Source organism: Tamandua tetradactyla, chromosome 14, assembly GCF_023851605.1.
Source record: "Tamandua tetradactyla isolate mTamTet1 chromosome 14, mTamTet1.pri, whole genome shotgun sequence".
Lineage (NCBI taxonomy): Eukaryota > Metazoa > Chordata > Mammalia > Pilosa > Myrmecophagidae > Tamandua > Tamandua tetradactyla.
Genome location: NC_135340.1, coordinates 85333951 through 85622308, shown reverse-complemented (window position 1 = coordinate 85622308; position 288358 = coordinate 85333951). Strand labels below are relative to the sequence as shown.

Genomic DNA, 288358 nt, shown 5'->3' with positions numbered 1-288358 from the left:
CCAGAGGCCACCAGACTGAAACCTCTGGTCTCTCAGTCAGAAGCATCCTTTAATCCCAGGACCCCTCAGTTCCTTCCATGTCCCCCACCAGCCTTACACCAAGACCAACTAAATTGTAGGAAAACTTGGGAGGCTTTTATTTTCAAGGCCTTCAGCCCTTGGAATGTCTCTTCCTTCTTTTCTTTCTCCTATCAACTTTCTCTTCCCAAATTTATTAAGTCTAAATAAGTGTCCAAGATTGTTCCAAAGTGTGCCTGGCAGGACAGACAGAAAAAAACATATTTTAATAGGAAGCAAAGCCTCGTGCCAGAGCATTTGCTTCTCAATCTGAATGAGGTGGGGTGGTTTAAAAAATACTGATGTGAGGACCCATCCCCAGGATTTGGATTTAGTTGGTTGGGTGTGGGGCCAGGGCACTGTTTTCTGTTTGTTTTTAAGTTACACAGGTAATTCTAATGTGCTGAGAGTTGAGCTCAACAGGTAGTGGGCATATAAGCAAGAAAATGACTAAACAGGTTTAGCATGCCCAGGTGACCTTCTATGATGAATTTCAGACACTGTACTGTCACAAATGTCATTCAAGTTAAGTCTGAAGCTTAGGACTCCTTTTTGTTGCAGCAAATCTCCAGGGTAGGGTGTGCTGCAGTGGATTTCATCTAGTTTTCCTGGAGATTCTTGGAGGAGTTGAGCATATTTGTTAAGGTGTGGGAAGGAAGCTTGAAGAAATTTTGGTGTTTAAAGGCAAGCAGCCCAAAGCACAACGTCAAACCAACATTAAAATCCATGCTGTGAAAGCCGGCAGAATAGGGAGCCCTAGGACTCAGCTTGTCCTCCAGGGCAGCTAGCCAACAGCCAGGAACTGTCGGAAACAGCTGTGTGGGGGCTCCGGAGACCAGAAGGACACTGTACACTCTCCAGGGAAGAACAAAAGGAAGACACGGATCAACTGGGGCGAAGATCTGTGAGCAGATCTCTGCACAGTGTAGGGGCTGGTATGGTACACATCCCTGGCTGGAGATAGAAGTCTTCTTTCCCAAGAACTGTCAGGATGGAGGAAGGAGGACACGGCTGGGTACCGACTGCAGCTTCTTATTAGTGAATTTGTACTGCTGGGTTCCAGCTCTGAGGCTAGCTTAAAATTTTCAACCCACTCAGGACAGGAAGCAGCCGGCAGCCTTTGTTTCAAACCCACCCAACAGGGGCAGAAGTGAGGCTGATTTAGAGATGCAATAACTTCTCCAGGCGGTAGGGAACAGTCTGCTAATGGGTAGCTCTTTTCCCAAGAAAAGGGGGTAGCATGGCTGGGCTCTTACTATGGCTTTTGATTAGCAAATTCAAATCATTGGGTTCCAGCTCCAAAGACAGATACAGCTTCCCACCCAGGACAGCAAGCAGCTGGCAGCCTCTGTTTCAACCCCACCCCAGCAGGGCAGAAGCAAAGTTAATTAAGAGACACAATGATGTCATGGGGTAAGAGGGAACAGTTTACTGAAGGGCAGCTCTTCCCCAAGAAATGTGGGGGTCGAGGGCGGAAGGTGGCGGGGTGGGGGTGGGGGTGGTTCAGAGGCAACCCAGCGCAACCTGTGGCTTTTCATTAGAGAATTCAGAGGGCAGTGTCTGTCTGGGATCTGAGCAAGTTTCAACCTGCCCAGGCCAAAAGTGGCTGGCAGTCTCTACACCACATCCCTGGCAGGGATGGAGTCAGTTGAGAACTAAAGGCACAGTACCACCTTAGGACTGCATGGAAAAGTTGGCTGAAGAGCACCAAAATATTTTAAATATTTTCCTGGGAAGGCCAGGAAAGCACAGATTCGGGGAGTCATCAAACAGAATATTGGCATCATTCCAGGTCTCCGCAGGGCACCTTGGAATTGATCTGCACCCACCTTCGCAGGTTCCGGGCCCTGTTTGGACTTGTGAAAGTCCTCTCCAGGGGAACCCTCCTCCCAGAATTATCCATCCAGGTAAAAGCAGCTAGAGATAAATTTAAGAGTTAAAAATACAGAGAGGCAAAAGAAAAAAAGCAACAGAACAGATCAACATTCTCAGAGGAAGAACAGGGGAAAGGAAGCTTTCTTCTGGGGTTGAAATTATTGCACCAATAGTGCAATCTCAAAATATCGTACCATACACCCAGGGCAAGAATTAGATTAATAAGAGTTGAAGAGAGCTGATCAGTTAAATACAATTTTTCTAATGGTCTAGAATAATTGAAGCAAGTGTCAAAGTTGAGCTTTAGCACAAAGCCAATTAAAAAGAAAACTCTAGGTAAGAGAGAGAACTGACCTCCAGAGAAAATTCATCAAGAAAATCAGGTACCTATACACCAGCAAAAAATTACAAACCATACTAAAAAACAGCAAGATACAGCCTAATCAAGGGAACAAATTAAAACTTCAGATGAAACACAGGATTTGAAACAAATAATCAATGATGTTTAAACAAATCTCCTAAGTCGATTTAAGGAGAAGAAGGAAAATATGGCAAAAGAGGTAAAAAAATATTAAGAAGACATTGGGTGAGCACAAAGAAAACCTTGAAAGCATACAAAAAAATAACAGGACTTATGGAAATTAAAGTCACAACAGAAGAGATCAGAAATACACTAGAGGCATATGACAGTTGATTCGAAGAGGCAGGAGAAAGGGATCAGTGAACTAGAGAATAGGATGTCTGAAATTTTAGAGAGAAGAGAATGGAAAAAATTGAACAGGGGGTCTCAGGGAACTGAATGATAGCACAAAGTGTAGACATATACACTTCATGGCGTCCCAGAAGGATAAGAGATGGGAAAGGGGGCAGAAAGAACACTTCAGGGAATAATGGCCAAAAATTACCCAACTCCTACGAAAGACATGTGCATGCCTAAGAAGAGCAACATTCTCCAAACAGAATAAATCTGAATAGATTTACTCCTATTAATAATAGGAGTAATCAGAATGTCAAATGCCAAAGACAAAGAGAATTCTGAAAGCAGCAAGAGAAGAGTGATTCATCATATACAAGGGAACCACAATAAAACTAAGTGCCAATTTCTCATCAGAAACCATAGAGACAATATCTCAGTGGTAGAATATATTTAAGGCACTGGAAGAGAAAACCTGCCAGCCAATAATTCTTTATCCAGCAAAACTATCCTTCAAAAATGAGGGAGATTAAACAAGAAACCTGCCCTACAAGAAATACTAAAGGGAGTTCTACAGGCTGAAAGGGAAAAACACACAAGAGAGGCTTGGAAGAGGGTATAGAAATGAGGATATGGGAACAACTGTGTGCCAACAAATAAAACAACTTAGATGAAATAGATAAATTCCCAGAAAAACACAAGCAACCAACACTGACTCTAGAAGAAATGAAGACCGTTACTGATAAGGGTAAAAAAAAGAGACTAAAATAAGATATGATACATAGTAGTCAAGGATAAAATAGTTGACATAAATACTGCCTTTACAGTAATAACATTGAATGTAAATGAATTAAACTCATAATCAAAAGACACAGATTGGCAGAATGAATTTTAAAATATGATCCATCTTTAGGCTGTCTACAAGAGATTTACTTTAGACTCAAGGATACAAATAGGTTGAAAATGAAAGATTGGAAAAACATATTCCATGCAAACAGTAACCAGAATAGAGCTGGGGTAGCTATGCTAATATCAGACAAAATAGACTATAAATACAAAACTGTTAAAAGAGACAAAGAAGGACACCATATATTAATAAAAGGAGCAATCCACCAAGAAGAAATAATCATAAATATTTATGCACCTAAACATGGTGCCCCAAAATACATGAGGCAAACATTGGCAAAATGGAAGCGAGAAATAGATGTCTCTACAATAATAGTTGGAGACTTCAATATACCATCTCATCAATAGATAGGACATCTAGATGGAGGATCAATAAGGAAACAGAGAACTTGAATAGTGTGATAAATGAACTAGACCCAACAGAATATACAGAGCAATGCACACCAAAATGTCAGGATATACATTTTTCTCAAGTGCACATGGATCTTCCTCCAGGATAGACTATATTTTGGGTCACAAAACAGGTCTCAGTAAATTTTTAAAGATTGAATTTATACAAAGCATCTTCTCTGGCCATAATGGAATAAAGTTGGGAGTCAATAACAGGCAGAGAACTGGAAAATTCACAAATATATGGAGGTTAAACAACACATTCTTACACATTCAGTGGGTCAAAGAATAAATTGCAAGATAAATCAGTAAATATCTCAAGATGAATGAAAATTAGAACACAACATATCAAAACTTATGGGATGCAGTAAAGGCGGTACTGAGAGGGAAAGTATAGCCCTAAATGCCTACATTAAAAAAGAGGAAAGAGCTAAAATTGAAGCTCTAACTACACACCTGGATGAACCAGAAAAAGAACAGCAAACTAACCCCCAAAGTAAACAGACAGAAAGAAGTAACAAAGATAAAGGCAGAAATAAATGAAATTAAGAATAAAAATAGAGAGAATCAATAAAACCAAAAGTTGGTTCTATGAGGAAATCAATAAAACTGACAAGCCCTTAGCTAGGTTGACAAAGAAAAAACCAAGAAGATGCAAATAAGTAAAATCAGAAAAGAGAGGGGAGATATTACTACTGACCCTACAGAAATAAAAAAGATCATAAGAGGATACTGTGAACAACTGTATGCCAACAAATAAAACAACTTAGATGAAATGGATAAATTCCCAGAAAAATACAACCAAGCAACCCTGACTCTAGAAGAAATAAAGATCTCAACAAACCAAATCACAAGTAAAAAGATTGAAACAGTCATCAAGAACTCCCAACAAAGAAAAGCCTAGGATCAGATGGCTTCACAAGTGAATTCTACCAATCATTTCAAGAAGAATTAATATCAGTCCTGCTCAAGCACTTCCCAAATTGAAGAGGAGAGAACACTCCCTAATTCATTCTATGAAGCCAACATCACCCTAATACCAAAGCCAGATATAGATACTAAAAGAAAAGATAATTATAGACCAATCTCACTAATGAGTATAGACGCAAAAATCCTCAACAAACTACTAACAGCTCAAATCCAACAGTACATTACAAGAATGATAAACCATATTCAAGTGGGTTCATTCAAAATATACAAAGATGGTTCACCAGAAGAATATCACTTAATGTGATACACCATATTAACTAATTGAAGGAGGAAAACCATATGATCATCTTGATTGTGCAGAAAAGGCATTTAAAAGAGTCCAGCATCCTTTCTCGGAAACAACAACAACAAAGGAAAAAAAACCTCTAAAGACAGGATTAAAAGATAGCTTCCTCAGCATGACAGAGAACATCATCATAGTCAACGGTAAGGACAAAAGCTTTCCTTCTAAGATTAGGAACAAGACAAGGATGCCACCTGTCACTACTGTTATTCAACACAGTGCTAGAAGTTCTAGCTTGGGCAACTAGGCAAGAAAAGAAATAAAAGATATCCAAATCAGAAAGGAAGAAGTAAAATGTTCACTATTTGTAGCAACCCCCAAAAAATCTACAACAAAACTACTAGAGCTAATAAATTAGTTCAGCAAAGTAGCAGGATACACAATCAACAAGCAAAAATCAGTAGTGTTTTTATACACTAGTGCAATGGTTTGAAAGGATTATGTGCTCTAGAAAAGCCATGTTTTAATTCTGATCCATCTGGTAGATGCAATTTTTTCTTTTAACCCTTATTTTCAGAATTGTAGGTTGGAAATTTGATTAGATTATCTCCATGGAGATGTGATTCACCCAGTAGCGGGTGTTAACCTTTGATTAGAGGGAGATGTGACTCCACCCATTCAAGATAGGTCTTGATTAGTTTACTGGAATCCTTTAAAAGAGGAAACGTTTTGAAAAAAGCTTGAGAACCATTAGGGCCACAGAGCCCATGCAGCCAGAGACCTTCGGAGATGAAGAAGGAAAACACCCCCAGGGGAGTTCATGAAACAAGAAGCCTGGAGAGAAAGCTAGCAGATGTCACCATGTTTGCCATGTGCCTTTCCCGTTGAGAGAGAAATCTTGAACTTCATCGGCCTTTCTTGAGTGAAGGTAACCTCTTGTTGGTGCCTTAATTTGGACATTTTTATAGACTTGCTTTAATTGGGACATTTTCATTGCCTTAGATTGTAAACTTGCAACTTAATAAATTCCCCCTTTTAAAAGGTGTTCTGTATCTCGTATATTGCATTTTGGCAGCTAGCAAACTAGAACAACTAGTAATGAGCAATCTGAGGAGGAAATTGATTTTAAAATACCATTTACAATAGCAACTAAAAGAATCAAATATCTTGGAATAAATTTAACCAAGAATGTAAAGGACCTGTACACAAAAAACTATAAAACATTGCTGAAAGAAATCAAAGAAGACCTAAATAAATGGAAGGCATTGGTGTGTTCATAGATTAGAAGACTAAATATCATTAAGATGTCAATTCTACCCAAACTGATTTGCAGATTCAAAGCAATTCCAATCAAAATTGCAAGGTTAGTTTGCATAAATGGAAAAGCCATTCATCAAAGTAATTGGAAGGATAAAGGGCCCCAAGTACACAAAAAATCTTGAGAAAGAAGAACAAAATTGAAGGCTCACACTTTCTGACTTTAAAGCATATTACAAAGCTACAGTAGTCAAAACAGCATGTTACTGGCATAAATATATACATATTGATCAATAGAATTGAATTGAGAGTTCATAAATAGACTCTCAACCTATGGTCAATTCATTTTTGACACGGATTTCAAATCTATGCAACTGGGACAGAACAGTCCCTCAACAGATGATGCTGGGAGAACTGGATATCCATATCCAAAAGAATAAAAGAGGACCCCTATCTCACACCTTATACAAAAACTAATTCAAAATGAATCAAAGACCTAAATATAAGAGTGAGAACCATAAAAAAAAAAACTAAAAGAAAATTTAAGGAAGCATTTTCAAGATTTTGTGGTAAGTGGTAGTTTCTTATACTAGCAAAGCACAAGCAATGAAAGAAAAAATAGATGGAACTCCTCAAAATTAAGTACTTTTGTGTTTCAATGGAATGTGTCCAAAAAGTAAAAAAGACAGCCTATGCAATAAAAGAAAATATTTGGAAACCACATAAACAATAAAGGTTTGATATGCAGAATTTATAAAGAAACCCAATAACTCAACAATAAAAAGATAACCCAACTGAAAAATGGACAAAAGCCTAAAGTAGACACTTTTCTAAAAAGGAAATACAAATGGCTAAAAAGCACATAAAAAGATGTCCAATGTCACTAGCTAGTAGGGAAATGCAACTCAAAGCCACAATGAAATACCATTTCACATCTAGTTGGTCACTGTCAGAAGAAAAACAAAACAAAACAGCAAATTACAAGTGTTGGGGAGGATGTGGAGAAACGGGAACACGTATTCACTGCTGGTGGGTATGTAGACTGGTGCAGCTGCTGTGGAAGACAGTTTGGTGGTTCCTCAGGAAGCTAAGTATAGAATCGCCATATGATCCTGCAACCCCACTACTAGGTATATACTCAGAAGAACTTAAAGCAGGGATGCAAACAGACACTTGCACACCAATGTTCATATGGCATTATTCACAATTTCCAAAAGATAGAAACAGTCCCAGTGTCCATCAACCAATGAATGGATAAACAAAATGTGATATATATATATATACTATATATAATGGAATATTATTCAGGTGTAAGAAGGAATGGAGTCCCAATGCATTCAACATCAATAAACCTTGAGGACATCGTGTTGAGTGAAATAAACCAGGCATAGACAACTATTGTATGGTCTCACTAATATGAGCTAATTATTATGAGCAAACTCCGGGGATTAAATCTAGAGTATAGGTTAACAGGAGATAGAATAAGGGTAGAGAATAGGGAACTAATGCATAATTTGTGCAGAATTTTTAGTAAGGTTGATTGTAAATGTTTGGAAATGGATAAAAGTGGTGCTAACACATTATTATGAGTATGATTAACAGCACTCAATCATGTGTGTGGTTTTGTGGTTGAAAGGGAAGTTTAGGGTCATGTATGCAGTAAAAGGAAAGCCAAAGGATAAAAACTGGACTGTATTATAGTGAACTCTGTTGTGGATGATGGCTGTGATTAACAGTACAAATACCAAAATGTTCTTCCATGAATTAGAACAAAGGTACATCACTATTACAAGGCATTAATAATAAGAGTGGTATATAGTGAAAAAACAACTAATGCAAACTATGGACTATAGTCAACTGTTAACATTGTAATTATTCTTTTAGCAATTGTAACAAAGGTACCAGACCAATGCTAAGTGCCAATAATAAGGGGGTATAAGAAGTATAGGATTCTTCTTTTTTTGGATCAGTGCAAATATTCTCAAATTGAAGAAAAAAAAACTTCGTGAGTGTGGTGAACAAGATGATGCACCATCCACATCCCCCTTCAAGGAAGGGCTTGCTCTCCAGCTGAGCTGCAGAGCCACCTTGCCCATGGGCACGCCCTCCCCAAGGTGGTCCACAGTCAATGACTGATTGTAAGGGGCTATGAAGGCCCAGTCATTTTGGCCCACTACAGAGCAACTCTAACAGGCCACATCTGCAACAGAGTTCCCCATGGGGGTGGCTGAAGTTTGTCAGGACTGCATCACACCTTGACATCCTGCCTAATCCTGCTTCCAACCCCCTTTCCTACAACGTTGATCCCTAATAAATATCCTGCACCCAAACTCCATCTCAGCATCTGTAACAAAGGAGGAAACAGGACTGTAAAGAGGAGGCAGGATTCATAAGGGCAAATAACCAGGGTCAGGGGCAAACAGGCAAGGCTGGCACAACAAACAGCCATGGCAGAGTGTATAAAGATCCAGAGGTAGGCGTTGAGTGGGGCATGTCTGTGAATAATAAGGGCTCATCCCCAGCAGCAGAGAGAGGAGGGTAAGCATCAGTGGTTAAGAAGTCTGGACCTGACTGAGATTTGGTTTCTAAGTGAAAAATGACAGGCAGTGCTTTAGGGAGGTAGATGGATTTGGGGGTTAAGGGAAGAGTTGAAAGGAAGGAAGATCAGCTATAATTCACTCTCACCCCCTGCAGCCCATAGCATGCCTGTTATTTATTGGGTGCAAGCTCGAAGGTCTGCTAGCCAGCCAGCCAGAGGTCAGAGAAGATGCTCCTCGGTTCCTTTCCTACACTTCAGCACAGAGTTTTCTGACTTTGAGACACATGACCCTTTAATGGGCTGAATAAGCTGTCAGTAATGAAAATGTGTCCTTTTGCCCCAAGGCATCTGTCAGCAGTGTTAACCAAGCATGTACCATCTATTGAGACCAGCATTAGGTCTGAGATTAGGTCTGAGATGGAAGGATGGAGAACGTGAGACTGAGGGAAAAGAGATTGGACCAGGGCTGGGAGAAGCAAAATTGCCAGGTTTTATTCTCCTGTAAATACATTTAAATATTAAACTATTGCTAATACACACACACACACACACACAAAGCCTACATATTGATAAGAGGAAAACAATCAACAAAGAGAAAAAAGTAAGGAAAGAATATACAAAGGTAATTTCACAGAAGAGGAAATTCAGATCAAAGCAAATATAGAAAAGATGCTCCAGCAAACCAGTAATCAAGGCAACACAAACGGAAGTAATGAGGAGATGCCACTTTTTACCCGAGGTGACAGATGCTAAAAAGAGCCATATTGCATTAACTGATATTAAGAAATTCATGTTAATTTTTTATAGCATGAAAACCGTGCAGTGGCTATGTTTTTAGACAGTGCTTAAGGGCATGCTGGAGGCTTAGGAGGGGACCCTAAATTTACCAGACGACATATCACTCTACCTACGTACACCAGTATGCATGTCTAAGTCATACTGACTTATCTTTATCTTACATTTTGTATATTGCTTCATTTGCTACAATAAGCATGCATTACCTTTGTAATTGAAAAAAGGAACAACTACTGTTTGAGAATCAAAAGGGAAAAATTAGAGGAGAGAAATGAGAAAAAATATTCTGGGCCATGATATCACATGTATCAATTGAGGTTACAAATTTCCTTATAAAACTGACAATTTTTTTTAAGTTGGGTATAAGAAATAAAGATTCGGATAAAAAAAATAAACCAACAAAAACAATATTAAAATGCGTACTGTGGTTCACAGATGGAAGCTATTAACAAGTTCTACCTGGTAGTTAAGAACTTCAGATAAATGAGATGGAACTAAGGGCTAACATGGAATTGTAACCAACTTAAAAATACTTCAATCTTTTAAAAATCATTATTGGCCTAACCTAAATAGTACTGTAAATAGGCTGTTTTGATTTCCTTGTGACCATGCAGACTTAAGTCTAATACAAATTTAAGTACACAGGAGAAAACATGTCTGGAGCAAGATCTGCTCTGGTAAAGCAAATTTCCCACAGGAATTGGTTTTAGTCTAAGGTCTGTCTAGTGGAGGAGACAGACCTAAATAAGGATTTGTGAAATCCTGTTGATTCTGACATGATTAGTCTAGAGAGGAGTCCACCCTCATGAGGCCAATCCCACAGGAAGGGGGCAGGTCATCAGAGAAGATTCACAGGCTGTGAGGCTGGCCCTGGCTAGATTCAGAGACCTCAGGCCTTCCTGCTGTCATAGAGTCCTGAGAAGGGGGGTGTTAATTATAGCATCCCTCAGTTCCAGCCAACTGAGAGCTGGAAAGAGGAATCTGGACAATAGTGCTGCTTCTTGCTAGCATTAGGTGCTATAAGCATGCAAGCTTGGAAGGCAAGTTGTATCTCAAAAAGCAGCTTACCTAGTCAGAACTCAGCTTCTCAAAGTGGGGTCCCATGGTGATCTCTGTTAGAACCACAGACCCTTAAATTCCACCCTAGACCTCATAAATCCAATTTCTGTGAGGTAATTCTAAGCGCATCTACACTTATAGAACCACCAATATTGAGCTATAATATTTTGTTTTATTCCCTAATTTTCAATGTTCAGTGTTCCTTCAGCAGTGCCTGGACCTGTCTTGGTGGTGGCAATAGTAAGCAAAAAAAAAAAAGAGAAAAACCCAAGGAGAGTTTTTCCAGTGGAGCTTCTGGGTTTTACTTTTATTAAGGAAGGTGGTGTTTCTTAACAGGAAGGCAGGTATCCAGGTAATTCTGATGCAAAATGGAGGCAGCAAAATGTAACACAAACAGAACAGAACAGAAGAGGAATAACACTGCCCAGGGGAATGTGGAAGAACTTGCAGGAATGGAACTCGCCTCACTTAACTGTTTCTTAAAAAGGCAAGTTGCTACTTTCATCAGTATCCAAGAGCTTTTATCATCCCTATTCTCCCAGAATAGACTCGAGCCTCAAGTCAATCTCTCTGGCTTCCAGCCCCAGGATGTTAAGAAGCCTGTTATAGGAACAGCTGACTTAATCACGCTCCTTTTCTGACTTAATGACTCACTGCAACCACCCCTCACCCACAAACTAAGAAGTAAGTCACCAGGTCTCTCTACCAGCCAGATGTGCCCTGGCTTAATAAAGCCATTAGTACTTTCACTCAGCACACTGGCCTTTGCTTTTATCCTCAGCTATCATGCCAGCCTTTTATTCCGTACTGCTTCTTACGATTTAAAAAACAAATCCCAGAAACTCTCCTTACATTAACATTAACTTAGTCCAGGCACTTCTCAAAAGGCAGTCAAGCTGAATCAACCACGTGAAAATCCGCCTTGTGCTTTTGTGTCACTGCCTATTCCATTAGCTTTAACATCACTCTAAAGTAGGGCAGCATGTTCAAAAACTGAAACAGACACCCAAAGCACAAGTGACAAAAGAAAAAAATAGATAAATGACAACTCCTCAAAATCAAATGCTTCTGCACCTCAAAAGACTTTGTCAAAAAGGTGAAGAGGCAGCCAACTCAATTAGAGAAAATATTTGGAAATCATCTATCTGAGAAATGTTTGATATCCTGTACGTACAAAGAAATCATACAACTCAACAACAAAAGAACAAACACCCCAATTATAAAATGGGCTAAAGATATGAATAGGCATTTTTCCCAAGAGCAAATACAGATGGCTCAAAAGCACATGAATAGAGACAAAATAAGCCAGAAACAAAAGAACAACAATGGTGTGGTCACCTTTAGAAAATGCTTATAAGAAAACAGGGGCCTAGCTTGTAAGCTTTTAGAGCAGACACATTAAGTTTGGAGTGGTGATTAATATTTCTGGATTTTAAGGGGCTGTTTTATATATATAACCTGATATTTAGAGATAAGAATGGAGCCGAACAGGTTGGGGTTAAAATAATTCCGAACATAGGGATAAAAAAGACAGTGTCTATATTTTAGAAGCACATATTACCCTTTCAGATCAATGGAAGAAAGGTTTATTTGGTCTGGAACTGAAATTTTCTGTAGTGCATAATCTAATTCAACCTATCAGCATAGCTCATTTGAACAACTGAAACCCAGGAAGCACAGAATAAGAAAAAGGTCCTTTAATCCTGTATAGATTATTGTAATGCCTGGAAACATCCTATAAACATAGATATGTTTATATCTATATAAACATCTATATATGTTTATATCTATACAAACATCTGTATATCCTAGATAATATATTATCTGCTTAACATATTAAGCAGATAATCAAAAAGTATTGGCAAAGTCCCCCGAGGGAGGGGAAAAAGAATATAAAACTATTAACCCTTACCATCAGGGAATCCCCTGATACTGTGTCAAACTTTAGAGACACCCAAATCAATAGGCCATGCCCTCAATCATGAGGCTTACTCTTGTGAAGCTTATGTAGGTAGCGGAGAAGATTAGACTACTTATAGGCATGCCTAAGAGTTACTTCTGGAGGACCTCTGCTGTTGCTCAGATGTGGCCTCAGTCTCTCTAAGCCCAATTCTGCAAGTGAAATCATTGCCTTCCCTCTATATGGGACATGACATCCAGGGGTAAAAGTCTCCCTGGCGAGGTGGGTGATGACTCCCAGGGATGAATCCAGACCTGGCACCATGGGATCATCAATTCCACCCTGACCAAAATGGGGAAAAGAAGTGTAGTTAATAAAATATGGGTGGCAGAGAGAGTTTAAATAGAGTCGAGAGGCTACTCTGGAGGTTGCTGTTATGCAAGTTTCAGGTAGGCCTTGCTACCTACCATAACCGGCCAACCCCCAAACAGAACCATTCCAACCAATCCTAAAGAACACCTAGGGTAATATATAAGATTCCACAGTTCCATGCGGTAGAGTAAATTTCCAGAAACCTACAACCTCCAGATGGGTCCCTGGTCCAGATAAGTCCTGAAACCTAGAGGGTCCAGCCTCTCCAGAACATCAGATAGTTCCATCTCCCTACCCCATATTAGTGGCAGACCCTTCCAATATCAAAAATTTAGAATTGCCTTAGCTCAAACAATCCTAAAGAGAGGTATGGAACGATCACAGATGATGGTGGAGTTATACAGAGAATATAGGATTTAACTAATGAATATGGATGCTGAATCATTAAATTGATATCTCAGTCTCCAGTAAAAACCTAAAATTGTGAAATTGTAACCCATGTCAAACTCTGAAATACGTTCTACAACTAATTGTGTTGCTGTGCTTTGAAATTTATAGCTTTTTTGTATATATGTTACTTTACACAAAAAAAAGAAGGAAAAAAAAGTCAATTGTGATGATAGAAAAAATATTTAAGTCCTCTAGCCTCCTGTATTCTGAAGCAGCTAGAAGGAAAAATCTGAGAGGATCGTATTGTAGCCCATGACAAATTCTGGGATCTGTCCTGTAACTACTTGTTGAAGAGTACTTTGAAAACTATTGAATTTTTATTTCTTTGCTTTGTATATACGTTATACTATACAATAAAAAAGTTAAAAAAAAAAAAAAAACTGAAAGGAGCTCTGCCAGCTTAGCATGAAGAGAGCATTAGAAGCCTTGCACCTGGATTCGAAATGTTTCTATAAGATATAGGCTAAAATGCACCTAGCAAACTCAGCAGATTCACAAAGGGTTATTTTATTTATTTACTTATATATTTTGCATGGGCAGGCACCAGGAATCGAACCTGGGTCTCCCGTATGGCAGGTGAGAATTCTACCTGCTGAGCCACCATTGCACCGCCTTCACAATGGGTTATGTGCTGAAAAAAAAAATCAGGGGTGGGGAAGAGCACCATTCCTTGATGCACCCATCCTTTACAAACAGTTTTGCACATTCTCTGTTCTTATCTCCCTTGTACTGCATAAAAGAATCATGAGCAGCAACTCAAATGATGTTTTCTGAAATATTTGCAGAAGGATACCCAAGTCAGAGTTAAAAAGAAACATCAAAAACTTTCATTGGGGGAATTAAAATTTAGAATTTCTGGGGGAAAAGCAGAAAATCAGATTTTAAATAGGGGCATCTAGCAGGACCACAGGCAAATAAGGGCAGAGACCATCTTTCTTATTTTTGTATGACCATTCCTGGCACAGTGCCTGATACAGAGTAGTACTCAATAAATGCTTATTTCCAAGTCTGTTCATGTAATAGCAAAACCCCAGTCCTGCTCTCTAGTGGACTAAGCAAAACACCTTTAAAAAGCACGTACAAAATTTTTAAAATGTTTGTGCATGAGGAAGAACAAAGGAATGTCATTACTGCAGGGTGCTGAAAATAGATGGTAATTAATATTTTAAAATTTCACCTTATGTGTGAGACTAAAGCAAAACATGTTTATTTGGTACAAAATTTATATTTTGACTAGTGCATTTCCTAATGTAACTTATGTAGATAGCTTGATTGAACACCATAAGTACTTGGAATCTTGGGTAGGACATGAGATTTTGTTGATTTGTCCAGAGTGATGCCCTGATGAATCCCAGAGTGATCCGATCAGTGAGTGGAAAAGTATTTGCAAAGTCACCTTTGGGGAACGGTGAGAACGGGGAGAAATTCAACTTCCCCAACTTGAATTCTTGATATTCTCACAAGCAGTGTGGACAACCAAGCTATAGGCTGAGCCCCCAGTCTTGGGGTTTGTTCATATGAAACTTAACCCCACAAAGGATAGGTCAAGCCTACTTAAAATTAGGCCTAAGAGTCACTCCCAAGAGAACCTCTTTTGTTGCTCAGATGTGGCCTCTGTCTCCAGCCAACACAAGCAAACTCACCACCCTCCCCCTGTCTACGTGGGACATGACTCCCAGGGGTGTGGACCTTCCTGGCAACATGGGACAGAAATCCTAGAATGAGCTGAGACTCAGCATCAAGGGATTAAGAAAAACCCTAGAATGAGCTGAGACTCAGCATCAAGCAATTGAGAAAACCTTCTTGACCAAAAGGGGGAAGAGTGAAATGAGACAAAGTGTCAATGGCTGAGAGATTCCAAACAGAGCCCAGAGGTTATCCTGGAGGTTATTCTTACGCATTAAGTAGATATCACCTTGTTAGTCAAGATGTAATGGAGAGGCTGGAGGGAACTGCCTGAAAATGTAGAACTGTATTCCAGTAGCCATGGTTCCTTTTTTTTTTTTTACATGGGCAGGCACTGGGAATCAAACCCAGGTCCTCTGGCATGGCAGGCAAGCATTCTTGCCTGCTGAGCCACCGTGGCCTGCCCAGTAGCCATGTTTCTTGAGGATGATTTTATAATGATATAGCTTTCACAATGTGACTGTGTGATTGTGAAAACCTTGTGTCTACTTTTATCTACCTTGTCAACAGATGAGTAGAACGTATGGAATAAAAAATAAAAGGGGGAACAAATGTTAAAATAAATTTAGTTTGAAATGCTAGTGATCAGTGAAAGCGAGGGGTAAGGAGTATGGTATGTATAATCTTTTTTTTCTGCTTTCGTTTTATTTCTTTTTCTGTTGTCTTTTTATTTCTTTTTCTGAATTGATGCAAATGTTCTAAGAAATGATGAATATACAACTAAGTGATGATATTGTGAATTACTGATTATATATGTAGAACGGAATGATCACATGTTAATGTTTTAGTTCATTTGTTGTTAAATTTTTTAAATTAATAAATAAATTTTTTAAAAAGCACATACAAATTTAAAAATATTTCATCTAAGCTTGCCAACAAGCTAATATTGCACATACACTTCAAGTTTCATCTCACGTAATGAAATTTTCCAGATCAAGTATCTCTAGAAAGATATTACTTCCAATATTTCTTTAGCTTGGTCATCTGTTTCTTGAATACAGCAGGCATCACTTGAAACAGAAAAAAAAATGTCCTAAAATCTGTCTGGGTGAATTCTGCCTTAGGGCTGGGGATTGCAACCACGCACAGACCTGGGAGAGATACCAAGATGAGCTTCTCTGGTACTGGTATGAGTCTTAAAGGGGCAAAAGCACTACTTACCAGGCAGTGTGATCGTGGCTCAGTGGCAGAATTCTTACCTGCCATGCTGGAGACCCGAGTTCAATTCCTGGTACCTGCCCATGCAAAAAAAAGAGAAGTACTGCTTCCTAGGTTAAGACCCAAATCTACTCCCAGCTCTGACATGCAGTCTTTGTGTCACCTTGAATAGCCAAGCCATTTCTTTTGGGGACTTATCCTCATCTTTAAAATAAGAGTTACTCAAAGTGTTGTTGTTTTTTTTTTTCAGGTCTCCAAAGGAACTAGAATGTTTAGATTTCAAATCTAAATTTGAAAACAAATATGTGCCAACAATGATGTGCTCCAACACCAACATTTAATGCTATAAGCCAATCTTAACCACTGTAATCAGATAAAAGAATTTAAAGGTGTGAATACAAGATATGAGAAGAGTGAATTTATCATTATTTGCAGTTGTGATTGGTGTATCTGGGACTTCCAAGAGAAACAACTAAAAAAATTATTTTTAATAAGGCAAATCCCTTAAAAGTGTCCATGTACAAACATTAACTTTTGGATGTACAATGGAAGCTCCTATTCTCAAGATAAACAAACAAAACCAATAAAGATATTTGCAAGACCTTCATTAAAATAAAAAACTTAACTCTCTAGACAAAGACATAAAAGACTTGAATTTTAAATAGACATGTCTTAATGCTGCATAAAAAGACTTTAAGCTCTACAAATGTCAAGTCTCCTTAAATTAACCTATTAAGTCAATATTAAACAAAAAAGTCTTTTAACATGATAAAATGACACCAAAATTTATATGAAAATATAAAATACGATGAAAAAATTATCCCCTTCTCCAAGCAAAGCAAATGACGAACTACTAGGCCCACTAGACATTTATAATACTTAACATTTACCAGGCATTTTGCTCTGTACCAGATACTATGGTAAGCACTTTAATTATCTCATTTGCTCATCACAGTCCAAGTTAGATAGATAATATTATTGTCCCAATTTACAGAAACTAAGGCTTGGATATAAAATTAACTTGCCCAAGATCACAGAGCTAATAAGTGAAACATACAGGATTTAAACCCAGATAATATTCCTCACAGCTCTAACACACTGCCAGAACAACAGAATAGGAAAGAGAATCAAAAAAAGATCCAATTACATTATGGGAATTCATTTTATGATTCAAATCAGTGTGGGGAAATTAAGAGGGCCCTTGGCTAGCAGAATCCTTATAACAAAATAAATTCCAGGTAGAGCAAAGATTTAAACTGAAGAAGTAGCAGCCAAGGAGGAAGAAGGGGTAGGGAGAGGGAAAAGTCACAAAACCACTAGAAAAAAACATGAATAAAATTTAAAGCTTTGGAATGAAGAAGGCCTTACAAGCAGGATACAACACACCAAAGACAATTAAAAAGTGACATATTTGGCTACATAAAAATCCAAACTTATGACACAAAAACTACCATTATTAAAGTCAAAGAATAAACTACAAACTATGACACAAGACCAAAAATTTCTTTAAACTTCCAAAGAGTTTCTAACAAGAAAAAGACCACAGGAGAGGCTGGAGGGAACTGCCTGAAAATGTAGAGCTGTGTTCCAGCAGCCATGTTTCTTGATGATGATTGAACAATGATATAGCTTTCACAATGTGACTCTGTGAATGTGAAAACCTTGTGTCTGATGCTCCTTTTATCTACCATATCAACAGATGAGTAGAACATATGGAATAAAAATAAATAATAGGGGGAACAAATGTTAAAATAAATTCAGTTTGAAATGCTAGTGATAAATGAAAGAGAGGGGTAAGGGGTATGGTATGTATAATCTTTTTTTTCCTGTTATCATTTTATTTCTTTTTCTGTTGTCTTTTTCTTTTTCTAAATCGATGCAAATGTTCTAAGAAATGATGAATATGCAACTATGTGATGATATTGAGAATTGCTGATTGTATATGTAGAATGGAATGATATGTTAATATTTTTGTTTGTTGTTAATTTTTTTAATAAATAAAAAAAGAAAAAGACCACAAACCAAAAGCAAAAAAAAAGGAAATAGAAATGGCCAGTAAATACATGAAAGTGTTCAACCATATTCATAATGGAGTGCATATCAAAAATACCATTTTTCAATAATCATCTTGGCAAAAACTAAGTATGTTAAATAAAAAGACAAGATGCAGAATAATATAGTAAAGGTAAGTTTGCATTTTTAAAAAAATAAGGAGACCTATGCACAGAAACATTCCGGGAAGCTACTCAAAAAACTATTAATAGTGATTGCCTCTGCAGAGCTCAAATGAGAAGTGGGGAGATATGGAAAGAGAACTTTTTTTCACTCTTTGAATTTTTTTTTACTATACCATGAATATGTATAACTTTGACAACTTTTTTTTAAGGAACGCAACAAAAGAACATCTCAACTAAGGTACAATGAACTATAAAGACACAAACTTTAAGGCAGTTTTTTCTAAACATTTAGTGAACACAAACACCTTTTTAACTTTTACACAGCAAGACTGTTAGTTTCAGATTGGCTGAGCTATTCATATTGTAAATTGCCATGAAATTGAAAATGATTCTATAGAAATGTCATGCAACATATAAATCACTGACACCAATGCAGTCAGCAAGTTTGCTTTGTTTATTAAAGTCACATAAATGTTTTGACAAAAGTGCACAAGAGAATGACATCACCGGTTTGTTATAAATCACAGTGAATTATCAAAATACAACAATGTAATTCCTCCACATGGAAGATTGCAGGATTGGGGTGGTTATTATAAAGGACAGGTTAAGCCAGTCAGATTATACTCCCCAACTAGTACCTCTAGGAAGATTAGATAGAAAAGCTGAGGTTCTTTTTCCTTATCTTTTCTCCCTACCAATTACTAAGCAATGACAAAGGGGGAAAAAAGGCCATGCACAAATTTTACAACACCTGATAAAAACAGATACAAAACCTTGTTCACTTCATAATTTAGCAAGCTTGTATCTTCTCTCCTTCATTTTTCTGATTGGTCCACTCATCATGACTCACCCTAAATGAAAAGCTGTTAATAATTTAGCAATACTCACCCTTGCACACACATCAAGATACACTCCCCATAACCATCAAGTCACTATCTCTTCCCTATATATTAACACAAATGTACACACCACAAACCTAAGACTACAGACATTTAGTTTAGTTTTAAAAATTAATATATCTATCACCACTATCAGTGCAGTATTCATTTCAGACCCCATATTTGGTGGAGGGGATGCTGTACAAACCAGCCTGTCTGAAGATTTGAGCAAGTGTGCCAAAAAGTATCAGAAAGACCTGCAATGTGACATTCATCATTAGGAGCACTCTATTTTCTAAAGAGGGTATCCAGAGAGAGCTGCATATTTTCAGAACAGAAATTAATATGCTGCATAAAATCTATGGACCAACAATTTTCCACAGACCAAAAGGCAGAGTTTAGTTTTCTTTAATCCATTTTACTGTGACAGTGTGATCAGTGCCTTGGTTTGAGGAAAAGGAACATTTAAGATTTTTACAATCTATCATAAAAACAAGTCCTTTATCGTTCTATCTATTCACTAGTTCAACCACTGGCTGCTTCTAAACCAGCAGACTGTGATCTAAAATCTAGCAACTAACTCCTCACCCATCCTTCCAAAAAAAGAAATGCTTCTGCTTGAATAATCCAAAATGGTATTACTCATAAAGTAGCTGCCTTAACTGTGATGGAACGGGTAACAGGGTGTTGTTCCCTTGGGATCTAATTTTTAAAGATGTGCCAAACACAGAGTTAGTACTTAGGGAGCTGCTGCCTCCCAAATATATTTTACTTCAAATACTGCTGTCATACCTATCTAAGTTTCTCACAATTACCAGTTATTAATCAACTAGTAGTATAATAAAATAAAACCCTTCCCAGAAACAAGCAAGACCAAAGCTTGTAAACGGTTTGCTTTGGGGGTTTTTGTTTGTTTCAAGTTCCTACAGCAAAGAACGTTCAAGTAGTTGGACTATGGCCTACTAGAGCAATCCAGGGTGAATGGAAAGTAACTAGTCAATGTTGGGGTTCTTATGTAAAATTTTCCCCCTTATCAGCTTAGTGGATAGAGTTGTGGCCCATACCTTGAGTTAAACAGTTACCTAAACTCAAAAGTTTAGTCTCACCAGCTCTATTAAAAGGACAAAAGCTCACATAAATTTCCAGGATCTGTAAATGAAAGCATCCACCTGAGCCTCCAGTTCATCCAAATTTATATGTCAATTACTGAGCAGGCCTAAGAGGTTTTGATTGAAGTTGTAATGCTATCAAGGAAGAGTCACAATACAAGCCATAATTCTACCAATAATAAACATAAAATGACAAAAGTTACTGGAAAATTTCTGAGAGATCTGAAATGTAGAACCTTTCATTCCTATATATTTCCCTTAAAAAAATAAAAGAAACAAGTTTGGGAAAGGTTTGGCTAAATGTATTTTAAATAATTCTACTAAAAACAAATGTTTAAAAAACAGGCATGTAGAGAGCACTTCTTTCAAAAATGGTTTTATACAGGCGTTTAATAATACATATTTCAATTTATTTTACAAGACAGTACACAATATACGACTATACTATAATTTAAAAAATCCTCAGTTACCATTAGCACAGTTCATACTTTATTCCACTGTCTTCTAATTTTTCTTCAACTTTGCCAGCAATTCAATCAGCAGTATTCTTTTCTCCAGCATTCTATCCTCCCTTCTCAAAATCAGTCATGAAATTTCAAGGTGTCAATATGCACATAAAAACAACATCCTCATTTTATAAGTAATATCTAAAATAGTGCTGATCCTGGGTAGTCAAAAAGACAAAACATGTTTTGAAAGCATGCATTATCTGATAATTTAAGTTTCGGTGTTTAAAAATCATATACATTAGTAATGGTACCAACTGAATACCAAATACCATACCTATTCCTCAAAATGTCAAATAAGCAGGCCTTGAAGTCCAAAAACTAAAGGGGTTGACCTGAGCTGTGGAAAAGACATGACTCACTCACCTTGAGGAAGTGCATTTTCTTTCAGACCACCAGAGCTGCCTAGAGCAAGGTACAATATTTCCTTGACTCACACCAGAAGACTCAAGGCCAGTACTTTGAAATGAGGGTTCATTCAAATATTTCCCTAATAAATCCTAAAACCTTCCTGATAAAGCTCAGGTTAGGAAAATAGAAATCTATTGCCATGGCAGAATTTATCATCAGAATTTTCCTAACTGAAGTAGGAAGACACATGGGGTATAACTATAGCAACTGTAAAAGTATCTTGCTTTCTTAGGGGAAGTCTTTACAGCTCCCCCCTCCTCTCCCAACGTTCAAAGCATTTCATTTTGCCGGGTATCTCATTTTATTTAAGGCCCTAGGTGCTAAGTTTGGTTTGGTCAATGTTTTATACTGATCCAACTGCAACCTTTTATGCTACACTTCACAAAATAATATCCATACATTAATTGAAACCTTATAGTTTTTTTGTTTGTTTATATCTGAGGTTGTAACATCATTACAATGCTTTTTATTAAAGAAAAAAGCTGCAGGTCTTTACTTATAGAACCATGCACTATGAGTAGCTAAGGCATTCATTTGGCACTAGAGTGAAAAATACAGATACAAGCTAATTTTACTTTATCATCTTTAACATCACAAGAAATAGGTGTGTACCCTTTACTTGAATTTCTGCGATGCTTAAAAAACAAACACATCAATACTTTTTAGTCTGCCAGTTAAAGTGTTGCAGTTAAAACAAAACAAAACAAAAAAACCATAAAGGCCTCTGTACAGCATAAGTGACGTTTTATGGTTGAAAAATTTGCAGCTCTCAAATACTTTTCAAAGTGGCATTATGAATTCTTTCCATTACCAAAAACATTTAGTTTTTCTATACCACAGTAGTGATTTTACTACTTCCTGTCACTAAGTAAAGAAATGTGAAAAAATTAAAAATAGGTAGGTACTAAAAATGCCTCTTGGAAAGTAGTTTCCAATTTTTAAAAGATGCCATATAGGAGGAAAGAGACATGGGGTAAAAAATGGAATGGATAATTACATTGTGACAATTTGTGTCATAAGAAAACATTGCATTTATAATTTTTACATGTCTGGGAACTGAGTCAAATACAGACTGCCACAATTTAGATAAATTACATTAAAACAAAGACTTTAAAGAATTTTAGAATTCAAGCCTAAAGGTGAAGTCTATCAATACTCTTTAAAACTGGTTTAAGATTACTACTTTGTAAATACCTCCAAACATAATGAAACAATTTCAATGGATTTACTTAATTTTAGAAATCTCTAACTATTAAGTTAGCACTTTTTTTTTTCAGATTAATCTGCAGCCATGTATTTTTTAAATCCTGATCATATAATGTTTTGTTCATTTCATATAAATAATGGAAGAGTGAAAATTATCTACAGCAGTTAAGCATGCACAGAACACCTGGGCATCACGTTACTTTTAATGCACCTTTTTAGTTTTTCTTCATTAACTCCTCAGAACTGCTGCATAGAAAACACACTGGCATAGGTTTTTCCCAGAAATACTTTCGTTGGTAGCTGTTCAAAACATTACCAACTTCAAATCATAAATGTCCCGTCACATAAAATATTTTACATTCATACGCCCCCCCCCCCCAAAATAGTTATAAGTGGCCAATAGTCAAATACCTTAGGTTATAGTCACACTTAAATAATGTGGTTTTGCTTACAGTGTATCTGAAATCAATTCCCATATGAGGCAAAACGACTAAATGTAGAACTAAGGAAGGATAGATTGGAAGAGCAGTGGAAAGAAAAGCAGAATTTATGAACACATAATTCTATTGTCTGTGATTAAAGTCCTTTACTTTTTAGCACCACATTAAATGATTTTACATATCCAGTCCCTTAATGAAATCCAACAAACTCTTCGAGAGTTCTGGGGATCTGATCTTGGTAGTTAATGTCATTAGCCCGAACTGCTCGGGCAGCCAGGCACTTGAGACTCATCTTCATTTGAGTTTTAAGTAGTATTTCAGATACCCCAGTTGTACTTTTGTCTAGCGGAGTCTTATTCTGTTTATTTGTCATGTCGGTGTGAGCGCCAGCTTCAACTAGACTAATGATGATTGAGTGCAAGGTCAAAAAATCACTGATGGGCCTGTTGTACTGCACAATAATGTGAAGGGCACTGTTTCCTTCATTGTCCACAGCATTCACCTCAGCACCACAGTCCAGCAGGAGCTTTGTGACAAGTGCATTTGGAAAACTGCAGACATCATTGGTGTGGAAATCATCAACTGGCGTATTCGAGTTGACAGCTAGATGCAGTAAGGTGAAACCTTCACGAGTTCTGGGATCAAGGTGAATCAGGTTGTAGATCTGCTTGTTAATTTTGCACTGATCTTCTTCACTGCACTGTGTTTTGGTGGAGATGCATACTAGATACAGAAAAGTATAGAGATTACATTCATAATTGTCCATGGCATTGTGGACATCAGCATCTGGAATATTTTTTACTCTGTTCATACTTTGTTCTATTTCCAAAACACTGCATCTCAAAACACACTCTATGTCTGGGGCCTTCACAGTTTCATTTAAATGTATCATCTGTGAGAAAACTTGAGCAAATCTAAGAAGATCCTTATGGGTGTTCCTGTTACCTTTCTGCCTGAGGTGCAGAGCATGAAGCCACAACTTAATACACTGCTCAAATTCCATGTTATCTGCATAAACAGCTCCCCGGTAAATGATGGGATGGGAAACATCAATATTGTCAGCACCTAAAATCCGTTCCCGAACTATAAGGCCTTCCATGTGAAGAGCATCTCTGTCTTGTCGAATGAATTCCAGTTCCTGAGGATTTCTACATTCAGTTCTATTCCCATAAGCATGGATTGGTGGTAGAACCTCTTTTTCAAGAATGTTGTCACCATCTTGAAACCTCTCTAACATGGCTAAATATAAATAGTGGTATGTCTTCATGATGTCATAGTTCTCACGGTCATTTGCAAAGGAGGCCCCCAAGAGTTCCAAAGCTTCAATCCGACTTCTTCGGTCACAATCAGCATGAGACAGCAAAAGTTCAACAACATCAGCTTTACAACTTTCAGCAGCTACTTTTAATGGCGTCATCCCATGCCCATTCACTACTATAGCAGCACGCCATTTTATTAACTCTTTCACGATATCTATGTGCCCAGCTTCAGCTGCAAAGTGCAGTGCTGTAGCTCCACAATGTGCTTTAGCATTGGGATCAGCACGTTGTTCTAAAAGGTATCTGACCACGTCAGTGTGTCCCTTATATGCTGCAATCATTAGGCAGGTATTGTCATACTTGTTGGCAATGCTGATGTTGGCATTATTTTCAACCAAGTATTTAACAATGTCCAGTCTGCCGTCAAAGCATGCTGCCCGCAGGGGGGTGGAGTTGGTAACTGTAGTATGGTTCACATTGGCCCCATGACTGACTAGAAGTTTAACAACTTCAAAATGTCCTGCTCCTGCTGCACACCAAAGAGCGGTAGCACCATCAATGACATACCTATACATGAAAAGAACAAACTGTTAGAAAATGGAGGCCATAAGCACTAATATAAATTTAAAGGATATATACATGTACACTGACCAAGACCTGGCTCTCTAGAATATTAATAAAACATCAGTTTTTGTGAAAATAAAATCAGATGATTTGGGTTAAGTGCCTTGCATAGTACCATGTACCCAGTATGAGCTTAATAAATATTAGCTATTACTGCTTTTACTAAAGTATATAAATCTATAAAAAACTCAGAAGAATCACCACCTTTCTACTGGCAAAATTAAATAAATTTCAGAAAACACAGAGGAAATATATGGAAGTTTGTAATGTCTTTACTACCAAGCTGATGCAATGGCTATTAGCAGCACAGCATATTCCTCCTCCCCAGTAGCCCTAGGTATCAGTGTTTTTTCAGTAAGTCAGTATTAAAGCCACGCCAATGCCTACCTAATGTTATGCTAAAACTTTTCAGGAAGTAAAATGTAAGCAGATAATTTTTTCCTAAGGTTATCGAAGCTAAAAATTATACTTAGCTCTATTATGGCAATGAGAATGAAACCATTACTGCTCCATACAACAATATTAATGGATTATGTAAACATAATGCTGAGCAAAAGAATCAAAAGCAAATAGTACATATTGTATTATTACATTTATATACTCTAGTGTTAGAAGTTAGGATACTAGTTACCTTTGGGAAGAAGCAGTGAACAGGAGAGAGCACAAAGGCAACTTTATTAAACAAATATGTCCACTTTGTGACATTTTTATATACGTAGCGCATTTTTCCATACGTATGTTATATACATGTATGTATCTATGTATGTTCCTCAAGCCAAATGACTATAGGGATGCTCTATATCCTCATCTGGGTGGTGACCACATGGTAGATATTTAGGAAAACTCACTAAACTATACACTTAAGATTTGTGCATTTTACTGTATGCGAGATATACTAACAAAATTTAAAGTTTTCTTAAGTATCTTCTTAAAAATACCATTAAATTGTTAATTGCTTTCTTAAACTAAAGATTAAACCAAGAAAATGATACATCAACGATATGTTTCAGTGGCTGTCTAAATTGTACCTTTTGCAAACTCTTTTAATTAAAATTCACTTATATTTTTATTGCTGTGATTATATACAAAGTTTAATAAAAGAAAATTTTTCATTGTAACAAAAATACCATTTAGAATAACATCAGAAAATGTCAATATTTAATAAATCTATAAAACACTTCTAAGATAAATTAGAGAAGTCCTAAATGAATGGAGAACTAGTCCATGTTCATGATTTGGAAGACAAAAATAGTGTTAAGATATCAGTTCTCCCTCAAAATGATCTACAGATTCAATGCACCCCAAATCAGAATACCAGCAGAGTGTGTGTGTGTGTATGTGTCTGCATGTAAATCAACAAGCCAATGCTAAAGTAGAAATGGGAACGCAAAGGGCCTAGAATAACCAAGATAATCTTGAAGGGAAGTAAAATTGAAGGACAAACCACAATAATTAAAACAGTGTGCCAAAAAAAGAGTTGAACAAAAATAAAACTACAGAGAAATAGATCCACACATAGAGTCACTTGATTTATGACAAAGGTTTCACTTAGATTCAGGTAGAAAGCATGGTCTTTAAAATAAATGCTGCTGGAGCAACAAGCTATCTCAAATGAAAAAAGTGACCTTGACCACTATACTTCATAGCATAAAAAGTTAGAAAACTAGCACAGTGTATGAAAGCTTCTAGGAAAAACTCATAAACCTTTGTAAATATTTATTAAACAGAATACAAAAAAAAATAAGACCGTAAAAGAAAATAATGATTTATTGGACTTCATGATAATTAAGAATTTCTATTCATCAAAAGACATTACGCAAGAAAGTAAATAGGCAATCTGCCCACTCTGGATTTGCAATAGATATATATGACAAAGGACTAAGAATACATAAAAAATCTAATACAAATCGATAAGAAAATGGCAAATAACCAAATTTAAAGATGGGCAAAAGAACTGAACAGGATATTTTACAAATGAAAATATCCATATGGCCAGTAAACACAAGACTGACCTGATATTACTAAGTTTGGTGAAGATGGAGAGCAACTGAAACTCTCATTCCTGATGGAAACTGATGTTAAGAATGTGCCTGAGTTCACCTGCTTTGGAAAAACTGTTTGGCAATATCTATTAAAGTTAAGCATACACCTACTCTATGACCAAGCAATTCCACTCCCTGGGTGTATACAAACAAGAGAAATGAATGCAAATGTTCACCAAAAGGCATACTCAAGAATATTCATAGCAGCTTTACTCATAATAGTTAAACACTGAAACAACCAAAATATCCATCAATAGAAGACTAGATAAATAAACTGCAGTATATTCATATAAAGGAATACTTCCTGGCAATAACTTTTAAAAAAACAAACAGAAAAAAAGCAAACCACTGATACATACAACTACATCAACGAATCTCGTAGACATTGTCTCAAAGACAAAAAAAATTAGACACAGAAGAAGATACTGCATGATCTATTCATGGAAAAGTCAAGTATGGGCAAAACTAATCTATGGTGATGGAAGTCAGAATAATCATTACCTCTGGGAGGAGGAAGGGAACTGACTGAGAAGAGACATAAGGCAAACTTTTAGAGTGATAACAGTATTCTATATATTGATCTAGTAGATGATTATATAGATGTAAACATACGTAAAAATTCATCAAGTTGTATACGAGATTTATGTACTTTTCTGGATTTAAATTATACCTTAATTAAAAATAGTATTTTTTTTAAAAAGAGGCATAAATCACATTAAAGAAAAAGTTTAAATGAACACAAATGGCTTTCCTCAAATACTTTCAATGCACCAAACACTATGCTAAGCACGAATTATGCAATATATCTCAATTACAACAACCCCTTCTAATAACTCTATCAGGCAGATACTAATATGCCCATTTTATAGATACATAACTAAAAGGTTCACATGAGGTCACAAACACTAAGGTACTCTGAAACCATAAAATGCATCAAATGTAAGGAAACATAGTACATGTCACTGTTCAAACATTTGTTTCATTTTAAAGTGTATTTTTTCAAGTTGATCATTAATGTCATTATGAAAAAAACCCAATACATAGTTGGTACAGTTACATTTACATAGTTACCATGTTTTCTTGCAGTAATGTTTTTTAAAATATACAATTATTATGTATCAGGAACATGAATCTTAGCTCTGTAAACTCAAATCAAGAAACGTTATATGAAAATAAGCACTCATATATTTTCTTTAACTCTTACAATAACTCCACAAGTATTGCCTCCATTTAAAAGACAAAACATGAGACTAAAAGAGATTAAAAAACTGTTTGATCTCAAATGTTCCAAAATGTGTGATGTAAAAGTGAAACTTAAATCATAGGTATGTACTTCATTGGGTTTTTATAATGGAGACTGATCAGTTAGTATATTTTTTTTAGCAGAGTCCAGTAAGTTTCCCTTCTTTCCTTCAGCTATATAGCGATGTGATATGAGCCTCAAAAACATTTTGATTATCTACTTTTATTGAGCCCAGTTAAATTTTGGTAAAGTATATTTATGACAAAAAATACATTGCAGAATGTTTTGTAAATGACTAGACCTTAAGAAATGTTAGCCTGGGTGAATTTAGAATTTCTATACCTAAACCAAAATAGTAAATAAATTAAAGAGAATTATAATCCTAACATCCATGACATTCCTCAGTCTATAAAACTAAGCTAAAGATGGGGAGCAACGGTAGTTCAGTGGCAGAATTCTCACCCACCATGCAAGACACCAGGGTTTGATTCCTGGCCCATGTACTTCAAAAAAAAAAAAAAAATCAACAAATGATGCTGCAATGACACAATAGTCACATGGAAAAAGAATGAAATGTGACCCCCACCATACAGCATATAAAAATTTAAAAAAACAAGTAAAGAGATTTAAAAAACAAAAAAAAGCTATAATTATAACAGTATACTGCCTCCAAACCAAATTCCAAAATAAAGTTACAAAAAAAAAATGCAACATTTATTTAGTTCCTATAGAAGCAGCATTGTAAACAATGATCTTTCAAGATCCAATTCAAAACTGCAAATGCAAGCTATCTTATTGTGTATTTCACCTTAAAATAGTGCGATAGTGGCTCAGCAGGTAGAATTTTCACCTGTCATGCCAGAGACGTGGGTTCAATTCCCGGTACCTGCCCATGTAAAAAATAATAATAATAATAATAATAATAAAATAAAAAGACTATACTCTAAAATTTACCTTTTCAAATAAAAAGCATGCATTAAGCAATGGAGATATTTCATGATAAAAGACAACATTTCTGATCACAAAGCTAATCTAATCTATTTCCTAGTTCAATTTAAAAAGGAAACGCTTCATTGAAACATTTGAAATTGGAAAGAAGTTCATTAAACGTAAATGATCAGCACTTTATTTTAACCCAAGTTCTTAAAATCATTTATTAGATCAAACTCTATTTGAAATATAGTCACTGAACAAAAAGACAGCCAACCCAATTACAAAATGGGAAAAAGACTTGAACAGACACCTACCAGAAGAGGAAATACGGATGGCCAAGAGGCACATGAAGAGATGCTCAATGTCCCTGGCCATTAGAGAAATGCAAATCAAAACCACAATGAGATATCATCTCACACCCACCAGAATGGCCATTATCAACAAAACAGAAAATGACAAGTGCTGGAGAGGATGCGGAGAAAGAGGCACACTTATCCACTGTTGGTGGGAATGTAAAATTGTACAACCGCTGTGGAAGGCAGTTTGGCGGTTCCTCAAAAAGCTGAATATAGAATTGCCATACGACCCAGCAATACCATTGCTAGGTATCTACTCAAAGGACTTAAGGGCAAAGACACAAACAGACATTTGCACACCAATGTTTATAGCAGCGTTATTTACAATTGCAAAGAGATGGAAACAGCCAAAATGTCCATCAACAGAAGAATGGCTAAACAAACTGTGGTATATACATACGATGGAATATTATGCAGCTTTAAGACAAGATAAACTTATGAACCATGTAATAACATGGATGGACCTAGAGAATATTATGCTGAGTGAATCCAGCCAAAAACTAAAGGACAAATACTGTATGGTCCCACTGATGTGAACGGACATTCGAGAATAAACTTGGAATATGTCATTGGTAACAGAGTTCAGCAGGAGTTAGAAACAGGGTAAGACAATGGGTAATTGAAGCTGAAGGGATACAGACTGTGCAACAGGACTAGATACAAAAACTCAAAAATGAACAGCACAATAATACCTAATTGTAAAGTAATCATGTTAAAACACTGAATGAAGCTGCATCTGAGCTATAGGGTTTTTTTTGTTTTTGTTTGCTTGTTTGTTTGTTTGTTGTTGTTTTTTACTATTATTACTACTTTTATTTCCTTTCTCTATATTAACATTTTATATCTTTTTCTGTTGTGTTGCTAGTTCCTCTAAACCGATGCAAATGTACTAAGAAACGATGATCACGCATCTATGTGATGATGTTAAGAATTACTAAGTGCATATGCAGAACGGTATGATTTCTAAATGTTGTGTTAATTTCTTTTTTTTTCTTTCTTTCCGTTAATAAAAAAATAAAAATAAATAAATAAAAAAAGAAATATAGTCACTGAGAGTTCAGATGACAGTGTGCCTTTCATTCCTTTCCCCTACCTGATTATTTATCAAAATATTAGTACTAGCACTGACTTTAAAAGTAAGACCACTCAACAAAATGCCTCAGAATTCTCAAAGATCCTGTTCTCCTCTGTTCTCTCTCAGCAAACTTCTTCTAAACAGGGGTTCCTCACAAACTGACACAGAGCAGTCAGACCCTCAGAACTCAGACCAGCACAATATTCCATATTCACATGACACCTCTCCTTTGTTGTGCTCCATTTCTATAAGATTCTTAATAGCATCCCATCCTCCAACTAACTGTTCTTTCATTCCCACTCATGTGACTTTTCTTCTTGTCTACTCATCCACATCAATTTTGGTCTTTAATATTAAGCCATAAGCATAACTCTCAGATGTTACTCTGAAGAACTCCATATCAGAGTGGAGTTTAATCTAGATGGGTGGTCCCTTCTTCCTCTATTATGAATCCACTTTAGCTTCCTAAAGTATTATGGAAGTCTTTAAGCAGAATAGACTTTTTTTTTATTTTAAAATTATTTTAATTGTCTCTCTCTCTCTTACACACAATCACACACACACACAAAACATAGTACATGAAGTCCGTGATCATCCAAATAATTCTTTGTTTAGGATGAGGCTGAGATAATTTCAAGAAAAATATTAAGAACAAAACAAGTGTTGAATAATTTGACAACAACAAATTGAAAAAAAAATTTTTGAAAAAAAAAAAAGTGAGGATAGCATGCAAGTTACTAAAAATGAGGAAACACAAGCCTAGTTCGGCACGCAGAGAGAACCTGTTAGCCTCTACCTGGCCATCGATGCCAATGCAGTCTAAGAAAGGGGGTTTGGCCAAATACTTTCAAAAGCCAATGCCCGAGAGGTAAGCAAGCTTCCTATTGTTAACACCTCACTCAGCCCAACATTTTCACAATGTCTGGAAAGAGTGCGAAGTGAAATGACATTTGCAAATAACACCCTTGTTTTTCTGGTACTGAAATGAAAAATGACTGGGATAAATTGCAAAATAATCTCACAGGGTGGTGTGAATCGGCAGATGAACTTTATAAAGATGAACTATATAAAGTCTTTATAAAGAACTTTATAAAGCCACCATAAAGGTGGCTATAAACTTTAATTTTTCCCTTTTGTCAATTAATTGGTAAACTCTTCAAATGCAGACACTCTTAAATTTCTTTTGTTTCTTCCATAGAATATGAAACAGAGCTAAGTCCCTCATAGGCATTTAATAAAATGCTAAATTACTTATACCTAGCAGCTAATAAGTTCAAAATTATTATAATCCACAAAATAAGCAGATCAATTCAAGAAGACTCAGATAATCAAACTGCGAATGATATAAACATTTGTAATTGCAAATGGTATTTTATATAAGGATCATCAAAATCAAGCTTCCACCTCTCTCCAGTTCTCCCACAATCTCTTTTTGAACTGCCCAGGCTGAGTCCCTTCCTGCAAGCAACTGAAACACTTGTTATTCCAAGTGCACCATGCTGCTGTCTCTGGAATGCCTTCCCCATGCCTCTTCCTCGCTTCCTACTATCCTATAAGACTCAGCTCAAACACCCCCTACTTTTTGAAGCCTTCCCAGTTTCCCCTAGGCAGAGCTGAGCACTTCCTCCACTATGCTCTCTCAGTAGATTTAGATTCACACAACCCTAAATGGCTCACTAACCCTAAAACCCTCATTCGGTTATATATCTATTTCCTTCTCTCCCCCCACTAGACAGTCCTCCTCCACAGTGGGAAGAGTTTTTTATTCATCTTGTATATCAAATCTCTCTCACAGAGCCTAGCACACGGTAGCTGTTCAATAAATACATACTTACTGAAACTCTTAATTCTATGGGGCCACTACAAAATAATGGGTAAGGAAAGCCACTATACAGGCTCAAGCTACATTTCTAGTCATTTTAGGTTCTTTCAATTACCATCTCAATCACTTCCTCTTCACTGAAGGGTCAAGGAAGGGAGCAATAAATAAAGCTTCCAAACTCTTTAGAAAACTATTTTCTTTCCCCACTAGTCTCTCCCTTATCCACACAGGTCTCAGCAATCTCCTTAGCAGCAAGCAGTGTTCCCAGTAGTGTTACTGCAGACATTCCTATCTCAATGGATGCAGGTGCCTGTAACTGTTGGAATGCAGATGTAGGTTCAGGGGTCATTCCGCTTCACTCCTCCACTGGGTGTAGGCCAGGCCATTGGAATGTAGGGAGTTACAGAGAGGACATAGAAGCCAGTAAAGGAAAACAAGCATAAATCAGGTTGCCATCTTTAGTCAACATGAAAAGGACCATCTCCTTAACGTCTGTAGAGGTGGTACCAGAGATTAGCCACCACTCTTGGCCTATCATTTTATTAAAATATAATGTGCTAAAATATTTTCCTTTCATCTAAAGCACAGAAGGAAAAGTTTTGTGATCTAAACCTAAAAAAGCAACCAAAACTTGACAATAATCCTAGTTATTTTTAAAAAATGTTTTTTCAATCAGATCTTAACCAGGTAGCTTTCAGTACTCAAAACTAAAGAAACATATGTTTATGCTTGGATCCCATTTATTTCAAAAGAAACTGCCAGAACAGCTCACTTACTGGCACAAGTCAACAAAATAAATGCAAGGAAGAAAGCAAAATATCAATGCAGTTGTAATCTGTAAAACACTTTAAAATCCTTTTACTTAAAGAAGGTAAGGTGAAACCTCCCAAATTGAATACTATCATACTAAAAAATTATGTACAATTAAACTAAAAGGAAAAAATTTAACTAACACAATATCCCACCTGGAATAACAGTAAATTATCAAGCTTCCTCAAAATGTCACAGGGTAATATCTAATTAACAATAGCATTATTTCTCACATCTGGTCCAGTGCCTTTTTGCACCAAATATATCTACCCTGAGCGATGTAGAAGAGTCAGAATCATGTCTTGGAATGTCGGGCTGACACAATTCCTGAATAGCCTGGAGCTGTGCTGGTTCTGGGGGGTTATTTTGACATTAACGCCATAGCAACCGGCTGAGGGCATTATAGGACCACTCACTTACTTGAAAAGGGTGGGGAGGAAACTTGGTGGCCAAATAACTCATCAAACAGAGGTCGTCAATGTTAATTGCTGACCTTGTTAATTCCTGATCTCGGCTACAACCCACGTACTGATAAAGGTAAAATCTGGAAAGGCAGCCACCTCCTCCACACTGCGTGTTCACAGCCTATCTAGTAGAGAAGGAGAATATCTATTAGATATCAAGACAGAGGGTGTGGCTCTCTGCTCACAGAGGGAATAAAGGGTAGGGGCCGATGAGGATGGGCAAAAAAACGTGGGACAGAAGAGGAAGTATAAAATGGGACAAGTATGTACACGAGAAGGGAGTGATGGAGAGGTCTCGTGAAGTGGTGGGTGCCGTGAGCTGGAGTTAGGATGGACCTACCCGTCGAAGCGGACGGTGCCAGTCTGCTGAGTCTGCACCCGGTAATGTTCTAACAGCAATCGCACCACCTTGGCGTGCCCATTGCGGGCTGCGATGATGAGGGGCGTGGAGCGCTGCCCTCCCTGCTGGCTGACATAGCCGAGCAGATAGCGGATGTCGCTTTCTGACCGGTTGAGAAGCAAGGCGGCCAGAGTCAGCACCTTGCCCTCGCTGGCCGCTTTGTATACATAGCCAGCCAGGCCCTCCATGGCCGCCGCCAACTCCAGCACCCGCTTGGTCGCCACCGCTGCTGCTGCCTTGCGCCCCCGGAGGCCGCGTTCTCCAGCGCTTCAAACCTGGGCCCTCACAGCCCATTCAACGCCGAGCCGTCGCCGCCGCCGCGCCCAGGCAGCAGCGCGGCCCGGGGAGGGCGGAGACGCAGAGGTGGCCGAGCGCCACCGGGGGCACGTCCGCGACCCAGCCCGGCCGGGATGGAGGGCGATCAAGGCCGCCGCCAAAGCCCCAGGGGCCGGCGCTGGGCCGACGGGGTCTCCATGGGGGCCGCCGCCCCGGGCCTCAGGCCGGTCGCCTCCTTCCTGCGGGCTGCGACAGGCGCGTGCCCGAGGTACGGGTCGCCGGCAGGGTCCCGAGTGGGCTGCGCGCACCCTGGATGGCGAAAGATGGGCGCGTCCCACAGGACCCGACCCACGGGGCCTAAGGCCTAAAACTTCCTCTGCCTCTGCTCTCCGCCCACCCTGGCCGGAGGGAAACCTGCAGGCACTTTTCCACCGGAGCTCGGACGCGCCAGGCGCTGTCTATAACTTCAGGAATCCACCGCTTGCAGGTCTCCGGAGCGACGCGGAACGCGTCCGCAGCAGCAGCCCCAGAACCCCAGGCGAGGAGGAAGACGAGCCTCCGCAGACAGGCCTGGGAGGGACGGTTAAGTGCCGTGTCTCTTCCAAAGCCGACCGGCCGGGAAACGGAACCACAGTGAAGAAAGGTTCCGGTGCGTGTTGCCGGCGCATCCCCAATTTGGGCCCATATGTCCTCTTTGTCCTTGACGACTGGACCCCATCCCCTTCCCTCCCCTTCGCTCATGGCCCTTGGGAGTCCCTAACCAAGGAGAGGATGAAGTGGGGGCGTTGAGCCGATCCTACCTGTGGACCCGGGGGGCCACCTCTTTTACCACAGATAGTGGGGACCCCTCTCTGCCCGGGACTGGGATCCGCCGAGGGTCCATTTGGGGGAAAGCGTGGCCTCTCTGGGCCACCCCAATATGGGAGGGCGGGAGGGTCGTGGTCCCGGGCTCTAAAATAAGAAGTAGAATTCGGGCCTGACCTCCCCGGGAAGGGAGAGAAAGTGTGAGAAAGGTGAAGGAGGAGCTGTGCTGGGGTGGGAAGGGGAAGGGGTGTCCTAGGGAGAAAGGCCGGCTCTGTGCTGTCAGAACAGGATCCCAATCCTGAGCCTGGCAGAACCGCCGTTTCCTTGCATACTTCGCAAATGGTTGTTAGGATGTGCAAGGATGGTCTGTCCTACGAATATTAGGAGCCCACTATATGCCAGGGTCTCTGTTGGCCCTAAGAATTCAGCAACAGACAGGGGCTTCCATTGGGGGGAAGGCAGACAATGAATGAGTAAACAAATAATAAAGAAGGCCATGTTGAGTTACTATCATTGCCATTTCCCGTGAAGCAAGTAAAACTGAGTGATGGGCGATGGGGCTAATGTAGTTTGGATTGTCAGGCAAGACCTCAGTGACTGTCGACAAGGCAATATTCTTCTCTCTGCCTAGAATTTGAAGAGTTTTGAAGAATTCAAAAGTCTTGAGACAGGAACAGCCTGGGCTCAGGAACTCTTTCTTCTTTCTAGATCAGTGAGTCTGGAGCAGAATGGGTGAGGGGAAGAATGATAGGCAATCAAGTCAGCAAAGGTGCTGGTTATATTAAAGCCCAGTAAACCATGATAAAGAGCTTAGATTTTACTCTTATGTGATGGGGCATTTGAAGAGTTTTAAACAGGAAAATGGCAAGATAGGACTTATGTTTGAAACAGGATCACTCTTGACTGCTGTGGAGAGAACAGACTCTGGGAATAGAGTAGCAAGGGTAGAAGTAAAGTAGGAGAAAAAGTCTTAGGGCTAGAATGGTAAGAATGAAGGTGATGGAAAGACAGAGTCACAAAAACTACAGGTTCAATGCAGAAGTTACTTCCTCTTCCTTCCCCCGGAAAGGACAATCTCTACCACAGAGAACAGATACATTTGTATGGTTCCAAGGGACGGTGCTAGGCTCAAAAAGTTCTCATAAATTATTTTATTTGATCCCCTCCGTCCCATTCCTAGGAGGGGAAGGCCTTGCCTCAGTTGCAGAGTCATTGGTGGGGATTTTGGCCACTTCTCAAATTCTATCCTCTGTTTTACAGTGGAGCTTTGCCTGCTTTGCAGATCCCTATACTAATACCAGTTTTTTTCCCCTTACAGTAGTTAAACAAAAACAAAAAAGCCTTGGAAATGAAGGTTGAAGATGAAGTTCTGCTGACATTGTCTCTGAAACAGCTATTAGTCGAGAGGCGGAAGCTAGCTGGTTTCATTCTGGGGTTTCAGAGTTCTAAGAAAATCCGGTTCTTGAAAGGCTGAACCAGGCTTTTTGGCATCTGGAGACCTGGCAGTGACACATGCAGATGTGTGACCCGGGATCTCCCTCCCCACCTGCGCTCTGACTCATGCTGGCTTCTGTAGAGTAACCTCTCTCTCTCTCTCTCTCTCTCTCTCTCTCTCTCTCTCTCTCTCTCTCTGTCTAGGCATAGTGTGACCCCTCCTGAATTCAGGCTGACAGCCATGGAGGAGGACCTTCCTCCCTAGAAAAGATGTTCTCCACCCAGCCTTTTGCCCTGTCATGACTCTGCATTCTGCTTCTCCCACCCAACTCTTTGAAGAATGTGATTTTCTGAGAGAGACCTGATTCATCTAGACATTTATTGCCGAATAAGAGGCTTCCTCCTTCCTCCTTACATTAAGTTCGATAACTTCTAGTTTCTGACACCAACTGCAAATACTGCTGTAACTTCAAACACGACAACTCAATTCTGATTTAATTACCCAGAGTTAGGCCAAGCTCCACAGGAAAGGGCAATCCTCCACAAGATTGCCCCTTCAGACACCATTAGCAAGCTCAGGGGCCCAGGTCACCTCCACTTCTAACCAATTGGCTGCAAATCTGGGGACTCCCACCACCCTCTAGGGTTCCATAATTGGCTGGAACAACTCACAGAACTCACTGGAAGTGCTGTACTTAGGGTTATAGTTTTATTATAGTAAAAGGATACAAATAAGAAGTCAAAAGAAGAAGAGATGCATAAAGTAAGATCTGGGGCAGGGCCGGGGTGGGGGTGGGGGCCGGGCTCTCAAAAGCAAATTTCCTTATCCTCTCCACGTGGAGTCAGAACAAGTGATCCTCCCAGCGCAGCAATGAATATTATCAATCATTATCAATCATGGGAGCACAGTTAAGCTCCAAGTGTCTGATCCCATGGATGGGATTTCATTCCAACTATGATCGATGTAAGGTTGGGCTAACTAGAGTGGGGCCCAGAAATGTCCGGCATGGCCTCCTCCCCCAGATGGGAATGGACTTCTGCTTCAGCAGCTGAAGACCAGGAACAGTTTCCTCTGTTTTCCTCTGTGTCACAGTTGCCTGGTACAGGGTTATGGGCTTCCTGAGAGAGCGATAGCTTTGGCTGACTGGAGACTATTTGGTCAATTCTATTTACCTGCTCTTAGAGGGTGACGTTTCTGTGGTCAGATTGTGTAAATCTTGAGAGAGGATGTGTAAACAGGACAAGGCTGCTTTCCCAAAGGCCAGAAATAGTTCCCTGTGTTTCTGAGCTATTGCCCTACTCCTTGACAGGGGGAAAAAAAAAAAGAGCAACTGAACAATACTAAAATATGACTTTGAATAGTTATATCCTGATCAAAATTGACTTGCTAATGACAAGGAAGTTGCAACTTTACATCTGGACAAGAGGTAGGATCTAGCTTCTCCAGTACTTTGCTTCCTGGGATTGAGTGGCGGCCTAGGAAAAGAATTGGCTGTGCCTACCGCAGAGCATCCTTTTTTCCAAGCCAAATTGGCCCTGCCCTACAGCTCCGAGTCAATGGAATTTTCCAGATTTTTATAATCTATATGCAAAATGTCTTTCTTTGAACACAAATAAACATAGCTGTTTAGTCCTATAACCCTCCCACATACTATAACAGAAGAGGATGACCCCTGGTGTTAAACAGATCCCCACCTCTGCTGGCTAGGTGTGACTTGGGCAGTCTGTAAAATGGAGTTGATAAATACTTTGCATGGCTGATGTGACCATGATGCAAAAGCTCCTGCACCCAGCCTCATCCTGTAAAGGAGTGCTGCTTAGTACATGCTCTTCCCTCTCATTCCCACCCACCCCAGCCCTCTTCCCTCTGTCGTAACATTAACCTTTCCAAGGAACAACTTCCAGTTCTTTCTGCATTTTCTCCCTAAGAATGTGTCTGCCTCTGAGTCTGAAAGTAAATCCACTAGAATGCAAGGGGCTGGAGAGGCTAATTAACAAATGTTCAAATTTTCCAAAAGACTTACCGCAGGGAGGTGTCAGAAATCAGTGTAACACCAAGAAGCCATTAATGACCAGTTTCTGTTGGCCAAATTTCAGAAGACTGATAGTCCCTTGTCTTTACCTGCTCTGCCTCCCACTCGCCTGCATTTCCTTGAAAAGAAGATTTAATGGTTGATGAAAAAATCTAGGGTGGAGGAGAGAAAACATCTAGTCTGTTATTTTGCAAACCAATTCATCCCTAAACCTAACAGGTTTAGGTTTACCAGTGAAATAGACATGTGTGTCTGCTTTGTTCTAACCCTATTCACCTCTGGGTAGTGATACCAATCAAATATCTTAGGACTATTATAATAGACATAACAACGACTAGCTTTTACTGAGCACTTACTATGTGGCAGGCATCCTAGTAAGCATTAAATGGATTAGCTAGCTAAATCTGGCACAAGCCTCTGAATTACATACCATTATTAATCGTTCCCATTCTACATATGAGAAAACTGGGACAGAGAGATGTTGAGCAGATTGCCCACAGCCTTATAATTAGGGGGAGGTGGAATGCCACAACTTGAACTTAAGCTAACTGACCCGAGAGCCCATGCCAAGAAACACTCTACCATGTTGACCCCTTCCATGCCCCTGCTACCTGCCTTCTGTGCCTACCTTTCTTTACCCAGGGAATGGGCCCCTTTATGAGTTGCCCCCACCCAGCCTGTTCTCCACAGTCAGGACTCAGGATGCAGGCGCCCCGTGGCTTTCTGTGGTCCTGCTCACCCCACCGGGGCCAAGGTGTCAATTAGCTAATCTGATCAGGCAAACTGCAAATGGAGGAGTGGTTAGAGGAAACACACAGACACACACACCTTGGCCATTCCTCATTCCTCCCCCAGGAATGCAGGTTAAATCCAAAGCAAATGCCATCTCATCAAAAAGCAAATGCCATCTCATCAGATCTTCCCTGATTTTGCCCTTAACTTTATACCACTTCATACTTCTTGGGACCCTTTTCTAATAATAACTCATATCTACACAGCACTTTATAGTTTATAAAACACTCTCCCATCCACCTAACCTGGCCTCTTAACCACCTTCTGTGTCTGGGGCAGAACAAAGCATGGTGGTTCAGCACCCAGGCTCTGGAATCCACTCTACCAGCATCCCAGCTCCACCACTTGCTGTATGACTTTGGACAAGTTATGTACTTAATTTCTCCACATCTCAGTTCATCTGTGAAATGGGAATAAAATCATGCCTCCCTCTTGAGTAGTGAGGGTTAAATGAGATAATCACACACACACACACAAACACACATACAGGCAGCTTCTGCCCTGAAGTAACAACTCAGTTAGGTGTTGACTATTGCTATCATTATCTAACTTGATCTTCCCCCAAACCCTGTGGGGATAAACAAGGCAAGTCAGTTCTTGTTGTCATCAGTAAAAATGAGTTTAACCTAGATGAACTCTAAGCTCTCAACTCTATCAAGTTGTGATTCTATAGTGAATGACAATTATTAAAGACCTGTCTTAGCTCTTCTATACTATAGCTGTCACCTCAGTGCCAAGCCCTTAGCAAAGGGCCTTATCTATGGTAGGTTGTCCTACCAGGACAGTGTTAGCATTACAATAGTTTCTGCTTCATCCAGGCACTGGGACAAACAAATGAAAAAAGTCCCATAAAGCATTTGGCAGAGTACCTGACACTTATTAAGCTCCTTATAATTGGTAGCTACTATTGTTATGCCCATCTTATAGCAAAACTCTCAAGCAGGGTCGTTAAAATGTAGACTCTGGAGCCAAATTCCCTGGTTCCTGTAAATGCTAACTTTTTGAGACCTTGAGCAAGTTAGTTAACTTGTGCCTCAGTTTCTTCATCTGTAAATTGGGCATGATGATAACAGTAGCTGCCTCCTCAGGTTATTTTGTGAATCACATGAGTTAATATAAAAAAGCCACCTAGAACTGTGCCGGGCATATGCTTAGTGTATGTCTGTGCTTTTTGTCATCATTTATAGATGAGGAGACCCAGGCTCAGTGACATCCCCATGCAGAAGGTGGAGTTAGGATCCAAACTCAAGCCTGTCTAATACGGAGCCTCAGTCCTAATGTTTGGGCAAGTTGCTGTCCCATATAACCCATGTACACTTTAATAGGCGCCTTCTGTGCCCACTCCTTTCAGTCATCCCCACCAGCAAGGAGTTTCTGTAATGGGGGAGATTTCAGGAGGGGAGGATAGTGAGTCCACACCAGAGACTTCTAGAGTCAGAGAGAGCAGAGGATGTCCTCAAATCATACCAGAGAAGACATCCTTTCCCTCACCTGTACATGGTGACGTCCTTCTAGCATTCCATCAGGGCTGGGCCCAGATGCCAGTAAGCATGCCTCCCACACCCTCCATCTAGCCTGGAATCTTGCAGCCAAACCCTCATTATGCACGTTGAGGTCACACTCTCCGCAGGGCCCCAGCTTCTCAACACAGCCAGGCCCTGGCCTGGAGGCTTTTCCCATTTCTGAGGATGAATCAGCCCAGGAGACGAGACCAGACAGACTCACCCTGGAGGAAGGAGAGTCTGGTGGTAGATCCAGGGGGAAGAAGAAAAACAAACAGGGGGTGGAGCTGGGCTCAACCCACAGCTGCTGGGCTGTAGAGTGCGGGGAAGGAGGAGCCAGGCCGGGTCAAGGGACAGAACCTGCTGGAGGAGCTGGATGAAACTCTTCCTTGCAGTCAAATGGACTTAAACATGAATCCAACTGTGCTTCTAAAACCCCAGAAAAATAGTAGCATTTCATGGTTGTGTAGCACAATCTGATTTTCAAAGCAATTTCACCCAAAAAACTTGCCTTGATGCTGAAGTTTTTAAAAAAATATATATTTTTTTCTCTTTTTACAAGGCAACACATGCTATTGAGGAATACTAGGGAATTTTTTTTTTTGTAAATAAGAAAATTTTAAGTACATGTATAGAATTACCCCACTAGCAAAAACATTTTCAGTAAATTTCCAACTGTCTTTTCCTAAGCCCATATACACGTAATAATTCATTGAACAAAATTGGAGACATACTATATAAATAGTTCTGTATGTTTCGTTTCCACTTAACATGAAATCATGTTACCAAATATTCTGCTATAACAATTCTTAATGGCTGCGTTTCCCAATATAAATGTGACACAATTTCTGTACCCATGCCCTGACTGTTGGATATTCACATCATTTAAACTTTACTAGTATTATAAATAATGCCACTATGGATATTTTCTTTCTTACATTTTTATCTATGTATCTGATTTTATCCTAAGGATAACTTTCTAGTAATGGAATGACCAGCCCAAAGGCTTTGAATGTGTTTGAGTATATATAGCCCAGTTGCTCTCCAGAAACTATTTTCTGTTTAAACTCCACCTAGCAACATCTGAGAGTGTTCCTCACCCTCTCCATTCTGAGCTTTATGAGAGCCCAGAGAAGTAGGAAACGCGTCTCATGTCACTGATGAGGAAAGCTGGGCACGGGGCACTGAAGTACCCAGCTCAGGTTCACACACCAGAGGGCCACACTTTGATCTCCTGGAGTTGGTGGCAGTGCCTTCCTAGCACATCACTCTGTCTCCAGAGAAGAAGAACTCATGAAGACGTTTTCCCGAGTAATGGAGTTATGTAAGAATCTATTTTTATCTCAATAGTTATTGGTGAAAATATTTTTGAAAATTCTCAGGGTTTCTCGACCTTTTTTATGCTATGGATCTCTTTGGTAGTCTGGTTAAGCCTATGGACCCCATCTCAGGATAATATAATCTTTTGGATACAGTAAAATGCGTAGGCTGGCAAAGGAAACCAATTATATTAACATATAAAAGAAAGATGACTGGGTGCGCGGGTGGTTCAGTGGTAGAATGCTCGCCTTTCATGAGGGAGACTTGGGTTCAATTCCCAGACCATGCACCCACAAAAGAAAAAGAAAAAAAAGATGACTTAGTAATGCATTTACTTCTTTATTAATGCATTAAATAACAAGTCCACCGTGAGCCCTGACTCCCCTGCACCTTCTTGCTGAGTGTGCCAGACTGCAAGGCTTATCCTTCCCCTGATGCCCAGTTTCTGTAGCTCGTCACTTGGGCAACTGGATTGGTTTGTTTGCTGCTTGCTGCATTCCCTGCTTGCTCAAAAAGTTCTAAGCCCTTGATTCTGGGTTCCTCTCTTATAACCTACACCCTATATGTGCTCATTTCGTCTAGGCTTCCAAGTTCCCTTGTGGAAATTAGAGTTCACAGAAACAGCACAAACGTACTCTGACTATTGCTTTTGCTGTATTTTCATCTTTCTTATCTCGGATTCAGGCATCTCATGTCTTCTGTCATTATCCATGAAAGTATGGCTAGCTAATTTGTTAGCTTGCAAATAGCGTAAAATCTTAGAGCCTTCTCAGTTCTGACTCTATAGTAATTTCCAAGGAATGGTGAGTATAAATGATATTTCGAGATACATGCAACAATAAAGTGAACAATGAATTTTTACTGGTGACAAAGTCGCTGTGGTTTGTTCTCTACATTCACCATTGAAGGAAGTGCTAAATTTCAGTTAGAGGTTTATGAACATAAATGTCGTTTTTTTTCCTCATTTCTTGTCTACTGCCAACTCCCCAAAGAACACCTGAAAAACCTGTTGACTGAGCAAAATCAGTGTGCGTTTATTAGGGAGGGCACCACTTTGAAAGAAACTTGGTAGTATCTCAGAAGGGGGATTTCAAGGAAGGTTAAATATAGGAGTTGGGAGGGTCTGGGCTCATGTGGTTTAGGGCAGTCATTCAATGCAAGAAGCTGATGGGGACTGGACATAGTTTGGAATATTTAGAACAATTTAGGCTTGGTAGACACAGAGAAATGTGGGTCCTGAGGCGAGTTGTGATAAATAAACTTTGGTAAGCAAGCTGTTTACCCACGTGAGTAATTTTAGATGGGGTGTTTGGTCAATGAGCAAAGTGTTTACCCAGGTAAATTAATTTCTTGAGGCAAACAGTGAAGTTATTTATTGTTATTTATTACTGCCTTCTTTTCCTGAGCAAGAATTTTCTGGACCAGTTGTGTCGTGGTAACTTGGGTGGTCTCAGTCTTCCTTCAATAAGCTGTGCCTTTGTGGCCTGAAAGGAGATTCTAACCTACATTTCTGTTGCCAGCTTTTTGTATGAGACTCATCCCCTTCTCATAAAAAGGGACGCCCACTTATCTTTCCCTGTTTTGCCATCTGTCCTTTCTATACTGTGAGTTAACTGGGGTTAGGGCCTAAATTTTACACTGCTAGATGTGGGCTGTTTTAGTTTGCTAAGCTACCAGAATGCAATATACCAGGAACGCATATAAAAAGGGAATTTATATGTGAATTCTACCAAACGTTCCAGAAAGAATTAGTACCAATTCTCTTCAAACGCTTCAAAAAAATCGAAGTGGAGGGAAAACTACCTAATTCATTCTATGAAGCCAACATCACCCTCATACCAAAACCAGGCAAAGATATTACAAAAAAAGAAAACTACAGACCAATCTCTCTAATGAATACAGATGCAAAAATCCTCAATAAAATTCTAGCAAATCGTATCCAACAACACATTAAAAGAATTATACATCATGACCAAGTAGGATTCATCCCAGGTATGCAAGGATGGTTCAACATAAGAAAATCAATTAATGTAATACACCATATCAACAAATCAAAGCAGAAAAATCACATGATCATCTCAATTGATGCAGAGAAGGCATTCGACAAGATTCAACATCCTTTCCTGTTGAAAACACTTCAAAAGATAGGAATACAAGGGAACTTCCTTAAAATGATAGAGGGAATATATGAAAAACCCACAGCTAATATCATCCTCAATGGGGAAAAATTGAAAACTTTCCCCCTAAGATCAGGAACAAGACAAGGATGTCCACTATCACCACTATTATTCAACATTGTGTTGGAGGTTCTAGCCAGAGCAATTAGACAAGAAAAAGAAATACAAGGCATCAAAATTGGAAAGGAAGAAGTAAAACTATCACTGTTTGCAGACGATATGATACTATACGTCGAAAACCCGGAAAAATCCACAACAAAACTACTAGAGCTAATAAATGAGTACAGCAAAGTAGCAGGTTACAAGATCAACATTCAAAAATCTGTAGCATTTCTATACACTAGTAATGAACAAGCTGAGGGGGAAATCAAGAAACGAATCCCATTTACAATTGCAACTAAAAGAATAAAATACCTAGGAATAAATTTAACTAAAGAGACAAAAAACCTATATAAAGAAAACTACAAAAAACTGCTAAAAGAAATCACAGAAGACCTAAATAGATGGAAGGGCATACCGTGTTCATGGATTGGAAGACTAAATATAGTTAAGATGTCAATCCTACCTAAATTGATTTACAGATTCAATGCAATACCAATCAAAATCCCAACAACTTATTTTTCAGAAATAGAAAAACCAATAAGCAAATTTATCTGGAAGGGCAGGGTGCCCCGAATTGCTAAAAACATCTTGAGGAAAAAAAACGAAGCTGGAGGTCTCGCGCTGCCTGACTTTAAGGCATATTATGAAGCCACAGTGGTCAAAACAGCATGGTATTGGCATAAAGATAGATATATCGACCAATGGAATCGAATAGAGTGCTCAGATATAGACCCTCTTATCTATGGACATTTGATCTTTGATAAGGCAGTCAAGCCAACTCACCTGGGACAGAGCAGTCTCTTCAATAAATGGTGCCTAGAGAACTGGATATCCATATGCAAAAGAATGAAAGAAGACCCATCTCTCACACCCTATACAAAAGTTAACTCAAAATGGATCAAAGATCTAAACATTAGGTCTAAGACCATAAAACAGTTAGAGGAAAATGTTGGGAGATATCTTATGGATCTTACAACTGGAGGCGGTTTTATGGACCTTAAACCTAAAGCAAGAGCACTGAAGAAGGAAATAAATAAATGGGAACTCCTCAAAATTAAACACTTTTGTGCATCAAAGAACTTCATCAAGAAAGTAGAAAGACAGCCTTCACAATGGGAGACAATATTTGGAAATGATATATCAGATAAAGGTCTAGTATCCAGAATTTATAGAGAGATTGTTCATCTCAACAACAAAAAGACAGCCAACCCAATTACAAAATGGGAAAAAGACTTGAACAGACACCTCTCAGAAGAGGAAATACGGATGGCCAAGAGGCACATGAAGAGATGCTCAATGTCCCTGGCCATTAGAGAAATGCAAATCAAAACCACAATGAGATATCATCTCACACCCACCAGAATGGCCATTATCAACAAAACAGAAAATGACAAGTGCTGGAGAGGATGCGGAGAAAGAGGCACACTTATCCACTGTTGGTGGGAATGTCAAAGGGTGCAACCACTGTGGAAGGCAGTTTGGCGGTTCCTCAAAAAGCTGAATATAGAATTGCCATACGACCCAGCAATACCATTGCTAGGTATCTACTCAAAGGACTTAAGGGCAAAGACACAAACGGACATTTGCACACCAATGTTTATAGCAGCATTATTTACAATTGCAAAGAGATGGAAACAGCCAAAATGTCCATCAACAGAAGAGTGGCTAAACAAACTGTGGTATATACATACGATGGAATATTATGCAGCTTTAAGACAAGATAAACTTATGAACCATGTAATAACATGGATGGACCTAGAGAATATTATGCTGAGTGAATCCAGCCAAAAACTAAAGGACAAATACTGTATGGTCCCACTGATGTGAACGGACATTCGAGAATAAACTTGAAATATGTCATTGGTAACAGAGTTCAGCAGGAGTTAGAAACAGGGTAAGACAATGGGTAATTGAAGCTGAAGGGATACAGACTGTGCAACAGGACTAGATACAAAAACTCAAAAATGGACAGCACAATAATACCTAATTGTAAAGTAATCATGTTAAAACACTGAATGAAGCTGCATCTGAGCTATAGGTTTTTGTTTTGTTTTGTTTTGATTTTACTATTATTACTTTTATTTTTTTCTCTATATTAACATTCTATATCTTTTTCGGTTATGTTGCTAGTTCTTCTAAACCAATGCAAATGTACTAAGAAATGATGATCATGCATCTATGTGATGATGTTAAGAATTAATGATTGCATGTGTAGAATGGTATGATCTCTAAATGTTGGGTTAATTTCTTTTTTTCCGTTAATTAAAAAAAAAAAAAAAAAAGAGAAGGGATAATTGGAGATGAAGGGATACAGACTGTACAACGGGACTGGATATAAAAACTCAGAAATGGACAGCACAATACTACCCAATTGTAATGCAATTATGTTAAAACACTGAATGAAGCTGCATGTGAGGTATAGGTTTTTTGTTTTTGTTTTTTTTGTTTTTTTTCTTTCTATTATTGTTTTAATTCTTATTCTGTTGTCTTTTTATTTCTTTTTCTAAATCGATGCAAATGTACTAAGAAATGATGAATATGCAACTATGTGATGTTATTAAGAATTACTGATTGTACATGTAGATTGGAATGATTTCTAATTGTTTTGTTAATTCTTTTTTTAATTAATAAAAAAAAAAAAGAAGTTAAAAAAAAAAAAAAGGGAATTTATTAAGTTACAAGTTTACAGTTCTAAGGCCATAGAAATGTCCAAACTAAGGCATCCAGAGAAAGATACCTTAACTCCAAAGAAAAGGCCAATGAAGTTCAGGGTTTCTCTCTCAGCTGAGAAGGCACATGGTAATTTCTGCTAGCTTTCTCTCCTCCTTTCATAAGGCTTTCCCAGGGGCGTTTTCCTTCTTTATCTCCAAAGATTTCTGGCTGTGTGAGCTCTGTTTGTTCTATAGTTTTTCCTGAATGGTTCCCTCTTAAAGAACTCTAGTAAGCAACCCCACCTTGAATGGGTGGAGACACATATCCATGGAAACCAACTAATCAAAAGTTACCACCCACAGTTGGGTAGAGCACATCTCCATGGAAACAATAAAAAAGATCCCACCCAGCAATATTGAATGAAGATTAAGGAAAATGACTTTTCTGGGGTACACGACAGTTTCAAACCAGCACATGGGTTGTTTGTTTGTTTTAAAAATTTGTAGTTTATATACGTAACTTTTATTTTATTTCCTTGTTTTTTGTTGCTGTTGTTGTTTTACTTAATATTGTAACATAAGCATTTTACCATCATATTTTGCAATCTTTATAAAACTATTTTGGTGGCTATGTAAGTATACTAAAGTGTACTTATCATCGTTCTAGTGTTAAATGTCAGGAAATTGAGATTACATCCTTAGCTGGATTCCCGTAAATTAAGTTACTGAAACAAAAGGTATAAACATTTTTACATACCTTCCAGCCACATATGAGGATCCTTATTTCATCAAACTTCCCATAACACTGGATGTTAATACTTTTTAAAACACTTCTCAATTTGACAATATAATTGATAGCTCATTGTTGTATGTTTGATTCCTAAAAGTGTTGGCAATTTTTCCATACGTTAATTTATTCTATTTAATTTTTTAATTACATGTTTTATTTTCTTTTTAAAAATGGGATCCCAGATCCACTAGTGCTGAGGATTGATTAATTATATTCCTCAATCCATAGTTTATTGTGCTCACAAGTTGATGCAATGTTCCTCTCAGGATTTTTCTCGTTTTTTCCCCTTCTCTGATCCTTACCCTGCAATCCATTCTAAAGCATTTATTGCAAGTCCTTAAATACTTATGTATCCTTAGAAAACATGTATATATGTCATTTTAATAACTGATATTTTGCTATAACTCTCATCAACTTCCTCAGCCAACCCTGTTTTTGAGGCCGATCCACAGTGTTTTATGTGTATCGAATTTATTACTTCTTTCCCTGGAACTGTTTTCTAAAGTGTGGGACATTTATTGCAGTGACATTAGCTACTGTAACAAAGAACACAAAACTGTATCCTAGTTTCTTGTTTAGAAAGTCCATAAGTGGATATTACTAATTAGTATGTAGGTTTCCTCCCAAGTGTTTACTTACGGCCAAGGCGGCATCTGTCTTGGGGTTCTGCCTTCTTTAACATGCGGTTTCCGAGGTTGTCATGTCCATCTGCATCAGACAGGCAGAAGGTAAAAGGGAAGATCTCGTGTGGAAGGTTGTTGTTTTTTTTGGCATGGGCAGGCTCCGGGAATCAAACCCAGGTCTCCGGCATGGCAGGCGAGAACTCTGGTTTTTAATGGGCCTGGAATAGTGCTATCACTTCCATTCATGTTTCCTTGACTAGTACTCAGCCACACGACTGCACCTAACTGCAGTGGAGCCGGGGAAATGTGGTCCAGTTGTGTGTCCTGGAAGAAGAGGAAGTAGGTTTGGTGAGCAGCTAGCCAACAATTGCCACCGTTTGCATCCCTCACGTTGTACGTCTCCATTACTAGGAATGGACCCAGGTTACCTTCACTTCCTAACCACTAAAACAAAGCCATGCTTAAGATCCTCGTAATTAATCTGGGCAGTGAATAAAGAAGTATTTGCAAAGTCCCCTTGGGACTAGGAGGAAATATTCAACTTCCCCATCCGGGGACTTCCTGATATTTTCGCAAGCAGTGGGGACAACCAAGTCAATAAACTGAGCCCTCAATCTTGGGGTTTGCACCTATGAAACTTATTCCTACAAAGGAGAAGCTAAACCTACTTAATATTATGCTTAAGAGTCACCCCCAGAGAACGTTTTTTTGTTGCTCAGATGTGGCCTCTCTCTCTAAGCCATCTTGGCAGATGGACTCACTGCCCTCTCCCCTACGTGGGACATGACTCCCAGGGGTGTAAATTTCCTTGACAATGTGGGACAGAAATCCCAGGATGAGCCAGGACCCAGTATATGGAATTGAGAAAGCCTTCTTGACCAAAAGGGGGAAGAGAGAAATGAGACAAAATGAAGTTTCAGTGGCTGAGAGATTATTGAGAACTTACACAGAATTGAGAGGATATCCTGGAGGTTATTCATAAGCATTATATAGATATCCATTTTTAGTTTGTGGTGTACTGGAATGGCTGAGGGGAAGTACTTGACACTCTGGGACTGTGTTCCAGTAGCCTTGATTCTTGAAGACAATTGTATAATGATATAACTATTACAGTGTGGCTGTGTGATCGTGAAAACCTTGTGTCTGATGCTCCTTTTATCCAGGGTAGGAACAGATGAGTGAAAAAATAAGAATAAATAAATAAATAATAGGGGGATAAGGGGTAAAATAAATTGGATAGATTTAAATACTAATGGTCAGTGAGAGCGAGGAATAAGGGGTATAGGATGTATGTTTTTTCTTTTTTCTTTTTATTTCCTTTTCTGGAGTGATGCAAATGTTCTAAAAATGATCATGGTGATGAATATACAACTATATGATGACATTATGAGACACTGATTGTACACCCATGTATGGACTGTATGTCTGTGAAGATTTGTCAATAAAAAATATATATATATATATTGAGGGGTGCATGGTCTGGGAATCGAACCCGGGTCTCCCGCATGGAAGGTGAGCATTCTGTACTGAACCACCTGAATAAAAATAATTTTTAAAAAGATCCTTGTACATGTCCTCATAAAGACCTTTGTAAGAATTTCTCTGGGATAATTGCTAACATATGGTATTGCCCATCTTTCTAACTTTTTGATGTCCAGGTATAAAGTGGTATCTCATTGCTATGATTATCATTTTTCTGATTACTAATAAATTTGAGCATCTCTTTATATTTGTGGGCTTCTACTTCTGTGAATAGCTTGTTCTTTGTCTATGTCCATTTTTTTTCTATTGGGTTTCTTGTGGATTTATTTTCTTATTGATTTGCGTGAGTTCTTTATATAATCTAGAAAAATTCACTTATCTGAATTGAGACATTGCAAATATCTTCTCCAAATCAGACATATACTTTTAACTTGATCTGCATTGAACAGAAATTCTTAATTTTGACAGTCAAATCTACAAAAATTTGGCCTTATTTTTGATTCTCGAGTTTTTATTTAAGAGGTATTTTCATACTTCTAAGTCATAAAGATATTTTGCCTACATTTTTAAAATCATTTGGTCAATTTTTTTTTTTCACTTTTAGGTCTTTAATCCACCTGGGGTGTACTTTTGAATGTGTACAAAGTAAGGATGTGTTTTTATTTTTCTCCATATAATGAGCTAGTTTTTCTAAAATAATCTGTAAATAATCCATCTTTCTCCATTGTTTTCTGTTACCACTTTTACCATCCATAAAATGTTCTTGGGCCACGGTGGCTCAGCAAGTAAGAATGCTTGCCTGCCATGCCCAAGGACCCAGGTTCGATTCCTGGTGCCTGCCCATGTATTAAAAAAACCAAAAAAAATGTCCTTATATACATGGACCTGTTTCTGGGTTCTTTTCTATGACCATTACTGTGTCCATGCCTATGTCATGATTATACAGTTTTTGCTTGTATAGCTTTGTAGTATGTGTTACACACAGGACAGAGTGGAGTATATGATTGATTTGGGACCTTGTTTTTCAGTACTATCATGAGAACCACCGATTAATAAGTGACTGAACAACACTGTTAAAATATATATATGTATATCTGTATTTTATATAGATATAAAATTTAGTAAAAATCAATGTTAAAATAGCAGCATAATAGGCATCAAAGTCTCTCAGAGAGATTCTGGTGCCTAAAACTGGTTCACGTGATGTGATCTTGACAGATATTGGCAGGTATTTCGGTTTAGCCTCCAGAGTTAGGCTACCGATGGCAGTAGCACAGATAAGACCTCAGCATCCTTTTGCGTTTCCATTCTCCATATGTACCTAACAGAAACAAGTGGCTATGGTAATGGAAGGCATACACGTGAGTGCTCACAGCAGCACCATTCATCACAGCCCAAAACTGGAAAAACCCAAATGTCCATCAGCAGTAGAACGGACAAATAAGCTGTGGTTGTATTCATATGTCAGAATGAATGTCTGTTACATGCCACAAAACAGATAAAGGTCCAGATATAATGTTGAACAAAAGAAGTCAGATGAAAAATAATACCTACTTGGTGATTCCATTTACATGAAATTTGGAAGTAGGCAAAACTAATCTTTGGTAATAGAAGTCAGAAGAGAGGTTGCTTTTTATGGAAGGTATTCACTGGAAGGAAACATGAAGGAAGTTTCTGGCTTTCTGGATATGTTTTTTTTTCTTTGCATGGGCAGGCACCGGGAATCGAACCTGGGTCTCTGGCATGGCAGGCGAGAACTCTGCCTGCTGAGCCACCGTGGCCAGCCCAAAATGTTCTATTCTCGATGTGGGTGATTAGTTATGTGGGGACACTCATTTGAAAAATTTATCCACCTAAGTATACTTAATATTTATGCACTTTATTGTATGTAAGTTATACTTTAACAAAATGTTCACCAAAAAACTGAATAATATATCATTTGGGGGATATGTAGAGATATTCACTTTCTGACTTCATTGAGCTGTATGCTTTTCTGTATGTATATAATGCTTTGAATTAAACAAAACAAAACAAAACACAAATATCCTCCTTGACCCAACTTCCCCACTGACTACTGGTTCTTTTTTCTCTTTTTTTATAAAAAAAAGTCCTAAAACTAGCTGTCGGTACTCAATGTTTCCAATTATCCTCCTCTCATTCTCTCTCTCTTTTTTTAAATGAACTTTTTAACTTGGAAAATTTTAAACATACAAAGTAGAGCAACTTTGAGAAAACTCATAACCCGACTTCAACAATCATCAATTCATAGTCAATCTTGGTTCATACACACACACACACACACACACACACACACACAAACACACACACACAACCCATTTTATTATTTTGACACAAATCCCAGATATTGTATCATTTCATCAGTAATTATTTCAGAATAAATTTAACCTCCACACCATCATTAAACCGAAAGAAATTAATAATTAATTCCTTAATATCATTGAATATCCATCCCATCAGGGTTCAAATTTCCAATCTTCTATAAATGATATCACACACTTGTTTGTTGGATCAGGATCTAAATAAGATCCATATGTTACATTTGGTTGTATTATCCATAAATTTATTTAGAGATTCTCTATCCTTTTTTTTTCCTTTTAATTGGTTTATTAAAAAAAAAACACGTTGATTGTCCTATAGATTTTCCTGTTGTCTGGACTTTTCCAACTGCATTCCCATGATATTTTTTTTAACGTGTTCTTATCCTTCTATTTTCTGAAGCTTGGCAGATAGTAATTAGGTCTAGTAACTCGATTAGAATTCAGGTTCAAGTTTTTAGGCAAGACTACTTCCTAGATAGTGTTGTGTTCCAGTAGGAACCATGGGGTGGCTAGTTGTTTCTCTCACTTTCTCTGTCTCTCTTTTGCAGCCGTTAATAATCATTGCCTACATCTGTCATTTCCTTGGAGGTTGCATTATTCCTTTTTTATTTACTACCTAGAACACTGTTAGAAAGAGAAACTTCCCCTCATCAATTATGTGGATATCCTGAAGTACAGTTTACATTAAAAGGACAGGTTAAATACTTGACTCCTTTCTTTTGCTTCCCAGTTTTTTGGTTTTTCAAGTAGTGTATTGTTCCCCTAGCATCGCCCAGAAGTGGTCATTGAGGTTTTGGTTTGTTGGTTTGTTTTTTTCTTTCATTTCATTACAAACTCATGGATATAAATATAGTTGATGTGTTCTTTTTTATGGAAATGCTGTTTTCAATCTATCATATCATCAGATCAAAAGGTATGATAATGGGTGGTGCAAAGGTGACTCAGTGGCAGAATTCTCACCTGCCATGCCAGTGACCTGGGTTCATTTCCTGGTGCCCGCCCATGCAAAAAAAAAAAAAAATGTATGATAGACATGCAGTGTTGGTGAGACTGTATAAAGCGGTTCAACCTCAATGGTGAGCATCTTGACAATATCATATTACAAAATACACATTTCCCTTGATCCAATAATTTTACTTTTATGAATTTACCCTACAGATATATTCACACATGTGCAAAGTGGAGTGTGTAAAAATATCTTAATTGCAGCCTTGTTTAATTTTGCAAAAGATTGGAAACAACCTAAATTTATATTTAGAGGGGAATGGATTGTTAGGGATTGAATCACATACCCCACAAAAGATAGGTTCAAATCCTAAACCCCACTCCTGTGGGTGTGAACCCATTTGTAAATAGAACCTTTGAAGATATATTAGTTAAAGTGTGGACTCATTTGTGACTATGATCTCCAAAGACCCTATTTAGATGAAGCCAAATTAAATCGGGTGAGCCTTAGTCCACGTGACTAGATTCCTTACAATCAAAGGAAATTGGACACAGAAGTAGAAGCCAGATGTCAGCTGAAACCAGTGGAGCAGACAGCGAGAGAGCTCGCCATGTGGCAGAGGGATTTCCAGAATGCCACAGACTTTGGAAGAAAGCACGCCCTGCTAGTACTTTTTTTTTTTTGGCATGGGCAGGATCCGGTAGTCAAACCCAGGTCTCTGGCATGGCAGGTGACAATTCTACCACTGAGCCACCGTTGCACCGCCCTACCTGCCAATACTTTGATGTTACACTTCTAGCCTCCAAAACGGTGAGGCAGTAAACTGTTGTATAAGCCCACGCATTGTGTGGTACTTGTCGCAACAGCCCTGGCGAACTAAGACAGGAATAAACAAACTAAGGACCTTTCACACAAGGGAACATTATGTAGAATGAGTTATGAGGTTTCACCTTCAAACCCAGACATCCCGAAGCCCCTCCTCCAGCGACTACAGGGCAATTCTTAACACTACTGGTACATGTAGAGAAAAGCAAACCTAACATTTTGAGTTAAGAAACTGAAAGGTGGTGATTGCCTAGTTCCTGGCTGGTTCAGGTCCCCCTAAATGTCTATTCCTATGAATGATAAAGCCTTATTTAATTTAAAGGACAAAAAGGTCATCAGCTCTGTATTGGTGCCATGGAACAATCTCCAGATTAGTGAAGAGGAAGCAAAAGAGCAAAAACCAAAACTACATGCACACTGCAATTTGTGTAAAAATGTCCTTAAAACTAAATATAAATGTATGTACATGCAGATGCACAGAATTTTTTTCAGAAGAAATATAGAAACTCATAACGGCAGTGGTTTCTGGGGGAGAGAAATTAGGTGTAGGAACACAGGAATGTGAAGGAGATTTTGCATTGTGTACCTTTTTAATTGTATACCTACCAGGGGTAGGTAGCATTCTGGCAGGCTGACAATCCCTAGGGTTCCTTGGCTTTCCTGTCACATGGCAATGTCCTCTCTTTTCTCTTCCGGATTCCACTGATTTCCAGCCTCCAGCTCTTCTCCGTGGCTGTCTCTATGAAGCTTCCACTAGGACTAAGACTTATCCTGATTCTGTTGGCCACACGTTAACATCTCCAAAGGGTCCTGTTTACAATAGTTCACACCCACAGGACTGGGATTAAGGTTAAGAACATGCTTTTTGGGATATATAATTCAACTTTCCACAGTTGTGTATGGTCAGCAGCCAATCACAATCCATAATTCTGGAGAATGTAATGACTTGACAAAAGTTATCTCTCTCTTTCCCGTTATCCCATTAACCCAAGTTGCTGGGGAGAGAGTAGTTAAATTTGCAGAAACTGAGATGCCTCCTTGGAGGAGAAAGATTCAAGTACACATTCTTTTCACGTTTGGGAGAGACTGAAAAAACTGGCCACAAATTTTTCCCATTTCTTTACAATGTGAATCTGTCGTTTCTGCCATCAAGAAGCAGAGTCTATTTCTCCATACTTTGAGTCTGGACTTGCTCTGGTCAATAGGACTTTAGCAAAGATGATGAAAGCAGAGGTGAAGAAAGGGCCTGTACATTGGGTCTTAGGCTCTGGCTGTTCCTTGCAACCCGTGACTATCATTTGAAGAGTCCTAAGCCAGCTACTGAAGAATGAGAGATCAAGAGCAGCAGAGAGTTTTTTACTGGAGTTGGTATTTGCCAGCTACATGTTGTGAAGGGAGAAGGGGCAGGAGGACTGAGGATGCATTCATGGGAGGGAGTATAATGGTGAACAGTGACATTTAAGCTGGTTAAGGAGGGTGCAGAGTGAAGGACAGAGAAACAGGTAAGATAGATCAATTGTAGGTCCCAAAGAAATCAAAGAGTTGCTAGACCTGGGATGCTAGAGGTGAGGTGGAATAACAGAAGGAGTGGTCAGAGCCTGGGATGATTCAAGCTGGGATTATGGAGGCATGATCAGCTATAAAATTCGCATAATGTAGGGCAGGGTAGGGGAAATGAGGGGGCCTGATCAAACAGCAGGAAAAAACTTTTTCCCTTCTGCAGTGCTCTCTTTCTTGACTTTTGGCTTATTTATTTGCTTTTAATGTTATCCAAGGTAAGTAAAATGTAAAACATGATCATAAATTTTACCATCCATCTCTATATTATGCAATGCCGGTTTGAAATGCAAATATTTAATCACACATGGAGTCACAGAAATTGCACAGTTCCTATTTTGTTGCTTGTCCCCAGAGAATGCCTCAAACACAAGAAGATCTTCAGAAGCTTGGAAGGAGGAAGGGAAGGTCCTCTCAAGGCACCCCCCCCCCCCCCCCCAGCCATGGAGCCTGGTGGAGCATTCCCCCTGAGAGTCCGAACTCTCTGGGCTTCACAGGCGCCCAGGGGTTCCGATCCCGCCATGCCCGGTGTGTGTGTATTCGAGTTCAGGCCTGCTAGGTCCGTCCACCCCACCAGCCACTGGTCCAACGTGCTGGTCCCTGACAGGGCGGAGACTGGCAAAGCCAAGCCAAGTGTCTCCTCTTCCCGTGAACCGCCCCCAAACCCATGGCGGACAGGCAATCCCCCCAGGGAATTGCAACCTCTGTGCCGGGTCCCGCTCGGAGCCTGGATCCCGCCGGAGCAAGAGGCTCAGCCCAGCCGCGAGGCGCCAAGGCGCGGCCATGCGCTGGGGGAAGGGCTGGCCGTCGCCAACGCTCACCCTAAGACACCGTGCTGCGGGGAGAGGGGCGGGCACACGCCTGATCCCCACTACCACGTCCTCGACCCTGCTGGGGCCGACGGAGGCAGCAATCCCAGGCCAGACGCCAGGAGGGAAAGGCTGAGCCAGGCCAGGGACACCAGGAGGAGGCAGCGGAGCCCGCAGCCAAGAAACCAGCCCGGTGACCAGGACAGCTCAAGAGTCAAGGCTCCGCATCATTGACGCAAACGCCATTCTTCTAGGAGAGTTCACTCAGAAAACTCGAAATTCAAAGATTAAAGCTATTCAAGAGGGATGACAGGGCCGCCCACGGTGGCTCAGCCGGCAGAGTTCTCGCCTGCCATGCCGGAGGCCGGGGTTCGGTTCCGGGTGCCTGCCCGTGCAAAAAAAAAATGAATGACAGCAAAGCATCGACCGAGGGTGGGGCCCCTGCGAGCGCCGGACCCTGTGCGGCTTGGGAAGTTGCCTGTACGTGGGAATCACAAGCCTCTGCAGAGACCACGGCTGCAGCAGCGCTGCCCAATAGGATCACAACGTGAGCCCCAAATGCGAGCCCCGTGGGCGATTTTAAACCTTCCAGGAGCTATGCTTTTAAAACATAAAAAGAAATAGGTGAGATGAATCTTTTTTAAAAATTTTTTATTAATTAAAAAAAATTACAAGAAACAAACATTCCCAACACATACCCTCAGCCATTCACAATATCATCACATAGTTGCATATTCATCATCATTATCATTTCCCAGAACATTAGCATCAATTCAGAAAAAGAAATAAAAAGACAACAGAAAAATATAACAAACAGGAAAAAAAAAATTTTACAGGCCATACCCCTTACTGATCCCTTTCATTGATCACTAGCATTTCAAACTAAATCTGTTTTAACATTTGTTCCCCCTATTATTTATTTTTATTCCATATGTTCCTCTCATCTGTTGACGAGGTAGATAAAAGGAGCATCAGACATGAGGTTTTCACAATCACACAGTCACATAGTGAAAGCTATATCATTATACAATCATCATCAAGAAACATGGCTACTGGAACACAGCTTTACATTTTTAGGCAGTTCCCTCCAGCCTCTCCATTACATCTTGGTTAACAAGGTGATATCTACTTAATGCATAAGAATCACCTCCAGGATAACCTCTCGACTCTGTTTGGAATCTCTCAGCCATTGACACTTTGTCTCATTTCACTCTTCCCCCTTTTGGTCCAGAAGGTTTTCTCAATCCCTTGATGCTGGGTCTCAGCTCATTCTGGGATTTCTGTCCCACGCTGCCAGGGAGATCCACACCCCTGGGAGTCACGTCCCACATAGACAGGGGGAGGGTGGTGAGATTGCTTGTTGTGTTGGCTGGAGAGAGAGGCCACATCTGAGCAACAAAAGAGGTTCTCTTGGGGGTGACTCTTAGGCTTAATTTTAAGTAGGCTTGACCTATCCCCTGTGGGGTTAAGTTTCATATGAACAAACCCCAAGACTGGGGGCTCAGCCTATAGCTTTGATTGTCCACACTGCTTGTGAGACTATCAAGAATTCAACTTGGGGAAGTTGAGTTTTCCCCCGTTCTCACCATTCCCCGAAGGGGACTTTGTAAATACTTTTCCACTCACTGATCAAATCACTCTGGGATTCATCAGGGCATCACCTGGACAACCCAACAAAATCTCATGTCCTATACAAAGTTCCATGTACTTAAGGTATTCAATCAACTATCTACATAAGTTATATTAGGAGATGCACTGGTCAAAGTATAGATTTGTACCAAATAAACATTTTTTGCTTTAGTCTCACACATTAGTTGAAATTTTAAAATATTAAGTACCATCTATTTTCAGCACACTGCAGTGATGACATTCTTTTGTTCTTCCTCATGCAGAGACATTTTTAAAATTTGTACATTTAGTCACTATCATTATACACTCTAGGCATCCCTAGATTACACCACCTCAATCTTTATCGTCTATCTTTCTTCGTGATTTCATTTATGCCCCCAGCCCTTCTCCCTCTATCATTCTCATATGCAGCTTCATTCAGTGTTTTAGCATAATTGTATTACAGTTAGGTAATATTGTGCTGTCCATTTCTGAGTTTTTATATTCAGTCCTGTTGCACAATCTGTATCCCTTCAGCTCCAATTACCCAATATCTTACCCTATTTCTATCTCCTGATGGTCTCTGTTACCAACGACATATTCCAAGTTTATTCACCAATGTCAGTTCATATCAGTGAGACCATACAGTATTTGTCCTTTTGTTTCTGACTAATCACACTCAGCATAATGTCCTTGAGGTCCATTCATGTTGTTACATACTTCATAACTTTATTCTGTCTTACAGCTGCATAATATTCCATCTTATGTAAATGTCACAGTTTGTTTAGCCAACTGTCTGTTGATGGACATTTTGGCTATTTCCATCTCTTGGTAATTGTTAATAATGCTGCTATAAACATTGGTGTGTAAATGTCCATTTGTGTCCTTGGCCTCGTGTCCTTTGAGTAGAGACAGCATATAGATGGGTCCTGTTTTTTAATCCATTCTGCCAGACTATGTCTTTTGATTTTAGAGTTTACTCCATTAACATTCAGTGTTAATACTGCATGGGTAGTAATTTCTTCTACTATTTTGCCTTCTGGATTTTATATGTCATATCTAATTTTCCTTCTTTTTACCTTTACTCATAGTCTTCCTTTCTACACTCTTCTCCACACCTCTCTCTTCTGTCTTCGTATCTGTCTCTAGTGTTCCCTTTAGTATTTCTTGCAGAGCTGGTCTCTTGGTCACAAATTATCTCTGATTTTTTGTCTGAAAATGTTTTAATTTCTCCCTCATTTTTGAAGGACAATTTTGCTGGATATAGAATTCTTGGTTGGCAGTTTTTCTCTTTTAATAATTTAAATATATTATCCCACTGTCTTCTCGCCTCCATAGTTTCTGCTGAGAGATCTGCGCATAGTCTTATTGGGCTTCTCTTGTATGTGATGGATTGCTTTTCTCTTGCTGCTTTCAAGATCCTCTCTTTCTCTTTGACTGCTGACATTCTGATTAGTAAATGTCTTGGAGTATGTCTATTTGGATCTGTTCTCTTTGGGGTATGCTGCACTTCTTGGATCTGTAATTTTAAGTCTTTCATAAGAGTTGGGAAATTTTCAGTGATAATTTCCTCCATTAGTTTTTCTCCTCCTTTTCCCTTCTCTTCTCCTTCTGGGACACCCACAACATGTATATTCGTACGCTTCATATTGTCTTTCAATTCCCTGAGTCCCTGCTCATATTTTTCCATTTTTTTTCCTACAGTTTCTGTTTCTTGTCGGGTTTCAGATGTTCCGTCCTCCAGTTCAGAAATCCTATGTTCTGTCTCTCGAAATCTACCATTGTAGGTTTCCATTGCTTTTTCATCTCTTCTACTGTGTCTTTCATTCCCATAAGTTCTGTGATTTGTTTTTTCAGACTTTCAGTTTCTTCTTTTTGTTCTTTCCTTGCCTTCTTTATGTCCTCCCTCAATTCATTGATTTGGTTTTTGATGAGGTTTTCCATGTCTGTTCGTACATTCTGAATTAATTGTTTCAGCTCCTGTATGTCATTTGAATTGTTGGTTTGTTCCTTTGACTGGGCCATATCTTCAATTTTCCTAGTGTGATTTGTTATTTTTTGCTGGTGTCTAGGCATTTAGTTACCTTAATTAGTTTATTCTGGAGATTGCTTTCACTTCTTTTATCTAGGGTTTTCTTTCTGGATGAATTTGTTGTCTATCTGTTCTTTGACATTCTGTTCAGCTTTATCTGGACCTTTAGCTTAAGTTTTGTTTAACAGAGGAGAATTTTTCAGTTCTTGTTTTCTTGTTTCTTGCCCTGCTTGTGTGGTGTCTTTCCCCCCACACACACACTTAGGAGGGTTTACTTAGATATTATAGACCCCAGCCAGATTTTCCCAGACCAAATTGGCCTTCTATCCGGAGGAAAGTGTCACCTGCATCGGTTTTCCCTGAGGGTGAGACCCAGCAGGTTGAAAGACTTTCCTGTGAAGTCTCTGGACTCTGTTTTTCTTATCCTGCCCAGTATATGGCGCTTGTCTGACTGCAGGTCCCACCAGCATAAGATGATGCGGTACCTTTAACTTTGGCAGGCTCTCCCTGCTGGGGGCGTGGTGGAGACAGAGGAGAGGTTGTAGGCTGGTTTTAATGGCTTCAAATTACCAAGCCCTGGTGTCTGAATTCCTTGATGGAGGGATTCCACTTGGGTGGGGCTTCACCCCTCCCCTGGGGAAGGCACAAGCTCCAGATAAGCCCCCAAAAGAGCTCACTTCTGCCTATGCCCGGGGCAGTTGCAGCCTGAAAAGTCCTGCCGCTGTATCCAGAGGCAGTCAAGCCTTTGTAGATACACAGCCACAAAAACCTCTGTTTCCTTCTCTTTTTTCCCCCCTTTTTCTGTCAGTCCTGCCCCCTTGGCGCTGGGGCAAAAATGAGCAACCTCCACTTCGATCAGGTTCACCTAAGCTGGGGGCCTATTTTTAGATGTCAGAATTTGTTAATTAGTTCCACAATTGGCGTTTGATTGTGCCCAGTCCCTGCTGCTGGTACAGTCCTGTCCTTTCCCCTCTGGGAAGCGACCTGTGGGGGAGGGGCGCTGGCCACCGCAGTTTTGGGAACTCACGGTTCTGGGGGGTGCTCGCAGCTGGTCCAGCTGGTCCAGACTGGGGTACGCTGTGTGTCCGGTCACTGTTGTGGCTCCGGGAACTGTTCTGTACTGTTTCTGGTTATTTAGTAGTTGTTCTGGAGGACGAACTAAAATGCGCACGCTGTTAAGCCACCATCTTGACCCGGAAGTCCTGAAATGAATCTTTTTTTTTTTTTTTTTTTTTTTAAAGGAAAGACAGAGAGAAGGAAGGAAGGAAGGAAGAAAGGGAAACATTTTTAAACATTTTCTTGTTTTATTGTATTCTGTTTCTCCGTTTTTGTTACATGGGCTGGGGCCGGGGATCGAACCGAGGTCCTCCGGCATAGCAGGCAAGCACTTTGCCCACTGAGCCACCGCGGCCCGCCCCTGAAATGAATCTTAATAGCACATTTTATTTGACCCATTATATCTAAAATGTCACTTCATCTAAAATGTCACCTTGACAGAGAATCAACACAAAAGTCAAGAGTCAAGGGGGTGCAAGGTAAGTCAGTGGTAGAATTCTCGCCTGAGACCCGGGTTCGATTCCTGGCCCATGCACTTCCCCAAAAAACAAACGAACAAAAATTCAACAAATGGTGCTGCAATAACGGGATACTTCCTATGCAAAAAGAATGAAATGTCACCCCCGCCATACAGCATACAAAAAAAAAGTCAAGAAACAGTTTACATTTTTTTCATACTGAGTCTTCAAAATCCAGTGTGAATTTTACAGACACAGCACATCTCATTTCAAGAGCTTGGTTGCTTTGTGTGAGCAGTGGTGGTTGCACAGGTCTGGAGAATGGGAACGCAAGGGGATGCTGAGGGACAGTTTATGCTCTTGCCACTTGGTAGCCTAGCACCGGAGGCTAGAACAGAAATACCTGCCAATGTTTGTCAACATCACATCATGCCAACCACTTTTGGTCACCGGAATTTCTGTGAGAGACTTTGACGCCTATTGTCCTGCTATTTTAACACTGGTGTTTACTAAGCGTAACATATTCTTTTATATATTTTATCAGTGTTATGCGGTCAGTTATTAACCCATAGTTCTAATGTTAGGGCTGAAAAACATGGTCCCAAATCAGTAACATGGAAGAGGGCGTTAGATGTTTCTGTCGGTTGTCATGTGGAAGGCCAAGTGACCACCTTCACGCTCCACATTGTCAATTCGGGAAAGAAGATTCCCTGGGAAATATTGGAATTTGCTGAAAAATAAAAAAGTAACATTTAAGCAGGTGCACTTTCTACGTTTGCAAAAGAACCAAGCAAACAGAAAGAAAAAGACTGACCACTTGACTGCAAGACCTACGCTGCAGTGCTGTGCTCCTGGGCTGCCGTGGTTGTGCATTTAGGCACGGCGAGAATGTTCACGCTCTATTTTATATGTATTCCCATGGGGAAATTAGAATGCTGCTATCCGGTTCCTGTCAGTGTTCACCAGCCTTACACGCTCAGGAGTTATTTTACGGATTAGCCTGCCACATAGTGGCGAAAGGGGGGAACTGCAGGCCACTTAAAAGTGTTTTATATGTAATATTTGATACAGCCCCCAAATTAAACACAACATGAAATGAACCCCTGGGAACCCCCGAGCCTACCTAAGAACTAGAATATTATCTATTGATGCATCCACCTATCTGCTGCTTTCCTTTCTCATCCTACCTCCTCAGCGGAGGTAATACTAGCTTGAATTTTACGTTTACCATTTTCTTATTTTTTAATAGGTAGTTTTATCATGTGTAAGCTTCGTTAAACAGAATACTGTTTAGTTTACTTGCTTGAGTTTTATAAAAGCAGCATAATGACTTCGTGTAGTTTTTCTGCAACTTGCTTTTTTTGCATGTTGTATTCCACCAAGTTGATGCCTGTAATTGAAGTTATTTGCTACATAGTATCTCATTATTTATCCATTTTCCTATCAATGGACATTTGATGGTTTCAAGGTTTTTTTTTGCTATTGTAAAGAGTCCTGCAGTGAATACTTTTATACCTCTGCAAGAATTTCTCTGTAATAGCTTAAAGTGTATAAAAAACTCCAAAATGTTTCTCAAAGTTGTAACAAATTACACTCCGCATGTGTTATATATGTCTCACTGGTCTATTTTTTTTTAACATGGGCAGGCTCTGGGAATCGAACCCAGGTCTCCGGCATGCCAGATGAGAATTCTGCCACTGAGCCACCATCGCACCACCCTCATTGTGTACTTTTCACCAGCACCTGATGTTTCTAGTGTCTTTAATTTTTTGCCATAGAGCTACTGTAAAATGGTATCTTTTTGTGATATTGACTTATGTTTACCTAATTGTTAAGGATGTTAAGCATCTTTTCATATATTTATGGTTAACTCAATTTCCTATTTTGTGGGACATACCTATTCCTGTCTTTTGCCTATTTTTCTACTGGTTTGTCTTATTCTTATTGTACGATTTCTACCTCTCTCTATATTCATGAGCTTAATTTTTTGTCAGTTACATATATGATAAATATTTTCTCCGAGCTTTTGTATTTTTGCATTTAACAACCTTGCTGGACTCTCGTATTTATTCTGATTATTTGTCTGAAGACTCTTTGATGGTTTTCTGTGTACACTGTTCCATTGGCTGCCAATGACAGTATTGTTTCTCTCTCCTTACGTCTGTCTTCCCTAGCCCTGTTGAACAGAATGGGTCCAGCAGATACTTTGTCTTGCTCTACTCTGAAAAGAACAAGCGTGCAACGACTCACCGTTAGGAATGCCAACTACTGCAGGCTTTTTAAAAAGATAATCTTTCAACATTAAAGTTTCATTTTCCTCCTGCTCTGCCAAGAGTGTTTGTTATGAACTGATTTTTACTTTTACTGAATGCCTTTACTGTATCCACTGAGATGATCATAGAACTTTTCTCCTTTAACCCATGAATATAACGAATTACGGTTATGTTTTGTGTTTAATCATCCTTATATTCTTGGGGTAAACCCAGTTGAGTCATGATGAATTGTCTTTATCATACACTGTTGGATTTGGTTTGATGTTATCATTTTTTCACCTATGTTTCTGAAGGACACTGGTCTCTCAATATTTACTATACAGTCCTTTACTGGCTTTAAATTGAAGTTATGCTAGCCTCATTTCATGAGTTGGGGAGTATATCCTCTTTTGCCATTCTTTGTAAATGATTGTGTAACATTTGGATAATCTGTTCTATGAAAATCTGCTTTTTAGCAGATTTTTTAATTCCTGGAAACGATCTAGGTTTGGATTTTTTTTTTTAATCCATTGATTCAATTGCTGTTATAGTTGTTGGACTATTCAGACTTTCTTGATACAGCTTTGTTAGATTATATTTTTCTAGAAATGTTTCCCACCCTACAAAATTTTCAAATGTACTGGCATAATGTTATTTGGGGTGGATGCTTCTTATTTTTTTAATCTCCTCTGTATTGGCAGCTTTCTTCTGTCCTTCTTTCCCATAGCTATTCATGCATGCTACTATCCTCTTTAAGAAGCTTGCCGAAGTTGGTCTGTTTTATCCGGGCTTTACTGATCATCTCAATAGAGATGATCTATTGGGAATAGGGTCATCATTCCACCATTTCAAATTTTTCCTTCTAGCTACTCCAAAATACTGGACACTAAAATAAATATCAACACAATGATTCAACAGTCATACTCATTTGTTAAATCCTATTTTCTCTGTTACACCTCCTCCTTCTCCTCGGATCCCTTTCCCAATCTATAGGGATCTTTGGGCAATGCCCATTCTGATTTTTTCGTGTTGAGAAGGGGTGTCTGCACTAAGAGATTGGATTTTTTTCTATTTCGATCATTTTTGCTTTTCCCATATTAACCCTTCCTTAGACTTTCTTTGGGTTTATTCTATTTATTTCTCTTGTGACGGCTAGCAAAAAGTAGCTCATTAATCTTCAGCTTTTCCTCTTTTTTTAGTTAAGGATCTAAAGGCATAAATTTCCCTGTAATCACTATCTTGATGTGTAGATTTTTATCATTGTTTCTATATAATTTTTAATTTTCCTTATAATTTCATATTGGATCCATAAATTACCAAGAAGTGTACTTTCAAATTGCCAATTCTTAGGGGATTTTTTTATTTATCCTTCTGTTACTAGCTTCTAGTTTACTTGCATATGTTAGATCTATGATTGTAGGTCAGGAAATCTGGTTTATGTGAATCATAGCCTTTGAAATTTGTTCGAGCTGATTTTATGGCCTTTCTCAATGGCCTTTTTATTAAGTAGTATTCTTTGTAATTGCCTGAAATGGAAACAACCCAAATGTCCCACAGTACGTGAGTGATTGAACAGTGGTACGGCGATGCCATGGAATACTATGCAGCAAATAAAAAGGAACGGCCTATTGATACAGGAACACTTACGTGGTTCTCAAGGACATTGCCCTGAGTAAAACATGCCAATCCAATAAGCCACAAATTGTATCATTCCATTCATATAATATACTCAAAATGACAGAATTATAGAGATGGGAGAACACTTAGTGGTTTCAGGGATTAGAGATGGTGGAAGGGGTGGGTGAAACTATAAAGGGGTACCACGATGGGGGATCTTTTTGGTGATGGCATGTCTCTGATTAGTGACTGTAGTCAGTGATTACATGAATCCACACATATGACAAGGATATAGAACTACATGCACACATTGTGCCAAAGGCAGTGGCCTGGTTTGATATTGTATTATGGTCATGTTCAGAGTGAAAGGGGAAACAGTGAAGGTTACATGGGACCTCTCTGTACCATTTCCTTTTAATGTTTTTTATTCTGAAATACAACATATATACAAAAAAAAGAAAGAAAAAGCAATAATTTTCAAAGTACACTTCAACAAGTAGTTACAGAAGAGATTTCAGAATTTGTTATGGGTTATCATTCCACCATTTCAAATTTTTCCTTCTAGCTACTCCAAAATACTGGACACTAAAATAAATATCAACACAGTGATTCAACAGTCATACTCATTTGTTAAATCCTGTTTTCTCTGTTACACCTCCTCCTTCTCCTCGGATCCCTTTCCCAATCTATAGGGATCTTTGGGCAATGCCCATTCTGATTTTTTCGTGTTGAGAAGGGGTGTCTGCACTAAGGGATGGAGGAATGTAATTAGTTAATAATGGAGAGGCTGGTCCCTCTGAGTCTCAGGATTTATCTGGTCTAGGAACCCTCCTAGAAATTATAGGTTCCAGGAAAGCAAACTTAGTGCATGAAACCTTTATAGAGTCTCAATTTGAGCCCTATGGGTTCTTAAGAGTAAACATGAGTGATGTTGGTTGGGGTTTAGCAAACCATGGCAATTAACACCATCTAACTGAAGCTTGTATAAGAGTAGCTTCCAGAATAGCCTCTTGACTCTATTTAATCTCTCTTAGCCACTGATACCTTATTTTCCTGCACTTCTTTTCCACCTTTTGGTTGGGATGGCACTGTTGATCTCAGGGCCAGACTCATCCCTGGGAGTCATGTCTCACATTGTCATGTTTCACCCATGGATGTCATGTCCCACGTAGGGGGAAGGGTGATCATTTTCCTTGCAGAATTGGGCTTACAGACAGACAGTGACCACATCTGAGCAACAAAAGAGGTTTCCTGGAAGCAACTCTTAGACCTCTTGACAGATAATCTTAGCTTCTCTGATACAGAAATAAGTTTCATGATGGAAAGACTCAAAATCCAGGGCTTGACCTATTTTCTTGGGAGTCCCCAAGAGGGTACCTGGCGTTTTCCAGATGGGAAAGTTTAATAGTTCCATTTGTTTTCCTCTTCAGACCCCCAAGGGACTCTACCGATCTTTTTTACTTACCAGCCCACCACAGCCCGAGAGGCATCCTGGTTTTTTAAGGATACAGAACTAAGCTATACAGAATTACAAGGCCTCATTCCGATCTTGACTCCCGGAGCTTGGGTCATTTAAACGAGCTATCCAGACAGGTTGACTTAGATTTGTGTGTTACACAAAATTTAGGTCTAGACACAATAAACCTCTCTGCCTGTGGTCTCATCCAGCAGGCAGAGGTCTAGAGTGCACACACTGTCATCTCTTACCCTGTATTCTGATTGAGCTTAGTCCCAGCTGGATTGTCTTCGTTTTTATCTTTCATTAAGGCCTGATCTCTTTTTTAGTTACTTTGATGTTGTTATATATAGCTGGGCTAACTCTCAGGGCTGCAGCGCTCCATTTGTGGGTCTTAGGCGTCACAGAGTTACTCCAAGTTCCAGGGAAATACCAGCTGGTATGCATACAGCTCAGCGCCTCAGAATCCAGAAATACATTTACAGCTTTAGACTAAACGTGACTTCTCTAAGGGTTTACAGTCTAGGCTCCAATTTTCTTGTAAGTATTTTCTGAAGAAGCCTTAGCATATTTGTTTCTTGGCTTCTTTTGCACAACACATTGTCCCCAAGGTTTATTCAGTTCATTGCATGCCTCTGACATGCTTCCTTTTTGTAGACACACCATATGCCATAATTTAAGTGTATCATAGCTCACCATTCTGCTTCTCAGTCATCGTATCCTTTGGCTCTCTCCATCTATTGGGCATGGTGGATAATGTCCAAAATAAACAAACCATGTTTTATAGTATCCTTGGTTGTACAGTCAACGGCACTCTCAATTGTAGACAATTTTCTCTCAATGGGCCTTCATATGGTCAATTTTTGGAAATGTTTCATGTGCGCTTTAAGAGAATGCCTGTTGCTTGCTTGTCGGATACAAGGTTATTTATAAATGAACACTAAATCAAGCTGGTTAGTTGTGTTATTCAAATCTTTCCTGTCTCATCAGTAATGGAGAGCACTGTGTTAAAATCTCCCACTGTTACAGGCTAGTCAGTTTCTCCCCATAGTCCTGTAAATGTTTGTTTTATATGTTAGGATGCCAGTTTAGGAGATGCACACAACCTTATGATTATTTTATCTTCAGGATGAATAAAGCGTCTATTGCTATGTAGTAAACTTTTTTATCCTTAACACCTTTGGCCTTAAATCTATTTTGTCTGATGTAGCTATAGCTGCCACCAGCTTTCTTTCAGTTAGTGTTTGCCTGGTACATCTTTTTCCATCATTTTATTTTCACCCTTTCTCTGTCCTTTTATTTTAGGTGCATCTAGATTTTTAAAAATTGAGGTTAAAGACTCTGTCCTTTAATTGATGTGTTTAGTCTATTTATATTCAATATGATAACTGATGCATTTAGATTTCTAGTATCTTATTTTTTGCTTTCTATGAGTTCTCCCATTTTAACTTCTTTTTCTCCTTTTCTTTTTTCTTTTTTTACACTTAGTTTTTGTTTTTATGTTCTTGTTTCATCTTCTCTTCTACTGGTGTGGAACACATTCTCTGTTTTTGGTGATTACTGTTGACATTTTACCATTCATATGTAACATCTAAAGTTAATCAGTGCCTTAACCTTTCCTAAGAGAACACAAAAATCTCAGAAGACTAACTTCCCTCGCCTTCTTTCCCTACCTAAAAATTATTGTTGGCTAGCATTTAATTCTGTCCTTTCCAACCCCACAAATTATATACCATCATCATCTTTTATTGATAGTTTAGCAGACAATGTTTGTTTGGAATTATCTACCTGTTAACAATTTCTTTGTTCACCATCACTTCTGGTGTTTAAAACCTTCCTTTGGGAATCATTTTCTTTCTTCCTGAAATACATCTTCCAGAAGTTGTTTTAGTAAAGGTCTGCTAATGGTTAACTCTCTCATTTTTTTTTCCTGAAAATGTCCCTATTTACCTTCATGTTTCTATTTTACACACATTTTTTTTTATGGAAGAAAACAAACAATACATTTAGAACCAACAAAATTGGATATCTTAGTTAGCTTAACCATAGGCATATTTATGTTTGTATGTTTGTTTGTCAAGATTTACAATAATCATAGGCATATTTAAATAAAATATCCATATAATCATTGTAAAGCCTGTGTTTTTGCAGTGAGTTTCATAAATTAATTTAAAATGAAGGCATCAAGGAAAAAAATCTACAAATTTAGATAGCAAAGTTCTTAAATTCTAAGTATTAAATACTAACTTAGATACCATTTGATCAGCTGTCAAAACTGTATTTTACGCTCATTTTTAAAAGGTAGTTTTATTGGCTACGCAATTCTTGATTGAAAGTTATTTTCTGTGAGTGGTTTGAAGATGTGCTTCTGTTTTCTGGCTTCACTGGTGCTGCTACAATCTGTGGTTTCTTTGTGGACAATCTGTCTTTTGTTGCTAGCTGCTTTTTGTAAAGATCCTTGACTTTGGCATTTTGTGGCTTCTCCACAAAAATGCCCAGGCATGAGTCTCTCTCTCTTTTTTTAATGTCAGTTGTCTGTGAAGTTGGGATTTACCTTGTTTGTAAGGTAAAGTCAGAAATTTCCACTTCCAGCTGCAAGATTTGAATAAGAATTATAATAGCGTTACATTTTTAAAATATATTATTTTCAATTAAAATACTCTTTAGGGTGGGCCACTGTGGCTCAGTGGCAGAATTCTCGCCTGCCATGCTAGAGACCTGGGTTCAATTCCCGGTGTCTGCCCATCAAAAAAATAAAAATAAAATGCTCTTTAGTAATAAGGAAAAGGAGTAGTTTAAATCCACTTCTTTTTAAAAATATATTTTTACTGAGAAACCTTCACACACATACAACCCATCCAGCGTACAAACAATGACTCAGTATTCATCACCATGATCATTTTAGAACATTTGCATCACTCCAAAAAAAATAAGAAAAAGCTCATACATCCCATATCCCTTACCCCTCCTTCTCATTGACCCCCAGTGTTTCAATCGACCCAATTTTTTAACCCCTTATCCACCTCTGTTATTTTTTTATTTATCTTTTTTTTTTTTTTACTCATCTGTCGGTATCTTGGATAAAAGGAGCATCAGACAAGGTTTTCACAGTCACATGGTCACATAGTAAACGCTATATAATGGGTGGCTCAGTGGTAGAATGCTCGCCTTTCACGCGGGAGACCTGGGTTCGGTTCCTGGACCATCACCCCCACAAAAAAAAAGCTATATAGTCATCTTCAAGAGTCAAGGCTATTGGGACACAGCCCAGTAGTGTCATACTTCCCTCCAGCCACTCCAATACACCATAAACTAAAGAGAGATATCTATATAATGCATAAGAATAACCTCCAGGATAACCTCTCAACTCTGCTTGAAATCTCTAGGGCACTGAAACTTTAATTTGTCTCAAATCTCTCTCTCTCCTTTTGGTCACCACCCTGCCCTCCAAGGGGCTGCACTTTTCATTTCCCTACCAAGGGAATAAGTGCATCTCTTTCTCCACATTTTCTCTAGCACCTGCTTCTCTCTCTCTTCATTTTTAAACAGTTTTATTCGCACATCATACAATCCAGTCTAAGTAAATGGTTATGCTTTTGCCAGCATAATCTATCTGAAGACATTTCCTTTTCTTCTGCAAAGAATCCATACCCCTCCCCCATATTCTCCACTTGCTGACATTTAGTTTTGTCACATTCAGTGGAAGCAGATTACAGTGATACTGTTTACTATAGACCTTAACTTGCACTGATTGTATTTTTTCCTGTATTGTATTTTTTCATCTGTTCTAGTTTGCTGGCTGCCAGAATGCAACACACCAGAGATAGATTGGCTTTTAATAAAAGGGGATTTATTTTGTTAGTTCTTCAGAGGAAAGGCAGCTAACTTTCAACTGAGGTTCTTTCTTAGGTGGGAAGGCTCAGGGTAATCTCTGCTGGTCTTCTCTCCAGGCCTCTGGGTTCCAACAACTTTCCCTGGGGTGACTTTTTTCTGCATCTCCAAAGGCCTAGGCTGAGCTGCGAGTGCTGAGATGAGGTATGCCAAGCTGCTTGGGCTGTGCTACGTTGCGCTCTCTCATTTAAGCACCAGCCAGAAGTCAAACATCATTCACTGCAGCAGACATGCCTACTACCCAACTGCAGATGTAATCAGCAACAGATGAGGTTCACGTACCATTGACTCATGTCCGCAGCAACAGAACTAGGTGCCTTCACCTGGCCAAGTTGACAAATGAATCTAACTATCACACCATTCCATTTTCAACACCTTGCAATGTTGACATTTATTTGTTCTCCCTCATGCAAAAACATTTTTATATTTGTACACTTAATCACCATCATTGTTCACTCGAGGCATTCCTAAATTATACCCTCTCCATCTTTGCCCTCTATCTTTCCATCTGGTTTCACGCCTGCCCCCAGCCCTTCTGCCTCAACCATACTCACATTTAGCTTCATTCCGTTATATTCACTTATATTATGGTGCTACCATCAGATAGCATTGTAGCTGTCCATTTCTGAATTTTTACAGTCAGTCCTGTTGCACAGTTTGTACTCCTTCAGCACCAACTGCCCAATCTCTGCCCAATCTCAGTCCATAACCCTTTGTGCCAATCTGAAAGGATGTATGGACCCTAGAAAAGCCATGTTTTAATCAAAATCCCATTTCATAATGGCAGAATAATCCCTACTCAATACTGTATGTTTGAATCTGTAATTAGATCATCTCCCTGGAGGTGTGATTTGATCAAGACTGGTTGTTAAAATGGGTTAGGTGATGATATGTCTCCACCCATATGGGTGGGTCTTGATAAGTTTCTGGAGTTCTATAAAAGAGCAAACATTTAGGAGAATGAGAGATTCAGAGAGAGCAGAGCAGAACGACACAGCCACGAGAAGCAGAGTCCATCAGCAGCGACCTTTGAGATGAAGAAGGAAAACGCCTCCTGGGGAGCTTCATGAAACAGGAAGCCAGGAGAAGAAGCTAGCAGATGACGCCATGTTCACCATGTGCCCTTCCAGCTGAGAGAGAAACTCTGAACTTCATCGGCCTTCTTGAACCAAGGTATCTTTCCCTGGACACCTTTGATTGAACATTTCTATAGACTTGTTTTAATTGGGACATTTTCTCGGTCTTAGAACTGTAAACTAGCAACTTATTAAATTCCCCTTTTTAAAAGTCATTCTGTTTCTGGGATATTGCAATCTGGCTGCTAGCAAACTAGAGCACCCTTGTTCTTTGTCTCTCAAAGTTCACTCCTTCATGTGGTTCATACTGATGAGACCACACAGTATTTGCCCTAATTTCACCCAGCATAGTGTCCTCAGGGTTCATCCACGTTGTTACATGCTTCATGACTTTATTCTGTCTTACAGCTGTGTAATATTCCATCGTATGTATATACCACAGCTTGTTTACCCATTCATCCTTTGATGGACATTTGGGCTGTGTGCCAGTTTGAAAGGATTATGTACCCTATAAAAGCCGTGCAGGTTGGAAACCAGATTAGATTATCTCCATGGAGATTTGGTGTGCCCACTGTGGATAATAACCTTTGATTAGAGGGACATGTGACTCCTCCCGCTCCAGGTAAATCTTGATTAGTTTACTGAAATGCTTTAAAAGAGAAAATATTTTGGAAAAGGAGAGAGAGCCAGGAAAACCACGAGAGCCCATGCAGCCAGAGACCTTTGGAGATGAGGAAGGAAAACATCCCCAGGGAGCTTCATGAAACAAGAAGCCTGGAGAGAAAGATGGCAGATGCCACCCTGTTCGCCTCTCCAGTTGAGAGAGAAACCCTGAACTTCATCGGCCTTTCTTGAGTGAAAGCAACCTCTTGTTGATAACTTAATTTGGACATTTTCATAAACTTGCCTTAATTGGGACATTTTCATGCCCTTAGAACTATAAACTTGCAACTTAATAAATTCCCCGTTTTAAAAGCCGTTCTGTTTCTAGTATATTGCATTCCAGCAGCTAGCAAACTAGAACAGGCTGTTTCCACCTCTTGGCAATCATAAATAATGCTGCTATAAACATTGGTGTACAAATGTCCATTTGTGTCCTTTCCTTCAATGCCTCTGAATCTATACCTAATAATGGAATTGCTGGAGCATATGGCAATTCTATATTTAGAATACTTAGGGAACTGCCAAACTACCTTCTAAAACAGTTGTACCATTTGACATTCTCACCAACAGTGGATAAGTGTGCCTCTTTCTCCACATCCCTCCAGCACTTGTTTTCTGATTTTTTTTTAATGGCCATTCTAGTGGGTGTGAGACGACATATCATTGTGGTTTTGATTTGCATTTCCCTAATAGCCAGTGAAGTTGAGCATCTTTTCATGTGCCTTTTTTGTATTTCCTCTTCTGAGAAGTGTCTTTCATGTCTTTTGCCCATTTGGTAATTGGGTTGTTTCTTTTTGTTGTTGAGTTGTAGAACCTCTGTATATATTCCGGATATTAAACCATTATCTGATATATAGTCTCCAAATATTGTCTTCTATTGCATAAGCTGCCTTTTTACTCTCCTGACAAAGTTCTTTGATGCACAAAAGTGTTTAATTTTGAGGAGACCCCATTTATCTGTTTTTTCAATCTTGTGTTTTGGGTGTAAGATCTAGGGAACCACCTCCTATCACAAGATTTATAGGATATTTCCCTACATTTTCTTCTTAAAATTTTATGATCTTAGCTCTAATGTTTAGGTCTTTGATCCATTTTGAGTTAATTTTTGTGTAGGGTGTGAGATATGGATCCTTTCATTCTTTTGCATGTGGATATCCAGTTCTCCAAGCACCATTGATTGGAAAGACTGCTCTTTCCCAGATGACTTGGCGTTACTGCCTTATCAAAGATCAATTGTCCATAGATGAGAGGGTCTATTTCTGAATACTCAGTTCAATTCCATTATATCTATCTTTATGCCAGTACCATGTTGTTTTGACCACTTAGCATTGTAATATGCTTTAAAATCAGGTAGTGTGAAATCTCCCACTTCATTTTTCTTTCTCAGTGTATTTTTAGTTATTCAGGGCACACTGCCCTTCCAAATAAATTTGGTTATTGGTTTTATATTTCTGTAAAGTACGTTGTTTGTGATTTTAATTGGTATTGCATTGAATCTATAAATAAATTTGGATAGTATTGGCATCTTACCTGTATTTAGTCTTCCAATCCATAAACACAATATGCTTTTCCATTTATTTAGGTCTTCCATGATTTCTTTTAGCAATTTCTTATAGTTTTCTGTGTACAGGTCTTTTATATCCTTACTTAAATTTATTCCTAAATATTTGATTCTTTGGGTTGCTATTGTAAATGAAATTTTTTATTGATTTCCTCCTCAGATTGTTCATTACCCATGTATAGAAACACTACTGATTTTTTTGATGTTGAACTTGTACCCTCCCACTTTGCTGTACTCACTTGTTAACTGCAGTCGCTTTGTTGCAGATTTTGGGGAATTTCTGACATATAGTACCATATCATCTGCAAACAGTGAGAGTTTTACTTCTTCCTTTCCAATTTGGATGTCCTTTATTTCTTTTTCTTGTGTACTTGCTCTGTCTAGAATTTCCAACACAATGTTGAATAACAGTGGTGACAGTGGACATCCTTGTCTTGTTCCTGACCTTAGGGGGAAGTTTTCAGTCTTTTCCAAATGATGATGATGTTAGCTGTGGATTTTTCATATATTTCCTTTATCATATTGAGGAAGTTCCCTTCTATTCCTATCCTTTGAAGTGTTTTTCATCAAGAAAGCTATAAATTTTGTCAAATGCCTTTTCTGCTTAAATCCAGATGATTGTGTGGTTTTTCCTCTTTGGCTTATTTCCTTTTTTTTTTTTTTGTATACTGTATGGCGGGGCCACATTTCATTGTTTTTCCATATGAGCATCCCATTATTGCAGCATCATTTGTTGAATTTTTTGTTTGTTTCGCTTGCTTGTTTTTCGGGGAAGTGCATGGACTGGGAATTGAACTCCTCTTTGACTTACTGATATGTTATATTACATTAATTGATTTTCTTGTGCTGAACCAGCCTTTATACTCAGAATAAATCCCACTTGGTGATGGTGTATAATTCTTTTAATGTGCTGCTGGATTCAATTTGCAAGTATTTTTGTTGAGGATTTTTGCATCTATATTCATTAAAGAGATTGGTCTTGCAATATCTTTGTCTGACTTTGAATTAGGTAGCTTTCCCTCCTTTTCAATTTTTTTGGAGAGTTTGAGCAGGATTGGTACTCATTCTTTCTTGAATGCTTGGTAGAATTCACATGTGAAGCCATTTGGTCCTGAAGTTTTCTTTTCTGGGAGCTTTTTAATGACTTATTCAATCTCTACTTGTGACTGGTTTGTTGAGATCATCTATTTCTTCTCGAGTCAACATTGATTGTTCATGTCTTTCTAGGAAGTTGTCCATTTCATCTATGTTGTCTGGTTTATTAGCATAAAGTTGCTAATAGTGTCCTCTCATTACCTCCTTTATTTCTGCAGGGTCAGTGGTTATGTATGTCCCTTCTTCCATTTCTGGTTTTATTTATTTGCATCCTCTCTATTTTTTTTGTCAGCCTAACTAAGTGTCCATCAAGTTTATTGATTTTCTCAAAAAAAAGATAGCTTCTAGTTTTGTTGATTTTTTCTATTGTTTTCATATTCTCAGTTTCACATATCTCTGCTCTAATTTTCATTATTCCTTTCTTCTTGTTTGCTTTGGGGTTAGTTTGCTGTTCTTCCTCTAGTTCTTCCAGGTGAACAGATGATTCATCACTTTTTGTTCTTTCTTCTTTTTTTTTTAATTTTATATTAATTAAAAAAATTACAAGAAACACAAACATTCCCAACACATACACTCAGCAATTCACAATATCATCACATAGTTGCATATTCATCATCATGATCATTTCCCAGAACATTAGCATCAATTCAGAAAAAGAAATAAAAAGACAACAGAAAAATATAACAAACAGAAAAAAAAATTACATGCCATATCCCTTACTGATCCCTTTCATTGATCACTAGCATTTCAAACTAAATCTGTTTTAACATTTGTTCCCCCTATTATTTATTTTTATTCCATATATTCCTCTCATCTGTTGACAAGGTAGATAAAAGGAGCATCAGAAACAAGGTTTTCACAATCGCACAGTCACATTGTGAAAGCTATATCATTATACAATCATCTTCAAGAAACATGGCTACTGGAACACTGCTCTACATTTTCAGACAGTTCCCTCCTGTCTCTCTGTAACACCTTAACTAAAAAGGTGAGTAAGAATAATCTCCAGGATAACCTCCCAACTCTATTTGGAATCTCTCAGCCATTGACACTTTACTTTGTCTCATTTGTCTCTTCCCCCTTTCAATCAAGAAGGTTCTCTCAATCCCTTGATGCTGAGTCTCAGCTCATTCTAGGATTTCTGTCCCACGTTGCCAGGAAGTTTCACAGCCCTGGGAGTCATGTCCCACATAGAGAGGAGGAGGGCAGTGGGTTTGCTTGTGGTGTTGGCTGAGAGAGAGGCAACAAAAGAGGTTCTCTTAGGGATAAGTCTTAGGCCTAATTTTAAGTAGACTTAGCCTATCTTTGTGGGGTTAAGTTTCATATGAACAAACCCCAAGATTGGGGGCTCAGCCTATTGCTTTGGTTGTCCCCACTGCTTGTAAGAATATCAAGAATTCTCTACTTGGGGAAGTTTAATTTTCCCCTTTTCTCACCATTCCCCCAAGGGGACTTTGTATATACTTTTTTATTCACTGTTCAAATCCTTCTGGGATTTATTATTGATCTGATTTTTGATGAGATTTTGCATGTCTGTTTGAACATCCTGAATTACTTGTTTCAACTCCTATATCTCATTTGAAGTGTTGGTTTGTTCTGTTGACTGGGCTATATCTTTGATTTTCCTAGTATAACTTGTTATTTTTTGTTGGTGTCTAGAGATTTGATTTCCTTAATTAGCTTATTCTGGAGGTTGTTTTCACTCTTTCACCTAGAGTTTTCTTCTTGGATGGCTTTGTTCTCTATCTGTTCTTTGGAATTCAGTTCAACTTATTCTAGACCTCTAGCATAGGTTGTTTGATCAGAATTTTTCAGTTCTTGTGTTTCTGTTTCTTGCCCTGCTGATATGGAGAGTGTTCTCAGATATGATTGACCCCTGTGCTGGTTTAAACCTGTTGTGCAACCCAGGAAAGCCAACTTCTTTAATCCTCATTCAATATTGCTGGGTGGGATGCTTTTTATTGTTTCCATGGAGATGTGACCCACCCAATAATGGGTGGTAACTTTAGACTAGATGGTTTCGATGGAAATGTGTCCCCACCCATTCAAGGTGCAGTTGCTTACTGGAGCCCTTTAAGAGGGAACTGTTTTTGGAAAAAGCTTAGAACAAATAGAGCCAAGCCAGAGATCTTTGGAGATGCAGAAGGAAAACACCTGCCGGAAAACCTTATGAAATGAGTAGAGAAAGCTAGCAGACATCACCATGTACCTTCCATGTAGCTGGGAGAGAAACTGTCATCAGCCCTTTCTTTGGAGTTAAGGTATTTTTCCCTGGATGCCTTAATTTGGACATTTTCACATCCTTAGAACTATAAACTTGCAACTTAATAAATTCCCTTTTTTAAAAGCAGTTCTGTTTCTGATATATTGCACTCTGGCAGCTTACAAACTAAAACAACCCCAGTCAGATTTTCCTAGACCAGACAGGTTCATGTCTCAGGAGGGGAGAGTAGCCAGTATCAAGTTTCCTTGAAGATGAGATCTAGCAGGTTGTCAGATTTTCTTATGAAGCCTCTAGACTCTGTGCTTTTCCTATCCTGCCCAGTATGTGGTGGTTGTCTGTACACAGTCTTCCCACCAGGGTATAGTGATGTGATGCCTTTAATTTCAGCAGCCTCTCCTTGCCAGGAGCATGGTTGAGACCAAGGCTGAGGTGGCAGACAGGCTTTGATTGCTTCTGTTTTCCAGTCCTAGGGCCTGAATTCCCTGAAAGAGGGCCTCCACTTGAGCTGGGCCCCACCTCCTTTTTCTTGGGGAAGATACCCCTTTTAGGGAATAGTCCAGCTGACTATTTACTTTGTCTCTCACACATGCCTTAATTATGCCTTTGCCTAGGTAAGTGCTGGAGCTTGAGAGTGCTAGCAGTTCTATCTAATGAGATGTTAAGAAGTTAAAGCAAACAAAAAAAAAACCTCTCCAGAGCAGGACCCCCACTCTTTGGGTTTGCCAAACAAGAGATAGAGTTGGTACATGGATCTATGGGCTCCCTTTTCTTGGGGCCCAGCCATTTTGCAGAATTTTGTGCTGTCCAACTCAAAACCCTCTGTTGGCCTTCGTGGTGGTTGTTGTTGTTTTCCGTCAGCCCCGCCACCTCTCTGCAGAGGCGAAAACTCCTTTAGGGCTTACTCTAGGTTTATCTGTGCTTGGGCCTATTTTCCAGAAGTCAGAATCTGTTAATTAATTCCTCAATTGGAGCTTGGTTTAGCTAACTAACTCTTTACTACTAGTAAAGTCTGTTGCCTTTCCCCTTGGAGAACCAGCCTGCCATGCCCACAGGGGAGGGTTGCCGGTCTCCGTGGCTTGGGAGATTTACAGTTCTTTTTGGGATCTGAGCCATTCCATCCATTCTAGACTGGTGTATGCTGTGTGTCCGGTCACTGACACCCTGCCCCCACCCCCCCCCCACCCCCCAGCGGTTATTCTGTACAGTTCCTGGCTATTTCCTAGCTGTTCTGAAAGACAAACTAAATTTCACACTTCATTACGCTGCCATCATGCCCTCTGGGTTTCTTTATTAATCTACTTGACTCTTATTGCATTTCTTCTTTCATGTCTTTCATCAAGTCTGGAAATGTCTAGCCATTAGCTTTTCAAATATTGCTTTCCCCTCATTCTCTCTAGTCTTTCTTTTGGGAATTCTGATTGGATGTTTTTAGACCTTTTCATTCCATTCTCCTTTCTCTAAACCACTCCTTCATATTTCTCATCTCCTTGACTCCCTGTGCTACATTCTGGATAATCTTATCAGTTGTATGTTTAAATTCATTAATTCATTATTTAGCTGTGTTTAATCTGTTGTTTAGTCTGTCCATTGAGTTCTCTTTTTTTCATTGTGAATAAAACATATATACAAAAAAGCAATAAACTTCAAAGTACATTGTAACAAGTAGTTGTAAAAAGTAGTTATAGGACAGTATGGTTAATAGTTTGGTATGGGTTACAGTTCCACGATTTCAGGTTTTTCCTTCTAGCTGCTGAGAGACACTGGAGACTAAAAGAAATATCAATATAATGAATGATTCAGCAGTCATATTCATTTGTTAAATCCTTTCTTCTCTGTTATAACTCTAACTTCTCTTTTGATCTTTCTCCAACTCTTTAGGAGTATTTGAACTATGCCCATTCTAACTTTTTTATGTTGGAAAAGGCTGTCAGTAATATGGGATGGGAAACAGAATTAGTTGACGTTCTGGAGAGGCTAGCCCCTTAGGGTTTCAGGCATTATACGATCAAAGAACCCATCTGGAGATTCTTGGTTTCTGGAAAGTAATCATAGCGCATGGAACTCTTGTAGAATCTCGGCTAGAGCCCCAGGTGGTCTTTAGGGTTGGCAGGAATGGTTTTGGTCGGGGGTTGGCAAACCATGATAAATAGCAATATCTAGCTGAAGCAATAAGAGTAGTCTACAGAACAGTCTCTTGACTCTATTTGAGCTCTCTCAGCAACTGATACCTTATTTTGTTACAATTCTTTTCCCCTAGCTGATCAGGCAGACATTGTTGATCCCACGGTCCCAGGGCCAGGCTCATCCCTGGAATTCATAACCCATATTGCCAGAGAGATTTTCACCCCTGGATGTCATATCCCACGTAGGGGGGAGAGCAATGATTTTACTTGCAGAATTGGGCTGAGAGAGAGAGAGAGAGAGGCCACATCTGTCTAGAAAAGAAGTAACTCTTAGGCACAGCTATAGGCAGGCTTAGCCTCTCTGCTACATAAATAAGCTTCATAAGAACACACCTAAGGTTAAGGGTTTGACCTATTGACTTGGGAGTCCTTAACGGTTGAGCTACTTTCAGGGGTTTCCCTACTGGTAAAGTTTAATAATTCCATATTTTTTCTCCAGTCTCTCAAGGGTCTTTGCCAAAACTTTTAATTATCTGCTCAGCATATTCTGGGATGTATCCAGGCATTACACTAAACTATACCGAATTACAAGCCCTCATTCCCATTCTGGGCTCCATGTGTTTGAGTTGTTTAAATGGCCTATCCAGACAGATTGAGTTGATTAGGTACTCTAGAAAATTTAGGTTTTGGAGAAAATAAACCTGTCTTCCTTTGGTCTCATTGGTGGGTGAAGTTCTAAAATACAGACAATGTTCTCCTTACCCCTGTATTCTGATTTACTTTAGTCCTGACCTGATCAGCTTCATTCTTTTCTCTAAAGCCTGTTTACACAGGATATCAAACCTTATCTGAAACATGATTTCCAAATATTTTCTCCCATTGAGTTGGCTGCTTTTTTACCTTGTTGACAAAGTCTTTTGAGGCAGAGAAGCATTTGATTTGAGGAGTTCTCATTTACCTATTTCAGTTTTTAATCTCAACAATGAAAATGTAAGACCCCTCAATTAGGAAAGAATAGTGTCTTCAATAAGCAGTGCTGTGAAAACTACATTTCCACGTGTGAAAGAAAGAAGGATGATTCCCTCCCTCCTACCTTATCCAAAAGTCAACTAAAAATGGATCAAAAACCTAAATATAAAAGCCAGAGCTTTCAAACTCGTGGACAAAAATGTAGGGAAGCATCTACAGGTTCTTGTATTAAGCAATGGTTTCTCAGACTTTATACCCAAAGCACAAGCAACAAAAGAAAAAATAGATGAATGGTATCTCATCAAAAGTAAAAACATTTGTGTCTTAAAGGACTTGATCATGAAAGTGAAATGACCAACCTAAACAATCAGAGACAATATTTGGAAACCACATACCTGAGATACTCAAATATATTTATAGCCGGGCCATGGTGGCTCAGCAGGCAAGAATACTTGCCTCCCATGCCCGAGGACCTGGGTTCGATTCCCGGTGCCTGCCCATGTAAAAAAAAAAACATATATATATATATTTATAGCCAAAATATATAAAGTAATTCTAACAACAAAAACAACCCAACTAAAAAATAGGCAAAAGATTTTAACAGACTTCCATCAAAAGAAGATATCCATGGAAGACTAAATATAGTTAAGATGTACCTAAATTGATTTACAGATTCAATGCAATACCAATCAAAATTCTAAAAACTTACTTTTCAGAAATAGAAAAACCAATAAACAAATTTATCTGGAAGGGCAGGGTGCCCTGAATAGCTAAAAGTATCCTGAGAAAGAAAAATGAAGTCGGAGGTCTCACGTTACCTGACTTTAAGGCGTATTATGAAGCTACAGTGGTCAAAACAGCATGGTACTGGCATAAAGATAGATACACTGACCAATGAAATTGAATAGAGTGTTCAGATATAGACCCTCTCATCTATGGACAATTGATCTTTGATAAGGCAGTCAAGCCAACTCACCTGGGACAGAACAGTCTCTTCAATAAATGGTGCCTAGAGAACTGGATATCCATATGCAAAATAATGAAAGAGGACCTATATCTCACACCCTATACAAAAATTAACTCAAAATGGATCAAAGACTTAAACATTAGATCTAAGACCATAAAACCGTTAGAAGAAAATATAGGGAGATATCTTATAAATCTTATAATAGGAGGCGGTTTCCTAGACCTTACACACAAAGCGTGAGCATTGAAGAAAGAAAGAAATGGGAACTCCTCAAAATTAAACACTTTTGTGCATCAAAGAACTTCATCAAGAAAGTAAAAAGACAGCCTACACAATGGGAGACAATATTTGGAAATGATATATCACATAAAGATCTAATATCCAGAATATATGAAGATATTGTTCAACTCAACAACCAAAAGACAGACAACCCAATTACAAAATGTACATAAGACTTAAACAGACACTTCCCAGAAGAGGAAATACAAATGGTCAAAGGCACATGAAAAGATGCTCAAGTTCCCTGGCTATTAAGGAAATGCAAATCAAAACCACAATGAGATATCATTTCACACCACCAGAATGGCCATTATCAATAAAACAGAAAATGACAAGTGCTAGAAAATATGTGGAGAAAGAGGCACACTTATCCACTGTGGGTGGGAATGTAAAATTGTACAACCGCTGTGGAAGGCAGTTTGGCGGTTCTTCAGGAACCTAAGTATAGAATTGCCATATGACCTGGCAATACCATTGTTAGATATCTACTCAGAGGACATGAGGGCAAGGACTCAAACTGACATTTGCACATCAATGTTTATAGCAGCATTATTTACAATTGCAAAGAGATGGAAACAGCCAAAATGTCCATCAACAGAGAAGTGGCTAAACAAACTGTGGTATATACAAATGATGAAATATTATGCAGCTTTAAGACAGAATAAAGTTATGAAGTATGTAACAACATGGATGGACCTTGAGAACCTTATGCTGAGTGAGATTAGCCAGAAACAAAAGGACAAATACTGTATGGTCTCACTGATATGAACTGACATTAGTAAATAAACTTGGAGAATTTCATTGGCAACAGAGATTATCAGGAGACAAAAATAGGGCAAGATATTGGGTAATTGGAGCTGAAGGGATACAGATTGTGCAACAGGACTGATTGTAAGAATTCAGAAATGGATAGCACAATACTACCTAGCTGTAACACAATTATGTTAGAACACTGAATGAAGCTGAATGTGAAAATGATAGAGGGAGGATGCCTGAGGGCACAAATGAAATCAGAAGGAAAGGTAGACAATAAAGATTGAAATGGTATAATCTAGGAATGCCTAGAGTGTATAATGATAATTATACTAAATGTACAAATTAAAATGTACAAATTAAAAAATGTTTTTGAAAAAAAGTGTTTTTGCATGAGGAAGAACAAAGGAATGTCAATACTGCAGGGTGTTGAAAATAGATGGTAATTAATATTTAAAATTTTTAACTTATGTGTGAGACTAAAGCAAAAAATGTTTATTTGGTACAAAATTTATATTTTGGTTAGTACAGTTCTTAATATAACTTATGTGGACAGCTTAATTGAACACCATAAGTACATGGAACCTTGAGAAGGGCATAAGATTTTTGTATGTTTGTCCAGAGTGATGCCCCAATAAATCCCAGAGTGAATTGAACAGTGAATAAAAAAAGTATATGCAAAGTCCCCTTGGGAGAATGGTGAGAAAGGGGGAAAATTCAACTTCCATAAGTGGAGAATTCCTGATATTCTCACAGCAGTACGGACAACCAAAGCTTTAGGCTGAGCCCCCAATCTTGGGGTTTGTTCATATGAAACTTAATCCCACAAAGGATAGGTCAAGCCTACTGAAAATTAGGCCTAAGAGTCACACCCAAGAGAACTTCTTTTGTTGCTCAAATGTGGCCTTTCTCTCCAGCCAACACAACAAGCAAACTTACTGTCCTCCCCCTGTCTACGTGGGACATGACTCCCAGGAGTGTGGACCTTCCTGGCAATGTGGGACAGAAGTCTTAGAATGAGCTGAGATTCAGCATCAAGGGATTGAGAAAACCTTCTCGACCAAAAGGGGAAAGAGTGAAATGAGACAAAAGAAGTGTCAATGGCTGAGAGATTCCAAACAGAGTCAAGAGGTGATCCTGGATGTTATTCTTACACATTAAATAGCTATCACCTTGTTAGTCAAGATATAATGGAGAGGCTGGAGGGAACTGCCTGAAAATGTAGAGTTGTGTTCCAGTATCCATGTTTCTTGAAGATGATTGCATAATGATATAGCTTTCACAGTGTGACTGTGTGATTGTGAAAACCTTGTTTCTGATGCTCCTTTTATCTACCTTATCAACAGACGAGTAAAACATGTGGAATAAAAATGAATAATAGGAGGAATAAATGTTAAAATAAATTTAGTAGATTGAAATGCTAGTGATCAATGAAAAGGAGGGGTAAGGGGCATGGTATGTATGAATTTTTTTCTGTTGTCCTTTTATTTCTTTTTCTGAATTGATGTAAATGTTCTAAGAAATTATCATGATGACGAATATGCAACTATGTGATGATATTGTGAATTACTGATTATATGTGTAGAACGGAATGATCATATGCTAAGAATGTTTTTGTTTGTTGATATATTTTTTTAATTTAATTACCAAAAAGAAAGGGAAGATATCCAGATGGTCAAGAAACACATGAAAAGTTGCTAACCATCTTTAGCCACAAGGAAAATACAAATCAAAACCACAATGAGATATAATTTCACACCCACTAGAATAGCCACTATTTTTTTAATATTTTTATTGCAAAAGCTTAGCATACAAACATACAAATATTCTTGACATACAACCACTCTATACATGGTATACAATCAACAACTCACAATATCATCACATGATTGTGGGTTCATCACCATGATCATTTTTTCTTAACATTTGCATCACTCCAGCAAAAGAAATAAAAAAGAAAAAACTCATACATACCAGACCCCTTACTTCTCCCTTTTATTGACCACTAGTATTTCCATTTACTCAATTTATTTTAACCTTTGTTCCCCCTATATTTGTTTATTTTTTATCCAAATTTTTTACTCATCTGTCCATTCCCTAGATAAAAGGAGCATCAGACACAAGGTTTTCACAATAACACAGTCACATTGCAAAAGCTATGTCATTATACAATCATCTTCAAGAAACAAGGATAGTAGAACACAGAACTCCAGTTTCAAGTACTTCCCTCTAACCACTCCAATACACCATAAACTAAAAAGGGATATCTATATACTGTGTAAGAATAACCTCCAGGATAATCTCTTGATTCTGTTCGAAATCTCTCAGCCACTGACACCTTATTTTGTCTCATTTCTCTCTTCCCCCTTTCGGTCAAGAAGGTTTTCCAGTCCCTTGATGATGGGTCCCAGCTCATTCCGGGATTTCTGTTCCACCTTATAGAATGGCTACTATTAAAAGTAAAAAACACGGACTTCCGGAGAAGATGGCGGCTTAGTAAGACGCGCGGGTCTTAGTTCCTCCTCCAGAAAAGCAACTAAAGAAACAGAAACAATACGAAACAGCTCCCGGAGTCACGACAGAGACCAAAAAGACAGCGTACCCCATTCTGGAACAGCTGAACGGGCAGGGAGAATCTGCTGCGGTGAGCTACCCGAGGGGCGCGCGTTTTCCCGGCCGGGGCGGCTGGCGACTGGGGTCCCCTCCACGCACGTGGCTCCCCGGTCTGACTGGGAACATTGGATAGCGGGGCCCTCCCGTCACGCTTGGCGTTTCGGGCCAGCTGGGCAATTAGGACCGGCACTCCCCCAAGCCAGGGCGGCCGGCAACACCCCCCGCCCTCCACGCGCGGTTTCCCGGGCCGACTGCCGTGCAGACAGACGAGCGCCACGAGCGCCACCTACTGGGCAGGAAAAGAAAAACAGAGCCCAGAGATTTCACAGAAAAAGCTTTCAACCAGCTGGGTCCCACACCCAGGGAAATCTGATCAAATGCCCAGACACCAGCAGAAAATAATGGATGACGCTTGGAAAATTGAAGATATGGCCCAGTCAAAGGAACAAACCAATAGTTCAAATGAGATACAGGAGCTGAGACAACTAATGCTGAATATACGAACAGAAATGGAAAAATTCTTCAAAAACCAAATCAATAAATTGAGGGAGGACATGAAAAAGACATGGGCTGAACAAAAAGAAGAAATAGAAAATCTGAAAAAACAAATCACAGAATGTATGGGAGTGAAGGACAAAGAAGAAAAAATGGAACAAACAATGGATACCTACAATGGTAGATCTAAAGAGACAGAAGCTACAATTAGTGAACTGGAGGATGGAACATCTGAATTCCAAAAAGAAACAGAAACTATAGGGAAAAGAATGGAAAAACTTGAGCAGGGGATCAGGGAACTGAATGACAATATGAAGCGCACAAATATACGTGTTATGGGTGTCCCAGAAGGAGAAGAGAAGGGAAAAGGAGGAGAAAAACTAATGGAAGAAATTATCACTGAAAATTTCCCAACTCTTATGAAAGACCTAAATTTACAGATCCAAGAAGTGCAGCGCACCCCAAAGAGAATAGACCCAAATAGGCATTCTCCAAGACACTTACTAATTAGAATGTCAGAGGTCAAAGAGAAAGAGAGGATCTTGAAAGCAGCAAGAGAAAAACAATCTGTCACATACAAGGGAAACCCAATAAGACTATGTGTAGATTTCTCAGCAGAAACCATGGAGGCTAGAAGACAGTGGGATGATATATTTAAATTACTAAAAGAGAAAAACTGCCAACCAAGACTCCTATATCCAGCAAAATTGTCCTTCAAAAATGAAGGAGAAATTAAAACATTTATAGACAAAAAGTCACTGAGAGAATTTGTGACCAAGAGACCAGCTCTGCAAGAAATACTAAAGGGAGCATTAGAGTCAGATACGAAAAGACAGAAGAGAGAGGTATGGAGTAAAGTGTAGAAAGAAGAAAAATCAGATATGATATATATAATACAAAAGCCAAAATGGTAGAGGAAAATATTATCCAAACAGTAATAATACTAAAAGTTAATGGACTGAATTTCCCAATCAAAAGACATAGAATGGCAGAATGGATTACGACCCAGCAATACCACTGCTAGGTATCTACTCAAGGGACTTAAGGGCAAAGACACAGACGGACATTTGCACACCAGTGTTTATAGCAGCATTATCTACAACTGCAAAGAGATGGAAACAGCCAAAATGTTCATCAACAGACGAGTGGCTAAACAAACTGTGGCATATACCTACGATGGAATATTATGCAGCTTTAAGACAGACTAAACTTATGAAGCATGTAATAACATGGATGGACCTAGAGAACATTATGCTGAGTGAGTCTAGCCCAAAACTAAAGGACAAATACTGTAAGGTCCCACTGATGTGAACCGACATTTGAGAATCAGCTTGGAATATATCATTGGTAACAGAGACCAGCAGGAGTTAAAAACAGGGTAAGATAATGGGTAATTGGAGCTGAAGGGATACAGACTGTGCAACAGGACTAGATACAAAAACTCAAAAATGGACAGCACAATAATACCTAAGTGTAATGTAACTATGTTGGAACACTGAATGAAGCTGCACCTGAAATATGGTTTTTTGTTTGTTTGTGTGTTTGTATCTTTTGTTTTTGTTTTTTTCTTTTTCCTTTATATATATATATATATATATATTAGTAGTATTATTATTTTAATTCTCTTCTCTATATTAACATTCTATATTTTTTTCTGCTGTTTTGCTAGTTCTTTTCCTAAATCGATGCAAATGTACTAAGAAATGATGATCATACATCTATGTGATGATACTAAGAATTACTGAGTGCATTTGTAGAATGGAATGATTTCTAAATGTTGTGTTAATTTCTTTTCTTTTTTTTGATTAATAAAAAAAGTAAAAAAAAAAAAAAGTAAAAAACAGAAAATTACAAGTGTTGACAAGGATGCAGAGAAACAGGCACACTCATTCATTGCTGGTGGCAATGTAAAATAGTGCAGCTGCTGCGGAAAACAGTTTGGCAGTTCCTCAGAATGTTTAGGATAGAATTACCATATGACCCAACAATCCCACTTCTAGGTATGCTCCCAAAAGAACTGAAAGAAGAAACTCGAACAGATCAGCACACCTATGTTCATAGCAGTACTGTTCCCAATTGTCAAAAGATAGACGCAACCCAAGTGTCCATCAGGCTATGAATGGATAAACAAGATATGGTAAATGCATACAGCGGAATATTACTCAGCCATAAAAAGGAATGAAATCCGGACACACGTGACAACATGCATGAACCCTAAAGAAATCACATTGAGGGAAATAAGCCGGACACAAAAGGATAAATATTGCATGACCTCACTGACACAAAATAGGTAGAATAAGCAAAACTCATGAAGTAAGATTCTAGAATAGAGGTTACAAGGGAACAGAGTGGACATAGGAAATAGGATGTTAAGGCTTTAAATGTAGGGAGTTTCTATTTGGAACGATGGAAGTGTTTGGTAACGGATAGTGTGGGTGGTAACATGGCATTGTGAATGTAATTAACAGCACGGAAAAATAGACGTGAACATGGCCAAATGGGGAAATGTTAGGTTGTACATATGGTAACAAAATAGATTTTCAAAAAATCCATGGAACTACACCACATAGTGAACCCTAAGTTAAACCATGGATTATCGCTACTATTACAATTCTAAAAACATGCTTTCATCAGTTGTAAAACTGTACCACACCAATGGAAGGTGTTAATCATAGGGGGGCACATGGAAATCCTGTATTTCATGTGGGATTGTTCTGTAATCCCACAACTTCTCTAATAAAAATTATTTTTTAATTAAAATTTTAATTTCCAAAAGTTCCATTTGATTATTTTTCAGATCTCTCTTGAAATCTATAACAGTCTCTTTACCTCACTTACATATATATTTTAAATAACAGCTTTGAGATCTAATTCACATACCATAAAATCTAAACCTCAAAAATATACAATTCAGTGGTTTTTAGTATATTCACAGAGTTGTGAAACCACCACCACTATCTAATTTCAGAACATTTCCATCACGCCAAGAAGAAACCTCACACCTCTTAGCGGTCACCCCCAAATCTGCCCTGTCCCCATCCCCCAACAAACACTTACATCCTTTCTATCTCTATACATTTTCCTACCCAGTCACACTGTCAAATGCATAAGTGAATTCTCAGGACCTAGGCAGGAAAGGAAGCCACAGAGAGTCTGTGCCTTTGCCTCTGCTGAGTGCCAGGTCGCACACAAGGCTGGGGCTGCGTCACCCTCTGTCCGTCAGGCTCCCGTTAGAAAACTGGAAGCCAATGTATGTATTCAAAGCAAACCATCGAGGTCAAATCAGAGGTCCAAAGCCTCTCCCAATGCTTTTCTAAACACCTAATTAAATATTTACCATTCAACATTTTTAAATGCATTAAAGGCAGAGTAGCATTGTTTTTCATATTGCATAAAAGATTTGCTGTGGAATAGAGCCCTTGTGATATCCTCATGCCTGTTTCATAAAGACTGAGCTTTTACTAATGAATTATTGTAAGGGTTTCTGGTAGTGATAACTTTGCTTATACGACAGTTTTATCATTTTTGTTAAAGTCTTAATGAAGAACAAACTCATGAGATGGATACACAACTATGGGATGATATCGTGACCCACTGATTATACACCACGCGTAGGAGGGATTTGTGTGAAGTTTTCACAATAATAAAAAAAAAAAGAACAAACTCCAATTAGCTCACCATTCTTACAGGGTAAACACAAGTTTTATGCAATGGTCAGCTTTTCAATAGAGTTTTCAAGAATGCCTTAGGTGGAACAGTGGTTAAAATAAGTTGGGTAGATGGAAGCACTGGTGGTCGGTGGGAGGGGGTGGTATGGAATGTGTGAGCTTTTCCTTTTTTCTTTTTTGTTTCTTTCTCTGGAGTGATGCAAATGTTCAAAAGAATGATCATGGTGATGAATCCACAGCTGTGGGATGGGGTAAACACCATATTTGGAATGTTCGTATGTTAGGTATGCTTGTGTATTGTTTTATCAATAAAAATATTAAGGGCGGAAAGAAAAAGAGAATGCCCTGGGTGAAAACCTGTATTGTCTTGCTTTGCACATGTTAGTCTTGGCCTCTCGTGCCAACTTCCACTTTTCCCCGGGGAAGGAATGATCTGGCAGAAAGTCCTGGAAGTCCACCCCGGCTCCTCTGGGTAACCCTAGGCAGGTAGTGCATGTCTCTGAGTTTTAGCTTAACCATCTGTCAAAGGGTAATGGCAATCCCCGTGAAGTGGTGTGGCAAGGGTGGTAAGACTGCAAGAAATACTAGTTCTGGATGCACCTTAGTCCGGTGTAGCCAGACAATCGCTTATTTGACAGAATGTAAACTGAGAAGCGTCTCTGGTGCATTGTTTAGCTGGGAAAACGGATCCAACTTTGCCTGCTGGATCCATTACAATCCTGACTCACCCTTTGTTTGATGGGGGGATCCTGTAGCCAAACCAATGAATAGCTTAAGTCAGGCGACGAAGCCTTTGGCTTTGCAGGGAAACTTAATTCCCAGGCAATCTATGCATTATGTATAAACTTCCTTGACCTGATTCTGCTCTTGGCACTGGTGGGCCAGGATGGAACAGGAAGGGCGAGGAGGGATGAGAGATAGGGGTGGGGGTGAGCGACCCAATTTAGAGCTCCCCTTCGCACATCGCAGGGACCCGGATGCTCCGGGCCACAGGAGTCAGCGGCTTCACACGGAAAGCGCGGCCCTGCTGTGGTCACCACTGCTTTAGCCCAGAAAGCAGTCCTCCATGACTCTTACTGGGAAGCAGAGCGTCTGAAGGTTTTAAGAGGAATGATCAGTTGAAATGCTACAGCTACTTTGGAAAACCGTCTGCAGTTTCTTATAATGTTAGACATAGGCTCGCCATATGACCCAGCAATCCCATCCTTAGGTTATCTACTGCGAAAGAAATGAAAACATCTGCACGCGCAAAGACCACATCTGGGTCTTGCCCATAACAGCTCCAAACTGGAAACAGCCCCAGCGTCCTCATCTGGCACATGAATAAGCAGACTGCAGTAGATCCATGGATGCAAGCTTCTCAGCAACACGAAAGACTAAACTCTTGATGCACACAAAACAAACGAATCTCAGATGCATTATGCTGAGTGAAAGAACCAAAACCTGTGCTGTCTAATTCATCCTAAATTCAAGAGAAGGCAAAACGATAATGACAGAGGGAAGAGAGAAATAAGGTAAAATAAAGTGTCAGCGGCTGAAAGATTTCGTGAACAGAGTTGAGAGGTTATCCTGGAGGTTATTCTTATGCATTATATAGATATCCCTTTTTAGTTTATGGTGTAATGGAGTGACTGGAGGGAAGTACCTGAAACTGTTGAGCTGTGTTCCAGTAGCCTTGATTCTTGAAGATGATTGTATAAAGATATAACTTTTACAATGTAACTGTGTGATTGTGAAAACCTTGTGTCTGATGCTCCTTTTATCCAGGGCATGGACAGATGAGTAAAAAGAATATGGATAATAAATAAATAAATAGGGGAGATAGAGGGTAAAATATACTGGGTAGATGGAAATACTAGTGGTCAATGAGAGGGAGGGGTATGGGGTATGGGATGTACAAGTTTTTTCTTTTTTCTTTTTATTTCTTTTCCTGGAGTGATGGAAACATTCTGAATAATGATCCTGGCGATGAACATACAAAGACGTGATGATTTTGTGAGCAACTGACTGTTCACCATGTATGGACAATATGTGTGTGAAGATCTGTCAATAAAATGTTTTTTTAAAAAAAATGCTAACGACAGAAAGAATGTAAGTGGTTGTCAAGGGCTGGGAGTGGAGGGATTGCCCCAGGGCATGAGGGAACTTCCTGGGGTGATGGAAGTCTTCTGTACCCCCACCCTGGCTGTAATCACATGAGAATATACATCTATATGATAGACTCATCGAATTGTACATACATTTGGTGAATTTTTATTGTATGAAAATTATAGCTCAATAAAAACTTGATTTTTTTAGAAATCTGTATGACTTTAAGTTATCATGTTTATCTCTCAACAAAATCGGCTAAATTTACTTGCGTTTGATCTTAGATTCACATTTCCAGCAGGTTAGTGGGCCTCAGAAGAATTACTAAAGATCTGCTTGTGAGCCTGTGGTGTAAAAAGGCTGATGTGTGCCCGGTTTCTAAAAATCAGAACATTTATGTGGGGTTTTCTGCTTTGAGAGTTCACAGATTCAAAGCCCAGAAAGGAATTAAGAGTCCTTCTTATGGCACGGAAAGGGATACCAAACCACTTAGTGGCATTTGACCAAGCCCAGGAAATTCTTCAGAGGCGCCCCAAATTGGTGCTAGAACCTCCAGTCTTAATGCTTCCTTTGGATTAAGCACTGCTTTCTCAGAATCTCTCACCTAAGAAACACCTTTTTGGCCCCCAGGACAATGCACATGAGTTGTTAGACCTTCTGCTACTTGATTTGAACCTCCCCATAACCTTGGAAGGGGATTGCTTTTGGTCACCCCCATTCTACAGATGAAGGAACAAAGACTCAGAGACCTTGGGTAGTTTCTCCAGGATCACACAGCCCTGGGTCAACCTAGATGGGACTAGATCTCATCTAAGGTTTCTCTCTTCAAAGCCCTCACTTTCTGAGCCCAACCTCAAAGATGGGGCTCTTGGCAGCATGCCCCTTCACTGGCATGGAAACTGCCTTACTTTTAAAGAATGACATCTCAGAGAATGCCTCCAAGGAAAGCCAAGATTTTCTAAAGATTAACCATCCTGGGTCTCCTGTAACACTTGGAACAAACGATTAAATTCCCACACAGATGTCAGAGTTGACAAACATTTAATAGTTTTCAAAGCAGATATTACTCAGTGCTCATTATGAATGGAAAAATCTCCCTTAAGCCTCCATGAACTATCCGATCAGGCATTTTAGTAGTTTCTGAAGAGTGCGGGCCCCAGAGACAAGACACCCTGGTGCACCTATGAATACGCCATGACAAGCTGTGTGGCCTTGGGAATGCAACTCAGGCTCTCTGTGTGCCTGATTTTTCCCATCTGTAAATGCCAGCAAGTTATTTCTACCTCTTAAGGCTGCTGTGAGCATTAAATGAGATAACATGCATAAAGCGCTGAGAACAGTACCTGGCACATAGAAATTGTGCAATAAATGTTAGCCATTAAAAATTAAAGAAAAAGGAGAAAGGCACCCTACAGGCAATACCAGTTGCCAGCTAAAGCTCATTGCCCTCTCCTTCTGCGGCCCCTCACCCTTCCCTTCAGTATCTCTGTCCTCTCAGGGATGGTCTTGCGTGGTTGTGGTGGCTTGGCACCATGTAACCCAGAAAATGTGTTTGTTCTTAAACTTAAACCATTTCTAGTGTATCCATGAGGATTTTGTGGGTATAAATCCTAAGTGAAAAGAATTTATTGATGAGGTTACTTCAGGGAAGATGGGGCCCAGCTGAGGGAGCAGCCAGAAGCTGAAGGTCAACAGAACCCAGAAGAGAAGAGAGAAGCCAAGAGGCTACCATGTGTACTGCACACCCAAGAAAGATTTAATATCCAGAATATATGAAGAAATTTCATAACTCAACATCCAAAAGGTAAGCAACCCAATTTAAAAATGGGCAAAAGACTTGAAGAGATATTTTCCCAAAGAAGATATACAAGCACCCAATAAGCACATGAAAAGATGCTCTACATCATTAGCCATTAGGGACATGTACATCAAAACCACAACGAGATACCATTTCACACCCACTAGAATGACTACTATTTTAAAAATAGAAAATAACAAATGTTGGAGAGGATGTGGAGAAATAGGACACTCGTCCATCGTTGGTGGGAATGTAAAATCCTGCAACCACTGAGGAAAAGAGTTCTGCAGTTCCTTAGAAAGTTAAGTATAGAATTACCATATGGCCTGGCAATCACATTTCTAGGAATATACCCAAAAGAACTGAAAGCAGGGACTCAAACAGATATTTGCACACTGATGTTCATAGTCGCATTATTCACAATTGTCAAAAGATGGAAGTAGCTCAAGTGCCCATCAAACAATGAATGGATAAAGGAAATGCGGTATATACACTCAGTGTGATGTCATTCAGCCACAAAAAGGAATGAAGCTGTGATACATGTGACAATATGGATGAACCCTGAAGACATCATATTAAGTAGAATAAGCCAGACACCAAAGGACAAATATATGATCTCACTGATATGAAATAATTGGAATAAGCACATTAATAGAGTCAGGAACTAGAATACAGCTTACCAGGGGTTAGGGAATAGGGAGTGAGTGCTTCATTGGTAGAGTTTCCGTTTGGGGTGATGGAAAAGTTTTGAAATGGATGTTGGTGATGACAGTACAACATTGTGAATGTAATTAACACCACCGAATTATATATTTGAATATGTTTAAAAGGGAAAATTTTAGATTGCATCTATGTTACTAGAATAAAAATGTTCTGGCATGGGCCATGGTGGCTCAGCAGGCAGAGTTCTCGCCTGCCATGCCAGAGACCCAGGTTTGATTCCCGGTGCCAGGCCAAGCAAAAAAAAAAAAAAAGTGTTCCGTAGCTGCTTGTTGAAGTGTGCTTTGAAAATTATTGCTTTTTTCTTTGTATATATATATATAGTTATATTTTATAACAAAGCAAGGTAAAATAAAAAAATAAACAACTATAGGCAGCTATAATAATATTAGATAAATTCCTGAAACAAAAAATTTGAAAAAAAAAACTCATAGGAGTACATAACACTAACAGTAAACCTTATTGTAAACTGTGGCCTATAGTTGACAGTGTAATTATAATAGAATTGTCTCATCAATTGTAACAAAGTTACCACACTAATGCAAAGTATTAATACTAGGGAAAACTGTGTATGTGAGGGAGGGTTATATAAGAACTCTATATTTTCTGCCTGATTTTCCTGTAATTCTACAACATCTCTAAATTAAAAAAAAAACTTTAAAAACAATAAAGAAAGAAAAATAAAATACTTGATTAAATTATAATCGAATCACAGAGGGAGGCTCTGCTGAGATAAAAATTAAAGCCATTGGACTAGATAATCCTAAAGGACCTTCTCCATTGAAAAATTCCTTGAAGCTGTTCACTGAAATTGCAGTTCAGACAGCTGCAACCACTTACCCATCTGGTGTGCAGGGACCGTGTCCCCGGAGGGTTGCAAGCAAGACCCTGAAAATGTGTACTCCTCAGACGCAACATTTGGCACCAATGTCGCTTGACACGCCCCCTCCAAATTTCCATGCAATTTGAGAGCTAATAAAGACGGTATTTTAAGGAGTCCTGATGGGACAGGAAAGAGTGGGGATGATGACCCCGCCAGGCTGGGAGCTTTCACCTAGTTCATTCCAGAAGACCTGGCCCCCCTGGCGGCCTGGACTGCGCTCCACTAAGCGGGCAGCTGAGGGCTCCAGGCAGAAGGCAGATTTGTTGGTATTTAAGGGATTGGGGGATTAAATGGGACAGAAAAGCCCCCTCCATACGGCCTCATCCTCTGACGGGTGGAAGGCCACCCCTGAGTGTTATTAAATCATTGATTACATCATGAGCACTTCATGTCCTTTCCTCCAGGGCCACAAGGCTGATGAAGCCAGGACAGAATGAGAGATTGGAGTGAGCACAGGAAGCCTCAGTTCTTCCATGGTGTATTCACGCACCAATCTGCAGATCAGAGTCGCCTGACAAAGCCGGAGTTAAACCTGGGATCCAGTCCCTTGAGGATTACCATTAGCTGACCTTGGGGATGCTATGTCAGCTCAGGACCTCAACATTCTCTGCTGCAGAATAGGGACATTCCCTGTTCTGCTTATGGCACGGCAAGGATCAAATAAGAGAATGAAAGTTGTAAGGCAAAAGCGCATTTCAGCAGGGCTGCAGTGCGGGGGTGGGGGATGGCCTTTGGGCTGCTGGAGCCCAGAAAAGGGCTGATGGAAAATGAGCATCTGGTCCAGGCAGCCCCAGCTCTCACAGGCGAGGAAGGATGCATTGGTTCCGAGGCAAAAGGAGAAGGACTAAAACTAATAAAAATCTCCCAAAAGAAAAGACAGGAAAGAAGATAGAATGGAAGTAGGCATATTACTTCATGGAGGGATAACTGGGGCCCAGAGAAAGATTATTGTAAATAACAAGTCTACCACACCAGGGTCTGTGCTAAGCCCTTTGCAGAGTATTACTTCATTTCATCATCACAGTCCAATGGAGTCAATGCAACAAACTTCTCCGTGTTGCAGATGAGTAAACTGAGGCTGAGAAGAGTCAAACAATTGATCCAAGTGTTACAGCTAGCTAGCAGTGGTGCCAGGACTGAAACTCAGGCAATCTGCCCCACAGCCCAGGCTCTGTTCTCTGGATTTTCCCTCCAGTAGTGGCCAGCTATCCCTCTCCTTGACATCACTTGGCTTGTAGATGCATTACTCTAATCTCTGCCTCCATCATCACATGCCTTCTCCCCTGTGTCTATATGCAAATTTCCCTGTCTTATAGATACCAGCATATTGGATTTAGGACCATCCTAATCCAGCCTGACCTCATCTTGACTAATTTCATTTGCACAGAACCCTATTTCCAAATAAGGTCCCATTCAGAGGTGCCAGGTGGACATAAATTTGGGGGGATACTATTCAGCCTGGCACTGGTTCCTTTGTCTTCTATATTCCTATAACTCCCAATTTGTCGGCCCAGCTTCCCAGTTCTCACCTGAGCTTCAGGTCTACAGGTCCAACAGTCTTTTTGACTATCTCAAGCTTAATGTGTCAAAGGGTGACTCCTCATTTACCCTAAGCCTGATCCAACCCACTTCCCAGTAGGTGCCTCCATCCAACTACCAAATAAAGAACCTGGCAATGGCCTGAACTCCCTCTCCCTCACCAGGGGTCACAGCCACGGTACCTCCTACCCCACTCTCATGTCATCAATTCTCTCCTCCCCACCAGTCTAGGCCCCTAGTTAGAATGGCTGCTGCCCTGCATCTGGGGTCTCCAGACCTGCCTCCTGTCCTTGGAAAGGATGGGCTACTCCCCTGCTCAATCCCCCTGTTTCCCATTCTCAGGGCAGAGCATCCCAGCTCTGCGCTTGTCCCTCCCCCAGGTCATCTCTCCTTGCTCTTGCTCTCTGCACCCTCTGCTTGTTCTCAGTGAACTTCTCTCTGTTCCTCCAAACCCAGCACCTCTCTGGATACTGGGTCTCCTGCCTGGCTGTTCCCTCTGCCTGGAACACTCTTCCCCCGTCAGCGTTTGGCTGACTCCTGCTCTGACTTCATCCTCAGCTCAGAAGTCACGGCTGGAAAGTCTGCCTCCAGAAGCCTGTCTCATCCCATCCCCTCTTCATCTCTAAACTTTTCCCATCATACCACCTACCAATTACTTCCCCCACCCCAACTGTAAGCCTTACTAGAGAGGGTCTATCTGTCCCTCTGTGGAAAAGTGTCTGAATGAGAAAGAGGCTAAGTGACTTTTCCAAGACCCAAGTGAGTAAGAAAACCAGGCCCGGAATCTCTGGTCCCTTCCCCCAACTTGGAAGGACTTCGCTGCTCCTCGGTGCCCTGCCCTGCCTTACCCCACCGCTTATTAAATTCCAGGCAGCAAGGGTCACAGAGTTGACGTTTAAAGAACCATCCTTCTCCTGAGGAACCAAGGCGTCTGGCACAGCGGGAACGACTTGCAACCCTGCCCAGATGGAATCCAGTCTTGTCTCTTCCCAGTGGGAGCTTTTGGGTCAGGTTAGCCTTTCCGCAGGTCCCTAGCCCGCCCCTTCCCAAAACTCGGGCCTCAGCCAGCCCAGGCAATGGTCGCTGTCAAGCGACGCTGGGGAGGCCCTTCGCCCTTGCTCTCTGCGGTGGATGCCACAAAGGCGGGGCCCCTCTCTCCCCCAGCCCGCCCCCGCCCCCCTTCCCCCCCCCTCGCCCGCGGCTGCTGCCGGCCCCGCCCCGGATCCTCGCGGGTCCCGCCTGGGCCTCGGGGGGCGGAGCGCTCGCCCGCTCGGCCCGCCCCTGAGGTCGCCGCGGTCCTGCCGGCCGCAACGGCGCCCTGCTCCGGAAAGCGGGGCTGAGGGGCCCGTCGGCCGGCGGACCGGACAGTCATGGAGGCGGCGGCGCGCAGGCGGCAGCACCCGGGAGCGGCGGGCGGCCCGAGCGCGCAACCCGGCGCCTCCTTCCTCCAGGCCAGGTGGGCGCGGGCCGGCTGGGTGCAGAGGCCCGGGCGCTGCAAACGCCCCCCGTCCCCCGCCACGTGTCGGGGTGAGGGCGGCCGGTGGGGACCCGCGTCTGCGACGGGGGCCCGGGCTGGAGCGCGGCGTGGTGGGAGCCGGAGGCTGCAGCCGGAGTCGGGCTTCCCTGGACTCGCTTTGCAGCCTCTCCCTCGCCCACTCGCCCACGCCCTGCGTTCCCTTCCTGGGGATCCCGGGGTCCCTGAGGGCCAGCGCCCCCCTCTCCGGCCCCGCCGTCGCCCTAGTGATAGGTTTCCCCGGCCCGGGTCTGGACTCGCGGCCCCTCTCCCCCCGCCCGCGCGGCCGGCGCTTGGGCAGTCACCGGCTAGGGAGACCCCCCCGGAGGGCGGGGACACTGCGGGTGGAGGGCGCCGGGCCCCGAGGGCACCTCCGCTCGCTCCGGGCCGCGGCGCATCAGCAAACCCTAGGGGCCACCTCCAAGTTCTCGGGGATCCCTCCCCCCCCAGCCCTAAATGGGACTGGGATTCTGCTTTTAATCGGAGGCTCTCCGTGTGCCGGGAGTGTGAGACTGCCGAGACCGCGGGGAGCAGTGGATGCCCCCAGGGGACAGAAGTTTTTCCTGTTGGGAGGGGGCGGAGCGGATGCACGGAAGCCGCGTGTGTGCGTGCGTGCGTGTGAGTGTGTGTGTGTGTCGCCTTTTAATCTTTCCCTCCATTCTGTCTTCATCGTGTTTTACTGACCAGAAACCTGCGTTGCGTTCAGAAGGCATTCATTCAGCGCTTACGGTGTGTCCGCTCCGCACCAGGCCCTAAGAGGAGCCCGCCAGCGCCAGCCGCGAAGGGCTGAACGCCTGGGAGGGCCGGGCGGAGCAGAGCCCGAGTGGGGACGAGGCTCTGTGAAGAGGCACACTTGAGCTGAGCTTCAGAGCACTCGATGTGGACCCGGGGGAGAAAGGCTGTTTCAGCTAGGGAGGCGGTTTGGAGAAAAGCCGGAAGTGCAATGGTGCGGGAGCTTCGCCACCCTAAAAAGAAGTGGCGGGAGGATGCAGAACGATTTCATAGCCACGGGGCTGGGTCTAGTGTGAGGTGCCTACAGCCGGGGCGCAGTGAGCACCCCGTAAATGTTAGGCCATCGGTGCCTCACTTGCCTCAACCGAGTTCCTGCCCTGAATAGTAGGTTAAGGGAGCGGCCTTCATTCCACAGACACTGGGGAGCCACGGAAGGTTTTTGAGCACTGGCGCTCTCACAGGCAATGTTAGAAGGTTTTTGGTGTGATTTCGGATGACAGATGCTGGGGAGTCTGGGCTGGGGTTAACTCTTCTCTGAGGGAAGGGAAATGTGGACTGAGGGGTTTTGTGTGTTTTCTTTTTTACTTAGAAACAACCTGCTTAGCACACACTTTAAACCCATTAACTCCTCTAAGTCTCACCTCAGCCCAGATGGGTTAAGGAGCCAGTGGGAGCCCCCAGCCCACTTGCCAGCTCTTTTCTTCCAGGGAGTCTCTTCTGGCTAAGGGACATGTCATCCTGGATCCCCATCAAATGGAGGGGGAGGGGGTCTTTAATTGCCCCAAACTGTAGAGCCCCAATTGTAATAGTATCAGATATGATATCAGATATGGTTACCACTTTATCTCAAATATTACCAATTACAATAGTGTCAAATATGGTTACCACTTTATCCCTCATGGTTCTCTGTCCAGCATCTTATTCAGGCTTCACAACACCTGTGAGCTGCCAGGTGTCGTGTCCAATGTACGGATGAGGATATTGAGGCCCAGAGAAGTTTATCATTGGCTGGCAAGAACCAGGGTCTGAGCTCATAGCTTCTAACTCCTGGTCTCTGCTCTTACTACTCTACCTTGGCTGCCAAGAAGTGATGTCCTTTTTGTCTCTGCATGAGCTCCCTCCCAGCCAGGACACTTCTTGGGGATGGCGGGAGGGCCTCTCCAGACACCTCTCCCTCCTCAGTGGGTGTCTCCAGACCCACTCCCAGTATTATTGCTGCTCAAGACAGAAGATGGATTTATCCTGTTCAGTTCCTAGGAAGTGTGGCTTCCCTCTGTGGCATCTGTGATTTGCTTGCACACCACTTGTGACAAGGGGCTCACTACCACTCAGGGTCACACTTTCCAACTCCCAACTGCTCTGTTAGGCAGCTTTTTATATTCCTGTCAAAGTAATACTTGCCACGATTAAATCAAATGTTATAGAAGGGCTTTGTGTAAAAACTGACAGCCCTCTGTCCCACCCCTCCCCAGCACCAGAGATGACCATGTCAGCCTCTTTTATCTGTTTCTTCCAGAATTAAATTTATATTTCTAAATAATAAGCTTATAATAATAACAAACACATTAGTACTTTTTGTGGGCTGGGACTTATTCAGAGCTCTTTGCATATGTTAGCCACAACCCTTGAGGTAGAATCTACTATTATTCCCATTTTACAGATGAGGAAACTCAGGTCCAAGATCTGATTAGTGGCAGCTGAGATGGGAACCCAGCAGTGTCCAAAGTCCGTGCTCTTACTAGCCAGGTTGGACTACTATTTCTTGGTTTATCAATTTTAAATATCACCTACTGACTTCCTGCTATAATTTAGCTCACTTATACCTCTCCCATCTTCCCAAGATGGTTCTTTTTTTATCTTCTAGGTATTATGAATCAGTTTCCTAAAGCTGCTGTAACAGAAAGTATCATAAACCGGGTGGCTTAAAAAAACAGAAACTTATTCCCTCTCCTCACAGTTCTGTAGGCTAGAAGTCTAAATTCAAGCCATCAGCAGGACCAGGTTCCTTCTGAAGGTTCTAGAGAAGAGCCCTTCCTTGTCTTCAGCTTTCTGTGGTTACCAAGGAATTGGCTCATGGCTGCATCACTCCAGTTTCTGCCTCCATGTTCCCTTGGCCATCCTCTCTCTGTGTGTGTCTGTGTGTCTCCAAATCTCTCTCTCTTTATAGGGACACCAGTCTTTGTATCTAGGGCTCACCCTAATCCAGTAGAATCCCATCTTAATTTGATCACATCTGCAAAAACCCGATTTCCAATAAGATCGCAGTCACAGATCCCAAGGGTTAGGATTTCAACATATCTTTTTTTTTTTTTTACAGGCATCTATGCTCTTATTTTATTGTAATCTAAAAAAGTTTATGGAGTTATTCTAGGGACACAGTGGTCTTTATGGCACGTAGGTAAAGAGCAAAATGCTCAACATACTGGGGAGTTTTAATCCTAGCTGACAAGTTTTTAACTCTGCAAATACTTGGAGTCATAATTATGTACACTTGTTTTATTCATAATTTGTAATGTACTGAGATACCAAAGTATTTCTAATGATGGTTGAATTTAACAAAATTTTTTTAACCTCATCTCAAAGCACCCACTGCTCCATCTCATTCAATGGCAATGTATCAAATGTTAAAAGGAACATAAAAACAAACATGCACACAGTTGCAATTTTAATAAAGATGTTTCATTATTGGTGGGTAGCACATTTAACAGTTAAAGGCATTTGAATAATGTATAGGTGACTGCACGACTGCAGCATTAGTAACTAGATAACCAATGCAACTAGAAACCAACTAACAAATAGATGTCTAAATATTTAAAATACAGCTCTTGTTTAGATCATCCTTTGTTTTGATCACCTTCTTGGGAGGAAATTTAAAAAAAAGTCTGATGGTCCCACTAGAAATATATTAAGGCCAAATCACCCACTATCTGTTCCCAGAGGTTCTGCAGCTGGATTTAGTCTCCAACTCCAGGACAAACCCAAGTTTGTGGTCTCCAGCATTAATGCACTTCCCCCCTACCAGAGCGGATGTTGTAAGTTTCACCTTAGGCCTCGGTGTCTGCGTGTAGCCCACCCCAATTAAACAAGGGTTGCTGCATTTTGCAGAAATAGAAGCAGTGGGGTCCAACTGATATTTAGCTGCAATGCCAAAACGAGCGCAGTTGGTACCCGATGTCCAAGCAGGGCTTACGGAAGTGTCGAGATCTTCACACAATTTCTGATAAATTGATCCGCCCAACTCTGTCCTGTCATTGACATTAGTGTGTAGCTGCAATCCTGCAGCCCACTGCAAGGTTGTTCCTCATCCATCTGCTTGGATTTGGCACCATCAAAGGTCGCCTGGTAACCAGTAGCCAGCCCTCATATGGATTTCAGGCCCAGCAAAATCAAAATCAACATCACAACCGAGGTTTATGCACTCTGGCTTTGCAAGAAGACTTGATTTTACCACTTTTCTTTTCCATGTTTGGTAAGAAGGTGGTATCAAATGTCAGTTTCAAACCTGGACGAATCTGGTCTTCGATTGTGCCCAGAGTGTTATCAGCATTCCATTTTCTTGTGAAAGTGAGGCCAACCCCACACAGAATGTATTTGCTCTCCAAGGCCCCAGGATCTTGACCAGTGTTGTGTTAGCTGAACCAGATGTTGAGAATCCCATGCCACTGCATGGCTTCGTTTTCACATCCAGTGTCACCAAGCCAAAACCAAATTCTTTGTTGAAAATATCTCTAGCCGCTCTGCCAGGGTCAGCATATGATGGAGGATGCACATTCCTCTGCCAGCTCTGCCCAGAAGGCGACACGGTGAGGCCAAGGGAAGGGGTGAGCTGGCTGTCTCCTGAGGGGGTCACCGCTCGGCCCCAGCTGAACCCACTAGGCTGGTTCAAGACCAGGCTGAAACTGGAGGATGAATATCTGCCACCATCCCCACCTTCCCTCACCAGGACCCCACCCCCAACATATCTTTTTGGTGGACAAATTCAGTCTTCCACAGCTGCTACTTTTAGTTTTCTAGAAAAACTATCTTTAGGATATTCACACGCCATTATTTCTTTTTTGGTCAACTTTGAAAGGAGGATATTAACGTCCCAACCTTACCCTTAGCTTTCCTCTCCCTTTCTCCCAACTCCTTCCATCTGTATTTCTTACTTTCATGTTGTCAAGGTTGACAATATTTACCATGACCATAACTGTCTTTCCATGTTTTGTCTGTGGAATGATTTTAAACCTTGAAAATTTTTATTTTTTTATTTTTCCCTCATTTGTTTATTTTTAATCCATATGTTTTACTCATCTGTCAATAAGGTAGAGAAAAGGAGCATCAGACACAAGGTTTTCACAATCACATAGTCACATTGCAAAAGCTATATCATTATATAATCACCTTCAAGAAACATGGCTACTGGAACACAGCTCTACATTTTCAGGCAGTTCCCACCAGCCTCACATATAACACACCATAACTAAAAAAGGTGATATCTATTTAATGCGTAGGAATAACCTCCAAGATAACCTCTCAACTCTGTTTGGAATCTGCCAGCCATTGACACCTTATTTTGTCTCATTTTGCTCTTCCCCCTTTTGGTCGAGAAAGTTTTCTCAATCCCTTGATGCTGAGTCTCAGCTCACTCTAGGAGTTCTGTCCCACATTTCCAGGAAGGTCCACACCCCTGGGAGTCATGTCCCACGTAGACAGGGGGAGGGTGGTGAGTTCGCCTGTAGTGTTGGCTGAGAGAGAGACGCCACATCTGAGCAACAGAAGAGGCTCTCTTGGGGGTGACTCTTAGGCTTAATTTTAAGTAGGCTTAGCCTATCCTTTGCGAGGTTAAGTTTCATATGTACAAACCCCAAGATTGGGGGCTTAGCCTGTTGCTTTGGTTGTCCCTACTGCTTGTGAGAATATCAAGAATTCTCCACTTGGGAAAGTTGAATTTTCCCCCTTTCTCACCATTCCCCCAAAGGAATGGGGGACTTTGCAAATACTTTTTTATTCATTGTTCATTTCACTCTGGGATCTATCAGGGCATCACTCTGGACAAACCTAGAAAATCTCATGCCCTACTCAAGGTTCCATGTACTTATGGTGTTCAATTAAGCTGTCCACATAAGTTATATTAGGACATGCACTGGTCAAAAAATAAATTCTGTACCAAAAATATTTTTTGCTTTAGTCGAACACAAGTTAAAGTTTTAAATATAAATTACCATCTATTTTCAACACCCTCCAGTATTGACATTCCTTTGTTCTTCCTCATGCAAAAACATTTTTTAATTTGTACATTTAGTCACTATCATTATACACTCTAGGCATTCCTAAATTATACCATCTCAATCTTTATCGTCTATCTTTCCTTCTGATTTCATTTGTGCCCCCAGCCCTCCTCCCTCTATCATTCTCACATTCAGCTTCATTCAGTGTTCCAACATTATTGTATTACAGTTAGGTAGTATTGTGCTACCCATTTCTGAGTTTTTACAATCAGTCCTGTTGCACATTCTGTATCCCTTCAGCTCCAATTACCCAATATCTATCCTACTTCTATCTCCTGATGGTCTCTGTTCTTAGCTGAAATTCTCCAAGTTCATTCACTAATGTCAGTTCATATCAGTGAGACCATACAGTATTTGTCCTTTTGTTTCTGGCCTATCTCACTCAGCACAATGTCCTTAAGGTCCATCTGTGTTGTTACTGCATAACTTTATTCTGCCTTACAGCTGCATAATATTCCATCGTATGTATATACCACAGCTTGTTTAGCCACTCATCTGTTGATGGACATTTTGGCTGTTTCCATCTCTTCACAATTGTAAATAATGTTGCTATAAACATTGGTGTGCAAAGGTCTGTTTGTGTCCTTGCCCTCATGTCCTCTGAGTAGATGCCTAGCAATGGGATTGCTAGATCCTATGGCAATTCTATACTTAGCTTCCTGAGGAACCGCCAAACTGCCTTCCACTGTGTAAACCTTGAAAATTTACATTATTTTAGCCCAACAAATATTGTTCTCTACAGAACCGAGTTATGTCCAGCAATTCCATTAACCATCCATAATGGATGGGTTCAGGTGTCAGCGTGGCCAGGTGATGGAACCCAGTTGTCTACAAGGATATTTTGTGCCTGGCTGATAAACTGGAAGGCGAGTTTATTAAATCATCAGTCAGTTGATTGCAGCTGTGACTCATGATATCTATGATCCATTAAGGTGTGTCTTCCGCAAAGAAGAGAATCCAATTAGTTGAATTTGATCCAATCAGTGAAAACTTTTAAAGGAGAAGAGAGAATTTTCCCTGTTTCTCCAGCCAGCCTCTCCTGGGGAATTCGCCCAGACCCTTCATCAGAGCTGCTAGCCTTGAAGCCAACCATACAGCTTTGGGAGTCTTGCCTCCCCACGGTTGCGAGAGACACTTATAAATCTCATATTTACAGATATCTCCTGTTGTTTCTGTTCCTCTAGAAAACCCTGACTAATACACTTTCTTATAATACTTTTGTTTTTCCTGGAGTTGCTAAATTGTCTTTCTTCTTTTCTCTCATTTCATTGTTTTGTTCAAACTTCCCATCTTGTCAATATTTTACCAATCTTTACTTAGAATAAAAATCAGCCCTCTAGGGGAGTTATATGGAACTCTGTTCTTTCTGAGTAATTGTTCTGTAAGCCTACAACTAACTGTTCCAATATATATATATATTTTTTCTTTTTGGCACATGGGCAGGCACTGGGACTCGAACCCGGGTCTCCAGCATGGCAGGCAAGAACTCTGCCACTGAGCCACAGTCACACCACCCCTGATGTATATTTTTAAATCAGCCCCTCTATAGTCCCCACCTAAAAACCCCTGCTTAACTCGCCCAAGAAAAGACCCCTTTCTCTTCTACCAGGCTGTCCTGCAGATGCCACTGGATGCCTTGAGCAGTTTAACTGGATGGTATGCTCTCCCGACTGTTGTGGTTTCAGTTTCCCCATAAGGTAGACCTGTAAGTTGTGGGGGAGAGAAAAGGCCAGCTTCGTTTCAGGTTACCTGAAAACCACTGTGCTTTCACCAGTGTTCTTTGGCCAGGGCTGGCATGAGCTGGTGGCTCAGTGTGTGATGTCTCAGGACACAGGGACTTGTCTCGAGGCTTGAGGTTGCTCATCTCCAAGCTGAGGCTGGGGAAGAGAATGCCTTTACCCTCCATGACTACCATCCCATGTCAGGATCCCAGCAGAAGGAAACAAGCCAGGTACTGGTCACTGTTGATTCCCCAGCTGGATGTCTGCCCTGTGCTTGCCTCTTTTCCCTGCCCTGCTAAGCTAGGATGGGCTAATGACAAGGCTCTCCATAGACCAAAGTGCCTCCCAAGGTAAAGAGAGAAAGTTGATGAGCCCTGAATGTGTGGTGCCCACAGCTTCCAGAGACCCATACCTAAGCACTTCTACAGTGTGCTGGTCTGAATCTGTGGTGAACCCTAGAAAAGCCATGCCCTTTGATCCTCATTCAGTATTGCTGGGTGGGAGCATTTTGATTGTTTCCATGAAGATGTGACCCACCCAATTGTGGGTGGTAACTTTTAATTAGATGATTTCTATGGAGGTGTGTCTCCACCCACTGAAGGTGGAATTGCTTACTGGAATCCTTTAAAAGAGGAAACATTTTGGAGAGAGGCCCTTTTGGTAGAGCCACGTGAAAGCCAGCATATGCCACCATGTTCGCCATGTGCCCTTCCAAGCTGAGAGAGAAACACTGAATGTCATTGGCCTTCTTGAACTAAGGTGTCTTTCCCCGGATGCCTTAAATTGGACATTTCTATAGACTTGTTTTCATGGGGATATTTTCTCGATCTTAGAACTGTAAACTAGCAACTTATTAAATTCCCCTTGTTAAAAGCCGGTCTGTTTCTGGTATATTGCATTCCGGCAGCTAGCAAACTAGAACACACAGGTTTTCAAAAATCCTTTAGTCCTTGTACCAACCATCCCACTCTTTGCCCATTGTTTTTGTTTCCTAGGCTGCTTAAGCAAATACCATAAAATGGAGCATGTTAAACAATGGGAATTTATTCACTTACGGTTTGGAGGCTGAGAAAATGTCCAAATCAAGGCATCATCAAGGCAATGCTTTTTCTACAAAAACTGTGGCATTTGCAGGTGATGCTGCCTACCCGCAATCCTTGGTTCTTTTGTCACATGGCAAGACACATGTCCGTGTCTCCTGTTCTCTTCTGCATTCTGTTTCGGCTTCTTGCTTCCTATGCCTTCTCTTTCTCATGTCTGAATTCATTCCATTTATAAAGGACTTTAGTAATTAGATGAAGACCCATCCTGATTGGGCTGGCCACACACACATTAACCGAAGCAACCTCATCAAAAGGCGCTACTTACAATGGGTTCGATTTTATACAGAGTTCCATATAACCCCCCTAGAGGGCTGATTTTTATTCTATGTAAAGAACGGTAAAATATTGATAGGATAGGAAGTTTGAACAATGGGATTAGATTTAAGAACACGTTTTGCTGGGGTACATAGAACTCTAAACCACCACATCCATTTTGGAGATTTCAAAGAAAAAGGAGCAAAAGGGATTTTATCCTCTTTCTCCATATACATACACGCTCTCCAGGCCTAGAGGTTATCCTTATCTCCTTTTTGAGGCCTTACCCCCATGGTCACTAACGGGAGGGGGGAGGAGGGCCTCATGCCGGTCACTCATCTCCAACCCCTGAGCAGACCTTACAGTGTCTGGACATCTGCCGAGTCTACAACCCAGCTGATTCCTCCCTTCTCTTCCTCTCCCACCAGTAAGCCAGGCATTTCGACTCCATGCAGTACCTTTATCACTTCCACCTCCAGACCTTTGATCCTGCTTTCCTGCCTTGGTAAAGCTGTCCATCGTGCTGCAAGGTCCCCTTCCTTCATGCAGCCTTTGCATAGTGGAAGGAGCTCTTTTAACCAACTTCTGTTAGAAAAGTCCCACTGGGCCAGCCTGGATCACCGGCCATCCCTGTGATCAAGGAAACAGCTCCTCTTAACAGGAAGCGGGGAGTGGGAAATAGGCCAAAGAAAAGGAATAGGTGCCCCAGCTCCTCACTAGATGGGTGACTGTGACAGTCACCTAACCCCTCTAAGCCTTGACACCCTCTTTGTAAAACAGAAAGGGGGCAGTTCCTGCCTCCTGGTATAGCTGTGAGGATTAGATGAGAGGGTGCAGATAAAGTGTCTTGCATAGTACATAGCTGGTGCTCACTTAAGTGGTGGGGACACCGAGAAGAGGTGACAGGAAGAGTTAACTGACCTGGGGAAGGCCTACTCCACCCATCTTGTCTGCCAAGACCCCCCCCCCCAAGTCTTTGCCTCCTTGGACCCTGGGTTCCTCTACCAGCCCAATGTGAGCTGCTCTTGGAATTGGCTTTAGAGGGCCCCACAAAGTTACAGAAGGAAGGCCAATGGCTGCATTGAAGAGGAAAGTTTTCATGGTGACTAAGCTGGCATTTGCCACTAAAAAAGAATGAGTAGCGTGTAGTTGAGATTGATTTAAATCAGCAATAATTACTGAGCATAAACTACTGAACTGAGAACTCGGGGGAACAGATTCATGTCACACAGCTCCTGTTCTTGGCACAGATGAGATGATAAAACGCACATCTCTGTCATCTTAGGAGGGAGTGGGCTGCTTGTCACTAGAGGTTTGCAGGAAATGGCAGGGATACTGTGAGATTTGGACTCTTGTGGAGAGGGGGGTGAGATAAGAGGATCTTAAATGTCCCCCCCTTTCCTGAGAGTCTAGATGAAAGAACAAAACTCCAGCCCCATGATGTTATGACCTGACAGAGAAGGAAGTGCCCCCTGTAGTGGCACAAGGGGAACTCTGGGGAAAGGGTTAATCAGGGAAACCTTCCCAGAGGAGGTGGCATGTGTGCTGGCCCTTGAAGTTCAGCTCATCTGGGAACAGTAGATAGCAAATGACTTCGCTGACAGATCAGGCGCCTGAAGCTGGGTTGTCACGCGGTACTCCATTTCTTACCATGTCTCTTGCATCAATTTATCCTTGCTGGCTTCCTGCTCAGGTCCCACTCTGGACAGCCCTTCTCCACCTGGAGAGAAGAGGGACACAAGCAGCTATATGCTTTACCTCCTCATGGTTCAGGAACCCAAGGGGAAGCCCTAATACCATCCCTCTCCCAGCTCCATCTCTCTGTAAGACTAAACTCATTGGTGGGTGCGAAATCTCATTGGAGGGTTCTGATTGGCCAGCTGGGGTCACGCGCCCACCCCGTGGCCCAATGACGAAGGGCACAATGGTGGGATAGAAAGAAGTTCAAACTCTGAGGCCCAGTCATCGAGGTGTGACCTTGGGCAAGGAACTTAACCTCTTCAGGCTGAGTTTTTTCACTTATAAAATGGAGTAACATTTCAACCTCAAAGTTTTTCCTTGGGGATTAAAAGAGTTAAATATGATAATACGTATAAAGAGCTAACAATAGTGCCATCATCCCTTGTCACGCTTCACGTTTTTCAGCTGCATTGCATCCTTTGCTGCATTTGATTCCCGTCATTCCATGAGGGATGTAGTTAGCATCCCGCTTTAGCAGTTTCCCTCCCGAAGCACAGAGAGGCTGAGGTGGGGGCAGATGGAGTCCATGCCCAGGACCCCTTCTCCTTGACCACAGGACCAGACCCCAGTATTTCCAGCAAAATCCTCCCCCTAAAACTTTATCTTTTGTGCTTCTCCCAACACCCGGGACGCTCTGTGGCTCACCTCTGGGAGAAGACTCTCAGGGGAGGGGAGAAGAGCTGACCTCCCTTCTGGTTCCTTCCTAGGCACAGCTCCATCAAGGCTGACGAGGCTGCCCGCGCTGCCCCCTTCCACCTCGATCTCTGGTTCTACTTCACCCTGCAGAACTGGGTTCTCGATTTTGGCCGCCCCATTGCCATGGTGAGTGCAAAGCTGTGGACGGAGCTCCAGCCAGCAGGGAGGAGACCTAGTGGGACTTAAATTTGCTGAGTGACCTTAGACAAGTCACTTGCCTTACCAGTAAACTGAAAGAAGAGCCTACATGCTCTCAGATCTGTTAGCCCTGTGACTACGGCCAGCGAGGCAGATGCCAGCAAGTGGGGCCCTGCCCCTCTCGACCCACATCTTATGCTAGTGAACCAGGTTTAACCAAATCACCAAGCCAGGCAGAGAATAATGGGAAAGAAAGTGGAGCGTGCCCTCTGTCTTTCCCTACATCCTTGGGATATTATTTTTCTGGAGGTGAAGGATATAGGCTGATGTTGCATATCACATAGGACTGAGACTCTCAAATAATATTTAATGTCACCTGGGGAGCCACCTTCTTCCCCCCCGCAGCTGCTCCATGCATCAGTATACAGTAGTGCCCTCCACAAAGGAGATGAATGCTGGAAGAGCCCCAGAGCTGCTCACCTGTCATTAATAAATAAATGAATAAATGAAACATTTCAAAAAAATTAAAAAACCAGAATGTGAAAAAAAAAAAAATTCAGCGAGATGCCATTATCTGCTAATTGTTAACTGTTTCTGATAAAATAATAATGCATGCTAATTATAATGCAAATTAGCAGAGCCTTTTGGAAAGCTGTTTGGCAAGATAATAATTAGTATGTAGGATAGCGCCTAATTGGTAAGTGCTCAATACACCTTTATTGAACGGATAATACCAATGAGGGTAAAGAGAGCCATTAACACGTGGAGTGCTTACTCTTCTAGGCCCCGATCTAAGCTCTTTATGTATTTCAACATATTTAATCAGCCCTATTTTAATCCCCATCTTATAGATGAAGGAACTTGAGGATAGAGAGGGGAAGGAACTGGCTCAACTTGCAAGTGGCCGAGCCAGGAGCTGAACTTGGTCACTCTGGGCCCAGGGCTACCCTCTTCCCAGCAAGGTTAAACTCCGTCATGTGGGCCCTGGCCCAGATACTCCTCTCCTAAGTATCTGTCCCAAGGGAGTAATCAGCAAGAAGAGAACAGTCCCTATACCCAAAGATGTTCGTTGCAGTGTTACTAATAATAGTCAAAAATTGGAAATGATTCAGTGTCCAGCAGTAGGGACTGGGTAAGACAAATTTGCTGTATCCAGTATAGGGAACTTTACCTGGGCATTAAACAGGAATTATGAAGACTGTAGAGCAAATGGAAAATGTCCACAATTTAATGTCTCAGGAGGAAAAGAAAAAGATTCCTAAACAGCATCTAAACTGACTGGTTAGAGCCACAGAAAAGCTGCCCTGGCAGTAGAGTCAGGGAAGAGAAGTTATGGTGTTTGCTGGTTGTCCTTTCTGCAGACTTCTGTAGTGTTACCATGTTTCTTGAAAACACTGAGCAGAAGTCAGGATGCCTTGTTGGGTTTGGCAGTGACCTTGGACAAGTCACTGCCCCTTGGGCTTCAGTTCGCTCATTTGTAAAACGATTGTTGTTTGGACCGGCTGCTCTGAGCCTCCTTCCTTGAAGGTCCCACATATTGAGGCCAAAAGAGCTGCCCCAGGGAGGGCGCGGCAAGGAGGAGAGATGGGGTCAGGAGTAGGCTCGTGACTCTCCCCACCCTCTAGGACTCAGCCTCTGCTGGCTTGACCTGGAGCCGCTCCCCCAACCTGCAGGAAGTTGCTGTGTCCATGCAAGCCTGAGGGACTTGGGGGGAGACCCTCCCACGCTTGCCCCACGGGGAGGAGGTTCTGAGAGCTGCAGCAAATACACACCTGGCTCATGTCTTCACTGGGCTTTTCAAATGAAGGGATGATATTCCACATTGTAGTAATTCAGAAGAAAAACTTTTATAAGTTGTAAAAGTAATACGGAGTAGTTATAAAAAGTTGATTCACACTTAGGTATGTAAAGAAGGGTTCAACTCCCCCACGCCTTTGCAGTGTTTGGGGACAGCCCATGTTCTCTGTTCATACAAACACATACATGCGTACGGAGGGCTGTATCTCCCCCTGTGCTTTTTCCCTTAACCAAAATGAGACTTTACTCAGCAGATTATTCTGCAACTTGCTTTTTCTTTTGTTTTTTACCTTAGACTAGCTCATTGATATCTGCCCATGTATCTAAATATATATAAGTATATCTATTTCTGTTTATAGTTTCTTAACCTACTCTAGTAAAGATATACCACAATTTATTCAACTAGTCCTGTTTGGTTGCAGAGTCATCCTGTTTCCAGTATTTTGTTATCACAAAGACTGTCTCAGCAAACGTACATCCCGATATAAAGACAGGGAGATACATAGACAAACGGAGACTCCTGTATCCTTGGGATTTTATTTCTGAAGGTTCATTTCATTCAAAGCATTTAACTCAGCATTTCTGAGTTAAGAGATGCACATTTAAATGTCTGATTGAAACTTGTAGTCGTTACACATGTTCTCAGTCCGCAGATACTGGAAGTTTGGGGGAAAGGGGTTGTCACAGAGGGATCGTCACACTGACCCTGACGAGGCCTGGATGCTCTGGGCTAGAGGGAGAGGAGGAGAGGGCATTCCAGGGGTGGGCGCTGCCTGGCCTACTCCCTCCTTCAGGCATGGTAGGAAGAAAAAAATTGAATCTCCTTGTTTTTATTTTCTACTTTGTTTCATAAAGTATACTTTTCACCTCATTGGAAGAGGTACATCTGCTCCGTGGATGGAGCCTCTTTCCACGCCTGGGCAGGCTACTGGCCAAGCGGTCAGAACAGGCCATGGGGTGGCAGAGTCTTGAGGCTCCTAAAGCTCCAGTCAACCCCCGGGGCACCCCTCTTGTGTTATAATTGGGGAAACCAAGGCCCAGAGAGGGGAAGGATGTGCCCAAGGTCACCCAGCAAGGTGATGGTGGAGCCTCCCAGCTCCCAGACCAATGTCTGGGGACATTTATTTAGTACCTACTGGGAGAGGAGCACGGGGTCAAGGACCAGCTTGGTATCTACTGTGTGACCAGGGTCAAGTCCTTTTACCTTCTCTGGGCCTCTGTTTCTCCATCTGGAGATACCTCTGCCCGGGGTTCCCAAGGTGGGTCTCTAGAGATCGCAGAAGGAGTTAAGTGTGTGGACGGGGGCTCGGGGGGCTAACTCCCGGAGGAACTCGTGGTCTGGGCCTGCGTGAACACCGTGATCTCCATCCTTCCCAGCTGGTATTTCCTCTCGAATGGTTCCCGCTCAACAAGCCCAGCGTGGGGGACTACTTCCACATGGCCTACAACATCATCACCCCCTTTCTCCTGCTCAAGGTATGGCCCCGGCTCCCTGCCTCCTCGGGCAGCCCCCCTCCCTTCCCACCCTCATCCCAGGTGCGGTGCTCATCTTGTCCCTTGCCTGATCCTGGGGGATGGCAACTGTGAGAAGGAAGTGTCCTATGCCTGGCGCCCCCAGGGAGGCAGGGGCCACCTCCAGCCAGCAGGGATAGAGGAAGTTTCCCCTTAAAGAGACGTCTGGTCTGGGCCTTAGCCTGTTGTGCTTGGGGGTGAAGTAGGGGGGGTGTTGAGGGTAGAAGGAGCTGAAGACAAGGCCATGCTTGAGAAACCATAAAGCATTTGGGGAAGCTGAGGCAGAAGGAGTGATTGGGGTGCCCACAAATTCCATCCTCTGGCCCGGGGTTCCCTGACTTAGGGATGTCACTGAGATCACAGAACTAAGACTGCTCTAGTAATATCAGCTTTGCACTTTGCCAAATAGGAGCTCAGAAAACAGCCGCTACCATCTATCCCCAAGGCCTAGAGGCTGAGCACAACGAGGGGTGTGGAGGGCTGGGCCTGGGACCCCAAAGCCTGCACTGAAGGCCTGGCTGCCAGCTGCAGCTCATGGTTCCTGTGTGTCCTTGGGTGATGAGCTGTTTCCTCTCTGGGAAAATGGGGCGCTCCTCTGCTGGGTTCCCAGGGATCATGTGAAAATCTGGAGGCTGGTCTGGCTCCCAGAGGAACCCACTAGCTTCCGAGTGACTTTCCAGTGATTTGTGTCCGTGCCACACCGGGAGGGAGGCGAGGGAGGGAAGCGAGGGTGACCTGCTTTGTGACCTGCCTCCCTGTGGACCTCAGCTCATCGAGCGGTCCCCCCGGACCCTGCCTCGTTCCATCCTCTACGTCAGCATCATCACCTTCATCATGGGCGCCAGCATCCACCTGGTGGGCGACTCCGTGAACCACCGCCTGCTCTTCAGTGGCTACCAGCACCACCTGTCCGTACGCGAGAACCCCATCATCAAGAACCTCAAGCCGGAGACGCTGGTAAGGCCGCCTCCCCTCCCTGTGAGTAAGCACTACTGCACTGTCCATCCTGGGAGTCCAGAGAAATTGCCCTACCCATCGCCATGCCGGACCATCTTCCATGCAAGAGAGTCTGCCGTCACCCTCACCAAGCTAGGATGCTAGTGTGTTATTAGCAAGTGGCACTGTTAACAGGCTCCCACCTGGCCTCTGGGAATGGGTGGGACCATGAAAGTGGGGGGTGGGGGGAGGCTATACTGGGAGTAGGGAGAAAACTGGCCAGAGAGGCTGCTCGGGGCCCCGACACCCTCCGTGAACCAATTGCCCCTTTAACCCTGCATGCCCATGCCTCCCCCAGATCGACTCCTTTGAGCTGCTCTACTATTATGACGAGTACCTGGGCCACTGCATGTGGTGAGTGATGGGTCCAGCCTGGGCCGAGAAAGTGTGCAGCATCCAGACTGTCTACCCCAAGGGGTCCTAGCCCCTGGCCAGTTCTGCCACCAGCCTCAGGAACAAGGCCCTGGGTCTCCATCTGTCCAGTGGCACCGCTGGAATGGCGGTCTCTCCCCCTGCGAGGGTTCTGAGCGCATGGCCCCTGGCAAGGCTGCCCCGGATGCTGGGGCTCACTGGCCCCAGACCTAGCTCTTGGCCTCTGCCTCCTCCCAGTCTGGCAGTACCCACAGCGGTCACTAGGGGGCAGCTAGCAGCTGTCACCCCTCCCTGGCCTAGCCTGCAGCCTGAGGGGTGGGGGAGGGTCCTGCAGCCTGACACACACAGCCCCCCAAGGGTGATGCAGGGGTGCAGACAGAAGAGGAGACTCCCATCCAGGGCAGGGCCATGATCTGGGGCCATAGAAGCAGGAAGAAAACTGAGAAAGGACCCGTTACACCAGACTAGAAGGGAGGGGGTGCAGAACCCCCGGGGGGAACCCCTCTGCCCCCACCTCACCCCGCAGTCTGGAGGAAACTTCAGAAATGTGGGCTCAGCCCAGGAAGATTCAGGGCCCAAGCTGGGAGCAACCCAAGTGGTCATGAGTTCTAGCCCTCCGCTTTATACAGGAAACACTGGGGCCAGCGGGGGAAATTGCTAGTAAGTGACGGAGCCATCATGGCAGCCAGGGGGCTTCGTCCTGGTGACGTGGACTCACTCATGTCACACGTGCCCTGCGCTTGTGTTTCTAGAATCTGTTGTGGGGCATGAAAATTTGGTCTGCCTGCTCAGCGAGGGCTTGTGGACAGGTCTCCTGCCCGCTGTCCCTGGCCATTGCTGTGGGACTCTTCCCTCAGAAGGTTGGAGAAAGGAGGAGGAAAGAGGAACCAAGACCCTGAGAAATAACCGGAGAGGATGTGGGGATGGGGAGAGGCAACCCGGGGGGAGAGGTGTGTGGTGGGGGATGGGTAAAGGGACAGGGCAGAACATGAGAAGGAGAAAGGGGTGTCTGGGTCAGAGTAGCCAGGGAGGGGGGAAGGCAGCAGTTTGGGGCCAGGGGATGTGGATGCATGGCGGAGGGTGTGGCCGCGGGGCTGAGTGTGGGTGAAGGGGCTTCCCGGAACTCCTGGGGGCTGCTGGCCGGTGTGGTTGGCTTGTTAACCCCTCGGGCCTCTCCCTCCTCCCCTCTGCAAGGTGTACCCCTTTCCAGGCCAGCGTGGGGCCAGGGCTGCTTGTGTGGGGGTGTGCACAAGAGGGGCACGCGCATGCACACACACACACACACACACACACACACACACAGACCCCGCCGTGGGGCCTATGAGCCTCTGCTCTGCATCACCCTGGGAGCTGCCTCACCTTCCTGGTTCCAATCCTGCCCCACCTGGACCCCCAGGAAAGGCCAAGCAGGGGCAAGCGCCTCCCCTGAGCCTGGCATTTTGTATGCCATGAAGTGATACCTCACAGGACGGTGCTAGGCCCGGGCTCAGGGTGTGGGAAAGGGGGCCCGGGCACAGCGGGCAGGCCCCTGAGACCTGGGCCTCCCTGTTGCAGGTACATCCCCTTCTTCCTCATCCTCTTCATGTACTTCACTGGCTGCTTCACTCCTGCCAAAACCGAGAGCTCGATGCCAGGAGCGGCCCTGCTCCTGGTAGTGCCCAGTGGCCTGTACTACTGGTGAGTGGACACCAGCACTGGGCGTTGGGAGGCATGGACGGGCTCTTAGTCCCAGAGGTAAAACTCCAGCCGAACCTGCGGGGTCACCCCAGGTAGGACTTTCCTCCTGGGGGCCCCTGTTTCCTCCTCCCTGCTGTGGGACTGAGAGTACCTTGTGGCTTCTTTCCAGGAAGCCAGGCCTGTGTGTGACAGGGAGGTGGGTGGAAGGAGCAGGGATGCACAGACTCTCCCTCCTCATTATCCCCCCACCCCCCAGCATCAGCGCCACCTCGGGACCAGAATCTACCTCCAGCTCCAAGCCCTAGAGAGCCCTGTGGGCCTCAGTTTCCTCCTCTGTGAAATGGGGATGGTTTCAGGGGTAAAGAAAGGGGCTTTACTGTGACACGCACCATGGAGATGGCAAAGGGCCATTATAGATGGCCTAGGCCTCAGCTGGGCTTTTGTCCCTCCCGTCACGTCCCTTCCTGAACACGTGCCCCTGGGGAATGTGGAGGCCTCCCTGGAAATGAAACGGGGCCAGCTCCAGCTCCCTCCCACATCCTCATAATCTATTCTCCCATGAGGATGGGATCAGTGGGTGTAAACTACAGCCAGAGGGAAAGAGGTTAGACATGAGAAAGGGCTTCCTGCCCAGTTCTTCCCCATGCATGTTCTTTCAGTAATAGTTACAGGAGTCGTGGGAATCATTTGTTCGGTGTAAAATGTGCCCAGATAAGACATGTACACAGCTCATCTCATAACCTTGGGAAGTGAGACCAGATACTGCCACCACCCCTTTTATAGGTGAGAAAACAGAGGTTCCCAGATGTCATGTAACTTCCTCAGGATCTCACAGCCACTGAGTTGCAGAGCTGTAGTCCCCGGAGTGGGATAGGTCAAAATCACAGTTCTCCTTAGAGGCAGGGCAGTGGACCAGATGACCTCGCAGAATAGCTTCCAACAAGTGTGACTGTGCTCCCAGCTATGTGCTAGGTTCTGGCGTGGATGCTACAGGGAACCCTGGAGGTCTGTGTCCCAACCTTCAAGGAGACAGTAATGACAACCCCATAAATTTGGAACTGCATTTCCAAGCTCAGATGCCTACAGAAAGCAAGCTGGTAACAAATGCATCGAGCAGGCTGCAGGTGATAACAGGGAGTGGCGGGGACTGTGGCAAAATGCCCTCTCTAAACGGGGCAGCTACTTCTCTACTCAGTAGTCACGTGGGAATACAGGCCCCACATGACCAGAGAAGCCAGAAATGCACATTTTCAGACAATCTCCTGATGTTTAAATATTGGCAAGAAACTCAAAAGTTTAAAAAGTAGTAATTATACAAGCCAAACCAGCACGGCGCCCATGAGCTTTGCTCTGAGCAGCACGCTTCCCCAAGCCCTCTCGCTCTGAGCTGCTCCGACGCTGAGTGGGATGCAGGATGGGGTGGCGTTGCCATGGCACCCGCCTCACCGCTTCCCACACACACACACCTGCCTCTTCAGGTACCTGGTCACCGAGGGCCAAATCTTCATCCTCTTCATCTTCACCTTCTTCGCCATGCTGGCGCTCGTCCTGCACCAGAAGCGCAAGCGCCTCTTCCTAGACAGCAACGGCCTCTTCCTCTTCGCCTCTTTCGGCCTCACCCTCCTGCTCGTGACGCTCTGGGTCGCCTGGCTGTGGGATGACCCCACGCTCAGGAAGAAGTACCCAGGCGTCATCTACGTCCCTGAGCCCTGGGCCGTCTACACCCTCCACGTCAGCAGCCGGCACTGAGCAGCCCTGGTTGCCCTCCCGATGGGAGACGGGCCGTGCATCCGAGCCCACGCTGCGGGTACACGCATGTGTAACTGGCGGCTGGGAGGGTGGGTGAGGGCATGCACCGTGTCACGAATGGGGGGCGGTGCGCATGGTTGTAGGCCCGTAGCGGGGTGCATCCTTTTAAGACTCATTGCTTTGGTCAAGCTTCCATTGGGTTTGGTACTTTTCAGGGCCAGATTTAGTTTTAGGAACCTGGTCCCTTCCTTCCCGCATCTGACCGGAGGAGGGGGCCAGATGCCCTCTGGTAGCTGTGCAGGAGAGGCCTGGGTGGGGCAGAGGAGGGCGCCAGGGAGGACATGGCGTACCACACACCACCTGCTTCATCCCTCAGGCCCACCTCTGGCCCAGAGGCTAGATTACATGGGAACACGGACTTGCCATGGATATTTGAGTAAATCGTACTTCCCCTCCTGGGCCTCATTTGTACTAGATGGACCCTGGGTCTGCGGCTGCTGATTCCTGGGGCAGCCTTGGATTCAAATGGCTGTATCCGGGAGGCCCACCTGCCAGTCACTGCCTCTCCTACCCTGGGAGGTGTGCACACCCCCAGACCCTTCCCCAGCCTCGGACCCTACAGGAGATTGAGCCACTCGCTCCCAGGAAACCAGCGTGCTCTGGAGCCAGGAGTGCTAGCTCTCCAACTATCTCCCACCTTCTGCAGAAGCTCCTGCCTCCCTACTCACACTCTAGAAGAATTGGGGCACCCCCTCTGTGTCAGCCTGATCACAGGTTTTTAAGCTGCAGCTGAAGGCAAAGTTCTCAAACACTTCCACTCCTCCCTCCACCCCATTACAGGAGTGGAATGGACATCTTGAGGCTCTCTCCAGTCGTTCTGTATCTCATGTCTTCTGCTGATGGCCCTGCTCCTAGAAAAAGGAGGCCTCCTTCCCAGCAAGATGGGGTGGGAGGACACCCAAGCACTCTCCCCCCACTTGCCTACTCCCAGACATTGGGTTCTGGTCTTCTTATACAGCTGAAGGCACCACAGCCTCTTTCCCGGGCCAGCAGCAGCCCACACCTTGTGGGGCTTCGTGACCCGCCTGTTCTTGTATTCTCAGATGGCCCCATGCCTCAGCTCCTTTTATGTTGGGGTCCCCATGCAGCCTCCCTTAGGGCTCCTGCAGCCCCTGAGTCAGCACCCATCAACTGGCATGAATAAAAGTCTGCAGAGCTAAGCCTGGCTGGCTTAGCTTTTTGGTGTGAATTTGGGATGCAGGAGAGAGTTCTCTGGAGGGGAAAGAGACTGGCAGATCTGGGGCTTGGGCTGGATGGAGCTGGCGGCCCTCTGTAACTGCAGCCCTGGGCAGGCGGGCAGACCCCCTGGGCCCACCCCGCCTCAGGTCTATGCAAGAGCAGGTGCTTCCACTGCCCGCTGGCCCTCCATGCCACTTAGGCTCCTTGGGGGCAGCAGTGAGGGGGCAAGAAGGACCTCCTCTATGCTCTCTTCAGCAGAACTAGGGGATTAATTGGGCTTGGGAAGGAGGCTAAGGCATTCCCAGACCTGCCCCTCAAGGAGGCCACATCGAGCCCCCCAGCCATGCTGCCAGTCCCATTGCGGAAGCACAGAGGGTGCCCTTTGGGGGAAAGGCAAGGGGGCTGGTTTTTTGGAGGTTGGCTTTCAGCCTTGGGTAGGTCTCTTGATCCCGTGGGCCTTGGCTTTTGCTATTCAAAGGTGCTCGGGCTCCGCACACAGGAAGAGCAGTTCTGCACATGAGACATTTTGATGTGCCCCTGGGAAGAAGTCCACTTGGCCAGCAAACATCTGATTCCTTCCCTACCTAGAGGGCACCTCACCTTTAAACCCTGCTCCAGGACAGTCCTCCAAAGGACTTAGGAATAAGCAGGGGCTGGCCAGTTGTGTAGGGGTGTAGAGTCTGAAACTTACACAATTTGGGAGATGGTTGGGGCTCAGGTGGGGGAAGCTTTGATAAGAAAACTTTTTTTTTTAATTGTGCATAAAATTTAGGCTTGGAAGTGACTATTTAAAATGGAAAATACATCACAACAACTTATTTGGAGTCTTGGACATTCATATCCCCTCTTGACTGAAATCCCCCTGGGCAGTTTGCTAAGAACACTTCCATAGAAATAAATAGTGATTGCAACCTGGCTTCGCTTCACTTGGAAAACTCGAGGCCTCTGGTTCTCAGAGTGAAGGCCCTGCCGATCAGGGTAAGGATGACCTGGGAGCTGCAAGCAAATGCAGACCTGCCGAAGGAGGAGACGTGGGGAGAGGCCTCCTGGTGATTCTGCCACTCAGGTTGAAGAAGCCCCCCTCTAGGCCCTGGCTACTTAGAGTGGGGTCCCGGACCTGCAACATCGACTTCACCTGGGATCTGGGAGCAACAGAGCCTCGGCCCCACCCAGACCTGCTGAGTCTGCATTTTAATGGGATCTGCCTTGATTCTTCTGCATCTCCGCTCCACAGTTCCCCGGAGCCCCCGAGACTCCAAGGACCAGCGAGGGGCCTGAAGCCTGAGCTTCCTGGATCCTCCATTCTGGGGCTTCCAGGATTGAGAGAAGCGGGCTCACCAGTGAAGGGGCTCAGGCATCTCCGGGGCCCAGGGGGGTCAGCCTGACTGGGGGTGGGGGGAGGGGCCCCGGGAACTTGCATCTCTGGTGGACCCAAGCTTGTTCTCTGAAACAAAGCAAACACGGAGTGGTGGAGACTGTGCAGGACGGGCATGTCTTACAGAATGCCTGCTGCATTCCTGCCCTGGGGATGCAGACAGGCCACAAGCCAAGACCCAGAGCCCTTCTCATAGAACCATTATAAAGCGTTGGGGCCCTGAGGGCCCTGCTCCACGGTTCCTTGGACAGAGTGTGACCAGGGCACGGATGAGATGGTGGGAAAGAGAGGAGGAGCTCCTGGGACCAGCGGTGGGGAGCAGGAGGGAAGAGGCTAAGAAGTCACGGTAGTGCCCAGGGGCTGTATCTGCTCCCAGCGAGGGGCCCAGAGTTTAAGAATGAAGGGGTATTGGAGGTGTTTCTGTTCCGTTTTGTGTTGAGGTGTCCCATGCACAACAAACGATGGAGGGCACGAATCCCAGGCGGATGGCTGGGCGGATTTGGGGGTAGTGCGCCCTCATGTGGCCCAACGGAGTAGCGAGGGCATAGCTATTAGGACGCCTTTGAGGACACGCGACCCTGATGCCCTCCCCCGCCTGACCTAGGCCCCATGGAAACGTCTATCTCCCGTGCTAAGCCTCTTCCCCAAAGCAGGGAACCCCCGAGAGCTCCCTGTGGGCCTCAGCTCTGTGTCCTCGCCAGGCTTTCCCTTTCACCTCCTCCTCCTCCTGGGGCTGCGCGGGGAGCGCCCCTCCTCTCCTGCCGCGGTGCCATCCGGCCATCCCCCTCCTCATCCTCGCGCCCTTTTTTCCGCACCCGACAGGGAAGAGCTGGAATCCTCAAACTGCAGTTCCCCGGGTGGAGGCACACGTGTGAAGGGACTTGGGGCAATCTGGGGGGAAAGAGGACTTTCCGCATGCAGGTGGTCGGGGAAGGAGGGCGGGAGTAGGGCCCCCCCAGCAGGCCGGGTTCAGCCCGGCGCCCGTGCGCGCCCGTTCCCTGGCCAGGACCCAGCGGTCCCCCGGGCGGGAAGCCCGCGCGCAGGCACCATCCGCGACGGGCGCGGCCCTCCGTGGGGGCGCTGGCAAGGTGGGCGCAGGCCTGCCTTGGGGGGGCCCATATCGAAGGCTTGGGTCTCAGAGAACCACTATAAAGGGCTGGGATCCTGAGGGCCCTGCTCGAGGGTTCCTTGGACAGGGTGCGACGGGAGGAAGGATGAGATGGCGGGAAAGAGAGGAGGGGCTCCCGGGGCCGGGGGGAGGCAGCAGGGAAGGGGCTGATTAGTCCCTCGCCGTGGGCAGGGGCCTCGGGCTCCACCGGAGGGAGACGGCGTCGCGGAGGCGCAGGCCGAGAGGGGCAGGGAGGCGCCCACGCTTCCTGTATGGGGGAGGCGAGCACCGCCGCCGCTGAGCAAACGGGGAGTGGCGGCAGCTCCTGGCGGAAGGGGTGGGGTCGCCGCGTGGGACGAAGACGGAAGGAAGAGCACCTGGGGCGTTGCTGGCCGAAGGAAAGGCTCCCAGGAGGGAGCGGCCGGCGGTGCGGCTGGAGACCGGGACTGAGGCACTGCCCGTCCCCACCAGCGTTCCCCGGGGGGGGCGGGGGAGCGCACGTGTGCCGGCCACCAGAGTCTCCCGACAGCCCTGCAGTGCGGCACAGCAGGGAAACTGAGGGGCCCAAGGGCGCTCAGCGAGTCAGCATCAGAGAAAGGACTGGAATCCAAATCCGAGAGCACCCAAGCCTGTGTGCCTTCCACAGCACCACACTCCTGGCATCCCTCTTGCCTACAAGATGGTGTGTAATGAGCTCTAAGTAAGATACGAGGTGCCACGTGCCCGGCACGTAGTAGGAGCTCGTCAGGGTCCCAGCTTCCTCCCGGGAGAGAGGGGGCAGGTGGTGCAGGGCAGATCCCAGGTTCAGGCCACGGCCCGCTACCCCTACCCCCGGCCGCACGCGCCTCCCGTTTCTGGACCCCCTTCTCGGCATGCGGGGCTCCAAGGAAGGGACAACAGTACCCGTCACTCTGCTCGGCTACAGGGCATAGCTGCCCGGCGCGCGGAGCCCGGAGCCCCGGGAGAGCCCTCCGGCCGGCTCCTCTCCTCCGAAGCCAGCCCGCGCGGCCGGGGAAGCCGGAATCGGACCCCAGTGGCGTTGGGCCGCGTCTCCATGGCAGCCGCGGATTTATTACCCGGGCCTGCAGCCAGCTGGGCGAACTTTCGACTCGGAGCGGGGAGGAAAGGGAACCGGGAAGGGGCGGTGCTGGGAGCGCGAGCCGGCGGGCGGCAGCCGAGGCCCAGCCATGGTGAGGGGGGGTCTGAGTCCGCGCGGCCGCCCGGGCTGGGGAGGGGGCGCGGGGCTGGAGCCCCCTGACTGTTTTCCTCTCTCTGCTGCAGGCCAAGTTTCTTTCCCAGGACCAAATCAATGGTAGGTTGGATTTGCTCTTTAATTAGCAACTCAGCGAAATATGGGTCTCATTAGGCAATTGGCTCTGCTCGTTGTCGTTGGTGGTGGTGGCGGCGGGAGGGGGGCAGCTGGTGGGCTACACACGCAGGGGGGCCGCCCGGGATGGGGCGCTGGCTGGTGGAGGAGGGGGAAGGCTCAAAGGTACAAGTGTGTTTATATCTGTCAGGGTGCTTTACAAGTGGGGGTGACAAGAGAGGGCGCTCACAGGGTCTTTCTCCAGCACCTGAGAAGTTGGCCTTTTTTTTTTTTTTTTGGAAGGACGAGGAATTGGGGCTAGAGAGAGACGGTTTAAGAGGTTGCAGTTGAGGGTCTAAGAAAAGAAGGAAGGGGGGCTTTGAAATGGGCTGAAGTAAAGCAAAGAACCTCCGTCTGCCTGCTCAGGCTACTTCCATCTGCGCCCGGGTGTGCCCGTTCGCAAGGTGGAGGTCAGCTTAAGTGGTCTCTGAGATCCCCTCTGCCCTGACGTCAAGCCTGGCGTGGTGTGAGCACTGTATTCCTGGGTGCCCTGGCCTGCCCGCTCCCCACCAGCCTCCGTCTCCCTTGGTTCTGTTTCCCAAGCCCGAGGGGAGAGAGGGTTCCACAGAACCCAACTTGGGTTGATGTAATAGTATGCGAGGGCCACCATGACAGATTCCTACAGACAAGGTAGCTTTAAAAAAAAACATACAGAAACTTATTCCCACACAGTTACGGTTCTGGAGGCCGGAAATCAAGGCGTCAGCAGGGTCCCGTTCCCTCCAGGGTCGTTGGGGGACAATCCTCGCTGGCTCTTCTTGGCATGCCTTGGCTTGTTACTGCATCATCTCGGTCTCTGCCTCCATCTTCACATGGCCTCCTTCCCTGTGTGTCCTCTCCTCTCTCCAATAAAGATACCAGCCTTTGGATTTCGGGCCCACCCTAATCCAATAGGGCCTCATCTTAACTTGGTTACCTCTGCAGAGGCCCTATTTCCAAAAAAGGTCACCGTCACGGGTGCATATGTCTTTGGTTGGGGGGCGGGGTGCAGCTCAGCCTACCTCAGTTGGGTTACACAGGACTCAGGGGCCAGACCTGGGTCACGGGAGCTGCAAGGCTGCGCATGGGAGCGACCCAACCCGGAACCTCGGGGAGGCACAGCAGCTGCTCCTTGAGGCTGTGCTTCCTGAAGCTGTCCCTGAAGTGCACAGCCTGCAGCCACGAGACTCTACTATTAGTCATGCCATTCCTTCAGGTCTCTGCTAAAACGTTGCTTTCTCAGTGAGGCTTTCCAGACGACTTGAAATAAAGTTGCAGGCACTTGGGGCCTGTAGCACTTTTGGGATCGGTGCCGGGGGTTGGTGGGTCCTGGAAGTGGGCCTAGGACTACCTGGTCAGGGACTCCAGGACCCTGCTTGGTCTAGAATTGGGGTGGAGATTGTGGACTCCAGTAGACAAAGCCCCTTGGGCTTTTTAGACTTCTAACCTCAGGAGTAGAGCCAAGGCCAGCAAGGCCGGGGGAAGGCCAGAGCAGGGCCTCTTAAAGCACAGGGCTCAGGGCAGGGCCCCCACCTTGCCTGGGCCTGACGATGATACTGAATGGTGGACTCAGGGCTGGAGTCCAGCTCTCAGCCTCAGGGTCCCCTCACTGGGTTCTGGAGCTCACTGGCCCTCCTTCTTTGGGCCTCTGTGACTCTGAGAAGGGAAGCTGTATAAGCTGCTCTTTGTAACCCAGCATCTAGCCCCAAGAAAAAGTCCATTGATGTCTAATGAACTAATGAAAGGCCGGCCAGGGGTGGCATGCTGGAGTGGGAAGAACAGGGGCTTTGGAGGCAGTCATACCTGGGATCCAATCACCTCTGAGCCTCAGTCTTTGCATCTGTGAAGTGGAGATACTGATAGCACCTTACCAGGCTGCTGTAAGTGAGGAGTAAAGGGGACCCTCACGTGCCTGACACTTGACCTAGCACGGGCAGGATCGTCCAGGTGTGTGAAACTCCATACTCAAGAATTTTGCAAGCAGGTTTTAAAACACAGCTATTACTAAATAAAGTAGATTCAAACAATGTTCCGGTCCCTGATCCCATATAGAAATATAAAAAGATAGCCCTATTGCAATCATTTGTGCTGAAGCTTTCCCAAAAGGTTTCACTTTAGTGAATATAATTTGCACAAGGGTGAGAAATAATTTAACAGCAGATCACATATCGGATTTAATGCCAATACATTCATTGGAAAAGACGTTTCATTCATTGACCTGCAACCCCATTTGTCAAACCATAGTTGAATTGCAACTATAGGTTGGCTATGGATATGAGTTTGGCAAAATGCAATTGTAATAATCAATTGACTAAGAAATTTAAGATAAAGGATATTGTATGTTTTATTATAATTTGCAAATATGTCAGTAAAATTTACAATAAACTTATGTACAAATAATATTTGCTAAATATCACGCCTCCCCATCAGAGACGGTTTCTAACCTTTTCCAGCACACTCCCGATGTTGGCCTCATCCTGGGCATTTGTGTTTTCAAAGGGAAGGCCTAAAGAGGGTTTTTAATGCAATCCATTTAACTCAGTTAATTCTTTCATTCAATGAATATTTGAGTGCTTTCTTTGTGCCAGCCTTGTTCTAGGGATTAAAGATAGGAGAGCAAATACAACAGACAAACTCCGTGCCCTCCTGGGGTTCACATTCGTTCGAGTAAGAGAATAACAAGAAAACAGTAAAATATGTAGGGTGTTAGGTGGCAAGATACCCCGAGGAGCAGCAGGCTTCAGAGCAGAAAGCTGAGGTCCCAGGGTGGGTGGGGGGCGGATGGAAGGAGAGGGGCCTGGGCCGGTTCTCCCGGCGCCCCTGGTTCCTGAATTCTGAGTTCAGATCTGGCCTTCCAGGCTATAAAGACATATTTGTCAAGGTTGGGGGCTAGAACATCTTTTATGTAGCAGTCTTTTCGCCTGATTTTAGACTTATTATTTATGGACATATAGGAGATGGGTCTCCACTTGAGCCCTGCCTGGCCTTGCTGACGTTTGAGGCTGCAGCTCTCAGTTACTAATGCAGGGGACAGGCAGTTTGCCCATCTGTAAAGCTAGTCCAGTTCTGGACCCTGAGAGTGGGGTGACAGCCTTCCACATTGGTCAGCCCAGTGACGACAGACAGAGGTTGAGGGAGAGCAGCAGTCCCAGCCCTCGCTCATGGGCAAACCCAGACAGAAGGACAAGGTGGGGGTGGCCACGAGAGGCCCCCCTTCCTCCTGGATGCAAGGGACCCCAGAAGCTGCAGCTGAGAGGAGGGCTAAGTGAGGTTAAGCCCCATACCTGGGGGCAGTCCTTTCCTTATCCTCTGAATTGGGGTGGCAGGGTATCCCCACTGGCACAGGGCCATCTTGGAGGGAATTAGGGTCTGCAGGAAGCACAGGTGGGGGTCTTTGGCCCTGCTCCCCGCTGGGTACTCCAGCTCCTGCCACCTGGTCCTGTCTTTGGTTTGCCCCTTTCCAAGCCCAGACTCTGGAAAGTTTTGAAAGAACAAATCAGTGCCCCTTTCCCTCAGCCTCTCTGCAGGCACAAAGATGGTCTATTATCTCTAAACCCCATTAGGCCAGCCTGCCTTTCATTAGCAACCTCCCTGAGATCTTAGACACAAAAGGCTGCTGGCCAGGAGGCTGGGGAGCCTTCATTAGGGAAGGGAGGGTGGTTTGGGGTTTCCTTCTGCCTCCCCTCCCCACCCCAACTCTGCGGTGCTTTGATGGCCTCTGTCCCAGAAAGGAGGGGACAGGGTGGCCTTGTGAGCAGAGCTTTTCTTCAGGAGCCAGGCTGCCCAGGAGCAGATGCTGGCTGAGCTGCCCCCGCCTTCATTGCCTCACCTGCAAATGGCAATGGCAAGGGCCTCACCTCACAGGGTAGCTTGAGGGTTAAACAAGGGCGTGGGGCTAAAGTGCTCAGTATCCTGAGTTGTCTGTTGTTATTGTTATTATTATCAGCTAAAAGGCGGCAGACCCAGGCCTCCGGGGGCGTCACCTGGGTGGTGGGAGGAGGCGAGAGGAGGCACCCAAAGGAGCCGGCAGAGCCCAGGGCTGGGAGGGGCCAACGCAGGGCCAGGGCAGCTTCGTAGAGAGGGGTGGCTGCTTGCTCCTGTGGGCCTCAGTTGGAAAGCAAAAGGGATTGGACTAGAATCACCTGGCGAGCATTTAACCCATTCTCAAGGCAGCCCCATACCCATCTCCTGCATCAGTCTCTGGTGCTGGGGCCCAGGGATCTTCCCAAGCTCCCTTACTGGCTTTACTGGGCCTCCTCAGGGGTTAAGAGCTAGAGGGACAGAGTGGGCCATGGTGGCTCAGCAGGTAAGAGTGCTTGCCTGCCATGCCCAAGGACCCGGGTTGGATTCCTGGTGCCTGCCCATGTAAAAAAAAAAAGAGAGCTAGAGGGACAGATGATGCAGATTCCAGAGTGCCTGTGTGCTCTGCTGGACTGAGTCTGTGGATCTAGAGGGGACTTAGCTCTGACAGCCATTTCATCTCCACTAAGTGCCGAGGAATAAAGAAGTTCAGTGGGCCAGCAGCAAGCCAGATTGCAGTCAGATCTTGGGGGGACTTCCCGACAGTACCCCTTGAAGTTTTTAAGAACAGGATGAGCACCTGGTTCCAGATGACAGCTTGAGAGTCCAGCAGCCTGGAGGCGGGGTGCTGGACAGTTGTATTAAAAGCAACAATAATCACCGTAAATGGAGGACCAGTCTGCCAGGCCTTCAGCAGAGGAGATTTCTGGTGCTTACAGTACCCCAGAAACTGGGCATTCTTACCCCGGTTTCCCAGATAAGCTATGGTATGCAAAGACCCCCTGGGAGTCTGATGCCCTGCTGTGCACTCCTGGTCTCCCTGGCCTGGCCCCGAAGGGCAGGAGAGATTTGACCATGATTTTAGTCAGCTGTGGGAGAGAGAGAGGTAGGGGAAGTTAGGAGAGAGAGCAGATGAGATAGCAGATTAAATACAGGGCATCCAGTTAAATTTGAATCCAGAGAAACAACAAATACCTTTAGTATAAGTATGTGACACACAATGTATGGGATACATTTATACCAAACATCTATCATTTTCTCATCTGGAATTCAGATATCACTTGGCAGGCCTGTATTTTTATTTGCTACATCTGGCAACCCCAGGAGGGGAGAGAGAGGGAAGGGGAAGAGAAAGGGGAGAGGAAGCAAGGTGCTGGGGGAGGGAGGCGAGTGGGGGAAGAAGACAGTGAGAAGTGATGGGGGCGGAAAGCGAACGAGTGGAGTGTTAACTGCTTTTCCCGTCTGGGTTGTGCACAGAGTACAAGGAATGCTTCTCCCTGTACGACAAGCAGCAGAGGGGGAAGATAAAAGCCGCAGACCTGATGGTGGTGATGAGGTGTCTGGGGGCCAGCCCGACACCGGGGGAGGTGCAGCGGCACCTCCAGACTCATGGGATAGGTAAGTGAAGCAGGCCAGAGGTGGCTTGCTCAGTAAGAGGCAGTCCAGCCAGTGGATGAGCCCTGAGCCTGGGGCTGAAGAACCCTGCTAGGGTTGCCAGGGTCCCTTTAGGGCACGGCTGCAGCAGTGCTGGCGGAAGGCAGGCCAGGCTGGGCCCCAGGTGGGCTGCTGAAGGCCTGGAGCTCGTGATGAGATGTTCAGTGGCTTGATCTGTGAGACCCTCACTTCCAGCTCTGAAGAAGGTGGTAGTTTCTTTGGTTCCTGTCTCCTCTGACAGGAAGTTGTAGTAGGTGGAAGTTCTAATTGCCTATGGTTATAGTTTGGGGAGGGCTTGTGCTGGAGAGAGGGGTACAGGCTGGCAAGGCTGGGGTGGAGGCTGCAGAGAAGGGGAAAGGTAGATGAGCAGTTCAGGCTGAGGCTGGGGCTTGAGGCCCTAAGTGAGGTCATCCTCCATTCTTGTGGCTGTGCTTTGATGGTCACCAACAAGGCAGGTGTGACCTTGGCCCATAAGGGGAAGACATGTGGGCATATGTCCTCCAGTTCAGGGCAGGAGGGAAGCACCCCAGAGGGAGCAGAGGAGGTGTTGCTCCATCCTGATCGCATCTCTGCATTGTGATGTTACTCTGTACTCAGCTTCTGTCTCCTCATTAGGCAAAATGGGATAATGATAAACATAATCACTGAGGATTGTTGGGAGATTAAATGGAGGAGATCCAGTACAGTGAGTGGCCATAGTGGGAACTCAGTAAGAGGTGCTACCTCCTCTCCACCACCATGGCACCTCCTGACATAGGTGGCACCTGAGTTGGCTGTGATAGTTTGGACAGGAGGCCAGTTGCTCCCCCATAAAAAAGGCTTTTCATCCCTCTGCTGCGTTTGTGGGTTTTCTAGACAGAAATGGAGAACTGGATTTCTCTACTTTCCTGACCATCATGCACATGCAAATAAAACAAGAAGACCCAAAGAAAGAAATTCTTTTGGCCATGTTGATGGCAGACAAGGAGAAGAAAGGCTACATCATGGCATCTGAGCTACGGTCAAAACTCACGAAACTGGGGGAGAAGCTCACTCACAGGGAAGGTAACCTGGGGCCCTGTCTCCCACAGCTGGAGAGGGATGGAGATTGAGGGGTGGAGACTAAGGCCCAATCCCTGCCTCCAGGATTGAGCAGAACAGTGCAGTTGATGTGTGCCTGAAAGTCAGGACCCAAGGTCAAACTAGGTGAGCTCTGGACCACAGCGCAAGGAAAGAGCTGGAGATCACCCAGGCCCCAGAGGAAGTAAAGCGGGGACCACCACTGGGAAAACCCTGCTGGGGTCAGACAGGCAGCATGGCAGTGGGTCATGCTCTGTATTTGAGCTTTCACTGTGCACCCTCACCTAATGCTTACAACACCCCCATGAGCACTGTCACCCCCTTTTACTGATGAAGCAAGGAGGTGAGGTGAATGGCTGTGAGTAGCAGAGATCGAAATTGAAGGCAGGTCTAGTAGATGCCCCGACACAGCTGTCCTTTGAAGTTGCTGCTGATGCAAATTTGAGCTTTCAAATTGAGATGTTAATTTGGCCCCAATCCTCAGGACCCAGTCAGCTCTAATTGTTCTTCCCCAAGGGGACTCTGGGTGGCCCTTGCTGAGACAGTTGGATAAATACCAACTGTCACACCTTCCTGTCACCAGCAGGACGTCCTGCCTCAAAGCAGGACGAGGGGCCTGGGTCCTCTGGGTAAGCCCTTTGTAAACTGTCGCTAGTGCCACAGCAGCCATCCTGGGTCTGCCCCCAGAGTCCATGTCAGCTGACCCCTAGCGGCTGGGATTTCTAGTTAGGCCAGTGGTTAGCCGTGGTTGGGGTGGGAAGGCTGGGGCTAGGGCATGAGTGGGTGGCAGAAAAAGGATTCAATAATGAGTGACATTTAGCCTTTCATTAAAGGCGGAGTTTGACCTCACAATGAACCAATGGAGGGTTGCAAAGGTGTGGAGTGAGATTTGCATCCTTGCTTCCTCTCTTGGCTGGAGGATCTAAGACAAGTTTCTCCCCAGTTTACTCACTGTGAAGTGAGATTACAATAGATAATCCCTCAAGTCCCTCCATGAGCCAACATTCTATAAACCAGTCTGTTTAGATTTTAACTGCAGAGTCCCAAAGACAGTGCATTTAAAAATAGGGCTACAGAGAGCAGATTCATCTACCCCCTTGCTGTGGCAAGCTGGCAGCTATCACGCGCTCCCTTTTCATTGAGACTGTGTAAATGTGAATGGGGAAAACCTGGGCCTGCCTCCCCCCTCAGGCCTGAGGACCCTGCTCGGCCTTTTCTGTACCCATGTAGTATTAGCATATAGGGCAGCCAGGGTCTCGATTCCTGTGGTTAATGATCTCTGTCTAAAGCAAACACCATGGCCCCTGAGCTCACAGACATCTCATTTGTTTAACCAGCAAAGAAACATTTCAAAGAAACTGGTAATGTTTTCCAGACAAGCAGGGAGACAGATTTCACTTCCTCTTGCCACATGTGGGAGGCAGGAAAGATGATACCAGAAGTAGGGATTCTTTACCCTGGGTGAGTGAAAGAAAATCTTCCGTTTTATTAAAAAGTATTCTTGGAGCAACTGGAGAAGACTGTCAGGGTAGACCTCCCTTCCACTCTCCCCAGATGGCACCATCAGGCTCCATCCTCAGGGTACGAAGCAGGGTGGGCCCCTCTTCTGGACAGGCAGCAGTGCCTGGGCTGGCTGAAAGGGGATACCAGGATCCTCCACTGAGGCTGGAGCTGATGTTGGGCATGTCCACTCGGATGGTTTTAACTGGCTGATGCGTTGAAGCTTCTCTGTGAAATAAGGTAAATTACAGTTTCCTTGATTTTCTAAAAATACCCAGATCAACTATCATTGGATATCAGTTTAGGCTCAGAGCATAGTAATTACACTTCAGAGGAGGATGATTCAGCAGAGGATCACAGTATGTATTTCCTAACTAACTGAGTATTATGAGTAGGGGGCAGCTAGGTTCAGGAGAGGCAACACAGGGCAGTGAGATAGTTTTTGCAGGAGGGTGAGGATGGTCCAAAGAAACAAAGGTGGTCGGCCCTGAGAAGCCACTGTGGAGAAATGCTGGCTGAAATGGCTTTTCTTGCCACAGCCTGGGACAAGCTAGTATTTTGTCCTGAGAATCCAGAACTAGAAGAAACAAGCAAATGTCTTTTACTGTTTTTTTGTTTTTTTTAGCAGGACCAAAGAACAATGGCAGTTTTGTATGCTTTTGAGCTTTAGACACAGTTGTATTTATGTTCCTCTTATAATATGCCCTTCCCCCAGACACACTTTTTTTTCATAGGTGATGGTAGCAGACACCACTTGTTACTAAGTCCCCTATTGGTGTGAGGGCAGGCATGATGCAGAATGCTGATTTGGAAGGGGGAGGAGAGCATGATAGCTGCCAGCATGATAGGGCAATTCAGAGATGGGTAAGGCTGGCCCAGGATGGAGCTACAGAGGGTTTCTGCTGGGATGCCCAGAGGCTAGGCTGTAGAAGGTGACATCTAGGCCAGATATTTTTTTGAAATACAGGTGCGGGGGTCAGGTGTTTTCTGAAAAGCACAGGATGATCTCAGCATCTGAAACCTGATCAGTATATCTCCCCACCTCTGCCCCAGGCCCAGCAGAATGCCTACTTAACTGAAAAGTGAATTGGGTGGTCCCCAAAGGAAAGAAAGTGGGCCATCCGTTTCTGATCACTGGTTTACTTCCTGTTCTACGGGAACAGTCAGGAAGACCTCTGGGGTCTTCCAACCCCCAAAGAATTCGATGAACTATAATGCAATGCCAAAGCCAAACTGAAAAATTAATGTGATTTATTACAGTGGATGATCTTTTCAAGGAAGCAAATATTGAACCAGATGGCAGAGTGAAGTATGACGAATTTATCCACAAGATCACTCTTCCTGCACGAGACTACTGAATGAGGACGAATGCAAGAGAGCCTTCCCAGGGCCTAAAACCTTTGCTGATTAATTTTTAAAAAGAAAAGAGTTCCTTTCACTCCAAGAAGATAGCGAACAGCAGCAAGATGGCATTACCCAGTGTAGCAGAGAGTAGCTAACAATGAAAATAAACTATTTCAGTCGTATTATTAGCATGTCTTTAATAATGAGATTTTTATTGATTTTAATAACTACCATTAGTCTAGCCCTTCACAGCATGGGAAGAGCTTGTGGTTTGAAGTCGGGCCTGGGTTCCAGTCTTGACTCTGCCATTTCCCAGCCATGTGACTTTGGGTAAATAATTTCACCCTTCAAAACCCCAGGGTCCTCACTGAGGCTGGACTCCTGTTGAGATGATGAACTGAGACGATGAGTTGAAAATGCCTTTGCAAACTGTAGAGCACTGAGCAATCCTGAGTTACCATGGTAGTGCTTCTCCTAAAAAGGGCAATCTGCCAAAACACCATATTCTGCATTCAGGTGCTGAAACCATCTTCCACATTTCCAAGAAAAGGCCAATGACGAGAAATAGCAACAACCAAAGAGCTAAAAACAAAAAACTAACTTAGGGCAATATTTCTTGCAGCATCACAGGGCCACTTATAAATTCATATTTCCATCTCAACAGACCATAGTACAGAATTTCCATTCATAGACACAAAGTATAGAGTGAAAACATATTTTTATATAAATGAGGCAGCATCTGCCAAGTTATGGGAAGTGATCTGATTTTACATGCCCATACCAGGAGTCCTTTCAGAAGTCCCCATAAAATATTTGAGCTATCTCCCAGAATATGTTGTAAAGTGGAGAAAGAGGTTTGTGAGATAGGATAGTCTGCTCATGTGGGGGTGGGCCAAACTGATCATTGCCTCAAGCCATCTCCCCCAGACTAATATAAGGAATTATATTAGGGGATGTAACAGGGCCAGTTAGTCTATTTAAGCCTGCAGCAAAGGCCAGAGATTCAGCAAGAAACCTGGAAAACAGTAGTAGGTATACCAGACCTTCCAGCTCAACTGTCTGAGTGCATTACACATCAAAGAGATGCTATGGGCTGCTGCTGCCTGGGCTTCAGAGGTAAGTGCCCATATACTCATCACATCTGCAGATCCACTGGTACTGTGGAGTCACACAGTGGCATACAGAACAGGGGTGGGGGTGAGGGGAAGCACTAAGTACAACAATTTTCATCCTTATGTGTATCAAAATTTGGCTGTGCTGTAGCCTTGTCTAATGGTGCCTTAGTGGCTAAAGCAAAAGAACACCAAATCAAGAAAGGGTTGTGTCTCTTGGGAAGCTATACAAGACAAATTTCTAATAAGGGTCAGGCACTGGGGAAATTGCAGGGAACAAAACAGAGTCTTATTGCAACTATCATGATACCGCATAGCTCCAGACCCAATCAAGGTTATGACAATGAGGTCCCCCCACCCCCACGTTGTAACTGCCAACTGTAACAAGTAGGAATTCACAGGAGCTGCAGAGAGAGGTTTTGTAGGGGGCAGGCAATTAATGGCCTAAGTACCAACTAAGTAGTGATATGCAGCTGGGGAGCCCAGGCCCATGTTGGGTAGAGAAAGGTCCAGGTTTTATGGAGCCCAAGGCTTATACCATCTAGCGACCTTCCTTACAAAAATGTAGAATTTCCAGGGTAACTCCAAGGAACCTGGAAGAGGCCCGAGCAAATGAGGGTCCCTAACACTTAAGACTTCTTTACCTTCAAGGAAGATCCACCGGAGAGCTGGTTAGACAGCAACACCTTATAAACAACAACCACTATTTCACCTTCAGGTAAGGCACAAGGGCCCTAGATCCATAGCACTTAACTCCCAGAGACACTGGAAAGCAAATCCTGCATAGCCCATCTGGAATACCAAGTATTAGACATGAGACAAATAGGATTTAGATGGAATAGGAAGAGGAAGTTCTGAACTACAGTAATCATAAGATCTTTTCCCTCAAAGCTTTTAAAAAAATATATCTATCTCTATCATTGTACCAGTATGGCTTTAAAGCAGTTTTTATTATCATTTGCCAAACAGGAATGTGAAGTATAGATTGCCGAAAACACTGTTGTGGTCATTAGAACCTGGGCTCCTCTTTGCTATGGAGGTTGTATGCTCTTAATTAAGGGGGCTCATTGGCTAGAATTTTAAGAAGCCATGATGTGTTCTGGTTTAAACCTCTATTAGAAAAGGATCTTATGCTACCCACCAGTAGCGTGTCCTGGTTTCACGCTCATCCCCGGAATTCCAGTTGGTTTACCTAGCTCCTGTGTTGTTTACAAAAAAGTCCCTGGTGTTCTTACCACTCAAATTGCAGATATTAAAAAGATTTAAAACTAAGCAGATGCTGTGGTTCATTACAAAGCTAGCCATATTTCAGTAAGAAGTAGAAATGACTGCAGTGTATTCATTACTTACCTCAAAGCATTTTGCAAGAGAATTAGTTACTTGTCATGCTTTGAAAGCTCTGGATGAAAGGCGCTTTGGAAGCACAAAGAATTATCTTCTCATAGGGGTTGTCACCTTGTATACCCAACAGTATATTTTACAGAAGACAAATTAACTGAAGGCTTTTCTTTTATTACATCTAAAGAGCTCTACATAAACAGGTAACATTCAATAGGTAAACAATTTTTTCCAATGCATGTAATAAATATTTTCACTTGGTACTTTTATACAAACTGACATTAGTCTACTATACATTTTTAAAAGCCATTTTACTGGTTTGGCATGCGGTATGGAAATTCTAAGAGAGAAAGTTTTAAGGCATGAATCACAGATTTAGGTTCATGGAATTTATGATAACTTTTATATCTGTTTATATACATTTTCCCCTTTGTTAATTAACAGCAGCACACTCTGGGACCACCAGCTCTTCACCCTCCCTCTTTTTTGAAATCAAAGTTTTGTGTTGTTTTCGTTAAAAAAAATCAGAATTCAACATGTACTGACTGATAAAGCAAAATTCTTACTAAAATAACTTCAAATGTGCTTTAAAGTCCCAAAGATCTAGATGTGTTTTATGTATTTAAAATTGAATTATTTTAAAAATAACAATCTTTCGACAATTATTAGTTTAAAATTGGGATAGAATTTCTTTCTGTTTCAGACATCTGACTCAAAGGAAAATCTGCCAAGAAATCACACTTTTCAGAAGCTTAAGTGAATCTTTCCTAAGTCAGTCTGGAGAATTGTGATAATGCCTAAATTAAGAGAAGTAGAAATATTTTAATGCTCAAAATAAATTAGTCAGCCAACTGTGGCATGGTTAGTTCAGATTGTTTTAAAAAGATGTGTCCAATAATGCCCACAAAATAATTAAAAGCCACTTCAACCCTGCTAGTCAAATAGCTATTTTATCAGAGATGTGCATGTGTGCATGCACACACACACAGAGTATTATATAGAAATACAGGTACAAACATATGCACACCTATTATGAAAAACCAAGGCAAGGGGGATGCTGGCAACTTGCCTAAAGCCTAAAGATTTTGAGAATCACTACCTGTCGACAGACAGTATGTGGGGAAACAAGGGTGGGCTAAGGAAAAGAGATGAAATGACTATGAGCTTTCTTATTTTTTTTTAATTCAGGAGATAAATATGTAATAAATGACTCTACCAAGAATTATTACTGATCATGAAAGTCATTGGCATTAAGCATGAAACCAACAAAGTGATAACTACTAATAAAACATTTTGAAGAAAACAAACTCCTCACAGAGTAGAATGAACTAAAAAAGATAACTGAAAGGTTAATTTCACCCATGCAGACATGACCAAAGCCACTGTACATTAATTTCTCCCTAATATCTGTTCTTCCCTTAGGTTGGTATAATGCAGGACACTGAAGGAAATTAACCTTTTCCAAAACTGGGCTGAACAAAGTAAAGGGACAGGTTTTCAAATGGATCATTCAGAGAGTTTGCAATTCACCATCATATACAAAGTTACTGATCAGAATTCTGAGACCACTAACAACAATGAAAGAAAAGGGGGGAGAGCGACAAGAAAAAAGAAAACTATTCATTTTACCTTGGGTAGTTGAATTAACAGAAATATGTGTCCTATTGCAATGTGAAAGAAGAAGCAACTCCCCACAATTTAGTAATTTCTATCCCAATCTGAATTTAGGTACAAATTATGATATTGTTAGATATTAGCCTAAAGTGATGTGGCAATGAATGTTTTTAAAGGATTTATTCATCATAATACTAGATTCATTTTAAAACCTATTTCTTGTTTTACCTGACACTGAATCTGTTGTTTTTTTTTTTTAATTGCAAATTGTTTAGTAACTATACTCAGCCATTTATGTGTGGTATACACATGCACAGGGGAAGACTATATAACTCACTTGTCAGTCACACACGCATCTATAAATACATATACACATACACACACATATACATATCAACACCAACTTTTTTTTTCTTCAAAATTCAAGTCAACAATTTAGTGGCAGAGATGTTGTAAAAAACACATTATTTTTAGATGCCATATAGTCATGTGAACTATTAAATTTACCATACAGGTGAAGATACAGCCATCTTGAATTCTATCTGGATTGAAGTAGGTTTAAAAAGACAAGTTTACATACAAAAAGTGGTCCTTCATCAACTCTGAGAACAACCTGTTGACAGTAACAGCTGTGATATAAAAATCCAGTCAGGAAAACTGGCAATCATTATGCTCCTTCTTTATCTTTTCTGTTAAACCTGCACTCTTGATCAGCTATAGAAATATTTCTCATACCTGAGAATGTAACACCTTCTCCAATGAGGATTTTGAACACAAGTAGAACCACTTTTCCTTCCTTCCGCCCTCACTCATCTCCTGAAAAACAGCTTTCTTTAATATATTTACATAGTAATAAAAATAGATCAGACTAATCTATGAATTCTAAGAAACAAAACTCTCCTATATCATGCTTCTCTTTAAAAGGTGAAGAAAAAAACAAAACAAAACAAACAAGGAAGATAGGCTAAGAAAATAAGTACACAGAGAATTAAAAAAACTAAAAATAACTAAGACTCAAACCCATTTTAAATTTCAACTGTTTATCAAAGAGTAGATGTTTACAGATTGACATATGTGGTGCATGGTATTTCCCACACAGATTTACTTTTAGAAATAATTGTCTTTCTTTTTAGAGGTGACCATAACCTTACCTTTGTCAGCTGTACCAAGATATGCAATGGGGCCTTCTAAACTATTTTTACTTCCTACTTCAGTATGAAGATCTTCTTACCCTGTGGCCAAAAAAGCAGGTGTTCACAGACTTGGTTTAAATACACAATACTGGCAATCCAGATTTAGAATAAAGAACTAGACTAATGTGTATTATTCACAGGTCTGCCAAGCCTACTCCTTACCCTGACAGCTTTATTCCAATATCTCTAAAATATATTCTCAGGGGGTGTATAACAAACAAGAGAGGATATGTGATGGAAAACATGCAATTGGGATAATCAATAAAGATGCTTACATGTGAGTTCAAGACCTTCAAAGCACTCTGAAAGAAGCAGGCAACTGATATATCAACTGAATGCAAACTTGGGAGGTGAGGGAACAGCAGTAACAGGGAAAATACACACAGGCACACACACTGAACACATACCCACGAGCTATGTCTTGAAAATACAAATGCAGTGAACAGATGAGAATTATAACTTAAGGCTAGATAAAATATGCACACACTCATACAAACAGAACGCAACTTTGTCATTTTTAGAAATTGGAAATTAAACCTATCTCCCCCCAACCCCCTCCCCACAACAAAGAAAAGCCCACAATTTAAAACATGCAAGCATTTTTTTCTGTTTTTTTTTTTGCAAATAAAATAATGCCATTTTTCTGAAGTAAAATAAAACCAAAACCATTGGACAAATGATGAAAAAAGTCTTCAGAATCCAGGAAAAAAATGAACCGAAGGTGGTTTGTGGGTGTGTGGTTTTGTTTTTGTTTTTTTTTTCTTTTCTTTTTTTTACAAGTGTTTTATCAGACAGGCAGTCTTAGATTTTTATATACAAAAGTAAAACTGAAAATATAGTTTTGTTCTCTGTACATTTCTTTTAATTTTTTCCCTAAAAAAAGGAAAAAGAACACACACTTGTGTACTTTTCTAAACAGAATAAGGTAAAACAGAGCACAAAGTTCTCTTCTTTCTGCCAAGTTCATTTAATCTGGGGTGGGGATGGGAGCAGCAGGGGCAAGAGAATCAGTCCAATGAAATAATGTCTGGTATGATGCCGAAGATGGATGCTGTGTCCGTGCTACTCCTGTTGGTGACGGTGTGGCTGTGGCTCTCCCGTAGGCTGTTGGAGGACACGAGGCTGCTGTTACTGCCGCTACTGCTCCCATTGGTGGTTGGCAGAGAAGTACTGCCTCCTGCACTTAACTGATCAAGAAACATCTGCGAGGAGGTATACGGAAAAAACCGAGACGAGTGTAAGAGGTCTTGATCATCTGAAACGGCTGCTGCGGCAGCAGCAAGGAGGGAGGTGTTGTAATGCTACGGAGGAAAACATAAGATTAAAAAAATGTTAATTACTTATAAATTTTCTTGGTAGAACAAAATCCTAAATCTAATATATTTTGAGTATCTGATGTTCCTGAGATATTTTATAAGACATTTTACAAAATTAAATGACCTTATATAATGATTTTTTTCTTTTTCTTTTTTTTTTTTTGCATAGGCACCAGGAATCGAACCCAGGTCTCCAGCATGGCAGACAAGAACTCTGCCTGCTGAGCCACAGTGGCCTGCCCTATAATGATTTTTGACAATGAGAACTTTTGGATTTAAAACTAGACCAAAAATAAAAAACAAAAAACAGATGAAAAATCTGAAATAAAAATTCAGTTTTTAATTAAAAAATTTAAGTTTATGTTTTAATTTGTACTGCAAATGACTCTCAAAATTCTATTTCCAAAGAGGCATAAAGGCTCAGATGAGGCAGGGGGAGGATAGTTCACGCTCTTTTAGGAAAATATATGGCTAAGAAATCTATCAGTTAACATTACTCACAGCTTACTGTTTCTTTGTAAAGCAGTATTTAGAAGCAACAAATATACTGTTCTTACTGTATACTCAGGCATAGCTGAAACAAAGAGATTTTTATTTAAATTCTTAAAACAATATAATGGGAATGACCACTCTGAAGTTTCTAAGGAAACTTATTTTCTTTCTCTTGGCTACATATTATATACTTTTAAATATTTTAGTGTACAGTTATAATAATAGTAATTTAAAATATATATAGCATACCTGATTGTCTCCTGATAAGAAAGGAAAGAAATCTAATCCTGTAGGGAAAAAAAGTATTTTCATTTTAGAATAGAAGAAAAAAAATCCCCCTAAATGCTTCAATATTTCAAAGCAAATATACATCTTAAATGCTATATCATTTAGAATTTTATTTAAACATTAACAGTTGAGAAGGATAAGTTTTATACTCTTTCCAAGTCTAGATTACTAAGGCCAAAGTCCAAGCTTTAGCAATGATTTCCATTCCACATGACTTCCATGTATGGGACTTGCACATATAATCATTTGCCCTCATTTTACAGAGCAGAAAGTTTGAAGTTAAAAGAATTTAAGTAAGTTTTAGCAGAGATTTTCTGTTTTCAATGGCTCTTTCTCAAAAATATTCTCTTGCTACCATCTGCAACAGGTTCAAACTTAGGAGATTTTCCGTGGCACAAGGAGGGGGAAGGGAGCTGAGAGAGGGCCGTGAGTTGGGGTGGTGGCTATGACCAAAAGACCCTAGCTCCCAGGGATTCACTGTAAGCACGCCCCTTTCAATGCACATTCTTGTCCATATCACCCAATGTGTCGTGCGATGAAAGACTAAGTAAACTAATACGAATGAAATGCCTCACACCTCATTGTTTAAACTTTGGGGAAAAGTACAATAAGCAGATGGAGATAAAAATATATCAACACAAATACTCTGAAAGTTAAGTTGAGTGGGATCCACCCACTGTCTACATTAGAACACATTACAATAGAAGGACCTGCAAAATGTACGGGATTGAGGTTCTTCATGGGAGACTTCACACTGGGCTAAGTGAGATATAGGGCTACACTGCTGAATAGGATAGCCATTAACTACATGTGGTTATTTTGAAAGTTATGAAGAGTAAGTAAAATTAAAAATTCAGTTCTTCAGCCACATTAGCCACATTTGAAATATTCAACAGGCACACATGGCTAGTGGCTATTATACTGGCCAGTATAAATTTAGAACATTTCCCTTAATACAGAATGCTTTATGGGACAGTGCTGAAATGGGGCTTTCATTAACAGTCACAAAGAACCAACTCAACTTTTCCAAGCCCCATGTTCATCTGCCAGTGGGCCTGGATTATTTTGTAGGGTCCCAGGGCCTAAGCTTAGGGAGGAACTTCGGCCATTCTCTGCTGACTCGACAGCGTTTACGATGGCACGCCCTGCCAGTGCGTGTGGTTAAGGAAGCGCCACATGCCCTCTGGCCCAGAGGGATATGGTCTGGCCATGCTGGTGCGGAATTAAAGAGGCTAGAAGAGGAAGGAAGGGACTAAAGAGGTCAGGAAAGGAAGTGAGAGTGACTGCATGGAGACCTAGCTTTCTTACGGGTAAAACCAATAAAAATGGTTGTGTGTGTCTATATATGGAAAATAGTGAAAAACACAGTGACTGGCAGGACCTAACATTAAAACAAGGTTGCAAGACACTGAATTCTTAAACAGCCTTTAAAATAAATGCCCAATAAGACAATAACAACTGAAATTTATGACACAAACAAAATATTTACACATTTGTCACACAAATATCCCTTTCTTATTTTAGTTAACAGCTTGCAAAGCCTTAAGAAAGAGCCTTCCTAGTTAAGTGGTTCCCTCATCCCCATCTCCAACTCAAGATCTTCTGAAAATATATAATCCTTTTCAGAAGGGAGTCATGCTCACTTTTCACCTAAAGGATTTTGAATAATGACACATCTTTACTTTGAACAAACCAACTAATGACCAAACAATTTAAACAAACACTATTCAAATTATTTATCATGTTTTTAATGAAGATTATAAATTACATGTTCATAAGTAATGTTCTTGATATATTAAATGAATAAAGCAAGTTTCAGGAAATAACATTCTATTCCAAAAACAAAAAAACTTTGTGCATGTGTTTCTTATGTGTAGAAAAAGATCTGGGAAGATATCAAACTGTTAAGAGTAGTTGTAACTTCTGGAGAGTGAATACGGGAGGGGGTAAAGGGAAGTGTTCATTTTAGTTTTGCAACTGAATTTCTACAATAAGCATATACTTTTTTTGTAATAAAAAAAGAAAAAGATGTACTGAGACAATATGGCTAATATACAAGTTATTAAATTACAAAGATACATATAAACAACTAGTAACTCTTTTTGATAATGCAAATAATGATTATGAACTCAAAATATATCATACAAATGAGTGTACGGACATTGCAAACTACTTTTAAAAAGGATGAGACTCATTAGAAAAAAAATTTTAATATTTCCATTCAGTATTATCTACACGATAGGATAACATACTTACCCATGATGCCTGCTACATTATAAACAGAATTAGGGAACAGAAAATAATATTCATAAACATAAAAATTAAAAGCAATATATTGGAAACCACCCAACACAATTTGCAGAATACTCTGGTAAAACACTGGCTATAAATGTAGGTACCATTAGGGACCTGGTCCTGCATTTGTGACCACAATGTAAGTATCTTCCAGTTTTCTGGGTCCAGACCCCGTTCCCCGAATCTTTCCATTCTTTCTTGGACTCACTGAGAAAAGGACTATATAGATCAAAGGCACTGATAATGCTAAGTGACAACAGAAAAGAACTGGCAACTCACCTTGTAAATCATAAGGCATGGGTGTCATGTGGAAAGGATGCCTGTAGTCTTGGATGAGGGATGTGTTAATGTAGCTCGTGTCTACAGCAGGGAGGCTTGGGGTACGGGACACTGGAGATGCTTGATGAGGAAGACTTAAAATGCTATAAGGAGGAAAAGTGGGCATAATTTTAAGCAGTCAGTCGAATTTCCAAGTTTAAGAAACACAGGATCTCACAATGAGCTCTAGCTCTTAGACTGGGAAATAAAAGTAAAAAGCAAGTAAAGTAATGTATAAAATTATATTATCTATAATTATTAAGAAACATTTGTACACTTTGTAGCATTTTACAAAAGATACAGGGAGAATGGATGCAATGGCATCAAACAAATCACTTGCTATGTTCAGAACATCATAATCTACACTCTCAGAACGCAGGTGAAAGGCACAGCTGAGCCAACTCATGGGATATAGGATATCTATAGCAGAGGAAATCCTAAAACCTTTTTAAAACGAGCACTGGAGTTTGGCTAGTAAAAAGTCCAGGTAATTCTTAAAAAAACACATATGAACTGGGGGAAATGTAGCAATTTGAGCAGTTAGGATTTAACAGCTAACTCACCAGACTTGTAAACTTTATCAAAACGAAAAGTAGATCTTGTTTATCTTGGTATACCTAATATACTCAGCACTATCATCAGCAAACTGTTTGTAGAAAAGGCCCACTGAAAGAATGAAGGCAGTGAGACAAGCAGAAGAAATGCTTCAAAATGAACAAGCAATGAAGAGTTTTAAAGGGGAGAATAGCATAATCAGAAGGAAAAAAAAGGGACCTTGAGAAGAATAGGATGAAATGTTTAACTTAATGGTCAAAACCAAAGGAGTCTGTCTTTTTTTAAAATAAAATTCCATTTATAGTATTTGGGGTATGGAATGCAATTTCAATAATATACAACTTTTTAAAAAATGCCAAAGTGTGATTTCCAGGAATACTAATGGGCATCTACCAAGTGAATGGGATATGAAGCATAAAATACACTTTCATCTGCCTCACAAAAAATGTTTCGTCTAATGGAAACTTTAATTAAACCTCTAACAATCTATAAAAAGTACCACTTTTCATTAGCTGTCTCCTCCGACAATGCCTAAGGGATTACAGGAGAGAAGAAAGTAGTTGAAATGCTTGTCTTTAAAAACATCTCAGTATACCAAATAGTACAGGACATTTCTGAATGAAATGCAAAACCAGAAGCACACTCAGTGGCAGAAGTTAAAAATGTTTTACATTTACTGATGCTTTGCCTCTTTCTAGATTCTGGATACCTTCTTTTCTCTCAAATCTATGATAATGTTCTGAGGTGCATTTCTATCTTTACACAGCACAATAACAAAAACAATATGCTGGGTTTAAGTTTCTACTTATTGACTAATTATTATTGTAAAACGACCACTAGTATTGAATATAGTAATACCCTACTTCTAAAAATATCATAAACTTTCAGGTTTCCTGTTTTTTTTTTTATCTGAAAATACAGAAAGAAGGATATGGCATTTGAAAAATACTATATCTGGGTTCAATTAGTTACTGGAAAGCTCAGGAAGTACTTAATGCATCTAATGTAATTTTCCAAAATAACAAACATAGAATTATTCTGGGAGAGACAATAAAGTAAATATCCAAAGAAGAAACATTAGATTCCTTAACCCTCAAAAGTTTCCTTTAAGGAAAAAAATATACAGTTAGACAGTAAAACCACTCAGAGTTTATGTATATACATGTATGACTACTATTAATAGTCTAAAGAGAACTATCATATAATGATGCATTAACCCATAAATTACTTATACGGCCAGAGGTTTATGAAAATTCTGTTAGTGTTACAATTGCAGCATTTAAAAAATGAGGTGACAATATATATTTGGTCATACTATGGCCTGACATTAAAAATAAAATATCTTGAAATAAAAATTCTATAGATACCTACTTAAACTATGATAACTTCAGAAAACCTGACTTTCTTTTTGCTCCCTACTCAGATTTATAAAATAAGTTGTTTTAATAAGAAGATCAGGCTTGCTGAGAAATATCCAACAAGGTAGGTTTTATTAGAGCTAATGTTCTCAGAGTAGGATTTAAAGAATTAGTGTTTAAATACTCATTTTGTTTACAGTAATGATACTGTTTTTAATGTCTTTCTGTAGTAAACTAAGATAAGCCTCTAGAATGAAAATATAAACCTTTAATATGTTTAGTGGCATTATGAAGATTTCTAAAATAGTCAAAGTCCTGTAACAAGTGAGAAACTACATTTAAAGTGATTGTGCGTTTTACTGCTGCAATTTTATCTTTCCACTCACTTCAAACATATCCAAATGTGAGATCTTTTAATCTCATCAAACAAGGAAATGCCTGCTCTTAGACTGGTGTCAATTTTCCGTCTTGAACACTGAAATCTATAGCCATCTCATCTACAGACTTTCCTTCTTTCCCTTACATTTTTCTTCAGATACTACTCTTTGTTAGAAGATTTTTAAAATAGCTCCTATTTTATTACCACAGGCCACGTGATTCTCCTGATACACAACCAAATGGGGCATGTCTATTTCTAGATTTACCATTAGTGTGGTATGCTAAAATTGTGTCATAGCAAAACATGAAGTCTTTTATCTCCAATGTGTCTCAATAGAGCTAGAGTTATATACTTGTTTTATCACCCCTTACAAGGTGTTACTCGTTTTAGCATCTAACATGTTTAGCATGCAGTGTTTTACACAAAGGAGATAACCACTGTTTCATGAATTGAACTGAAGCATAACCAAGGTGCACTATTACTGATATGAACCCTAATGGAAAATATGGGAAATTAATCTGAAAAACAAATAGGTAATGTGTCAACCTAAGTCACCTTTCACTTCTTTCAGTGATTCTTTCATTCACACATATTCCTGAGACAGGTGTAAAGTGTTCAGCTTTCTTTTTCTGCTTTCTACTTGAAAAGCTCAACTTAAGAGTTATTTTCATGGTATACATTTTCCAGTTTTGAATAAAAGTTCTAAACCTCATGAATAGCATCAGGATCACCTGAGAACTTACTAGAAATGCAAATTTTCCCAGTTTCTAATCCTGAAATAGATATTGGGGGAGAGAAGATGGGTTACGCATACCGAAGCTTGAGAACCACTGTACTAGAGTCATCTTTCGGTATGACGAATACAGCACTCAAGTAACTCCTTTAAAGAATATTGTGTACCTGAGAAAAAAATTAGCCTACACTTTGATTGCTAAATTAAGTTTTACAATCATGAATAATCATTTTATTTGGCAGGTCTTTTAAACCATATTTTGCTGCATTAACTTTCATGACGAAGTTTGCTTTGTTTCAGCACTCACCCTTTATTATTTAATGGTGATGTAGGAGACAGAGAAGGGCAGGTCCTCTTGGCAGATGGCTCTTCATCCTCTTCATCAGATGAGCTGTCTATAGTTAGGTCAATCACCTCAACTTTCTTGTTTTTACTTGAGGACTGGTGGTGAGAAGTCACTTGATGTTCCAATGTGGAGCTCAAGCATCCTGTGGGGGAGTGATTAAAACACAAGGTAAATACCTATGACCTTTTTTCTTTTCTCAGTGTCCCAATGGATTAATTTATAAGTTATAGTTTAGACTCACAATATTGCTGGGGTCAGAAAGTGGAAATCCAGAAGTGGCTCTGCTCCCTTAAGCTTAAAACTACTATTTGTTATTTGATGTCAACTAATTATTTTGAGAAACAATTTTGGATTAGGGTAAACAATCAATGTTCTTTGTCCACTTCAGGAATAAAAGCAGTTTGAGCACAGACCTTGTATATTACCTATGTAGCACGTGACATACTTAGGCAATACTATAGTAACTTTTTTTTTTTAAAAAGTCATAGCCCCCATTCAGGGGCAAAAAAAAAAAAAGTTCACTCTCTATACCAAATATGTTAAAAATTTAAAAGGATACAATTTCAAAATCCTGACTTCACATGTGACTTAGTAGACTATGTTACTTTGAAATCTCATATCAGAAAATTTTTAAATGATGGCAAAAGTGAATTTAAAAGTAGTTCTACTATTTCTGAACATCTAATCACTAATTTAATAAGAGTCATTGAGCGATCCATAAACTACTCTTTGTTTTTAAAAAAATTTATGCATTTTAATACTGAAAATGAAGGCTTTACAATAGCAGGGAGACAGCATCATCCTTTTGGAAAATACTCACCATCAACTCCATTGTAAGAGGCAGAAACTTCCTGAACTTCCTTTTTTGATCTCATAGGTGCCCAAGAGCCATCTTCCTTAAACTGTATTTCGTCACAATCTGTACAGTACTTTAGGATTTCCATAAACAAGCTATAAAAAACAATTTGTCCCCTAAATATCACATTTTAATAAAAAATAACTTTGAATTACTACTGTTTAAAAAATATTCACCAAGACCTAAGGGCATAATGACTGAGGAATGGAAGTGTTATGTATACAAACAGCGGACCAAAGTGGCTGCAAGAAGGAATGAAGCTGTGAGGCATGCAACTAGGTGAATGAATCTTGAGGAAAGTATGCCGAACAAAATGTCAGAAACAAAAACACAAATATTATCATGCCTCACTCACATGGACTAGTTATAATATACAAACTTGGAGAACTGAAGTCAAGAGCATGGGTTATCAGGTTGGGGCTAATATAAAGGAGCATCAGGAGACTGAGAAAGCTTTCTTGACCAAAAAGCGGGAGAGAAATGAGACAAAATAAATAAAAAGAGACAAAATAAAGAAATGAGACAAAATAAAATGAGTCAAGAGGTATCCTGGAGGTTATTCTTCTGCATTATACAGGTATCCTTTTTAGTTTATCGTGTACTGGAGTGGCTGGAGGGAAGTACCTGAAACTGCTGAACTGTATTCCTGTAACTTTTTCTTTGACATTAAAAAAAATTTTTGTTATTGAGAAATCTTCACACACATAAAGTCCATCCATAGTATACAATCAATGGCTCACAATATCATCTCATAGTTGTATATTCATCACCATAATCATTTTTAGAGTATTTACATCATTCCAGAAAAGAAAAAAAAAAATGCATAAATCCCATACCCCTTTATCCCATCCTCTCATTAACCTCCAGTTATTTCAATTTTTTACCCTTTATGTCCCCCTCTATAATTTATTTATTTATTTATTTTACTCATCAGTCTATACCTTGGATAAAAGGAGCACCAGACAAGGTTTGTAGCCTTGATTCTTAAAGATGACTGTATAACTATATAGCTTTTACAACATTACTGTGTGATTGTGAAAACCTTGTGTCTGATGGTCCCTTTATCCAGGGTATGGACACATGAGTTAAAAAACAAGAACAAAAAATAAATATGCGATGGGGTAAAAAAAAAAAAAAAGAGTAGATTGAAATACGAGTGGTCAATGAGAAGGAGGGATAAGGGGTATGGGGTCTATGAGCTTTTTCTTTTTTCTTTTTATTTCTTTTTCTGGAGTGATACAAATGTTCTAAAAATCACGGAGATTAAAACACAACTATATGATGCTATTGTAAGCCACCGCTTATAAACTTGGGATGGACTGTACATGTATGAAGATATCTCATAAAAATATTTTTAAAAATTCACCAAAATATGAAAACATTCAAATCTTCTATATTTGGTACAAATATAAATAAAGAACAAGAAGTTAGAACAGATGAGTTGTATATTTTATCAATATCTAATGTGAAATAGGAAAACAGTTACTTAAATTATGGTGTATTTATATAATAACATATATAGTCATGAAAAGTAAAGTTTTCTGAGGGAAATGCTCATGAGAAGGGCAAGAAAAGAAAAATCTACATTTTAGAAATAAAATTCTATGTATGAGTAGGCATATAAACAGCAGTTATCTATGGGTGATAAGATTATGGCTATTTGTTTTCTTTACACTTTTCTTTTTTTGTATCTTCTATACTGCCTATAAGAAGCATGTTTTATTTTATAAACTGAAACAATCATATAAAAATACACCAATCAAATCTCCTTGATAAAAATATTTCACTGACATTAAAAAATGGTATTTATAAAGAATGTGTAAAATTAAATCCTTCAGCTTATGGTGTCAAATGAAAGGAAAAGATAAAAATTAACAGTGTACAGTCACAATTATGTAAAAACAAAAACCAGAAAATTAAATGTCAAAAAAAGCTTCTCCTTTCTTTCTCTGTACGTTCTAATTTTTCAAGTGCGTATATATAACCCAAGAAAAAAATCTCCAGTAGAGGGGAAAATTCTAAAACTACATAACCTACAGAGTTGGCAAATTAGTACTATTTAATTCAGATTTAATGATCATTGCCATTTCTGAAAAATTGAACATAAAATTCTGAGATTATAAATTGCTCCCTGCACCCCGCCCCCATGTGACTGGTCTGACATCTTTCAAGCTCTGGGTTATCTTTGCATTCTCAAATATATTGTTTGTTATATTAAAACTTTAGACTCCCACATTTTCTCAAACAATATAGATAAAATGCCTTAAAAGCTTTGCTAGAAGAATACAGAAAATATTATTAGTAGATCCTCCTTTTTACAACGTGTTATTTTTGTCCCATGGTAAGAAGGAAAAAAAGGAGACCACAGAGTAAGGGAAAATTCAGAAGAGCATTTCAAGATTTCTGACAGGACAGAAAAAATACACGACTGTTAAAAACAAACTAACAACCAACCAACCAACTTGCCTATTGTGACACTGCAGTCAGACAAGAAAGAAAAGGGTTAAGTATTACAAAGAAAAGAGAAAAACAAAGTAAGCTGCTATATTCAATTTGCTGAGCAGTTTTAGGAGTCCTTACAGTGGGAAAACAGGTATGATGGGCTATGACTGAAATTTGATCCAATCTCCAGAAACATGCTAACATCTATTAAAAAGCTTAATTTTTGGTTAGGTTCAGTTAACCAGTTTCACAATTCTTTCATTTTTTTCTCAAATACAGTTTACATGTCTAGGGATAGATGGATTCATGTTAGGAGAAGGCTATGTATACCCCTTGCTTTGAATCACTGGTGCTTTGGATGTCAAGAAGCACTAATGGTGAAACATGCATCTCCAAAACAAGGGGACATCAAGTTAACACGGAAAAAAAAAATACTGATTTTTAGGATCATGAAAATCCTAAAAAAAAATACAGATCTCAGCAAACACTAGCATCGTATTTTTATTCCAAACCTAATGGGTTACAAACCTTGATAGTAAGTGGTCGCTTTAAGGTACAAGGAAAAATTATTCTAAAAAGTGACATACCCATCAATAATAAGGTGTTCATATGGAGCCTTTTTATCACAGACAGGACAAACCCAGGTTGGTTTTTTCTCATTCATCTGAATATAAAGAGTTGCATCAAAACACTGAAGATGAGAGCATGTAAGTGCCCGACATGGAATTGTCAGTCGCATTTTACCAAGCTTGAAAAGAGGAGGAAATAAAGTAAATATCAGACAACTGTCATTCAAACTCTGATCAAAATTCCCCGAAATACAATGTGTATGTGTTCTGATTTAAAGCATATTGTGTATACTTTTCATCTACGTGGAGGAATATTAAACGTATTTTCTAAGAAACATACCTACAGGTTAAAATTCACATTTTTCTCTGGATATTAAACACAGTGACTCCAGAGGGTCTACATCGAGGCTCATTCACCCCGATCTATACAGCTCACAGACCAGTTTGGGGAAGAGGGAGAATCCATGAACCCTCTGAAATTACATGTAAAATGTAATGTGTGTGCATTTTCCTGAAGAATGCTTTTAACCCAGTTCTTAAGAGCAGTCCCTGATCCAAAAAAGTGAAGAATCACTTAACTGGGGATTAGGGAAAGGAACAAAAGAACGTCTTATTAAATACTACAGGAGAGACAGACATAATGACATTTACTATGACTCATCTTTGAGTGAGAATAGTTCATGGGACAAAGCTGAATTAGCAGAAAGTATTTCCCACAATGTTTGGTATGATTGCCAAATGGTAGCTCTTAGGAGGAAGTCAGCTATACACATTCTTAGCATTTCCTCCCTTACTGGGCACCATCACAGACAATTTGGCAAATATTCCTGGACCTCTAGCATCTCCAGCAAGCTATGGGATTTTCTCCTCTTGCCCTGTAAATGTTGCTTGAGCTGACACAGGTTGGGTCCATCCCATGAACAATGAACACTCCTTCATCTGGTTCCTGAGGTGCTAGCTTTGGCCCTATGGCAGAGAAGCTGCCCAGATACCTGCACAAGGAGCTGCCATATTGTGACCCTCTTCCCTGGAGGACACCTTGTACAGTGTAGCTGGATTACCACTGGGGTCCTCAAAGTCCACACTGGACATATACTTTAGAAGTTATCTTCTTTCAATAGCTGTATTATTTAGGTAAATACTAGGAAAAGATTTTCCACATATTTGCCAGCTTGAAAAATATAAAAGACTTGATAAGGATGTGAGTTAAATGAGGAAAAAAAGAGGAAAAGATTCTTGGCCTAGAAGAATTTCAGGGAAATGTGCAGTTTCCTACTCTACCCAGGAAATTAACTGTCATTTGGGGCCAAAATAATTGTTCTGCCACTAATGATTTACTGTGTCTCTAGGAAAGACATTTAACCTTTCTGGGCTTCTTTTTCTATCTCTAAAGTAACACTGTTTCCTCCTTACTTCAACCGGATATGGTGATGAAGAATAAAAAAAGATCCAGAATGTGCCGTGAACACTTACCAGAAGGGAGTAGTATTACTTGTTTATAATATAAGAAGAATGGGCAGGAGGGAGCAACAGAGAGAACTGATAGCTCCTTTGTCTGTGCTCCCAACTCTATCCATGCATCCAATAACATTTCATTATAATATTTATTTGGGTATGTCTCCTCTTCCTAGAAATATGTTAGACTCATCTCCTTATCCCAGGCACTTAGACATATACTTGCTGTATACAGCAGGAAGACACTCTAAGTGTACCAAAGACTTAAGCTGTGCACACTGAGCAGTTTTAGGAGGTATTATTTATGGAAGTTGTGCAGGTTATACACAGCACTTTACAAGGAAGTCTTGAGTGTGAGTTCTAGAAGAAGACTAATAGGTTTGAATCCTTGCCCCACTGCTTATTAAATGTGTGAATCTTGAGTGCTGTTTAGTCTCTACCTGAGCCTCACTTTTCTAAAATAGGGATAAAAATGGCATCTATATCATAAAACTGTGGGAATTAAATTATATATATGCTTATAATAAATGTTATACATTATTAATCAAAGCACATTGCTTTAAATCACTTTGTAACCGAGCAGGAGTCACGCAAACCTCAGGCTCAGTCATTCTTCTCTTCTATGCTCACACAGCACTAGGCAGCCTCATTACTCCTTCACTATACCTCTATGCAATTTTTATGATTTGATTTACAGAAGTGCCTGATGAAAAGGCCAAAAAGAACAAACTAGCTATTTCAACAGAAAAATCACCTATTTACCATTAGACATGATATACTGCATTACTTCAGAAACATTTTCCAAACAACTGATGGTGTGAAGTTTTAATATTTTAAATCAGACCTTACCTTACCTGAAAAAATGCAAGTTCCTACTGGGTAGGTATTTTTAATATTGCTCTAATACTAAACAGAAAAAACCTTGGCTAAAAATTCTAGCCAAATATGATAATAGTACACAAGGCTGATGGACTGCATAACTAATATGCTACTTCTGATGGTTTATGAGGAAAATGGATAAGGAGATAAGAAGTAAAGATAGCCTCAAAATCCAAGCAGCTATTTCAAATGTCTTCATCTCACATACCTTTTATCCCCATAATCCCCAGCAAGCTGTTAGTTCATATCTTTTTAGTAAGAAAGTAATTCTAAAAACCTTATGATCAGCCACACTGACTACAGAGTTTTTAAGGAACACAGATACTTAAACGATGCAGAAAGGACACTGACAAATGGGTACACTAACGTAAAAAGTTCATTTTAAAATATACTGTTTATTAGCTATCACACAACTGTCTCTTTTTAAAGAATCACAATTATGTGATAACCCTCCTCAGATCTCTGATGTTTTAAAAAAAATCACTAAATTCCAATATTTATCTGACAACTGGACAAGGATCTTCTCTAAACAGTATCAGGGGGGAAACTGAGCTTTGAACATCTTCATCTCATGATTACAAATTTCCCTTCTTCCTTCATAGGATGTCACAGATATTTGCATCACTTGTGGATACAGGCTTTGAAAATAACTCACAATGGGTTTTCTATTGCTCCTAGCCTTACGATAAAACTACATTTGAGCTAACTGATGATGCTGCAGGAGAAAACACCCCAGATAAGCTTAAAACAGCTTCTATAAAAATGATCCCTTAAAAATTAATAAAGGATGTATTTTTTCCTTATAAAAAGGGAGAAATGTGACATTAAGAGTAATTTCATGAATTTTTATTATCTCATATGTAAATTTCTAAAGTACTTTTTTTTTCCCCCTTCTATCAACTCCAAGTCACATAAATTCCGGTTTACAGGCATGGGAACTTTTCACACACAAAGCAGATTCTCAAAGATTCTTCCCGCTCTACTTTTATTAATTCAGAATTTAAAATTTCCTTCTAAAAGCAAAAGCATTTTTAATTATTTTTGTTGCCTTTAACTAAACGGCATATAAACAAAAGAAACTCATTTATTTTGAGCTTTGTACTTCACAGCAAGGACAATTCAAATACACAGTGAGTTACATATTTCAAAGGGAACAATCTCTTTCATTAGTTTATAAATTTGGTAAGTAGATGAGTTGTCAGGACTGAATTTAAGTTTTGAATAAGAATGGATCTAAAATATATGTTGTTACTATTCCAGAACAATTGTAAAGCAATTCTCTGCCTTTAACCAAAAAGGAATCCATAAAATTATTATAATTATAGATTATATATATGTATGTGTACACACACACACACACACACACAGTTACATAGATATGGATATAACCTGAATTTTGAAAGCAGATACTTAAAATGAACTACTAAAACTGTTGGAACTAAAAGAAGAGAAACAGGGGGATACCGGAAGAAAATTAAAAGCTGGCCCACTAGATTAAAAGGGGTAAGAAGCAAAATATGATTATTTCCTAACAATACAGCTAACAGTTCCTAACTATAAAATTCAAAACTAGTTCCACTAATAAAAACTTACAACTTACAAGATCTATATTGGAGCAGTATAATTATACACATAATAGCTTCACATAAATGTTAAATGTTATAAATATTAAATGTATTAATACATACATTTAAAAGCTTAGTCACTTCTCTAAAATTATTGTATTCACTCAAATTGGTATTATAATGGAATGGCAAAGAACAAATATGCATTGCTACATCAGGATCTGGGAGAAAGAGGGTGGGATATGTGAATGTGTGTGTGTATTTAAATCATCTTCCCACCTTCCACTTCCCTGGTCTGTGAACTATTTTTCTAAATGCTAAAAAGTAACAGTTTCCTTTACAACATAAATTGTTAAAATATTTATCTGATTAGAATTTTTTTTTTTTTACATGGGCAGGCACCGGGAATCGAACCCGGGTCCTCTGGTATGGCAGACAAGCGTCCTTGCCTGCTGAGCCAACGTGGCCCGCCCTGACTAGAATTTTTAAGAACAATATTTTACATAAGAAAAACATCAATTATAAAGAGTAATAAAGAAAAAAGATATAGGAAGAATAGAAGGATATTCATGAAATAATAGGACATGGTGGTTTTGATTAACTTCATTGTGTTTTTTGCTGTAACTTCTAAAAGTTTTATAGTGAACAAGAATAACCTTAATAATTATAAAAACAAAAACAAAAATGCCTTAGTTTTAAAGGGCTGTGTAAAGTACAGTATTATAGACCAGTTCAAGAGCTAATGACTTTTTCATACTGTGTTTGAGGCTTTACAAATTCCAAAAGACTAATATACAGTACTAATAACACTTAGATTTAGTTCATTTAAATTCTTTGTTTTTTATTAAGATTACAATGACTACATCTTAGATTTCAATTAATATTGAAATAATAGCTCTCAATATCAGGCCCAAACAATTTCAGTCAAATCAGGAAACAGATGCGTCCTCTTATTCTTCATACATACTCCTTCCACCAATTTAAATAATTAATTTGATTAATTTTAGAACAAAAGGTAATCAAAATGTCAAAGTAATTTACTATTAATTTTTCAATATTTTAGTATGAAAGCCATAGTCAATTATCACTCCTATTATTGGTAGGCCTAACTTTGAGGTGGTAGTTAAGGATAATCCTTAATGAGACATTTTTCTGGAGACTTTTTCACTACACATTTAATCATTTGGTAAGACAGAGGACCTTATATTTATTTCTAACAAATGACTGATTGTGACCACATTTTCCGATTTAAAAATATTTCTAGGTTATTTTTATATGCATAACAAATCCATTTATTCAGGCTGAATAGCTTTTAATTGTTAGAGTCGCATAACGCAGTCAATGTTAGCAAAACAGTTAAATCGAAAGTGTGGGTAATCATAACCAGATTTTTATTCAGAAGGATACTATTTTAAAAGATGAAATTATTATAAATACACTGATAATAAACATTCCTTATTTTGAGAATTTATACTTGAGCCGGAGAAAAAAAGCATTAAATATAAGTAATATTTAGAATCTTTTACTACGAGAAGTTTTATGAACTTTTCTAGATTCCATATCATATGCCTAAACAATAATAACTTCCATTTTCACAAACTGAACAAAGATGAGCATATTTTTAAAGTAAACAAAACATCTAGAAATAATATTAAAAAAAGGGAAATGTATGTTATACCTTCTGGATAGCAAGTATCAGTTCATACTTACTGGACAGAGTAGAGAAACCCTTAGGCTGGTTGTAGCTATTTCACTGTCTGGATCTGCAGTCAATTTCTCTTTAACTGATAGTCATTGAAGAGAAAAGAAACAAACAAATAGAATAGGTTTATTAAAGATACTTCACTAATGCAACAATTAAAAAGGGGGGGGCGAAGTTAAAAAATTAACTCCCCCTCTTTTTTATAAAAAGGAACTAAATCTAATCTGCTCAATTATTTTTCAATCACTTGAATGGGAAAATAAAAACTATATGGCCTATGACTTCTACAATAAACAAAGGAAGGAAAATAATTGTATTTCTATAGACAGACTACATTTCTGTGAGTTTCCAGAAAACTGGACTACAGTTCCAGGCATGTAATAACAAATTTCTATAGCAGGTTGACATAGTCAAATGATGGCAGGCCCTATTACTTTTATAATTCTAAGATACTGGGTGGAGATTTTATTTAAACCATGACTAACATTATTTTGGCTCTTCTATTTTAAAGTAAATTAATGAACAGCAACTATAAAAAATAATATTTATGAACTTTTGAAAGCTCAGTTAATATACACATAATTCTAACTTTAAACTATGAAAAGAAAAGAAGTTCAACTGCTTGTTATTTTTATGCCATAAATTAAGATCTACATTTGTTTATCTATACATTCATTGCGTCTTGTGGAAGTCAGTCCACTTTTCTGATATTAATTTTACTTATAACAAAATAAGAATCCACACCAGATAATCTCTAAGTCTTGTTAATTCAAACTTCCTATGGTTCTTAAGAGAGAAGGCACTAATAATTTTATCTTTTACTGTCTATTCTGTTATTCTCCTACAATCTATTATAACAAGGCTCTTTATACTTCTTAATCTGGAAAGCTGAGGCATCTGTTACCTCTGAAAATTTCAGTCAACAAAATATTATAGGTAACACTGGAAATAGTTAAGTACAATATACCATAATTTTAGAAATAGTTTCAACGATAACTTCAAAGTCTATATTGTATAAGGCGAACTCAAGTGGAGTGGTTGCGTGTATAGGCATTCATGGAATTTCAGAGCTATGGCACAACTAAGTGTGACTAGACAGATAACATATAGTAGAGAAAAGCACACAGATAACAAAGAATGATTTCAGATTAGATGTCTGTTGTACTGAAGACCACTTATGAAAATAAGGAGTCCTGCCTTTATTAAATATGGTGACCTTATTGTCTGGATATTTTTAGATGGTCCAAATCTCGAATATTTTATCCAATTGTTTCCATAAATCAGTGATTCTCAACTAAGACGCACATCAGAATTAACTACAGAGCTTTCTAATTTATAGCTGTACCAAACACTAAACCCACTGAAACAGAATGGAAAAGAGGGACTGAATGAAAGTGAACGGGGATGTTCCAGATGTGATTCTAATGCCAAACAAAAAAAATCATTTAATGGCTAGAAATCCCCAAATTTCAAAGTTTATATATTTTACAGATTGCCTCTCACACCTGAAAAGGCCTAAAATCCTTAGTTTTGAGTTTGGAAAATATAGTTACCACATGCTTATGCATTATAATTAATACCACATGTAAATTATAAAAAGTATGCTTATGCCATTACAGGTCCAATCTTAGCAAACCTTTCTTGTAAAGATACTTTATAACTTATTAAAGGCTACAGATAGGGGCCCCACTCCGGGGCACCCCCCAATTCCTATGCCTGTGGGCACAGCAGCCTCTTTTGCAGCACCCACCATCCCATCCCGGCCCAGGCCCCAGAGTGTGTTTGCCAACAATGACCCCTCCTTGGCCCCGCCTCAGATCCCATCGCGGCGGGCTCGGATCCCACCCGGCATCCCCCTGAAGTGCCCAGGTGACCACCTCCATCAGCACCCACCCGGCCTTTCTTCTGAGCTTCATGGGAGACCCCTTCCATCTGCCCGACCACCCTGGGCCCAGGGCCTCAGAGCCAGACCCGCCTCTACTTGTTCCAGCCCCAGTCACCAGCCTCTGATTTTCTGACCATAATTTATTGACTGCGGCTCTCAGGCCATAACTCGCTTTTTGTTCCTTGAGGCTCCTGCACAGGACTGGCCCAGGGCCACCCCTCAGCCCTATGTGGGGCCCCTGGAAAGAAGAGGGAGGGATATGGGGTCTTGTAGGGCCCCCTCCAGAAGCTCTGTTCCCAGACACCCCCCCCCTCAAGCCTGTCCCCCGGCTGGGCTGCAGGGCCAGGTCCCTGCCTGTCTCATAAAGCGACTGTCCTGACAAGATAAAAAAAAAAAAAAAAAAGGCAACAGATAATTGCCATACAAAATAAACATGCAGATAGAATTCTAATGTGATTACTAACCATTGTGCACGCCTTCACCAACAACCCCACTAAGCATCCACCCACCCACACAGTTATGGGAACAGTAAATCAATTTGGACTTTGCCTATTTAAATTTCCACTTAAATGAAGCACAAAAGCACTGGTCATAACTTAACCTAAAGCAAAGAAAGTTCAGTCTTCAGTACTTAGAGAAGAAACTGAAATAAAAGAGCCAACATGAGCATGTGTTAACAGCACAGGTTCTACGTCCGACCCTTCATTCAAGCTCTTTAATAATTATATACCTTAGACAAGTCACTTAAATTTTCTATGCCTCAGATTCATCGTTTGGTAAATAGAAATAAGAACACTAAGTACCTCACAGGGTTGTTTAAAGATTAAATGAGTTAATAAATACAAAATGCTTAAAAACAACCTGATATATAGTAAAAATACTCAGAAAATGTTATCTATTAATACTTAAAAAAATTATTTGTGCATTCATTTTCTCTTCAGAGTTGGAGAATTTGTTTAAATCAGCTTGTCAATTTTTATTTTTAGAAAAACCTGCTGGGATTTTGATTAGGACTGCACCGAATCTACAGATCAACTGGGATGGAAATGACATCTTGAAAATACTGAGCCTTCTGATCCATAAACATGTATTATTGCTCCATTTATTCAGGTCTTTTAATTTTTCTCAGCAACGTTTTGTAGTTTTCAGGATACAAATCTTACAAGTATTTTACTAGCTGTATCCATGAGAATTTTGGGTTTTTAGACATTACTATTTAATTACAATTATTTTGAATTTTCATTTCTGATTGTGCTTTGCTAATAGAAATATACCTATTTTTTATACATTGACTACATTGTGCAACCTTGCTAGACTCACATATTTTAGTACTTATTAATTTTCTGGGATTTTTTTCTATGTTGACAATAACATGTTCAAATAAAGACATTATTTCTTCATTTCCAGTATTTTTTCTTTCCTTTGTTTTACTGTACTGGTTAAGATCTCCAACAATGTTGAATAGAAGTATTAAGAGCAGATATCCTTGCCTTGTTCCTGATCTTAAAGGTGAAGCAATCAGGCCTTTTGCTGTTAACCGTGATATTAGCCGTAGGCGTTTTCTAGAAGCCCTTTACCAAACTGAGGCAGTTCCCTTTCTATTTTGCTAAGAGTTTTATTATGAAAGCATGTCGAATTTTGTGAAATGCTTTTTCTGCATCTATAGAGAAGCTCATATGGTTTTTCCTTTTTAATTTGTTGAGAAGGTGAATTATATTGCTTGATTTTCAAATGTTGAATCAATTTCGCATAAATGGAATAATTCGTATTTGGTCATTACGTATTATCTTTTTATATATTAAACTTAGAATGGTCAAAATAATTTTGAAAAAGAAAAGCAAAGCCAGCTGATTTCAGAGGTTACTATCAACTTAGACATAGGATAAACACTTTTTTGAGAAAAATATTATAAGAAAATGCTCGTGACCTTGGGATTAGACAAAGATTTTTTACTACATAAAAGCCATGAAGTATTGTGCTGGTTTGAAAAGATGTATGTCCCCTAGAAAAGCCATGTTTTAATCTAAATCCCATTTCATAAAGTCAGAATAATCCCTATTCAATACTATATGTTTGAATCTGTAATTACACCATCTCCCTGGAGATGTAACCCTATCAAGCACGGTTGTTAAGCTGGATTGGGGGAAATGTGTCTCCACCCATTTGGGTTGGTCTTGATTTGTTTCTGGAGTTCTATAAAAGAGGGAACACTTTGGAGAATAAGAGATTCAGAGACAGCAGAGCAGAACGACATAGCCACGAGAAGCAGAGTCCACCAACCAGCGTCCTTTGGAGATGAAGGAGGAAAATGCCTCCTGGGGAGCTTCATGAAACAGGAAGCCAGGAGAAGTAGTTAGCAGATGATGCCTTGTTTGCCACGTGCCCTTCCAGACAAGAGAGAAACCCTGACCGTGTTCACCATGTGCCTTTCCAGATGAGAGAGAAACTCTAAACTTCATCGGCCTTCTCGAACCAAGGTATCTTTTCCTAGATGTCTCAGATTGGACATTTCTATAGACTTGTTTTAATTGGAACATTTCGTCAGCCTTAGAACTGTAAACTAGCAACTTATTAAATTCCCCTTTTTAAAACTCATTCTGTTTCTGGAATATTGCATTCTGGCAGCTAGCAAACTAGAACAAGTATAAAAAGAAAAAATTGATAAAATAGGTCTCATCAAAATAAAAAACTTCTCTTCTTTAGAAGACACTGATAAGAAAATAAAGAGGTAAGTCACAGAGCAGAAGAAAATATTTGCAGAACACATCTGTTTTATTAAGTCTTGTCTAGAATATAGAAAGAACTTTCACAACTCAATAGATGACAAATTACCCAATTACAAAAATGGGCAAAATATCTGAACAGATACTTCACTAAAAGAAGCTATAAAGATGACAAATAAATACGTTAAAATAACTAATGATGTTAATGTTTAACATTATCAGTCATTAGGAAAGTGCAAATTTATACCAACCAGAATGGTTAAAATCAAATCAACCTGACAATACCAAGTGCTGGTGAGGATGTGGAACAACTGGAAATTGTATACACTGCTGATACAAAAGCAAAATTGGTATATCCATTTTATATGAAACTGCCAAACTATTTCTGTACATTTATTATATACCATATGACACAGCCATCCCTACTCCTAGGTAATCATGCAACAGTAATGAAAATATTGATCCACAAAAATAGTGCATCCATATGCAAAATGCAAATGTTTATAGAAGCTTTATTCAAAATATCAAAAATTGGAAATGATCCAAATGCCCATCAATTAATAAATGAATAAATAAATTATGGTACAGATAAATGAAATACTACTCAGCAAAAACAACAACAACAAAAACTACTAATACAGGAAATTACATGGATAAATCTCCAAAGGATTATACTAAGTGAAAGAAGCCAAAGACTAACACAAAAGGCTATATATAAGATTCCAATTATCTGACATTCTGGAAAAAGTACAGGGACAGTTAAATCACATTAATGGTTAACAAGGACTGGAGGCAAGGGAATCGGTATTGACCGCAAAGGGTCATGAGGGAACTTTGTGGAGTAAAGGAAATGCTCTATATTTTGATTGTGCCAGTAGTTATATGATCACATACTTTTGTAGAACTCAGCAAACTATATTCTTAAAAAGGACAAGTTTTTACTGCTTGTACATTATACTTTAATAAACATGATGAAAAGGAAAAAAGGAAGGGTGGGAAGAAGAGAAAAAACTTAAAAGCTTATATTAAATTTAATCACAAGAAAGTATAGAAGAAGAAAAATAAAATAAATGAAAAGTACTTAACCTCTATGGGCCAGGGAGTGAAAAACAAAAACACATGTAATTCATCTTGCTGTAATAAACCAACACGTAGTAAGTCATCTGGGAGTTAACATTTTCTTGTGTTATTGTGATGTGCAATGATAACAATGTTAATATAACCTATAATACAATTATAAGTGGTCATGTTTAAAAATTAAATTTGCTTTTAATCTCTGTTGTCATGAGCTATGTGAATCTAGCCACTTGCCATAGGTGACTATATTTAAATTTAAATGAAATTTAGGATTCAGTTCCTTAGTTGCACTAGCTACATTTCAAGTGTACTATAGTCACAACTGGCTGATGGCTACCATACGGAACAGTGCAGACAAACATTTCCACCATCACAGGCTGTGCTAACAGTATTGTTCTAGGGATTCTTTTCAAAAAATAATTTCTATCCTCCATTAATATCAGATTATTTTATATTCAGCCCTTCAGAATTTAAAAGCTAGACACAACTAACATACCAAGTCCAATGCTTTGCTTTATAGGCAAGGAAACTGAGGCACCAAGACCTGATTTTTACTCTCGATCTCCTTTCAGCAGTTTACTTCCACAAAAATTTGAGGGTCTACTATGTGCCAGGCACTGTGTTAAGTGTGCAGAATTCAAAGAAAAATAAAATTAAAGTTTCTCTCAAAGGAACTCACAGTCTAGCACAGTGTATAGAAACTCAATGTAAGATCTCTTAAATGTGCTCTGATGAAAGTATGTTTAGGATGCTAACTGAAAAACCACACTCCTCCACTCTGAGGCGCTGGGGATGCCTCCAGGAAAAAGTGAAAAATGAAAGCTGAACTGGAGTCAAACAAAGAAAGCAGTAGGAAGGTTTTGAGGCATAGAGAATATTGGTAAAGCAGTGAGGAAAAGACAATAAAACAATTTCAATAATTTTTTGGAATGTAAAATATGAGATAGATGAGGCTAGAAAGTAACAGACAGGTGTCATGTCATGGAAAGTTCTATGTCATGCTAAAGAAGTTAGAGTTTTTATCCTATTGGTTTTTAAAAGCCATAGAATATAAGAAATGGCAAGACTAGATCTGTATAAATCCTTTAGGTTGCCAGAGAAGAGATATAAAGAAGGGTCAAGAAAGGAGAGATTTAAGATATAGGTTTTCTTAAAAAAATAAAGGCAGAATATGAGAACTTAAATAAGGGCAGTGATAACAGGAATAGAGACAGATTTTAGAAACATTCAGGCTGTTAAGTTAGATAGGACTTGCTGACTTCAGATTAAAATACTTGAAAATTTGAGGAACCACTGAATTTTTAAGTGAAGCAGTTAGCTAGCTATACAAGTCTAAAATTCAAGGGAAAGATACGTATCTGGGAGTTGGTGCTAACAGAAGAGGGGAGGAGAGAATCTCAAGGAGAAAGTGGCTGGAATCATATGCAGCAAAAATAACCAAGATGAAAACTGATTTGGCAATCAGGCTGTCACTGATCACGTCTGCAAGACATGTTGCAGTGGAATGATGGGGGTTAAAGAGAAACCATGATAGGTTGCACCAAGGAGATAGAAGAAGCAAGTGTAGATGGTCTTTCAAGAACTAGGATGAGGACAAGAAGAAGGACACAGATCTGTATCTAGAGAGGAGCTTGTTTTCCTTTTTTAAAAGGAAAGAGGAGACTGAATAAAGTAAATAAAGTAGGCTGACAAAAAAGGCCTATAGGGAAAGAAGAACTAAAACACAGGACAAAGAGCAGATAAATAAGGGAGTCAGGTATCATAATACTGTTTCCTAAGCAATTCCCACCTCAATGTCTCAGACATCTCAAACACCAAAAGTGTGTACTCTGAATGTTCCCTGCAACCTGATCTTTTTAATACTGGTTTTCATGTTAGGAAATGGAACCACTATGTAACCTAGGTGCTTTATTAAGAAACCTAAAACTTATCCTTAATGCCTTCTTTTGCTTCACTCCCCACATATAATCTTCTTTTGCTTCACTCCCCACATATAGTCAATCACCATTCCTAACCTTAATACTTCTCAAATCCACCACCTTCTATTTCCATTCTATCATCGTTATCCAAGACACCACCACCACCTGCCTAGGCTACTGCAATAGTTTCCTAACAAGCCGCAGCACATTAGCCTTGACCCCCTTCAATTAAATCCTCAATTGTGAAATTTTAATTGTTCAAGCATGGTCATGTCACTCCTCTGCTTAAAATGCTTTAATGGTTTCCTATCATCTAAATGAACTCATCCTGTGTCTATATCTCTGGTCACTCTCCCTCTTCTCTCTCTACACCAGCTCAACTGGTTTCTTCTTTGGCATATTCCCTTCCAATCTTGGGTCTCAGCTCCTCTTCATCCTTATAAATCTCGTCTTAAACATCATATCATCAAAGAGACCTATGGTCCTCTGTTGTACCACCACAAAGTTCCCTGTCTTTCTTCTTAGGCACATGTCACAACTGAAATTCCTTAATGACTTGTGTTATTACTGAATACCCATCTTTCCCACCAGACTGCAAGCTTCTGAGGGATGCGGAGACAATATTTGTCTTATTTAATGCTATATTCTCCTGTACCTGGATCTCAATATAATTTCTTGATGGAGTAGAAATAGTGAATAAAAGATTAATCTTCAGCAAGAAAGAGACATTCCCCACGGAGATCAAAGGGATTTAAGCAAAGATGGGTACACTGAAAGGTAGTTACAGTGGTATAAAGACTGGGGAAGAAGTGGGCAGTTAAGAGAACTCACATCTGGTAGCCCCAATTTTCTTGTGCTGGCAGTGTGCTGAGAGAGAGGGTATAGTGTTTGAGTAGAGTGTGGCCCAGGTTTGAAGTGACCGTTGAAGGGGACTGGGAAGGAGGAGAGAGGGACCTGGCCAACTAGAGGTGATAACTTTATGTAAAAAAAGTGGAAACCACAAGATAAAAACCCACTGAATCAAATGAATTAGAAAATGGATTTCCTATTTAGTGAAAAGCCTAAAAACTATCTACTTTTAAGAGCATAAAGTACCTGACTTATTAATACAACTTTGCCAGTAGAATTTATTGATAAGACAAAAAAACTCAGTAACCAAGACTTAAGACAAGACAAAGAATGTGGGTAAACTGACTCGCTAAAAATATCTGAAATACCTGCCAATATTTTCTTCCGTCAAGTCATTTAAAATAATCTCTTAATTAGACAATTAATTTATTGGTAAAGTTATTTCTTTATAAATAGTATAAAGGTTAACAACATTTGTCTTAAGTCAATTAGAACAAATTTCTTATTGGTGGGATCCAACCGTTTCATTGGTGCCCTAGGCCAATAATTAAGATGATATAAATGCCACATAAATCCCACCCCATCTGTAACTCCTCTCCACCTTCAGTACTACATCAGAACTGAAATAGTCTTTTCTCCTTAATAGTGGCTAACTGTGGTTCCTTGGAGAAAATAATTCAGGCTTACATTCCCACTCTCCCTGCAGATGGTGCTACAGCGACAACTGGAGAAGAGTAATGAGCCTCAGCAAAGACAGCTTGCTGTTATTATTATTATTACTAATATTTTACATACCAACTTTACCTGCCTTATTTCTTGGTGTTCCTTTTCTCACATGGGGCTCACATAAGTCCATAATGCTTTCTGATTAGATGAGACTCTAGCACTATGTGGCAAATATGTAAGACGCTCAGTGGAATGAATAGAAATGGACTATAGCAAGATTGTGAAACAGGGAAGTTCTTCTCCTTGTACTCTTCTTCAAGGTAGATTTCTGTCCCTTTTCTTCTTTTGGGATCCCCACTATCTCCTCCTTCCCAGTCAATGGTGCCTCCACTCCTCCAGCCCCTTTATAAGGGCTCTCCATTGTCTGTCAAGAAGTGCCTGCAGAGGCATTAATCAGAAGTATGCTCTCCTTGACTAAGGATTATTTGCATTTTTAAAAGAGTCTTTTGAATATTGCCAAATCCTTCAATGAACTATTGAGGGTATACTGATATTCAGAGGTAAGGGATCTTTTACTCTGGTATAGAAACAGGTCTGAGGAAAACAAAAGCAATACTACAAAGAGAAGTGTAAGAAATAGTTGGTTGTACTACCTTAGTCCTTTCTACTAGAGAGTTCCTAACTACAAATCTGATAGTGGGGTTCATTAACCAACTCACATCAAGGATCCTTAAAGGGTAGCTATCTAACTCCCTGCCTATAAAAGATCGTTTCATAAGCATCCAGTCTCTTCCCCCAAATCCATCCATGAAAAATATACCTCTCACAAAGATAATAAAGAAAAGACTTAGTCGACCTCTTTGGAAAGGCCATTGACCTCTGACCTTAGCTATCAAAAATAGAATAGTCAATTTGCAGACCTTACTACAGCTCAATTCAACAGGTCAAAATGAATGACCCAATAATTCACACCTATGAATCCAGACCCGGGAGAGACTTTACAAGTCACATAATCCAAACCTCTTGTTACAGATGAAAAATAAGAAACTAAGAGTATAGTGACTTGTTCAAGTTCACCTAATTAATTAATGGCAAAGTCCACTAATTACTATTTTTATCAACACACTGACTCTCTTTATAGTTTGTTAATACAGGGTTGTAGTCATTTACAATCTTGTACATTTTTTCCCTGGATAAACTTAAATCTAAAATAATCCTCTTGAAACATATGCCAAGATTTCTTTCACATCTCCTAGAATTTCCTAAATAATTATTTATTTTATGACATTTTAGTAAAATATTCTCCCATGTTCATGTATTTAGTTTACAAAGTTAATTTTAAGACCAGTTAAATAGACTATAAAATTTAGGTCATGACAAGGACATTAAAACTACTACTGGATCTTGTTTTACTCTAACTCAAAATGTGTTCTCAGTGTTTTCAATCTTCTATGATCAGCTCTGGTAAACAGACAAGTGCTAATATTTCTCAAGTTGTGAAAATACTACTCTGTCAAGTCATTTTAAATATACTATTTATAAATAGAGTGCAAAGAGAACTTCCCTTTTTTCACAATCTTGCTGCAGTCCATTTCTATTCATTCCACCTTTAAAAAATGTTTCAGCTGCATAAACGAAATAAGTTTATCATACGTACTTAAAGCTCTAGAATGATCCGGATTCCTTATTCCCTTTGCTCGTAACCTCTGAAGAAGAACTGTTGAGGACAACTGTTTTACAAGATACACTGCCATGGAATAATTCTGGAAAAAAAAAAGATGTAGAAAATAAACAACATATGTAAGTAAATAATACATCTATTTCACTCCCACACTGATAGGGAAAAGAAAACTGACACTTGTTAAAACACCTATTGTGTGCCAAGACACTACCTTAGGTGTTTTCATTTTATCTTGGTCAAAAAGTTGCTACGGTGATCCTATACCTACTTTTATAAAGATGAGGAAAGTAAAGTATAGAGAAGTATAATAACTTGCCCTAATTTTACAACTTTCAAGTGACAAAGCCAGAATTTAAACCCAGGTCTGTCATGCTTCTATATTATCTGACTACCTATATATCTGAAGCTAATTAGTTCAAGGTACTTACATAAAAGAACATCAGTAAGACTAAATATAACCCATGGCTAATAAGGCATTAAAGTCATCATAACCCACATTTCATGGGTAACATATCTCTAAAACAGGAGCGTTAAAAAAAGTTACAAATGAGAATGAGTTGTGAAATGTATCCTAATCTGTACGTTTTAACGTCTCTCTAGGCCTAACTAGTTCTGGAAAAGAGCCTACAAGGGACATCGCCACTACAAAGTTCTTCAAGCAGTAGGAATATTAAAGGTTTTCAAAGAGAAGCTGATAGTTCCATTACCAGTAGAGGAACTACCCAGAGATGGCAGTGGAAGAAGGGGATTAAAGGCAGAGTGAGGGGCACATGGTTGGATAAGAGTAATAAATGTGGACCGAGGTTATTGTAGAGTAGGAGAGATCTAAATGAGTAAGATCACTTTCAATTTGGTGTTGAGATCAAGAGGAAGATCGAGAGCTTTGAAAAGAAGCAAAAGAATAATTACTGCCATCTTATATTTTATAGCGACATAGACTTTTAGAAGCATTCTCAACATATACAATCTATTTCAATTAAACCTCACACTTTTCTAATGAACACATGATAAAACTGCGGCACAAAAAGATAGTAATCTGCTCATAATCATGCAACTGCTTGGTGACAGAGTAGGCAATGAAACCCAAGAGGAAAGAGCATGAATGTCAGAATGGACTTAATGACCAAGGTCAGTGTAATACTCTACAGTTCTAGCTTTCACACTTACTACTTGCTTTGAACCTCCTAACCTGATAGAATGCACATTTCAACTTTCAAATTTCACACTTTTGGAAATACAGTCCCCTCTTTTGGCAACAAGAGAAAATATTCTGCAGTACTCTCTGATAGTCAAATTTTCATTTAAAGTTCAGAAATTTATCTATGTTCACATACTGCACATTTTTCTGGGGGGGAAATAAAGAGTCAAGTAAGTCTACTTTATTTTCTAATGAGGAACAATTAATCTTAAATCTTTCCTAAATTTTAAAGCATACAACATACAATCTAACATAAAACCAAAAAAAAAAGAGCTTTTTATTTCTTTTAAACTTTTTTTTATTGTATAGTATAACATAATACAAAGCAAAGAAATAAAAAAGCAATAGTTTTCAAAGCACTCTTCAACAAGTGGATACAGGACAGATCCCAGAGTCTGTCATGGGCTACCACACAATCCTCTCAGATTTTTCCTTCTAGCGGCTCCAGAATATAGGAGGCTAGACAGGATAAATATTTTTTTATCATCACAACTGATGTTTTTTCCTTCTCTTTTCATGAAAAATAACATATATACAAAAAAGCTATAAATTTAAAAGCACAGCACAATTAGTTGTAGAACATATTTCAGAGTTTGACAAGGGTTACAATTCCACAATTTTAGGTTTTTACTTCTAGCTGCTCTAAAATACTGGAGACTAAAAGAGATATCAATTTAATGACTCAGTATTCATATTCATTTGTTAAATCCTATCTTCTCTGTATAACTTCACCATCATCTTTGACCTTTCCACCCCTCTCTTTAGGGGTGTTTAGGCTATGGCAATTTTAAATTACTCATATTGGAAGGGTCTGTCACTAATATAGGGTAGGGAGATGGAACCATCTGATGTTCTGGAGAGGAAAGCTTTTTATTTTTATTTTTTTAAACATAACAACATACAAACATGAATATTCTTAATATATGAACATTCCATTCTTGGTATATAATCAATGATTCACAGTATCATCACATAGTTGTATATTCATCAGCATGGTACTTTTTTAGAACATTTGCATCACTCCAGAAAACAAAATAAAAAGTAAAAAGAAAAACTCATACATACCATACCCCTTACCCCTCCCTCCCATTGACCACTAGTATTTCCATCTACCCAATATATTTTAAACTTTGTTCCGCCTATTTTTTTCCTATACCCCTTACCACTCCCTTTCATTGATCACTAGTATTTCAATCTACTCAATGTATTTTAACATTTGTTCCCCCTATTATTCATTTATTTTTTTAAAAAAAGCTTCTTTTAAGGAAAAAAAATGTATTCACCTTTACTTAAGGAAAGATAAAAACTAAAGAAATGCTAATTAACACTGAAATTATGTACTAACAGCTTGAATCTTCTGAACTTGGAATTACCCTAAGGCTTTACGTAAATATTTAAGAAAAGATCAAGTAGAAACCACAACTACAAGTTTAGTGAAAAGGTAGGTTCTTTCGAGTTAAAGCATGTAGTCAAACAGAGAAGAAAAAGAAGCACAAGAATGTGAGATATTAATAAATGCCATTTGTATCTATAATCTGGAATTAAATTTTACATTATATGAAAGGGGTTCAGTAGCAAAAAAACAAAACAAAACAAAAACAAAAAACCCACAAAGCTTAATATTAGCACAGTACCTCTTCTATGTAGAATATATTCTATTGTTACTTCTAACCCTGCAAACTATTGATAGTTTAATATTTATTATAATATTAACTATGTAATATTACATATAACTATTGATAAATATTGTATACCACACTGATGTTTCTGTCAAATGCTTTTTTCTATTCAAAATTGTCCAGACATTCTCCCTAATTAAAATGCAATGAATTAAAAAAAAAAAAAAAAAGGATGGTGCAATGGTGGCTCAGTGGCAGAATTCTTGCTTGCCATGCTGGAGACCCAGGTTTGATTCCCGGTGCCTACCCACGCAATCAATCAATCAATCAATAAAAAGGCAATGAATTCATTAAATGCCCTTTACACTAGTATCTAAAATACTGCTCTGCAAATGAGTCTATTAAAGGCCAAATGCAGTGATTACCTACTTCCTTCAGGCACCGTACTAGCTCTTCTATTCATTTCATTTCAAAAGCCATATTTATAACATTTCTCAAAGGCAACTAATCATACACATTTATCAGCAAAATAGTAACAGATCCTACATGAGCTATTCAGAGTGTTTTCCCAAGTTGAATTAAAACAAGTGATCTAAAAATAACCTAATACCATCACAGCTCTGGGCTTGGGAAAGAATAATTTTCTTTTAATGACTGACTTCAAAAAGAAGGTCTTCAACATGTACATCAGGAGGAGTACAAGAGCTTACCTACAGACCTTAAAATCACTGTTGACATGATGAGCAGTCTCACCACCCTCCCCCTCTCTGTGTGGGACATGACTCCCAGGGGTGTGGATCTTCCTGGCAATGTGGGACAGAAATCCTGGAGTGAGCTGAGACTCAGCATCAAAGGACTGAGAAAAACCCTAGAATGAGCTGAGAATAACATCAAGGGATTGAGAGAACTTTCTGACCAAAGGGGGAAGAGTGAAATGAGACTGTCAATGGCTGAGAGATTCCAAACAGAGTCGGAGAGGTTATCCTGGAGGTTATTCTTATGCATTAAGTAGATATCACCTTGTTGTTCAAGATGTAGTGGGGAGGCTGGAGGGAACTGCCTGAAAATGTTGTGCTGTGTTCCAGTAGCCATGTTTCTTGATGATGATTGAACAATGATAAAGCTTTCACAATGAGACTCTGTGAATGTGAAAACCTTGTGTCTGATGCTCCTTTTAGCTGCTATATCAACAGAAGAGTAGAACATATGGAATAAAAATAAATAATAGGGGGAACAAATGTTAAAATAAATTCAGTTTGAAAGGCTAGTGGTAAATGAAAGCGAGGGGTAAGGGGTATGGTATGTATAATATTTTTTTCTCTATTATCATTTTATTTCTTTTTCTGTTGTCTTTTTATTTCTTTTTCTAAATTGATGCAAATGTTCTAAGAAATGATGAATATGCAACCATGTGATGACATTAAGAATTACTGATTGTATATGTAGAATGGAATGATATCTTAATGTTTTGTTTGTTAATTTTTTTTAATTAATAAAAAAGTTAAAAAAAAAATCACTGTTGATACTTACTTTTCTCTGAGGCTTGCAAAGCTCCCCACTTACTTCCTCTAGTGCGACAGATCAGCAGCCACATGTCCATCCCCCCCAAACCCAACCCATTTCAGGCTTCTTTTCTATTTCATAACAAACACCCTGTTCCTTCCCTAGTGGGTTACATTTTTCACACAAAAAAAGCATTTTCAAGCTTGTCTTCAAAAAGGATGAAAAAAAGAGATGGGAATGCCAAGTAACACTAGAAGTAAAATATTTTAAAGGATTTTAAAAACCTAACAGCTACATATTAATTAGTCAAAGGAAAAAATATATAACCCAAAAAGTCAAAAAGGATTTTGATAAAATTCAAAATCCATTTCCAACACAGTAAAAAAGGAAGAGAGGGATACATCCTAAATTAAATTCTGTGGAAAATTAATAGCCATTACATCCTTAATATAAGGAATCTATCAAGTCTGTCCACTAGCACCCACATTAACATTGTTCTGAAGGTTCTAGCCAGCACAAGAATGAAGAATTGCAAAAATATGAGATAATGGCAGAAATATGTATAATGATACATCCCAAACTCAAAACTGCCCATCTAGAAATCACACAATATGAACTAAAATTGAACCAATATGTGAATTTGGTAAATGGTCAAAAATAATTAGTTTTAATAAATCAATAATAAATAAAGTTTTCAGAAAATAGAAAAAAAGATTTACAATAGCAATAATAATAACAGGAACTGATTTTAAAAATATGCAGGACTTACAGGAATAAAACTATTAAATTACTGAGAAACAAATCTAAACTCAGTTCTTTTTCAATGTTCCCTCTATCTCAGCAGTTTCATTATTCACTTTGTTACCAAATCCAGAAACCAAGAAGTCTATGCAATAACTTTTTCCCCTTTCCCACTCTCCTCAAAGCCCCTATTTCTTCCCTCAAGTTCAGATTTACCTCACTTCCTATCTCACAAACATAAGTCATCAGAACAGAACTTACTCATCTCTCCAGTACCACATACTCATCCAATCCTTTTATCCTTTCATTAAATAAAAAAAGCTATCTTTCCTATCTACTGTTAGTTCCTCCAACTATGCAATTCATTATTAATTATGCCTTCTTTCTCTTGTGTATTTTATTTATTTATTTATTTACTCTCAAGAAGATCCCTCCATCATTTTTTGTTGTTGTTGCCTTGGCTTTTTTTTTTTGCATGGGTAGGCACCAGGAACTGAACCTGGGTCTCCAGTGTGGCAGGTGAGAACTCTGCCACTGCACCACTATGGCCCGACCCCTGCCATCGTTTTTAAACATGTTAACACTATCTCCACTGTCTCACCTCCAGCTCACAATAATGCGGCTTCTACTCCCACCATTTCATGATGATAAAGTCACCCCCATGACTTTAAAATACTACCAATGGTATCTCTTACACTTCAACATACCTAACCTCTAAACACCTATTTAATGCAGTTTAACATGTCCCTTCTATTTGAAGCTCTTTTCTTGGCTTTTCTTATCTACCTCCAACTCCAGCCCCCCTTACTGGCACTAATTCTCCATCTCCTCTGTAGGCTCATTCTTTTCCTTTAGCATTTAAACATTCACTATTAAATATTATAAAGTTCCTAAAGGATAGAACTTAGGGGTTCTTCTCTACCTCCTGAAAACATTTCCCCTGAGCAATGTCAGCCCTGCCTGTGTGACTTCAATAACCACCAAAATGCAGATGACTCACACATTCTTTTCTCCTCCAGCCTAAACTTATCCTCTGATCCTATATACCCAATTACCTATTCAGGGTGTTTCACAAGCATCTCAAACTCAAAAGCTTCAAAACCAACCTCGTGATTTTCTCCACCTAGCCCTCCAAACAAAACAAATCTAAACTTGGTTCTTTTTTCAGTGTTCCCTCTATCTCAGCAGTATCATTATTCACCTTGTTATCAAATCCAGAAACCAAGAAGTCATGCATATCTCCCTTTCTCCTAAACCCCAGTTCTGAACCATCACTTAGTCGTTCAGATCCACCCACATTATCTCTATCCCCACTACCACTACTCTAGGTCAAGATACTATCTCTCTTACAAATATTTGTACAAGAGTTTGCCGCCAAGAGGTGGCCTCTTGCATAATTCTGACTTTCATTCAAACCATTTTCCACTCTGAAGAGTGACCTTTTCTAAACAGAAATAAAGCCCTGAAAACTTTCTTCTTGGGAGAGAAAATCCTTGGCATTAACATTACCTACTTGGCCCTGCAGTTTGGCCCTTTCAGATGTCTCAAGCCTTATCTTATGTATTACTCTTCCTTACTCTCTGCACTCTAGCCACAGTGGCTTCCTTTCAGTTTTTTGGAAAAAACTAGGTTCACCACTGCTACTAGGCTGTTGTGTGGGTTGTCTCCTTTGAACCTGCCTCCTAAGTGATTCTGTACCCTTTTCTCAGCTCTTGGCTCAGCCACTACTTCTCCACGAAAGACCTTCCTGATCTCCAAGTTCAAAGTGTCCTTTAATATATTCTCAAATCATCACAGACATCTACTTTATAGTACTTATAATAATTAGTTCAAATTTCGTGTGTGTGTGTGTGTGAGCATCTGGCCCCAAGATCTCAGGATCCAAGAGTGTGCAAGGACCTTTTCTTTCTCCCTATGGTACTACCTGTTTTACGCACAGTGCCTGGCACATAGTAAGCATTCAATAAGTTTCAAATGTATTAGTTAATAGACATGACTTACTATTCATTTTGATTAGAAAGCTGAAATAATTAAAAATCTCTGAAATTTCCCCATAAAAAGAATGCTAGACTAAGAAACAATATGGAAAGTTCAAACAGACCCCCAGAATAAATAAAATTAAATATATAAAAATAGCTGCTTCTGAAATCAACACTTTTTTAGTGAACGGTATTAGAACCACTGGTTATTTAAAATATTCAAGTAAATTTTTATTTTTATCTCATGCCACATTTAAACTTTAGATGGATAAAATATTTAAATATAAAACATGAACTCTTAAAAGTCTAGGGCAGACAGACTAATAAGCATGATAAGTGGGAAAAGACCATAAAGAGAAAAAGTTGGTTAAGATTTTGTTCCATAATAATTTAAGTCTTCTACACTTTAAAATTAAAACACACACAGACTGAAAACAAATATATGCAACATGTGACAATACATAAAGAACCCATAAATCAATAAAACAGTAATAGAAAAATAAGATGGATATAATATTTTTTTTTTACATGGACAGGCACTGGGAATTGTACCCGGGTCTCTGGCATGGCATGTGAGAACTCTGCCTGCTGAGCCACTGTGGCCCACCTTAGGTGATTATTTTTACTTTAAAATTATATCCATCTTGGGTGGGCCACAGTGGCTCAGCAGGCAGAGTTCTCACCTGCCGTGCTGGAGACCCGGGTTTGATTTCCAGTGCCTGCCCAGGCAAAAAAAGAAAAGAAAAAAAGTGATCACCTATAACATGGTGGATCTCAGTAATAATAAAAGGAGTATTAATTAAAACAATGTGGTAACATTATTTACCTATTAAATTGGTAAACATTTTAAAGAAGATACTACTTTAATGTTGAGAGGGCACTCAGTCAATATACACAAAATGTCTTAAAACTCTGCATGCTCTTTGTCTCTGGAAATCCACTTCAGGCACCATACTTTAAGGAAGTTATCATGTATATATATATGCAAAGCTATAGCTGCTAGGATGATCTTCAAAATGTTCTTTGAAATAGCAATGAATTAATCAATCAATAAATAAGTGCCCCCAAATAGGGAATAGGTTAAATTATGGCATACCCATATGTGGATATGATGCAGCCACTAAAAATTATGCAGAAAGAACATATAAGAACATAGAAAGATGTTATTATAAATTGCTGAATACAAGGGTCAGGTTACAAAACATTGGGTGCTGTATGATCCCATTTTTCAAGAGGAATCTTGCTGAAAATTCATTGTAAGACAAACATAAATCCTATTACAACTAATTTTACAATGTTATTTATATATAAGCTCAGGTAGCCATGGAAATGAACATTTCCTAATAATAGAAAGATCTGGTAGAAACAAAAATTTACTTACTCTTCCAATTTCTGCAGTCCAAGAAACAACAATGGTGTTTGGTACTGTTGTGGACAATCGGACAAGTGAGGTGATATTAATTGGTCGGCTGGGTCGCTTTGGTTCCACACCATTTTTAGTAGGTGGAAGATAACCCTAAGAATGAAATCATTTATTTGTTTATTATTTCCATAATCATTTCAGCTTCCATTCCTTAAAACAAATAAAACCTACAAGTAACTTACTAGAAGATAAGATTTTCATCAAAGAGTAGAGAAGCAAATGTTTACAAGAGGCTCTCGTGCTATTAATTCTCTAACCCTCCTCTCCCCACCATTGAAGGCACTCTTCAAATCTCCACTCTACCAGATTGAGGTTCTATTGAAACAAGTTCTTCTCTTCAAAATATAATGCTGCTCTAAAGCTATCACACCCAACTCCAAATCCCAGACTTCTGCAGCTAATGTCACAGCTACCAATTGCTAGAAATGTTTCACCCACTCACATAAGTATATATTGAAAACAAAAATGCTTTCCTAATGAAAAATGATGATTAACAAAAGCTATAATGACTTATTTGTTAGTTATGTTGGTGACACATTTTTTAAAAAACCAGCTTTTAGGACTTACTGGAAGGCTGCAAGGTTTTGTATTCACTTTCACACAAAGATTGGGTGGGAAGTGATCTTCTTGTGGACAACTGGTTTCTGATAAACAAAACCTAAACAATAAAAGAACAAGTTTAATTTCCCTTATTTTTGCTCAAACACTAATGTAAAAGATGGTCATCTTTTAATGACAGAAAAGGGAAAACTATAATCATTGGGTATTTCACGTAACAAATATACATATTTACATAGGTTTAAAGTAAATAACCCTGTCAATGAAGTGTTTTATCAATTTTCAGGGATATTGCCAATCATTTATTTAAAGCATGTGCTGAGCACATTTTCACTAGCTGCCTAGGATATTAAGAGGTGTTTGTGGGAGGGAGTTGGGGGGTGGGGGTGGTGCTCTGTAGTTAATTTTAAGAAAATCTGAATCAGAAAACATGAATTAAACTTCCTTAACATTTACAGAACTTCTCAGAGCTTTTAAAAGTAATATGCATTATGACTCTAGAAGAGGAAGAAGATAAAGATACAGTATTCCCCAAATGTATTTGCCTTTGAAATGCTTTTTTTGTGTGGTTCTCAACAGAACATACTAGAAATGCTTTATAAGTCTACCTCCATGGCCAAGTTTTGTTCACAAAGCCAAGGTACTCACTCCATTTGCCCAAGAACTGAACATTTTGAATAATAACATTATTTGTACTACATCCACTTATATTTAGAGTTATTATTTTACAAATTCATGAAAACATTTATTTCTAAATTAAATGCCCAGTCTTTGGGGAAAACCAAGGATATCTACAAAAAAACTTTAAAACTGTCACTCCATTCATATAGATATAATAAATTATAATACAAAAAATAAATTGTTAACTTAGTTCCTTAAGACTTGTATACTTTATTACTTTCTTATTCCCCAAATACATCTAGGCTCATTCCACCTTTACAAAATGTCCAAGCATGTTTAATTATATGTTAGGGAGAACCCTATTTCTGAATTCTGTGAACTATTCATCATGCAGAAGCATTTTCCCTGAATATCTATGGCCTAAGATCGTAATCTGTTGGCTGTGGAATTTGTTATGTGTGGAGAGGGTCCACAAAATGGACAATTTTCTTTGTAAAATTTTAAGAGTGCATATATATGCACATTCTTATGGGGAGACAATCCATAGCTTTCATCAAATTCTCAAAGGATCTCTAAAAACATTAAGAAAATATACATAGCAGCAGATGTCCAAGCTCACAAGACCATCTCTAACCTGAGCAGGACCTTGAATTACAGGTCAGTTCTTTAAACTATAACTGTATAGGATGCCACAAGTTTTCAATCGGTTATCCCAATATAGCGATAAATTTAAAACATGGGTTCTGGCTGCCTGAAGCTACAGAAAAATAATAACTTATATGACACTGATTCTAATTCAATTAGGTAAAAAGTGAAAATCTATAACTCAGTAACAGACTGAGGGGGATAAGACAGAGGGGGAACCATGGTGGAAGTTTCTGTGAAGGGGTTCATGGTGGGGGTGGTGGTAACAAGTACATTAACGAAAGAAACAGGAATCTAAGAGAGAAAATACCGGCTTATTCTGACAAATTAGTGCCATGCTTTAGATAAACATTTACAAATAGGATAGGAGATAGCGATATATACTTCCAACTTAAATATTACACTGGAGCTGTTGGCCTAGAAATGGTAAAAAGAGCAGCAATGAAGAAAAACAATTTTATTAAGATGGAAAGAAATATCTTACAATAATCAAATAAAATATAATATTGTTCTTTTTTTCCATCAAGTTTTGGGATATATTTGAATTAAAATGGCTAAACTATTGTTTTTAAACAGTCATGTTTATTTTATAAAGGTTTTTTTTAATTGTGAAAAATAATATATATACCAAAAAAAGCAATAAATTTCAAAGCACACCATAACAATTAGTTATAGAATAGATTTCAGGGTTTGGTATGGGTTACAGTTCCACAATTTTAGGTTTTTCCTTCTGGCTGCTCTAAGACACTGGCGACTAAAAGAAATATTAATATAATGACTCAGGAGTCATACTCATTTGTTAAATCCTATCTATTTTTTTATAATGCCACCTTCTCCTTTGATTTTTAAAATTTTTTTATCGATAAATATTATATATTCATATATCATATAATCATCCAAAGTGTACAATCAATGGTTCACAATATCATCAATTTATCATCACAATCGACTTTTTTTTCTTTTGGGTGAAAAATAACATATATACAAAAAAGTAATAAATTTCAAAGCACATCACAACAATCATAGAACAGATTTCAAAGTATGGTATAGGTTAGAATTCCACAATTTTAGGTTTTTACTTCAAGCAGCTCTAAGACACTGGAGACTTAAAGAAATATCAATATAATGATTCAGTGATCATACTCATCTGTTAAACCCCACATTCTTTGTATAACTCCACCATCACCTCTGATCTTTCTTTCACTCTTTAGGGATATCTGGGCTATGCCCATTCTAACCTTTTCACACTGAATGGGGCTGTTGGTAATATGGGGTAGGGGGATGAAGCTAGTTGATGTTCTGGAGAAGCTGGCCCTCCTGCATTTCTGGGCTTACGTGGTCCAGTGACCCATCTGGAGACTGCATTTTCTGGACAGTTACCCTAGTGCATGGAACTTTGGTAGTCTCTTATATAATGCCCTAGGTGTTCTTTAGGATTAGCAAGAATGCTAAGCTATTTTTATATCATTAAAATTCCCTTGGAATCTCTGAATTAAACAGCTGATCTACTTTAGAAAGAAAACCATATCTGCTGTTGCTTTAAAGAATACATAAACATTAATATACATTAATATAAAATAGTAAGGACAGTAACTATTTCTCAAACTCTATTTGCTCTTGGGACTCTTCTTTCCAATGAAAATTTACCCAGAAGTCCAACACATCCCAAAATCAAACAGCTCAAAGCAGCACTACTTTGGGGGAAGAAGGTGGGAGTTGGAGGAAAAGTAGCCAGAATCTGGACCCTTATGGGTCTGAAAACTACTGTTTTAAAGGATGATGCCACATACCAGTAAAAGCAAAATGAAAAGTAAATTCTTGAGGCAAGGGAATAAAGATTAGATTACAGGAATATACAATTAATTTTGAAGGCATCATATTTCAGTCATTTAATTTATTCAGTCATTTTCACAGTCTATTGCTGACAGGAAAAAGTAAACAAATCTTCAGTACATAAAATAACCTTTGTCAGTGTCTTCCAAAATCAAGTCCTAAATTATCATTGGCATACTAGGGTAGGGTTTTGTCATATTGTTTTATGGAGTAAAGCTGATCAAAGGTATGTCCTTTTTAGAATCTTCAATTCAATCTTTCCTCTTTCTCACTGTTTTCATCACACTTTTTTACATGGCCAGGCACCAGGAATCAAACCCAGGTCTCCAGAATGGCAGGCAAGAACCCTGCCACTGAGCCACTGTGGCCCGCCCTCATCACACTTTTAAAACACCTAGATCAGAGGTTTACAAATTGTACTACAAAGCTTTAAGCAGATGCTTTAATTTACTCTCATTTCTGATCTCTTATAATTTGTACATATAAGTTAGTATCTGATTATTGAAACTGGGTGATCTCTGATTTTTCCTCTCCACAATATAGAGAAAACAACTTGCTGAGGAAAACAACTGTCTTCTATTCCCTCTTCTATCCTTAAGTGCACAGAGTGGGCACTTAAGTTCATATAAGGACAGTGACTGAATAACTTCAGAGCAGCACAAAAGGGTTTATATAAGCAAGAAAGAGACATATTAACATAAAAGATTTTTTAGATATTCTAAGAAATGAGTGGGCTAACAAAAGAAAACAAGGGGCAGCTGTGAATCATGCTGAAAAATTTTCCATTAGTCTTTGCAAAACTATGAAGATGTCTCATTTGGAATCTAGATTACAGAGTATTTAAATTAATGATTTAAAATAGTAGAAAAAGCAAATGAGAATATTTTGGGTTTTGTTAGTTCATGAGATACTGTAGACTGAATCTAAATAATAGCTCCTTACCTACATATAGTTTGTCTCTTATGCAAATAAGCCTCTGGCTTTCATAACACATTATATTTCTAAAGAGCTGACCATCATGGTATTGAAAGATATTATTACCTGAGGCTTCTCAATAAACTGAGGGCAATCAAATGGAGGAATGTAATTAGACTTAAGGTACATGACTTACCACATTAAAATCTAAGTTGCATAAAAGTCAGAATCTCATAACAGGTGAATGTTCTCCCTCACCCAAATGTCTAAACCCAATACTTTCAATATACTTAATGAAAATTAGGTGGATTTTTTAAAAATCTTTAAGGAATATTAACTTTTACACTTTGGATATATACTGTAGTCAACACTGTACCTTAACTGGACCTGTACTGTGAAGTCACATTTGGTCCCAGAAATATCCCTAGAAAAGACAGAATAAAAACTATAATCCTTTTTTTTAATTAAGGAAGTTTTATAACAGAAGAATCATGCATAAAATAGTCCCCATATTATTAACACCTTGCATTAGTATGGTACATTTGTTACAACTAATGAAAGAACATTTTTGTAATTGTTCTATTAAAGGAACAATAATTATTTTTAAATATGCCCATAAAAGTTGATTCAAAGACAGTTATTCCAGAAAGTTTTTCAAATTATCAAAGATACAACTGTTCTTAGGGTAACTAACCTACTATAATAAAACTTTAAATGCCAATATTTTCATGATATTAATATTCACCCAATACACTTTAAAAAAAATCACTTATAAAACAATATCAGATTCAAATGTCAAACTTCAAGTTATTACTTGAAGACAACTTACATGGAACTACTGATCTGCTGTACTTGCTGCGGTGTCAAAGCAAATGCAAAACAGGTTTCTCGAAAGCGCTGACTGTTATCTGATGCTAAAGTAAAAAAGAATTATTGTTTTAATTACCTTCAAATTCATCAATAGAGAAAACAACAGCAAAACATTCACATGCTTTTAATTAATTGTTAAGTACTCTAAAATGCGGAAAACAAGGTAACTAAAACACTGAAAAACAAGAACTATGCCAGCTATAAAAGAAATTAGCATTAAAAACGGCTAATTTCAGAAGATAACACATTAGGATACGAATTTGGGAAATGCATATTGGAAGCAACATTAATTAAATATTTAATTAATCATATAAATGTGGGTATCTAAAAACAAATTGTATGTGTATAAAAAATATGCTGATATATAATTTTAGTTAGAATAATAAAAATCCACTTAAACATACACGTTTCTGAGCTAAGTAACAAACATACGCACCTTGAGACCTGTACAGGGTAGATGACTTTTGGTTTTCAAGGCAAATTAAGAACTTTATCATCTTTCATCAAACTACATGATGCAAGTTTTATATTATAAATGTCATAATTTCTCCTATGCTTAGATGGCTTCATTTCAAAATTTGCCTGCTGTCCCTATCTCAAAGGAGGAAAGTTACAAGAAAAAGGGAGAGAAGAGAATAAAGAAAAAGGGGGAGAGAGGAAGAGAAGGGGAAGGGGGAAGAAGGGAAGAGAAAAAGAAAGCAAGAGCAAGTGAGCAGGTAAATAAGCACAGCCCAATCTAGAGGAGGGATTCCTAAGTATGCTGTGCACAATCATAGTTTTATTGGCTTTTAAAACATGTGTTGTGAAAAAAAATCAGTGGGACATATCCTTTTGGTTCATCAATGTTTACTCAGTGCTTGGCACAAGGAAGTATGTAATAACTACTCCTTGAGTGAGTAAAGGAGTATAAAAATTTAAGAAACTCCAGGTTAAACCTTAAACTTTACTTTTCCAGGGTAATATCCTAGAACAAAAGTCACCTATAACCTTGCTTATAACCAAGGAACTCCTGCGCAGGAAAAAAACAGCTAAATTTGGCTGTCCTAATCTCTTATCCAAACTGGGATTGATCCTATTCACAAGTAATGCTTCCTTTACACCTATCACCAAAACTGCAGTCTGCTAAGCAGAAAACTAGAAATGTATCGGAAAAGAGTACTGATCTAGAATTTTATCTCACTATAGGAATATCTTTATAGGGGAACCAAATACTAGATTTGCAATTCTGCTTCCTTATAAATTAGTCTGAAGCTTCCTTCTGTAATGGGAAGGTTTTATCATAAAGAATCTATTCCAGGACGGTGATGACAATGTCAACCGGAGTGGCCAAAAAAGTTGAGCACCGAGGAGACTTGTGCACTGGGAAGCTGAATCAAGTCGGGCAGGATGGATCTTCATTCACCAATTGGGCACTGGCTGCTACCAAGTACTTCACAATGAAGAGGACAATTCAGAATCATTTGCTATACAGCAGGCATCAACCGCAAACCCAGCACCACAGATTGTACAGACTGCTCCTTCAGCACCAGGCCTTGAATCTGACTCTTCTCCTCTGCCTTATAGTAGTATTACTTAAAACACAGATGTTTATGATGAGTTTTATCCTGTGCCACCTTCCTATCATGTTGCTACCTCCTACATATGAGGCTGAGAAGGCTAAAGCTGCTGCACTGGCAGCTGCCACAGCAGAAACATTTCAAAGAATTTAGTAGGAGAGTGTCCACCAAGAGATGATTTGAATAATGCAGACCAGCTTAGAGTAGGTAATGATGGCGTTTTCGCACTGGTGTTTTTCATGGCATTTACTTCAACTGGCTTGGATTTTATTTATCCTTCTTATAAACAATACCACAGCTGGAAGGTATGGTACTATCTGTGGATTTGGCCTTTCATTGATCAAATGGATCCTTATTGTCAGGTTTTATGATCACTCTACTGTGTATGGACAGTATTAACGGACAGTATGGTTTGGGTGGGTGTTTCTTATACTTGGCCTTCTCCCTTTCATCAGAGGATTTATTAAATAACTAAAAGTCAGAAATATGTCTGAAAGTATGGCAGGTGTTCATAGAACAAGATATTTCTTCTTATTATAGAGACTGCATTGACCAGACAGTCCTTTCTTATACCAATGTGAAATTTCCAGATGATCTGTATGCCTATACTAGGATAGAAAACTACTAATAATAGAAGACGAATTAGTGAAGAAAAGATAGATTCAAAATTGAACGGCAGAATGGTTTATATTTAAAAGCCATTTCTGTTCAGTCTCAAATATTTAAATTTCATTTTGTCCATCTGCATATGTGTCCATTTAAAAGATCTGCATATACCTGAAAGAGACCATAAAGTTGATTGCATGATGTTCAGTCACATTTGGCTAATCAGTGTTTGATATAATTGATAAATCTGACTGATAACAGTCTTCCAGCATGTGCATACCATGGACTTTTGACCTGACAGTATTATAAAAATGAAATTATTACCATGTCAAATCCGTTAGTGTCTGGCTCTTACATACATCCAGTAACTGCATATAAGACATCTTTTGTTATATGCAAAGTTTATTGAAACCTGCAGTGTACACCATTAGATTTTTGACCATGTTATTTACATTATTCAACAAAACTCTTTCAGTAAACAGCCATGCATAAATTACTTTCTGCAATGTTTTCTTAGAAACTGTGTCCAGATAGCTTTTCATTAATTTCAAATCACGTGAACTTAATATTTATATAGCAAATCTGGGTGTTAAAGATATAAATTGTTTCAGGACAAACTTTAAGAAAATGTGGGTGTACTAAATGTTCTTTATAAGGAAAAAAAAAATTTTTTTTAAGGGACATACCATTTTTAGGAATTCCCAAATGAGGAACTTGGTTTTTAGCACTGTTCACCTTGTAGATACTTGTAGGAAGAGATTGTGCTAGATTTCTTTATTTCATTTAAAACAGTTTTAAAAATTAGTTTCCTGAATAAGTTATTCTCATTCACATTTGTCTTTTTAAAAGCCAATAAAAGTATTTTTCAATGTGATTGTAATATTTCTTTCTTTATGTATTTAAGTTATTAAGCTTAGCAAATAAAAACTTGTGTTATTAATAGCTCCTTGCTGTATGGTAGTATGATAATTTGTAAAAATCATATTCTAAATTGAGCAATGCAAAATATCTGTTTTCAAGCTATGGAAATGTGTGTTTGTAGATAATATGGGTGGGGTTTGTAAGTGTGTTGAGAGAGTGTATGTATGTAGGAGGAAAGATTAAAAATACACCATAGTAATCATTATTACAACTGGAATCTACTTTAAATTCATAAGCTACTACACTTCGCATCTTGCAGATCATTTTGTATCTCACCGGTTTTTAGTTATTTGCTTTTAAATGCCAACATAGAAAATTATGGGAATTATAACTTTTTAACTTAAAAATCATTTAATACAACCATTGGTTGCTTATTCATTATTAGATACTGACTAAAAAATATATCCAGCTATTTAGGAACATTTTTCCATTTTGAAAAAAATAAAATTTATTCTGCTTTATAACCTCTTTTGTATTTCTCTGTACTTTCTAATTTTTTCATTGCTTTTGATAAATGAAACACGCAGTTTTGTTTTGCTAAAAATAAAAATAAAGAAAGACTCTACTCCCAAAAAATGGTTCCTAACCAGAGAAGTCATCTTAATTATGAGGCATCAACCTGGCAATGGCCAATAACTAAGAACCAGAATGTAGTAAAGCAGACATGTCCCTTTAAGTAACTAACTTCTTTGCATGTAAGAGTATATATCCGTATGAAGGAAGCTGAGCCTAATTTAGATTTTTTGGCTCTAGTCTAAAGCACTGCTAAAATAATTTCCAAGTACAAAATTTCCTATAACTCTCTAGGCAAAATTTCAAGTTCTTTTTAGAGCCAGTGAAGACTACATAGCTTTGGTTTTAGATAACATACTACCTAAAAACCTTTCTGAAAGTGAACTGAGCTATCATTAGCCCTTTCAGAAAAATTCAGGCCAAGTTCTCAGAATCACAGAATCTTCATATTGAAATGAGCCTTAGAAGTCACCTAAAATAATACCTCCACTATTGGGGATATACATTTTGGTAGGTAAACAAGACAATCCATAGGGATACAGAAAAAAATACCTATCCACATGTAAAAAACAGAAGTTTAAAAATGCTGAGATTTTACATAAAATTAAATATCTAATTTACAAAACAATCTAAAATTTTAAGTAAAATCTTAACCTTTTAAAACTTCTATTTTCATGTATATTTTACAACACACACGAATTTGTGCAATAGTTTGTATATTACATATTGTGTGTTCAATTATGTCTGAAAGTATGGCAGGTGTTCATAGAACAAGATATTTCTTCTTATTATAGAGACTGCATTGACCAGACAGTCCTTTCTTATACCAATGTGAAATTTCCAGGTGATCTGTATGCCTATACTAGGATAGAAAACTACTAATAATAGAAGACGAATTAGTGAAGAAAAGATAGATTCAAAATTGAACGGCAGAATGGTTTATATTTAAAAGCCATTTCTGTTCAGTCTCAAATATTTAAATTTCATTTTGTTTAATTATTTTAGAGATGGGGGTGGTATGGTCAACACTCTGACAGGGAGAAGTCAGCTGGAGATGGACAGTTAAACTGTAAGAAAGCTTACAGCCTTATACTGGTAGACAAGTACAGTAGAAAGAGATGAGATCACACAAACCTGAACTCCACACTGATTTTGCCATATATTTGTCACCTATCCAATTTGAGTCTGTTTCTTTCAATATTTAAAGACATACACATACACACACATATCCTGTTAGGGTTATTGTGAAGGATATAAATGAGGTAACATTTCAAAACAACCAACAATTTCCTTTTCTGCCCCCTTTCCTATATACAACATTACAATGACTCAAATATATTCCGCTATGACTTATACCATTCACCACTGTACCAACACTGTACTCTTCTCACTATCCAGTGACAGTAATCCTTCAAATAATGTGAAGAAAGCATTAATGGACCCTTCCTTCTCCATCATCTCTCTTCCTACTGTATTTCAGATGAGAGTTCAGAATTACTCACTATTCTTATCTTCCTCCTCTGGACACAGCTCAGGTTGTCACATCCTTATTAAAATGACAGCCAGAAATGGAAACACACTGTCACTGCATGTATTATTTGTTCAAAATATTTGCTGTCCTTCTGTACTGACCCATCCCCATCAGAGGATTATACTTTCAGTGCCAGTGACATCAGCCTTGGTCAACAAAATGGGAGAAAAAGTGTAACACTATCAAACAGAAAAGCTTTAAGAACCATTCTGTGTTTTCACCATCTTTCTCTGTTCTCTGTCTTGAGTAAAGAGAACTTAGAAAAGTGCCAAAGCTAACCTGCTAATATAATAAGTAAGATAAGTGAGAAATAAACCTTTTTTGAGTTGTTAGCCAGTGACCTTTACAGTTGCCTATAAGCTGTCCAATGTTATCCCAGATGTGGTATGAGTATAACATTATTTTTTTATTAATAATTGCCATTATTAAGTAAGGACTTACTTTGCCTGGGGTTTTATATATATGATTCCTCATCTCAACAATCATTGAAGGCAGGATACTAGCCTTTTTCAGATGAAGAAATTGAGTTTCAAAGCCATTACACAACTTACCAATGACTCATTGCAAAAGCAGCATTTAAACTCAGTCCTGCCTGTATGCAAAGCCCATGCTCTTCTCTAACACAGGTCTATTACCTCGCTTTAGAAAAATTACCCTTATCATATTTTTCAATTGCCAGTCTCTATTACAATATTTTAATTATCGCATTGTACTCCATCTAAGGGATAAATGAAAATTTTAATTATTCCATTGATTAGTCATTTCAAATAATTTCTTAGTATTTGAAATAATGCTATGAACATCTTTGGACTTGCAGGTTTTATTTCCTTTGGATAAGTTCCCAGACATAGATTTTATGGTAAAAGGTCTGATGACTTATATGAATCTTAATACACAATCAGGGTGTTTTTCAAATAGTTGTAACAATATATTAGACCATAAGCAATTTAGACAACTACTAATTGCACCATACTCTGGCCAGCATGGGAGTTGTTGCTTATTTAGGGGTGGATTCTGGTAATTTCTTGATGGTTTTGTTTATAAAATGTTTTTCATATTTATTTACTTGTTGCATTTCCTATTCGGTTGATTGTATAATCTTGTGCAATGCCCACTTATATAAGGGTTTCATATTACAAGATTGTTAACCCTTGGAAATATACTACAAATGTTTTCCCCCATCTACTACATCTTTTCATTTTACCTACCTTCTTGGATGGTATGAAAGTTAAATTTTTATGTAGTCTAATCTGTCAACCATGTCCTCTGTAAATTCTTCTATCATTTCTAAGGTTAGATAATTATTTCCCTTCTAAAGTCCAGTCAATACACATTTCAATTCAGTAGCCTGTTGTTCCTATGTAATTATTTAATCCATTTGGAACTTTTTAGCATGTGATACTTTTAAAAATCTGAATTTATTTTATTCTAAATTGCTTAGAGTTATACCAACTCTGTTAAATAATCCTTCCCTTCCCTATTAATATATGGGTTTCCTTTATCATATATTCAATTCTTACATTCAACAGGTTCCAATTCTGGACTATTTTCCATTGGTCTTTTGATCCTGCTGTTGGTACTTTATTTATTTTTTTTATTGGCATACCATATATGCAACACAAAATTTCCCATTTCCACTTCATTATACATATTTATATATATTTTTTCTTTTAACATGGGCAGGCATTGGGAAATGAACCCAGGTCTCTGGCATGGCAGGCGAGAATTCTGCCACTGAGACACTGTCGCACCACCCAGCTTCATTATATTTTAACATTTTATATCAGTATACTTTTTATATAGTTTTATATAGTTAATTTCAATTCTAAATCAAATTCAACCAATAAAATTTAAATGACTGTATCTCACTTTTTAAAGATTTATATCTGGAACGGACTCTGTTTTTGATTGTTAGTTTACCATTTACGATATAATTTTATTTTTCGGAGCCTCATTCCACTCAAATTGAATTTATTAAAATAATGATGTTTTATAGCTAATTCCTTAGATTTGCAAATAAGCCTCCTCTTAACTAATAGTAAGGGAAAATTTATCTTCCTTTCTAGTTCTAATTCTTCCAGAACTTCCAGGAAAATGTTGCAAGCATGGCGCTGAATTATTCTTCCTCCTACCCCCCCACACAAAAAAATTTAGACATATTTTTATTTCTGTGAATTGTAAAATACATAGAGCACTCACTGAAAAAAAAATTAAAACCAGAGACGTGTATAAAGTATGAGGTTTGCCCCATAATTTTACTGCCTCCCTCAGGAAGAAAACAAAATCCCCAAACACCGAACAATTTTAGTTAAAAACATAGGTTCTTTAAGCACTTACAAACATATGTATGTGTCTACTATGTATGCACATATATATCACGTATGTATGTATGTATGATGCATGTGTGTGTATATACAAATATATCTATATGGTTATATTATTTTACAAATTATTTTGCAACCTGCTTTTTTTCTGTTAAGATTTTGAGGACACCTTTTCATTTCAACATATACAAAGAACTATCTAATCCATTTTAATATCTGCAAAGCATTCATTATATATACACACACACACATATATATAATAAATACATATGTATAAAATACACACACACAGCTTTAAAATACTTATTTATACTTTTATCTTTATTATTTCTCCCCTGTTGTGTACCTCCCAACCCCACAATAAATTCTTGGTTCTTTATCTTCTTTGTAAATGATGAAGGTGCTCCGGGCTTTTTGCCTTTTTTTTTTTTTACATGGGCAGACTCCAGGAATCGAACCGGTCTCCAGCACAACAGGCCACTGAGTGAGTCACTGGTGCAGTGCTTTTCATATGTAACAGCTTTGTTTTCAATGTTTTCAGTGTAGTAACATAAAATATTTCTGCCTTTCTGAATTGGATATTATCTTTATTGTCAAGCAGATGCAATAATTCATGAATATTTCATACACTGGAAATATGCACTATCCTCTGTTTATAAGATACAGTATTTGATAAATACATATTATGTAACATGGCACATTGTATTATTTATTGAAAGGTTTTTTATCTCTTTTTATCTTTGATTACTACTATTCACCCATGCACTTAGTTTTCTGGAAGAAAAAAATATCAAGTAATATTTTTGATTTTCATTATTGACACTTATTTTCTAACTGCATTTATTTACCCCACATTCTACAATTGTTCCTTAAATTGTCCTCAAGACAATTAATTTGATTTTGTACAGTATTATCTTCTTTCTCAACTTCCAAAAGAGATTTAACTTTACCTATATTTTGTTTGCTGGACTGCAAAGAGAAAAGACCCTCAAGATAAGATGAAGAAAGGTTATTACTTATAGCAGATTGTGAAACGTGTTTTAATTTTCTCATAGATGATGACAGTAATATTTTTAAAATGTGAGGCCTTTTCTGAGCTGTCCCAAAGTCCTTTTCAGATCAAGATTCTGAAACTTGGCTACTTATTAGAATATGAAGAACTATATATAAACAAAACAACAGGTGCTTGGCCCCACTCAAAACCAACCCCACTATCAGATCCAGGTACTGGTCTTTCTTAAAAGCATTCCAAATTATTTTAAATATGCAGCCATAGTTGAAAACCTCCCATTCTAGAACTAGAATAACGAATTAAACTACCTAACAAAAGACAGAACAGAGGGAAAAAAGACTGTACTGGTAGAGACTGCTGATTTAATTCCCAAAATTCTAATAAAGGGTCAAAGAGATCTTTTATATTTGCTTGTTTTGTATTTTAAAGGGCCAAATCCACCAGGATGGGGTGGGGACAGGAGACAGTAGCCATACAATTTTGGAAATTGAAAAGCAGATGTATACATGGTTTAAGCAAATTTACCAAAGAAAAATGCATCCTGAGCTAGCATAAAAGTTGAGTGGAAGGTGAGAACTGACTCAATTTACAATGCAAAGTATCCCTGGAAGTGGATATGAAGGACAATGGCTAAAATAAGAATTCTTTGAAAGTCTGTTTATGAAGCAATCAGATCCCCAGATCCCCTTCCCCTCTTTGTGCAGCTTGACATTTTTTTTTGTGCCACCTTCATCCTGTAAAACTGTTAGAACGTCTCAAAAAGCTCAAATCTAAAACTGGATTCATGGATCCTGATGGTATATTCCAGTTAAAAATGAACAGACATGTCAGAATTCACTAGAATGTGGAACAGCCTAGAATGTGGAAAAATAAGAAAAAAAAATTTTTTTAATAAAAAAAGGAGATGCAGGAAGAGAGAGATTATTCAGGAATGAGAAAAACTGAAAAAGCTAGTCACGAATAGCCACAATAATAAAAGAAGATAAAGCCACTATAATATGGCTATCAAAATTATAAAATTTCAAAATTATAAAAATACAAACAATGAAAGAAAAAAGATAGTGACTTTTTATTGGTATATACGTTACTAGCTCTTTTCCTATGCCTATGTGCATATACAAATATTTTTAGCTTAAAAAGTTTGGTTTATACTACAATGTTTACATCTTTGTTAACTGTATTTTTGGTTTAAAAACATGTTGTGGACCTGTTACTGTGGCAGTACATACACAGATCTATATATTCATTTAATATCATGCAGTACAGTAAAGACATACCTACTTTATCAATACTATATTGGGGACACAAATGATCTAACAGTTTTCTTTAATAAATAAGGCTTCTATAAGTATCACAAAATGCAGTTACATGATTTGGATATATTTCTAGAAGCGGTCCTAGATTAATTTAAATCAGTTTCTAAGCAACTTGATTCCTATAGTGCAAACTTCTCCACTCTGTTTTTTATATAGAATATTAATGAAAATGATACTTTCTAATAAAGGTAGCTTTTTTTAGCTTCAATCACCATGTTGTCTTTCTTAATTCACTATGTTCAAAATGACTTTCCTAAAATACATAACAAGACTTAAAGATAAGACTATGACATTTAAATAGCAGTTATAATTTTAATATGAAAAAGTTCCCCAGAAGAGCACACTCATAACTTTTTTTCAAGGAACCAGAGTTCTATAAAAGTTTTGCATGTTAAAAAGCTCTTAGACTTAGAAATATATATTGTAAAAAAAACATTGAAGTTTCACCTTGTAGAAAAAGTTCAGAAACTTTAAATTCTCACAGATTCTTCCCAAGAAAGAAAATAAGTCTATTTTCTTAGGGTTCTTCTAGTTACATGAGAAACTAAATTAAAGGGAACCAGTGCTATCAATATTGCAGATATCGCAATGCTGAGTTTTGAAAAAATAGTGAATATCACACCTCTTCAAAAAAGTATTCTAGGTATGTCAAATCCTACCCACTACACAGAGTCTGCTCTTCTTAATGAAGTATTCAGGTTAAGTTACTGACAATTTTTTTTCTGTAAAAACCAACCAAAACAAAAAGATACAATTACAAGAAATAAGATTTGTAAAATGTTTTAGAAACACTGTGGAAGGATTTTTCAGTTATTTTCTAGGACCAAGTCACTAGCTTTCAATTGCACTACATTGCATTTCAGAGTTCAAATAATACACAGTAAAGGTAAATTCTCAATACTCATTTGGCTTGGCACAGTTCTAACAGTTGCCATCTGGGACTCCCTTGTCCTCAGTCCTCCTTTCAGCTCACAAGTCATTCTTCTAGGGCCTGACACCTGCTGGGGGTTACTTGCTAGTTTACCGGAATATTAAGGCTATTTTCCTTGTGATGCCAGATGTAAGTTTCTTTCTTATTTTATTTAGTTATTTATTTTTTGGTTTTGCTATTGTTGTTTGCCTTTTCTGCAAAACTACACAGAAGTCACTTACTGTACAAACGTGGCCATATTTTCACTTGGTTCTTCCCCTGAGAATCCTGTTTCCCAGCAATCTGCCCATATACTTGATTTTATACTTTGCTCTTACAGACTTATCAGCTTTCTTACAATTCTATTCACTCCAAATGAACTCATTATGGTTCCTTTCTATTTATTTATCTATGAAATACAAGTCTGGAGCTTGGGAGAGAGGTTTGGGTAGAGATAGCCAGTTACAAAATATCCCTCATAAAGAGGGTAGATAAGAGTTACGGGAGTGATGAGATCACGTGGGTGTCTCCTGCGGAGTCCAAAAGCAACCCAACCTTGAACACCACCAACAACTCTACGGTCAAATAAAACAAGAAATAGGCAGAAATACAGAAGCAAAAGCAAAGGAGGACAGAATTAAAAAAAAATACACAAAACTCAGGAATGTTGAGCCAAGAGTTTCAATAAAGCTCAACAAGTCCAAAGCACAAGGAATATGAAGAAAACTACACTAAAGTGTACCATAATCAAATTGCTTAAAACCAGCAATGACAAGAAAATCTTAAAAGCAGTCAGTCAGAAGAAAAAAAACAGGAAATACAGAGGAACAAGGATAAGGAAAATAGGGGATTTATTTTTGTTGAAATCAGTGCAAGGTAAAAGAGTGGAGTAGGATTTTTAAAGTACCAAAAGAAAAAAAACTGTCAACCTCAAGTTCTTTACCAGAGAAGCGTCTTTAAAAAAATGAAGCCATCACTCCACTCTTAGGCATATGCCCTAAAGAATTTAAAACAGCAATTCAAACAAACACCTGTACATTAATGTTTTTAATAGCATTATTCACATTAGCTAAAAGGTAGAAACAACTCAAGTATCCATCTACGGATGAAAGATAAACAAGATGTAGTGTATACACAGAACAGATTATATTATTCATCCATAAAAAGGAATGATATTCTGATACATGGTACAATATGAGCGAACCTTGAAAACATTATGCTAAGTGAAATAAGTCAGACACAAAATGTCAGATATTGTATGATTCTAGCTATATGAAAGAGTTAGCATAAGCAGATTCACAGAAAGTAGAAAACGGAAGTTAGCAGGGGCTTAATGGGTACAGTTTTTGTTTGGGATGATGAAAAAGATTTTGTAATGAATGGTGGGAGGTGTTTTCCTTCTTCATCTCCAAAGGTTGCTGGTTCATGGATTCTCTGCTTCTGCTCTCCCCGAATCTCTTATTCTCCCAAATGTTTCCTCTTTTATAGGACTCCAGTACACCCACCAAGACCCACTCAAGTGGGTGGAGATATGTCATCACCTAATCCAGTTTAACAACCACTCCTGACTAAATCACACCATCCAGGGAGATGATCTGGTTACAGTTTCAAACATACAGCATTGAACAGGGACTATTCTACCTTTATGAAATGGGATTTTGATTAAAACATGGGTTTTCTAGGGGACATACTTCCTTTCAACCAGCACATTCCACCCTCTGACCCCTAAAAAAAGACATGTTTTTCCCATATACCAAGCACATTAATTTCATAACAATATCAGAAACCCTTAAATCATTTCAGTAGCAATACAAATGAAATACAAAGTTAGAAACAGTACAAACTCCTATCAAAGTTAGTTACAGGCATGGTCTGTTCTAAGGCAAAGTTCTCTGGCTCTGAACCTTTGAAAACTTATAACAAGTTATTTGCTGCCAACATACAAAGGAGGACCAGTCATGGGATACACATACGCATTTCCATAGGGAAGAAAGAACACAGAGGTCACTGGACCCAAGCAGTTTCGAAAACCTGCAGGGCAAAGTCCATTAGATTTCGAAGTCTGAGAGTCATTTATCCTCAGGGATTTAGAAAGCGGCAGTCCCACCCTTTCCAAAGGCCTACGCAGAGGCCTGCCTCTCTCCGATACAACCTTGGAGGATATTGGGGAGACCACCTTTTTCTCGACTCCACCCTCTCCAAGCATCGGGGCCACACAATCACTATAAAGATATTAAAAGTATATTAAAGAAATATTACCTTTATGCCAATAGTTTCAGCAACTCAGGAAAAAAAAGGCCAATTTCCTGAAAGGCACAAACTACCATAGGTTACTCAAGATAAAAGAGATACCTGAATAGCCCTATATCTGCTAAAGAAACCAAATCTGTAGTTAAAAACCTTTCCTGAAAGAAAATTCTAGGCCCAGATGGCTTCTACCAAATAGTAAAAGAAAGAATACCAATTCTACACTCATCCAAAAAACTGAAAAGTAGGGAATACTTACCAAAAAACTGAAAAGGAGGGAATACAGAGCCAAAGGTCTATGAGACCTGTATTATACTGATACCAACACCAGCATAATTCATAATAGCCAAAGGTAAAAGTAGTCAAAATGTCCATCAACAGATGAATGGATAAACAAACTGTGGTATATACATATAAAGGAATAGTATTCTGCCATAAAAAGAACATTCTGATAAATGCTACAATATGGATGAACCCTGGAGGCATTATGTTAAGTGAATAACTCAGACACAAAAGGTCAGATATACTACAATTTCACTTACATGAAATAACTAGAATATGCAAATTCATAGAGACAAAAAGTAGAATATAGAATGGAATGGATGGGGAATTAATGCATAAAGGGCACAGAATTTCTGCTTGGGGTGATGGAAAAAAAAGTTTTGGAAATGGATTGTGGTGAGGGTAACACAAATACTGTGAATATGATTAATTCCACTGAATTGTATGCTTAGGAATCACTGAGATAGGAAATTTTATGTTATATATATTACGACAATTTTTTTTAAAAGACACTAAAGAAACAATGACAATTAAATGTAATTATTAGATACCATATTGGAGAAAATGTCCAAAAGACCTTATTAGGACAAAATTTTAAAAATTATAATATAGACTACATGCTTTATCAAAGTTAAATTTCCTGAATTTGATAATTGTATTTAAGATAGTTAATAGTGAATATCCTCATTCTTAGGAAATATATATATATTAAAGTATTATGCATTCAAGGAGCATGATATATGTTACCTACTCTCAAATGTTTAGAAGACAGGACAGAAAAAAGGGAGAGAAGGAGGGAGGAAGCGAGGAAGGGAGGGAGGGAGTGAGGAAGGCAGGGTATTATGCCAAAAGCTGGTGTAAATATGGGTATCTGGGTAGAGACACTATATTGGAATTATCAATGTTGTTCTTGTAAGTATCCTATAAGTTCAGAATTATTTCAAAATAATAAATTTAAAGCCTAAAAACAGACAAAAAAAGGATGCTGAACATCATTAGTCTGTGGGAAATACAAATTAAAACCATAATGAAAAACCACTACAGACCTAAAAGAATGTTTACAATTAAAACTATGATGATATGAGTGCTAAGCAGATTAGAGAGCAACTAGAATTCCACACACAACGCCAGCAGGAATGTAAACCTGTCCAACACTTTCTAAAACAGTTTGGCAGTTTCTTAAAAAATTAAACTGTGAATTTCATCAGACAACCCACCTATTCCATTCCTAGGTAATTTGCCAAAAGGGAATAAAAGTATATAATCACAGCAGCCTTATTTTCAGTACCCAAAAACTGTAAACAACCCAATTTTCTGCCAACAGATGAATGAACAAATTGTGGTATATCCATACAGTGAAATACTAGTCAGCAATAAGAAAAAAAAAATGTTGATATATACAACATGGATAAATCTCAAAATAATACTGACTAAAAAACATTAATTACTCATGATTTCATTATATAAAATTCTAGAAAATACAATTTTAGAAATGACTACTCTATTGCGACAGGAAGCAGATCAGCAGTTGTCCAGGGATTGGGGTGCAAATGAAAGGGGCCAACAGGAAGGATTTACTAAGTATCATGAGGAAATTTGGGGGGGGGCATAATGGATATATGTTCATTATCTTGATTCTGGTGACAGTTTTACATATGTCAATTTATCAAGTTGTACACTTTAAATATGTACATTTCATGCCGTGGCAAGAATTCTTCAATAAAACCATTTTTTTTTAACATGGGAAATGCCCCCTCCCCCAAAAGAGGGGGGTTGGGGTTAACAGAACACTGGGGAACTGGCACCAATATTTAAGGCTCAAGTCAAAGAAGAAATGGCCAGAAACATAGAAGAAAAGCAGGGGAGAAATGGTTTACTTGATACCAAAGGAAGACAGAATTTCAGAGTAGAATTGGACTGTGTTAAATGCTGCAGAGATCAGTTTAAATAAGAATTGAGTTCTTTGTTTAACAACTAGCAAGTCATAGATGACCTTGGAGCTATTTCTGTGAAATGGTAGATGCAATGGGCTCAGTTGTGCAGGGTTTAAATAGTTGATTTTAATACTTAAGTATAAGATCTTTAACTGTTTTCATACCTGCACGAGGAAATTATTAGTCACCTCAGATTTGTGACTGAGTTATTGTACTGTTTTGAATAATTGTAACCAATTCTGAAAGTCTCCCAGGTTCAACAATGTACAGTAATTTGAAATTTCTGCTAAGACAGGAGTTTGAATATTAGATGCTTTGGGGCTGACTAGACGAGCATTCTGAGATAGTGCTTCCATTTCTCAGTGTGGCCTGACATGTTCTATATTTGTCATCAGCAGCTCTCTTTTAGGGGAAAAAATGAAGTAGCTCAAAATATATCCTATATTCTGTTTTAGGGGAAAGATGAAATATTTTGGTGGCAGTCATACATTTGGGCACTGTGCCAGTCTGAATCTGTTTGTAGACCCCAGAAAAACTATGTCCTTTAATCCTCATTCAATATTGCTGGGTGGGAACTTTCTGATTGTTCCCGTGGAGGTGTGACCCACCCAATTGTGGGTAGTAACTTTTGGGTTCTATGAAGACGTGTCTCCACCCATTCAAGGTGGGATTGCTTACTGGAGCCCTTTAAGAGGGAGCCATTCTGGAAAAAGCTTAAGAGACAGAAGAGCCCAAGCAGCCAGAAACCCTAGAAGATAAGGAAGGAAAATGCCTCAGGGGGAGCCAAGAAGTCGAGAGGGAAAGTTAGCAGACTTTGCCACAATCCTTCCAGTTGAGAGAGAAAAACCTGAACTTCATTGGCCTTTCTTGAGTGAAGGTAACCTCTTGTCAGTGCCTTAATTTGGACATTTTCACAGCCTTAGAACTGTAAACTTGCAACTTAACAAATTATCCTTTTAAAAGGCCATCCTGTTTTCAGTATATAGCATTCCAGCAGCTTGCAAACTAGAACAGGCACTTAGAAAGAAAGGGCATAGGGACAGTTTTTGGGAATATTAAGGGTTTTCTGTACTTCGGGGGAGAAGATTTCAATAGCTACCTTCCCTAATAAGTATCGATTATTAAAGAGTCATCTGTAAGAAAGAATAAGATTGTCCACAATAACTAGAGAGTACACTTATGATGAAAAATACACAGAATATACATATAGAAATGTGTATATAGAAAGCTAAGATTTTAGAAATTTGGCCTTTTGTCTTTTCTTACATATTGCTCCACACAAAGTAGGCCAAAAAGAGAAAAAAGGAATTATGTTGCAATTTTCACAAACTCAAAACATTGGATGGGAAAACCTAGATACAAAAAATAAACAAGGTTATTGAGATTCTGATGATAGAAACACTGAGCTAGTCTAAGTGGCTGTACTTACAACTGCTCTAAAAATATTGCCTATTCCATCTCACCAGCAGAATGAAAAGCTAAAAATAGTCACCTGTTATAGAATATTTCTTACTGTCTTAGGGAAAGTAAAACTAAAGTACATATCTATGAATGTTAGTCTTAAAATCTTTAATGAACTCTGGCTTACTCAAACAAGAAAATAAAAAGAAACCTGGACAACGATGTAATTTTTAAAAATATAGCTGAGATGATACCATTTCATTGATGAGCTGCCAACTACCATTAAGACAGTAGGATGCAAAGAAGTGTTTCCTCCAATAAAAGGCATATACTGATTCATGAACAAATCTACCCTACATTAACCACATCACCTTTAAAATGGGAAGGTTTCTTTTTTTTTTTTTTTACAAAAGATACTTAATGACAGACAACATGGTCATAAAACTAAATTACATGGCAAGATATAAACCTCAAACATATAGTATAAGCAAAATTATATATACACACATTAGATCAAAAAAGACAGTAATAATTGGTTTCTTTGTAATTTCTTTTTTTTAAATTCCCCACGTTGAGATATTTTGTTTTTATAATATTTTTTTCACATTTCATACAAAATCAACTTAATACCACACATTTGTGTGTGTATACACATATGTGCATATACATAACTACAATATTGCATTACTAGATTTGAAGAATTTTCATGGTGGCACAGGTTTCACCTAAAACTTAGCTAAAGTTCTTTAAGGTAAAACTTTTACATATGAATTTTCCCACACATATAAAACGGAAATCATTACTAAGAAACAGCAATTACAACATGCAATACTATTGGATTTTAGCTCTAAATGATCCCTTGATTTTATTTTGTTGTACCCTAACTGCAGGTTTCTAGAAAAACCCACCTACAGTGTGCTTGCCTAGATTTATCAGTCTTTCTCCTTTGGAGTTCACTTCTACCTGTTCTATTTATTTTGTGTTTATGTTATTTCTCAAATAGTTTACTGAGTTAGTAGCTAACCTCCAAGTAGATGTACCCACTGTTCTCTTTGTAGACTTACTCAAATGGATTTGTAGAGACTTGTGGGCAACTGTGGAGCTAAAAGCATGGTAAACATTTTATCTGGCCCATCTACTGTCTCACAGCTGGCAGGCTATCAGGCTATTTTAAGTCTGGTTAGATTAAGAAACAAGACTAGGTCAGACCATGTCGATTAAGTCTAAATGATCAATGTCTGAATGCAAAAACAGAAAAAGGAAGAACAGAATTGGGAAGTTAGTTTTCTCTATTTCGCAAACATTTCCTTTGTCTTTTGTCAGTAGTGGTGGGGTTGGTGCCGGGTTGCTAATACAAGCCTTAAAAGTCAGAAAAAAATTTATAATTCAAAGTCTAAGAAAAAGTGACCAGCAAGACAAGAAGGAAATCAAGAGTATAGAATTCAGAAAATTAAGTGAGAAAACGCTGCAAGTAGGGGAGCCTCATCAATTATGTTAAATTCTGTGAAGAGATTAAATAAGATGGGGACTAAGAACAGAGCATGAGCCTTGGCATCACAGATCATCAAAAGGAATTGTCAATGGAGTGAGTGAAGCAAAACCCCGAATGGAGTAGTAGACTTATAGGAAAATGGAAAGTGAGGAACTGGAGAAAGTGACAACAGAAGACTCTTTCAAGGAATTTTGCTACAACGAGTAGCAAAGCAATCAGGTAGAAATTAGTGAGAAGTGGGGTCAAGAAAAGGATGTTGGTGATGTTCACTGAGCTCATAATGAAACCCTTTATTCTTCGTTATATAAACCAAAAGATTAATTTTTGTGTTTATGCCAGTTTGGGCTGGGCCTTCTATCATCTGCAGTAAAAAGAATATTGGTTTTCACATTAACTCTGTAACTAGCTATCTCATTAATCTTTTAATTAGTCTAACAGCTTCTCACTATTGATTTTCTAATAGCTTTCTTGTACAAGCCAAGAGTAGCCAGTAGTTTCTGGCTATATTACATTGGAGACTAGAAAAGAAAATTATTTAAAATAATATTAGACTATCTACCCAGTAGCCTAGATTCATAAAAAAAAAAAAAAAAAAGACTGAGCACTTAGGGTTTTTTTCTTAAATATGTATTTTCTCTGCCTAAGTACAATGTTTTTGTATTTTTTATTGCAAAAAAATAACATATATACAAAAATGCAATAAATTTCAAAGAACACCACAACAATCAGTGATAGAACTGATTTCAGAGTTTGGTATGGGTTACAATACCACAATTTTAGATTTTTCCTTCTAGCTGCTCCAAAACACTGGAGACTAAAAGAAATATCAATATAATGGTTCAGCAATCATATTCATTTGTTAAGTCCTATCTTTCTCTCTCATAATTCCACCATCTACTTTGATCTTTCTCCCAATCTTTAGAGGTATTTGAGCTATGCTTATTCTAACTTTTTATGTTGGAAAGGGCTGTCAAAAATATGGAATAGGGAGACGGAACTAGCTGATGTTCTGGAGTCTGGCCCCCATGGGTTTCAGGACTTATTTGGCCTAGGAACACATCTGAAGGATGTAGGTTTCTGGAAAATAATCATAGTGCATGGAGAATCTCAGATAAAGCCCTAGATATTCTTTAGGGTTGACAGAAATGGCTTTGGTTAGGGTGAAGCAAACCATGATAAGTAGCATATTTATACACAACAGTTCATCATTCTACTTCTCAGTGAGTGTATCCTTCAGCCACCTCCATCCATTGGGCATCCAAGTTTTTTGTTTTTTTTTTAAGGTGCATGGCCTGGGAATTGAACCTGGGTCTTCCCCATAGAAGGCGAGCATTTTATCACTGAACCACACATGCACCCTCGAAGTATAATTTTTTACTATCAATTTTTTTCCTGTTTATAAATGTTGGAAATCTTATCATTCATCACACATTACTATTACCTGCATAAACTGCATTTATATACTGCTTTACAGTCATTTTCAAAAACATCCTATACTATCCTTTCTTTCTTAAATGAAGTATTAAGAGTAAAGTTCTAAAATTTCAGTAGAAGCCTCAATTCATGAAACCAGAAAAAGCTCCAATGGCTATAATTATCTTCTGTATTAGGCATATAACATTTACTCATAAATGATTTTATATCTAGAATATATGAACTAGAAATTCCAGGCATTTGGTAAATACTGATTTATACTTCTGAAATATACAGCTTAAGAAAACAATGTGAGGAACATGGCAAAAGTAGGGAGTTACAGCACTCACTCCTCCTCAAGATCAGCTAGTGGAAAACCAGTCGCTATCTGAAACAAGTGGCTCTGGAGGCCAGGGGAGCACTGCATAGCATCCACAGAAAAGCGGAAAAAAGAGACTGAGAAATTGTGAAGAAAATGTAACTCATTCCATGGTGTTGGCAGCCAGCACCCATTCCCCACTCTCAAGGCAAGCTATCTAGGGTCTGGTCCCTGGGTGGCTGCTCCAGACAGGGAGGGATAAGGAAGACCCATACCTACAGAACAGGGTAGGCACAGCCACATAATGACCACAGCTTTTGACTGGTGAAAAGAATGCTGGGCCCTGGTTCTAAACCACAGTGAAAACCTAAAGCATGCACTAGACAGAAACTGCCGTGGCAACAGGGGTGGAGCAGGAAGTTTAAACACACATTGCCTACTCAGGGCTGCAGGGAACAATTAGCTGAAGAGCTCCATCTGCTGGGCAAGCAAGAAAAGTGTAGCCTTGGGGAGCTGACAAAAAGGTCAATTTTTGGCATCTTTCTTGTCCCTCTCCACAAGCCCTTTGGAAATGGTCTGTGCACCCCCTTCATGGTTCCCTGGCCCTGTTTTATTGGGAATTACTGACTTGAGAAAGTCCTCTACAGAATAACTCTCCTCCCAGAATTTGTCCCCATGGGTGAGGAAATAGCCCCAAATTTCCCAACTCTTATCAGAGACATAAATATGCATGTCCAAGAAGCACAACGTACTCCAAACTATAAATCCCAATAGACCTACCCCAAGACACCTACTAACACGAATGTCAAATGCCAAAAATATAGCAAGCAGGAAGAAAAAAGCAATTTATCACATACAAGGGAACAGGAAAAAGATTAAGTGCCACTTTCTCATTAGAAAGTTTGGAGGTGAGAATGCAGTGGTATGATACATTTAAGGTACTGAAAGAGAAAAAATGCCAGCCTTAAGTTCTTTATCTGGCAAAACTGTCTTTAACAAATAAGGGATATTTTAAAATATTCACTGATAAACAGAAACTGAGAGTTTGTAAAGAAGATATCTGTCCTACAAGAAAACTAAAGGGATTTCTGCAGGCTGAAAGGAAAAGACAGAAAAGAGAGGTTTGGAGAAGAGTATAGAAATGAAGATTATCATTAAGGGTAACTAAAAGGGTGAAAAGAAAGAAAAAGATATGACATACAAAAACCAAGGGATAAAACGTGTGAAGTAAGTTCTGCCTTTACAGTAATATTGAGTTTAATGGATTAAAATCCCCAATCAAAAGAAATCGATTGGTAGAGTGGAGAAAAGAGTATGATCCATCAATATGTTATTTACAAGAGACTCACTTTAACCCAAGGACACAAATAGGTTAAAGATGAAAGGGTGGAAAAAGATAGACTACCCAAACAGTAATAAAAAAGAGCTGGGGTAGCTACATAATAGCAGCTAAAATAGACTTTACATGCAAAACTGTTAGAAGAGACAAAGGGCATTATATATTAATAAAAGAAAATAATAGAAATAATAATCATAAATATTTATGTACCTAGCCAGGTTGGTCCAAAATATATGGGGTAAACACTGGCAAAACTGAAGGGAAAAACAGGTGTATCTACAATAATAATGGAAAAATATCAATATACCACTCTCATAAACAGATAAAACATCTAGACTAGATAGAGGATCAATAAGGAAACAGAGAACTTAAATAATATAAGTGAACTAAGCTTAACAAACACACATAGAATACTGTACCCCAAAACTGCAGGATATATATTCTTCTCAAAGTGGATCATTCTCCAGGACCACATGCTGAGTCACTAAACAAGTCCCAATAAATTTAAAAAATTGAAATTACACAAAGCACTTATCTGACCATAATGGAATGAAGCTGGAAATCAATAAAATGTAGAAAAACACAAAATTCACAAATATATGGAGGTTAATTATCATACTCTTCAACAATCCATGGGTCAAAGCCGAAGTTGCAAGAGAAATCAGTAAATATTTCAAGATGAATGACAACAAGAGCACAATACTTCAAAATCTATGGGATACAGGGATGAGCCTGGCCCTGGCACCATGGGATTGACAATGCCAGCCCGACCAAAAGGGGGAAAAGAAGTGTAACAAATAAAGTTGCACTGGCTGACAGAGTGCAAATAGAATCAAGGGGCTACTCTGGAGGCTTCAGTTAGATATTGTGTATTATAGCTGGCCAAATTCCAACCAAAACCACTCCTGCCAACTCTAAAGAACACCTAGCGCTTTATTTGAGATTTTACAAAGGTTCCATGCACTGAGGCTACATTCCAGAATCCTACAACGGATGGAGTGCTAGACCAGATAAGTCCTGAAATGCAGAGGGGCCAGCCTCTCCAGAACATCATTTAATTCCATCCCCTTAGGCCATATTATTGACAACTTCAATATGAAAAAGTTAGAATTGGCACAGTTCAATACCCCTAAAGAGTGGGAGGAAGATCAAAGGAGATGGTGGAGTTATAGAGAGAAGTTAATCATATTAACAAATGAATAGGATTGCTGAATCATTATATTGGTATTTGTTTAGTCTCCAGTGTCTAGAAGCAGCTAGTAGTAAAAAACTAAAACTGTTGAATTGTAGCCCATACCAAACTCTGAAATCTGTTCTTTGCGGTGTGCTTTGAAATCTATTGGTTCTTTTTTTTTTTTTGTATGTGTGTTATTTCTCACAAAAAAAGTCAATTGTGATGATAAATGCACAGCTATATGATGATACCATGAACCACTGACTGTGCACTCTGGATGATTACATGGTATGTGAATATATAATATATATCAATAAAATTCCATTAACATTTTTTAACGCAATAAAAAAACTTATGGGATGCAGCAAAGGCAGTGCTGAGATAGAAATTTATAGCTCTAAACACCTACATGAAAAAAAGCAGAGCTAACATCAAAGACCTAACTGAATACCTGGAGGAACTAGAGAAAGAATGGCAAACTAATTCAAAAAGCAAGCAGAAGGAAAGAAAAAATAAAGATTAGAGCAGAAATGAAATTGAGAATGAAAAACTATAGTGAGTATCAATAAAACCAAAAGTTGGTTCTTTGAGAAGATCAATAAAATTGGCAGGTCCTTAGCTAGAATGAAAAAGAAAAAAAAGAGAGAAGGTGCAAATAAAATCAGAAATGGGGGTGGGATAGGGAAGTTACTACTGACTCCACGGAAATAAAAAAGGGTCATAAGAGGATACTATGAACAACTGTATGGCAACAAATTAAACAACTTAATTAAAACAGACAAATTCTTAGAAACACACAAACAACCTAACCTGACTCTAGAATAAATAAAAGATCTCAACAGACCAATTGCAAGTAACAAGACTGAATCAGATATCAAACACCTTCCAACAAAGAAAAGTCCAGCACCAGATGGCTTCACAGGTGAATTCTACCAATGAATGATGGTACAGAATATGGAGCAGATGCTTAATTTGTGCAGAATTTTTAATAAGGTTGGTAGTAAATGTTTGGAAATGGATAGAGCCAATGGTAACAAATCATTGTAAGCGTAAATAACAGCAATGAATTATGGGTGTGAAGTGGTTGAAAGGGGGATTCTAGGGCTGTGTATATCACCAGAAGGAAACCTAGAGGATAAAGCATGGACTGTATAACATAGTGGACCCTGTTGTGGAAGATGACTGTGATTAACAGTACAAATATAGGAATGTTCTTTCATGAACTAGAACAAATGTATGTCACTATTACAAAGTGTTAATAGAGTAGTATATGCGAAAAAATACACCTAATGCAAACCATGAACAATACTTACTATTCCAATATTCTGTCATCAACTGTAACAAAGGAATCATACCATACTAAGTGTCAATAATATGGGGGTATAAGAGGTAGGGGCTTTTGTTTTTGGGATAATGAAAACGTTTTGAGGTAAGAAAAATGTTCTAAAATTGACTGTGGTGATGAATGTGTATCTGTGAGTATACTGAGAGGCACTGATTGTTCACTTTGGATGGATTGTGTGGTGAGCAAATATGTATCAATAAAAGTGGTTTAAAAAAGAGAAAGAAGACTTCCGGAGAAGATGGCGGCTTAGTAAGACGCGCGGATCTTAGTTTCTCCTCCAGGACGGCTATTAGGGGAGTAGAAACGATACAGAACAGCTCCCAAAGCCACGACAGAGATAAAAAAGACAGCGTACCCCATCCTGGAACAGCTGCCTGGCTGAGAGAACCCGCTCTGGTGAGATCGCCGAGGGGCACGGGCTTCACCGGGCGGGGCGGCAAGCAGCCGGAGTCACTCCCTTCCCCCTTCCCGGGCCGGCTGGGAGAATTGGGCAGGCGGTTCCGTCAAACCGCGGCGGCTGGTGCCCACATCACGCGCGCCCCCCCGGAACAACTGAGAGAATTGGATCGGAAATCCCCAGGCCGCAGAGAACGGTGACGGGGGGGGGGGCCCTTCCAAACCCGTGACTCCCGGGAACATGCACTCTCCCGGGCGGGCCGCTGCGGCTGGTGCTCTCCCGTGACACTTGGCGCCCCAGGCCGACTAGGAAATTCGGACGGGCGCTTTCCCGGGCTGCGGCAGCCAGCGACCCTCCCCGCGTTCGGACCCCGGGCCGGCTGGCACTCTTCCAAGCCGCTTCGGCTAGCGAACCTCCCGGACGGCGAGAATTCTCCAAAGTTAAAGGACCCACAGCACCTTTTACTGGTGGGACCTGCAGACAAACATGTGCCACGAGCGCCACCTACTGGGCAGGATAAGAAAAACACAACCCAGAGATTTCACAGAAAAATCTTCCAAACTTTTGGATCCAACACCCAGGGAAATCTGTCTAAATGCGCAGATGCCAGCAGAAGATAACGGATCACGCTCAAAAAATTGAAAATATGGCCCAGCCAAAGGAACAAACCAATAGTTCAAATGAGATACAGGAGCTGAGACAACTAATGCTGAATATACGAACAGAAATGGAAAACAAAATCGATAAATTGAGGGAGGACATGAAGAAGACATGGGCTGAACATAAAGAAGAAATAGAAAAACTGAAAAAACAAATCACAGAACTTATGGAAGTGAAGGATAAAGTAGAAAAGATGGAAAAAACAATGGATACCTACAATGATAGATTCAAAGAGACAGAAGACAGAATTAGTGATTTGGAGGATGGAACATCTGAATTCCAAAAACAAACAGAAACTATCGGGAAAAGAATGGAAAAATTTGAACAGGGGATCAGGGAACTCAAGGACAATATGAACCACACAAATATACATGTTGTGGGTGTCCCAGAAGGAGAAGAGAAGGGAAAAGGAGGAGAAAAACTAATGGAAGAAATTATCACTGAAAATTTCCCAACTCTTATGAAAGACCTAAAATTACAGATCCAAGAAGTGCAGCGCACCCCAAAGAGATTACACCCAAATAGGCGTTCTCCAAGACACTTACTAGTTAGAATGTCAGAGGTCAAAGAGAAAGAGAGGATCTTGAAAGCAGCAAGAGAAAAACAATCCATCACATACAAGGGAAACCCAATAAGACTATGTGTAGATTTCTCAGCAGAAACCATGGAAGCTAGAAGACAGTGGGATGATATATTTAAATTACTAAAGGAGAAAAACTGCCAACCAAGACTCCTATATCCAGCAAAATTGTCCTTCAAAAATGAGGGAGAAATTAAAACATTCTCAGACAACAAGTTCCTGAGAGAATTTGTGACCAAGAGACCAGCTCTGCAAGAAATACTAAAGGGAGCACTAGAGTCAGAAACGAAAAGACAGAAGAGAGAGGTATGGAGAAGAGTGTAGAAAGAAGGAAAGTCAGATATGATATATATAATACAAAAGGCAAAATGGTAGAGGAAAATATTATCCAAACAGTAATAACACTTAATGTTAATGGACTGAATTCCCCAATCAAAAGACATAGATTGGCAGAATGGATTAAAAAACAGGATCCTTCTATATGCTGTCTACAGGAAACACATCTTAGACCCAAAGATAAACATAGGTTGAAAGTGAAAGGTTGGGAAAAGATATTTCATGCAAATAACAACCAGAAAAGAGCAGGAGTGGCTATACTAATATCCAACAAATTAGACTTCAAATGTAAAACAGTTAAAAGAGACAAAGAAGGACACTATATACTAATAAAAGGAACAATTAACAAGAAGACATAACAATCATAAATATTTACGCACCAAACCAGAATGCCCCAAAATACGTGAGGAATACACTGCAAACACTGAAAAGGGAAATAGACACAAATACCATAATAGTTGGAGACTTCAATTCCCCACTCGCATCAATGGACAGAACATCTAGACAGAGGATCAATAAAGAAATAGAGAATCTGAATATTACTATAAATGAGCTAGACTTAACAGACATTTATAGGACATTACATTCCACAACAGCAGGATACACCTTTTTCTCAAGTGCTCATGGATCATTCTCAAAGATAGACCATATGCTGGGTCACAAAGCAAGTCTTAACAAATTTAAAAAGATTGAACTCATACACAACACTTTCTCGGATGATAAAGGAATGAAGTTGGAAATCAATAATAGGTGGAGTGCCAGAAAATTCACAAATACGTGGAGACTCAACAACACACTCTTAAACAACAAGTGGGTCAAAGAAGAAATTGCAAGAGAAATTAGCAAATACCTCGAGGCGAATGAAAATGAAAACACAACATATCAAAACTTACGGGACGCAGCAAAGGCAGTGGTAAGAGGGAAATTTATTGCCCTAAATGCCTATATCAGAAAAGAAGAAAAGGCAAAAATGCAGGAATTAACTGTTCACTTGGAAGAACTGGAGAAAGAACAGCAAACTAATCCCAAAGCAAGCAAAAGGAAAGAAATAACAAAGATCAGAGCAGAAATAAATGAAATTGAAAACATGAAAACAACAGAGAAAATCAATAAGACCAGAAGTTGGTTCTATGAGAAAATCAATAAGATTGATGGGCCCTTATCAAGACTGACAAAAAGAAGAAGAGAGAGGATGCAAATAAATAAGATCAGAAATGGAAGAGGAGACATAACTACTGACCTCACAGAAATAAAGGAGGTAATAACAGGATACTATGAACAACTTTACGCTAATAAATACAACAATTTAGATGAAATGGACGGGTTCCTGAAAAGACATGAACAACCAACTTTGACTCAAGAAGAAATAGATGACCTCAACAAACCAATCACAAGTAAAGAAATTGAATTAGTCATTCAAAAGCTTCCTAAAAAGAAAAGTCCAGGACCAGATGGCTTCACAAGTGAATTCTACCAAACATTCCAGAAAGAATTAGTACCAACTCTCCTCAAACTCTTCAAAAAAATCGAAGTGGAGGGAAAACTACCTAATTCATTCTATGAAGCCAACATCACCCTCATACCAAAACCAGGCAAAGATATTACAAAAAAAGAAAACTACAGACCAATCTCTCTAATGAATATAGATGCAAAAATCCTCAATAAAATTCTAGCAAATCGTATCCAACAACACATTAAAAGTATTATACATCATGACCAAGTAGGATTCATCCCAGGTATGCAAGGATGGTTCAACATAAGAAAATCAATTAATGTAATACACCATATCAACAAATCAAAGCAGAAAAATCACATGATCATCTCAATTGATGCAGAGAAGGCATTTGACAAGATTCAACATCCTTTCCTGTTGAAAACACTTCAAAAGATAGGAATACAAGGGAACTTCCTTAAAATGATAGAGGGAATATATGAAAAACCCACAGCTAATATCATCCTCAATGGGGAAAAATTGAAAACTTTCCCCCTAAGATCAGGAACAAGACAAAGATGTCCACTATCACCACTATTATTCAACATTGTGTTGGAGGTTCTAGCCAGAGCAATTAGACAAGAAAAAGAAATACAAGGCATCAAAATTGGAAAGGAAGAAGTAAAACTATCACTGTTTGCAGACGATATGATACTATACGTCGAAAACCTGGAAAAATCCACAACAAAACTACTAGAGCTAATAAATGAGTACAGCAAAGTAGCAGGTTACAAGATCAACATTCAAACATCTGTAGCATTTCTATACACTAGCAATGAACAAGTGGAGGGGGAAATCAAGAAATGAATCCCATTTACAATTGCAACTAAAAGAATAAAATACCTAGGAATAAATTTAACTAAAGAGACAAAAAACCTATATAAAGAAAACTACAAAAAACTGTTAAAAGAAATCACAGAAGACCTAAATAGATGGAAGGGCATACCGTGTTCATGGATTGGAAGACTAAATATAGTTAAGATGTCAATCCTACCTAAATTGATTTACAGATTCAATGCAATACCAATCAAAATCACAACAACTTATTTTTCAGAAATAGAAAAACCAATAAGCAAATTTATCTGGAAGGGCAGGGTGCCCCGAATTGCTAAAAACATCTTGAGGAAAAAAAAACGAAGCTGGAGGTCTCGCGCTGCCTGACTTTAAGGCATATTATGAAGCCACAGTGGTCAAAACAGCATGGTATTGGCATAAAGATAGATATATAGACCAATGGAATCGAATAGAGTGCTCAGATATAGACCCTCTCATCTATGGACATTTGATCTTTGATAAGGCAGTCAAGCCAACTCACCTGGGACAGAACAGTCTCTTCAATAAGTGGTGCCTAGAGAACTGGATATCCATAGGCAAAAGAATGAAAGAAGACCCATGTCTCACACCCTATACAAAAGTTAACTCAAAATGGATCAAAGATCTAAACATTAGGTCTAAGACCATAAAACAGTTAGAGGAAAATTTAGGGAGATATCTTATGAATCTTACAACTGGAGGCGGTTTTATGGACCTTAAACCTAAAGCAAGAACACTGAAGAAGGAAATAAATAAATGGGAGCTCCTCAAAATTAAACACTTTTGTGCATCAAAGAACTTCATCAAGAAAGTAAAAAGACAGCCTACACAATGGGAGACAATACTTGGAAATGACATATCAGATAAAGGTCTAATATCCAGAATTTATAAAGAGATTGTTCAACTCAACAACAAAAGGACAGCCAACCCAATTACAAAATGGGAAAAAGACTTGAACAGACACCTCTCAGAAGAGGAAATACAAATGGCCAAAAGGCACATGAAGAGATGCTCAATGTCTCTGGCCATTAGAGAAATGCAAATCAAAACCACAATGAGATATCATCTCACACCCACCAGAATGGCCATTATCAACAAAACAGAAAATGACAAGTGCTGGAGAGGATGCAGAGAAAGAGGCACACTTATCCACTGTTGGTGGGAATGTCAAATGGTGCAACCACTGTGGAAGGCAGTTTGGTGGTTCCTCAAAAAGCTGAATATAGAATTGCCATACGACCCAGCAATACCATTGCTGGGAATCTACTCAAAGGACTTAAGGGCAAAGACACAAACGGACATTTGCACACCAATGTTTATAGCAGCGTTATTTACAATTGCAAAGAGATGGAAACAGCCAAAATCTCCATCAACAGAAGAGTGGCTAAACAAACTTGGTATATACATACAATGGAATATTATGCAGCTTTAAGACAGGATAAACTTATGAAGCATGTAATAACATGGATGGACCTAGAGAACATCATGCTGAGTGAGTCTAGCCAAAAACTAAAGGACAAATACTGTATGGTCCCACTGATGTGAACGGACATTCGAGAATAAATGTGGAATATGTCATTGGTAACAGAGTCCAGCAGGAGGTAGAAACAGGGTAAGACAATGGGCAATTGGAGCTGAAGGGATACAGACTGTGCAACAGGACTAGATACAAAAACTCAAAAATAGACAGCACAATAATACCTAATTGTAAAGTAATCATGTTAAAACACTGAATGAAGCTGCCTCTGAGCTATAGGTTTTTGTTTTGTTTTGTTTTGCTTTGTTTTGCTTTTACTATTTTTTTCTCTATATTAACATTCTATATCTTTTTCGGATGTGTTGCTAGTTCTTCTAAACCGATGCAAATGTACTAAGAAACGATGATCATGCATCTATGTGATGATGTTAAGAATTACTGAATGCATATGTAGAATGGTATGATTTCTAAATGTTGGGTTAATTTCTTTTTTTCCGTTAATTAAAAAAAAAAAAAAGAGAAGGGGTAATTGGAGCTGAAGGGATACAAACTGTACAACAGGACTGGATATAAAAACTCAGAAATGGACAGCACAATACTACCTAATTGTAATGCAATTATGTTAAAACACTGAATGAAGCTGCATGTGAGGTATAGGTTTTTTTTTCTCTCTATTATCGTTTTAATTCTTATTCTGTTGTCCTTTTATTTCTTTTTCTAAATCAATGCAAATGTACTAAGAAATGATGAATATGCAACTATGTGATGATATTAAGAACTACTGATTGTACATGTAGAATGGAATGATTTCTAAATGTTTTGTTAATTTTTTTAATTAATAAAAAAAGAGAAAGAACTCAATCTTTTTTAACTTTTTATTAATAAAACCAATCAACATACAATATGAACATTCTTTATCACCATATAGTTGTATATTCATCATCATGATCATTTCTTAGAACATTTGCATCAATTCAGAAAAAGAAAAAAGAAGGAAACAGAAAAAAAATTCCTACATACCATATCCCTTACCACTCCCTTTTAGTGATAACTAGCATTTCAATCTACTAAATTTATTTTAACCCATATTTTTTACTCATTTGTCCATAAGGTATATAAAAGAAGCATCAGACACAAGGTTTTCACAATCACACAGTCACACCAAGAAAGTTGTATCATTATATAATCATCTTCAAGAAACATGGCTACTGGAACACAGCTCTACATTTTCAGGCACTTCCCTCCAGCCTCTCTGTAATGCCTTAACTAAAAAGGTGATGTCTATTTAATGCATAGGAATAACCTCCAGGATAACCTCTCGACGCTGTTTGGAATACCTCAGCCACTGACACTTTTTCTCTCATTTCTCTCTTCCCCCTTTCGGTAGAGAAGGTTTTCTCAAGCCCTTGGTGCTGAGTCCCAGCTCATTCTAGGATTTCTATCCAATGTTGACAGGAAGGTACACACCCCTGGGTCCACATAGAAAGGGGGAGCAAAATCAGTGCGCTTGCTTGTCATGTTGGCTGAGAGAAAGAGGCCACATCTGAGCAACAAAAGAGGTTCTCTTGGGGGTGACTCTTAGGCCTAATTTTAAGTAGGCTTAGCCTATCCTTTGCAGGGTTAAGTTTCATACTACCAAACCCCAAGATTGGGGGCTCAGCCTATTGCTTTGGTTGTCCCCACTGCTTCTGAGAATATCAAGAATTCTCCACCTGGGGAAGTTGAATTTTCCCTTTCTCACCATTCCCCGAAGGGGACTTTGCATGTACTTTTTAATTCACTGTTCAAATCTTTCTGGGATTTATCAAGGCATCACTCTGGACAAACCTACAAAATTTCATGCCCTACTCAAGATTTCATGACTTATGGTGTTCAATTAAGCTGTCCACATAAGTTATATTAGGAAATGCACTGGTCAAAATATAAATTTTGAACCAAATAAATATTTTTTGCTTTAGTCTCACACGTAAGTTAAAGTTTTAAAATATTTAATTACCATTTATTTTCAACACCCTGCATTATTGACATTCCTTTTTCTTCCTCACGTAAAACATTTTTAAATTTGGACATCTAGTCACTATCATTATACACTCTAGGCATTCCTAGATTATACCATCTCAGTCTTTATTGCCTATCTTTCCTTCTGATTTCAATGGTGCCTCCAGGCTTCCTCCCTCTATCACTCACATTCAGCTTCATTATTGTATTACAGTTAGGCAGTATTGTGCTATCCATTTCTGAATTTTTACAATCAGTCCTGCTGTACAGTCTGTATCCCTTCAGTTCCAAATACCCAATATCTATCCTATTTCTATCTCCTGATGACCTCTGTTCTGAATTGAAATTATCCAAGTTCATTCATTAATGTTAGTTCATATCAGTGAGACCATACAGTATTTGTCCTTTTGTTTTTGGCTAGTCTCATTCAGCATAACGTCCTTAGGGTCCATCCATGTTGTTACATACTTCATAACTTTATTCTGTCTTAGAGCAGCATATTATTCCATTGTATGTATATACCACAGATTGTTTAGCCACTCGTCTGTTGATGGACATTTGGGCTGCTTCCATCTCTTCACAATTGTAAATAATGTTGCTATAAACATTGGTGTGCAAATGTCCATTCGTGTCTTTGCCCTTATGTCCTCTGATTAGATACCTAGCAATGGTATTGCCGGGTCATATGGCAATTCTATACTTAGCTTCCTGAGGAACCGCCAAACTGCCTTCCACAGTGCTTGTACCATTTGACATTTCCACCCACAGTGGGTAAGTTGCCTCTTTCTCCACATCCTCTCCAGCACTTGTCGTTTTCTGTTTTATTGGCCATTCTGATGGGTGTGAGATGATATCTCATCGTGGTTTTGATTAGCATTTCCCTAACAGCCAGGGAAACTGAGCACCTTTTCAGGTGCCTTTTGGCCATTTGTATTTCCTCTTCTGAGAAGTGTTTGTTCAAGTCTGTTGCCTATTTTGTAACTGGGTTGTCTGTCTTTTGTTGTAGAGATGAACAATCTCTTTATATATTCTGGATACTAGACCTTTATCTGATATATTGTCTCCAATTTTGTAGGCTGTCTTTTTACTTTCTTGACAAAGTTATTTGATGCACAAAAGTGTTTAATTTTGAGGAGGTCTCATTTATTTGTTTATTTCTTCAATGCTCGTGGCTTTGGTGTAAAGTCTAGAAAACCGCCTCCTATTATAAGATTTATAAGATATTTCCCTACATTTTATTCTACAGTTTTATGGTCTTAGATCTAATGCTTAGGTCTTTGATCCATTTTGAGTTAACTTTTGTATAGGATGTGAGATATGGATCCTCTTTCACTCTTTTGCATGTGGATATCCAGTTCTCTAGGCACCATCTATTGAAGAGACTATTCTGTCTCAGATGAGTTGGTTTGACTGCCTTATCAAAGGTCAGTTGTCCATAGATGAGAGGATCTATAACTGAACACTCTATTCTATTCCATTGGTCAGTATATCTATCCTTATGCCAGTACCATGCTACTTTGACCACTGCAGCTTCATAATATGCCTTAAAGTCAAGTAGTGCGAGACCTCCAATTTCACTTCTCTTTCTCAGGATACTTTTAGCTATTCGGGGCATGCGGCCCTTCCAGATAAATTTAGTTATTGGCTCTTCTAATTCTGAAAAGTAAGTTTTTGGGATTTTAATTGGTATTGCATTGAATCTGTAAGTTAATTTAGGTAGAACTGACACCTTAACTATATTTAGTCTTCCAATTCATGAGCACGGTATGCCCTTCCATTTATTTAGGTCTTCCGTGATTTTATTTTTAACAATTTCTTATGGTTTTCGCTATACTGGTCTTTTGTTTCCTTAGTTAAATTTATTCCTAAATATTTTATTCTTTTGGTTGCAATTGTAAATGGAATTTTTTTCTTGATTTCCCCCTCAGATTGTTCATTACTCATGTATAGAAACACTACAGATTGTTGAGTGTTGATCTTGGAACCTTCTACTTTGCTGTACTCATTTATTAGCTCTAGTAGTTTTGCTGTGGATTTTTCGGGGTTTTCAACATATTGTATCATATCATCTGCAAACAGTGAAAGTTACTTCTTTCTTTCCAATTTTGATGCCTTGTGTTCCTTTTCCTTGTCTAATTGCCCTAGCTAGAACTTCCAACATAATGTTGAATAACAATGGTGACAGTGGACATCCTTGTCTTGCTCCTGATATTAGGGGGAAAGTTTTCAATTTTTCCCCATTGAGGATGATGTTAGCTGTGGGTTTTTCATATATTCCTTTTATCATGTTGAGGAAGTTTCCTTCTATTCCTGTCCTTGGAAGTGTTATCAACAGGAAAGGATATCAAATTTTGACAAACGCCTTTTCTGCATCAATCGAGATGATCATTTTTTTTACTGCTTTGATGTGTTGATATGGTATACTACATTAATTGATTTTCTTATGTTGAACCATCCTTGCATACCTGGGATGAATCCTACTTAATCATGGTGTATAATTCTTTTAATACACTGCTGGATTCAATTTGCAAGAATTTTGTTAAGGATTTTTGCATCTATATTCATAAGAGAGATTGGTCTATAGTTTTCTTTTTTTGTAAAATCTTTGTCTGGCTTTGGTATGAGGATGATGTTGGCTTCATAGAATGAGTTAGGTACCTTTCCCTCCTCTTCAATTTTTTTGACGCGTTTAATAGGATTGGTACTAATTCTTTCTTGAATGTTTGGTAGAATTCATATGTGAAGCCATCTGGTCCTGGACTTTTCTTTTGGGGGAGCTTCTTAATGACTAATTCAATTTCTTTACTTGTGATTGGTTTGTTGAGGTTGTCTACTTCTTCTTGAGTCAATGTTGGTTGTTCATGCCTTTCTAAGAAGTTTCCATTCCTCTACGTTGTCAAATTTATTAGCATAAAGTTGTTCATAGTACCCTCTCATTACTTCCTTTATTTCTGTGGGATCAGTGGTTATGTCTCCTCTTCCATTTCTGATTTCATTTATTTGTATCCTCTCTCTTCTTCTTTTTGTCACCCTTGCCAAGGGTCCATTAATCTTACTGATTTTCTCATAGAACCAACTTCTGGTTTTGTTGATTTTCTCAACTGTTTTGATGGTTTCAATTTCATTTATTTCTGCTCTAATCTTCATTATTTCTTTCCTTTTCCTTGCATTGGGGTTAGCTTGCTGTTCTTTCTCTAGTTCTTACTAGTGGACAGTTAATTCCTCGATTTTTGCTCTTTCTTCTTTTTTGATATTGGCATTTAGGGCAATAAATTTTCCTCTTAGCACTGCCTTTGCTGCATACCATAAATTTTGATATGTTGTGTTTTCATTTTCATTTGCCTCGAAATATTTACTGATTTCTCTTGTAATTTCTTCCTTGACCCACTGGTTGTTTAAGAGTGTGTTGTTGAGCCTCCATATATTTGTGAATTTTGTAGCACTCTGCCTATTATTGATTTCCAACTTCATTCCTTTATGATCTGAGAAAGTGTTTTGCATGATTTCAACCTTTTTAAACTTATTGAGACTTGCTTTGTGGCCCAGCATATGGCCTATCCTTGAGAATGATCCATGAGCACTTGAGAAAAAGGTATATCCTGCTGTTGTGGGATTTAATATTCTATACATGTCTGTTAAGTTTAGTCCATTTATTGTGTTATTCAGATTCTGTTTCTTTATTGATCCTTTGTCTAGATGTTCTGTCCATTGATGAGAGTGGGGAATTGAAGTCTCCAACTATTATGGTAGATATGTCTATTTCCCTTTTCAGTGTTTGCCTCATGTATTTTGGAGCATTCTGGCTCAGTGCATAAATACTTATGATTGTTATCTTTTCTTGTAGAATCATTCCTTTTATTAATACATAGTGTCCTTCTTTGTCTCTTTTAACTGTTTTACATTTGAAGTCTAACTTGTTGGATATTAGTATAGCTACTCCTGTTCTTTTCTGATTGTTATTTTCATGAAATACCTTTTCCCAACCTTTCACTATCAATCTATGTTTATCCTTGGGTCTAAGATGTGTTTCCTGTAGAGAGCATATAGATGGGTCCTGTTTTTTTCTTCCATTCTGCCAGTCTATGTCTTTTGATTGGGGAGTTTAATCCACTAACATTTAGTGTTATTACTGTACAAGCAGTACTTTCTTCTACCATTTTGCCTTTTGGATTTTGCATGTCTTATCTAATTTTCCTTCTTTTTACCTTTACTGATAGTCTTCATTTCTACACTGCCTACACCTCACTCTCCTGTCTTTTTGTATCTGCCTCTAGTGCTCCCTTTAGTATTTCTTGCAGAGCCGGTCTCATAGTCACAAATTCTCTCAGTGATTTGTTGCCTGAAAATGTTTTAATTTCCCCCTCATTTTTGAAGAACAATTTTGCTGGATATAGAATTCTTGGTTGGCAATTTTTCTCTTTTAGTAATTTAAATGTATCATCCCACTGTCTTCTTGCCTCCATGGTTTCTGCTGAGAAATCTATGCATCATCTTATTGGGCTTGTATGTGATAGATTGCTTTTCTTTCGCTCCTTTCAAGAGTCTCTCCTTCTATTTGACATCTGACATTCTGATTAGTAAGTGTCTTGGAGTATACCAATTTGGATCTATTTAGTTTGGGGTATGCTGCACGTTTTGGATCTGTAATTTTAAGTCTTTCATAAGAGTTGAGAAATTTTCAGTGATAATTTCCTCCATTAGTTTTTCTCCTCCTTTTTCCTTCTCTTCTCCTTCTGGGACAACCACAACATATATATTCATGCACTGCATGTTGTCATTCAATTCCTGAGTCCCTGCTCATATTTTTCCATTCTTTTCCCTATATTTTCTTTTGCTTCTCAGATTTCTGATTTCCCGTCCTCCAGTTCACTAATCCTATCTTCTGCCACTTGAAATCTGACATTGTAGGTTTCCATTTTTTTTCATCTCTTCTACTGTGCTTTTCATTCCAATAAGTTCTGTGATTTGTTTTTTCAGACTTTCGATTTCTTCTTTTTGTTCATTCCTTGCCTTCTTTATATCCTCCCTCAATTCACTAATTTGATTTTTGATGAGGTTTTCCATGTCGTTCGAACACTCTGAATTAACTGTTTCAACTCCTGTATCTCATTTGAATTGTTGGTTTGTTCCTCTTGAACCATATCTTCAATTTTCCTAGTATGGGCCATTATTTTTTGCTGGCATCGAGACATTTAATCACCATAATTAGTTTATTCTGGAGATTGTTTTCACTTTTTTTTACCTAGGATTTTCTTGTTGGATGACTTTGTTGTCTATCTGTTCTTTGACATTCAGTTCAGCTTATTCTGAACCTCTAGTTTAGGTTTTGCTTAAGAGACCAGAATTTTTCAGTTCTTGTTTTCTTGTTTCTTTCCCTGCCTGTATGGTGCTTCCCCCCCCCCCCTTAGGTATTATAGACCCCAGCCAGATTTTTCTAGACCAAACTGGCCTCCTGTCAGGAAGAAAGAGTCACCTGCATCAGTTTTCCCTAACGGTGAGACCCAGCAGATTAAAAGGCTTTTCTATGAAGCCTCTGGGCTCTTATCCTGCCCAGTATGTGGCACTTGTCTGCCTGCAAGTCCCATCAGCACAAGGTGATGCGGTATGTTTAACTTCAGCAGATTCTCCCTGCTGTGGGCACGGTGGAGAGAGAGGAGAGGTTGCAGGCTGGTTTTAATCACTTCCCTTTTCCAGACCCTGGGGTCTGGACTCCTTAAGGGAGGGATTCCACCCAAGCTGGGCCCCACCCCTCTCTGGGAGAAGGCACAAACTCCAGACAAACACTCAAACAAGCTTAATTCTGCCTATGGCTGGGGTAGTGGAGCTCAAGAAGCCTTGCAGCTGTATCCAAAGAGCAGTCAAGCTGTAGAAACACAGCCACCAAAATGAAAGAAAAAATCCTTTTCAGAGCAGGACACCCATTCCTTATGTTTGCCAATCAAGAGCTTAAGTTGGTACGTTGGTCTGTGTATCTCCAAGTCCTAAGCGTCCCCTCCTTTCCTTCTGGGCCCAGACCTTTTCAAATTCAAAAAAAAACCTCTGTTTTTTGCTTTGTTTTGTTTTGCTTTTCCTTTTCCCATCAACCCTACCCCCTCTGCACCGGGGCAAAAAATAGCGACCTCCCCTTTTACTCAAGTTTCAGCTGAGCTGGGGGCCTATTTTTAGTAGTCAGAATGTGTTAATTAATTCCACAACTGGAGTTTGGTTGTGCTTAGCCCCTGTTGCTGGGAAAGTCCCTTTTCTTTCCCCTCTGGGAAGCAGCCTGTGGGGGTGGGGCACTTTCAGTTCTGCAGCTTGGGGGACTTTCAGTTCTCAGGGGGCTCTCAGCCAGTCCACCTGGTCTGGACTGGGGTACACCGTGTGTCCGGTCACTGACATGGCCCCAGCAGTTATTCTCGACGGTTTCTGGCTATTTATTAGCTACTCTGGAGGACGAACTAAATCCCACACCTCGCTAGGCTGCCATCTTGGCCAAGACCCTCAAGAACTCAATCTTACAAACTGTTACATATACTTTCCTCAGGAAGAAATTCCTTCTGATAAAGATTAAAATCTCTTATGAAATGATGGCTTGTAGGGTACAGCAACAGGCAGGTTTGCAGGCCTGGAAAGAATGTTATAATGAGGAGCTGAAGACACTAGATGCCTATAGAGACAGAAGGAGGAGGTGGAAGAAGCATGAAGAAAGCAAGCTAGTAAGATGCCAAAAACAACTTTCTATGAAAATTTGGCCTGAAGTCAGTCTTGCATTCTCTAGGTGAGAGAATATTTTATTCCTTCTCCTCTTAGTGTACCTTCCCAGACCACAAAACCCTCCATTCAGAAAATCCAGAATGTCTAGCTAAGAAGCAAAGATCACCTTCTTCATGGGCATAGGGCCAGGTGTTTAACCACCATTTTTTGCCTTGGATAGGAGAGGAAGGTACTGCTTAATATTCCCAATATAAACCATACTGACCACAAGAGGGAAAAAAAGTGTAACAAATAAGGTATTAGTGGCTGAGAGAGTTCAAATAGAGTCAAGAGGTTACTCTGGAGGTCACTTTTACACAAGCTTCAGTTAGACATTGCTACCTACCATAAATTGCCAACCCCCAACCAAAACCATACCTGCCAATCCTAAAGAACATTTAGGGCATTATATAAGATCTATAAAGGTTCCACGCTCTAGGGTAACTTTCGAAATCCTACAACCTCCAGATGGGTCCCTGGACCAAATAAGTCCTAAACAGCAGAAGGGCCAGCCCTTCCAGAACATCAACTAGTTTCATCCCCCTATCCCATATTAGTGCCCCTTTCAATTTGAAAAAGTTAGAATGGGCATAGCCCAAACACCCCTAAATGGTGGGAGAAAAATCAAAGGTGAGGAAGGAGTTTATACAGAGAAGGCCAGGGTTAACAAATAAGTATGAATACTGAATCATTATATTGATATTTCTTTCAGTCTCCGGTATCTTAGAGCAGCCTGAAATAAAAACTTAAAATGGTGGACCTGTAACTCACACCAAACTCTGAAATCTATTCTGCAACTAATTGTTGCAATGTGCTTTGGAATGTATTACTTTTTTGTATATGCTATTTTTTACCAAAAAGAAAAAAAAGGTCAGTTGTGATGATATATGCACATCTCTATGTTGAAAAACAAAAAAGTAAAGCTACCTTTCAATGTAAAACAATAAAAACTTATTTTTAAGATTTAAAAAAATTAAACCTTGACTTGAAAATTATTCCAAAAGCACTCCATAATTTACACAGGCATAAGTTATATACAAATATAAAAAAATAAATACACACACATGACTTTATTTACTTTATCTAAAAGCAACAATGAGATGAATTCTAGAGTCCTCTCAAAATAATCAGAAGTACTAAAGATGAATGGATATTTCTTCCTTCAATTGCAATTCTTTTATAAGTGTCACTATTGAAGCTATTAAGATTTTTTTACTCTCAGCATGCAATCAGGGAAAATGCTTCTTCACTGTAAACTTTAATTATTAATATGAATTGTGAGGAAACAGCCATCAACATATTTCTGATAAAATCAATCAATGAATAAATAAGTGAAAGAAAATGAGAGACAAGACACACTGAATACACTGAAATTTTCCTGATATTGGTAGTAAAATTTAGTTTTAAATGTGTTTTGTAAAATTTAAATACTAGCTATTTATAGAATACAAATAGAAGATAGAACTCCCAAACCACTAGAAAATGAAAGCAGAACAAAGAACCCATAACTCATCTCCCAGAGGTCAAGAAAGAAAAACAAATGAAAAACGGAAACAAAATAACATGGCAGAACAAAAATCAAATAAAACAGTGACAGCACAAGAATGAGAGTAAGTTTAATTTTTAGATTGAGGTTTTTTTTTAAGCCAGCTATGTGCTATTTATGGGAAACCTGCCACAATGAGATACCACTTCACAACAACTAGGACAGTTATAATCAAAAGGTTGGATAATAATAAGTTTTGGCAAAGAAGTACAGAAATAGGAACCCTTATACATTATTGGTGGGAAGGTAAAATGGTGCAGCCGCTTTGGAAAAAGTCTGGCAGTTCCTCAAAATGTTAAGAGTTACCATATGACCCAGCAACTCCACTCCTTGATATACAACAAAGAGAACTGAAAAACATATATCTATGCAAAAACCTATATACAAATATTCATAGCAGCATTATTCATAATAGTCAAAAACTGGAAACAACTCAAGTGTCCATTAATTGATGCAAGGATAAACAAAATGTGGTAGTGGAATATTATTCAGCCATAAAAAGAATGAAGTCTTAATACATGGTACAATATTCATAAACCTTAAAAACATTAAGCTAAGTGAATGAAGCCAGTTTGAAAAACCACATATTGCATGACTGCATTTATATGAAATGTCAAGAGGCAAATCCTATTTAGATTTAGAGACATAATGTAAATTAGTTGTTTCAGCGGGGAGGGCATTTCATGCATGATAATGGATATAGAGTCACTTTTTGGAGTGATGAAAACATTCCAAAATTTGATAATAGTGATAGTTATACAATTCTGTAAATATACTAAAAACCACTGAACTGTGCCCTTTAAAAGGACAAATTTTACATGGATTATAACTCAAGCCATTTAAAAAAGAGAAAGAACCCTAAAACAAAAGGATACAATTTATATTAGGCAAATAGTAGCAAAAATAAAGTGTTAAAAAAAGAGTAATATAAAACACAGTATATTTCAAGGAAAAGAACCAAAAAAGAAATATTACTTTATTTGATGGACAACAAGGCAAAGAAGTTCACTCTCACCACTATCATTTAACGTATCAGCCAGTGCTATAAGGCAAAATAAGAAAATGAAAGGCATACAGTTCATAAGGAAAAATGAAACAGGCTCTATCTGCAGATGATGTGATGGTTTATGTATTCGATCTGAGGAAATATAAAAAAGTTCCTAGAACTAATAAATGAGTTTAGAAAGGTCACAGGATACAAAATCTACATTAAAAATACATATCTATACTAGCAACAAACACATAAAAATAAAAATAATATAAATATAATAATACTATAAAAAACAATCTCACTAAAAAATAGTAAAATATTTAGGTATAAATCTAACAAAATATGTGCAGGACTTGTATACTGAAAACTACAAAACAACAAAATTAAAGAAGATCTAAATAAATGGAGAGAAATACGATATTCATATATTAGAAAAATCAATGCAGAAAAATGTTAATCTCCCCTAGATTGATATGCAGGCCTTTTGCAATTCTATCAAAATCCCAACAAGAGAACTTTTGTAGAAACACACAAGATAACTCTAAAATTTATATGGAAATGCAAAGGAACTACAACAGCTGAAAGATATTTTAAGCAAAAGAATAAAGTAGGTGAAAACACTCTACCCAATTTTAATCACTATTATACAACTACAGTAATTAAGGCCATGTGGAGTGGTAAAGAGGTAGACACAGAGATGACATACAGATCAATAAAACAGAACAGAGAACCCAGAAATGGACCCACAGTGTGGACAACTGATTTTAAACAAAGGTGGAAAAGCAATTCAAAGGAGGAAGGAAAATCTTTTCAACAAATGGTTCAGGAGCAATTAGACATACTTAGGCAAAACAGAACAAAAAAAGAAACTCAAAATAAATCTTACGTGTTATACAAAAAGTAACAACAAAGCAATCGTAGATTTAACTGTAAAATGTAATACTATAAAACTTTTAGAGAAAATACACTATATCTAATGGCTAGGCAAAAATTAGATTTAATGACAACAGCACAATCTATAAAAGAAAAAATCGGTATATTGGACTTCAACATAATTAAAATCTGTTCTGTGAAAGATTCTGTTAAATGAACAGACAGTTCACTGAAGAAGATATTCACAAGGCAAGTAAGCACAGAAAGTAAGAACATAAAAAGATTTTCAACATGCTTGGACATTAGAGAAAAGCAAAGTAAAACTAGAGAGATATTGGTACATTTCTATCAGAATGGCTAAAATAAAAATAGTGAAAGTCACCAAATGCTCTGCATGATGTAAAAAAACTGAATCACTCATTCCTGGGTGGTGGGAATGTAAAATGGTAAAGCTACTTTGGAAAATAGTTACGCATTTTCTTAAAAAACTAGACATATATGCATGAGCAGACAATCACATTTCTGGGATTTCCATCGCAGAGGAAAGGAAACTCATGTCCATACAAAAGACTGCACATGGATGCTCATTGCAACATTATTTGTCATAGACAAAAAAAATGAAAAAAAACCAAAGTGCATTTCAATAGGCAAATACTTAAAGTGGGATACATCCATACCATGAGATACTACTTAGCAATAAAAAAGAACAAATGGAAGATCTGCAATTCAAATCACAAAGTCAAAAGACAAACACAATGGAAAAAACAGTTGCAATTTATACCACAGAGGGTTAAATTATGTAATTTTACAAAACAAACAAACAAAATCTAACAACCCTATTTTTAAAAGGCAAAGAATATGAACAGTTCAAAGAAAAAGAAATACAATCATTGTGCTGGTCTGAAAGGATGCACATCCCCTAGAAAAGCCATGTTTTAATCTAAATCCCATTTTTTCACGGTAGAATAATTCCCATTCAATACTGTATGTAATTATATCATCTCCTTGGAGATGTAATTTAATCAAGAGTGACTGTTAAACTGGATTAGCTGGAGGTGTGTCTCCACCCATTTGGGTGGGTCTTGATTAGTTTCTGGAGTCCTATAAAAGAGGAAACATTTTGGAGAAAGAAAGAGATTCAGAGAAAGCAGAGCAAAACGACATAGCCACGAGAAGCAGAACCCACCAACCAGCAACCTTTGGAGATAAAGAAGGAAAATGTCTCCTGGGGAGCTTCATGAAACAGGAAGCCAGGAGAAAAAGCTAGCAGATGACGATGTGTTCGCCATGTGCCCTTCCAGACGAGAGAGGAACCCTGACCGTATTCACCATGTGCCTTTCCAGATAAGAAAGAAACTCTGATTGTGTTTGCCATGTGCCTTCTTACATGAGAGAGAAACCCTGAACTTCACTGACCTTGTTGAACCAAGGTATCTTTCCCTGGATGCCTTTGATTGGACATTTCTACAGACTTGTAATTGGGACATTTTCTCGGCCTTAGAACTGTAAACTAGCAACTTATTAAATTCCCCTTTTTAAAAGCCATTCTGTTTCTGGTATATTGCATTCTGGCAGCTAGCAAACTAGAACAATCATCTCAAACAATATTAAAACATTTTTTAAAACCTCTGCATCCTGGATAATCAAAAAGTATTGGCAAACTCCCTTGAAGGATGGGAGGAAAAACATGGAACTAGAAAACTTTATCACCAGGGAAATCCCTGATACTGTGTCAAACATTAGGGACACCCAAATCAATAGGCCAAGCCCTTGATCATGAGGCTTGCTCTTGTGAAGCTTATATATGTAGCAGAGAAGCTTAGCCTACCTTTAGGTATGCCTAAGAGTTACTTCTTGAGGACCTCTTTTGTTGCTCAGATGTGGCCTCACTCTCTCTAAGCCCAAATCTGCAAGTGAAATCATTGCTCTCTCCCCTACATGGGACTTTCCAAGGGGTGAAAGTCTCCCTGGCAGTGTGGGAGATGACTCCCAAGGAAAAGTCTGGCCCTGGTACCATGGGATCAACAATGCCATCTAGACCAAAAGGGAGAAAAGAAGTATAACAAATGAAAGTGTCAGTGGCTGAAAGAGTTCAAATAGAGTTGAGAGGCTACTCTGGAGGTCACTCTTACACAAGCTTCAGTTAGACATCACTACCTATCGTAACTTGCCAAACCCCAACCAAAACAATTCCAGCCAATCTTAAAGAACACCTAGGGCAATATATAAGATTCTACAAAGGTTCCATGTACTAGGGTAACTTTCCAGAAACCTACAACCTCCAGATGGGTTCCTGGACCAGATATGTCCTGAAACCTAGAGGGGTCAGACTTTCCAGAACATCAGCTAGCTCCATCTCCTTACCCCATATTACTGACAGACCCTTCCAAAATGAAAAAAGTTAGAATAGGCATAGCCCAAATACCCCTAAAGAGAGGGAGAAAGACTAGAAGTGATTTCCAGAGACTGTAGAGTTTAACAAACGAATATGATTGCTGAATCATTATATTGATATTTCTTTTCTCTTAGAGCAGCTAAAAGTAAAAATCTACAATTATGGAATTGTAACTCATACTAAACTCTGAAATCTGCCCTACAACTAACTGTTGCACTGTGCTTTGAAATCTATTGTCTTTTTGTATATATGTTATTTTCCACAAAAAAAAAATCTTTAAAAAATCAATTGTGACAATAAAAGAAAATTTATTCCTTCTATCCTCCAATGTTCTGGAGTAGCTAGAAGGAAAAACCTGAGATTTTTAGGTATGGTGGTCTATGACACTCTGAGATCTGTCCTGTAACTACTTGTTGAAGAGTGCTTTGAAAACTTGCTTTTTTCTTTCTTTGCTTTGTATATAGGTTATATTACACAATTTAAAAAGTTGGAAAAAAAAAACAAAACTCCGCATCCTCACTCCTAAGAGAAACGGAAGTTAAAACGAAATGAATTCTAAATTTTCATTCATTTTTTGTAATAATCAAAAATTTTTATAACACAATATTTTGTGGGGCATAGGAAACAACAACAATAAAAACAAATTAGCACAAACCTTCTATGGAGGGCAATTTGGCAACATGTACCAAAACTGTGAATACACATTCTACTTCTAGGAATTGACCCTGTAAAATTATTGAATATGTTTAAACATGGGCATGGTAACACACACCACATAAGTATATAAACAAATAAACATATATATACACAAACACAGAGAGAACATTCTCTGCAACAGTATTTTTATAAACAAGAAATTACCTAAATGTCAATGCGGTCAACTAGTTCCATCCCCCTATTCCATATTATCAACAGCCCTTTCAACATGAAAAATATTAGGATGGGCATAGTCCAAATACCCCTAAAGAGTGGGAGAAAGATCAAAGATGATGGTGGAATTATACAGAGAAGGTAGGATTTAGTAAATGAGTATGACTGCTGAATCATTATATTATTTCTTTTAGTCTCCAATACCTCAGAGTAGCTAGAAGTAAAAATTTAAAATGGTAGAACTGTAACCCATACCAACTCTGAAATCTGTTCTACAACTAATTGTTGCAATGTGCTTTGAAATTTATTGCTTTTTAGTATATATGTTATTTCTCACATGCAAATATATATATATACTTCTTCTAGCCTCCAGCAAAGTAGCTAGAAGGAAAAGTCTGAAATAGTGGCATGGTAACTCATAACAAACTCTGAAATCTGTTCTATATCTACTTATTGAAGTGTACTTTGAAAAACACTGCTTTTTTTTTTGTATACATGTCATATTTAACAATAAAAAATGTTAAAAAAAAAGAATGAGGCAAATATATTTGTATAGGCAGAGAACTATCTCTGGAAAGATATAATTAGGAACTGAAAGCAACACCTGTTGTTGAGATATGGGGTGGGCAAGTGAAATTCTTTTGTAAGTTTGATTTTTAGGCCAAGTAAAGTTTCTAAAAATTACAAAATTAAATACAATAATGTCATAAGTAGAGAAATGTACAAATAGATCAGTGGAATAGAATGAGGTCCAGAAAATAAAAAGTTTAACACTCATGTAAATAAAAATTAAATCCAGCAAGTAAAGAACTGAGCATAAAAACCCAAAAATGTTGGAAGTGAAAAATACAGGGATCTTTTTATTTACTCATCTTGGAGGTAGGGTAGGTCATCTGAAATCAGAAAAAATCCAAAAGCCACCAGTTTAACATAGAAAATCAATCGGTATAATAAACTATATTAATAGAACAAAGGACAAACACCACATAATCATCTCATAGAGGCAGAAAAAGCATTTAACAAACAACACATTTTCAAGATAAAAACACTCAACAAACTAGGAAGAGAAGGAAACATACGGAACATGACACAAAGCAACTATGAAAAAACCCTTACCTAACATATTAATGGTGAAGACTGTATGCAAGGTCAACATACAAAAAATGAATTTCATTTCTATATTCTAGCAAAGATCAATCCAAAAGTGAAATTAAGAAAATAATTCCATTTACAAGGGCATCAAAAAGAACAAAATAAAGTTAACAAAAAAAGTGCAAGATAAAAAAAATCACTGAAAAAAATAAAAATTAAAGACCAAAATAAGTGGAAAGGCATCCCATACTCAAACTGATCTACAGATTTGGTGCAATTTCTATCAACACCTTAATTGCCTTTTGTGTAGAAAACAACACATTAATCCTAAAATTCATATGGATATGCAAATGACCCATAATAGCCACACCAAAAAAAAAACTTGAAAAAGAAAAGAGCTGGACTTTCAATTTTAAAACTTTGTAAAAAGCTAGAATAAACAAAATAGTATGACACTGGCATAAGGATAAATACATACATTCTATCAGTGGGATAGAATTTCGAGTTCAGAAATAAAACCTTACATTTATGGACAGCTGATTCTCAACAAAATTATCAAAAACAATTTAATGGGTAAGGAACATAGTCTTATCAACAAATGGTGCTGGGACAACTGGATATCCACATGCAAAAGTATTAAGCTGAACCCCTACCTCGTACCATATTAATGGTAGTAAATTTAACAGAACTAAATTTAAGACCTAAAATCATAAAATTCTTAGAAGAAAACATAGAAGTAAAGCTTTGTAGCCTTGGATTAGGCAATAGTTTCCTAGATGTGAAATCAAAAACACAAGGGGGGTGGGTGCAATGGTGGCTCAGTGGCAGAATTCTCGCCTGTTATGCAGAGACCTGGGTTCGATTCCCAGAGCCTGCCCATGCCAAAAAAAAAGAAAAGAAGGGGTCAAGAATTTGAAGGCCTATTTACAAAGAAAATATACAAAGGCCAATAAGCATATGAAAACATGCTCACTGTTAGTCATTAAAAGGATGCAAATCAAAATCATAATTCAAATCAAAACCATTTCACAGGGCTGCAAGGACAGTTCAGTGGTAAATTCTTGTCTGCCATGCAGGAGACCCAGGTTCAATTCCCAGCCCATGCACTCAAAAAGAAACAAACAAAAAAAAGGATAATTCTTAAAATTTAAAAATCAAACAAAAAACATTTCACACCTACTAGAGTGGTTATTATTATAAACTGGAAAAGAAGTATTGGTGACGATATGGAGAAATGGGAACCCTCAACACGTCACTGGTGGGAATTAATGTAAAATGGTGCAGATGCTTTTTAAAACAGTCTGGCAGTCCCCCAAGAGTTAAACAGAATTACCACCTGACCCATCAATTCCATTCCTATGTAAATAATCAAGAAAACTGAAAACATACACCTGCACAAAAGCTATCATACAATGTTCAAAGCAATAGCCAAAAAATGCAAACATCGCAAACGTCCATCAACTGATGCATGTATAAACAAACTGTGGTATATCCATACAATGGAATTATTTGTCCATAAAAAAAGAATGAAATACAAATATATGTTACAACACAAATGAATCTTGAAAACATTATGCTAAGTGAAGGAAGTCAGTTATAAAAGGCCACATATTGTATGATTCTATTTATATAAAATGTCCAGATAAACAAATCTATAGAGACAAAGTCAATTAGTGGTTTTCAGGGATGCATGGGGAGAGCAGAATGAGGACTGATAATGGGTAAGGGATTTCTTTTTGGGGTGATGAAACATTTTTGAAATTAGACAGTGGTGCTGGATGCCCGATTCTGTGAATATACTTCAAACCAACGAATTGTACACTTCAAAGGCCTGAACTTTCTAATATGTGAATCATAACTCAGTAACTGTTATTTAAAAAAAATCCAAATACCAAAAATAACTAATACATTTATCAACTCAAGAGTTTTCAGCTTCTGTGTAATGAAAGACACTATAAATTATGTAAGTGACAGATTAAGATAAAATATTTGCAACATATATAAAGAGCAGGTTAATAAGCATCACATACAAAGTCAAACCAATTAGAAAATACACAAAATAGGAAAATGACCAAAGTATATGAACAAGTAATTTACAGAATAAAACTGGTTAATAATCATACAAATGTCTAACTTCAGCATAAGCAAAGATTTATGCAAACTTAAACAAGATGTTCTCATTTTATCGGCGTCAAGGTCAGGTTCAAGTGTCAATTTGGCCTGGTAGTGGGGCCCGGTAGTTTGGTTGGGCAAGCACTGACCTGTTTGTTGCTAAGAGGGCATTTCATGGACTTAAATCATGACCATGTTGGCTGTATCCACAGTTGACTGCATTTGTAATCAGCTAAGGGGAGCATCTTCTCAATCAATGAGTAATGCTTAATTTAATCACCACTAATCTTTTAAGGAGGATAGAGAAGAGATAATCAGTCTTTCTGCTTCAGCCAGCCAGCCTCTCCTGAGAGTTTGCTGAGGACCTTCATTGGAGCTGCCAGCTCACGGCTTGCCCTACAGATCTTGGACTCTTACATCCCCATGGTTGCCCAGCCAGCCTCTCCTGAAGTCCACTGAGGACCTTCACTGGAGCTGGCAGCTTGCAGCTTGCCTACAAATCTTGGACTCTTACATCCCCATGGCTGCCCAGTCAGCCTCTCCTAAGAGTTCACTGAGGAATTTCATTGGAGCTGCTAGCTCCCAGCCTGCCCTTCAGACCTTGGACTCTACATCCCCACAGTTATGTGATACACTTTAACAAATTTTATATTTACAGATATCTCTTGCTGATTCTGTTTCTCTAGAGAAACTAGCTAATACAACCAGTTTATAAAAATTTTTTAAATTATTGATAAAACTGGGTAAATAGGCACTCATAAGACTATAAACTGTCTATGGAAGTTTAAACTTTTTTTTGGTGAAGGGAATGCAAATTGATGGTAGCAAATTAGTAGCATGCATATCCTTTGAACTAGTAAAACTACTCTAGATTTAAAGAAATATTCACACAAATGTCAAAATATAAAAATATATATATATTTTTAATATATAAGGAAGTTCATTAGTGTAATACAAAACCATGGAAACAACCTACTTTCATAAAAAGGATAAGGGTTATGTTTATGATTAAGTTATGATACATTCTATAAGGAATTTAAAGAAATGAAGTCATCCATATGGAAGGTGTATATAAAATACTACAATGTTAAATGTGATTCAGAAGATCTGAGGTATGGAAAATCCCCATTTTTAATCAGTATCCCAAATAATTCTTATTCAACTACTCTATGAGTAGTTTATGTTCATGTTCAACTATTCTATGAGACAAAAATGTTAAGTTCATGTTCCCTAGCAGACATATCCTTTAACTCTTATCAGTAGATTCTGTCTTATTTTATTATGTCATATGTTTTCCAAAGTGAACGACTATTACATTTGACTCTTCCTAGGCCATGAACTCCTAGAATAAATGTGTCTATATTTTTCCAGCAATTAGAATCATGCTTGGCACAAAAATAGCATTCAATAAATACTCATTGAATGATCTTTTTTTAGTTTCAAAAATAATATCTTTGACCAAAAGGGGGAAAAGAAGTGTAACAAATAAGGTATGAATGGCTGAGAGAGTTCAAATAGAGTCAAGCGGCTACTATGGAGGTCACTCTTAAAGCTTCAGTTAGACATTGCTACCTATCATAGCTTGCCAAACCCCAACCAAAACCATTGCTATCAATCCTAAAGAACACCTAGGGTGTTATATAAAATTCTACAGAAGTTCCATGCACTAAAGCAACTTTCCAGAAACTTACAACCTCCACATGGGTCCCTGGAACAGATCAAGTCCTGAAACCTAGAGGGCCCAGCCTCTCCAGAATATCAACTAGTCCCATCCTCCTATCCCATACTGACAGCCTTTTCCAACATGAAAAAGTTAGAATGGGCATAGTCCAAATACCCTTAAAGAATGAGAGAAAGATCAAAGGTGATGGTGGAGTTCTATGGAAAGGTAAGGTTTAACAAATGAGCATGATTGCTGAATCAGTATATTGATATTTCTCTTAGTCTCCAGTACCTTAGAGCAGCTAGAAGTAAAAACCTAAAACTGTGGAACTGTAACCCACACCAAACTCTGAAATCTGTTTTACAACTAACTGCTGCAAAATGCTTTGAAATTTATTGCTTTTTCGTGTATTTATTTTTCACAAAAACAGGATAAAGAAAGTTGATTGTGATAATAAATGCTACATGATATTGTGAACCACTGACTGTACAATTTGGTGATTACATGGTATGTAAATATGTATCAATACAAATTTAAAAAAATAATAAACATCTTTCTATAATTGAAAAGTCACAAATTCTCTTGGGAGGAAGAGCTCCAAAAGATCATACCTCCATAACCACAGGCATTTACATAAAAATAAAAGTATGTTTTAAGTAAGATCTTTGATCTTCTGGAATGTTTTACATTGGCTTGATTCATATGGAAAATATAAAATCAACAAAAAGTAAGAACTAAAAAATAACCGATAAAATAAATCATGAATACTCTATAGTCCCCATGTAATTTTTCTTTTATTCAAGTAATTTTAAAAGAACTTGGTGAAGGGAATGCAAATTGATGGTAGCAAATTAGTAGCATGCTTAAAAAGTAGAACTTTTAAAATTTAGTTATAATGTTTTCCCCACTGTTTTAAAGTAACTCTACAATCTTTATCATATTTTTTAAAGTCTCTCTACATCTTACAAAAGACTTTATGAATTTTTTTTTTTAAGGAAAGAAGGTTCTGCTTCCTCCAAATATTAGTAAATCTCTAGGGACATTTTGAGATCAACTATAGATACATGTCATTTCAACAGAATGAATTCTACCAAAAATATGAAATACAGACTAAACTGAATTAAGTTCTGAAAGGTTCTGGAATTTTGACATGATATACTTATTATTATTTTTTTTTACTACAGACTAATAACTAGAAGTGATAAATCAGAAAACCAGAACTCCTTACCTCAACTGTGATTTCATAAAGGACTTGTTTAAATAAAACACTATTTAATTTACAGTATGCCCTGGTAAAGATTATCATGTAAAATTAAAATCTCAAACCCTCTTTCAATGTATGTATGGAATACAAAAGACCTTCAACAGTTCTCTGTACATTTCAACACACTGAGCCCATTTTTCCTCAATGACTTTTACTGAAAAATTCAGAAAAATTTTCCAAACAAAACTGAGAGCAAAAAAAATTATAAAATTACTAAATTGTTTTAAAGAACAATTTTTAATCTTTTTTAGTTACTTTTAGTATCTTATGTTATATAGTAAAAAGGCTTTGGAACCAAACAAACTGCGCTCAAATCTTGACCTCTTTACATACTGTGAAATACCTTCTTCAGGTCTCAGCTACCTCTTTCATAAAACTTAGGCTGTTTCATGTTTCTTTGTAAAAATAGAAAAAAAATTAATCTAACACTACAGACAAGCTAAAATTTCATTATTAACTTATTTTCAATTTCCTTTGATAACTAGTGAGACGGAGCATCTTTCAATGTTTCTTAGTAACTTACCTGTCCAGAAATTTTGTGAGTTCTTTCCTTTTGTTATATGTTTGAGTCAAAGATTATCTCCTATTGGGTATCTGCCTTTATATTCAGGCTTTTTAAAAAACTGATACTTAAAGGTTTAAAATTTTTATGTAATCAACTTTATCATTTCCTTTCTGATTTCTTCAATCATTTGTAAACATAAATTGATAAGTATCTAAACCTTATATGGCAGGGGTAAAGAGAAGTACACAAAACTAAGAGTATTTACATTATGGATAAGTGAATTCTCCCTTCTACTTCATATTTCATGTAATAAAATATATTAATTTTATAGTTAAAATAATAACATTTAAGAGCATAAATAAAATTTTTATTCAAAACTATGCTTAACAATAAACACCAAACAAAATTCTAAGAACTGGGCGGGCACGGTGGCTCAGCAGGCAGGAATGCTTGCCGACAATGCCAGAAGACCTGGGTTCGATTCCCGGTGCCTGCCCATGTTTAAAAAAAAAAAAAAATTCTAAGAACTGCATACTATCATGCAAAGACATGTGGAGGTGATAAAAATGTATTCTTAAAAAAAAATTCAGCCCTTTTGAAACTTTTACCTACTTTAAAGTGATTTAACTCTAAAACTACATTCAACATATCCTATCCAAGCTTTTGTACAGCAATATCACCATCTTTAACCCTATAGTACATCTAAAGCTTATTTACATTTTAGTTTTAATAAACTTAGCTTGCAGTAGTATCAAAGAATTAGAATGACTAATTTCTGCTGAAAGCGAAACGGGTCATCTGCCAAAGTAGCATGGTTCATGATATAGAATGGCTTAAAATTATCTTCGGATCATCCAGACAGCTATCAATAAAACTTCTGGAAGAAAAGGAGGAAAAGGGGTACGGAGGAAAAGAGAAATTGCCAAAATCAGGTTCTCCCCTGCTATACAATCCTGATTACCACAACTGCAAAAGCTGGTCAAGTTCTACAGATGGCTGTTCTGCAACTCTTATGGCAACCCAGTTTGTGCCGGAAAGGTTAGGCCTAACTGGCGCAGAACCGCCTGGCAAATTCTGAAATGCTGCATTCAAAAACTGTATATTAGGTGTTTGATCTTTAAACTCTAATCCAGTAAAATCATGTATGCTGGATTTATTATCATTGTTGTTAAGTTGTGCTTGCTTGTTGTGCTTCTAGGACTCTAAATGGTTGGCTCATTAATCTAACAATTTAAAATATTTAATATAGTATTTATAATTAAATAAAAGGGTTCTTTACTGACTGTCAAGATTCCTTTCCGAACAAATGTTAAAATAAATTTAGTTTGAAATGCTAATGAAAGCAAGGGGTAAGGGGTATTGGTATGTATAATCTTTTTTTTTCTGTTTTTGTTTTATTTCTTTTTCTGTTGTCTTTTTATTTCTTTTTCTGAATTGATGCAAATGTTCTAAGAAATGATGAATATGCAACTAAGTGATATTGTAAATTACTGATTATATACATTAATGTTTAGTTCGTTTGTTAAATTTTTTTTAATCAATAAATAAATTTTAAAAAAAAGATTCCTTTCCAAGCAAAAACAGGCTATCATCCTTAGTTCCCAATATTATACTCAATGACACAGACACTGATTTATTAAATAAAAACATAACTAGATGCGTTGGAACTTCTGGGCAAATATACAAACACTGATAAAAATATTAATTATACTCACCAGATAAAAAGAAAGAATATTATCTACAAAGGAATGTAAAAATTAGAAGGTAAATCTTAGATTTTGTTTCGAAGATCAAAAACCAGTGCTGCTAAATCAGGAAGTGAAGTTTCTAGGGAAGAAATCCACCTACAGAGAAATTACTGCTTTTGATTTCCCAAATTCAAAGTAGAAGAGCACAGCTTGTATTTAATTGTTAGAAGGCAGATTTTCTAAAAGCAGTATTAAGTGGATCACAATACCTTTGAATGCCTTTTTCCAATACTTATCAGAGTCTGCATCCCTGAATTTACATCACTTGATCTCCAGCACTGGTTAATAGGCGCGTGGGGGAAGGAAAACTCAATTATAAAAAAATGAGAGAAGGAAACTGTGAAACATAATCCAATGCCAGAGGAGCACTTGGCAAAAAACACTGGTAGCCAACCTTACTAAGATGTAGCAGAAACCTTACCCCCACTGCACAAAACAGGATGGATCATTTTAACTATTTAAGAGTGCCAAAGTATCTGCTTTTTTCATAAGGCAAAGTCCAAATTTATATATATATATATATATATATATATATACGAAACTTCAAACCTTTTCTATAAACTATGTTTATATCTTCCCAAACCCAGAGCAATTTTCAGTGTTTATGTAGAAATGTTCTACTTTAAAAAGGAGGTCACAATCTAGCTTTGTAAAATATTGACAATTATAAACCCAGTACCTAGGTTGTTGGTCTCCCCAAGTAAATATCAGTAGATATACCCCAGAAAAGTAAGAACTACGTGTAACACAGCTAAGGAAAAACTAAGTATACATAATTCAGAGAACAGATATTCTTAAGGGATAATGGGAAAGACTGTTGCACTAACATTAAAACTTAATGACACAGTGGAAGAATGCTCGCCTTTCATGCAGGAGACCCAGGTTCAACTCCTGGACCACGCACCAAAAAAAAAAAAAAAAAAACCACACCAAAACCTTAGTGACAGCCTTTTTTAGAGCCACAAAAAAGCCATAGCAGAGGCGAGCAGATCCACAAGGCTGAGAGAACCAGAGTTCGCCAGCCAACCACCTTTGGAGAAGAAGAAAGGGAACATTCCCGCAGGAGCTTCATGAAACAAGAAGCCAGAAGACGAAGCTGGCAGGCTGTCGCTGTATTTGCCACGTGGCATTCCAGGGGAGAGAGAAACACTGAACCCATCAACCCTTCTTGAGTGAAGGTAATCTCTTCTTGGTGCCTTAACTTGGACATTTTTATAGCCTTGCTTTAATTGGGGCATTTTCTCAACTTTAAAACTGTAAACTAGCAACTTATTAAATTCCTCTTTTTAAAAGCCAAAAAAAAAAAAAAAAAATTTACTGACATCTATGTGATCAGTTAAAATGTTTCTCAATGTCTCAAGTTCAGTTTGCAAAATTCACACACTTTCATTAAGAAACTTTTAGAATTTAGAAGGACCAAGTAAAGGAGATCACCTCCACAGATTAATTTCCAACTTTTCAGTAACTTTTTTTTTTTTTGGTGAAAAACCATACATTTAAGAGAAAATTCCCCCTAAATTGCTTCATTTAATCCCAGTCATTTACTATTAACTATTCTCAGTGAGAAAAGGATTAAATGGAATGAGCTTCAAAAGAAAGACTACAAATATAAAACTGTAAAATAAAATAAAGATGTACTTTACTACATCTCCTAATCCCCCCTTCCCCACTTTCATTCATTCCCTCCCCTTTCACCACTCCACTTGGTAAAATCAGAGATGTTTGCTTCTCAAACCTGTTTTTGCCAGTTATTCTTATCATTTTAATGACAAAACAATAAAAAATTACAAAATCCAATTAATCTGAGCCTGGAAATCAGCAAATACAAAGAAAAGGCCTTGAATTTCATCAAAAGACTGACATATGAATATACAATATACTTTACATTAAAATGTTTAAGTTATTACATATATTCATCATTCATCACTTTTGTCAGTTAGCTGTTGGTTCCAATTACATTAAAGAAGGGATACTCTTTCAAATAATCAACTAGAACAATAAATTACAACATTAGGAAAAACAATTGGGCCTCACACCAATCAGTGAGAAATATCTAATTCATAGACACATCATGTGAACCTTACTCAGATGTATTGCCTGAGATATTTCAAACCCTGAAAAGAAAATATCCCTAGAGAAGAAATAATTTGCTTAAATGTAATGTACAGCAAACCTTAGGAGGAGTCACCAAATTTTTCCATGATTACTCCAAATGAATGCAAAACTGTTCTCTACATGGTAGTCTTTGAAAAAGTTAAAAAAAAAAAAAAAAGCACTGTGTTAAAAAATTTATTTTCTCTTTGAAAATTTACCTGAGTCAAGGAAGAAAAAAATAACTAAATTTGCAACAATTATAAAAATTGAATATTAATCTGTTTACACAAGTCTGAAACAAATCAAATATTGCATACCAAAGTTATTTTTTTAGTAACTGTGAAAATATTTTACATTTTTACCATTATATTCTAATGGAGGCCAATGCAGATAATTGCATTCTAAATAACTTAGAATAATACAGATATTATTTTAAATAAAAGACTATTAAGTCTCGCCTGACACATGGGAAGCCCAGGGTTTGATTCTCAGAGCCTGCACATGACAAAAAAAAAAGACCACTAAGGATTGAGGGGGACTATCAAGTAATCTGATTTAGAATGGACATAAGAAGATATTCTATTCCAAAATTATTTTTCCTTTTCACTTTCATAAATATGTAAATTCCATAACTCACCAGCACAACAATGATGCATTACGCAAATAAGACATTTCAAAATATCCTCTGCCCTATGGTGCTCACCATACGATGAGAACTAAAATTTTCTGTGCCCCATTAATCATAGGACCCATCAATAATGTATGAGTCAAGATCCTACTGGTTTAGAGTGAGTTTGTATTTGAGGGTCTCCTGTCCTTAATAGCCAAAGCAGAAATAAACACATAAACACACACACACACAAATATGACTGACTACCAGAATACAGAAATACTAAAAGAGTTTATCTCTAAAGTCAAAGTGATTTCTATGAATTCTGAATCATATGTGATATTTTGTAATTAGGGAAAATAATTAAAAATAAGAGTATATTAAATTTTTAAGTCATCAATTAATCAGAGATCAGAGCAGGGGTGAGGGGATATGGGAAGGGTGCCCCTTTTTCCTATTCTACCCCCAATCATCCCTACTGCAAAGCCACTATTTATGATGGAAGCGTGGCATGCCTGTTACTCTGGATGGTAAAATGGTTGGAAGCAACTGAACTGGAGTGAAATAAAAGACAATCTATTGTAGTAAAATAAATTGGAGAGCTAGTGTTTACTCAACAACTACCATAACTGATGTATAGCTACCTTTTATGGGAATACACAGAAAAATACTGCAATCTTCACTCTTCTGAGGAACTAACAACAAAAATATCTAAGAAGAGGTGAATTAAAAGCTATGAGAGCATGCAAGTAAAGTGAAATTGACGCTGGAAAGGAGAAAAGATAGACAGATGTAAGAGGCATACTACGGAAAAGGTAAAAAGAGCACTGAAATGGAACTCAGAGAATAAACAGGATTTTGTTACCAATAGGAAAAATCACATAATGAATCAGACATTTCATTTCTTAACTATCTTTATCTCAGTTCTCTTAGTTAACTATGAACAATGGAAGGAATCCTCTTTAGTATATAGTTTCAAAATGAATAAAGACCTTAAAATTACTTGGTTTTAAAGAATCAATTTAAAAGCAATTTTAAGAATGGATAAAAACTATCTGATAAAATAGGATTTATCAAAACTGTTATTTGAATTTTAGTTAGAAACATGAACCATATACATTCTGACATCTGAAGTCATAGAAGGCCAAAACAGAAGGGAAAAAAATGAAAAGTTAAATTTACCTGTCACGTTCTGGGACTTAAGCAATAAGCAGTAACGAACTAGTCAACTACTTCAAAACTAAGCTCTTAAGTGTTTGGAATGCTTTTAAGACCAATTCAAAATGTGCTGTTCAGAAATAAAAGGAATACCGAAAGCCATTTAATTTTTCAGAAAATATAGTTACCCTAGATTCAGTATAAATGATCTATTGGCAAAAGTAGTCTTTCAGAAAACTAAATTCTGTGAGGAAGTAACTACACTTCATTTACTGAAGTACAGAAATAATCGTTTAATAACTAAAGAATCTATAAAAGTAGACAGAACCTCAAAATACATTCATCCTAAATCTTGCTGCTTACTCAGAATCTTTATTCATTAAATATTTTTTCAGAATCACTGAGCATTCCCCATCCCAGAATATTTACTTAGTCAATAAACCTTCACAAATTACTTTCTGGTGAGATGCTTTAATGCATAATCAAAGTGTTTGCTTTTATTTTAATTCTAGAGTAACCGTGAGAAATTAGAAAACTACTTACATAGCACATTAATCTTCAAAAGCAATTCTATACTTCCTATTCATTTTGTGCAAATATGTACACTACAGTGGATTTATTTTTGAAAACTGGTATTCAATCCAATTATACTATAAAAAATAAAAATTAAATTAAACAAAAAAATTATACTTTAAATGTATAAGAAAGTCCAATTAAATAAATCTTACAGGAATTATTTTAGTAATCCAATCAGTCACTTTTAGAAAGTTAATTCAGTCAATTTTGTAAATGTAAAGGTTTACATACTGGTTACAAAGACTAGACAAAATATTATGCATTGTTTTGAAATCATTACACACTCAGAAACTATCAAAGCTTTCTACTATAAATTTTCAGATGAAGAGGGATGATGGAAAAAGTACTTAAAATATCTTGCCAGTTCTTTAGCAATAGTCACCATGGTGAAAAGCAACCTACAGAAAAAATAAAAACCATTTACGGTTTTAATAACATGATATTTTATGAGATATCTGCTTCTAATTATTTAAGGAAATACCAGACAGGTTTATTCATTATTATTATACATTAAACAGTTCAAAAGGATAAAAGTACCTTCAACCAGTAAAGCAATAAGATATAATATGCAAATTATTATATATGTTAAACTGCAAGATCAACACAAAGACATAAAACAGTGAAATGAAATTCAACTTCCCCAAGTTGAATTCTTGATATTCTCACAAGCAGTGAGGACAACCAAAGCTATAGGCTGAGCCCCCAGTCTTGGGGTTTGTTCACATGAAACTTAACCCCACAAAAGATAGGTCAAGTCTACTTAAAATTTAGGTCTAAGAGTCACCCCCAAGTGAGCCTCTTTTGTTGCTCAGATGTGGACTCTCTCTCCAGCCAATATGATGAGCAGTCTCACCACCCTCCCCCTCTCTGCTTGGGACATGACTCCCAGGGGTGTGGACCTTTCTGGCAACATGGGACAAAGATCCTGGAATGAGCTGAGACTCAGCATCAAAGGACTGAGAAAAACCCTAGAATGAGCTTAGAATTAACATCAAGAGACTGAGAGAACCTTCTCCACCAAAAGGGGGGAAGAGTAAAATGAGACAAAGTGTCAATGGCTGAGAGATTTCAAACAGAGTCGAGAGGTTATCCTAGAGGTTATTCTTATGCATTAAGTAGATATCACCTTGTTGTTCAAGATGTAGTGGAGAGGCTGGAGGGAATTGCCTGAAAATGTAGTGCTGTGTTCCAGTAGCCATGTTTCTTGATGATGATTGAACAATGATATAGCTTTCACAATGAGACTCTGTGAATGTGAAAACCTTGTGTCTGATGCTCCTTTTAGCTACTATATCAACAGAAGAGTAGAACATATGGAATAAAAATAAATAATAGGGGGAACAAATGTTAAAATAAATTCAGTTTGAAATAGTGGTAAATGAAAGCGAGAGGTAAGGGGTACGGTACGTATAGTTTCTTTTCTCTATTATCATTTTATTTCTTTTTCTGTTGTCTTTTTATTTCTTTTTCTAAATCAATGCAAATGTACTAAGAAATGATGAATATGCAACTATGTGATAATATTAAGAATTACTGATTATATATGTAGAATGGAATGATTTCTAAATGTTTTGTTAATTTTTTTAATTAAGAAAAAAAGTTAAAAAAAAAAACAGTGAAATGAAAATTGGTGTAGACAATAAGAAATGAACACCTAAGATACTTATTCAGGCAAAGTACCTTTTAAAATAAAAATAAAGTACTTTTTAAAATAAATTGCCTAGATGGAAACTAGTGGTCAATGAGAGGGAGGAGTAAGTAGTATGCAATGTATGCATTTTTTCTTTTTCATTTATTTCTTTTTCTGGAGTGATGCAAGTATTCTAAAAAATGATCATGGTGATGAGCACACCAACTATGTCATGATATTGTGAACCACTGATTGTATACCATGTATGGACTCTATGTGTGAGAAGACGAGTCAATTAAAGAATTTTTTTTAATTCTCTAAATATTATCCAAGATAGTATAATGTAGGTCTAGCTTGCATTTCTACTCACCATCTAAAATTTAAATACATGTATAAGCAAGTATTAAACACATTGGTGTTTGATACTGATAACAGTAAAACTGAAAACAGCAAAATATATTAGTAATTAAGACCAAAAGAAAATTTGAGAGCCAAGAATCAAATGAGAGCCACCAACAATTTTTCCTTTTTAAACTTTAGGAGTATTCACTGCAGCAGTGTTTTTAACAGTAAAAAACTAGAAACAAATTATTTGTTTTTTAATGAATGACTCATTAAATAAGTTATGAAATGGTATACGGTCTTTAAAAAGAAATAAGCTAGACTATGTGTACACATATTGTATGTGTGTGCACGTGTGGCCTTTAATAAAAAATGGAAGATATATATATATCAGGGTCGGGAAAGATGTCCATAACATATTAAAAAAAAAAAGCAAATTCTGGAGTACAATCAATATGATTCCTACTGCAAAAAAATAAGCATAATTAGCTTGCATATTCATATCCCATCAAAACTGTTAGGGACTTCCATTTTCTTCAATGAGCATATATAACTTCATAAGCATACAGTAAGTTCACAAATATTAGCTTACTTTTCTTGTTATAACCATTTTTAAGGAAAAAAGACAAAATTCATGTTGTTTGAAAATGACTCCTGTAGTTTTCATTTGCTCAGGTAAGTTCTGCTAAATCAATTAAAAACAAACCTTGCCAGTTCAAAGACAGAATTTCAGTAAAATATTCTTAAAATTCAACATCCACCAATCCCCCAAACTGAAACATTTAATTATTTGTAACAGGGATTGGCAAACTTTTTCATAAAAGTCCAGATACCAAATATTTTAGGCTTTACAAGCACACAGTCTCTGATGTAATAATAAGACTATTATAAGCATAACATATTCTTATAATAAGAAGAATATCATTCTTGTTACTGTTCTTCTTTTTGTTTTAACAATCCTTTCAAAAATATAAAAATCATTCTTAACAACCAGCCACACAAAACAGTCCACAGGGTGGATTCGGCCCACTGGCCACAGTTTACTGACCACTGATTTATAACAAGTCAGTATTTGGAAGTCTGACATTTTAAGCATATTATACTGAAGGAATGAAAGATCACAATAAGGTCAGTTACAGTATAAATAAAGTTAAATTATAGCAATTAAAATTATAAGTTAACTAATACAAATTCTATTAATATGCTACATACTAATCAAATGATGGGAAAACGCAGTAAATGAAATTTCCAGCATTCATATTATATAACCATGATCATATACTGGCCTGCATAAGCACACAAACCCATTTGAAAAACCAGGTGGAACTGAAATACAGCACATCAAAGCTCAAATCTCTTTTTAAGAAAATTTAAAACAATGAAATAATCAAAACTAGTTAGTCATTTGTCTTTCACTCTATCAACCCTTTAAAATTAAGAACTGAATTTAGAAGCTGGTAGTAATTTATTTAGTTTTAACTGGTTTATAATAAAATACTAATACAGCAATATAGTATATTACACTTAAATTTTTATATTTCTTAAAAAAGTTTATATTCTTGAAAACTTTTTAATATTTACTGTGTTAGTAACCATAACTGGAAAATTGAGTCTTTCTTCCTTCTGTCTAAAGATAGCTTTTATAGATTGATTCTATCTAAAATGGAAAGAGCTTATCATTTGGATGCTACTACCAAATATAAATTGCACTACATCTATAATAAAATGGATCAAATTAGAAGTCTAAAATGAAAATCCATCCCTACCCCTACCCCCAAAGTAACCAAATAACTATTAACCTTACCTAGACTGGTGGGTTTTATCAGTTCATCCAGTAAATCATAAAATGGTAATTTTTGAAGTTTTATATCTGGGTGGACTGGGTGAAGAGCTGATGTAAGATGTGGGAGTTCCAGTTCATGTTTAGGTCCCAGAAGAGAAACAGGGAGTAACGGTGATGATGCAGGGTGACCATCATAAGTGAGTTGTGGAATGGTAGATGGAGACAAAGTTGCTGGCATAGGACTTGAATGTACGTTGGGGATGGACAAGTCCGCGGGTGTCATGATTTTCTGGGGAAACCGCCGCCTATAAAGTTCTTTAATTTTCATTTGTACAGCAGGACTGCAGCCAGCCTTTAGCAAATGCAGGGCTTTTGTGAGAAGTTCGTGTTTGCGTCCGTGCTTGTTTCTCCCAGCGTAGCCCAACAGTACTTGGAGTTCAGAAACTCTAAGGCTCATAACCATTTGCTTAGAAACAAAACAAAATGTAAAACATTAGTATTCTAATAATATAACTTACAATATTTAACAATACTTTACAACAATACAATATAACAATATAACCCACTTGCTTCTGGTGTGCTCAAAAGTCAAAGCCTATTTTCAATCAACCTTAGCTATTTCAAATTTAAAAGCTGATCATTTAAATCTTAGTTATTTCAAATTTAAAAGCTGATCATTTGGCGGGCCGCGGTGGCTCAGCGGGCAAGAGTGCTTGCCTGCCGTGCCGGAGGACCCCGGTTCGTTTCCCGGCCCCAGCCCATGTAAAAAACAAACAAACAAACAAAATATAATAAAACAAGAAAATGTTTAAAAAATGTTTCCCTTTCTTCCTCCCTTCCTTCCTTCCATCCTTCCTTCCTTCTCTGTCTTTCCTTCCTTAAAAAAAAAAAAAAAAAAAGCTGATCATTTAACATAGGTAACCAAAGAAAACTAAAATTAATATTCTTAAGGGTACTGACTTCTGCCCAGGGTTATGAAAGATATGAGGTAAAATATGCATCAAGTAGAACCACATCTCACCAACTTTCACTATTTCAACAAAATTGTCAGGTATTTAACAAGGACTTCTGAGTCTCCAGGAGAGGGCTGAGTGCATGCACATGGCAAAAGCTAATATTATGCTCTCAAGAACATTCTGTTTTCTTGAGAGAAAATCATAAGTATATAAAGCACATAAATGGCCAACCTCAAACACCAGATGTAGACAGAATATAAATAACACTTCAAGTATTATATACTAACTCTGGAGTTTATAGGACTTAAATTGTATCTTTTCAAATCATTATATATACCAGATACTACGTTTGATGCTTTCATACGGGTTCTCACTTAATCTTTACAACTTCAAAAGGTGTAATCCTTCCTTCTTCAGATATGAAGAAATGAGCCAGAGAGGTTAAATAACTAACCCAAGGCCACACAGCTACTAAGCAGTCAGAATTCAAACACAGTTATATCTAATTCTAAAGCCCTAGCACTTTCCATTAAACTATTAGGAAAAGGACAGAGCTAGATACATATTGACTCATTCTCCTTTACAAGGCCACCCACCCACACACACACAAAAAGTGCAGGCATTCAATCCATATACCATAATGCACAAGGCTGCCATAAAGTAATCTTTTTAAACTTTGTTCAGCCTGGTGTTCCCAAACTTGTTTGGTCACCGTTTCTTTTTCCCCACCTAATACGAAGCTACCAATGGGAAATACCCATTTATACCAATCCCTCCATTTTAAAGAAGAAAATGGTATCCAAAGAGAATAAATGGCTTACCTAAGATCACACATTATTAACAGGAGAAACTTAAAAGACCCCACACTATTAGCAAGGAGTGTTAGGATGGAAAGACACATCAACTTACCATTTTGCTATGTCAGCATCTTATTTTCTCACCTCTTATCTACCATATATCAACAGATAAAAACTATAGTGCCTTTCCTAACTCAACAAACACTGCTGGGGTAAGCAGGTCACTGTAACAAAACCCCTACTCCAGCTAATTCTTTAGAAGTTCTTTATAGATGGCAAAACAATTCAAGTAAAAAAAATAAGTGTATAAAGAACTTTGTAAGCAAACAGCTGGTTAATCCAACAAATATGAGCCCTTCTACTTTTTGGCCTTTCACAATGCTTATTTCCTCAAGGTCCAACTTTTGTCAGCCTTTACCCATCAGACCTGACAGAATAAATGATTTTCTTTCACTCTTCTTATTGGTCATTTTTTCTATCTTTATTTTAGCACTTACGCTGCATTGTAATTTTCTGGTTATAAAAGTGATTCCATGACAAGATGAAGGTCCTCTGGGGCAGTAAGCCATGTTACTCTGGGCATCTAAGACTAGAGCCTGACAACAGTAGGATGAGTTCCTACTGTTGCAGAATGCACGCATATAACGTAAACCTTAAAAACAAATTCAACCCCAAATCCTCTAAATGTTTCTTTTTAGATACTTTCCAAGATTAAAAAATTACTAGCCATAATGTCCGAAGGGATATCAATTTCTCCCTACTCACCTAAATATCCTAAGAGTACAAAATAGTTTTAAAGATTTTTATTACCTATTTTAAAAGAACAGGAACTGCAAAGAGAAAAAGACTATTATTAGATAAGCTTATGTTTTTAATGAAACATGCTTCAGGAATCAGAAGTCAAAAATAAATTTAACTTAAGATTGGTCAAATGTACTCCACTTTACAGAGAAAACTGTACATCTCTTTAAGGAGAAAAATGCAGTTCCATTTCAATTCAACTCCATTCTCTAAGTCAAACAAACAAAAACCACAATTCAGTGATTACCAAAAACTTTTCCTTCTGACAGATTTTGTCCTTACTGTATTAGGTATAAAGATTTAAATGAGGCACAGATGTATTTCCATTCCATCTTTGTTTAAGAACACACTGACAATTCATATAAAACAAAATGTCTCTGATTGATGGTAAAAAGAAAAAAGTTAATGCCATAACCAGAAGTATGACAGTTCTCAATTATGTTTGTGACTGTCTATAAAATTCAAAGAAAACAAGCAATAGCAGTAGCAATAAAAACGCTGATATATACTAGGTACTCAAATGGTAGCTGCTATTAGTAAGCCATAGTTCTTTATTATAACTCTATTCAGATGTACCATTAGTCTTCACAATGATGAGGCCGGTATTATCCTCATTTTATAAATGGAAAAGCTGATATTTAAGGTTAAGAAACTTACTGAAAGCTGTTGAAAGTCACCTACACAAAGTTCTGCTCCAAATCCTGTGCTTTTACACTATGATGTACTGTCTTAGAGGAAATAAACCATGTGGTCTTTTAAGGAGGAAAGAGAAATACCTACTATAAGATTAATTTGTTTAACATGCACTCTCCATTTCAAGATTTAACACTTTGGTTAAAAAAAATAAACAACAACTTCGTGATTAAGGTGAGAAAAGTGACTGGACTGAAATAATCATTGTACCTCACGAGCAGGTACTATGAAAGATCAGGTGGCATTTACTACTATTATCAGAGCAGCTGCTGCATAGTCTTAAGGACTGTAATAACCATGGAATTTTTAAAAAAAACTAAATAAAAGAAGGAGGGAAACACTTAAACAACTGAAACATCACTCAACTGAAAAGCTGCAGAAAAGCACGGAGATGTCAATTCACAATGCAAAGTGTTGAAAACACAGAGGAAAATAAAATACTTAAGTATATCTGAAATGTTGAAATGCAATACATTTTAATCTGCCATGTGTTTAAAAATCTCCATTTGTCAGCACTACAACAAAATGAATACTTGCACCTTATGAAGAAATCAACCATTACTGCTATTATAAATCATTATCTTCTTGGCAACCAGAATTTCATAGCATTCTGCTGACTCTATGTCCTCAAATGATAAAAGTTCTCAGAATCCTAGAGGATTCAAAATGTCTAAGAACTATATATATATATATATTCTGTACAGAAGAGCATTCTGCAATTTAATAAAGGCATCTTTTAAATTTTTTTAATCAAACATACCTACAGTTTAAAAAGCCAAATAGTTTTATAAGAAAAACAGCACCCCTTACTCTAGCCCCAATTCTCACATCCCTGAGGCAATCACTTTTAACTTTTTAAACTATTTCTTCATAAATTTTTTTTTGCTTTTAAAATATAGCCTATCAGAAAAAAAAAGTCTGTTAGAAACAAAAAGACAAATATTATCATGCCTAACTCATATGGACTAACAATAATATGCAAGCTCAGAGAACTGAAATAGAGAGCATAGGTTATTGGGTTGAAGCATATTGTAAAGGTTTCTAGATTGTAAGCTTTTAGAGCTTACAACAGTCACATCTATTCTGGAGCTGTAACTGTTATTTCTAAATTCTGAGAAGCTAAGCTATTTGTGTATAACCTGGTCATTCCATGAAACTTCAGGTATTTGTGCAATACCTGAGACTCAAGAGTTAGAGCTCTGAAGCTATGAAAGTCAGCATTACTCCATACAGCAACTGTTTAAAAAGCTGAAAAAGTCATCAGACTTCAACTACAGATATGAATGAAGCTGATGCGGATGGCACTAAGGTAAATCAGAATACAGGGTAAAGGATGATCTGGTCTGTGTTAGTTTGGAAGGATTTAGGTACCCTAGAAAAGCCATGTTTTAATACTAATCAATCCTGTGGGAGCAATCGTTTCTTTCTTTTTTTTTCAAATTAATTTTTAATTAAAAAAAAATAACAACAAACACAATCATTCCTAACATATGATCATTCCATTCTACATATATAATCAGTAATTCACAATATCATCACATACTTGCATATTCATTATCATGATCATTTCTTAGAACATTTGCATCAATTCAGAAAAAGAAATAAAAAGACAACAGAAAAATATTCATACACACCATACATAACACTTACCCCTCCCTTTCATTGATCACTAGAGCATTTCAATCTACTAAATTTATTTTAACATTTGTTCCCCCATTATTTATTTTTATGCTGTATGTTTTACTCATCTATTGATAAGGTAGATAAAAGGAGCATCAGACACAAGGTTTTCACAATCACACAATCACACTGTGAAAGCTATATCATTATACAATCATCTTCAAGAAACATGGTTACTGGAACACAGTTCTACATTTTCCGGTAGTTCCCTCCAGCCTCTCCATTACATCTTGACTAATAAGGTGATATCTATTTAATTAACAAGGTGATTTCTATTTAATGTCTAAGAACAACCTCCAGGATAACCTCTCGACTCTGTTTGGAATCTCTCAGCCATTGACACTTTATTTTGTCTCATTTCACTCTTCCCCCTTTTGGTGGAGAAGGTTTTCTCAATCCCCTGATGCTGAGTCCCAGCTCATTCTAGGATTTCTGTCCCACGTTGCCAGGAAGGTCCACACCCCTGGGAGTCACGTCCCATGTAGACAGGGGGAGGGTGGTGAGTTTGCTTGTTGTGTTGACTAGAGAGAGAGGCCACATCTGAGCAACAAAAGAGTTTCTCTTGGGGGTGACTCTTAGGCCTAATTTTAAGTAGGCTTGACCTATCCTTTCTGGGGTTAAGTCTCAAAGGAACAAACCCCAAGATTGGGGGCTTAGCCTATAGCTTTGATTGTCTCCACTGCTTGTGAGAATATCAAGAATTCAACTTGGGGAAGTTGATTTTTCCCCTTTTCTCATCATTCCCCGAAGGGGACTTTGCAAATACTTTTTTATTCACTGTTCAAATCACTCTGCCTCCACCCCAATTTTTACCTCCAGGACCAGGCTGCCCCTAACCCTCCTCCTCAAAGACCTCCACCAAGGTTATCTCTCCCTGCACCTCCAGCTATCCCTCCACCTTGTCCTGGCATGATATGCCCACCTTTGATAACTTCCACTTGGATCTGCCCCATCTGTTCCCTTGCCAAACCCAGGGGTTTTAAGTACTCCACCCAATTTGATTCAGCAACCCAAGGCAGATGATATGAGCACAGCCACTACTGTGAAGAAAGCCACAGCAACCCTCAGTGCCAAGCCACAGATCACTAATTCCAAGACGGAGATTACTCAATTTGTGCCCACTGCATTGAGCGTATGTCAGAAGAATATTCCCTAAAGAAAGTTAGAGAATGATTTTACTGTGCCTCTTGCCAAAGCAGCCCCCAAATCTGGTCCTTCTGTTCCTGTCTCAGTATAAATTAACGATGATGTGTATGAAGTTTTCAGGAAAAAGATGGAAGGGCTACTTTTGATGCTATGACAGGTTTCTGTTCACATCAGTGGTTCATGGAGAAAGAGGGTCTTATTAAGATAGGTGAAAGAGCTACTACCACCATCAGGGTATTTTCTGATTTCAGTGCAAAGAATATCCTAAAGTTTAGCCTTGGTCAAAATTTCCTGCAATGTAAGAAGGGGTATTTCATTCAGAATAGATTGATTACTGAAGCAGTGCTGCTAATATCCATTTCCTTTCATATCACCATTTCCATCCCATTTTTTTCCCTTCTTCAATTCTCTCGAAACATAAACAGGGAGATGTCAGTTACTTAATTTGTTTTTACTTTCCTCTCCTATATGCTGTTGGCGCTGGAGTAGAGATTTCTGAGGAACCGGTTTATTTCACCCCATCTTGGTTTTTTGTGTTTGAGTTATTTCAAACATTTTCTTGTAAATATTTTGTAATATTTTACTTGTAGTGAAATGGATCACATGCCATTTCCTAATACAAAACAGGATTCATGGGAAGAAAATGTATAATTCTTTGATTAAAAATATTGCCCACTGACTTAAACTTTGAGTGTTTTGTGGAAAAATGAATAAATGTTCTATACCAACAAAAAAAATAAAAACTAGACTATTATTTTCAATCAAAAAACATAAGATGGGGGGTACAAGGGTAGTTCAGTTGTAGAATTCTCGCCTGCCATGCGGGAGACCAGGGTTTGATTCGCAGCCCACACACTTCCCAAAAAACAAACAAACAAAACAATCAATCAAAAAACAAGCAAACAAAAACTCAACAAATGGTACTGCAAAAACGGGATACTCATACGGAACAATAATAAAATGTGACCCCACCATACAGCATACAAAAAATACATAAGATTTCATTACAAAAAATGTCAGCAATGTTACTTTTGAGCTATGTACTCTGAAAGGTCACACTCGCATCCTTCATATATTTTTTACTATATTCTAAACAGGAGGTCCATATGGCTATTTCTTAATTTTTTCATTTAGCTATCTATTTTTCACTTAGCTATTCCTATTATGAAAGACAATGGTTTCACTCTCTTACATCTTCTCTCCATTTTCTCATCAAAATTTTTACTTGAATCACTTCTTGATATTGACATTATTACCATGACTGTAAATAATATTCACAGCTAAGCCAATAAAACATCATGATAATTTTTAATATCTTTGTCCTTCTTACAGTTAATAACGACATCATTTTTCTATTTGGTGTGCAGCTGGAGCTACTGCTAATTTATCTGCATAACCCTCTGCCAGAGTAAGTTTCCTTATGAAGATTCAACTACATCAGATATTTGATTTGTTTTAATTTATTTTTTAGAGACATGTCATGCCTCATGTAGCATATGATTTTTATGTCCCAATTTGTATTGCTTGCTCTCTAGACTTGGTGGAGACTATGAAATTTCCCTTTAACTTATCTTGGGAATTCCTTTATACCCCTTCTATATGGGATCCCCTGCTTCCTGGGTCTCATCACTTCTTCCTCTCCAGCTTTTCTCTCTTACTTTGGTGGGGTATTTTTTCCAGTACTTCCTAAGATAGAGTGAATGGAAGGTACTTCTTTTTAGTCCTTGCATTGTCTAAAAACCTCTTCATTTACCCTTTTTTGAGTTTAGTTCTGTACAGGATTCTGGACAGGAAATCACGTTCCATCAGAATTCTGAATGCCTCTCCTCATTGTGTTATGACTTCCAGTACTGCAGTTAAGAAGCTGAATGCCATTCTGACCCCCCAATCTTTCAGTTACCTGTACTTCCTATCTGGAAGCTTGCAGGAGCTTCTCTTCATGTGTTCTCCAGTTTTACAATGTTGTGGCTTGGTGTTGGTTTTGTTGTTTATTATTATTTCATAATTGGTGGTCCTTTTAATTTAAGAATGTGTGCCTCTCCATTCTAGCAAGTTTCCTTACAATAATCTCCCTCACATTTTTTTTCTGTTCTCTTTCTTGTATGCCTGTTATTTAAATACCGGTATCCTGCACTGATTCTCCTGAATCCTGATAGATTTCTTTACTCAATTTTTTTTTTCCATTTTATATCTTTTGTTTTTTACTTCTATTTTCTGGGAGATTTCTTCAACTTTACCATCAAACTCTTCCATTAAAACTTTAACTTCCATGAGCTCTCTCTTTCTGTTTGCTGCATTTTTCTTTTTCCCATGCATCTTGTTCTTGTTTTTCATAAACAAAGTATCTTCCCTTCTCTCCTTGGGGATGTAAATAAATTTGGTATTTGGTTTTTTTCTGCTCCCTGTTCTGTCTCTGTAATCTCTGAGTTTTTTTCTGCTACTTGTTCTAGTCTATGACTTTCATGCTTGACGCTTTCTCAAATGAGAGGGGACCCTTCACAGTACATTCACATTTAAGAGTAAAATACTAAAAAAATGCATCAGAAGCTTTGTGTGACTGAACAGACCAGGGTACTTCTTTCCAGAATGATCAGCAGAAATGTGACCATTTTGTTGGAAGATTTTTCTTTTTCTGCCTTTCTTTTGATCATTTTTGACAGAGACACAACAAGAGGGTGAGGCCGCCCTCCCCCTCTCTACAAGGGACATGACTCCCAGGGGTGTGGACCTCCCTGGCAATGTGAAACAGAGATCCTAGAATGAGCTGGGACTCAGCATCAAGGGACTGGGAAAAACTTCTCGACCAAAAAAGGGAAAAGATAAATGAGACAAAATAAAAGTATCAGTGGCCGAGAGATTTCAGAGTTGAGAGGTTATCCTGGAGGTTATTCTCACGCATTATATAGATATCCCCTTTTTGGTTTAAGGTGTATTAGAGAGGCTAGAGGGAACTGCCTAAAACTGTAGCACTGTGTTCTAGTAGCCATGTTTCTTGAAGACGATTGTATAATGATATAGCTTTCACAGTGTGACTGTGTGATTGTGAAAACCTTGTGCCTGATGCTCCTTTTATCTATAGTATGGACAGATGGGTAAAATATGTGGATTAAAAATAAATAACAGGGGGAAAAAATGTTAAAATAAATGGAATAGATTGAAATATTAGTGACCAATGAAAGGGAGTGGTAAGGGGTAAGGAAAAAATAGGGGGAACAAAGGTTAAAATATATTAGGTAAATGGAAATACTAGTGGTCAATGAGAGAGAGGGAGGGGTAACGGGTATGGTATGCATGAGTTTTTTCTTTTTATTTCTTTTTCTGGAGTGATACAAATGTTCTAAGAAATGATCATGGTGATAAATATACAACTACGTGATGATATTGTGAGTCACTGATTATATATCAAGAATGGAATGTTCATAGGTTAAGAATGTTCATGTTTGTATGTTTATGTGTTGTAAATAAAAATTAAAAAAAAAAGAATAGGGTGAGGGGGATGAGGTCCTCAATATACAATAAGACATTCATTTAATCTCACTTAATCCTCTTTTCAGATACATAAAGCTTTACAACACACACACGTTATCACAATTACACAGAGGCAGGGACCATATTCTGAGAAAGATAAATAAAAGATAATGTTCAAAGTATATCAGTAAGTATTACAGAGTGCTTCTTCATGATTAAATAGAAAGTGCTAGTTTTACTCTCTCACTTGCTATGAGCTTACATTATTAAAGGTCATATCTGAACAGTGAATAAGTATTTTCTGTTGAACTACATAATTCTTGTTTGTGCATCCCACTGCAGTGGTTTACAGGATAAGTCATAAAGTAGACTCTATATTATAAGTCTCTATCTGGCATCAATGTATTACCAATTATAAACCAGAATGATTCCTGAAGACAAACAAAATAGGCACTTAATAAAGTCTTAACATTTCATTTATACTTTTGCTTTCTACCTGCAAGACTGTACAACACAACAAAAATATTGTATTCATTTTTTTCAAATCATATTCTTCATTCAATGGAAAAAACTTCTGGACCATTTTGAATCCTCCTCATTTTGAAATAGTTAATAAGTAGCTGTTAGATTACCTATTTGTCAGCAATGCCCAGTTCAACAAGAAAATCAAGTTATGCAGTTTTAGTCAAGGCTGTATATTTAAGGAGGTGGGGCAATATGGTAGCAAAGGGAGGTGAGGAATTTAGTTCATCCTGTAGGGCAGCTATTGCCAGGAACTATCTGGAACAACTGTTAGGGGGACTTCCGTGACCAGACACACATTGTACACCAGTCTGGGATGGGTGGAAGGACTAAGATTGCAGCAAAGAACTGTAAGTTTGTCTCCCAAACTGTGGAGGCTCGCATCCCTCCTTCACTGCTACAACAGGCTGTTTTGGAGTCAATTCATCTGGGAAAAAGAAACAGTCTCTACTAGGAATAAAGGAAGGAAAACTCAACCAAACTCCAATTGTGGATTTAATTAACAAATTCTGGCTGTTGAATACAAACTCAAGATACAGGTAAACCCAGAACAAGCATGAACAGAACCCAGAGGTTCCTGACAGAGAAGAGGGAGTCAATGGGGGGGGGGGGGGGGGGGGGGGATAGAGTCTTCTGGAATTGGATGAGCTCAAAATACTAGAAAAGGGCTGCGCCCCAAGAGGAGGGGCACATACAGCCAGGGAGCAACTCCGGCTCTTGACTGGCAAAGATCTGGACCAGCTCTGGAAAGGGTGGTTGTTTTTTTCCGTTTGCCTGGGTTTTCTGTTTTTACTTTTTAACAACCCATTAACAAAAGGCTCAGGCATATTCAGTCTTCAGCACTGCCAAAGGCAAGAACAGGGTCAAGGTATGTCTGAGAAACAAAATAACCAGTCAAGTGACAGATATAATTCCTTAAAGTGTGTATCTCCCCCAAGAAAAGGAGTAAGAGGGGCAGGGCCCAGCACAAGCGAGGTCTCTCATTCAGAGAATTCAGACCTCAGGGGCTGGAAAACAGAAACAGTTTAAGCCCTTCTTCTGCCTAACCATTTGTCTCAACCACACCCCTGGCAGGAACAGGGTCTGCTGAGAATTAAACATACCCTATCACTTTATTTCACCGGGGAGCTGCAGGCTGACAAACGTCACCTTCTGGGCAGGATAAGAAAATCACAGAATCAAGAGGTTTCACAGGAAAGACTGGCACCCTGCTGGATGAGTCCGTAGGGAACCCTGATTCCGATTACACCCTCTTCCTAAGGACTAGGCCGGTCTTGTCTAGGAAAATCTGACAGGGGCCAATCCTATTTGGGGAGACCCTCCTCAAAAAAACTTCCCAATTGGCAGGGCAAGAACCAGAAAAACAAGAGCTGAGAAATTCTGATCAGTTAAATAAAAGCTACACTAGAGATCTAGAATAAATCGAACTGAATGTCAATGAACAGATAGAGAACAAAGCCAACCAACAAGAAAACCCAAGGTAAAAGAGAGAAAACGACCTCCAGAAAAAACTAACTAAGGAAATCAGCAAAAAATTCAAGTCATACTAGGAAGCATGAAGATGTGGCCCAAAACATGAAGATATGGCCCAATCAAAGGAACAAACTAACACTCTAAATGAAATACAGGAGTTGAAACAACAAATTAAAGATATTCTAACAAATTTTCTAATCAAATTAACGAGTTGAAGGACGATATGGCAAAAGAGATGAAGGATATAAAGAAGACACTGGGTGACTATAAAGAAGAACTCAAGAGCTTGAAAAACAAATGGCAGAACTTATGGGAATGAACAGCACAACAGAAGAGATGAAAAACACAATAGAGACATAATTGCAGATTTGAAAAAACAGAAGAAAAGATTAGTGAACTAGAGGACTGGACATTTGAAATCCTACACACAAAAGAACTGATAGGGAAAAGAAAGGAAAAATATGAGAAGGGTGTCAGGGAACTGAACAGCAACATGAAACATATGATATATGTGTTATGGGTATCCCAGAAGGAGAAAAGAAGGGAAAAGGGACATAAAGAACAATGGAGGATCTAATAATGGAAAACCTCCAAACGTTTATGAAAGATAAAATTACAGATCCAAGAAGCACAACATACCACCAAATAGAACAGATCTGAGTACACCTATGCTAAGACACTTACTAATCAATTTGCCAAATGTCAAAGACGAAGAATTCTGAAAGCAGCAAGAGAAAAGCAATCCATCACATATAAGGGAAGCTCAATAAGACTATGTGCAGATTTTTCAGCTGAAGAAAATGGATGGGAGAGGGCAATGGTATAAAATATTTAAGATACTGAAAGAGAAAAACTGCCAACCAAGATTTTATATCCAGCAAAACTGTCAAAAATGAGGGAGACAATGTGGGACATGACTCTCAGGGATGAGCCTGGTCGAGTCATGGCACAGTGGGATCAATAATGCCTTTCTGACCAGAAGGGGGAAAAGAAATGGAATAAAATAAGGTATCGGTGGCTAAGAGAGTTCAAAGAGTCGAGAGGTTATTCTGGAGGCTACTCGTATGCAAAATTCAGCTAGATACTGCTAATTGCCATGGTTTGCCAAGCCCCAACCAACGTCATTCCTGTTAACCCTAAAGAACACCCAGGGCTCTATCTGAGATCTTACAAAAGTTGCATACATTCAGCTTAGTTTTCAGAAACCTAAAACTCTCAGATGGTTCCCAGGCCAGGTAAATTCTGAAACCCAGAGGTGCCAGTCTCTCCAAGAACAACAACCAGTTTCATTCTCCAATCCCATACTGTCAACACCCCTTTTCAACAAGAAAAAAGTTAGAATGGGCATAACTCAAATATTCCTAAAGACTAGAAGGATCAAAGGAGAAGGAGGAGTAATAACAGAGAAGTTAGAATTTAACAAATGAGTACGACAACTGAATCATTACATTGATATTTCTTTTTAGTCTCCAATGTCTTGGAACAGTTAGAACGAAAAACCTGAAATTGTGGAACTGCAACGCACACCAAACTCTGAAATCTGTTCTATAACTACCTGTTAAAATGTACTTTGAAATGTATTGCCTTTTTGTATATATATTCCACAATTTAAAAAATGTTTTAAAAAATGGAGAGTTTTAAAAAAAATGAAGAAGAGTTTAAAATATTTTCAGACAGATACTGAGTTTGTGAACAAGAGTCCTGCTCAACAAGAAATACTAAAGGGAGCACTACAGGCAGCTAGAAAAAGACAGGAGAGGTTTAGACAAGAAGGTAGAAATGGAGATTATCAGTTAGGGTAAAAAGAGAGAAACAAATAAGATACGATATATAAAACCCAAAAGACAAAACGATATAAGAAAATACTGCCTTTACAATAACAACATTAAATGTTAAGATTACATATTTGAGGTTGGTTACCATGATCTTGTTTCATCCAATTTTTCAATATATAACTGACAACTGACTCACTGCGTACTAACTGATCATTTTCCTCCTTTCTTAATCTCTATTCAATCATATTAATTGCATTTAGCCCCCTCATAATAACAAAATATTATAATTATATGTAAATGGAGATTCCACAACTACATAAACAAAATATATACTCAACTCCGTAGAAATGGTATACAATGGCTTTGATTTGATAGCTATTTCAAACCTCTATCTGAGGTTTTATACATTACCCACTTATGCATTACCACATATCATGAAAGATATAGATACGTCTTTCAAAAAGCTCTCTCTAGTTTATAACCAGAAAATTAAAAATAGCAAATCCAACTCAAAAATTTTTTAAATTTGGATATAATACTTTACGTAATAAATGTTTTAATTTAATTAAAAAGTTTAGGATTTAAATTCTGGGGGGGTACAAGGGTAGTTCAGTGGTAGAATTCTCACCAGCCATGCAGGTCTTGAGACCCAGGCTCAATTTCTGGCCCATGCACTTCCCAAAAACAAAAAAAACAAACAAGCAAACAAACAAAAATTCAACAAATGGTGCTGCAATAAGGGGATACTCACATAGAAAAAGAATGAAATGTGACCCCTGCCATTCAGCATACCAAAAAAAAACTAACACTGCCAAATCTCACATGCAAAGGCAAGAAAATAAGGCTCTTATTTAATAAAAAGCTGCTCTGTACACAAATGTGCAATAAATGCTTTTAGGATCACTACAAAGGCCTTAAATGAGTATGCAGAGAGGGGGAGTAAAGGAACAAACAATGAACACATAAGATAAGCTACTCTTAAGAGACAGACACATATAATTATATTAATTCAATTTTCAATAGTTACTGAACATCTAATATACACCAAGCACACATACAAAATCATATGATACTAGCATATATAGAATTTGACTTGGCTACTAATTTATATCTCCCTTACCTTACATATCACAATCTCTCAGAGTCTATTCTCTCACTTCAAAAATTGAGAGATTAACTAGACATTCTGAAAAGTTCCTTACAACTTCAAAATTCTATGAGGCTATCATTCTAAAGCGAAGTCTCTCTTCTCATTTTTTTATACTTGAGGGATACAAACAATTCATATAAACAGTGAATTCTTTCTATATTAGCAATGTTATCAACCAAATTTAAATGCTATTTACATTGATTGATAAGAGTAACAAAGATAAAACCTAATGTATGTTACATGCTTAAAATGTGCCAATTACATACTAATTGTAGTAAACATGCAGATCTTATTTAACTTTCACATGAACCTAGGAGACAAAGCAATTACTATTCTCATTGTACAGATGAGAAAACTGATGCTAACCTCAGGTCACAGAATAAGTAAGTGACCGAGGCAGGGCTCAAACCTGACCTGACTTCAGAACCTAAACTCATAACCACTTATCACAAGTTTTATCAAGGCCAGAGTATGTACTACACTGGGATAGGGATAGGACCTGGGTGACAAGAGGCACTAAATGACAGTAAGGAATTTAAGACTACACAAAGTAAGCAAGTGGTGGAATAAATGCATATTTGGGGACAGTAAAAAGTGTGATAAAAATAGTACTTGAAGAACTTATTTAACTAGCCATCTGTAAAATGGATGAAAAAAAGATTAAGAAAAAAGTCTTCTAGCTAAGAGATGATAACAAGCAGAAATTATTTATATACATGTAAAGTAAGAAGGAACTGTATTCATGGAAATATAGGAGACAGGACCAAGTAACACTGCAAAGAAAAACTTGCAGGTCATGTTCAATACATTATAAATCCAGGAGAGCGGAAAAAATGATTAATATACTTGTTCATGAAAACAATCATCATTCACTTTTCAAATAAAATCTAGAATTTAAAAATAAGAGAACCTCAAGCCATTTTAAGTCTATCAAATTTTAAAAGATAAACAATGAACTCTAAGTTAAACCATGGACTACAGTTAAAAGCACAATTATAAAGATGTGTTATTGATTGTGATGAATCTTCCAAACCAATGCAAGGTGTTAATGATAGGCTGTATATGAGAAACCTGTATCTTATACATGGTTGCTCTATAATTGCACAACTTCTCTAAAAGAAAAAAAAAATCTAAAAGATAGTATTCTTTCCGAACCCCCCACAGCCACTGCCACCAAAAACAAGAAAAACACTGCATCTATATCATCTAAGTTTTAGACAAGAAACAGTATGCCCTACCTGAGAGAAAGGTGAGAAGTCGAAAAGGAAGAAGAGACACATATTAGCAAAACAAATGCAGAGAGTGAGAAAAAGAATGTATTCTATAACTAAACAAAGTCTTTAAATCATAGCCTTCAGTCTGGGTCCCAGATGCCCTAGAGAGAAAAAGAGAACAAATTTTTCAGGGTAACAGGTTTAACTCAGTCAAGTGGTGGAGCTCAGATTCAAAAAGTGTCAGATGCCAAAGTCCATACAGTGCTGCACAGTACTGACAACTATAGTCACTCCTAGATAATTTGAAAATAATGATTTTGGAAACAGTAAAATCACAGAATTATAACATACATGAAATCTTCTTATCCAACCCTCCACCTAACACACATAGTCTTGCTGTAACTTTGACTCATAGTCTCCCAGTCTCTGCTCAAATACAAATAAGAGTTTACAACCTCTTAAAGCAGCCCACATTAGTGAAAAGCTCAGTGAATAGAAATTTTCTTTTAACTTCTTGTCTTGAGGTAAGAGTCTAACTATTCTTAAAATGCGTGAAGAGAACTCTTTTTCCTACAAATGGCTTAGTCTCTAGGCCTCTTCCCACCCTGATCACTGTTCTCCGAGCGTTCTGCAATCCACAGTTCTCTGGAAATAATCCAGAGGTGGTCTGACAAGTCCTGAATTAAGTATTACCACCTATCTTATTATGAATTCGCTTATTTCTATCAATGTAACCAAATAAGGCATTCATATTTTAGGTTAGTTGGTCTGTTTTATTTGAGCGAGGGGTGTATGTGGAATGTCATGATTTTTGTTTCTATTGGGGGGGGGATTGCAGCCACATCCTACTGTTGCTCATTATTAAGGATGCAGTTAACTAAAACCTTTATTTATTATTTTTCATACGAACTTAAGATATGCTTTCTCATCCTCAATTAATTCAAAAATTATTTTTAATTTAAAAGTAGAACTTCATATTTAATGCTGTTAAACTTTTTTTTCCAGCCTTTCAAAATTCTTTGGAGAGAGGTGCATGAGTCGTTCAGTGGTAGAATGCTTGTCTACCATGTAGGAGGTTTGATTTCCAGACCATGCACCGCCACTCCTCCCCAAAAAATCATTTGGAGGAACTGTACCCTACCTTTCTGTTATAGTACTTATGGCATGGGGTTATAAATCCTTGGTTTTCTACTCTATGCCCTGCCCTCTCTGAGACTTTGAGCTTTCAATGATAAACTTTTATCTCCATATTCCCCATGCTATAATACGTGACACCTAGTAAATGCCTAAGACACAATGATAAACTAATTTCTCTTAATTCTGTCATCTAACCCTATCTTTCCCTGTTTCGTGCCATCTAAAAAATCCAAAGAGGTTTTGCCTCTTAAATATTCATCCAGGTCATCCTTAAAAATGAAGGTTGTAACATTGCAAACCATTGAATGTACACTTTGGATGATTACATGGTACGTAAATATATATCAATAAAAGTCAATAATTAAAAAGAAAAAAACTAAGGCTGTAACAGAGTCAAGTCTATAGAGATCTGTGGCATATCACAAGAGATTCCCCTGAAGGTAACAATGAAATTTAAGCTTACAAATAAGACCGTTCACCTACTTATTATTTCAGATGACAATTTTCCCCAGTATTCCCCAATCTTACAGTAATTATTCCATAAACATGGTGCAGGGTACACAAGAAAAAAAATTAGAGTTATCAAATTCCATTTCTGATTTGTTGGTCCCCATGAAAAACAAGCTTAATAGCAAAAGTGTATACAAATGTTCAAAAATTTGAACAGAATGATTCTTCACAAACTAGAGAGAGATGTTAAAAAAGAAAAAATTTAGTTGCAGAAAAAAATATTGCAATGACAGCTTACCAAATACTTTTAATCCCACTAGAAACCTTTTAATGCCAGCACCCCTTCATTTGCCATATAGTATAGAACACTTTCATTTGATTACCCTACTAGACAGCCTTTATTTTACATAAACTAAAATTGCCAACTACTGCAAAACTTACAGAGATGAATATTTTCAGAAAAGGTGATTATGGTCAATGTTTACATGAAAAGTTATTTCAGCAGTAAAAATGAAGTTGAAGAAAATGTTCATATCCTCTTCTCAGACATTCTATCAATGTACATAAAAATATATGTTTTAGGATGAAGACCATGAAAACATACTACTGAAATTTATGGAGGAAGGGAGGTAATCTATTCACAAAACCTGAAGCCAAAATCTCAAACAGACTATATATTTTTTGCATTCACTTTAACATATCCAGAACATAAGCAAAACAAAAACAAACGTGCAAAGCTAAAATACTGACAAGGTATAATTAAAAAATAATAATAACACAAAGCACAAAACTAGGAAGGAAAAAAAGAAGTATAATCGTTCTGTCTAAAGGACAATTTATAAACAAGTCAACCAAAAAAATGGTCAGTTTATGCTAAGAGTATTTATGATAAAAGAGTATTCTTGTCATTACAAAGGGAGCTAAAGTATAAGCTTAACATAATTGTTTGAAAAAAAAACAGTAACACTGGAAACATTCCTAATATCATTTCTTAAATATACATTATAACTAGTTAAAATCCAGAGCATTTCTCCAAATACTTAAAACAGTTACTATTCTTAAAACAAGAAGTTCAATCCTTCGTTTATTTCCTAAATCTAGAAGGTATAAATTTTACAATTGAGGATCAAAAACATAAGAACTACAATTAGGTAGATTCCGTGACAGAGGAAAATCAATAACCATAAAAGGAAGTAACAGATACAAGCACAGTGTTTAAGTTTGGTAGAAATAGCATTGAAAAAGCCATTTAAAGATCTGTTCAGTAAAATTAGTATTTAATCCTCAAAGTCCCTCTAAAAACAAAACTGCAATGTTTTTCAGGAAAAAGATGTTTTGAGGTTATATATTTTTTACTTCAACTTTTACTTTTTGAATGATTCACTTAGCTGTCTAGATATCCCCAACCAAAATTCCAAATAAAACATAACTAAGAAGCAATCTGATTGGGCTTCAAAATAACATTCTCCAATTTGAAGTAAATAAAATTCTTTAAATCAACATTTTCCAAACTAGATTCATATGTACATAACTTGTTTCAGAGAAATTGGGTTCTGTGGCAAAACAAGTTCAGGAAATTCAACATTCTATAGTTCTCCACCATACCATCCCTTCTCAAGCCATATTAACACATTAAAGGTCCCAAGAAGGCCAGCAGAAAGAAATATGTTAACGTTGCTTAATCTAACATTTTGCAAATTTACTTAGTCATGAAACCCTTATTATTATTATTTTTAATCTATTATCATCTCCTTTCTTAGCATGCCACAGAACAATTCTCTAAAAAATTATGAGACCTTCAGATTTTCGAAAGGAGTTCCATTTCTGCCTTTCATTCTAGCAAAATTATTAAGGGCACCCTGTTCCACTCTTAAAAGTGACCCACTTTTTCAACAATGCCATCCTGACCAAAAGGGGCAAAGAAGTATAACAAATAAGGTATCAGTGGCTGAGAGAGTTCAAATAGAGTGAGAGGCTACACCGGAGCTCACTCTTACGCATGCTTCAGTTAGACATTGCTACCTATCATAACTTGCCAAACCTCAACCAAAACCATTCCCGCCAATCCTAAAGAATACCGAGGATATTATATAAGATTCTATAAGCGTTCCATGCGTTAGGGTAACTCTCCAAAACCTACAACCTCCAGATGGGTCCCTGAACCAGATAAATCCTGAAATGCTGAGGGGCCAGCCCTTCCAAAACATCTACTAGTTCCATCTCCCTATCCTACATTATTGATAGCCCCTTCCAACATGAAATAGTTAAAATGGGCACAGCCCAAATACCCCTAAAAAGTGGGAGAAAGAGGAAAGGTAATGGTGGAGTTATTCAGAGGTGTTCAGGGTGAACAAATGAGTATGAGTGCAGAACCATTATGCTGTTATTTTTTTTAACCTCCAGTACCTTAGAGAGCTAGAAATCAAAACCTAAAATTGTAGAACTATAATCCATACCAAACTCTCAAATATGTTCTACAACTAATTGTTGCGATGTACTGTGAAATTTATATATGTTATTTAAAGAGAAGGAGAAGTATAACAAAGAAGACAGGATTTAACAAATGAATATGACTGCTGAATCACTATATTGCTATTTCTGTTGGTCTCCAGTGTCTTGGAGTAGCTAGAAGAAAATACAAAAAATCTTGGAACTGTAACCAATCCACACTTTAAAATCTGTTCTTTAACTACTTGTTAAAAATGTACTTGGAGAGAATATTATGCTGAGTGAATCCAGCCAAAAACTAAAGGACAAATACTGTATGGTCCCACTGATGTGAACGGACATTCGAGAATAAACTTGAAATATAGCATTGGTAACAGAGTTCAGCAGGAGTTAGAAACAGGGTAAGACAATGGGTAATTGAAGCTGAAGGGATACAGACTGTGCAACAGGACTAGATACAAAAACTCAAAAATGGACAGCACAATAATACCTAATTGTAAAGTAATCATGTTAAAACACTGAATGAAGCTGCATCTGAGCTATAGGTTTTTGTTTTGTTTTGTGTTGTTTTGTTTTGATTTTACTATTATTACTTTTATTTTTTTCTCTATATTAACATTCTATATCTTTTTCGGTTATATTGCTAGTTCTTCTAAACCAATGCAAATGTACTAAGAAATGATGATCATGCATCTATGTGATGATGTTAAGAATTAATGATTGCATGTGTAGAATGGTATGATCTCTAAATGTTGGGTTAATTTCTTTTTTTCCGTTAATTAAAAAAAAAAAAAAAGAGAAGGGATAATTGGAGATGAAGGGATACAGACTGTACAACGGGACTGGATATAAAAACTCAGAAATGGACAGCACAATACTACCCAGTTGTAATGCAATTATGTTAAAACACTGAATGAAGCTGCATGTGAGGTATAGGTTTTTTGTTTTTGTTTTTTTTGTTTTTTTTTCTTTCTATTATTGTTTTAATTCTTATTCTGCTGTCTTTTTATTTCTTTTTCTAAATCGATGCAAATGTACTAAGAAATGATGAATATGCAACTATGTGATGTTATTAAGAATTACTGATTGTACATGTAGATTGGAATGATTTCTAATTGTTTTGTTAATTCTTTTTTTAATTAATAAAAAAAAAATGTACTTGGAAATTTATTGCTTTTCTTGTATATGTTATATTAAAAACAAACTTTTTAAAGTACTTTAACCCAAAAAAAAGTGTCCCAGTTTTAATTATAAAGTAAATGGCCACCCTAGAATAAATACTCTAAAACAAAACACCTATCATAAAACATGTCAACTATCTTTAACAAATGTGAAACTAACATGGCCATATTAATGCATTCAAACAAAGTATTATATGGACACGATTATATGTCAATCTCTTCTCAAATAGCAAAGAATTCTTTGCTACCAATCTTACATGTATCTTCAAAATACTCTGCACTATCAAACTCTCAATATCTGAACTCTTAAATCAAACAGATTTGAATAAAGGATATCTGTAATTGCATATTTTTAAAAAAGAATCCACTGTATCTAATTCTAAAGAAAGAAAAACTCTTGAAAACACTAATGCAGTCCACAGAAGATGATCTTAGAATTTTAAAAGATATTTTTAAAAACTAGACCAGGCCTTGACTATGAGAATTTCTCAGAATTATCACTAGTTCAATTTCCCTGGGTTAAACTCATTCATTTCATGATTTCAAAATACCACCTCTAAGTTAATAATTTCCAAATTTTTTTTTTTTTTACATGGGCAGGCCCTGGGAATCGAACCCAGGTCTCCAGCACAGCAGGTGAGAAGTCTATCTGCTGAGCCACTGTGGCCTGCCCAATTTTCAAATTTTTATCTTCAACCTAACATTTGTGACCTGAACTCCAAATCCACATCTTGTAGACATCTGCTCTTTATGTCCCAGACATGTTCAACAACCTAGCCCAATACATTAACTTTCTCTCAAACCTTCGATCAATCTAGCCAGTTGTCCAAGCCAGAAACAGCTATTTTCTATACCAACTACTCCTTCACTCCCACATCTATTTACTTGACAGTTACTGTCAATTGAACCACCTTAAAATGTCTAAGCCCCTATTATCATTTTAATTCATACCACGATGATCTCTTGCCTAGATGTCTGCAACAGACTCTAACTGTTCTCCTGGTCTCTAGTACTGTCTATCCCCTCCAAGACTTTCTCCAGACTGTTATCAGTGATCTTTCTAAACCATAAATCTGATGTCACACTCATACTTAAACATTTCAATGATTACCCACTATACTCATAATAAAGGCCAGACTTCACAGCATGGCCTAGGATACACTTTATGATACAGTCTCAAGTCTTTGCAACTAACCCACTTAACCAAGTCTCCATGCACTAGGATATTTTATGCATGCTGCTCTTTCAATAAGGAACTCTTCTCCTCTCTCATACTAACTGTAGCTAATTCCAACTCATTCAGTCTCAACTTAAGATGCTATGACTTTTGGAATGCTTTCCTTAGCCTTCCTGAACATCAGTAAATTTCCCATTCCATGTGTTCTCCTGCTTAGCCCACTACAACCCATTCACTGTCTGCAGAAATGCCGTTTGTCTATTCTCTATCAAACAATAAGCTCTGTCGATAGTCTAGCTGGTAAGTATGAATAACCACAGCCTGGCCTCTGTCTTAACAATGATGAACCACATTGGTAGTGCACAGTGCAAACCTACTAAAAATTATACATATTAATTTCCCACAAGTAAGAACAGCCAAGTGAGCATCTTTAGCAGAATATGGAGAATCTCATTCTGGAAAAAGAGAGTCTAAGACCTATTCATGCTTGGAAGATACTAAGGGGCTGGGGTAAGTGGGGAGACTCACTTCTCAATCACCTTACTATAAAATATCACCAATAATTTGGAGAAAATCTCCCAACAAAAGATAGAGCTCAAAACAAATAAAAATGTAAAATGAGGAAGAGAAAATCAGCAAACAGAAATAATGTGTGGGAAAAAAGAAAAGTACTACACCTTATATGAATGAAGATTACATTCACGAAAAAGAACAAGATGCTGTATCTTTTAAAAATATTTTTATTGAGAAATCTCTACACATATACAGTCCAACCATATTATACAACCAGTGGCTCACAATTTCATCACATAGCTGTGCATTCATCACCATGATCATTTTTAGAACATGTGCATCACTCTGGAAAAAGAAAAAGAAAAAATTCATACATCCCATACCCCTACCCCTCCTTCCCATTGACCCCCAGCATTTTCAATCTACCCAACTAATTTTTTACCCTTTCTCTCCCTTAATATTTTTTTATTTTTTGTCCTTATTTTTTTATTTACCTGTCCAAACCCTGGTTAAAAGGAGCATCAGAGCCCACCTTCCATGCGGGAGACCCAGGTTTGATCCCTGGACCATGCACCCAAAAAAAGGAGCATCAGACACAATGTTTTCACAATCACATGGTCACATTGTAAAAGCTATATAGTTATACAATCCTCTTCAAGAATCAAGGTTACTGGAACATAGCTCAACAGCTTCAGGTACTTCCCCCCAGCCACTACAATGCACCATGAACTAAAAAAGGATATCTATATAATGCATAAGAATAACCTCCAGCATAACCTCTCAACTGTTTGAAGTCTCTCAGCCACTGAAACTTTATTTTGTTTCCTTTCTCTATTCCCCCTATTGGTCAAGAAGCCTTTCTTAATCCCATGATGCCTGGTCCCAGCTCATTTCCGGGTCCCAACATTGCACCCCTGGGAGTCATGTCCCACCTGTATGTGTCGGGGGGGTGAGGAGGGGGGGGGTTCACCTACAGTGTTGACTTAGGGAAGCCACATCTGAGCAACAAAAGAAGTTCTCTGGGGTGACTCTTAGGTATGTTTATCAATAGCCTCAGTCTCTCCTTTACAAGAATAAGCTTCATAGGGGTGAGCCCCAAGATTGAGGGCTCAGCCTACTGAATTGATTATCCCCACTGCTTGTGAGACTATCAGGAATTCCCCAGATGAGAAAGCTAAATATTTCTTGTGTTCTTCCCAGTTCCCAAGAAGACTTTGCAAACACCCCTTTATTCTCTGCCCAAATTACTCTGGGATATATTGGGACATCACACCAAACTGGACAAACCAACAAGATCTCATGCCCTATTCAAGATTTCACATAATTATGGTGTTTAGGAAAACGGACCATACCAATGACATCAGATAATGTGCTACCTAAAATAAAAATTTTGTACTGAATAAACACCTCAAGATGTTATATCTTTTTTAAAAAGGGAAGACAGAATAAAAAGAGCTACTACCGACAGAGCAAGTGAACTCACTGCCCTCTCCCCACTACATGGGACATGACTCCAAGGGAGAAAAATCCTGGAATGAGCAGGGACTTGGCATCAAGTGACTGAGGAAACCTTCTTGACCAAAAGGGGAAGGAGAAAATGAGACAATGAATGATGCTTCCTTTATCTAGGGTATGGACAAATGAGTAAACAAAAAACATATATGGATAAAAAATAAACAAATAATGGGGGTACAAAAGTAAAAATAAATTGGATAGATGGAAATACTAATCGTCAATGAGAGGGAAGGATAAGGGGTATAGTTTGTTTGAGTTCTTACTTTTTTCTTTTTTATTTCTTTTTCTGGAGTGATACAAATGTTCAAAAAAAATGATCATGGTAATGAATACACAACTATGTAATGATATTGTGAACCACTGACTATACACCATGTATGAAATGTGTGTATGTTAAGAATGTTTGTATGTTGTATGTTAAGTTTTATCAATAAAAATATTTTTTAAAAAAGAGCTAGAAGAAATTTAAAGTATGATAGCAGAAACTAAAAATCTACTGGAAGACTCAAATAGCTTTTACAATCTGACGTTGTGATTGTGAAAATCTTGTGTTTGATGCTCCTTTTATCTAGGGGATAGACAGATGAGTAAAAAATGTTAATAAAAAGTAAATAATGGGAGAACAAAGGTTAAACTAAATGCAGTAGGTAGGAGGAGTAAGGATATGGTATGCATGATTTTTTTCTTTTTTCTTTCTTTTTCTGCAGTGATGCAAATGTTCAAAAAAATGATCATACAACTATGTGATGATCCTGTGGGCCACTGATTGTACACCATATACGATGTTCATATGTTAAGAATGTCTGTATGTTTGTATGTTGTTTTGTCAATAAAAATATATATATATTTTAAATCAATTAGAAGGCTTGGAAGTCAGGAAAATCTCACAGAAAACTTGACAGACAAAGAGATGGAGGACAGAAGAGAAAGAAAAAAGGTAAAAGCAGAGGGCCAGGCCTCCTACAAGAGAAAAGAGAGAAAATGGAAGGAAGAAAATCATTAGAAGACTAATATAAAAAAAACTTCCTAGTACGTGAAACTGTTGAACTGTATTTCAGTAGCCTTGATTCTTGAAGATGACTGTATAACTATATAGCTTTTACAATGTGACCATGTGATTGTGAAAACTTTGTGGCTGATGCTCCTTTTATCCAGAATATGAACTGATGAGTGAAAAAAATAAGGAAAAATACATATATAAATAAATAAATAAGGGGTAAAAAAAATTAGACTGAAGGGTAAGGGGATGGGATGTATGGGGTTTTTCTTTTTTTTGCTTTATTTCTTTTTCTGGAGTGATGCAAATGTTCTAAAAATGATCATGGTGATAATACATAACCATGTGATGATATTGTGAGCCACTGATTGTATACTTTGGATAGACTACACAATACACAAAGGTATCACAATAAAAATATTGTTTTAAAAAACTGAATAAAGAAAACTTACTAGAAATAAAAGACATCTCCAGATTGATGACTGAAAAACAATCACAAAACACATCACCATGAAATATGAGCATGAAAGGAAAAAAGAAAAGTTCTAAAATATCCCACACAGGTCCCACATAAAGGCACAGGAACTGAAATGGTACTTTGTACAATATGGAAATTATCCTTAGTTTATCATTAAAGACAAGAGTATAGAAGAGAAAATGTCCATTCTAACTGTTCAAAACTATATCATGCTTCAAATAATGTAGAGTTTAATTTATTTAAGAACTAAAACTAGCCTTTAGAAAAAATGTTCTGAAAAGCTAAGATATGCCAAATATTTAACAATAAACTTTGAACAAGATCGTTATTAAAGTTCAGTATTAATTTTATTTAAACTTCTTTAGCTCCTAATAGATTTTGAGTACTTTAACTAGACAAAATAACTAAGCCAAAAATGAATGCTCCCAACCAAAATCATTCCTGCCAATCCTAAAGAACACTTAGAGCAATATATAAGATTCTACAAAGGTTCCATGCACTAGGGCAACTTTCCAGAAACCTACAACCTCCAGATGGGTCCCTGGACCAGATAAGTCCTGAAATGCAGAGGGGCCAGCCTTTCCAAAACATCAGCTAGTTCCATCTCCCTACCTCATATTACTGACAGTCCCTTCTAACATAAAAAAGTTAGAATGGGCATAGCCCAAATATCCTTGAAGAGTGAGAGAAAGATCAAAGGTGATGGTGGAGCAATACAGAGAAAGTAGGATTTAACAAACAAGTATGACTGATGAATCATTATATTGATATTTCTTTTAGTCTCCAGTGTCTTAGAGCAGCTAGAAGTAAAAACCAAACTCTGAAATCTGTTCTACAACTAACTCGTTGTGCTGTGCGACGAGTTATTTATTTTTTGCTTTTTTGTATATATGTTATTGCTTTTTTTGTATATATGTTATTTTTCACAAAAAAAGGAAAAAAACTTGATTGTGATGATAAAAAAACATCTATTCCTTCTAGCCTCCAATGTTCTGGAGCAGCTAGAAGGAAAAATCTGAGATGATGGTATGGTAGCCCATGACAAACTCTGGGATCTGTCCTGTAAAACTACTTGCTGAAGAGTGCTTTGAAAACTATTGCTTTTTCTTTCTTTACCAAAAAAATGTTATATCATACAATAAAAAAAGTTAAAAGAAAAATGAATGCTACTTTTTAAAAGCCGTGGAGGGAGGATGATAGAGGGGGAAGACACAGGAATCTTAGAACCAAAGTCTTTCAAAAGAATAAGAAGTGTGGGTAAGTATTTTCTAGCAGATCTAAATCACTCTTATGTAAAAGTCGGACAGAAACAGTTAATTTTCTAAAATCCTTAAATATAATTCAGCAATACAGAGATTCAGACTTAAGTAAAAAGTACAGGCTCTATTACTGGTCTTAAGCAGATAGTTATAAATCAAGATAGTATGTATCCATCTTCTTTCCTAGACTGAAATCCTTTCCATCAGGAACTGTAATTAACTTTACATATGATGACTAGCATACAGTATGCACTCAAACATTTACTGAATAAATTTGTGAAAAGCCCTATATAGAAAGTTTAAAAAGTTCTCTTTAATATCCTGCTTTTTAAACAAGCTATTTAGACAGTAAAGGTAGAATATTAAAGAATCAAGTAATTTTTAATACAATTTTTAAAAATCGAACTACTTGCATTCATGATATTATTTACTCCTTCAAATACCGTAAACTCATAGCTAGTTAATAAGAGATGGAGTTTACTATTTGTACTTCACACCTTACCTTTACTTTCAATTAGTTTCATTCGTATATCTTCAATAGAGGACACACCTTTTGAATTTCACCAGCATTCAAAACACCATCACTCCCCAACACCCCCAATACACATACAAACGTACATCACCCTCAGACCCCATGCCCTCAGCTTGGACTGTGCAGTTAGAAAACAGATATCCGAACAAAAAAATGGGCTATTTTTACTGAAGTTATAAGTAAAACCGAAATCTGTCTGCGTAACAAAATATTCAGCATCACCATCCACGCTCAATATTATAGCCTGTTAAGATCAACAGATTCCAGAAAACAATAATTCAATAGATTAAAAAGTGCTTACCTGTAAGAAAATATGTGCTAAACAACTATCAACCAATCTATAAGTGGTAAAAGTTCAACCTATTCAACAGAAGAAACTTTTCAATAGTTTTAGGGCACCCACTATTTGCTTATACTCAAAGGTTGTTGCTAATTACAAATGAATCTTCTCTTATACCCCTTCCGTTGGGCATACATTGGGTATTCCATTGCCACATGGAAAAATTTTTTTAAACAGTTACCACATGTTCTGGTTTGCTAACTACTAGAATGTGATATACCAGAAACAAAACTGTCTTTTAAAAGAGGGAATTTAACAAGTTGCTAGCTTACAGTTCAAAGACGGAGAAAATGTCCCAATTAAAACAAGCCTATAGAAATATCCAATCTAAGGCATCCAGGAAAAGATACCTAGATTCAAGAAGGCTGGTGAAGTTCAGGGTCTCTCCCTCGTCTGGAAGGGCACACGGTGAAGTCTGACAGTTTTCTCTTCTGGCTTCCTGTTTCATGAAGCTCCCCAGGAAGCATTTTCCTTCTTTATCTCCAAAAGTCGCTGGCTGGTGGACACTCTGCTTCGAGACTCGGCATTCTCTGCTCTCTCAGAATCTTGAGGCTTTCTCCCTTACTGTTCTCTCAGCCTCATGGCTCTGCTTGGCTGGGGCTTTGTCGTCATTCTCAAAAGGCACTGTCTCCAAAAATGTCTTTTTTTATAGGATCCTAGTAAAACTAATCAAGACTCATGTAGAATGGGTGGAGACATGGCTCCATCTAATCAATTTAATATCCACACCTGGCTGGGTCATGTACCCATGGAGATGACCTAATCAAGTTTCCAATTCATATAGTGCTGAATAGGGATTAGAAGAAACTGTTGGTTCCACGAGACTGAATGGATTCGAACATGGCTTTTATAGGGTACATAAATTCTTTCAAACCAGCATACCACATATACCAAGGAATAACTTTTAAAAATAGTCTGCAATTAAGAGTTATTCATTTTAATTGTTCATGCTTTCCATCGGTCTATTCCAGGAATTACTCTCCAAAGTTCAGGAGTGAAGACAAATGAAGAACCTAAAAATCATGTTTTTTCTCTAATTATGATTGAATTAAACAGAGAATACTATAATTTTTTTTTAATCTTTCATTTTTAAGATGCTACTTTACTCTGAAATTATGTATTAAAATAACTTTTGCTTCAAAAAAATTTCTTTTTCCAGTCTTACTTTTAAATTCTGGAGAAAAATGCTTGAGAAATACAGAACCCAGAATTTTTTAATCATAGCTCTAAAGAATAAGGGAAGAAAGTAAAAAACATTCTGTGTCTTCTTTATAATCTTTAGGCCCTGTTTCACTATTATCCCACAGAAGGGGGAAAAAACCTAGGTCGAATGCAAATCAACCACCTTAGATATTTGGCAAAACTTGGCCTCTGATGGAGAAGAAATTGGCTAAAATCAGGATTTTTCATTTGTCCATACTATTCTGATGTACTACTACAGAAAAAAGCAACTAAGGGTTGAGACATAATCTTTAGTAAACAAAAAGTCATAAAATTCATCTCACACCATTACTAATTGGATGCAATTTAGCAGCTTCTGGTTTGCAAATGTGCCCTATAAATGTATTTATAAACAAACATTTTTGTCTTTTAAATTATAAAAAAATATCATGAGGAGAAGGTGAAGGAGTTAGTACCATTCTTAAACTACAGACTTCAGTAGCATGTGAATCTTAATAACAAGAATGTTTAGTGGTTCTCATAATTTTTGCTTCAGACTTTTTTATACTCATGAAAATGGAGGACCCCAAAACACTTTCGTATATGTTGATTATATCTATTGATATTGCCACATATAGCTTAATAAAGAAAATGTGGCTTTCACATTTGCTTCTACATTCAATCTGTTGCATTAGATTGTTGTAGTTGAAGTATATGAAGAAAATTCAGCCTCAGGCAGACATGTAGTTGGAAAAAAGAGGTATTTTAATAGTCTCTCAGGTGATTGTGGATATTATGGTCTTTGATACTTCACCAAAACTGAACAAGATGGCAATTCCTTAAAGGTTGTTGTAATATGGAATCTGAAACAATATCAATGAAATTTTCCTACTCTGACATACTGAAACCCATCAGTCTCTCTTCTGCTTCAAATGCATCTTTTCATTCATGCATGATTTTATAACATCATGTATTGGCTATCTGGAAAATATTAGTTCAGTGAAATATGCAGATATTCAAAATGTTGACATATTTTACTATACAGTGTCAACATATCACATTCATTAATATAGCTACTCACAGTATTTAAAAAGTTAAGTATTAGGAAGTTTTAAGATCATAGGGGCAAATGCTAGTCTTCCAAAATTCTATTTTCACTTGAAAACTAGAATTTTATCATCAGCAACAAATGTCAGTTGTTTTCCTTGAAATGAGTTTCATTTTAATATTCTTTTTTTTTACTAGAACAGTTGTAGATTTACAAAAAAAACACGCAGAAGTATGGTGTCCCCGATATCCTGGGATGAGCCGGGACCCAGCATCAAGGGATTGAGAAAGACTTCTTGACCAAAAGAGGGAAGAGAGAAATGAGACAAAATAAAGTTTCAGTGGCTGAGAGATTTCAAACAGAGTCAAGAGGTTATCCTGGAGGTTATTCTTACACATTATACAGATATCCCTTTGTAGTTCATTGTGTATTGGAGTGGCCAGAGAGAACTACCTGAAACTACTGGGCTATGTTACAGTAGTCTTGATTCTTGAAGATGATTGTATAACGATATAGCTTTTACAATGTGACTGTGTGATTGTGAAAACCTTGTGTCTGATACTCTTTTTATCCAGGGTATGGACAGATGAGTAAAACATATGGATTAAAAAAATAAATAATAGGGGAGACAAAGGTTGAAATAAATTGGGTAGATGGAAATAACAGTGGTCAATGAGAGGGAGGGGTAAGGGGCTTGGTATGTATGATTTTTTTCTTTTTTCTTTTTATTTCTTTTTCTGCAGTGATGCAAATGTTCTAAAAATGATCATGGTGATGAATACCCAACTATGTGATGATATTGTGAGCCACTGGTTGTACGCCATGTATGGAATGTTTGTATGTTAAGATTTATCAATAAAAATATATATTAAAAAAAAAGTACAGTGTCCCCATATAACCCCCTTTACTTTATTTCTTTTTGAATAAATGTCTATCAAATACCAAAGACTGAATAATGGTACTCTGTCAGCCATTCATGGAGTAAAAATGATACTCCATGAAAAAAGCAACTAGTTCAGTCTACAACTCAAACAACTGCAAAGTTCTTTTCTTTGAGTTAACCATTGTATTTGGTATTCAGTAGAAGTGCTTTACTGGTACTTTCCATCTTTTCACACAGGGTAGTTCTTTTGTTTTGTTTTTTAATGTACCCAAAGATCAAGATATAACAAAATTTATAAGTCTAATTGCTTCATAGAGGACATACAGCGTAACTGGAAGTTACTTTAAATTCTAAATACATGGAGATAAGAATACAAAAGCTACTAATACAATTTAGTGCCACTGCCTTAATTCGTGCTAAGGCACCAAGAGTTTGACCCACCACTGCTTGTGCAAATGTAAATAGAGTAAATAACATTTTACTATTGCTACAATAATAGTTCTGACATGGAGGACCCAGTAGAAGGGTCTGAGCAACCCCCAGAAGTCTGGGGAAGACACTTCAAGGAGCCACTATAATAGTCAATGTATTACTTCTATGATTAAAAGGCAATTTTTTAGTAAATATTCCATTTATAACAAGAGTATTTTAATACACACATATATATGTAACTATACTCAAACCATGGCTGGCGTAGTACCTCACACACATAGACACTCAAATATATAATGAACAACAGAATATGACAGCTACTTCTTGAATTAAGAACAAGGATTACCAAGTACCTACCAAGAGCCAGATTCTGAGCTAGCTACTTCAACATTCCCATTTTCAGGTGACTTTCAGAAACCCATAAAACAGAATGATGATTTCAACATATGAGAAAAACACTTTTCCCTGAAATCTTTCAGAGCTTTCTTTAAGATGAGACCAGCATGACTGCAAGAAAACGTTTTAAAATTCATCATAAAGCACAAGATAGCATGTTAAATTCTATTTTAAGCACTATGCCACGAGCTAAAAACAGGCTTTCTCACATTCAAAAACCCAAATGTAAAATGTACTGCTTTGGCTATATACTTCCACAACCTATAAAGAGCCTACATCTCATTTCTCCACAAGTCAAACAACCATAACCTATTATGTTTTTCATTCCTATTTTTAAGTGACACTCCAATATTAATACTGCAAAGTTTACATTAAATATGGTCATTATCTTTAAAAAAAAGTGTAACAAAACCATCAAACAAGAACTTTTAGCCACGTACACTGACAAATTCAAGATGTAAGCCTCTATAAGCACACATATTGTTTTAGTTTGCTAACACTGTTGGAATGCAATATACCAGAAATGAAAGGATATTTTTAGAAAGGAGATTTATTAAGTTAAAAATTTACAATTCTTAGGCCTTAAAATTTTATGTCCAACCTAAGGCATCCAGAGAAAGATACTCTGACTCCAGAGAAAGGCCGATGTCTGTCACACAGGAAGGCATGTGGCTATTGCCTGCTTGTCCATCTTCCCAGTTCCGCTGCTTCCAGCTTCTGATTCCAGTAGCTTCCTCTCTAAGTGTATGTGGGCCTTCACTTAGCTTCTATGGGGCAAAACTCTGGGTTCTGGCTTGCTAAGCATTTTGTGGGAAGGCACATAGGGACATTTGCTGGGCTCTGCATCCCCAAAAGTCCATGTCTAGGCATCTGATCTCTCTGTCGGCACTGTGAGCATCTCCAAATGTATGCATTTATGTCGGCTCTGAGGCAACTGTGCTTTTCCCAAAAGCCTCCCTTTTTAAAGTTCTAATCAAGACCCACCTTCAGTGGGTGGGGTCACAAATCCATCAATCAAGAGGTCACACCCCAAATTGGGTGCACCACATCTCTGTGGAAGTAATCTAATCAAAAGGTCGCAATTGCATTTGGCAATCTCCATGAAAACAATCTGATCAAAGGTTCTTCCCTAAACAACAGGTCTGATCCTACAAGATTAGCTCAGGTTTGAAAGAACATGGCTTTTTCAGTTTCAAACTAGCATACATGGAATATTATGAACTATTAAAAATAATTAATCTCATTCTTGAACATGTATGAAAGATCTCTATATTAAGTAAAAAAAAAGCAAGCTGTAGTATATATTATGTATAATGTGATTCCATTTGTTTTAAGAAAAGATATTTACGAACATGTACAATTATTTAATATTTACTGAGTTTCTTTTGTGTGTAGTTTTGTTCTAGACCTAGACATATAGACACTGTAAATTACAAATGCCACACATACATATTTAAAAGCACATGCAGAGAAAAATGTCCAAATACACAAAAAAACATGCTGTATAATTCCATTATAAGAAATATCCAAAACAGCAAACTTATAGAAACAGAAAGCAGATTAGTGGTTGCCCTAGAGCTGGGGGATCAGGGAAGAGTTTTGGAGACTCAAGAGTGACAGCTGAAGGATATGGGGTTTCTTCTAGGGATGAGAAATGTTCTGAAATTAATTCTGGTTTTGGTTGCACAATTCTGTATATATACTAAAAACAATTCAGCTGTGTACTTTAAATGGTTGAACTGTATGGTATGTGAATTATATATCAATAAAGCTGAGGAAGGGAGGGAGGAAAAGAGGGAGGAGGAGAGAGAGTGAGGGAGGAAGACAGACACCAAAGTGGTCGCCCCTAGTAGGGGAATAAAGATGATAGGGGCTTTTCAAGTTTTACTCTACTTACTCCTCGTGTCAGTTTGAATTTGTGGTAGACCCCAGAAAAGCCATGTCCTTTAATCCTCATTCAATACTGCTGGCTGGGAACGTTTTGATTGTTCCCATGGATATGTGACTCACCCAACTGTGGGTGGTAATATTTGATAAGATGATTTCGATGGAGGTGTGTCTCCAGCCATTAAAGGTGGGGTTGCTTACTGGAGCCCTTTAAGAGGGAACCATTTTGGAAAGTTACAGAGCCCATGCAGCAAGAGACCTTTGGAGATGAAGAAGAAAAATGCCCCCGGGGGAGCTTCATGAAAGAAGAAACCAGGAGAGAAAGCTAACAGATGCTGCCATGTTCACCATGTCCCTTTCCAGTTGAGAGGGGAAACCCTGAACCAAGAAATCTTTCCTTGGACGCCTTTAATTGGCCATTTTCACAGCCTTAGAACTGTGGATTTGCAACTTAATAAATTCCCCCTTTTAAAAGTCATTCTGCTTCTGGCATATCGCATTCCGGCAGCTAGCAAACTAGAACACTCTTTTATCACTATGGTGTTATTATACTATGAGATATAATATATATGACATATTATGATAATCATTTATTATATTATTATAATGAGAAATGTATTCATTTATTATTTATTTAGCGTAAATGCAAAAGATAAACCTAACATAGGCTTTCATAATTTATTCTGAATTTAATGTTTTATTCAAGTAAATCTAAGAAGAAGCCATAGAAAAAAGTTTAAAGGTGAATATATGATCCTATTTCAGAACACTTCCTATTTAGACCATCATATAGACATGAGGATCAACCTCCCTCCCTAACAGAAGCAAATCTTGAATATAGTTTGCTCCTTTACAAACACATATAAGCACCTACTGTGTTATAGTACAGGGATGAGAGGGAGTGGGAGTTCAAAACAGGACACTAACCAACAAAAAAGAAGCAAACTAACAGCCCTAGTCTTTGGCTATATACACAAAGCAGACAGGGGTCAGACTATAGAAAATCTTAAATACGAGACTGAGAGCTAAGACTTTCTCCTACTTTCGATGGAAAACCATTCAAAGTTGTCTACAGGGGTGACAGGATGAAAGGAGTGTTTTGGGAAATTAACCTGGTAACCAAAAGGGAGAAATTGAAAGCAGAGAAGACCAGTGGGAAAGGTAAGAAAGAGATGTAGTTTCAAAAAACGGGAACATTCACAACAGTCCTGCAAGAATTATTGCTATTTCAAAGTTATCAGCTAATGTTCAAAGGGTTTATGTTTGTTTTGTTTGCTTGATCTAAGGAGAAGCAAAAAAGGAAAAAAGGTGGTTTCTTCATTTTGATGAATTTTAGAAGTTTATGATGAAAACTGAAGGGTTACCAGAAAATTCTGAGGGGAGGAAAAGGGTCCTAGGGAACCATCTTTACACGTGACACCACTAAAAATAAGACTGTTTCCCAGACCATACACTAAAAATTCAAGAGTAGAGGGAATCAAAAGCAATGAAATAGTTTTTAACATGGAAGGGGAAGCATAATAACAAACAATACCAAAAGTAGCAAAATGCACATGGCAATTAGTACTACTTCGGTAATTTATGGTAAAAGACAACTAAGTACTTAAAATTTTGCCTATTGCCTATTTTTTAAAAATTGTACTGATAAAAATTGTTACATGAATGCAGATTTAAGTGAAGTCTAAATTCTAGCTTCAAACATAAAATATGATCAATTTCTGATCCTTAATTTCATTAATTATTCCTTCCATCATGCAGTGCTTTTCAAATGTTGCACAAATAGTCGGTATTCTTATTTCACATGTATATTTATTAACTGGTTTAACCCATAAAGGTTCTTTCTTAGAAATAAAAAATATTTTTATTGCCTATGTAGCCTTTCTATAACCAGCTCCTTGAAACAGAGTTTTGTTTTAGGATTAAAAATATGAGTAACGAAAAGTCTTATTTCTACTTTCTCTACATTAATATTCAGTATAGCTTTTTTTTAATGCCAGTTAAAAACTTATGAGCAACTGCTTCTGTTTGAAATGCTGTGTTCTGGTTGTGGCCGGAAGCTTTGAACTGCAACTTGACCTATCCTTTCTCCCATGGAACTCTTGCCATTCAAACATGACAGATTCAGCAAAATACTAGTTAGGTTGAGCCCTGCTTGCCTCTACTCTATCACCTTTGAATGAATCAAATGTTTTTTGTTTGTTTTTTTAAAAAGTTTTTAGCTGATGTTCATGAAGAGCAATGTCCTTAGAACTATGCCATAATTAAAGAAAATCCTTTCTCAGAAGGTGCATTTCTTCACCAGAGCTGTCACACCAACCTTTGGGCCCTCTGCTGGAAAAGTAGAATCAAGTCTCAAATAATGCCTTTTTAATTGTATCCTCTAGTATTATAGGACAATAATGGTATCATACCTCTGTGAATGTAAAATTCCTGCACCGGCTCTATGATATGTAGTAGTGACATGCTGTATCAGATTTGTTTTCAATGACATTATTCTAGAATTTTTTCTTTCCAGATGATTGAGAAGCTAATAAAATATGATGTCAAGTACCATAACAGTAACAGAATTTGCTATTTTGTTTTTTACTTTTTTTTTTAATGGGGTATGCTAGATGTCTCTATAATTTTGTTCAGATGCCTGCAGAACCTGGAAAAGCTGCTGTTATTGATATACAACATACTGTTACTGGTCTTTTTACATAAATTTGAATTTTTGGAAACTTTAGCTCTGCTATCAACTTTGGAAAAAGTATCCCAGTTGTACCATGTTGAGTTGGCATTGTACAGAAATTAGCAGTCAGTCTAGAAAAGTTAAACTTTTTTTTTTCCATTTGTACAGGGGTAATGCACTGTATTAAATATGTAAGGTCTTCTCTACATGGGTTTGATTACAGAAACGAGTATTCTCTAAATAATGAAAAAACTGATGAGCATCTAAATATAGCATAAACTTGCAATATTTGAGTATTATGATATAATCTCCAAAAAATACTTGAAATAAATTATATGTATATTTCATAATTCAATTCATGTTATCATATGATCTGATTTAGAAGCAATGTCCGCTTAAATTTTGTAAAATCTGCCATATTTAATAATCTTATGTGACATATTTATAGAAACTGAAACAATAAAAGTGTAGTCAATGAACAAATTAAGAATCACTAACTTATTTCATTCACAGCACTTCATCTAATTAAAATATCAACTGATTTGCTTCCTGAAACAAGAAAAAGCCTGTAATATTCAATTTATTTAATTGAAGTAAAACATATGCAAACTTTTATCTAAGGGTATTTGTCAAGACATTGTTTAAAATAGCAAAAGGTAGAAGTAATCTAACTGCCCAACTATAGAGACTAGTTGAATAAAATACAATGTGACCTTTAAAACAATATAGACTAAAAAATAAATAAATAAAAATAAATAATAAAATAATATAGACCTAAATTTACTGACCTGGAAAGATTAGCCACGAAAATAGCAGATTACCAAAAAGTATATAGTGTGATCTCTCTTTGTGAAAAATATACTACACATATGCTCAAAGATAAGGGCTAAATGGATATATATCCAGATGCTATCTGTGATATTTCTGGGTGCTGAGATTACAGGTGCTGTTTATTTTTCTGCTTACTTTTCAGTATTCTCTGAAATTTTCTTAGGTAAAATGATATTTACAAGAATTAATGGTTACGATTTCAACTAACAAACTCCAAAATCCTCCTTGCAAAAAGCCCAAAGAATATCCAAAAATACCCTGGCATACAGTAAGAGGGAAAGTATTAGCAACAACATAACTAGAATTCTTTGTGAGCCAGACACCCTAGAGAGATCGGTGACTGACATGGAACCTTTAAGGCAGCTTGAAGTACAGCGTTTTAAAATCACAAGACTTAGGTTCTAGTCCCTATCACATTTATTTGCATGACCTTGGGCTGTCACCCTTTTGGGGCTCACTTTCTCTATCTATAAAAGCGATATATCACCTGTCTTTCTTACCTCAAAAAACTTATATGATATAAGGTATATGAATTTCAAAGTACTATATAAATAAGATCATATTATCCAAACGTTAAAAATAAATAAATAAAAGGTGTTTAATGCCAGAGCCTGCAGAAAAAACACTATAATTTTATGAAGTAACAAATCAGGTATTTTCATTATTGTTTTAGAAGGCTACATATCTCACCAAAAACACCCAATTTTTCTGGGGCTCAGATACTTCTTCCCAGCTCCCACTACAACTATAAGCCATTTTATTTTCTTATCCACAGTTTCCAGTAGGAAAGGGTACTGTTACACTTAATTCAAAAGCCTCAGCAAGATTCCTGGAGCAGCATGTTGGTGGAGTTCAACAGGAGAAACCCAAGGTTAATCAGCTCTGGACTCACCACTAAGTACTACAGCAATCAACAGGGATTACAAGAGTCTCTTTGAAGAGAAAGACAGTACAATCACAGAGGAGAAAGTGGGGAGGAAAAGGCAGCAGTATTTCAAAACAATTATATGAAATACTTAAAAACTTAAGTGTTTTAGAAATTGTTTTTAAATACTGTTCATAACAATAGTGACATAAACAAAAGTCATCTAAATGTGGCACTTGACAGAGCAAATTGTGGAGACTGAAATCAAATCTATGAATAAATTATCATTTACTTGCTTCTATCTGAAATAAAAGCAGACAAATTACACCACAAAGATTAAGTGGCTATTTCTTGAATGTAAAGAGGCAGAATATGGCAACAGAATTTACTGACACTTAAAAATACTTTAGAAAGTATGGTTTCTCTGTCCATTGAATTCTATTATCCTACTCCACAAAAATGATGAACATTCTAGGAGTTAAAATGGCTATATAATTTGAGTTTTAATGCAAAAGAAACCTTTGTAATAAAAAAAAGAGAATACTTTAAGAGGAGCTACATGAATCTGTCAGATTATTAACTACTAAGATCATCTGGCCATCAGATCCTTCTGCTTTTCAGTTCCTAAAGATAATAAAATGCTCACCTCAGTCTTACAAATGTCATGTATGGGTATTCCCTAATGAAAAATTAAGCCTTTAATAAACAAATGTGCACGGAGAACTTATTTTGATACCTATGACTCACAATCTCAATTTTATTGGTTGGCAATATCTCGAACCATTACAGCTTGTATTATTCCTACAGGGGCTGCATATTTATCCATTTTTCTCATCTCATCTTTGAAAATTCATTATACATTTAAAAGGACTCACTAAAAATGGGCCATGAGGAAAATTACTATGATGAAAACAATCCACATCAAAATGAAGAGTGAGTTGTGAACTAAGACAATGAAAAAGTCAAGGATTTAATGCAAAGCCTCATAGTTGGAAATCCATTGGAAGCACTGTGTTTTCACCTATAACTTCAGGAAATCTTTTTTTTTTATTCTTACTCTGACTGTTCAGACCTTATTAGAAATATATGCCATATACTTCCAAAACCCAAAGCAAAAAAAAACCTCAGAAAATATTTCCAAAAAGAGTATCTATCTTCCAAAGCACACTGCCCAGAAACGTTAATACATGCAATCTCAAATAACCCTATGGTAAGCATTCCTGATCACCTCCACCCCCTCAAAATAAAACAGTAAATCTAACCACAATCAAGTATTAACAAAATTTTTAACAAATTTATCACAGCTCTCCAAAGTATTGGGTATACACAATGACAGGCCATATGTCAAAACAGTTATTACAATTTGAGAAAATTATACAGCAGAACATGAAAGTGGGAAACAACTCCTCTGGAAAACGCAAATATTTTTTTAGAGAAAAAAAAGAGAGAGAGAGAGACCAATTTTATATAAATAACATTTCCCCCAAATGTTTAGCATCTAATACTGGCTCATTTTTGTGAAGAAAAAATTTACCTAGCAAGACTCACACCAGGGATCTGATTTATCCCCAAAGGCACTTTCTTAAAATGAGAAAGAACAAAGGAGGAAACCTCCCAGCATGTGCTTTCCATACCAGTTTCTTTGGACAGCATCAAGAGTAACAATATAGCCAGCACAAGCTTTTCAGCTTTATCCTGTGGCCCGTGTATAACAAACCTTACTAGCTCTCCTTCAAAAGGATCCCTAACAAAATGAGTATCAGAAGGCAAAGATCATAGTAATGCACTGATTGCATTTTAAGATAGTAAAACTACACAAAACATCTTAAAGTTGTGTACTTTTACTCTTCTTAAATATCTCCAAATATTTTAATTTTTGAGCCTTTCTCATTTCAGCCAATAGTTTGAAACTGGAAAAATGAAACCAACCATTCTAAATCTGCTCTCCCTTAATTAAATTTAGAACGAGAAGTAAATGAAAAGAGAAAGTCACTCAAAGCCAACACCTTAATACACAAATCTCGGAATGCAGCATCACAAAGTTATTAGGAAAAACGATCTGCCACAGGAAAACTCTCCAGAAACAAACCTGGCATTTGGCTATTTTAGAAGTTAAGTTCTCATTTCATTATAACAGACAAAATTTTTAAAGTAATTTTTATTTTATAAAAAGAAGATTCTTCTCTAAAATTTACAGTTGGATATCCCCATCTCCACTCTGACAGAGATGTCAGTTCTCTGCCAGCTGCTTGGTTCACACACAGGAAGCCAAAGACAAGGGAATATCGCGTTCCGAGGCTCAAAATAATACGCATTAGTTAAAAACTGCTTGCGACTAAACCAAAATTATTCAAGCGGAGTCCCATTTGTCACAATCCAATCATAAGGGTTCCACCGCCCTCCCCCTACTGCTTGTATAGTGGTGTATCTGAATCTGCTTTGGTGAAGAAGCCATCATCAGGTAAAGATTGGGGTGGGAGAAAAAGCGGGGAAAGGGGGCATCCTTTCATCTCATTTCGCGAGGCGTGAGTAATCGGTACAGTTGAGAAGAACGAAGGAACGTTCTATTTATTGGGGGTTGAAGTCGGATTAGGGACGAATTTCGTTCAAATCAACATGGCCAGCAAGATGTCCCTACAAACAAAAGGCAACGGGGGGATATAAACACGAACCATTCACCTCCATCAGCTATAGCATCGCCATCATGGTGTGTGCAGAGACCCCCAAAGGCTCCTCTCACCCTGCACACCAGCCAAGGAAAGAGAAGGAAAAGAAGAGCGGTGGCTGTTTCCCACCACCTACCACTGTTTCTCTCCCCGGTTGCCCAGAATCCAGGAGAAAGAGTAACGTCCCGCCGAGGCAGACTCCCCCCGCCACCCCTCAGCCGAATCCCAAACGCCGAACCGGGGCTCACCAAACTTTACCGGAGCTTTCCCCCACAGCCCCACCCCACAGCCCCCAGGATCGCGCTTCCCACTAGCGGGGCACCCCTGGCGCCTCCTGACAGGCTGGCACCGAGAGAGTCGAGAGCGGGGCGGGGGCGTCAGGGAGCCACGGAGGGGCGGGGCGGCCGGAGCCAAGTTCCCGGGGGTCGGAGGAGAGCGCCTGACAGGAGCCCGGGACTGCAAGGGAGGAAGAGGAAGCGGCGGCGGGGAGCTCTCCCAGTCCCCCCTACATGAACACCCTGCCCCCAGCCTCAGCTCCCCATGGGGGCGGGGAGGCTCACTGGGAAGTGAGGAAGCCGAGCCCCAGGGGCAGCCGCAGAGCCTACCTCCCCACTCCCTATCTCGTCCCCCGCCAACCCCGCCAGAGGCGCCCACAACAATAACACGCCGGGGACGACCCGTCAGCGCCCCCGAGGCACCCGGGCCCGCGGCCCGCCGCTGCCGGCCCCCTCTGCTGGAGCCGAGCGCACCGCTTCTCTTTGCAACTCCAGACCCGGATGGAGTCAGGACCGAGCGGCCCCCCAGGGTCGGACCCATCCCCCTCGGCACCAGCAGCGCCATCTCCGCGGCCGAATATTAGAAGTGAATTCGAGCTGCGCTTTACCTTTAGTTCCGCACTGTCCGCCATCTTGCGTCTGTCAGCGCAAGCGCAGTGAACCTCGCCGGGGGCCGCCGCTAGACCCTCCCCTCTCGCCGGCCTGGCCCCGCCCCTGTCCGCCCCCTCTTACCCCTCCACCTTCCCAGCCCGCCCCCGGCCTCCGCCCCGCTCCGGGCGCTCGGAGCCCCGCCCCGGGCACGTACAGTTGCGAGACAAGGCACGTAACATTTAAATAATGGCGCCAAGCCGGGAGGTTTGACAGTTACTCCCCCCTCGGCTTTCTCGCCTCCCCCCTCACCCAGCTAAGGCCTCCAGGGAAGGGCCTGGGCAAGAGGATGCTGGCCTTGAACCCTGCTTCTCCGCGGTCCGCTAAACCGTTCTGCAAGTCTTCGATATCTGCAGTTCCGGGAAACAGTCATGCCCCCTCCCCCATCAGTACATCTTTTTGAGCACCTGTTATCTGCGATCCTCAGTATGGGCTAAAAGTAACAATCCGTTACACTTAAGGAGCATTTTCAGGTTTATTAGCTCAGATCGTCTTCATGACGATGCGGCGAGGTAGCAGGGAGGAAATTATAATTCCCGTGGTATATATTAAAAAAAAATGAAAGCTCAGACAAGAAAACTGACTTGTCCAAACAAGTACTTAACAGGGGTGCCCTAATAAAAAATCCTGAAAACGTCCATTAACTTCTTTGTTGCAACAAGTTTTTATTTAGTGACTATGTGTAGTCCTGTGCTGAACTATATATTCTTCGGAAAATGAAATAAAACCAGGTCCCTGCCCTCTGTAGAGCTCTGCCTAATGGGGGAGCAGACAAGTGGACCCATAAAGACACAGTTACAAATTGTGGTGACTACTAGAAAGGAACAAACGGACCAGTGAGAGAGAAAAGGGTATTGGAGATATATTTAATCCTAGGAAAGTTTTCCCCACTAAGGTGATAAAAGTAGAGACTTGAAAGAATTATTTCACACCTTTTTCTCTCTAGTGAAAACATCCTCTACCCCCACCCCCAACCCCCAGTTTTTGCTGATCCACATTGCCTTACATGTCATGGGGGAAAAAAATCAAAGATAACAGACATGGACTTCCTTCTCATCAAAACTACTCTTATCAGCATAGTTACATTTGGGTTACTGTGAATGAAATATCCTTGCACCTATGAAGGTCAGTCTTTCCACCAGTGACCTGGATTCTTTTCCCTCCCAGATTCCAAAGGATTTTACTCCTATAATTACTTCCCCCTCCAGTATCATTACTTTTTCCCCTTTTTATTGGATGGCTCCTATCAGCAAATAAACATACTGAAATTTCTTTCATCTAAAATAAACCTCCCTTGACTCCAAAATCACCTTCAGCACCTGCTCTATTTCTCTACTCTCTTCATTGCATAAGTTCTCAAGAGAGGTTTTCAAGATCTCTCAGCAGTGCCTTTTCCCAATGCCTTCCTTCACATTCTCTTCTCAACCAACCCTACTCCAACTTTGGCATGCCTCATCTTGATCACCTATCAAGATGACTAATGATCTACAAGTTTCCAAAGTCAATTCTCTACTGTTATCTAAATTGACCTCTTCTTAGAATTGCAAACAGTTGACCACTCTTCCTTTGTCTTGAAACACTTTTCACCCTTAACTTCCCTCGATATCTACTGTCCCAGTTTTCCTGTCTTCTCCCAGTTCTGCCTTTCAATATCCTTGCTAATTTCCTCCCTTTGCTCAACCTTTAAATGTTTGATGGCTCCAGGGCTCAGTTCTTGACCCTCTTCTCTTCTCTATTATACTCTCCCCAGGTGATCAAATCCAACTTCTTGAATTTAAATTTATATGCTGATGACTTTCAAATTTCTCTCCAGCCCAGATCTCTCCAACATAATCCAAATTCACCAGTATAACTGTCTACTTAATATCTCTACTTCATGTCTAGCAGCCATCTCAAACTCATTATACTCTAAGAGAGCTCTTCTCTCAGTGTTCTTAGTGGTTGGCACTACCAATGATACATGCAACAACATAGATGGACCTTAAGGAAATTATGATGAGTTTAAAAAAAAAAAAAAACTGTTCGTGCCAAAAATTCCAAATCATCCTTGATTGCTCTCTTTCATTCACCTCCCAGGTCCAATTTATCAGCCAGTCCAGCTGACTCTACCTTCAAAACATTTATCAAGCCAGTCCATTTTTCTGCATCTCCACGACTGTTACTGGACAAAGGCAGTGGCTTATTTTCCCTGATGCACTAAACTGACCAATTCTTGAGACACCATGTTTTTGAAAGAGAGAAAAAGTTTATCGCTAGAAACGAAGCAGGAGATCAGATGGACTATCTGCCAAAAAAATCTGTCTCCCTGAATTGTAGTAATTCTGATAGTATTATAGCATTAAAAGATGAGCCGGGGCAGAGCGACAGGGGCTCAGTGGCAGAATTCTCACCTGCCATGCCAGTGAGACCCAGGTTTGATTCCCAGTGCCTGCCGATGCAAAAATGAATGAGTAAATAAATAAATAAAAAGATGGGCAGGTTTTAAGATAATGAGCACAATAGCCCCAGGTGATGTAACTAGGTGTAATTTAATTGTTGAGCATGTGCAGATTGATTACATGCTTAATCACAGAACGTACGTAAGAATGTGGCAGCCTTAATATAACGATGGGCATGATTTTTTTTTTATTTACATGGGCAGGCACCAGGAATGGAACCCAGGTCTCTGGCATGGCTGGTGAGAATTCTGCCACTGAGCCACCATCGCACTGCCCTGGGCATGGTTTTTGGTACTATAATAAGGTATATGTGACTTATAGGTTAAAGTCTAAGCTACTGTATGTACCAGGTGGGCCCATTTTGGTAAGATCCAGTTTCAGTTAGCAAAATAACTTTGAATTTGAGGTGGATTAGTTCTGAGCTGACCCAAGACCTTCATTAATAAACATTAGGGACTGTCTTTAGTGATCACAAGTAAAAAAACTGGATAAATGGGTACAGGTGAAGGTTAGCCACAAGGTTTTTACAATCACAAGGGCACAAGGTAAAGGCTATACAGTCATTATCAGAATTCAGATATCTCCCTCTGTCTACTCTAATATACCAGAAAGTAAAAAGAATATCTATGTAATGATTCAGTAATTATGATCCTCCTTTAAATTCTAACTTCTCCATTACACTACCATCACCTTACACCAACCTGCCATATTCTCAGACTTGGTCTGCTGCAGAGGCCTCCCAACTAACAGAGCTGCATTATGATTTTTCTAGCCCTAGGCACTTTGCCTTCTTGAATCCCTGCTTCCATAAAAAAATATCAAAAATTATGCTTTACAACTGTATAACTATAAAGATGAATGCAATCCAGGCTGATTATACTCATTTTCTTCTGATTTTAAAAGACTTAAAACATTTTGTAGGATCCTAAAATAGAAATGGAGCAGACAGAAGCTGAAAGCAATGAAACCCAGGAGAGAAGGACCACCAAATGTAGCCATGCACTTGTCCATGTGAAAAAGGAGTTGAGAATCACTAGTAGCATGTCTTCAGGGAGAAGGTATCATCCTATTGATGCATTGATTCAGACAATTTCATGGCCTCAGAACTGTAAGTTGTAAGCTAATAAATCCCCACAGTAAAAAAACAGTCCATTTCTGGTGCAGTGCATTTAATCAGCTTTAGCAAACTAAAACAATCTTTATCTGGAATGAACAAAGAGCCATCACTACAGACCCTAAAAGTACTGAAAAACCTAAGATACTATAAACATCTTGATGCCAACAAAGCTGATGACTTGGATTAAATAAGAAGATTCCATAAGACATATAGTTTACCAAAAATGACCCCAAAAGAAATAGAATTTTTATATATATTAAAGAAATAAAGTACATTGCTTAGAAGCTCCTCACAAAGAAAACTCCAGATTCAGATGGTTTCATCTGTGAATGTTCTAGATAATTAAAGACCAAGTAACATGAACCTTATACAAACTCTTCCCAAGAATAGAAAAAGAGACTAACATCTTTATTTCAAAACATGACAAGGATCTATAGGAAGATAAGCAGCTTTGAAAGCAATATGTACCCCCAGAAAACCCATGTTTTAATCCTGATCCAATCTTGTGGGAGCAGCCATTTCTTTTAATCCTGATTCCATCTTGTGGAGGCATCCATTTCTTTTAATCCTGATTTAATGATGTAGGTTGGAATCTTTTGATTACATTATCTCCATGGAGATGTGGCATGCCCAATTGTGGGTGTTAACTCTTGATTAGATGGAGATGTGACTCCACCTATTCTAGGTGGGTCTTGATTAGTTTACTGGAATCCTTTAAAACAGGAAATCTTTTAGAGAGACCTCAGAAATGACAGAGCCTGGAGAAATGACAGATACTTCTGAGAGCTGACACAGATATGGACATGTGGAGAACAGAGACACAGATATTTACAGATGCTTGGAGCCCAGCAGATATCACCATAAGATGTCAAGCAAGACAGAACCTGGAAAATGCCAGAGGAAGCCAAGAGATTAAAGCCAGACCTGGAGAGGCAAAGTAAGGAACCCCCACGTGGATAGAGACTGAAAGCAACGAGCCTAGGAGCAAGGGACCAGCAGATGCCAGCCATGTGACATCCCAGCTGACAGAGGTGTTCCTGATCCATCAGCCTTCCTTGAATTAAGATATCTTTCCCTGGATGCCTTAATTTGGGCAATTTTATGGCTTAGAACTGAAAACATGCAACTTATTAAAGTCCCATTTTTAAAAGCCAGTTCTAGTATATCACATTCTGGCAGCTTGCAAACTAACACACCATTCTCTCTCATTTCCCTAGAATCTTAGGCTAAATAACAAAAGACATAGTCTGGCAGAAGGGATTGAAAAACAGGACCCATCTGTATGTTGTCTCTACCCAAAGGACACAAGGCCAAGGACACAAATGGACATTTACACACCAACGTTTATAGCAGCATTATCAACAATTACCAAGAATGGAAACAGCCAAAATGTCCATCAACAGACAGTTGACTAAACAAACTGTGACATTTACATAAGATGGAATATTATGCAGCTATAAAACAGAATAAAGTTATGAAGTATGTAACAACATGAATGGACCTTAAGGACATTATGCTGAGTGTGATTAGCCAGAAACAAAAGGACAAATACTGTACGGTCTCATTGATATGAACTGACATTAGTGAATAAACTTGGAATATTTCCTTGATGACAGAGACCATCAGGAGATAGAAATAGGGTGAGATATTGGGTAATTGGAGCTGAAGGGATACAGATTGTGCAACAGGACTGAATATAAAAACTCAGAGATAGCACAATACTACCTAACTGTAATGTAATTATGTTAAAACACTGAATGAAGCTGCATGTGAGAATGATAGAGGGAGGAGGGCTGGGGACATAAATGAAATCAGAAAGAAAGATAGATGGTAAAGATCAAGATAGTATAATCTAGGAATGCCTAGAGTGTATAATAATAGTGAAATATACAATGTACAAATTTTAAAAATGTTTTTGCATGAGGAAGAACAAAGGAATGTCATTATTGCAGGGTGCTGAAAATAGATGATAATTAATATTTTTAAATGTCACCTTATGTGTGAGACTAAAGCAAAAAATGTTTGTTACAAAATTTATATTTTGACTAGAGCATTTCCTAATATAACTCATGTAGATAGTTTGACTGAATGTCATAAGTACTTGGAATCTCAGGTAGGTCATGAGATTTTTTTGGTTTGTCCAGAGTGATGCCCCGATGAATACCAGAGTGATTTGATCAGTGACTAGAAAAGTATTTGCAAGCCCCCTTCGGGGAATGGTGAGAATGGGGAGAAATTCAACTTCCCCAAGTTGAATTCTTGATATTCTCACAAGCAGTGTGGACAACCAAAGCTATAGACTGAGCCCC

The 288358-nt window shown here is 38.7% G+C and overlaps 4 protein-coding genes, 1 long non-coding RNA gene and 2 pseudogenes across 13 annotated transcripts; 3 read left to right on the top strand and 4 right to left on the bottom strand.

Moving 5' to 3' along the window:
* Positions 1-18967: 18967 nt before the first annotated feature.
* FEM1B (fem-1 homolog B) lies at positions 18968-34415 on the bottom strand. Of its 3 annotated transcripts, none has more exons than XM_077128336.1 (3): positions 34047-34415; positions 33736-33827; positions 18968-24904 (listed from the first exon to the last, which is right to left on the bottom strand). In XM_077128336.1, exons 1-3 carry the CDS (start codon positions 34398-34400, stop codon positions 23269-23271), a joined length of 2082 nt encoding a protein of 693 aa, XP_076984451.1. In that variant the 5' UTR covers positions 34401-34415; the 3' UTR covers positions 18968-23268. The 3 variants fall into 3 exon arrangements, 2 of the variants coding, with proteins under 2 accessions (XP_076984451.1, XP_076984452.1); XR_013162449.1 differs by having other exon boundaries at positions 24793-24904; positions 33663-33831; positions 34047-34403; XM_077128337.1 differs by lacking the exon at positions 33736-33827 and having other exon boundaries at positions 34047-34394.
* A 2938-nt stretch (positions 34416-37353) lies between these two features.
* Positions 37354-41191, bottom strand: LOC143656313 (uncharacterized). The gene is made up of 3 exons (XR_013162450.1): positions 40937-41191; positions 38645-38771; positions 37354-37922 (listed from the first exon to the last, which is right to left on the bottom strand). It is a non-coding gene; the product is annotated as an uncharacterized LOC143656313 (long non-coding RNA).
* Positions 41192-97324: 56133 nt separating this feature from the next.
* On the top strand, positions 97325-119877 carry CLN6 (CLN6 transmembrane ER protein). Of its 5 annotated transcripts, none has more exons than XM_077128332.1 (7): positions 97325-97463; positions 109494-109608; positions 112795-112893; positions 113698-113886; positions 114224-114279; positions 115852-115974; positions 116936-117434. In XM_077128332.1, exons 2-7 carry the CDS (start codon positions 109606-109608, stop codon positions 117279-117281), a joined length of 816 nt encoding a protein of 271 aa, XP_076984447.1. In that variant the 5' UTR covers positions 97325-97463; positions 109494-109605; the 3' UTR covers positions 117282-117434. The 5 variants fall into 5 exon arrangements, with proteins under 5 accessions (XP_076984447.1, XP_076984446.1, XP_076984445.1 ...); XM_077128331.1 differs by lacking the exons at positions 97325-97463; positions 116936-117434 and adding exons at positions 97741-97908; positions 117453-119877; XM_077128330.1 differs by lacking the exon at positions 97325-97463 and adding an exon at positions 97741-97908.
* Positions 101526-105873, bottom strand: LOC143656552 (non-selective voltage-gated ion channel VDAC2 pseudogene; annotated as a pseudogene).
* Positions 119878-122145: 2268 nt separating the features above from the next.
* On the top strand, positions 122146-132329 carry CALML4 (calmodulin like 4). Its single transcript, XM_077128335.1, is given in 6 exon segments — positions 122146-122556; positions 122558-122635; positions 122727-122757; positions 128068-128208; positions 129100-129288; positions 132064-132329. Coding segments are annotated over 6 exon segments (594 nt in total). The 5' UTR covers positions 122146-122499; the 3' UTR covers positions 132162-132329.
* A 2421-nt stretch (positions 132330-134750) lies between these two features.
* Positions 134751-282548, bottom strand: PIAS1 (protein inhibitor of activated STAT 1). Of its 3 annotated transcripts, none has more exons than XM_077128327.1 (14): positions 282455-282548; positions 241051-241495; positions 179617-179701; positions 179164-179211; positions 174783-174873; positions 174174-174308; positions 165729-165834; positions 154961-155034; positions 149370-149530; positions 146305-146435; positions 145446-145626; positions 142075-142217; positions 139462-139499; positions 134751-138705 (listed from the first exon to the last, which is right to left on the bottom strand). In XM_077128327.1, the coding sequence occupies exons 1-14, from the start codon at positions 282476-282478 to the stop codon at positions 138412-138414; spliced, it is 1956 nt and encodes a 651-aa protein (XP_076984442.1). In that variant the 5' UTR covers positions 282479-282548; the 3' UTR covers positions 134751-138411. The 3 variants fall into 3 exon arrangements, with proteins under 3 accessions (XP_076984442.1, XP_076984444.1, XP_076984443.1); XM_077128329.1 differs by having other exon boundaries at positions 134751-138606; XM_077128328.1 differs by lacking the exon at positions 282455-282548 and adding an exon at positions 282321-282409.
* On the top strand, positions 179807-181753 carry LOC143656551 (NEDD4 family-interacting protein 2 pseudogene; annotated as a pseudogene).
* Positions 282549-288358: the final 5810 nt, after the last annotated feature.

Excerpts from the sequence above, each read along its gene's own strand:
- CLN6 (XM_077128330.1), top strand. The coding sequence starts at position 97,823 with ATGGAGGCGGCGGCGCGCAGGCGGCAGCACCCGGGAGCGGCGGGCGGC. Across the intron at positions 109,609-112,794 it reads TTGGCCGCCCCATTGCCATG|CTGGTATTTCCTCTCGAATG; the intron begins GTGAGTGCAAAG and ends CATCCTTCCCAG. Across the intron at positions 115,975-116,935 it reads CCCAGTGGCCTGTACTACTG|CTATGTGCTAGGTTCTGGCG; the intron begins GTGAGTGGACAC and ends CTGTGCTCCCAG.
- PIAS1 (XM_077128327.1), bottom strand. The coding sequence starts at position 282,478 with ATGGCGGACAGTGCGGAACTAAAG. Across the intron at positions 145,627-146,304 it reads CTCTTACAATGGAGTTGATG|GATGCTTGAGCTCCACATTG; the intron begins GTGAGTATTTTC and ends ACTCCCCCACAG. Across the intron at positions 138,706-139,461 it reads TCTTATCAGGAGACAATCAG|CATTACAACACCTCCCTCCT; the intron begins GTATGCTATATA and ends TTTCCTCCGTAG.
- FEM1B (XM_077128336.1), bottom strand. The coding sequence starts at position 34,400 with ATGGGCTGTGAGGGCCCAGGTTTGAAGCGCTGGAGAACGCGGCCTCCG. Across the intron at positions 33,828-34,046 it reads GGCACCGTCCGCTTCGACGG|GCTGTGAACACGCAGTGTGG; the intron begins GTAGGTCCATCC and ends TCTACTAGATAG. Across the intron at positions 24,905-33,735 it reads CGAGATCAGGAATTAACAAG|GTATGTCATTGATGGTGCTA; the intron begins GTCAGCAATTAA and ends TTTCATGTATAG.